This window comes from Saccopteryx leptura, chromosome 3 (genome assembly GCF_036850995.1).
Source record: "Saccopteryx leptura isolate mSacLep1 chromosome 3, mSacLep1_pri_phased_curated, whole genome shotgun sequence".
Classification (NCBI taxonomy): domain Eukaryota; kingdom Metazoa; phylum Chordata; class Mammalia; order Chiroptera; family Emballonuridae; genus Saccopteryx; species Saccopteryx leptura.
Window position 1 is genome coordinate 142,083,532 of NC_089505.1, and position 288,358 is coordinate 142,371,889.

Sequence of the window (288,358 nt, forward strand, 5' to 3'; positions counted from 1 at the left end):
CCCTTGAACCTCCAGAAGAAACACTACTTCTACTAACCCTGATCTTAGCCCTAGACCCATTTAAAACTTCTGACCTCCAGAACTGTAAAACAATAAATTTGTGTTCTTATAGGTTGTTAGGTGTCTGGTAATCTGTTACAACAGCAATAGGAAATTAATACAGTGTCCTATTGCACTTTAACTGTAATCTTTGATAACACTTTTTATTTTGTAGAATATAAATATATGTATATTCCAGCAAAAATGTATTTGTATGTATGTTGATTATATATGTATGTGTATACACACACACACACACACACACATATATACAACCAAAATTTTTACTCTTTTTTTTTAGTCTTCTATACCTACCAAATTTTAACTTTCTTCATTGTCTATGTTATACTAGGCACTTTATAAATAAAGACATTTAATCTTCCTAACAAACGGTGGTAGAGATAGCTAGCTTTCCATAAAAAATGTGTGCTTTCTTTTCATGGTGCAGAGTTGTTTGTAGAAATCGGTTGCTCAACTGGAGACTGCACTTTCTATAAATCTTTGTTGTGTCTAGGTATGGCCCCGGGACCAGTTCCTGTCAAGGAAACCTGAGCAGAGGTGATGTGGTTCGGAAGCATGTATCCCTTTTCCACCCTTCCTTTAGCTTTTTCAGAGAACTGAAAAGCTATGTGTTAATAATGGAGGACTCATAAAGTAGAAGAAGCCTGGGCAGTAGAAACGGAGATTGGAGAGATAAAGCCATGAACCAAGGAATAAAGGCAGGCTCTGGGGCTGGAAAAGTCGAGTACCTGTAATAGATTCTTCCCTTGAACTTCCAGAAGAAACACTTCTACTAACCCTGATCTTAGCCCTAGTCCCATTTAAAACTTCTGACCACCAGAACTGTAAAACAATAAATTTGTGTTCTTGTAGGTTGTTAGGTGTCTTGTAATCTTTAAAGAGCAAGAAATGAACTAAAACTTAGTGATGTATCTGTATATCAGCTAGTGTTACTTAAACCATATGCCAACCCTAAAGTATATATTACTAACCTCATGTTTAATGGTTGTGAAACTAGGGCTCAGAATGATGAAACAACTTGACCAAGGTAATAAATTTGAAAGTGGCAGAGGCAGAATTCTGTCTCCAAAGACCAGTGTATATTTCACAATTGTACATAGTATCTTCTATGAAAGTGTTGGCCAATTGAAGAAATTCTTTTCTTTTTAGATGTCTCTGAATTATAGATTTTAGGCCTAGAAGTCACTATAAGGATCATCTTCCCTTAAGTTTACAGAACTTCAAACATGAGTAAAGGGAGACCTCTCAATGCTAAGTGACTGGTCCACATAATAAGATACAGCTGGGACCAGAATGCAAGCCTTCTTTTCATTACCCAAATGCTCCTGTATGTCAGCTTGTTTTTTTAGTCAAAAATGGTTTTCAAACATTTTTATATAATATCGCCCATTACCACTGAACGTCGAGTCTTCTCTTTAGAATAAAAAAAAAGTGCATTAAAAAGAAACCCTCTGAGGCTATTATAGCCCGTCATGTTATATATACCTTCTTCTATTCTTAGGTTCTTGTCCTATTGAGACTAAATTATCTTCATGCTATAAAAATAAAAGTCGCAGAGCACTGAACAGATGGCAAGTTGAAAGAATGAGCTGAGGACTCCACATCTTGGAAGTCTGCAAATATGTTACTACAGTAAACATATTTTTAGCAAATAAATTATGACGACTCGCATGTTGATCTTGCAGTAGAATTCCCTAGTTTGGTTCATTTGTCCTCTAATGATAGCGGAACTTCTTTGCAATAGACAGTTATTTCTCCCACTTTTCAAGTGTGGGGGTGAATCTGAGAACACCAGAGAGTTCGGTAAAATTGTAAAAATACAATTATGATTTTGTAGCTGGGTAAAATTTTTCTAGTGAGATCAGAACACGGGTATAAGATGAACTATTTTGATTTCTGCTACTGATCTGATTTCATAATTTAACATGTAAATTATAATATGGAATAATTTCTTCAAAAAGCCATAATATCTTTAATAATTACTGCTCTGGGAAATGGTAATCTGAAAATCTAAATATGCAATATGCCATGAGATGATGGCAGAGCCACTGTATTTGCAGTTCTCCATGATATCTTTTTATTTTAACTCAGTATCTTAGCATCAAGGAATCTCAGTGCTGGAATGGAACTTGAGGGCATAGAACAAAGAGTCTCCCCAACCTCTATTACCTGGGAATTACCTTCAAGCTGTATCGGCATAATAAATATGCTCTTCATTTTTTAAAGAATTTTTCTATAAATTAACTTTCAAACTATAAATTAACTTTAAAATTTTATCAGCATTCTTGAGGTGTAACCTGTATAACCTAAAATTCACTCATGTTCATGCAATGATTTTTACTGAATTTACTGGGTTGTGCAACCATAACCTCAATTAAATTTTAGAACATTTCCATCACCCTAAAAGGATCCCTCCTGCCCAGTTTCACTCCTGGCTCTGAATCCTTTGCCCTAAACAAACAATAGTGTACTTTTGTTCTCTCATAGGTTTGCCTTTTCAGAAAATGTGTTATAAATGGAATCCTACCATATGTGGTCTTCTATGTCTGATCTCTTAGGTTTCCTTCAAAGTCAATCAGTCTGTCGGACCAAAGCTGTGTTCACTTCACTCCTGGGACTCCCACGGGAGCCAGTGGAGCAAGCCACAGGTGAGACCTCTACACAGGGTTCTTGATTACGATCAGCTCGCCACACAGCCCCAGATCTTTTTACAAAGCACAAGGAAGAAAACAACTGACCTTGCTCTTTCCCCAGCTTCAGCTACAGAAATCTCGTTATGACTTTAATTTCTTTTACAAAATCAAATTTGACCATCTTCTTAGTGCTCCACCATGGCCATGACCTTTGCAGAGGGGCCTGAGTGTTTCACTTAGCCATACAATTGGTAGGAGTGACTGGTAACACATGAAAAGTGGGGACTTAATTCAAGTTTGTGACCTGTGCTTGTTGGACACCACTCTTTAGGAGGAATAATCGCAGTTCCTGATCAGGAACGGAGTTTGCTGTGTTTCTGTACTTGTAGGCATGCCACCAGCCAGGCAGGGTCTGGGGAAGTCCTGGCTACTAAGGGAATCACAGACTTGTTAATGCTCAGTCCGGCGTGACTGAGCACCACGTGTCCCTCTAAGAAGTTGGAGGATACTGGCTGCTCAGGGTCACATAACCAGTTAGCATGTCAGAATCTCCTCCTTTATAAGAATTAACCAAACGAATTGTTCCACCAATTTAAAATGGCCAGTGAAGAGCTGTCAATCCTATCTATATCTTGGGCTGGGCCAGGATCCCCTGATGAGTCAAATGAAACCACAGGCTCCTCTTCTTCCAGTGATCTCTACTAATTCTAAGCTTTGTAGACATACCGCCCCCAGTACTCAAAGACTTGGGTTTCCTGGAAGCTGCCCTAAGGGTCGTGAGAATTGCACTGTCACGTGCCCTAATCTGTTCTGCTTTTGATTGAGAATACAATGGTCTCTGATTATCTTTAAACCTCTGACTTGCATCCTTGACTTAAAAACAAAAAACAAAATAAAAAACATTATTTTTTTGACAAGTATTTTTCTCTGGTTCTTAGGTCTATACAGGAATTTAATCTCTAGCAGCACAATATGGATATCCATCAGGTATCTCTCAAACCATAGCTTTATTTCGGAAAAACAACAAAACAGAACTGTGGTCCTCTTTCTTTTTGGAGAAACTGGCTGTGGTTTCCAGGGGGCTTGGAATACCTTTCTAAAAAACAAAACAAAACAAAAAAAAAGGTAAACACTTTGGGCTCTCTGGACACTCAGCTAAGCACATCAAGGTGTTCCAAGAAAGGAGGGGCAAGGACAAGCAGCATTATATTTCTGAGGTCCGTCTGTGTTGCAGCATGTACTTAATTCAGTGTAAAGCCAGCAGGCAGGACCGGGGCCACTATCACAGCAGCCCGGCCCATGCAGATTCGTATTGGATTCGGACAGTCGGTAAAGAAACAGCAGAGCCAAAAACTGATGGGCCATAGTCTTTAATTCTAGCTTGCACCCGGCGGGCAAGTAAAAATACACACTGGGCTCCAAAACCCAGTCACATTCAGTGCTCACAAAGCCACTGACTTATCCGAGTTTCCTAGAATCAAAGGTTTCTAGCTCACCAGACTTATTCACCTCTGTTCCCCATCTCCTTCCTTATCCCAGATACAAACTCTACACATACTGGCATCTCACTCAGCACTCCACCATCTTGGCTGCTTCTCCTGACCTCCTCCACATGGCCTCCTCCCGCTGCTGGCTCTACTCTCTCCTCTGCTGAAAATCTCAGGAACCAAGAGCCAAGCTCTCGTTCAGTCCCCATTTTATAGTGTAGAAATCCAAACCCTTAATCCAATATACAAAACAGGGAAGTCTCTAATACAAAGTCACTTCTCTGAGGCATGATTGGATTGTACCGCCCTACATCAAAAAGGGTAGGAAAGGCTTAATCCCAAACCCAAGCCCCAGGTTACAAGGATTCTCAACACACATTAATATCACCTGGGTGACGGCCTCCTTGTGTTATCTTTAACAAAGTGAGCATAATACATTTTATCTGCCCAACAATCCACCCCTATGCTCACTTTACTACCCACAATCTATACCACCGGCATCCCTGTGAAAGGAAATTAGAACATTACACAAATTACAACAGCAAAAATCATACAGTTTCAACAATTACAAAGGTACACTTCACCAGTCTCTGAGCACTTTGCCCAAAGCGCGAAATGTCCTCGGCCTATGGGAAAAGCTTCCCAGGGCAGGGGAGTGCTTCCAGCAAAGCCACCCCCCACCCCCATCAGGGTATTTCACATTGTCCAAAATCCATAATCCGTAAGTCCATCCAACAAAGGAGCCAATGGCCACTCCGGTCGTAGTCCAGGAAATCAGTCCACGAATATGGGGCATCAGCCACCCCCCTCATCCCTGCCGTCCTGGCAGGTCTTACACTGTCCCAAAGAGGGGCACATGGCAATGGCAGTCAGCATTTCCATCTTGGCTCTGGAGAGCATGATAACATTCATCCTATGTCCCCAAGATCGCAGACCTACCAGGGCTGTAGTAGGTGCTCCTTCCAGCTGGGCTCCCATCTTATGGAGACTGCGGATTGCAACTCCAGCTCGATTCTCCTCATCTTCCAAAGAGGAACTGAAAATACCAGCTCGCACTGCCGGGCTCGAGCCTCCGTCCGCTGCTGCCTTTTGCTCCGCAGACCTTGCAGCTCCAGACCCGGCCTCAGCCTCAGCCCCGGCCTCCTGCCGCTGCTGGCTCTCCGCAACATCCAGGGCAAGCTGCAACTCACGAACCTCTGAATCCTCCTCCAGCGTTTGCTCCATTTCCAGGCGAATCTCGAACACCTGGTTGGCCTCCTCCTCCAGCATTTCCTCCAGCTCCAGGGTCAGCATCGGTTTCTCCTGCATTTGCTCCATCTCCTTCCGCTGCTCGGTTTGCAGGTCCCGGGCAGCCTCTTCCACAGAGCTCTCAGTTTCCTTACGCATGGCTGTAAAAGTCAGCCAGCCTACAATCCCCAAGAGGACAGCCATGGGGAACCCTAACACTAGCCAGTCCTCTACTCCACCACTCAAAGGCTCCTTGCTGATCTGTATCGAATCCTGCCGACTACGCCAAATGTAAAGCCAGCAGGCAGGGCCGGGGCCACTATCACAGCAGCCCGGCCCATGCAGATTTGTATTGGATTCGGACAGTCGGTAAAGAAACAGTGGAGCCAAAAACTGATGGGCCATAGTCTTTAATTCTAGCTTGCACCCGGCGGGCAAGTAAAAATACACACTGGGCTCCAAAACCCAGTCACATTCAGTGCTCACAAAGCCACTGACTTATCCGAGTTTCCTAGAATCAAAGGTTTCTAGCTCACCAGACTTATTCACCTCTGTTCCCCATCTCCTTCCTTATCCCAGATACAAACTCTACACAAACTGGCATCTCACTCAGCACTCCACCATCTTGGCTGCTTCTCCTGACCTCCTCCACGTGGCCTCCTCCCGCTGCTGGCTCTACTCTCTCCTCTGCTGAAAATCTCAGGAACCAAGAGCCAAGCTCTCGTTCAGTCCCCATTTTATAGTGTAGAAATCCAAACCCTTAATCCAATATACAAAACAGGGAAGTCTCTAATACAAAGTCACTTCTCTGAGGCATGATTGGATTGTACCGCCCTACATCAAAAAGGGTAAGAAAGGCTTAATCCCAAACCCAAGCCCCAGGTTACAAGGATTCTCAACACACATTAATATCACCTGGGTGACGGCCTCCTTGTGTTATCTTTAACAAAGTGAGCATAATACATTTTATCTGCCCAACATTCAGTTTCATTGCTTAGTAGTGTTCTATCATATGCATGTACTACCATGTGATTATCAATTCTCAAACTGACATCTTTATCTGCTCACCATTAAATGGACATCAAGACTGTTTCTTCATTTTGGCTATGATGAATAAACCAGTGTTGGGCAAATAAATTTGTAAAATCTGTATTTTCTGGTTTTGCTCACTTTTATTGTTAAAAATGCCTGCTGCTCAGGTGAAAGGGCTAATTACTTTCCTATTTGGGAGGGGCCCTTGTTATGCTAATGTTTCCTGGAAGGGAGATTCTGCCCCCACCATTGAGAAGAGCTGGGAGGATTTATTTTTCTCTTCTCCTTGATCTCTTGCCTTCCATGGGAAAAGCAGTTTTTCGACTTTTCCTTTGGCTTTTCTTGTGGCTTGCCTGTCTTGGTGAGACACCAATAAACAGAATGGCCCATCATCCTCCGACTCCGCCATTTCTTTACTGTCTGCCCAAATTTAATGAGAATCTGCATGTGAATGGCCACAATGGCAGCCCCTGCCATACAACCAGCTATGAATATTTTTGTGCAAGTCTTTGTGTGAATATGTTTCCTTCTTTTTGGATTGGAAATATTGGGACATTTGGTAAATTTATGTTCAACTTTTCAAAAAATTTTCAAACTGTTTTTCCAGAGTGGCTGAATGATGTTAAATTCCCACCAGCAATGTATGCCTGTTTCTCCACATTCCCCCCAATATTCGATCTTATCACCTACTTTTTTTTTTTTCAGAGACAGAGAGTCAGAGAGAGGGATAGATAGGAACAGACAGAAACGGAGAGATGAGAAGCATCAATCGTTAGTTTTTTGTTGCGCGTTGCAACACCTTAGTTGTTCATTGATTGCTTTCTCATATGTGCCTTGACCGTGGGCCTTCAGCAGACCGAGTTACTCCTTGCTTGAGCCAGCGACCTTGGGCTCAAGCTGGTGAGCTTTTGCTCAAACCAGATGAGCTTGCGCTCAAGCTGGCGACCTCGGGGTCTTGAACCTGGGTCTTCTGCATCCCAGTCCGACGCTCTATCCACTGCGCCACCACCTGGTCAGGCTCTTATCACCTACTTTTTAAAATCAATTATGATGGTGTATGGCCAGTAGCCATGGCCACCATCACAGCTGCCTGGCCCATGCAAGTTAGCATTTGATTCGGAAAGACGGTAATGAAACAATGGAGCCAAGAACTGGTGGGCCATTAGCTTTAATTCTAGCTCGCACCCGGTGGGCAAGAAATACACACAGTGGGAAAACTCTTCCCTTTCCATTTAGGGCTCCCAAAGCCACTGACTTATCCGAGTTTCCTAGAATCAAAGGTTTGTACTTCACCAGCCTTATTTACCTCTGTTCCCCATCTCCTTCTCTCTGCACAAACTCTGCACAAACTGGCTTCTCCTTTAGCTCTCTGCCATCTTGGCTGCTTCTCCTCTCCTCCATGTGGCCTTTCTCTGCTCTCCTCCAGCATGGGTTCCTCTGCCCAATTTTTTAGTGTAGAAATCAAAACCTTTAATCCAATATACAAACAAGGAAGTCTCTGATACAAAGTCACTTATTTGAGGCATAATGGGATTTCTCATGAGTGCACCACCCCATATCATGCAACAGTCAAGGGTGTGGGGAAAAGCTTAGTGTTGAGAAGATCTTAGTATTAAAAGGGTGGGAAAGGCTTAGTCTTAAAACTAAGCCTTAGGCTATAACGACCCTGCCTGTTTACAGCCTGTCCCCCACACCCAATTCAAACTATAAGCAAGCAAACATATATATCACATTTACAAACTTATTTGACCAACAGATGGCATAGTTTTGTTTTTTTGTTTTTAATTTTTTTATTTTTATTTTATTTATTCATTTTAGAAAGGAGAGAGAGAGGGGGAGAGAGGAGAGAGATAGAAAGAGAAGGAGGGAGGAGCAGGAAGCATCAACTCCCATATTTGCCTTGACCAGGCAAGCCCAGGGTTTCGAACCGGCGACCTCAGCATTTCCAGGTCGACGCTTTATCCACTGCACCACCACAGGTCAGGCCCAGATGGCACAGTTTTAATTTGTATTTCTCCAATGCCTAATGACGTGAACATTTTTAATTTAATTATTTGCCATCTGTATATTTCTTTGTCTCTTTATGTCATTTGCCCATTTTCTAGTAGAATTTTTTAAAAATGTTTAGTTTTGAGAGCTATTTGTATATTCTGGTATTCTGGAAAGAAATGCTTTGTCTGTGTAAAGCCAGTAGCCACAGCCATCATCACAGCTGCCTGGCCCATGCATTAGATTCAGACAGACGGTAATGTAACAATGGAGCCGAGAACTGGTGAGCCATCATCTTTAATCCTAGCTTGCACCCAGTGGGCAAGTAAAAACACACACTGGGCTCCAAAACCCACTCATTCAGTGTTCACAAAGCTACTGATTTATCTGAGTTTCCTGGAGTCAAAGGTTTCTACCTCACCAGCCTTATTCACCTCTGTTCCCCATCTCCTTCTCTCTGCACAAACTCTGCACAAACTGGCTTCTCCTTTTGCATTCCACCATCTTGGCTACTTCTCCTCTCTTCCACGTGGCCTTTCTCTGCTCTCCCCTCTAATGCTAATCTCAGGAATGGAGGGGCGAGCAAGCTCCTGGTCTGCCCCACTTTATAATGTAGAAACCAAAACCTTTAATCCAGTATACAAACAAGGAAGTCTCTGATACAAAGTCACTTATTTGAGGCATAATAGGATTTCTCATGAAAATGCACCACCCCACATCAAGAAAGGAGGGAAAGGCTTAGTCACAAAACCAAGCCCCAGGCTACAAGGATTCTGCCTGCCCACAGCCCGCCCCCAACACACATTAATATAATCATGCCCATCCCAAGCAAGAAGGGCAACGAATACCATCACCTGGACGACGGGCTTTTATGTGGGCAGCACCATCTTTAACAAAGTGAGCATAATATATTTTATCTGCCCAACAGTCTGATAGATGATTTACAAATACAAATATTTTCTTCCAGTCTGTATATTTATTATCATTTTAATACAAATGTTCAGAAAGCAACAATTTTTAGCTTTGATTTTTATATTGATAAAAATGATTTATTGTTCCTTTTATAAAAAGATCATACATTTAGTGTCAAGTCCAAGAATTCCTGACCTAGTCCTAGATTCCAAAGACATTATTCTATCTTTCTTTCTAAAGTTATAGCTTTTCATTTTCCATTCTAGTCTATGATTGAGGTTTGCATTAACTTTTGTACAAGGTATGGGGTTTTCTATTTTGTTGTTTTGCCTTTAGATGTCTTTATTAGTCAGTCCAAAGTGCCATAATAAAACATTATAGACTGGATTTCTTAAACAACAGAAATTCACTTTTTCACAGTTCTAGAGGCAAGAAGTCTGAGATTAGGGTTGGGTTTGTGATGAAATTCCTGTTCCCGGCTGGCAGACAGCCAGCTGCCTTCTCACTATATCTTCACATGGAGGGTATCTCTATCTCTTCCTCTTCTTATAAGGCCACCAATCTTATAGGTTAGGGCCCCACCCTTTTATTCTCATTTAACCTTAACTACCTCCTAAAAGCCCTATTTCCAAATATAGTCACATTAGGGGTAAGAACTTCAACATTTGAATTGGGGAGAAGGGGGCATAACTCAGTCCATAGTATCATCCTATCACTCCCCCACCATTTGTTGAAAAGGCTATCCTTTGTGCATTGAATTGCTTTTGTACCTTTGTCAAAAATCAGTTGGACATAGGTGTGGGGGTCCATTTCTGGGCTCTCTGTTCTGTCCCATTGGTCTGTGTGTCTATCTCTCTGCAAATACCATACTGTCTTGATCATTGCAACTACCTATTAAGCCTTAATAACAAGAGTTATTTATTCATACTTTATTCTCTTAAAAATTATTCTGGCAATTCTAGCATATTCCCTTTTGGTATAAGTATGAGTTCTTATTTCTTTTCAGTGTGGCTCTGAATATGAAACTCTAAACTTTGGGGTAAATCTCCACTACCATTGACCCTAGGTTGCCAAGTTTCATGAAAGTAAATACATAAAGAATGAACTTGGACCCTCTTTATTATTAGCTATGATTTAGACCTAATGCTTCTGTGAGCCATTGGTCCCAATAGGCAGAGCTGGAAAAAATGTTAAGGGCTCTCTTTTTCCCTTTAGCTTTAAGTCTAGACTAGGAAATGCCATGGTAGACAGACAAGATGAAGCCTGAGTCCCTTTATTGGTGACCTAGCAGTGTCTACTTGACTTTCCCAGGGCACTAAGAAAGGGGTATGTATACCCTGGGAAAGTCAAGTACACACTATAAGATCTACTTCCCAAAGCCAAATATAGAAACCAAAAAGGGAAAAGCCAAGAGACACTACGGCATTTGAATTCCAGAGTTGTTGGTTTTATAAAAAAGTCATTTTTCTTATCACATTAGAAACCCAGCCCCAACCCAGTGGCTTCATTTCCCATGGCCTTGATCCAAACCAGTGCTGCAGTGCTCCATAGTGGTGGTGGGCAGCGGACCGCGTCACCTGGGTCTTTCCCTAGAGGCTTCCTTTCCCCAAGCCCTCCGGACTGTGCTACTAAATCTGTTTGCCAGTATTGGTAGAGAAATTGAGTTTCATAAATCATCATGCAGTTCACATGGACGCTAACATCAGATAAACTGCCAGACAGCCTAGCTGTAACAAATCATTGCTTGTTGCTATGCAGCTCCTTCCAGTCCTGAGAAAGATTCCACGGTGCAGTAACAACCAGTTATGTGTCCCAGGGCAGCCAGAGAGCCCAGCTTTCACTTTTTTTCAGAGAGTCCCCTCTATCTGTCACCAACCCCAGCTCGGCCACCTCTGTTAGCCTCCCCCCACCCCCGCCGCTGCCACTGCCGCTCCCTCAGCGCAGGCAGCATGATTCATTCCCCTCTCATTGCCCTAACAGCCCTTTTCTATTATTGTACTTCTAGCATGGTTGATTTTGTTCCTTATTGAACAGTAAACTGTGGAAGTGTTTCTGAACAAGGTAGAAATCCTGATTTGTGTCTGAATCAGAGGGCTGTGGTGGCAATGGAGCATGGAATAATAGGGAGAAAAACCGGAGGCTGAGTCACCTGTGAAGTGTTTCTTACAGTGTGGGGGTTGATGGCGTCAGATCCAGAGTGTGGGGGAAGTCAAAATAGAGAACATTGACTTTGATTCCAATAGATTGGTATTTTTACCTAAAAAAAAAAAAGTGATTTAGATCTGTTAATCAGCAAAATAGAAAAAAGATGATTGTGAATGGGTAAAATGAAGTTGGTGGGGGCAGATGGATGAATGAATTCAGCATCTGTCTGGAAGCCTGGCACTTAGTAGGTGCTCAGTAACTGCTTATTGCCTCCCTTCCTCCCCGGTGCTAACAGCCACAGTCTGGGCTCATTATCCACGGGGAAGGAGAGGGGAGAAGAATGATGTGGAAGCACACCTGGACTCATCAGTTACAGGTGAAAAAGACTGACCCAGTCAGAGGCAGATGGATGAATGGCCTTATCGCTCTTGCAGCCTATGGTATAATACATCTACTCATCTAAGATTTGAATTTTAACATGGACAACAAGAGGCCACGTTTCTACACTAAAGGAGGTTGTTAAAATTTATGAAGCAGAGGAGCTCTTTAAGAGACAAGATTCATGATGGTCTTTTCACAAAGAAATAGAAGATTTATTACAAGCAAAGGTTCTAATGTATATTGTGCCCAAAGCCCTCCCTCCTCAGGATGGGGAGGAGGAGGGATGCCAAGGGCGTGCAGCTGGGTGAGCTCTTTAATCACCACCCTGTTTCCTTCCTTAATGGCTGCTTAGAGCCAGGAAAGGCCAGAACAAAGTCACCCTGACCATCAGCAACTTGTTTATGCTCTCAGAATCTTTGCATTTTAATTTGCACTTTGGAGGTAATCTTACTTTTCTTGTCTACCCCACAGAGATTTTGGTTAAGACTGAGGCAATGAAAAGGGAACTATGACTTGGTGCTATGTATCTATCTTAAAACCACAAATTTGCCTGAGAGGATGTCTTTTTTTTAAAACCCTAACCTAAACCTGTTCCTTAAATCTTAAGATTCTTTCTGCCCAGACTAAATCCACGATCTTTAGCACGACTTTCAGGGCCCGGCATGCTCTGGCTCTACCCACTTGTCAGCTTCTCCTTGTGCCATGCCCTCCTTGCCCTCTGAACTCCAGCTGCATTGCCTTCTTTTTAGTTCACTGGAGATACCATACCTCTTCCCTCCCAGGGCCTTCGAACGTGCTGTTCTGCTGCCTGGAAGACTCTTTCTCCTCATCTTCATTTGGTTCACTTTCATCCTTGATTTAGAGGTCAGCTTAAATTAACTTCAGTCATTCAAATTACAAATATTTATTGTCCCAGCAGAGCCTGAGCTCTACCTTGATTAGGAGTCCAGTTTTGACTTCCCCGCACAGCGGGACACTCCTGCTTAAAGGCAGGGCTGGCAGACTCTTCAGGACTACTCTTGAGGTGGCTATGAGGATTCTACCTATCAGTGCTGAGACTAATTGCCACTGGAGGAAAGACACAACTGACACACAAGTTAGTTGCAAGAATCACACAGGCACTTTGTTACTTACAAATCCTTTTGGTGTGCCTGGATACAGCTTAAGGGAGCCCAGTTGGTGTACTCCTCTCCTCTGCTGTCCTTGGTAAGAGATGCGTGGAGACAGACCACATTCAATGTTGGAGTCTGGGTGACTTTTGCAGCAGGGGGGCCCCTTAGCTTTAGTAACTTTTCTGGCCTACACCTTCTAACAGGTGTCAATCTACAAGATTATCACATCAAATCACCTTTTTGGGAATTCCTAGCAGGGAGCCCTTTTAATGTTAATCTTCCGAAATGTCACATCAAGCCACTTTTAAGGTGTTCCTAGGGAAGCTTCTTGTTTATGTTAACCTACAAAGTTATGACATCAAGCCACTTTTTATCTATATATAACTTCACACACGCACTAACTGGGCCCTGCGTGAAAGGCATAGTCTGCCTATCATGTCTGTACACATTAGATTAATTCCTATCCAGACAGCATAACCTTATTTACTTGCCTTAATAGCTTTTAATATACTATATTATATCCTAATTTATTTCTATATATCTTCCATATTTTTCTATATTTCCATATATTTAATTACTATAACATTATATTACTGTAACATTTTTTGAGTGCCTATTATGTGTCAAGCACTGTTTTAGATGTTGGGGACAGTAGTGAATGGAAGGGCAGAGCCCCTGGTCCCATGATTCTCATACTGTAGCTGTGAGAGACAGAGAGGAAGCAAGCAAGCAATGAATGAACAAGATAATTTCTTATGGTAGTTATTGAGATGGCAAGAAGAGGGTCATGGGATAGGAAACAGCAGGCTGTCTTGGAGGGTGGTGGTGGGTGGGAGAGGGTGGCATGGATTGATTGGATCACATCTTACTTGTCTGAGCTGTGACATAAATGATAAAAGAGATACTCCAGGGAGAAAGGCAGCAACAAGTGCAAAGGTCCTGAGCAGGGATGAGCTTTGTAAAGCCAAAGAAAAAAAAATAAAGCCTGGATTCCTAGCACACAGTGATGGAGATGGGGAGGTATACCATAGGTTAGAGGTGTGTGGGGCAGATTATCAGGACATTATAAGCCATGGGTAAGGGGTTCAGATTTTAAGTATAAGTGGAAGCCACTGGAACATTTTAATTTAAATTTATACTTTAAAAAGATTACCCTGGATACTATGTGCAGACTGGTCAGTAAAGGTGACAGAGAGAATGCATAAAGGGAAGCGAACCTTTGGAGACTCTTACAGGAGGCAAAGTAGAGATGTTGGTTGTTCAGATGAGAGTAATATCAGTGGAATTAAAGAGAACTGGGGTGCATTATAGAATTAGAGTCTGTAGATCTTATTCATACTGGATGGTGTTGGTGAAAAAAAGAGAAGAGGCAATACGAAAAGTAAGGGAGGACTATTCCTGTAGAGAAATTAAGATTTCAGTGTTTGCTATGCTAAATTACTTTCTTATAGAAGACATCCCTGACCCCCAGTCCTGGTCAGAGCTTTATATGGGATGCTCCTAGAGAAACCTGCAATTTTCCTTTGTAGCCCTCCTAACTTTTATTATTTGTCGTTATTTGTTCAAAAATTTTTTCCTACTAGACCTGAGGGGGGCCCCGCCTATCTTGTTTAACACTGTTTCTCTGATGCTTTGCACAGTGATTGATGCCAGACATATAAATGTAGTTTGTAATGTAATGTAATGTAACGTACTGTAATAGAATGGTATTAACAAACTTCAAAAGTATTTTTACTGTGATAGATATTGTTCTGAGTATCCTACATGTGTTTATGTTTTTTATTTTCACAACACCCCCCTGAAATGGATACTAGTATCACAAATGGGATGAGATATGACAAAATCCTGGGATGTTTCTTGGAGAAACACGAGATCTTCTCTATGTTAGAGGTTTTAAAGATTACAAATACCCCAAGCGAGAAAAAGCAGGCATCTGTTCTGATGGAAAGAAAAACCTTGCCAATTATTTCTCAAACAATCTTTCAATTTTCTGTAACTCAGGGGTCAAAGAAAGTAGGAATTATTAGAGTATTAGCTTTCTAATTTTATCCTCCTACCAATCAAATAAAGAAGCCTGGGCAGCTTTGTTCTTTTCCTTTTATTCCTTCTTCCAGTATCTGGTAGAGGTGTTAATGAAAAATAAATTGGTCAAATCCCAACTCATCAGGAGGAGACAGAAGAGAGATAAAAATTCAGAATCATTAGGTCCCAGATAATCAGGATGGCCTATGTTGAAGCTGAGGTGTCTGAAAAGTCAGTCTTGCCATTTCTTAAAAAAAAAGAAAAAGTTCTAGCCTGACCAGGCAGTGGCGCAGTGGATGGAGCTTCGGACTGGGATGCAGAGGACCCAGGTTTGAGACCCCGAGGTCACCAGCTTGAGCGCGGGCTCATCTGGATTGAGCAAAAGCCCACCAGCTTGAACCCAAGGTTGCTGGCTCAAGCAAGGGGTTACTCGGTCTGCTGTGGCCCCAGGGTCAAGGCACATATGAGAAAGTAATCAATGAACAACTAAAGTGTTGCAACGCGCAATGAAAAACTAATGATTGATGCTTCTCATCTCTCCGTTCCTGTCTGTCTGTCCCTATCTATCCCTCTCTCTGACTCACTCTCTGTCTCTGTAAAAAAAAAAGTTCTCCAAGTCACTTTCCTTTCTGTCAGGCAACAGGCTCAATGATGTCAGCCTTTATTTCTGCTTCCACAACAAAAACGATGATTTTTCTAATCTCCGGTCCATGCACAAACCTGGTTTTAAGAAGGAACTGTTCTGACTTGACATTTAATCCAAGTCAAATGACTTAAAATCCAGTTTGAAATGTAGTCTGGAATAACCAACACAATTCAGGACTAGATATTAAAAAGCTGATGCAAAATGTAGAATCCACTGGTGGACATTTTGCCCAGGGTTGGGGGATATGCGAATTGTTGCAATCTTTCCAGAAAGCAATTGGCAAATACAGACCAGGAACCTTAAAAATGTTTATACCCCTCAGCTCAGTCATTTCATTCTTAGGAACAGTATCTGAGGAAATATCCAGAGACAAGAGCTAAGGTTAATGTACAAGGTTGCTCTCTGAACCCTGATTTGCAACTGTGAAAACAAAATGGGAACCAAAGAAAATATCCAACAATAGTAAATTACTTAGATTACATCATATTTCAATCAGCCAAGGATGTGGTTGTTTAAAGAAATGTTTAGTAGCATGGGAAAAATATTCCCAACATAAACATGAAGGCAAAGCGGTGCTGATGGAGACCCAGGAGGCAAAACTACAAACAATACAATTCCAATTTTGTCAATCAGTCCTGTCATCTATCCTTTATCTCTCAGTCTACCTAGAGGATTTATGCCTAGAAAAATAACAGAAAATAAATAGAGTATGATAACAGTGATTACTTTGGAGTATTGGTCTCACGCTGTTTTTCATCTTGGTGCTTTTCTGTATTTACCAAATTTCCTACAGGGAGGATGTGCTACTTAAATGTAAAAGAAGTCATAAAGAATATTCACTGCAGAAACAAGCCAACCCTTATCTTTTCTTTAAAATGCAAAACCCTCTTAACTATAGCGGGTCCCTGCCTTTGTTCTCCTCTCCTCCAGTTCTGCTACCCCTTCTGCCCTATCATTTTTTCCGAACCTTCTTTTTGTAACATAATCCCTTGCTTTGAAAGATTCTCTAGCTCTTTAGTATGTCTCTCTCTCTCTCTCTCTCTCTCTCTCTCTGATAATGATTTAACTCCTTAATTTGGCCTTCTAGGCCTTCAGCAATCTAGTCCACATATTTTTATTAGCAATTCTTCTCCCAAATCTTTATTCCACAGCTTTTTATGAAGCATCAACTCTGTGCCATGTTGGCTTCCTGCTTTTCTCCTTGTCTCCCATTACTCTCCTCTCCACGTGTTGCCTCTGCCACAGACCAGTTTTGTGTGCTCTCCCCCTTCAAGTTTCTGTTCCTTGGCATGGTCTTTCCTGGGCCCACGGAAGACCCAATATACATACAATATCCTCTCAGGGACTTTCATTCATCTCTCCCAACTGGAGTACATGTTCTAGGGATATAGGCAAGTGCCTTAATCCTCGTTGCGTCAGCTTTCTCATTTGTATGATGAGAACTGGAGTGAAAGCAAATGACCTTATACATTTGTTGTGAAGATCAAAAGAGCTAATACATGTAAGAATGCTTAGAACAGCGCCTGGCATAATGTAACATGAGTTCAAGAGCTGTTCTGTGTTCATGTTAGAGACAGTGCATTCCTTAAAGGTAGGACCTTGATCTCATTCTACTTTAAACTCTCATGGGAAATAGCATTTTGCTCTCCCTCCAGGTAGGTACTCAATGAATATTTGAGTAAAGGTATGAATGAATGACAGTTACATGGACCTTTACCCACCGCACCCCTTGCCCTTCTGGGTACCCTGTGATCATAAACTGTACCCACATCATTCATGTGGTCATATCAGTACTAATTACTGCAACCACAGGCACGCCCTCTGCAGCAGCTGTACACCTCAGCACCAGATTTACCTGCGCTCCAGAGCATTGCGGGGTAGATGTTTAATATCCTGCTCACTGGTTTCCACTCTGTTCACATTATTCCATGGCAAGCTACAGAAAGGCAGCCTTATATTTTCCAACCTTACTAATTTTCCTGGCCACAAGCCTGAAGAAAATTGCCACTAGCTGTTTCTGTGAAGCCCACACATGGTATTATTCCGGATGAATGCCACAAACTGAGTCAATTGCAGGGGGGCTGCCTATGTACTTCCTCTTCAAGTTAGAGAAAAATAAACAAACGAAAGCAAAAAAACCCCGCAACAACCCAGTTTATTTGCATGACCATCATGTACCAGGTACTGTAATAACAGTTTTATACATTTATCCTGGTGAAAATGTAAAGACACTTAGAAGCTGTGTGACCATCAAACCAATTTGTCCCTCTACCCTTTGGCCAATTTCCCCAGCCCACACTCTTTTCTACTCAGATGCCTCTCCTATCTCCATTGTCCACTAGGCAACTGTACTTGCATATAGAAAGTGGTGTTATTTCCTACCCCAACCTTGTTCTTCCTGTGTCCCTAATATACACTCAGCTGTCCAAATCAGAAACCTGATATCAATCAATTCTGTCATCTATCTCTTATCTCTCAGTCTACCTAGAGGATTTATGCCTAGAAAAATAACAGGAAATAAGTAGAATATAATAACAGTAATTACTTTGGAGTATTGGTCTCATGCTGTTTTTCATCTTGGCACTTTTCTATGTTTACCAAATTTCCTATAGTGAGGATGTGCTACTTTAAATGTGAAAGAAGTCATAAAAAATATCCAGATAGGCCCCAGATAATCAGGATTGTCTATGTTGAAGCTGAGGTGTCTGAAAAGTTAGTCCTGACATTTCTTTAAAAAATGTTTTTCAAGTCACTTTTCTTCCTGTCAGGCAATGAGCTCAATGATGTCAGCCTTTATTTCGAACCCCACAATAGGAACGATGATTTATCTAATTTCCGGTCCACTGCACAAACCTGGTTTAAGAAGGGACCATCCTGACCTGACCCATAATTCAAGTCAAATAACTTAAAATCCAGCGTACTTTGTTATCTGGTACATAAAGTGAAGTGGCTTATTCAAAGAGCCTCACCAAACCTCTTATGAAAGCGGAATCTTCACCCAGGAGACAGCTTCCGCCTTCCTCTCCCCTCACATATTATTCATCACAAAATCCTTCTAAGTTCCCTTTAACATTTTTCACCAGGATAAATGTAGTACACACTTCAGGGGTAGAATCACATACAATCATGTTTTTTGTCCCATGCTTAGCAAAGCATCTTGGCTATGTTATTTAAAAAGCTCCCATGCCACTCTTGGTTCCTTCATTCTGTGTTATTTTTCTTTATAACACTTATCACTGCCTAAAGTTACACTATATATTATTTATGCATTTGTTCACAGTCTCCTCCCCTTACTCTCCACCTCACTAGAATGAATGTTCCATGAGGACAAGAACCATTTGTTGCATTCATCTTTATATCCTCAGCACTGAAAATAGTCCCAGTACCTAGTAAGCCCTTAGTAAATATGTGACAGATGGGTGAATGGATAGATGGATAGATAAATGGATGGATGGATGGATGGATAAATGAATGGATTAATGGACATGAATAAATAGGGCTGGCTGGCTGGCTGGATATGAATATATAAGGATGAATGGATGGATGGATTAATGGATGGATAAATGCATGGATGAATGGATGGAGGGATGGATGGTTAAATAAATAGATAAATGAAGAGTCCAATATATGTTGGTTATTATTAACTTCACATTTTTTTCAAATACTTCTCTTTGGATTAGGGAGTCCATTAGGTATCTCACTGGTACTCCAAGGTCTAGAATCTGTTTTCTTCTTCCACTCGTAGGACCTCCTATGACCTCTTCAAGCTCATGGTTCATCCTCATGTAACAGTCTCAGTCCTTTTGTGACACCATCGTCCCGCACTGTGTTCTGTGGAGGTTAGAAGGCTACTTGGGAACCTTTCTTCTGATTCTGTTCGGAAATTGCTACTAGGATATGATAGCTCAGGAAGCTTCTCTGCTTCAGACCGATTAAGCCAACTGCAAAGTGACAAGTTTCTCAGCAGCAACCGGGTTATTGCATTTCCAAGAATATATTTAGCTTTTATTTTTGAACTGCAAGAAAAAGTCAATTGATTATTCTGACTGAAGAATAAAATCTTACCTTCAGATTTGTTTGAATTGTGCTCTCCCATGAGAAAGTGAACTGAGAAGTAGGAACATAGGACTATGCTCTTGTTTTGATGATTAGGGTTTTGTTTTTTTAAATTATGTAATTCTAAGCTTGAATCTTGGTTCAGCTTGAATCTTACTAACCCAATGTCTATGGAAGATACTTAAGCTATCTAAACCTCAGTTTCCTATATAAAATGTAACTTCCTTCATTAACGCATATTTATTTAGTGTACCTATTAAATTCCATGTATTGTGCTAGACTTTAGGAATATACCAGTGATCAAAAGCCACACACAACCTTATGTTCATACTTTCAAAATTTATCTGGTAGAAAAACCATAAACACATAATAATGCAAAGAGGAAGGACAGAGTGTGATGAGAACTTACAATGGGGATATAACCCAGTCTGGACAATGAGGGCAGGTTTAACTGAGGCAGTAAGGATGAAACTGAGCTAGGCAAAGAAGAGATATTGGTGAATAGCCTGCAAGGAAAGAGGAAAAAGTTTGGGCCTTTATGGTTTAGGGCTATCGGTGAAGACTCTGCTTTCATAAGAGTTTTGGTGAGACTCTTGAAATAAGCCATGCCACTTTGGATACCAGGTGACAAAGTGCACAGATGTAGAGACAAGGCAATTCCCACTTCTGCATAAAACCCTTATATTCTCTAACATTGGGAACAGCATCACGTGAGTTGGCTTTGGACCTCATTTGGGGGATAGAGCTACTCTAGAAGAACATGGCAGATGCCAAGTGGGACAGTAGTTGGTTGACCAATTTGTGCATAGTTGTAACCCAAGGGGCCCTCAGAAATTCTTGATGAGAGTAGGGGTGGTGAGTTCTGTATTACAAGTGAGGGTGAAATAGGGTCTTTTATATAGAGACAATTAAAGGGGTAATCCATGTCTCTACTACAATCATAAACAGAAGCAAAAAACCTAGCAGTTTAACTGGTACAGTAAATCCTCACTTAATCTTGTCAAAAGGTACTTGGAACTGTGATGAAATGACATATCAAAAAGCCAATTTTACCGTAAGCTAATTGATATAAACAAGAGTCAAGTTCCTATGGCACTTCATCAACATTGTAACAAAATGATGTTGAACTAAACATTATTTGAGAGCCTGTTTTTTGGAAAATAAACTGGCCATCCGGATATGATTATGTTAACACTTCTGTACCATTAAAATAAAAGCCATTTACAAATATTAACTCATGTAGTTTGCATAACAACACTATAAGAGTATATTAGTTTTCTACTGCTGTCTAACAAATGATCACAAACTTAGCAGCTTACAATACACATTTATTTTTTAAAATTTTTTTAAATTAAAAATTTTAATTTATTGTATTAACATAGATTCAAGTGTCCCACTCAATATAACACCCTCCACCCCCAACAACATGTCCCCATTCCCCCCTCATTTCTCCCTCTCCCCATTACCCTTTACCCCTGGGATTTGCTGTCCTATTACACTGGGGAACAAAAGTTTTGTTGCATCCACAAAAACACTTGTTCTTACCTAATTCGAGTGTGCTGATCTCAAATCTGACATTAGTTTTTCTCTGTAAGTGATAGTTTTTTTGCAATTCAAGATTTTAGGTTTTCATCTTATTGTAAAATTTTCAACATTTAGTTTAACATAATAAAGTAGAATGTCTTCTTGGGCATCATCTTTGTGAAAATATAAAAACCAACGCATGCCATTAACTGTAACAAAAAAAAAACCCTAAAATTACATAAAAACTAGAGCATGCACCAAAAAACAGATTTTAGATTTAGAATCAGTGATGCAGAAATATATAGAAACAGTTCTAAAACCTCATGCAACAGAAAATGAAAAAAAATTGTTCCCCAGTGATCTGTATCTATGTGTTATGTATATATAATTTAGCTATTCCCTTCACCTTTTGTGATTCTGTCCTCTTATCTTCTTCCCTCTGACAGTTGTCCCTCTGCTCCCCACCTCTGATCCCACCTCTGCCTCTATTCCATTCCTCAGTTCACAGTGTTCATTAGATTTCACATATAAATGAGATCAAATGATATTTGTCTTTCTCTGCTTCACTTATTGAACTTAGCATAATAATCTCCAGGTCCATCCATGCCGTCACAAAAGGTAAGATTTCCATTTTTCATGGCCGTGTAGTATTCCATTGTCTGTATGTACTATAGCCTTTTTATTCACTAGTCCACTAATAGACACTTGCCCTGTTTCCAGATGTTGGATATTATAAACAATGCTGCAATAAACATGGGGGGGGGTGCATATCTTCTTTTGAATTAGTGCTTTGGGATTCTTAGGATATATTCCTAAAACTGGGATAGCTGGGTTTAAAAGCAGTTTTATTTTTAATTTTTTGAGGAAATGCCATACTGTTTTCCACAGTGGCTGCACAAGTCTGCATTCCCACCAGCAGTGAAGGAGGGTTTTCTTTCTCCACACCGTTGCTCACACTTGTTGTATGTTGATTTGTTAATGAGTGCCATTCTGACAGGTGTGAGGTGCTATCTCATTGTGGTTTTAATCTGCATTCCTCTGATGATTAGTAATGTTGAACATTTTTTTCATATCCCTGTTGGCCATCTGTATGTCCTCTTTGGAGAATTGTCTATTCAGTTTCTTGACCATTTTTTAATTGGATTGTTTATCTTCCTGGTGTTGAGTTTTACAAGTTCTTTATAAATTTTGGTTATTAACCCCTTATCAGACAGACATATCAGCGAATGTGTTTTCCCATTGTGTGGGTTGTCTTTTTATTTTGTTATTGGTGTCTTTTGCTAAAAATGAAAAGCTTTTTAGTTTGATATAGTTTCATTTGTTTACTTTGTCCTTTATTTCACTTGCCTGTGGAGATATATCAGCAAAAATATTGCTATGAGAGATCTTAGAGAGTTTACTGCCTATGCTTTCTTCCAAGATATTTATTGTTTCACAACTTACTTTTTTAGTTTTTTGCATGAACCTGCCCAATTTTTCCAGCACCATTTATTAAAGAGACTGCTTTACTCCACTATATACTCTTGCCTCCTTTGTCAAATAAAAATTGGCCATGAAGGCATGAATTTATTTCTGGGTTCTCTGTTTTGTTCCATTGATCTATATGCCTGTTCTTATGCCAGTACCAAGCTGTTTGATTACAATGGCCTTGTAGTATAACTTGAGATCAGGAAATGTGATACCTCCCACTTTCTTCTTCATTTTCTTTTATTTATTTATCTTGTCTTATTTCTGTGTCTAGAACTTCCAAAACTATGATATGTTGAATAAGAGTGGTGAAAGGGGGCACCCCTGTCTTGTTCCTGATCTTAAGGGGATTGCTTTTAATTTTTGCCCATTGACTATAATGTTGACTGTCAGTTTGTCATATATGGCTTTTAATATGTTGAGGTATGTTCCCTGTATTCCCACTTTGCTCAGGGTTTTGTTCATAAATGGGTGTTAAATTTTATCAAATACTTTTTCTGCCTCTATTGATATAATCATGTGATTTTTATCCTTCCTTTTGTTTATGTGATGAATCCCATTTATTGATTTGCAAATATTGTACCAGAGTTACTGCCCCTAACTAAATCTCACCTGATCATAATGTATGATCTTTTTAATGTATTGCTGAATCGGTTTGCTAATATTTTGTTGAGAATTTTAGCATCTATGTTCATCAGGGATATTGTCCTATAGTTTTCTTTCTTTGTTGTGACTTTACCTGGTTTTAAATGAGGATTATGCTTGCCTCATAAGATGAGTGTGGAAATGTTCTCTTCTCTTGAATTTTTTGAAATAGCTTGAGAAGGATAGGTGTTAATTCTTCTTTGAATGTTTGGTAAAATTTGCCTGTGAAGCCATCTGGTCCAAGACTTGTGTTTGCTGGGAGTTTTTTGATAACTGTTTCAATTTCATTTGTTGTAATCAGTCTGCTTAGGTTTTCTGATTCTTCTAGATTGAGTTTTGGAACATTGTATGTTTCTAGGAATTTGTCCATTTCACCTAGGTTGTCCAACTTTTTGCCATATAGAACTTCATAGTATATTGTTACACTCCTTTGTATTTCTGTGATGTCAGTTGTTATTTCTACATTTTCATTTCTAATTTTATTTATTTAGGTCCTCCTTTTTTTTTCTTGATGTGTCTGGTTAAAGATTCATCAATCTTGTTTATTTTTTCAAAGAACCAGCTCTTGGTTTCGTTGATCTTTCATATATATCCTTTATGTCAGGGGTCTCAAACTCGCGGCCTGCGGGCCACATGCGGCCCACCCACCAATTTTGTGCAGCCCGCAGGCTGGCCCGCAGACTAATCCACGAAGTTTGATTAGTCTGCGGGCCACACAAAATTGGTGGGCGGGCCGCATGCGGCCTGCGGGCCGCGAGTGTGAGACCCCTGCTCTATGGCATTTATTTCCACTCTGATCTTTATAATTTCCTTTCTTCTACCTCTTCTAGGCTTTATTTGTTGTTCTTTTCTTAGTTCTTTTAGGTGCAGTGTTAGGTTGTTTATTTGAGCTTTTTCTTGCTTGAGGTATGCCTATAATGCTATGAACTTCCCTCTCAGGCTGCTTTCATTGTGTCCCATAGATTTTGGATTGTTATATATTTCTTTTCATTTGTTTCAAGGAAATTTTTTATTTCATCCTAAATCTCATTGTTAACCCATCTGTTACATAATAACATGTTATTTAACCTGCAAATGTTTGAGTGTTTTTCAGTTTTTCTATTGTAGTTGATTTCTAGTTTCATGCCATTGTGATCAGAGAAGATGCTCGATATGATTCTAATCTTCTTAAATTTTATTGAGACTTGTTTTATGTCCTAACATGTGGTCTATCCTTGAAAATGTACCATAGGCATTTGAAAAGAATGCATATTCTTCTGCTTTGGGGTGAATGTTCTGAAGATATCTATTAAATCTAGTTGATCTAATGTGTCATTTAAGGCTACTGTTTCCTAACTTAGCAGCTTACAATGACACATTTATAACCTGACAGTTCCTGTGAGTCAGAAGTCTAGGCACAGCCACAGTTGAGTCCTCTTCTCATAGTCTCACAAGCCTGTAATCAAGATGCGAGGTGGCCGCATTTTCATTTGGAGACTCATCTGGGGAACAGTCTGTTTCTGAGGTCATTCACGTTGTTGGCAGAATTTGTTTCCTTTTATCTGTATTACTGTGGGCTTCAGTTTTGCTGGCTGTTGGCTAGAGACCATCTTCCAGTCCTAGAGACCACCCACAGTTCCAAGGCTGCTTCCAGTTCCTTGCCACGTGGGATTCTCCAGCAGAGCTGCTTACTTTATCGAACGCACAAACAGCTCTAGCCCTAGTCTGTGTAGACAGAGTTTATATAGTGTAACATAATTACAAGAGTGAAATTCCATTAACTTTATCATATTGCATTGGTTAGAAACAAGTCCCAGTCCTCTCTCATTGACCCCACTCCAGAGAAGGATATTCTAAAAACCTGTGAACACTAGTAGGTGATAATCACTGGGGGTCACTTTAGGCATATGCACAATAACACCCTGAAGGAGAAACTATTATTATCTCCATTTTGCAAATGAGGAAACAGAAGGAATTGGCCATTTTCAACCTAATGAGCAAGCAGGCGAGCCTGACTTCAAATTCAGGAGGTCTGGCCCCAGAATCAGTGCTCTTGACCACGAGGTTCCATCACCACACTCCATTGAAGCGAGTCTAGTTTGGATTTTTCCTGTCATAAACTTCAGCAATTTCTTTACCCTGAATCATTGTTGTCTTCCATCTTCAAACAATAATCCTGATAATTTCTTATCTGTGTTATATTTGCAGCTTCAAACATATTTCATATAACCCAATGATGTGAGGAGGGAGGTTGTATCACCACTTTCCTGAGAGAGGACTGGGGTTTAGAGAAGATAAACCTCAGTGCAACCACGGAGTAGAAATGGGCTCAATCAAGAGCTTGTAGCCCTACTGTCCACCATGGTGCTCTTATAAACACTATCAGAACACTATGCTTTTTATTCTTCCAGATAATAATGAAGATATCACAGTATCTCTGACTGGTAAGGAATCTCCCATATTCTCCAGTCTGAGGTCTCCAACTGGTGGCTGGTAAGTCTGGCATAGTTAGACCCAAATAAAATTTTTTATAGTTAGTTGCCAATATTTAAAAATTGTTAGATTGCCCCCCATATAAATCAGAAAAAGAATTGTAACACTGGGTGCACATTTTCCAACAGAAGTTAGTAGAGGCAGCTCGCTATATAGATTGTGCATAATCTTCCCATATACCAGTATTTAGACTCACGACTCGCCTGCTGTGGACCTTGAGTTTGAGATCTTCTCATTTTAAACATGAAAAACACTGCACTTCTCAGAAGTTTCCAGAGTTTTCCAGCTAGTTAAGAATGACAGAGCAAATATCAAAGTTAGTACTTTAAAGAGTGCTCCTATCATCAGGATAGGAGGCATTTGCAATCAGGTGCGCATTTTCAAGCAATTCCAAACATGTGACAAACTGCCTTGTTTCTCAAATAGCTGGGCCTCGTAGCACTACTTAATTCACACTTAAATTATACTGGGAACAAATACATTTCACAATGTTCCGCTCCAGGTTGCAGAAAAAAACATACTAATAGAGGACTGCAATTACGAGTAATTTCTCGCTGAATCCTTTTTTTTCCCTCTCCCACTCTAAATTAATGACTACCTTCACAAAGAGGGCACATGAGCTTTTAGAGCAATAGGAGTAAACAGGAGGACATGCATTAACGTGGTAGGCTAGTTAACTCCCACGCCTGAGTTTAGGGCTTTTAGAAATGGAATTTTTAGATGTGCTTCTCCTGCAAATATCAGGGGAACATATAATCTCCCAGAATCCAGAGGCAGTAGGTGTTGGGTGGATTGGCATTTGTATTAGTCTTTGAGTAAATATCCAGGAGAAGTAAAGACAGAAGGAAGCATCAATCTAATTCAACCAAGGGACTGAGGACTGACTACTTGCCAGGCATCGTGAACATTGCTTTTGCAGGTGTTATTTTATTTCATTTGCACAACTCACAAGGTGGTGAGAAGTAAAAAAGCAAAGAAAGAAAGACATAGGACTAAAACCACATTTTTTGACTCTGGGGTTCATCTGGGTGACTAGTGGATGGGGTGCAGAGGGACCCTAATTTCAGTTATCTCAGCATGTGACCTTAAGGTACTGATTTAACCATCCTGAGTTTTATCTCTTCCTTATCTATTAAATGCCATATACTAGATGCACAATACATTTATAGTTCTCATGCAATTCCTCCCTGGGGTTACTTTAATATTGAATAAAATTGAAAAGGTATTGGGGTTGGGGTTAGACAATTTGGATTCTAGTCCCCACTCTGTCCTTTCCTGCTGAGACTCACAGAAATTACCTGGGTTTTTTCCTCAATAATTTGAAAAATAATGTATGTATATAGTAATATAATTCAAACTGTATTACAAGTATAAAATCTGCATAAAATGAAAAGCTGGTCTTCTCTCCCCACTAAACTGCCATTCCCCTCCTCAGAGCCAACAGCTATTAACAATTACTTGACTGTCCTTCTAGAAGTTTTCTATGATTCATATACATACCCTCAAATAGGTGTAAATTTAAAGTAAATCTTGGAGATACTGTGTGTTAATATACATTGGCCCATGTTGATAGTCATTTAAGTAATTTCTAGTCTTTTGTTAATAATAACAATCTCTGATATTTTTGGATTGCTTATCATGTGCCAGGAACTATTTTAAGTACTCCACGTGCATTAACCTTTTTAAATGCAGCCATCCTGGATAGAAGCTATTATTATCATCTCCATTTTACATTTAAGGAAAGCAATGCCCAGAGAACTTCAGTACTGGCCCCACAGACACACAGTAAGTGGCAGAGATGAGATGCACATAGTCTTTGTTCGTGTAGCGGTGCACATTTGTCAGAAATAGCTGACAAATAATGACTCTTAAAACAGCAGTCTAATCAAATTGCACTTTTGAAGAATCAATATGATAGCAGAGTGGAGAATGGGCCCATCTTAGAGCATCTGTCTCACTCTGCTGGGCTTTTTATTTTCTTCCCTGTCTGCCTTATTATATTGGGAGCTTCTTGAAGTACAGGTAGCATGGCACATGGCCAGCATATTGCTGACTCTTAAACACATTAGTGAATAATTACTGAAAAACAGGAAAACTTTCGATGGGGAGATATGTGCTATTTGGGCTGTGTTTTTAAAGAGTGAATAAAATTGTCATAGGCAGAAAGCAGAAGAAAAATTACCTGTATAAGGAAACAGCTAAAGAATAACTACATAGGATGTTTGGGGGAGAAGCAAATTGTCCAGGCTGGTTGGGGAAAGAAATTTGGAGGCAGAATATAGGGAATTCTAATGCTATTCTGAATCTGTGAGATTTCTTCTACACCACGTCTGTTAACCCAGAGGACAAAACAGATGAGCAGCAGTGAACGCACCCCCATATACCCACAGTACTGGAGTCAACTAGTTAAATTTATTCAATTTCATTTTATAAAATTGTATTTCTTTCCACATCAGGTTTTTTTCCTCCAGTTTTTCATTTTTCAGTGACAAACAAAAGGTAGGTTTGTCAGTATCAGTAGCCTGGGAAATCACCATATCAGTGCAGTGGGCATATTCTTAGTTTTCATTTATTTTAATCTTTACCAACTCCCTGAATTCATTGTCTGACATATTTATTTTTCCAAGCTCTGTGCCTGTGGACCCGAGTTTATAGATGTAGCTTATAGAGGCAATATTCAAATTCATTTATATGCAAACATATCTCTCAGTGGATTTTGTTACATTGCTGTTAATCTTGTATTCTGTGAAGTTACTTAGACATCTGACAACACATTATTTTAAATACATGCTGACATTTTTCAATGCTTGACTGTTGATCCTGGATAATATATTTAATCAAATTCAAATTAGAAGTTAGTTCCGACAGTCACTCTTAATATAGATCAACATTGCCTAATAGGAATATAATGTGAGCCACAAATATACTTTAGAATATTTTTGGTAGCCACATTTTAAAAGGTATAAAAAAACACAGATTATTTAATTTTTTTAATTTATATTTTATATAAATACATACAGTGGGTTAAATATATATATATATTTTTTATTCATCATATGATGTAATACATCTCACTTTGGAATAGCTGCATCAGCTCCCTGCCACACTTCTTCTGTCATACCCTGAAAGGGGACTGAGAGCATTAGCTCTCTGCTCAGCCCCACCGGCATCACCCTGCCTGTGGCGGGGGGGGGGGGGGGGGGGGCGGGGGGGATCTGCCACCCCAGGAGATTAGCTCCTGGTTCTGTCCTGTTTGTCCAGCATCAGGAGGGGACATCCAAACACCATCATCAGCTTCCACATGGCAGGGTATAGTGGGGTGGAAGACCAGCTAGCTCTGTGGGAGGAAGACGAGCAGGGGTTTTGCTGTTGGTGTTTGTCTGGAGTAGGGTGTATATCACTGAAAAGGTTTTCTGCTATTAAAGCACCCTTTCCTGGTTATTTAGCTAGGGAAAGGGTGATTTTTGAGCTTTTTTTTTTTTGGTCTGTGCCTGTTGACAGTTCTAATCTGGAGGTTTCTGAAATGCTCTGTCCAGGATGTGTGGGAGATGGTAAGGTAAGTCAGGGACATCATCGTCATGTCATTCCTCACATCTTGAGGTTCCTAGGCACTAGTTTTTTTCATCATTAGGTATTTTCCTTCCTTTATTCATTTGTTGTGTTAGGTACAGGGTTATTTTAGTTATAAGAAGGAATACCTGGGAGGAATGGGGCTACTCTAACTTGGCTGGAACCAGAAATCTAAGTACTAAATCTAAGCAACACTTTCAAATGCTCATCTTTTCTGTTTGTTGAATATTTTTTCTATGATAGCATACATAATTTTTCTTAAAACTCATTTTTCCCTCAGTATTTGTTACTACTCGTTATGAGTTTTTTCCTATCTTTTGATCACTTCTAAATGACCTTCAGAGTTTCCTCTGGATTAGTAGCTTTTTTAGTGCTTGAGCCCCACCCCCCGTGGACTCTGTTGTCTTTTTATCTTGCCTTGTTCTTTTCTCCCTCCCTATATACTGAAAACTCACAAATGTCAGTCTAGTTCCCATTGGAAACGTCCATCTGGCTATCCTGACAACTGGTACCCAAAAATGTAACTTACCATCCTCAAGTGCATTTGCAAATAGATGTTCCCCCAAATTAGCCCTTCTTTCCACCTTACTGGACTTGGTTAATGGCCCCCCTTAACCTACTCAGGAATCCCACTCAGAAAGTTTTCACTTCTGTTAGTTTCTTCCTTTCTGCCAAACTCCAATACACCACCAAGCTCTATCCTTTCTCCTGGCAAAATAGTTCTCAGATCCATTTCTTTGTTTGTTTGCTGTTGTTGTTTTTACAGAGACAGAGAGAGAGTCAGAGAGAGGGATAGATAGGGATAGACAGACAGGAATGGAGAGAGATGAGAAGCATCAATCATCAGTTTTTTGTTGCAACACCTTAGTTGTTCATTGATTGCTTTCTCATATGTGCCTTGACCGTGGGCCTTCAGCAGACCAAGTAACCCCTTGATTGAGCCAGCGACCTTGGGTCCAAGCTGGTGAGCTTTACTCAAACCAGATGAGCCCAGGCTCAAGCTGGTGACCTCAGGGTCTCGAATCTGCGTCCTCCACATCCCAGTCCAATGCTCCATCCACCGTGCCACCAACTGGTCAGGCAGATCCATTCCTTTGTTTCCAGACCTTTTGGCAATGCTAGAGCATTTACTCAAAATTGGTTTCCCTGACTATTCTAATAGTTTTCAATGATCTCTTTTCAATGCAAATATAATCAAATCTGCTTAAATCCTTTAGTAATTCCCCACTACCTCTACATGATAAATTCTTAACTCTAACTTTGCAGGGTCATTTTCCACAGTGTGCTCCATCCATTTTTGGATTCTTGCTGTGATCTCTTAGACTCCACACTTTGTCTAGACCTTTTCTCACACTGCTCTGTTTGCCTACAAATGTCATCCTCTCCTTCCCTCACCCACGCCAACTACAGCTAAACCCACTCCTACTAGGCATAAAAGATTCCAGTCGTGGAATCTTTTGGGGGAAATGTTCTCCAATGCAGTAGGTAAAGTTCTGGTCGTCCCTGTGTCTAAACACCATCTTCCCTAGCCCCACACATGTTGTGATTATTGATTTGCATCACACCAGTATAATATAGAAAACAGAAACACCAACTATTTGTCCTTTGACTTGTCATCTTGGAAAGAAAGTACACCATTGAGGCTGAGAACACAGACTCCGGAGCAGAACACCTGGATTCAAACACTGGCTCTGCCACCTAATGTTTTTGTGACCTTTATCAATGTTTCCATCTGCAAAATGAGCAAAACCGTACCTGCTTCATTGAATTGTGGTGAGGATTCAATATTATAGTGTAGGACATTAGCATGTAGAAAGATTTGATAAATATTTGCTCCAATGTCATATAGAAACACTGGCATGTGGATAGACTATATAAATATTTGATATAACCTTTAAATACTTTTTATTATGTACTACTTGAAACATGAAAAAGATGTCCTCACCTTTCTAAAGGGTAGTATTTGTCACTAGTAATCCCTTGTTCATCTGCAAGAATGAATGCAATACATTTTTCAAGGAGAATTTTCCTGAAAAATAGCCAAGATAGAGTCATTTTCTTGATAGGGTATTTTCTTTTAGAAATGGAATAACTCTACTAGAAACTTTAGCTAAGAACTACTTTTTAAAAATAGTTACAGAAAAAGCAATATGGTAGGACCATTTAGGTATTTTCTAGTGATTGAGAAAAATTGCTTTGAAAGTGAAAAAGGAAAATCTTAAATAATTGACTTTAAAATGAACCACTGGATGGATTTTCTAAGCTTAAAACTTTGTACTATTATAAAATAGATGTTTATGGTTCCTTCTCAACCGTGTATGTATTACCTAAAAATCAAGCTATATAAAACCATTTTTTCAAACAGATAAATTTTTCAATATTTGGGGGGAAAATGAACAAGAAAAATAGAGACAGAGTCATAAATGGACAGCAGGCTGACAGCTATTGGGATGGTGGGGGCTGGGTGAGGGGGTGGAAGAATTGAGCAAAAAAAGAAAAAGAAGAGAAGAAAAAGCTCATGGGATCATGTGGTGACTGCCTGGGGAAGAGGAGGAGGGGCGGTGGGTGAGGGCTAGAGGGGGGTAAAGGGTGATGGATGGAGAGTTCACTTGATTGGGGCGGGGAACACACAATACAGTGTGCAGGTGATGTGTTATAGGGTTGGGCACCTGAAACCTCTATGCTTTTGTTAATCAGTGTCACCCCAATAAACTAAAAAGAAGAATACAAAAAAAAAAAAATCAAGTTAGGAGGCTTCCCCCCCCCAATTGAAAAACCATTATAAAGGAGAATTAAAGATATGTAGTCCTTCACTCAAAAATTATGTTCAAATATAAAATATATTTTTAAAAACTTGCCTTAAGGGAGAGTTTCTCAAATTTCAAATCCCAGCAATTTCTCCCTTTACTTTCCATTCCCCAATATCCAGTTATTCTTGAGAGAAGACTTTTGAGGCATCTAAAGGCTGTGGCTTGCTTTCCACCACTACCTCCCAGACAGCAACAGAGTGATCCCCCTCTTCAAAGACCCCTGGGGCTCTTCTGGATGTCATTTCAGAAAAGATTATGGCTATGAGCCAGTCTGCATTGCAGTGATCCCTTATTACCCCCTCCCCGCATAAGCTAATTTCAAGAGGGCAGGAGCGTCCATGTGTGAAATTCTTTTTTTTTTTTTTCATGTGTGAAATTTTTATTAAAAACTTTTGCCGGATGTGGCTGAAATTTAAATGTCACTTGTAATTTTTTGTTGTTATTCAGTGGAAAAAAAAATGATCACAGCAGATTGCATGCAGAAAAGCTTTATTAAGTCACAGAACTGTTACACTTTTTCTTAAAACGACTACATGGCATATCCAAACCCTTTTAAATGACTCAGGAAACTGGCACATCTTTAGTAAGCAAGTTCCACTTTCACGATGTTCTCTGCCCGCATCCTCAATGTTCAGCTATAGAACATTTATTTACCTTGTTTAGTACATCTGTCTCATAGGCATACAGCAAAGCTTTGTTGCAAAAACACACTTCTTAACAATTAAGTACACAATGAAAAGGTCTGAATGAACAGTTACAGGACTTGAAATGTTTACAAATAATACATGATAACAGGGTTACAAGAAGGTAGCATCTTTCAGTTCATTTTGTTATTCCAGTCTCTTTTTCAAACGTCCATCTCTGAAGTCCATCAAGACTTATCCCCCCCCCCCCTCCAGTCTTTTCCAATACCAATGTTGTATCAATTTGAATTCTCTTGCTTGGGAAAAGAAAAATTATTAACTTACAAGGGACATTTATTGACATCTAGCAGTTACAACCCAAACCACAGCACATACACAAGTGACACATTAGAAGGGCATTGGTCCACGTTCTCTACACACTGCAGGAGAAGAAGGTCGCGCTCTGCGATCCAGGGTTCACATGATGATGACCTTGTTGAGCAGCTTCTCGGCGATCTTGGACATCTGGGATATCTTCTGGACAGGCTGGCGGAAGATGGAGGGCTTCTTCCCGGGGTTCAGCAGCAGGTGAAACAGCTCCTGCACGTTGACATCCGACTTGGCGGAGGTCTCCAGGAAGGCGCAATTCCACTCCATCGCGTAGGCAGCGCCATCCTTCGCGCTCAGCTCCCGGCGGCGGCTGTCATCGCATTTGTTGCCCACCAGCACGATCGGGTACTTGCGCAGGTTTCTACCTTTGATCTCGCGGATCAGCTCATAGAAGGGCTTCAGCTCCTCCAGGGTTTGCTTCTTGGTGACCGAGTAGACCAGGACAAAGGCGTGGCCCCTGGCAATGGCGAGGCGCTGCAAGCCGGGGTAGCGGTGACCGCCCGCGGTGTCGGTGATGTGCACGGTGGCGCCGCCGCGGTTGTTGACCGGCACCTGGTGGTAGGTATCTTCCACAGTCGGCGCATACTTCTCCTGAAAGTTGCCGCGCACAAACCTCTTCACCAGCGCGCTCTTGCCGACGCCGGCGGAGCCCAGTATCACCACGCAGAAATCTTTGTTTTTCTTCTGGGGCACCACGGTGCGGATGATCAGCAGGGTGGGCAGAGGCCGCAGCCGGTGCATCACCTTTTCCTTGACGCCGAAGCAGGAGTTGCCCATCTTCAGGACTCGGCACGAAGACGCGTGCACAACTTATCTGGCACTGAGCCCGCGGCAGGGAAAGGCTGGGGAGGAAGAAAGGGAGAGTGTGAGATGGGACTTGTAACCTGGTGTGTTGTCGCAGTATCTGCCTGGACAGCGTTTCCCTGGGGACGCTGGGGAGGCTCTCTCAGCTGGCTTCCCAGCCCCACGTCCTCTCTGCCTCACTGCCGCCCCAGACACCGACGGAAACCGGCTCGGCTGGGGAGGCTCGCTCGGCACTGCCAGCGAGGGTTCCTGACCAGGTGGCTACACACCCATTATTTTCTTTCACAACACACTACTCCTCTCTAACTGCAGAATGAGACGCTGTAAAAATAGACAGTTTGCCAATCCTTAACACATACAATCAGAACTAACCTTGCCCAACCTTCCCTTCCTGAATAAGACCTTGTTGCGCTCTTTCCTAGGGTATTAAAATTTGCCAAGCGATTCTGACACCTTTTGATCACCGCGGGCAAGGGTTCGCCGCTGCGGATGCCGCGGTCCGGGGTACCGTCACGGGGGCGGTGACTGGTACTCAGGAAACACACAGGAGTCCGGAACCTCTGTGTGTGGTGCCGACAGACACCCACAGCCGCAGCGACTGTCTCCGGGTCGCTACGGGAAGGTACTCGCTCTGCGGCAACGTGCCTGCTGGTTCCCACCCGCAACAACCCAGGCTGGTTCGCCCGCTACTCGTCTCTTGTTTGAGTGACCGCAAAAAGGTAGAAGATAGCTTTTTCCCTCTCTGCGAGGAGAGAACGAGTGTGCGAGCCAGCGAACTCCCTCCTTACCCAGACGGTGTTGGCGGTGTCTGTGCGCGGCTCCAATCTCGTACCTGAAGCGGCAGCCGGAGCGCAGCCAGGTACAGCCGGAACGCTGGGAGGTTCCGAGAAACGCTGCAACTGTTGGACGCAGACCCGGGCATTAAATCTAGGGGCGCAGGCTGGGAGACTCCACTTACACAGTATGCAGAGGGGGGACCGGCTTGGTAGGACTGGCCAAGCGCAGACGCATCCCCACGCGTCCTGCTGCCACCCGCCCGGCGTCCCCCACACCTGAGATGCTGGTACCCACGGCCCGGGGCTAGGTGGAGCGGGGGCGGGCGGAGGGAGATCATGGGTTTACAGACAGACCCCTGCGGATGTGGCCATACTAAGACATCTGTTTTAAGAGACAGCAGAACCTTCTCGCTGGTTGAATTTCCTGTGGTTTCGATAGGTTATATGTAAGAGGGTTGAGGGATACTATCTAAACCCAGCGACATTAAACAACTATCATAATCATCATTATTCTTTGTATCAATACAATGTCTCCTTTGATCATCGCAAAAACCGTTATTTAAAAAAAAAAAAAAAAAAAATCAGTGCATGAATGCACGCAGCCTCTAGGTGGCAAGAGTGGCCCCGGCAGACAGCCAGCAAGAAAATGTAGACCTCACGCCTAAAACTGCTAGCAACTGGATTTTGCCAAAAACCTGAATGAAGTTGAAAATAGATTCTTATTAAGAAAATATGTGTAAGATCACAGACCAGCCAACACCTTGATTTTAACCTCGATTGAGCAGAGAACCCAGTGAACCCATAAACTTCTACAGAACTGTCGGTTCTGTAGTTTGGGTGCTTTGTTTGAAGCCACGAAGTTTATGGTAATTTGTTACACAACAAAATAAAACTAATGCAGCTGGTAAAATTACTTGTTCAGGGTTACTGAGTTCATAAACAATGGACCTAAGCCCAAATCTAGTTCTTCCAATTCCAAATCTTCTCTTTTTTTTTTCTGGTATGTATTATCATTCTGTCATTAAACTGATACTCTATTTCTTACTCATCAGTGAAAATTTTTTCTAGCTTTTTTTTTTTTTCTTATCCAAAGGCACATCCACGTTGGGTCCAGATCAGGGAATGTGCTTTAGGGGGAAAAGAAAAAAGAAAAACTAGATTTAGAATGTTGATGTGTTGTTTCCCTTTTCCTTCTTCTGAATATACTTTAATTTGCTTTTTAGCTGTAGGATCTTGAGAAATTACTTTTTTGTAGAATAAGACACCTATGAGTAAGAATTGTAGGAAGGATTCAAGGATCTATTGCATGAAGCACTATTAGAAGGCATATTTAATGCATTAAGTAGTCCATTAATGACAGTTATCAATGTTCATAAAGTATGCTGAAGTCTGTGTAATAATCCTGTAGTCTTTGAGCATTTTAACAATGGCTTTTTGGAAGTAGCCATGACCAATAGTGGGATTGAGCTGGTTTTGCACTAGTTCAGCAGAACTGATACCTAATTTTTTGTTGAGTTCGGTGAACCGGTTGTTAAAATGGCACTTGTAATGAAGGTTCTCCATGGGCTCCTGAGCAGCTGCCCAAAGTGGAAATCACAAATTTCATTCCTTACTCTTTTTAACATTCATCTGAGCAACAGCGTATTCTAAGCACCGTAGTAATGTTTTTTTCTGTCCATAAGTGAAAAAAATTTGATGGAACTATGCTTATAATATTTATTTATTCATTTCATAAAACTCACTATATCTTTGATGAAATATTACATTTTAATTCCTTTGCATTTGTTACTTCAGTAAACAAACATATACGTAAAGAGAAAAAGTGCCAAACAACCAGGGTGGTGGTGGTGACAACTTGTCTTGTTTTTTGTCAGGTATTATTTAATATTTTTTCATTAATATTTAAAACTCTTTCTAATAGCAGAATTTAGTTTTGTGTACCTCTTTTATTGTTTGTATTTAAGTATTAAATGCTTGAAATAAAAAACAACCCTTTAGTATAGTGGTGGTCAACCTGGTCCCTGCTGCCCACTAGTGGGCATTCCAGCTTTCATGGTGAGCAACTAGAGATTGATTTAACTATAGTAAGTTGTTTTATAAAGACTTATTCTGCCAAACTTAGTGAAAATCTGACATAAAGTACTTGGTAAGTAATTATTATTATATGCTTTAACTTGCTGTAACTCTGCTTTATACATTTTATAAAGTAAAGTTACTTCCCTACTTTATAAATCACCATTACGGTGGAACCGGTGGGCAGTTAGAAAATTTTACTACTAACAGAGATACAAAAGTGGACGGTAGGTATAAAAAGGTTGACTAATCCTGCTTTAGCATATCTTTTTTTATACTTAAAACGGTCATTAGGGCAGAGAACCAGCCACTGAAGAAAAGCTAAGAATTTTTTTTTTAAACAAACCTACCTTAATAAATGGCTAAAGGAGATTTTTCAAACAGAAAGGAAAAGATAATAGAAGACAACTCAGAATTTCAGAAAGGAAAGTAGACTATCAGAACATGTAAACATAGAGGTAAATAAAATAAATTTTCTTTTTGTGAGTTTTTACAATCATATTTGATGACAAAGAAAAATTCATAACAACATCTAATACTCAAGGCAATAATATTAAAAATTGAGGAAGGTGAGAACCCAAAATAGAAGTAAGGTTTTCATACTTCACTCGAAGTGATAAAATGTTAATACTGATAGACTGTGATAATGTAGATATGCATATTGTAATATCCAGAAAAACAACTTTTCATACAAATAGATACATTCCTTTGTTTCCCCTAATTTTTTTTAAGTGAGAAGTGGGGAGGCAGCGAGACAGACTGTCACATATACCCCAACTAAGATCCACCTAGCAAGCCCCCTTTGGGGCAATGCTCTGCCCATTTGGGGTGGTTTCTTCATTGCTCTGCAACTGAACTATTTCAGTGCTTGAGGAGAGGCCATGGAGCCATCCTTAGCACCAGGGACCAACTTGCTCCAACCGAGCCATGGCTGTGGGAGGCAAAGAGAGAGAGACAGAGACACACACACACACACACACACACACACACACACACAGAGAGAGAGAGAGAGAGAGAGAGAGAAGGAGGGGAAGGGTGGAGAAGCAGATAGTCACTTCTCCTATGTGCCCTGACCAAGAATTGAACCTGGGACATCCATACGCTGGGCCAATGCTCTACCACTGAGCAAACCACCAAGGCCAAAGAGATACATTCAAAAACACTAAAACTAAAGTAAAATGGCATCCCCCAAAAATGTTTCACTAACCCACAGAAAGGTGAGAAAAGAGAAACAGAGGAAAACCAGAAAACAAATAATAAAATGACATACTTACCCTCAAATATGTCAAAAATTACTTAAATGCAAATTGTGTAAATAGATCCATTAAAAAGGTAGATTGGCAGAGTGTATAAAGAAAACAAAAGGAAATACAAGCTAACTATATGGTATTTAAAGTGAGAAGAAATTCACATTCAATGGCATAGATAGGTTGAAAGTAAAAGGATATTTTTATATAGTAACAGAATATGTGGAAACCAAAATGAAAAACAAAAAATTATTTACAATCACTCTAAAGAAAATGAAACATTTTATATGCGTTAACAAAACACATCAAGAATCTGAATGCTGAAAATAACAAAATTCAAATACAATAATCAAAGAAGACCTAAATAGATGAAGACATAATATAGTCATAGGTGAGAAAACACAGCTTTAGTAAAGATGTCAATTCTCTCCAAATTGATCTATAAATTTAATATAATTCTTGTTAAAAATCCCAGCAAATTTTTTTGTGAATATAGACAAGCTTATTCTAAAGTGTATATAAAAAGGCATAATATAGTAGGGACCAGCAAAAAAAGGAGAGTTATTTCAGGGACTGCTAAGGCAGAAATCATCTTGAGCATAAGCAAATTTGACTGAGATCACTGGGTTTGTAGTCTTCATACAACAACAGGGTGGTTAACTCTTTCACGAATTGGCAAAAAATTTCTGGCAGATTAGTCCTTGGACCAGTGGTTAAAAAAAACTGGATACATAGAGTAGCTAAAAGACATTTGAAAAAGAAGAATGAAGCGAAAACAATCACTCTACTTGATATTAAGGCTCACAATATAGCTACAGTAATCATAGTGTCATATGGCTGGATGGATAGACATACAGATCAATAGAGCAGAACGGAAAACTCAGGAATAGGCCCACAAAAATATGCCCAACTGATTTTTTACAAAGGCACAAAAATAATTCAATGCAGAAAGAATAATCTTTTCAACAAATGGTGCTAGAGCATCCTGGACAAAAACAAACAAGCAAACAAAAAATCTCAAACTAAACCTCACATCATTAATAAAAATTGATTTATAATGGACAATGTAACATGTAAAATTATAAAGTTTTTAGAAAACAAAAATCAAACAAAATTTTGGGGAGTCAACTCTAGGTGGAGTTCTTAGCCTTGACACCAGTAGCACAATCCACAAAAGGAAAATTTGATAAATTACATCTCATAAAAATTAAAAACTTTTTCTGTGGGAAAGATCCTATAAAGTTCATGGAAAGAAAACATATACACTGAGAGAAAATGTTTGCATCTGGCATAGAACTACTATATAGAATATAGAAAGAAGTCTCAAAACTGAAATAAAGAAGTCCAATTAGAAAATGGGCAAAGACACAAATAGATATTTCACTGAAGAAGATATACAGATAGTAAATATAGTAAATAACCATATAATAATCATATAAAGCTTTTCAGCCTCATTAGCCACTAGAGTAATGCATATTAAAAGCACAATGAGATATTTTTACACACCTTTCAAAATAGCTAAAATAAAAACTAGTGATAACAGTGAAAACTGATGAGGCTACAGAGCATCCCATGCAGGTGGGAGTGTAAAACGGTAGCCACGCAGGAAAACAGTTTGGCAGTTTGTTAGAAAAGTAAACTTGCAACTAAACATACAACCAGCAATTGTACTCTTGGGTATTTATCCCAGAGAAAGGAAAAACTTATGTTCACACAAAATATGCATAAATTGATATTTGAATTTTGTACACGAATATTTACAGCCCCTTAATTCAGCGATTTTCAACTGGTGTGCCACAAGAAACCATGCAATACTTGACTATTAAGTCAAGGTCACTGACTTTTCCCTTCGATTGCCAAATTAAAAAAATGATAACAGCGAACACAGCAAGAGGTGTCTGGTGTGAATGAATCAAAATTATATTTATTTTTTTGTCAGCACCAGGAACCAACTTGCACTGGCTTGAGCCCAAGGTCACTGGCTTGAACAAGGGGTCACTCATTCTGTTGTTGCCCCGTCTTCAAGACACATATGAGAAAGTAACCAATGAACAACTAAGATGCCATAATGAAGAATTGATGCTTCTCATCTCCCATCTTCCTGTCTGTCCCTATCTGTCCCTCTCTCTGTCTCTCTAGTCTCTTGACACACACACACACACACACACACACACACACACACACACACTCACACACACACACACACACACACACACACTAAGAGACAAATCTTTGCCCTTGAAAACCTTTCATTTGATCTGGTTGGAGAAAAAAATAAGATATAAACAAAAAATATATTTTTTGGTGTGCCTCAGAGAATTCTAGTAATTACTTTAATGTGTGCCATGAGATGAAACAGGTTGAAAATAGCTGCCTTGATTCATAGTAGCCAAACATCAAAAACAATCCACCCATCGTGACCCAGGTATTACGCTAATAACTTCACATTTATAATTTACTATGAGTCTATTAAGTGGAGATGATTACTATCTCAATTTTGCAAATAATGAGATTGGGCACAGAGAGCTTAACTAAATGGTAGAAGCTAGGAAGTCCAGCCAGCTCCAGGCCCTGTCCGTTTTACTGCATGCTACCCCTGTCGTAGAGTCCAATGGTGATGTTCAGGGCCCTCACAGTTATCATTTTGGGAGTCTGTTTTCTTTTGGTTTCTTTCTAGGTTTCTCTACTCCCCCCCCCCCCTTTTAAGTACCATGGAAAACTAATGGCAGCTGTGTTCTCCATCCTTCACAAAGAGATAGTATCTTATTTACAATTTTGATTTCCAGGATCAAGGTTACTTCAGAAATCCTTCCCCTTACCTGATGCAAGCAGCTCCTCCCATTCCTACCACTTCTGTTTCCCACTTGACTGCCTTCTCCTAAGCACCCTCTGCTATAAATACCCTCTTGTTCACAAAGATATTTCTTACAGAGAAGGAAGGCCACCAGGTAAAACTCCACCAGCTCCTGGCCCACATATATCCTGCAGCATTTTCTTTTTTCTTCAACCAAGGTTAGTGCGTTCACCTGAGCCCTGCTGTGCTTTTCAACCTGTGGTCCTAAGATCACTTGTATGAGAATCACCTGCAATGCCTGTTAAACATACCCAACACAATTTACACAATGTTACAAGTCAAATTAATTAAATTTAGAAAATACTCAGCCCACATTTACAGGATCCAAATCTATTGGTAAAACCTGAAAGTTTGCATTTTAACAAGTCCCACTCATGTGACTCTGATGCAAAAGAAAGCTTGAAATTACTTTTTGAGAACTTGCTGGATCAATCATTCCAACCCTAACCTATCTCTTTAATTTCTTGCTTTCCATTAGATACTTTCTCTTAGGTTCCAAATGTACTCAAATCTCTTCTTTCCTAATAATAAGAATGATCCAACATTATAGGGTTATGGTGATGAATAATGTACCGTATTTCCCCATGTATAAGATGCATCTTTTCCTGAAAATTTTGGGGTCTAAAAACTGGGTGCATCTTATACAGTGGTTGTAGATTTTTTACTTGCATTTTTCACTTTTCACGCTTGTTTTTGTGCTCAATGTTGAAGACAGTGATTCATCATCAGACACAGATGAGGACAAACTAATGAATGGGAGTTATGAAAAGTGATGAAGAGTTGTATGAATTTTATGATAAATAAAACTTGAATTCAATAATTTTATGTAATACTTTTTTTCAAAATTTGGGCCCCAAAATTAAGGTGCATCTTATACATGGGGAAATATGATAGTCTTGGTTGTACGTTCTTGTTTTGCATCACTTTGAATATTTCTTTCCAATCCTTTCTGGCTTCAAGTGTTTTTGTTGAGAAGTCAGATGTCATACTTATGGGGGCTCTTCTGTAGGTAATTAACTGCTTTTCTCTTGAAGCTTTTAGTATTCTTTCTTTGTCTCTTAACTTAGGAATTTTAACTATGATGTGTCTTGGCATAGGCCTCCTTGGGTTTCTCTTTAATGGGACTCTCTATGCTTCTTGAATTTGTGTGACTTTTTTCTTCATCAATTTAGGAAAATTTTCAGCTATGATTTCTTTAAACATGTTCTCCATCCCTTGTTGGTTCCCTTCTCCTTCAGGAACCTCTATGATACGGATGTTATTTCTCTTCATGTTGTCACAGAGCTCTCTCAGAGTTTCCTCAGTCTTTTGACCCTCTTTTCATTTTGCTGCTCTGCTTCCATGCTTTCATGTATCTTGTCCTATAAATTGCTAATTTGATCTTCTGTTTCATCCTGTCTGCTGTTGATTTCTTCTAGTGCAGTCTTCATTTCTGATATTGTATTTGTCATTTCTGATTGGTTCTTTTTTTATGATTTTGATGTCCTTTTTGATGCTTGCTATCTCTTTGTTTAAGTTCTCATTGTGATCATCCATTGTTGCTCTAAGATCCTTGAGCATCCTAAAAATCATTATTTTAAACTCTGCATCTTGTTGTTTGGTTATTTCCATTTAATTTAGTTCTTTTTCTGGGGATTTCTCTTGTTGACTCATTTGTGTCATATTTTATTGTCTGCCCATTTTGTCTGTGTTTTAGGTAGTGGCTGTCTGACTTTGAAATCTGTTGTGGTGTCTTTGTGAAAAAGATTGGCTCAGTGGTATTGACCTCCAGGATACCTGAGTTCCTTGCTCTAGGAATGGTTCTTGAGCATTGTTGGTCAAATAAGTTTTAAAATATGACATATGTGTTTGCTCACTTTGGGTGTGGGAGACAGGCTATAAGCTGGCAAAGACATTATAACCTAAGGCTTAGTTTTAAAACTAAGCTTTTCCCCACACCCTTGACTGTTGCATGATAGGGCGTAATGCACTCTTATGAGGAATTCCATTTATGCCTCAGATAAGTGACTCTGTATCAGAGACTTTTTATTTGTATATTGGATTAAAGGTTTTGATTGCTACACTTTAGAATGGAGACAGACCGGGGGCTCACTCTCTCAGTTCCTGCTATCACCATTGCAGAAGCCTCCCTGATCCCTTGCCCTCCATGGGAAAACCAGGTTTCCTGCTTTTCCCTTGGCTTCTCTTGTGGCTTGCCTGTCTTGGTGAGACACCAACAAACAGAATGGTCCATCCTCTGACTCCGCCGAATCCAATGGGAACCTGCATGTGAATGGCCATGATGGTGACTCCTGGCCATACAACTGGTGTGGTTTGTGGTAGGATTCGGAGATTGGTATGGGCCCGCCACCCTTGAAGGGTAGGGTAGAAGACTGGTTGCTGTTCTGGCTTCCCATGGCTGTCCTTTTAGGGGCCATAGGCTGCGTGTTTTATACTCAAGAGGAAACCAGGAGTTCTGTGCAAGAAGTTGCCCAGGGTCAAAAGCTTTAGTATGAATTGCAAATTGAATGGCAGAAAAGGCTGGAATTGGAGTGAGCACTGGAAAAGAAATTATGGGTTTGTGAGTTGCAGTTTGCCCTATAAGCTGAATGTTTGCACCAGCAGTTGTTGGAGAAACAACTGCGGATTTAAGAGCTCAAGTCTCAGCTTCTGGCCAAAAGCCAGTAGCCACAGGAGCCTAAATGGTCGCCAAAGGAGCAGCAGCATCTGTGCCGGTGGATTGGCTTTGAGTCAGCGGGAGCAGGCACTTGCAACTCCTCTTTTGAGGATAAGAAGGCTCAGGCTGAAGCTGCCATTTACACACTGAGAGTCCAACCAGTGGTCACCAAGAAAGTAAGAACCCAGCAGCGAAGAGTCCCTCAGGGGCAGCCACAGCCTCCTGCCCAGGTAATGGAACACTCTGGTCCGGCCCTATACCCAGGCAGAGCTGATAGAGTTGGGGGCACAATTTAGGTAGAAACTTACTGAATCCTTGGTAGCCTGGTGTTGGGCAGATAAAATATATTATGCTCACTTTGTTAAAGATGGTGCTGCCCACATGGAAGTGTGTCTCCCAGGTGATGATATTAGTTGCCCTTATGCTTGGAATGGGTGTAATTATATTAATGTGTGTTAAGGGCAGGCTGTGGGCAGGCAGAATCCTTGTAGCCTGGGGCTTGGTTTTGGGACTAAGCCTTTCTCACCCTTTTTGCTGTAGGGTGGTGTACTGTTATGAGGAATCCTATTATGCCTCAGATAAGTGACTTTGTATCAGAGACTTCCTTGTTTGTATATTGGATTAAAGGTTTTGATTTCTATACTATAAAGTGGGGCAGACAGGGAGCTTGCTCTCTCTCAGTTCCTGAGATTAGCATTAGAGAGGAGAGCAGAGAAGGCCATGTGGAGGAGGCCAGGAGAAGCAGCCAAGATGGCAGAGTATTGAAGGAGAAGCCAGTTTGTGCAGTTTGTGCAGAGAGGAGATGAGGAGCAGAGGTGAATGAGACTGGTGAGGTTAGAAAACTTTGATTCTAGGAAACTTGAATAAGTCAGTGGCTTTGTGAGCACTAAATAAGTGGGTTTTGGAGCCTAGTGTGTGTTTTTACTTGCCTGCTGGGTGCAAGCTAGGATTAAAGCTAATGGCCCACCAGTTCTTGGCTCCGTTGTTTCATTACCAACTGTCCGAATCCAATGCTACCTGCATGGACCAGGTGGCTATGATGGTGGCCATAGTTACTGGCTTCACACCTGGTTACTACGATTATGGGACATAGGGGTGGATGGCATCATGCTCTCCAGAACAGAGATGGAGAAATTGGCTGCCATTACCACACACTTCTCCTTGAGGCAGCGTCTTCAGAACTGCCATGGCAACTCAAGAGACCATACCCTATTAGAATGGGTGATGGCCACCATTCATATGGTCTGGCAGAATGCTGGAGACTTGCCAGGGGCAGTGAGTTGGTGGCAATGCTACAGTGAGTTAGTAAAGGTCCTTTGGGAACTAGGTATGAAGAATGCTGTTTTTAACCCTGGGCCAGACGAGGAAATGTTTATGGCAAAAATGAGGGAATTTATCCTTGCTAGCACCCCGTCAGCCCTTTTTGGGTCACTTGGGGCTATCTTGGGCCCCTGTGTGGGACAGCCATCAAGGCAGTTACACAGATGGTAGCAGATTTGGGAGAGCTGGAGGCTGCTTGGGATCAGAAAGCAGTGAGGGCTTTCTGCCTATGTTGTCCCCCCCTCCCCCCAACTAACAAGGATAACGGGCCTATAAAGGTTACCTGAACACAGATGTGGGTAGATTTGATTGCGGCTGGAGCAGATAAGGGGAAATTGGATGGCCAGTCTAATAAAATTCTTTTGGAGCTTTGGCGGCAGCTTAAACCAGAACAGAAGTTCCAGCCATTGAGACGAAAGGCCCCAGCAGCTACCAATAAAACGTTTGGTGTGTGGGCAGCTCCGTTACAAGATTATATGATAGGAATGGCCAAGGGAGAGGAGAACTTCCAAGCCCATTGTACCAGTTTGAATAGGAAAAGGGCCGAGGGACCTGTCTAACGGGGGGTGGGCAGGGACCAGAGGCCACACGTGGAACTGGCTATCCACTGGTCCCCTTCCAACATACAATGGGTGTTGGCCTTGGTGGATACAGGTGCAGAATGTTCCCTCCTCTATGGGAACCCAGAGCAGTTTGCTGGGACCCTAGTGGCCATTGACGGTTATGGGAGCCCAACTATTCAAGTGAAGCCAATAACTATTCCATTGGGGATAGGAAGACTGCCTCCTAAGCCATATAAGGTGCATGTATTTCCTATTCCTGAATATATGTTGGGGGTAGATGTCTTGCAAGGACTGTGGTTGGAAACTACAGCTGGGGAGTTCCGGCTGTGGATCAGGGTTGTGAAGGCAGTGTTGCAGGGACATGCATCACATTCCCCTTTGCAATTACCCATTCCTTGGCGTGTGACTAACACCAAGCAGTACCGCCTGCCAGGTGGTTATGAAGAAGTCACAGGGACAATCCTCGAACTAGAAAAGTTGAGGATCATCCAACCATCACACAGTCCTTACAACTCCCCAGTATGGCCTGTGCGCAAACTAGACAGAACCTGGAGAATGACAGTAGATTACAGAGAACTTAATAAAATTGCTCCTCCTTTGCACGCTGCTGTTCCCTTGATAGCTAACATGATGGATCGGCTAAGCCATGAGTTGGGGACATACCACTTTGTGGCAGACTTGGCCAATGCTTTTTTTCTCTATTGATATAGCTGCAGAGAGTCAAGACCAATTTGCCTTGAGTTGGGAAGGGAGACAATGGACCTTTACAGTGTTACCCCAGGGCTATTTGCATAGCCCCACCTTGTGCCATGGGCTGGTGGCTGCCGACCTGGCTAAATGGAATCAGCCAGAGGCAGTTCACATGTACCATTATATTGATGATATTATGCTAACTAGTGATTCTCTTTCAGAATTGGAGCAAGCAGTCCCTACCCTGCTATTTGAAAGCATGTGGCTGGGCAGTCAACAAGAACAAATTACAAGGACCTGGGTTATTTGTTAAATTCTTGGGAGTTGTCTGGTCGGGTAAGACAAAAGTTATCCCTGACACAGTTATAGATAAGATTCAAGCATACCCCGTGCCCACTACGGTAAAACAGTTACAGGAATTCTTAGGTTTGTTGGGGTATTAGTGAGCATTTATATCCCATTTGGCTCAGTTACTATGCCCCTTGTACAACCTTATTTGGAAGGGGGTTCATTGGGATCAGACTGAGCAGGTGCAAGGTTCATTTGCAGCAGCTAAGAGAGCTGTCAAGATGGCACAGGCCTTGAATGTGTTTGATCCTGCCAGGCCCTGTGAGCTGGATGTTCATGTAACCTTGGAGGGGTTTGGATGGGGCTTGTCGCAGCGGACAGAGCGCTTACAGCAACCTATTGGGTTTTGGTCCCAAATGTGAAAAGGTGCTGAAGTCCATTACTCATTAGTGGAGAAGCAGCTGGCAGCTGTGTATGCTGCCCTCCTGGCAACTGAGAGTATTACAACTACAACACCAGTTACAGTCAAGACAACATACCCTATTGCAGGATGGGTGAGAGATTGGGTGACCAAACCACGTAGTGGTATGGCCCAGATGTCCACCCTGGCCAAGTGGGGTGCCTGCCTGAAACAACGCTGTGCTCTTAGCACCAGCCCGTTGAGGGCAGAACTGTAGGAAGTCTTGGGTCCAGTCACCTATGCGACCTTAGAGTCAGGTGCAACTGGGGCTCAGGAGGCAGAACCTGAGGTCAGTCCCTACCAGGAGGGGCAGGTGCCCATCCCCAAGGATGCCTGGTATACTGATGGTTCCAGCAGGGGCCAACCTGCCAAATGGATGGCTATAGCCTTCCATCCGGCCACTGAGACTATTTGGATGAACACGGGTATAGGCCAAAGCAGCCAATGGGCAGAATTAAGAGCTGCTTGGCTAGTTGCCCATAATGAACCTTCACCTCTGATAATCTGTACTGACAGCTGGGCCGTCTATCATGGACTGACCCTTTGGATTGCTACTTAGCACATTAACCAGTGGATGATAATGAACTGTCCACTATGGAGTCAGGCCATGTGGCAGGACTTACGGGAAATAGGACAGCAGAAGCAGGTGACAGTATATCATATCACGGGCATGCCCCTCTAGCCCATCCTGGGAATGATGAGGCAGATATGTTGGCAAGGGTGCGATGGTTGGAGACTGCCCCTGCAGGTGATGTGGCACAGTGGCTCCACTGGCACCTGCTCCATGCGGGACAGAAAACTATGTGGGCTACAGTTAAGGCTTGGAACTTGCCTGTGTCCTATGCAGAGGTACTTGCAGCCTGTGAGCAATGTGCAGTATGTTCCAAGGAGCACCCTCGGAGACCACTGGTGTCACCTGGACAGATCCAGAGGGGTCATGTTCCACTGACACGATGGCAGATAGACATCACTGGACCCTTACCAAAGTCAGAAAGGTACCAGTATGCAGCCACTTGTGTAGATACTGCCACCAATCTGCTTGCTGCTTACCCCACCCTTAACCCTGACCAGAGGGCAGTCATACAGGCTCTGGACCGCCTGAGTGCTGTATATGGGCAACCACTGGTCCTTAAAAGTGACAACGGTACCCATTTCACTGGTTCAGTGGTGAGGCAATGGGCTCAAGAGCTGGGGGTGGACTGGAAGTACCATGTTCCCTACCACCCCCAGGCTGCTGGTATCATTGAGCGTTATAATGGACTCTTAGAGCAGAGACTGCGACAGGAGAGGGGCACCGGCTCCCTTACTGGATGGACATGCCGCTTATGGACAGTACTCAGATTTTGCATGAGAGACCTCAACGGGGGAGCCCAGCTCCAGTAGAGGCCCTCCTGCATCAGGCAGCTGCCCCCATTCAGTTGCAGATACGCACCAAGGACATTTTACTCAAGCCAGGTTTCGGGCAGCAGGGCAATGTGCTCTTGCCTGACCCAACAGCCCTTCTTAAAGTCCAAAGGCTTCAATGGACTTGGTCCTGTACTGTACAGGCCCCCCATCTGAGATAGGTGGCCTTGTTGGCACCATGGGGAAAGGGGATAAAGGTGGACCTCCAGTTAACTCCTTGGGCAACCAGCACTTGACCGCCTAAGGTAGAAGTGTATTATCCCTTGAGTGCTCAGGGGGACAGCATTCTGAAGGGCACCTTTGTAATTTCTTTATGACCAATAATGAGTTCTCCTATTTTACTACACATAGAACCAGCAGATGCTGGTGTATTGGCCAATAAGGTTTGGTATACCCACTCGGGGCAACCTCTGGTACCAGCTACAGTGCTGTCTTCAGACAAAACTCTGGCCTGTATTCTGCCAGAGGGAAAAGATTTGCCTCTCTTGGTGCTGATGACAGCTTTCTCATTTCGCCCATAGTTTTTGATTTGTTAATCCTATTGCTTTAGTTTGTACTGTTTCTGTTTATGCAATGTACCCCACTCCTTACACAGTGACCATCATGGAAGATACCTGTGGTTTAGATTGTAAAGCGAGCAAAAGGAGTGGAATGTTGGTCAAATAAGTTTTTAAATATGACATATATGTTTGCTCACTTTGAGTGTGGGAGACAGGTTTTAAGCTGGCAAAGTCATTATAGCCTAAGGCTTAGTTTTAAAACTAAACTTTTCCCCGCACCCTTGGTTGTTGCATGATGTGGGGTGGTGCACTCTTATGAGGAATCCCACTTATGCCTCAGATAAGCGACTTTGTATCAGAGACTTCCTTATTTGTATAGTGGATTAAAGGTTTTGATTGCTACACTATAAAATGGGGACAGACCTGGGGCTCGTGCTCACTCAGTTCCTGCTATCACCATTGCAGGGGCCTCCCTAATCCCTTACCCTTCATGGAAAAAGCTGGTTTTCTGCTTTTCCCTTGGCTTCTCTTGTGGCTTGCCTGTCTTGGTGAGACACCAATAAACAGAATGGTCCACCATCCTCTGACTTCACCATTTCTTTACTGTCTGCCCGAATCCAATGGGAACCTACATGTGAAAGACCACGATGGCGTCTCCTGGCCATACAAGCATGGTAGTTACCTTCCTGTTGTATGTGAATATTGAATGCAGTTGGTCATTTTGTGGGTACAGTTATCTCTTCAGGCTGGCTGGCTCTAAGGGTCAACTTTGATTGCGTGTATTAGGCTCTGTGCAGTGTCTGCCCTGTTGGGCATATTTATTCTCTGCCGTGTCTTGTGCCGGCTGGACTTCTTTGGGCATGCTACTTGTATAGCTAGCTGAGTTTAAGGTTTGTGCTGTTTGCCTCCCACTACTGGTTGTGTTGGTTCTGGGTCTTCTTGGGTTGACATCAGCAATTGTTTGTAACCTGCCATTGGCTACCTGTCTGGAGTTACTGTCCTGTTAGTTGTTTGTATCAGCATTTTCTGTGCCTTGGTAGTGTGGCAGGAACCAACCTGTGTATAAAAATCAGCTTCCTCCTGCTTAGAGATGACAGCAGCTCCATAAAATCCCCAAGCTCTGTAAGATTTTCCCCCACTTTTCAGCTGCTCTGCCTCCTCTTGCAGCTGCCTGGTCTTCCCACAGAGTCTCCTGTAGGACTGTGGTGTGGGCTCAGGCTGGCCTCACTCCACCAACTCCTCTACAGGTTGCGAGCTTGGTGGGTCAGGACAGCTGAGGTTGGGAATACAACATTAGTGGGACCCCCTACTTCAGGGGTCTCTTGGTCAGGAGCTCAGTATGGGGAATGTGGCCACTACTCCAGAGCCTAATCCCTCAGCCACTGCTCCAATTCTATTTCTCCCCAGTGAGATGAGCAGCAGGTTCAGGTTGTGTGGGGCTCACAGTTTCCTCTGCAGAAGTTCTTCCAGATGATGAGCCCCTGGTCGCAGGGAGGAAGACTGGGAGAGTTCTCCCCTGGGGCTGACTGTGCCCCCCACCCCCAGAAAGTGGCTAAGCCCCTTGGCCGGACCCAACAATAGGCTTGTGGGGAACCACACTTTAAATGTCCATGCAGCAAGCCTCTCACCCTTTCTCCTGTGGAACCTAGCCCATCAAGGCAGAATATCCAGCACCCAGGCCTGCTGACTGTGAAGCTCCACCCTGTCCAATATGCACAAGCTGCTGTGCTGGTATTGACCACAGAGAGTGGATCTTGTCTCAGCTAGGCCCAGTGTCCAATGAACCCTCCCTTAGGACACACCGCCAGCAAGTATCATTACTCTGGAACCAATGCTCTCTGCACTTGGCCACTGGATGTGCCAGCCCTGGGCCTCCCTGGCAGGAACCCAGTGCAGACTTGTGGAAGACACTGCCTGTGACTGGCCCTCAGCAATCTTCTCAGAGCTACAAGCAATCCAGAGTTTGTGGCTGCCTCTGCTGGGCCCAGGTACTCATGCAAATACCAAGCTGTACTTCTACACTGGCTTTTATCTACACTGGGCCAGGGGGAAGGTCCACAAAAGAACAAGGTTCCCTAAGCCCTGCCTCCTGCAGCCTCTGTCTGCTGACTGCTTTTTGGGCTTGGCCACTGAGAAAACCTCTGGTAGAGTCTAGAGCCTGGGGCAATTCAGGAATTAGAAAGGGTGATGGGTGTGGTTCCCCTCCTACAGCCCTAGATGTCAGTCTGTCCAGACTTTTTTCACAGACCCCAGTAGGGTGTGGCCCCCAGGACTGGTGGGTATGACCTCTGAGACCCAGAGATGTGGTCTGCCCACAGTCTGGACAGTTTCTACTGAGTTTCCCATGAGACAGAAGCACCAGTCATAGTCTCAGAAGAGGGCAGGGGAAAGCTCCGACCTCAATGCCAGAAAACCAAGTCACTGATGGGCCTTCTGTTTCCTGGCTATCTTCTCAGAATAGCCCAGTCTCCATAGGGTGGGGTAGGAGAAACTCCTGAGGGTGGAGTTGTTGCTTTTCTCCAGGCTGATGCCTATCAGAGGGGACTGCTCCACCCAAGAAAGATGGCAACTGCAGTACTTGAGAATGACTTAACACCAGGGTTCTGGTAGCTGTTCCCCATGGTGTCTCTCCCTGGGGCACCAGCTTCACACTCCCCTTATACAACTCTAGTCCTCTCAGCCCTCCCCTGCTGGAGCCCCGGTTAAGTGGCTGTGTATCAAATTTTCTGTGCTGGCTCTTTAAGATTGAGCCTGCACCTCTGAGTGCTCCATCTCTTTCTTGCAGACAGAAACCCAGCTCTTTTCACTGCTAAATGCTGTCTGGATGCCTCTTCTAGGATCTGGGGCTCTAGGCTGGGGCACTGGTCCTGGGGCTGAGGACCCTCCCCTCTCAGGGCAAACCTCCTTGCAGTGAGTTCCTCTGGACCGTCTGTTGCTGCTCACTCCTGGGGGCAGGGCAGTCCCCTCCACCTCTTCACCCTTCCTACCAGTCTCAATGTGGCTTCTTTTGTAATTCTTGGTTATAGACTTCTCTTCATTTAGTCCAGAGTTGCTTTTTCAAGATGATTGTTCTTAAATTAAGTTGTAATCCAATTTGGTCCTGGGAGGTGGCAGATGGAATGTCTGCCTACTCAGTCGCCATCTTGGAATCTTCATAGAAATTTGTATCAATTCTGCCTTACGTGCTTAGAAGAATTTATCAATAAATACATCTGAATCTTGTAATTTTTGGGGGGAAGATAATTAATTGTTGGTTCATTTTTCTTTAAAAGTTATAGTCTTATTCAGATTATCTATTATTCCCTTGTGTTTTTGTACTTTTTGCCTTTCAAGGAATTTATCTTAAACATATCAAATTTGTGGACATAGAATTGTTCATTATATTCCTTTATTAACCTCTCAATGTTTATCGTGTCAGCAGTAATGACCCCTATTTTATTTCTGATATTGGCAATTTGTTTCTTTTCTCTTTCTATATTAGTTAGCCAGGCTAGCAGTTTATTAATTTATTGACCTTTTTTTTTTTTTTGTATTTTTCTGAAGATGGAAACGGGGAGAGACAGTTAGACAGACTCCCGCATGCACCCGACCGGGATCCACCCGGCACGCCCACCAGGGGCGACGCTCTGCCCACCAAGGGGTGATGCTCTGCCCCTCCAGGGCATCGCTCTGCCACCACCAGAGCCACTCTAGCGCCTGGGGCAGAGGCCAACGAGCCATCCCCAGCGCCTGGGCCATCCTTGCTCCAATGGAGCCTTGGCTGTGGGAGAGGAAGAGAGAGACAGAGAGGAAGGAGGGGGTGTGGGGGTGGAGAAGCAAATGGGCGCTTCTCCTATGTGCCCTGGCCAGGAATGGAACCCGGGTCCCCCACACGCCAGGCCGACGCTCTACCGCTGAGCCAACCGGCCAGGGCTATTGACCTTTTTAAAGAACCATTTTTTTTTGTTTTATTGACTTCTCTATGTTTTTTAGTTAAATTCATTGATATCTGCTCTAATTTTTATTATTTCCTTTTTTCTTGCTTTTCTTTATTTGTCTAATTTTCTAAGGCTGTCATGGGAGGAGAGTGTTGGGCGCCACAAAGGGACTGGCAGAGGAAGGTCTTTCTTTCATTCCAGGATGCTCACTTTGGAGTATTATTTAGTAATTATAAGTAAAGGATTATATATTTACATAACAAGAATATGTGTTAAAAACAGTGCTTACAAAAAAAATACTAAGAAAATGGGATGAGATATATGGTACCTCATCATTTACATGAATTTAAAATATGTGATTTTTTGGGATTACACACATATAAGATACATGTTAAACACATTGAAAGAGTTGCCTATTGGAGGCAAGGAAAGACAATGAGATATGCAGGATATATATACACATAATTTATATTTTTATAATTCATATATACATATATGCAATATATTACATTTACATATGATTTCATATTTATTATTATTATACACACATAATTTATATAAGGATATGTATAATCTATACTTATATAAATTGTGTGTGTATGTGTGTTACAACCCTAAACAATGATAAAATGCTTGAGAGTAGCATTTGTAAATGATTCATTTTAAAAGTCCTCACACTTCCTGGTAGTCAAACAATAAATATTTCTGAATGAATGGTTTCATCTTCAACTCACCTGATGTTGTGAACATAATCTGCCAGAAGAGCAAAGACCTTTCCTCCCATTATCTCCCATTCCCCTGCTTCCAGTTCTCTCTTTGCCACTGTGATCTATTAACGTGGCAGGAAATAGCTACTAGAAAGAGAGGAATCTTTTGGATATGAACCCCTTATCAGAGCTGTTGTTTGCAAATATCATCTCCCATTTTATCGCAACATTTTTTGCAGTGGCCAAGACATGGAAACAACCAAAGTGTCCCCTAATAGAGGATCAGATAAAGAAGATGTGGCACATATATACAATAGAATACTACTCAGCCATAAGAAAGGAACATAGTATCATTTAGGACAACATGGATGGACCCTGAAAACATTATACTGAGTGAAATAAGTAAATCAGAAAAAGCTAAGAGCTATATGATTTCACGCATAAGTGGGATATAAAACTGAGACTCATGGACATAGATAAAAGTGAAGTGGTTACCAGGGGGAAGGGGAAGGGGATGAGGGGAAAGGTATAAAAAGGGACAAATATAAGGTGACAGAAAATGATTTGACGTTGGGTGATAGGTATACAACATAATCAACAGTTCAAATACTATAGAAATGTTTACCTGAAACCTATGTACTCTTATTGATCAATGTCACCCTGTTAAAGTTAATTTTATAAATAAAATTTAAAAATTAAAAAAGAATTATTATTTAAAAATGAAGAAAAAATTTCCATTAAAAGTATACTCCACACCCCTTTTCAGTAAGAGTAGTTTTCCAATACCTTCCCTTTTCTTTGTCTCCATGTGCATAGTGTTTTTACTGTGAAATACTCATTGGTGTTTTTCTTTGTACAAGTCAACAAAGAGGAATCAGTTTTTATCTATTGTGTCATTTCAGCAGGACTCTCCGTGCTATTGTGGAATTTCATTGTATATGCTCCTCATTTCACTCTTTTAAAGCAAAATCATGTCTCTGCCAGTAAAATTAAATTCTACAAGTGTGACTTTTTAAACAATTTCTAAATTTCCTAACAGTTTTAGGTTTAGTGTATTATTGCAATAATAGTAAAGGGAATTCCCATATACCTCACAGTCAGTTTTCCCTATTATTAACATCTTATATTAGTATGACATATTTGTCACAATTAATGAACCAATGCTGATACATAATTAGAAACTCAGGTGTATAAGCTCAAGTTCATACTTTGTTCAGATTTCTGCTAAGAGGACCCCAGTCTTTTAAGGCTCTCAGTTGATTGGATAAGGCCCACCCATATTATGGAGGATAATCTGCTTTACTCAAGTCTCCTGGTTTAATGTTAATCACATCTAAAAAATATCTTCATAGATTGTGCTTGACCAAACAACTGGGTACAGTGGCCTAGCCAAGTTGACACATAAAATTAACCAGGATAGTATAGAGACTTCCCACAGATCCACAGCCAGTTTCCTCTATTATCAACATCATACATTAGGCTGCTACATTTGTCACAATGAATGAACAATTATGGATATATGATTATGAACTCAAGTCCATTATTTTTAATTTTTTATTTTATTTTTCAATTATCATTGACATACAATATTGTATTATTTTCAGGTGTACAACATAGTGACTGGAAATTGTATAAAACTTACAAAGTTTTCACTCCATTAAGTGTAGAACCCACCTGACACTATACTATTATCACAATATTAAGGACTGTATTCACTATGCTGTACTTTATATCCCCATGCCAAGTCCATTCTTTTTTCTTTCCTTTTTGTTTGTTTGTTTAGTATTTTCCTGAAGTTAGAAGCAGGGAGGCAGTCAGACTCTTGTATACGCCTGACCGGAATCCACCCAGCATCACCAGGGGGCAATGCTCTGCCCATCTGGGGCATTGCTCCATTGTGGCCAGAGCCATTCTAGCTCCTGAGGTGGAGGCCATGGAGCCGTCCTCAGTGTCAGGGCCAGCTTTGCTCCAATGGAGCCTTGGCTGCAGGAGGGGAAAAGAGAGATAGAGAGAAAGGAGAAGGGGAAGGGTGGAGAAGTAGATGGGTGCTTCTCCTATGAGCCCTGACCTGGAATTGAACCCGAGACTTCCACATGCTGGGCCGACGCTCTACTGCTGAGCCAACCAGCCAGGGACCAAGTCCATTCTTTATTTAAGTTTCCTCATTTTCTTTTCTAATGTCTTCTCTGGCTCTCAAGATCCCATCCTATTTAGTTATCATATTGCCTTAGTTTCCTTCTGATTGCTCTAGCTCCTCAGACTTTCCCTGTTTTTGATAACCTTGACAGTTTTGAGAATTACTGGTCAGATATTTTGTAGAATGTTTCTCAGTTGGGACTTACCTGATGTTTTTCTCATAATTAGCCCGGGGAATTGTTTTGGGAGGAAGACCACAGAAATACAGAATCATTCTCATCACACCATATCACAAGTATATACAATTAGCATGACATTACTATAGATGCTGTCCTTGATCACCTGGTTGAGGTAGTGTATGCCAAATTTCTTCACTGTAAAAGTAATCTTTCTTTTTCTCCCTTTTCATACTATACTCACAAGCCTCCTTTTAAAATTTAAGAATAATTAATACAATTCCAGTGACTGGTGTTAAAAATGGAGGCTTTATAGTAACTAAAGGATTCTTAGACAAGAACAAGAAGACGTTCCTTCCTCTGCACTAACAGTGAGAGAAACATTTTCTTCTGACTTCTGAGGATTGCATAAAGAACCTGATTTGATCAAGTTTTAAACTGACAAGATTTACAAAAATATTAATTTTGTTTTCCTGTACAATATGGAGCCATGTGGATATTTGTAGCTTTCCAAATGGTTCTGCTCTTTGCTGATATACAGTTGTCCTTGCACACAGAATGAGAAAGATGTAATATATCATAGTAATAACATAAGACTCAAATGCAGAGATAAGCAAAGGACTATGAGAATGTTGGAGGATAGAACACTCTCAGTCAGGCAACTTGAGGACAGCTTCAGAGATGGTATGACATATGAGTGTGCTTTTAAGAGGTAGAGGAGGCTAAAGAACAGCACAGGCACTAGCCTGGGGAAGATGAGGTCCTGACACAGCAAACGCAGAGGCCGAATGGGTGAGAGCACAGGTGAGTCAGACACGTGCACCAGGCTAAAGAGTTTGCTGTTTACTCTGTTGGCATAGGTATGGGGGACACTGACATTTTGAGGTGAGGAAAGTAATAAGATCAGATCTGAGTTTTAGAAAAATAACTGGCAAACATCTAAGGAAAATTAGAAGGATAAGAGGTTAGAGAAAAAGTGGAGGTATTATAAGAAATTATGAAAAGATAGAAAATAAAGGAGATGATATTGGAAATAAAGAAGAGTAGAGAATTTTCAGAGATATTATAGAGGCAGAATAGACAGGACTTGAAGCCAGTACAATAGCCAACAGTAGTAGAGACTGGCACAAAGCTCGCTAACCCCATTTCCTCTTTCCTGGCCACACAGCTGAACTACGTTCCCCAGCGTACATTGAATTAGGGGACACCGTGTGACTGAGTTCTGGCCAAACAGACGCTGTGGGTGAAAGCCATGGAAGACCCTTCCAGACCTGTCCTCTAGGCTCTTTTTTCTCTTTCCTTCTCCTCATCACACTGGAATTAAGACCTCCCAGACTACTGTGTGGACCATAGCTTGAAGAGAATAGAACCACAGGTGAGCTCTGTTTCCTGAATCACTGCTTTGGGAAGAATTACCCAATCGGCTAGACTCTGGGACAGGTGAGAAGTGAACTGCTTTCCTGTTGAGCCATTACGTGCTTGGGCCTATGTGCAATCATAGCCTAGCTTAGACTACCCTCAGCAAATTAGAAATTGGTACTTTGAAGTGGGTGCTCTCACAACAGAAAACTAAAACCTTTGACGTCAGCTTCATGAGGAAACAGCTGTTGGAGACTGGAAGACTGAAAAGCCCTGTTCGCTATGGCAAAATAGTTGATAAAACCGTTGCCTGAGTCACTGTGCAATGGGTTGCGGTGTGCATCTACAGGAAGCCTGCATGCCTCGGGGGCTCCAGGATTCCTGATTGAAAGGGGCCGGAGCACAGTTCCTGGGTTGAAGTGAGGCTTGAATTGAGTGTGTACAGTAGTGTACATTAGATGTAGAAATTGCTAATTCAGTTCATCCAAAAATAGAATGGGAAAGGCCAGAGAATTATAAGACCCCAAAGCCTACCTGAAAAAGCACCAATATTGCCACATGCTTGCAAAGGTGGTCTTCTCAGATATTCCCCCCCTTCACAGAGCCCGAGCAAACCTCAGAAATACCTCACTCAGACCTCTACCTTCAAGAGCAACTTGCTCATGAGTAAGGACATGGCAGCTCTGATCTGGGGTAAGGTTTTGGGGACCAAGGAACATTTTTTAGCTTAGAAGTGTGACTCTTTTGTTTGGGATCCTAGAAGAATTAAGCAGGAGGGAGAGGTGAGGACACAAGCCTGGAAACACAGAGTGACCTATTCCAGCTAACATAACTCTTTCTCCGTTTTAAGTGGATTGCCAGCATGATGTAATAAGTTAGAAGTGGAGTCTAATTAACTAGAACTCATGAGATGTAAGAGGAGAGCTGAAAGCAACATTAGTGTCTATACTGCAGACCGCTGATCCAACTCATGTCAGATGGAAATATTAAGGCCCAAATAGACAATTTTCTTTACAAGCAAAATTATTAAACTCTATAGTTCAGTCATAGTGAGAAATATCAGAAAACTTAAAAAAAATGTTATGGCCTTAAAAATTCAATAACTCAATAACTCTATTCTACTCAAACCTGTCAATAGACAGAAATGAAATGTCTCATTGCAGATTGTAATTTTCAAAGGGACTTTGACTTTTGTCAAAGTATATGTGTGTGGGTGGCAGTAAATGCCTCTTTGCAACTTCTGGGAGCTGCAGGCTCTCCGCCCAGGGAGGTGTGAGCGGCCAGATGTCTGTTCTCTGGGAAGCAAGGAAAGGCAAGGAGCATCTACCACGAGCCAGCTGTGTGTCTTGAGTATTTCATTCCACACCTCCCTCCTTATGTCAGGGAACCTTTTGCTCTTCTGCATTCTTGCCATTCAGTTTACAAAACAGAAACATCTGCACTCTTTGAGCAATTAGGAATTTAGCTTGTCCTCTCCTCTCCATCTGCTTCACCACTTCCCACGAGAAAGAAACCCTCTCTTTTCCTGGGGAGGCTAGAGAAGGACCCTGCACTGTGGATTCTCTTTTCCAGGCTGACTGCACGCAGGCTGGAGACATGTGTCATTGCTTCTGCTTTCCCATGGGAAGAATAGTTGGATCCCAGCCCAGGACCATGTCTCTGTTTCTCCAGAATTTAGAGGTTAGAGTAGTCTACCCACCCTCGTGTGTCTGTGCTATATCCACAGTTCTACCCATGTACCAGATCCAGACTAGGTCAGGGTTGTGCTATTTTGAAGATCGTTTTATTGCAGGTCCAGTTTAAGTGCTCCAACATGGCCATCAATAAAGCTACTATTTTCATTTCTGATTGTAAATATGACTATTTTTAAACTGGTTCAGGACCAGAGAAGTCCTACTATCTAAAAGAACTGAAAGAGGCCTTGAAATGGTATAGCTCAAACCCCTTATTGTGCAGGTGGTGCCAGTGGAAATGGGAGCCTTATATGGAGTCACAGAAGAGGAATGTTGCAGGACCCATATTTGGAGATTAGGTTTTGGTAGTAAATTTTATTTGGGGCTAAGATTGAAGGCTTCCCACAGGCTTTTATATCTTATTTCTGTCTCCATACCTCCCAAGGAAAAAGTCTAGTCTTGTCTTCAGTAAGCCCAGTATAAAGACCAAAGTCCAGATATTCTGTTCCATGCTTTGGCCCATATCAAAGCTTAATCCAATCCGAGCAATGCTCAAAGCCTTCATTTGGGACACCACCTGCTGACGGCTGCCAGTCCATGCAACATAGTAGCAAATGGGCAAGTGTGTGTCTCCTAGCAGGAAGGCAGAGAAAACGGCCAATCTCTGTTTGGCTTCTGTTTTTATTTTTGGGCTGGGACACACTAGCTTTCCTTTAAGCCAGCCAATCAGTTTTTTACAAAGTTTATGGACTTGCACTGGTTCCTCCCACTAACACATCAGATCTCCTCCAGGCTAGACTGACAGGCCTTTGTGGTCGCCAATTTGACTTCCACGGCACAGGCCCAGTAGCAGAATTCCTCCCTTGTTCTCTCCCAGTACCGGACTGGTAGTGCCTTGGGGAGACTCCTTCTAACTGGTTCGGGTTTGAAATTGGAGGGCTGAGGGCACAGTGGTCTCCTGGAATGTGTAAGTGAGCCTATAAATGCTATAGCCTCCTAGCAGATTAAGCTAAATGGAATACTGAAGCTTCTTACTGAAGTAGGCTTTCCAAGTTTTAGAAAATATGATCTCCAATTCCCTTTGCTCTCTTTCGCCATCAATATTTAGCTACCTTCACATAGGTACAAAGCAGAGAACTGGATGCCCTCCTGCCATTCCCCTTTTGAGGTGGCCCCCAGGAGCTGGCAGCGTAATGGAAGCAGGTTACCAAGACTGTGCCATCTCCTGGCCTGTCCCTGCTGCTTTAAGCTCTGCCCAAACCCTGCGGAGCTGGAAGACCTGGCTCTGCATCAGATCGCATTTTGTCTTGGTTTTGTCCAAGTAGACCCGTTTCTGAACATTTCTCTGTGCCTATTGTTTTCACTCACTCAGGAGCACCTGAGTCTCCCTCCCCTTGACACAGCTCAGACCCCTTTGTGTTGCAGGGACATGCCCACCGGTATCTTGGGAAATGTCTGTGTCCTGGATCTGACCCCAGTGGACTGAAACCCGCAGCCAGGTCACCTGTCCACCTGCCCAATGCTCTTTCTGCCCACACCAGGGTAGGTACTCACTGTGAATTATATAGTTAGACTTCTCTTAACATCAGACTTTGTTAAATAGAGCAATAGTTTTATCTCATTATGTGACTCAGAGATGGTTGCTAGAGAAACCAAGGAAAATATGTTTAATTTGTAAATCTTGTAATGGCCCTAAATTAGCAGTAATTTATGCTCTTGTTTCAAATGGATTTGGAATGAGCAGACTGGGAAGCAGGTGAGGAGAAAACAATTAGAGGTTGGCTTTCACTGTGATGTGTTCACACTACTCAGAAAGTGTTTTGTCTCCTGCTTTGCCAAAAGGCAAAAGAGGGAATCAGAGGGAACATCATGGTGTTTTTACCAGTGGACCCAGAAAGCTAGAAAGGCAAAGTCATGCCATTCCTCTGCTCTTATGAATTCAGGTGCCCATCACAGAGTGAGTGGAGGCAGCATTAGAAGGGATGGAAATTTAAAAAATTCTACAAAACCTTTTTATTTTTAAATGGATTTAGAATCTTAAAGTTGTCATTCATAGTGGGGTGCAAATCCAAATTAGGAGAATCAAGCTATTTGGGAAATATCATCAGAAAAAACCAGGGTGGTCTAAATGTTGGATCATGGCTCCAGCTTTGGAAGGGGGCCTGACATCATGTCTGCCTAGGCTCTCCTTGGTCTGTATCTGTATTCAGAGGGTCGTGCAGCCTCTGTCCTTGTACATTTCCAATCACAAAGAACTCACTCCTTCCCAGGGCAGCCACTTTTATTTTAAAACAGCCCTACTAGTTAGGAAATATACCTTATATTAAGTAAAAATGGGGTATGAGTGGGTGCTATTAACCCTCCACAATACAGTTGGCTGGCTGAACTCACCAAGACTTGTTTATGAGTCTGAAAGTCACCCTCCATCTGTCATGTGTGCCCATCACTGAGCAAGCCACACTGGCTCTGGGGCACAGGACTATCCAGACAGTCGGGGACTTATACCTTCAGACAAAGGGTAGAAGCAGTAGGACAAAAAAAACAAAAACAGAACACCGTTGCACTTCCTTGATGCACTGTTTGATTAAACATCTGTCTCTCAGGGGCCTGCAATATTTATTTCATTATGATGAAAATCAAACTCAAAGTGCAGACCCTGTTGCCCAAGGTAAATGTCACATGAAACTTTTCTTTATACAATATCAGGCCCAATGGAAGATGACTCAGTGTTCTAAATGTGGCCAGGTGTGCTGAGTTCAGGGGTTCCTTGTGCTCTCTTTTGGAAACACCATTAATTCCAGTAATATGCAGGACATCACTTTCACTTGTGGCAGCTGCATCCCCCTGGTGACTCCTGTGGATTTACACAACCAGTGAAGACCCCTAGGTTCTTTCTCTTTTGCTGGTGCAACGTTGCATGGCCCACCACCTCAGCTGTGCCTGGACTGTGGACGGTCAGGGCCCCTTGCAGTTTCTGGACTGATTTTGCTGTCTAGTTCATGAGTTCACCTTCAGTATTTTAAAATTCAGGATTGCAGAAACTGCAACCTCCTGTCTCTGGTTCTTTGGCCCCTGTCCTGGTCTCTAAGGCTCCAGGAGGTCATTGCCTTATGTGATCTCATTCACCTGGTTCTGTTCTCATCAGCTCTCATTTATCCAGCCAGCATGTTGAATGAAGTTAAATGTCTAATCTGCCCTTTATCAATGTCTGTACTCTTTTCCAATTTCTTGACAGGAAAGTTGGAGGGAAGGCAGAAACTGAGGGGTTTTGTTCTTTCTCTGATCCACTATCAGCTTATCTGATAATATATATATTACCGTCGTAAGAGATAATAATTTAGAATTTTTGGAAAAAAGACTTCCACCCTAAATGTGTATGCTCTGCATAGCCCTTTTACATCTTTAAGAACTCCTTGATTTTATGCTATTTAATTGTTTTTATGAAGAGTTCCAAGGTCTTAAAATAGACATGAAAAAATGGACACATTCATTAAATTCTCATTCAGTTCAGCCACTCTTGTGGAAAGGCTAGTTTTATGGGCCACAAAGCCATAATGAAGGTTTGCCTCCTTGTAGAGAAAGAATCCAGGAAGAAGTAAATGGTTACAGGTGGCAGCTTTGTAAATTCCAAACTGTGACATGATGGTCAAAGTCCCTCTCAAGGGATCCTAGTTTTGTCTCCAAACATGGCTCAAGCTTTGCTAGAAAACCAGCTGCTGTGTAAACCGGAAATACAGAAAGGACATATTTCTTGAAATATGGGGTGCGAGAAACCTCAGCCTTCAAGTGAGGAGTCAGGATATGTCTGACCTAGGAAATAGGGGTGACCTGGGGTGTGAAGCTGCATCTCTGGCAAATAGCAGTGCTCTGCCCCGAAAGTCAGAGGCATGCACAGAAACATGTAGCAGGAAAGAAGAAAAAGGAAGGAATGCCTTTGGCCCTAAATAGGAAGGGGCATGGGTTTGGTGTTGGAGTACTGGAGTAAAAGAAAAAGAGAGACAGAAAGGTGATGGGACTATACTATCCTTTTCCTGCTTTTGTCTTTCAGAATAATGACTTTAAACTTCACCTTGGTCACTGCAGTCAAAGTTTTTCTAGGGCAAACCGAGTCCAGAATCCCAGAATCCCCTGGTGCAGATTTGTGCCTGGGAAAAATCCGAGGTAAAAGCAACTAATAGTCATACCCAAAGCAATACTCTGTGTTTAAAATATAGATGCATCAATAATATATCGACTCTTGAGTGGTTAATGAAAAGGCACTTAGAACCATTCATACAGAGATAATAATAGTGGAAGGCAGCCTCCACTGAGGTCCAGGGGGAGTCGCGAGTGAGTACTCCAGGGGAGATGCTGTGTTTGGGTGGACAGGGTGTCTGCAAGGAGATCCTAATGGAGCCCTGAAACTGGGCCTCAACAAGTGCCCTCAAGATTCCACGGCCTTTGTGAACTCTGCAGCTTGACTGTACCAAAAGGCAGTTTGGAGGGTAAACGCAGTATCTCTGAGAAAAAGGTAAACCCCAGGCCTGCTGTACTCCAGGTCTGGGACCCCAAAGGCAAGAACTGGGAAAGTGTACTGTGATTTGATTTAATTAAAAACTCATCCCTTGGTGAATCTAGGAACCCACTATCAGCTGTTCGACAATGCTGGCTATTCGGGGGCAGAAGGCTTAGTGTTTCTCAGGCATACACAGGGTGCTGCCTACTCTCCCATCCAAGGGGCATGTGGAAGTGTGCAAGACTGGTTTGCTTTGTCACAATGTGTGTATGTGTGTGTGTAGGGGATCCCAACATTTGGTGCCTGTGACCAGAGATGTTCAATGTCCTGCCACTCTGGGTCAGTTTCTTATAACATATTCGAACCCCATTGTCAAACACTATGCTTTGGGCTCAGTTAAAAGGCAAATTTCTTTAAAAGAAATAGGTACCACTTTAAGTCAGTTTTGGTATTTTACAGTTGAAAATGAATTGCATCTCAATCTATTCTGCTTTTACATTTAAAAAATCTCTTTAATTTAGGAAAAACATTTTACCATAAAGAAAATGATAAAAATAGTCCTCCATCCCACTATTTAGATATAACAATTATTAATGTGTTGGTGCCTATCTTTCCATTTATTTATAAAAATAGAACAGAACTAAAATACTGTTTTTAAATCATTTCCTTTTAGTTAATGCATTGTGAATAATCTTCATTTTCTTAAATATATCCTTCTATACATTTTTAGTTGCTGCCTAATATTCCATTTTATGGATATGCATTATTTAGCTAACTGTTGAACAGCTACAATGTTATTTGCTATTAACACAGCGTGGCAATTTATCTTTTCTTCAGAAAAGATCCTTAATTGTCAGAAAGCAAAAGGATGCTTGACATCTGGAAAGGTGAGAGAGTAGAAAGAGTGGGAATAGTCTATCATGAGAAGCCTTAGATTCAAGTCCCACTTCTGTTACTTATTTGCTAATCATGTGGCCTTAAGCCAGCCAGTTCAACCTGTCTGTGCCTCAGTGTCATTTGTCATCTGAGAATAACAAGACTTACCCAACAGGACAGCACAAGGGATTGGCTGTGATAATAATATATACATGAGAGTCCCTTTAACTGTAACTCACTGTAGGAGAGATTTTTAAAAATATTTTATTTAGAAAATTAAATTTAACGGGTGACATTGATCAATAAGAGTGGTAGCTCTATTTTTCCATTGTGTGTTTTTGGCTCCTTTGTCAAAGGTTATTTGTCATATATATGTGGTTTTATTTCTGGGCTTTAGGTTCTGTTTTATTGGTCTCTATGTCTGTTTTTCTGCCAAGATCATGCTGTTTTAATTTTTGTGCCTCTATAGTATAATTTAAAGTCAGGTAGTGTGATACCTTCAGCTCCATTTCTTTTTTCTCAGGGTTGTTTTGCCTATTCAGGCTCTTTTATGGTTTCATATAAATCTGGTGGGTTTTTGTTCTATTACTTTAAAAACTGACATTGAGATTTTTAATGGGAATTGCACTAAATTTGTATATTGCATTTGCCATTTTAACTATGCCATTTTAACTATGTTGATTCTTCCAGTGCAAGAATGTGAAGTATTTTTTAATTTCAGTGTGTCTTTTTTTCAATTTCTTTTAATAATGTTTTGTAGTTTTCAGTATATAGGTCCTCCACATCCTTTGTTAAGTTTATTCCTTGGCATTTAATATTTTGGTAGCAATTTTAAAAAGAATTGTTTTTTTTAATTTATTTTTGCAGGTTCCCTGTTGGTGTATAGCAAAGCAGTAGCTTTTCTATAATTGATATTGTATCCTGCAACTTTACTGTATTGGTTTGTTGTTTCTAATAGTTTTTTGGTGGAGTCTTTGGGGTTTTTTATATCAGGATCATGTCATCTGCAAAAAGTGATACCTTTACTTCTTCTTTTCCGATATGGATGCCTTTTATTTCTTTCTCTTGCCTGATTGCTCCGGCTAAAACTTTCAGAACTATGTTGAATAAGAGTGGAGAAAGTGGGCAGCCTTGTCTTGTTCCTGATTTTAGAAGAAAAGCCTTCATTTATTCCCCATTTAGTATGTTATTAGCTGACGGTTTGTCCTCTATGGCCTTTATTATGTTGAGGTACTATCCTTCTATTCTGATTTTATTGAGTGTTTTTAATATAAATGGATGTTGTATCTTATTGAATGTCTTTTCTGCTTCTATTGATAAGATCATATGATGATTATTTTCTTTGTTTTGTTGCTGTGGTGTATTATGTTGGTTGATTTATGTATGTTGAACTATCCTTGTGCTCTTGGAATAAATCCCACTTGATCATGATGTATTTTTTTTTAATGTGTTATTGTATTCGATTTTCTAGTATTTTGTTTAGGATTTTTACATCTATATTCATTAGATATTGGTTTGTACTTTTTTGTGTGTGTGTGTTGTCTTTGCCAGGTTTTGGTATGAGGGTTATGTTGGCCTCATAAAATGTGCTAGGGAGTATTGCTTCTTCTTTTATTTTTTGGAAGACTTTGAGAAGGATGGATACGAAATCTTCTTTGAATGTTTGGTAGAATTCACTGGTGTAGCCATCTGGTCCTGGCCTTTTATTTTTGTGGAGGTTTTTAATAGTTGTTTCTATTTCCTCCCTGCTTATAGGTCTATTTAGATTTTCCACTTCTTTGTAACTCAGTCTGGAAAGACTGTATAGTTTTAAAAATTTATCCATTTCTTCCAGGTTGTTGGATCTGGTGGCACATAACCTTTTATAGTATTCTATTAATACTATGATTCTTTGTATATCTATGATGTCTGTGGTAATTTCTCCTCTTTCATTTTGGATTTTGTTTATATGTTTCTTTTCTCTTTTTTTCTTAGTGAGTTTATTTAAGAATTTGTCAAATTTATTGATCTTTTCAAAGAACCAGCTCTTTGTTTTATTTTTTTCTATAGGTGTTTTGTTTTATATTTCATTTAGTTCTGCTCTAAGTTTTACTATTTTCTTTATTCTGCTGACTTTGAGCTGCCTTTGTTCTTCTTTTCCTACTTCCTTAAGATGTGATGTTAGGCTGTTTACTTGGGATCTCTCTTGTTTCTTGACATAAGTCTGTAATAATATCAACTTTCCTCTTATTACTGCTTTCACTGCATCCCAGAAATTTTGATGTCATGTTGTCATTTTTGTTTCTTGAATTCAAGGATCTTTCCAAAGGCTTGGGGAATTCTTACCAATTATTTGTTTGAATAGGCTCTCCATTCCCTTCTTCCTCTCTTCTTCTTCTGATATACTCATTATTCTTATATTGCTCTTTCTGATGGAGTCAGACAATTCTTGTAGAGCTCTCTCATTTTTTTAAAGTCATGAGTCTCTCTCCTCTTTTCTCTGTAGTTGCCTGTCTTTGAGGTCACTGATTCTTTTTTCTATATGGATTGTTCTATTAGCTAAACTTGCTACCTCAGTTTTCAATTCATGTATTGAGTTCTTTATCTCTTCTTTTAAAGTTTCAATCTCCTTGGTGAGCTCATTAAATTGCCTACTGGTGTTTTTTTACATCTTGTTGAGTATTTTCACAACTTTGATTTTTGAATTTTTTATCTTTTAACTCCAAGATTTCCATGTGATTGAGATTATTTTCTGAAGATTTTAAATTTTCTTTCTGAACTATCTCTCTGTCTTATGTAGCCAGGGTATTTAATATTTTCTTCCTTGATGGCATTTGAGAGTGGTATTATTAAGAACTCTAACAAAAAAACCCTAAAAGCTAAATTTTTTTTCCAAAGTGAGAAGCAGGGGGTGGCAGACAGACAGACTCCCACATGTACCTGACCAGGATCCACCTGGCATGCCCACCAGGGGGCTATGCCCTGCCCATCTGGGCCATTGCTCTGCTGCAACCAGAGCTATTCCAGTGCCTGAGGCTGAGGCCATAGAACCATCTTCAGTGCCCAGACCATCTTTGCTCCCATGGAGCCTTGGCTGTGGGAGGGGAAGAGAGAGACAGAGAGGAAGGAGAGGGGAAAAGGTGGAGAAGCAGCTGGGCGCTTCTCCTGTGTGCCCTGGTCAGGAATCAAGCCCGGGACTTCCACATGCTGGGTCAATGCTTTACCACTGAGCCAACCAGCCAGGGCTAAAACATAAAAAGTTTTAAAAATACAATAAAAAATATAAAGATTTTAAAAATAATGACAAGAAGTAAAACCACAGAAAACAAAGATCAAAAATTAAAAAACAAACAAAACACGTACAAAAATAAGAATAAAACATAAAAATGAAAGAAAATGAAATTCAAAAGAGAAAAAAGAATAAGAGAAAAAGAAAAAATAAATTTTGGTTTTGAGAGGTTACTGTTTTCTTCCAGTAGGTGTCACTGTATTACAAGTTTTAACTCTGTGCAATTTTGGTGCTATCCTCTGCTGAGATGTTGCTGTTGCAATAATGTAGATGGGGCCACAATCGCATTGGTAGGTGGGGCATGTTGTGAGGCCTTTCTGGCTTCAGCTTTCCAACTTTATGGCTGTAACAATAGTGATTTCTGGCTTTTGGAACCCCTCCCCACATTTCAACAGACAAGGGGACCAGACGTGAAGCACTTCTGTTCTTCAGGGGTGAGGGTGGGTTTTTCTCTGCCACTCTCCATACTCATGAGGTAAGGAAGGCAGGATCTGGGAGGCTAGGGGGCTACACTTTAGTATTCTCTGTCTCTGCTGTAGACAGACTGTGGGAACAATGGCTGTGGGAACTGACCTTGCACTCTGGCTGCTTTGGTTCAGTATCTCTCCCTCTGCCCTTCTATCTCACCACTCCTCCCAGCAGAAGGAGACCCATTCACTCCAAGCTTCCTTCTCTGTACCCCTCAGATAAAACCCAGGTAGCCTGAGCTTCCCTCCTCCTTATAATCTGGTAGAGAGAAAAAAATCCAATCACTCTGGGTTTGTTTCCTCTCCTCTCCAGATCCAACAGCAAATGCATTTTATCTTCTGCCCCCCCCCATTTCAATCGGTCCCACCTTTAGTCCATTTGGTGTGGGGATCTTCCGGGCATGTTTGCCAGCTCAGCTGGGGTTCCTTCTCTGCATTATAGTTGTTTAATTTGTTAAAATTTCAAGGGGAGAGACCAGTAGTATCTCTCATACTGCCATTACTCCGACATCATCCTTGAGAATTTTTATTAAGAATTATCTACCATTTATTGCAAGTCTCTTATATGCCAGGCACTTGTCTATGCTTTACATAATTTATTTAATTTTAATGCTCATAGCAACCCTATAAGGCAGGTGCTATTTTATTAGCCATATTTTACCCAGTTGGAAAGCAAGACAAGTGCACAGTCTACCCTATATTGGGCACAAAGCTGAACAGGAACACAGGTCTGCTTGAATTGTGGCTCAGGCCCTGAGTGAATACCGTGCAGATAAGGGAACAGGCCAGTTTTGCCAAAGACCTGCCCTAGAACCGTTGCTGTCCTCCACACCCCGCTCTCTCAGAGATGAATGAATCATTAGAGGAGACAATCTTGAGGCCAATAGGGTCCCAACAAGTCTCACAGTCTAGGTTCAAAGGGGGATTTTATCATTCTTGAAAATAGGTGTGATAATTTTTATATGTACATAGCACTTGTATATTTCAAAGCTGCTTGCCTAGTTATCTCATTTGGTTCTGATGATATCTCTGTGCTATAGGTCAAGCATGTATCTCACACTATACAGGGTGGGGCAAAAGTAGGTTTACAGTTGTTCATATGAAAAATAATACAGTCATTAATAAATAATATAAGAATAAACTCTGTGTTTCATGTACTCGCAACTATAAATCTACTTTTGCCTCACCCTCTATATTGGGGCAGAAACAACATTGCTTAATCAACTCCATTAATAGCATCACAAGACCCTTATAGAGATAATGAAAGTACCAAATATCTTGAGGGAAGATAATTTTAGCATTATAGCTATAACTGACAAGAAATTAATACCCAGATTATATTTTTAAAACTTTTACAAGTCAAATAGGACAATCCTTTCCCCAAATAGAATAAGATACAAACAGGATATAAAATAGGCATATTACAAATGAGGAGACACAAATGAAAAATATACTTAGAAAAAAATATATATATATTTAAGATTTTTATTTATTAATTTAAAGGAGGAGAGAAAGAGAGAGAGAGAGAGAGAGAGAGAGAGAGAGAGAAAGGGGGAAAAGCAGGAAGCATCAACTCCCATATGTGCCTTGCCCAGGCAAGCCCAGGGTTCCCAACCGGTGACCTCAGTGTTCCAGGTCGACACTTTACCCACTGCGCCACCACAGGTCAGGTGGAAAATATATTTAATCTCAATAGTAATCAAGGAAATAAAAACTAAGATGAATGAGATACTATTTTACACACACTAAACTAGGAAAATAAAGATAATAGCAAGTGTTTATGAAGATGTGGGTTAATAGAAACATTTACATACTGCCAGCAGTTCTAAAATTTGTATAATTACCTCATAAAACAATTTGGTAGTATGTAGTAAAGTTGAATATTTGTCATCTATATCACCTATCAATTCCATCCCTAGAGAAAGTCTTGCACAAGGTACTGTAGATGTGCAAGAATGAAAATGAGGCCCTGGCCAGTTGGCTCAGTGGTACAGCATCGGCCCGGCATGTGGAAGTCCCGGGATCGATTCCTAGTCAGGGCACACAGGAGAAGCACCTATCTGCTTCTCCACCCTTTTCTCTCTCCTTCCTCTCTATCTCTCTCTTCCCTTCTTGCAGTGGAAGGTCCATTGGAGCAAAATTGGCCAGTTTCTGAGGATGGCTCCATGGCCTCCACCTCAGGCACTAAAATGGCTCTGGCTGCAATGGAGCAATGCCCCAGATGGGAAGAGCATCGCCCCCTGGTGGGCATGCTGAGTGGATCCTAGTCGAGCGCATGCGGGAGTCTGTCTGACTGCCTCCCCATTTCTAACTTCAGAAAAATACAAAAAAAAAATACAAAAAATAGAAAAATAAAAATGAATAACACACAGCTAATTGCATCAACTTGAACAAATCTCACAAATATTTTTTTAATTTAGAAAACAATTGCTCACATAGCTTATGCTCTTTTCCTAATGTTCAAAAAAAGCAAGATGAAATAATGTCCATGTTGCTTAAAAATTCATAAGAATGTGCCTGACCAGGTGGTGGCACAGTGGATAGAGCGTAAGACTGGGATGCCAAGGACCTAGGTTTGAGACCCCAAGGTCACCAGCTTGAGCGCGGGCTCATCTGGTTCGAGCAAAAGCTCACCACCTTGGACCCAAGGTCGCTGGCTCAAGCAAGGGGTTACTTGGTCTGCTGAAGGCCCACGGTCAAGGCACATATGAGATAGCAATCAATGAACAACTAAGGTGTCGCAATGCGCAACAAAAAACTAATGACTGATGCTTCTCATCTCTCCGTTCCTGTCTGTCTGCCCCTGTCTATCCCTCTCTCTGACTCTCTCTCTGTCTCTGAAAAAAAAAAAAAAAATCATAAGACTGTGATAAAATATAAAAATAAGGCAGGCAAAGGAAAAGCAAACAACAACATTCAGAAAAGTGAGGACCTGGGATGAGCTTAGAAATAATGTGGTGTAGGGGAGGAGTACACAGGCAGACAAAAAGCTACTGGTAATATTTTAATATATCTGATGAGGAACACTGGCTCTCACAGTCCTTCGAGTATTCTCCATTTCTCTAGCGCGCCTGTGTGTGTGATGCTCCCGCTGTGTGAAGGGAAACTGTGGATGCTTGCTGAAGCATGCAGGTCTCCGCTCAAACCTCTGGGAACACGTGGCTGTTGGTACAACTCTAGGATCTTATAGGGCTGCAGGTGCTCTGTTTTCACTTATTTCCTGCTTGGGAGCTAAGTTGTCCTTGCGGTAAGATTTGGTTGTGGTGAACAATCACAGGCCACTTCCTCACTAGCAGCTCTGTCAGCCAGCAGCAGCAGAAAACTGGCTTGCTCCAGTTCTAACTACATTCTCAGAACAGCTGTGTATTCAGGGCCTTGTTGTCCTGTGCAAAGCTGAGAGTGCCCTCCCTGGGACACACTAGGAATATACACAACTGGCTGCTCTGAGAAAATGCCTAGCCATAAGGACAAAACATCCCAGAACTGTGGCTTGAGCTCATCAGACCACTGCCATCCTATGCAGATGCCTGGATGAACACTGGACGGAGAAGTGCCCTTGGAGAAGACAGCCCATGCCAGGGTGCAAACTTGTTGGGAAGAATGAGAGCTGGGTTTCAATGTTCCCCTGCTCCCCTGGCCGGCTGCCCTTGTGCAGGGCACGAGCTGTACCACGGTACCCAGTGGCCAAAGCCTCTTGCTCCCCATCCATCTGGTGACCCACCTTGGCTTCACTGTCTCTGTGACTGCCTCAGGGCAGCCTGAACTTAAAAGCATGTACATATCAGACTCTAGTTCCAGAGGGATGGGCCCTGGGGTCCAGCCACCCCTGGCCTGACTTCTAAGGCTTTCTGCACTCGCTTCTGCCTTTGCTTTACTACCCACCACTCCCCAGGCTCTCTCCAGGCAGACTCCCTTTGTCAGTGCCTCCCACATACTGCTTGTGAAACCTCATCTCCACACTCTCTCACCCTCTTCCTTTATCCTCCCGTTATCCAACTATTTGAAGACTTGGCTCATTTTCACTTCTCTGAGAAGCCCTCTGGGGTTGCCCCGACTTAAGAGTCATTAAAAAGACCTCCTTGTACCTCCCCCTGGTTGTACAGCTCATGTTTTGGGAGGCTTGCTCCTTAAGATGATAGGTTCCTGGAAGGTAGAAACCTAATTGGAACAGATTTTGGTCCTCAGGTTCCCTTCCTTAAGAATGGCTAAATAGTTACCATGGTAACAAATAGCTTCTCTTTTTGTTCTCTTGGAACAAAACAAATAACAAACAGACAAACAAATTGTCAAAGAGCGTGAAATCTGGCTCCCTGCCTGGATTGGCAATGAGAGTATCAGGACAAGGGTGAGGCCAAATTGGTGATCCTGGCTAAATAAGTTGCCCATGAACTTGGCCTGGGATGCTTTGGCCCCCCCTTAAAGCAACTGCTGCATCCTGTTTGCCTGAGATCCACACCCCTGGCTGCCAGAGCAGGAAGTGTTCCCTCTCCACGATTCACTCGGAGACCTCATGGGCTTAAAGCCCCTATAACTAGGCAAACAGCTATGTCTGCACAGATGGGGCCTTACATATACTTGGGTGAATCTGGTTTATAAGTTTAGGAAGCACTTTGACTGGTTTTCAAGATGTTTGATGAGTTTACAGCAGCAGTCCTAGACCCCTTAAAGACTCACATCTATCACAACTCAGTACAGCAAATGTTTCAGACAATTCTGGGAAAAGGGCATCATTGCTAAATTTCTTTAGTGATGCTATTATTCCACAGATATGTCCTGAGCACCTCTGTGATCCAGGCACAGAAAAACTGCCTGACACCATAAGCTTCCACTCCAGCTCAATGCGACTACTTTTCACACGACCCAAGCCTTTCAGCAGGCATTAGGGCTGTAGCACGGCTGTCCCATAGGTCTTGCTGTAGGGAGTACAGCAGACACACCTTTTAGAAATATCTCCTCAAACGCCACTGTTCAAAGTGTGTTCTGAGGACCACTATCCTCAGCACCGCCTGGGAACACGATGACAGAAATGCAGTTTCAGGATTCTCCCTGGACCTTATGAATTAGAATCTGCTCCTTAGGAGGCCCCCTGGTGGACCACGTGCAAGTGAAGGTTTGAACAGCACTGCTACAAGTCCCACAAGCTGTCCCGTAAACAAGGAGAAGAGAACAGTCTCATGAGTTTGAGAAAGAGCAGTCTGTCTCCCTTGCAGACTCAAAAAGCCGGCACGTGAAGGATGAAGATGTCCTCAGAAAAGAGACTTGCTTAAAATGCCAGTGCTTCTCAGACTTACCAGATAGCCTAACGGCGGCTCAACAATTGCAGACCTCCCACAGAATTAGTGTCCTGTGAAATGCACCTTACAGAAAACCATGTTGGACCACTGGCATTTACAGTTTCAACTTCCTTGGCGTAAATAATTCCTGATGTGAAGAGTCCATAGCATAGCATCGGCAGCTTTGTTAAGGCACAGATTGCCATGATGCCCACTTCCCCGCTTCGGCTCTGAGCAAAGCCCTCGGTTCTGGGGGGCAGGGGAGTGGAGGGGACCAGGGAGCTTTCCTCCAAGTGGCTGGGTTGGTCTCTGCCCATGAATGAATCTGTGTGAGTGCTCACGGGGTAATAAAGACACTGGTTCTCAATGAATATTGGCAACATGAGAGATAAACCTTCATGATGATTTAAGTTGCAGTTTAACTTGTGAGACTACACATAGGAAATACTACGTTCTAGCAGGACGTGTCATTCAGAGAAATGCAGAAGCCACTATAAGCATTTATCATTTAAGGAATTCAAGAGAGTCCTGAGCCATATCTACTCCACAGACAGGTCTCAAGAATTCATGCTAATGATAATGACAGCTAACATTTATTGAGAGTGTCTGATATGCCAAGCACTGTCCTTACTCGTTATTTTCTTACAACGAAACTCTGGGGGTGAAGACTGTAATCATTTTACACAAGGAAACTGAGGCACAATTCAATCCCTTTTATGTTGATTGTGACTTCTGAGATCTAGGTGACAGGTGACTGGTGGAGACCAAACTGGCCAGATGATGGGGTGGTCACTGGGTACCCTGAGCCTCCCAGCAAGCTCCCCATGAGATTAGAGCCTTGACAAGAGCCCATTTGGACAGTGGGCATGACACATCCGTTTCTCAGCAAAACTGCCAGCTCTGGAGCTATCAGCTAATTCCTTCTGGAATAGTGTAAACCAAGACAGCTGGATCCCCTTTGGGAGAATGTCTCTCCTGTCCCCAGTTTGAAGGTTCTACTTCAGGTGTAAGCAGCACTGAGTAGGCAGGTGCAGACTGGAGTGGCCTCAGTGGTGACCCCCGGGCTGAGAGAGGCCACCTGGTTTGGCTGAAAGCCTGCATTCCCATCGTGCTGCCAGGTGCCGCCGCCGCTGCCGCCACTGCCTCCGCCGCCGCTGCTGGGGATGTCCTGATAGGCAGGGAGGGCAGCCGGTGCTGCTAGGCAAAACTAACCTTGCACTTAGAAGGCCTGGACTCTAGTCCCAGCTCTGGCCCCTGGCTGCTGCATAGTCTCTGGCAAGCCCCTCTCCCTGGGCCTTGGTCCCTTCTCTTCCCCAGCCCCGTATAAGACTGCTGAGGGCTCCTTACCTAGTAGTACATGGGACAGTCCTTGGTATCTTATGTTTCAACTCACTGAGGTCTCAAGAGGTCTTTTCCTGGACTCCCTTGGGCTTCTGGCTGCTCAAGGCTGGCAAAGTGGGATCGTGTGAGAGCTGGCCTAACATCCCTCTCTCAGGGACACAGATCTGCTACCTCCATGTTGCATGGACAGAATCCGAGCACTGAGGATAAAGCTCCTGTTGTGTGGTCAGACAAAACCCAGAGATAAACTGTGTCTGCTTCTTGGGATGACACTCAGGGTTCCCTGGGACCTAGAGGTGAGTCACTCAGTTGATGATGCTTCCCTCACATGGGGACGTGGCATAGGTGGTGGTAATGGAGCCATCCCTTCCTAGCCTTGAGTGTTGGCTCCATGTTCCAGGGCAAATGACATAATCTCTCTGAGCTTCAGAATGCTCATCTGGAAGTGGCAGGAATTAAAGCACCTGTGTCCTGGGGCTGCTGAGAGGCATGGGCATGTGGCCAGTGCTTCCTAGAGAGTAGCTATTAGCATTGTTATTTTTGATATTGGTTATAAGAGGAAATTCTGGGGTATACCATCACAAAGTATTTTTTTTTAATTTGTCTTTTAAAAACATCAACAATGTCTACATGGAATTTAAAAATATGTTCTCTCCCTACAAACAATTTTTTGTATGAAGTTGGACACACACATACAAAAAATTAACAAGCAGAAACCAAGGGCTTCTAAAAATCTAAGGACTCCCGTGTCCTACTGCTCTCCTCCTCTCCCTCCTGGCAGCAGCTGATAGCATTTCAGGCAGCCTAGCAGGTCTCCACCTTCCTGGTCAGCAGATGTCAGTTCTCCCCAGAGCTCACCTGAAGCCCTCTTGCTGTATGTTGTCTCTTTGCCCCAAGACCTAGACCAAGCAGGGAAGGACTTTCAGTTGCATCATTTATTTCTAGGTTGCCTCCCACCCTGCTTCTGCACTGGATAAGCAGGACCACAAGGACCTCAAGACAAGGGCCTGGAGTAGTGGGTCAGAGATTCAGCCCCTGTCATGGCTTCCTTGACCCTCCTATCCAGGGCCAGCATGGGGAGGGTGGAGGACTGGGACAATGCTTGGTAGGTCCCTGTGGTGAGCACACCCGTGCTCTGCCTTAATCTCCCCACAGCCCCACGGGCTGAGGGGCTGGCTCACGGCCACACAATGGCTGGGACTCAGGAGTGGCTGAACCAAGCCAGTGGTTGGTGCGTGCCTTTCTATCGAATACCGCCACTATCTGTGCAATGTTTGGGGCAGGAGAAAAAAGGCATCGGCTAAAACATGCCGATAAAGGCAGGGTACGGACGGTGTGGTTGAGGACAGGCTCTGGAACCAGACTGAGTTACACCACGCTAGTAACTTCCCAGCTGTGTGACCTCAGAGAAATTGTTCAACTTCTTTGTGTGTCAGTTTCCTCACCTGGGAAATGGGAAATGATCATACCTCCCTCAGGGGACTGAATTGAGGATTGAAATGAGTTGATACAGAGTAAGCAATTAAAATACTACCAGGTATATATATGTGTGTGTCTGATATTATAATTGCTGTTGTTATTGAATTAAGTACCATGAAGGTAGGAATTTTTGTCTGTTTTGGTTCCTGGTCTGTTTTATAACTATGCATGGTACTTATTAGGCGCTCCATAAATATCTGTTGGGTAAATAAATATAATTATTACAATTAGAGAAAACTCTTTGGTAATGCACACTATTTATCTTGGCCAGAAGAGGGCAGCAAATAGCTGAGACTGACACTAATTCTGGGCGAGGGTGGTTTTCAAATGGAAACTTTGAAAGCTAACAGGGCTGTGGTGAGCCAGTTGATGGGGTGAAAGTTTGCCGTTGCACCTGTGTGTGGCCCCTCCCCCGCCCACCTGCTTTTGTGAGGGTTAGGATGATTGGCAGAAATTCCAATTCCAACATTGGTTCAATATTTTCTCACAGGCCCAGTTTATTTTCAATTTTCCTCCTCTCTTCCCTTCTTTTTCTCCTTCTTCCTCTCTTTCTCTAAGTATCTGTTTCTGGCCCATAGACATAAACTTAGTCCTCTGCATCAAGCTAGTATACTGTACACACTCCCAGATTTTATCTGTACAACTGCAGCTTGTATTCCAAACCATAAAGTGCACTATCCTCACGCAGCATTCTTCCCAGCAAAACGAATGATGCTTAATGTGATATAATAAAAAGAACATCTGATCTGATCAAATTAGATCCAGAGAGGTACTCTAACTTGGCTCAGAACACAGCCGTTAGTTGTATCATCGTTAGAGCACTAGCCAGCCCCTTTGGTTGGTCCACCCCACCATGACGGCCCTCGCTGCCTTTCCCTTTCTCAGCTGTGGACTCTGCCCACAGCTCTCACGTTTCCTCCGTGACCTGGTTCAAGGCCAGAGGGTGCGTTTCATAAACGGGGACAGGGTCCACACCGGCAAAATCAAAGCTGTAGTTTCCGGAAGCCCTCAGGCGGTCCCTGGGTAACCGGGCCAGGAACGCACTACTTCCCTCTGGCAGCTGCGGGCACAGCTGGGCACAGCTGGCGGCTGGAGTGGTCCCACAGCATCTGCTCGGTTCAGGGTGGCCGCTGCCATGGCCTCTTCAGCTGGCTTAAGATCCTGTCTTCCCCAATTATTATCCCAAAAATCATGTTGGGGTTACTCTTTGGGAAGAAAATATTTAATTGCTATTCCTACTGAAAAGCAAACTCCATATGAATTGATGAGTTAAAGAAAACTGACACAGGAAATGTTAAAAACTAGAAAGAACATGAATGACCTAGTCTATTATCTTAGGTTGGGAAGATTTCCTGAAGCAAAGATAGAAATGCAAAAGAAAAAGGTTTACAGATTTGATTACATAAAAACTATTGAATAAAAGGCTGTATGCCCCAGGAAACATCAAAAAAAAAATTAAAAAGTAAGCAAGAAATGGGGAAAATGTTGGTTACACGTATAACAGACAGGATGAATAACCTAAGTCGGAATATCTGAGGAGTGCAAATGAAAATTAACTGAAAATCTAAAAATACAAACTCACAGAAATATGGAGCATGCTTAATCTCACTGGTCATGAAATAAATGCAAAATTCAACTTTTTTTTTTTTTTTTGTCTCTTAAAGTGGCAAATAAAATGCAGTGTAAGGACAGAAATCCACAGCTCGTAATTCTGCTGCTGGTTCACTTCCAGAGGGCGCTTGATGCTTAAGCTGTCTATGGTCAATGCTTCTCCCCCTTAGCTTTTATTGCTACCACTGTATTTATTTATTACCTATTGCCCATCCCCACTTTCTCCTGCCAGATCATTATACACCCCATGACAGGGACATCGCTCACTGATCTGTCCCAGGTGCTTAGAACAGCACCTGGCTCATAATAGGATGCTCAACATACACTTAGTGAGTGATTAATTGAACTTTGGCCCTAGTGACTCTACTCTTAGGAACTGATCCTAAGGCAACAACCAGAGATCTACAAAAAGATTTACATCATCGATGGTTATTTCAGTACGTGTTGTAATGGTCAAACTTTGCAAATTATTTAAGTGTGCAACATAGAGGATTAACGATTGTGATATCGTTATCAGAGACAACAATAGTAAAGTCATTAAAATCATGTTGTAGGTGATATGAAAAGAGCAGGTTACATAATGCTGTTTTTCTAGAGAATTGATCCTAATTTATATATATATATATATACAGTCATCACCATGGAGTAACTACCAATATCCCAAATTCCAAGGGCTGGCTTTTGAGATCTGTTCAGTGATGGCTGCCATTTTCCCTTTGGCCAGAAGAGGGCAGACACTTGCCATTAATGGAGGTGGAGAGCTGGTGGTTTTTTTAAGGCTAGAATAGCATCTCCCAATAAGGTCACCCTCCTCTAAGGAGAATTGGAGCTGAAAACAAAACTCTTCACTTTTCTGCTGCAAATATGCTGCTTAAAAGACAATGAGGTCCGAAGACAGAAGGAAGATCTCTTCTTAGTTCCAACTTTGTCACTTCACCTCCCTGAGCCTCCTTCTTTGTTATGCAAAAAGTAGGATCCCTTTTCTATATAATATTTTTCAAAGTTAACTGAAAAATTTTAAGACAACTTATAAAAACTGGTATAGATGGCAAATAATTTTTTGTCCAGGTTGGTGGTCCGTAATAAAGGCTTTTTCCTCACTTCATGAAGAGTTTCTTCAATTTTCCACTAATTGAAAATGGGTGTGTTCAACCTGTGTTCTTGAAACTGAGAACTTCAGTGAGCTCCAGCCCCCCTCCCCTGTTTGTGGAGAAGACCGAACCTGCAGAGGGGCACGGGGCAACTTCCCTCCTTTTAACCTCAAATTTCTCCTCCGACATCCACCTGTTATTTCTCTTATCTCAGGATGCAAGTGTCCTTTCTCTCTTTCAAAATGAATACATCAACTTGTGTCCTTGACCCCACATCTCTAACCGTCCTTGGGACACCTTCCTTGTGCCTTATGTTATCTCATCATCACTTTGACTTCTCGGCTGGCTCTCATCTCTCAGGTTCACTAACTCAGTCTAGTTTCCTCTCCAAACTGAGAAACACAGTCTCCCCTCTGTTCTGGGTCCTCCTGGAACCACCACCCCACCTCCTTCCTTTCTATACGGACTACCCATTGGCTGTTCCCCCTCTAACTTCTGTCCTCGCACTGAGGCCACGTTGAAACTACCAAATCCAACAGGCCTGTATTCAGTCCTTAAATACTGTTGAATCTCTCAGGATATCTGACATTCTTCCCATGAATCTGGTTCTTTCTTTGGCTTCTTTAACATTTTCTGAGTAATCGAGGTCATTTTCTTCCTCACCTACTGACTGTGGCCGTACCTGGGTCACTGCTCTGCCCAGCCCTACTTCTCATTCTCGGTGACAATGATGCCAGACCACCTGCCCTGAGTGGTCTGCTCAAGCTCTCATTTCTAATTGCCAGCTTGTCAATTCCTCCAGATGACGGCTTTTAAAACCTAGCCCAGGCAAATCGAAATCTATCATCTTCCTCATCTGGTAGGTCTTTTCTGATTGTTTGCCCAAGTCTAAATAGTTACTCTAGTCTTTTGGAAACTCACCCCAATCCACAGGGTAAGCTGCTAAAAGCCACTTGACTTCAGAGAGAGGGATAGATAGGGACAGAGAGACAGGAACGGAGAGAGATGAGAAGCATCAATCATCAATTTTTCGTTGTGGCGCTTTTAGTTGTTCATTGATTGCTTTCTCATATGTGCCTTGATTGGGGGTGCTGCAGCAGAGCAAGTGATCCCTTGCTCAAGCCAGCGACCTTGGGTCCAAGCTGGTGAGCTTTGCTCAAACCAGAAGAGCCCGCGCTCAAGCTGGCGACCTTGGGGTCTCAAACCTGGGTCCTCTGCATCCCAGTCCGAAGCTCTATCCACTGCGCCACCGCCTGGTCAGGTGGCCACTTGACTTCTTGATCACAGTTTATTGGCATAAAGACAGGCACATGCCAGAGGATGAGCCACTCTTGTTGTCTCTCCTGGTCTTGAAGTGGGAGAGATAAAGACTTGGGCTAATTGTAAATGGTGCCATGGAAAGGAAAGGTTCATGAATTCCAGGTGTTGGAGACCCTTAGAACTGTCCCAGTTCTCAATTTTCTGTTCAATTCAGCTGTTCCATGGATTCATAAGATACTCTAGAAAAATTCTAGTAAAGTCCCTCTTTTAGCTAAGCTTGCTTGAGTTGGCTTTTATTACTTATAGACATTTAAGTAACAGAACCACCTACTTTCTCCAGGAAGCTCTAGTTCTGTCAGGGGCCCTGCCATTCCCTTCCCAGCGAGGCAAGGCTTGGAATGTGACCCCACTCTTGCTTTTCTTGAGGCCCGCCTTCAGAATGCCCAGACATTGCCAGTGTCATCTCCAAAAGAGGTCCCCCTCCTCTCCACGTCCTCGACCCTTGCCCTATTTTCAGCCCCTGTGGTCTCTTTGCTCCACATGCTCCAGTGGTAATTCAGATCCTATCACTTCTCTGTCTAAAGCCCTAGGCTGGGTCAGTCTGAGGGCTCTGACCGTTGTATAAAGACCCTTCTCATTCCGATCACAGGTGCACCCTGCTGCGTTCACTCCCCTGTGCCACTCGGGCCTGATGAGCAGATTTATCTAAACATTTTCCATTCTTCACTTCCTCTGTGACTTCAGTACCTCTGTTCCCTTTGCCCTTTGACCCTGGTAAAATCTTATTTCTTTTTAAAGGTCTGTCTCATTCCCCATTTCCTTATAAGAACCTCTCCTTCATGCTCTGGGACAGAAGATCACTCGCCATATTTTAAGTTCATCTTTTCCTTCCAGGCTGTGAGGCATAGGCTACCTCTTGGCACCACAACATCAGATGTTCCTTAGGATAGAAAAAAAGGTGTACGAGAACAGCCAAAGCCAAAGTATTTCCTCCTGCCCTTGCTTACCATGACTTTAGCCATAATCAGGGGAAGAAATGGGTGGTGGGTGAATTAAACAGACTGTCACGCAGACCTCTAGGCATCAGCATTTGAAAAACAAGACACTCATGAAATTGTTTTGATTCCAGGAAGAATACAGTCACATGACTTTAGCATTTAAAATTCACTTCCATATACATTAACTCATCTAATTGGCACTGCAACCCCATGAAGCAGTTAGTTTATGAATGCCAGTTTGCAGGTGAAGGTCAGGTGACTTCAATAAGATCACACTCATAAAGGACAGCCTTTCAACAGAAAACTGCCTTCTAGCCTCAGATTCAGGGTTCTTTCTCTCTGCTCTACCATGTTGCCTCCCCAGCGGCAGAGTTAAAATACGCTGTTCACAAAAATTAGGGGATCAGGGAACGTGCAGATATTCCAGTTCTTTCAGCCTTTTGTACGGTGCATTTTCACCAATGAAATAAAAGTTGGTTTTGCATCTCATTTGCATAATTGAACTTTGACTTGTCATTTGCTTTTCTGATGTTCTTGTTTAATAAAAAAAAAAAATCAAAGCTTCTTTTTTTTAATCGCTTCATATTCATTTTGAAATATCCCCTAATTTTTGTGAGTAGTATATAATCTAAAAGGCTATTATGTGGAAGTGGGAATAAGTGTGGGGGGTAATCTGCTTCTAAACCTTATAACCCCTCCCCCCAGCCTTGTTGCCACACATGATAGCTTAGGGAGGGTAACCACTCAGTATAAAAAGTGTTCACCTGCCCTGGCCAGTTGGCTCAGTGGTAGAGCGTCGGCCTGGCATGCAGAAGTCCCGGGTTCAATTCCCGGCCAGGGCACACAGGAGAAGCGCCCATCTGCTTCTCCACCCCTCCCCCTCTCCTTCTTCTCTGTCTCTCTCTTCCCCTCCCGCAGCGAGGCTCCATTGGAGCAAAGATGGCCCGGGTGCTGGGGATGGCTCCTTGGCCTCTGCCCCAGGTGCTAGAGTGGCTCTGGTAGCGACAGAGTGACGCCCCGGAGGGGCAGAGCATCGCCCCCTGGAGGGCAGAGCGTCGCCCCCTGGTGGGCGTGCCGGGTGGATCCCGGACGGGCGCATGCGGGAGTCTGTCTCTCCCCGTTTCCAGCTTCAGAAAAATACAAAAAAAAAAAAAAAAAAAAAAAGTGTTCACCTATTTCCAGTAATGGATACTGCCCCCAAACACTGTGATTTGATGGGAAAATATTTTAATTTCTCATAAAGTTATTTCCCCCACCTACTCCCTACCCCCATAGACTTGATACAGAAAAGAATCTGCATGCATATGTCCTTGCTGAGCAGAGGATGATGTGTGTGTGTGTATATATGAATATACATCCAGGTTTATTTAAATGATCCGATCTACAGTTTTGGAGGCTGTTTGAAACATCTTATCAAAAGAAAACACATTTTATGCAAGAGGTTAAAAAGGCTTTTCAGACCCAACCCACATCCAACAGATTGGTTAGTACTGGATATACAGATTTGGTTTCAAAGCTGAAATGCCCCTGGCGTGATAGATCGTCTCATGAAATTCAGTTATTTTTATAGTATGCCATAAAAAATAGGAACACGTATCTATTGACAACTTAAATATTAACTCAATAGGCTACTTGGTGATATAAATAGGAAAAAAAGTCATGATCTAGGAGTGAAAAACTATGACAACAGCCTATCACGGACTGCAAAGGATGTTAAAAATCTATCCTAGAATCTAAAATAGGAAAAAGAGTCAAATATTCCACTCCATATAGACCCCATCTGGCCCAAATCACCCCCCAAGGAGTATACCCTTAACACACGAGGTTTACTAACCACCTGCTACAGATGTTACTACGTCACTAATTAACAATGATCACAGATAATGTGTCATACCAGAGGTTTTTGTTATCATACACAACACATTAGTGGCTGCAGGAACCTTCCTCCAAGAGCTATGGTCAAATAGCAAAGTGACAACCTCCATGCCACTGGTCCAAAATCCACAGCTAAGGAACACGAGCATTTGAGCATTTGCACGGTGAGCTCTCTCTGGCACAGTCCCCAGTCCGGTTAGAAGGTCTGGGAAGTGAGGGACAGTCCCAGCCAGGTGCTGCAGCCATTTACTCCTGGGCATCCTTGCGGGTAAGCTTGTAGATCTCGGTGGGTCCATCCACGTGGGTGATTGTGGTGGTAAGCTGGAGTTCTTCTCCACTGTGGACCCTCAGATCACCTGAAACAGGAGTTTTGGTGTTAGATGTATTCAAGGAAGAAGCAGAAGAAACCTGGGATTCACCTCAGTAACCAGTGCCCATTGCTAGCCATCTTTTACAGTCTGAGTAGACAGAGAAAACCTGGGCACAGATACCTGGGGCTCATGCCCAACCTTTCCATTCAGACTTCACAGTAATTTCATCCATTTTTGTCTCCCAGAGAAAAGATATTAATGAGAGATGAGTCAGCTTCCTGCTTATATAATTTGTAGTCATTACTAACACTTAATGAGAGCTTACTTGGTGCCTGACGCTATTCTCAATGCTTTATCCTAGATGGTGTTTATCCTGCCAAGGGCCCTCTAAGTCGATCATGCCAATTTTTACAGATGAGGAAACTGGGATGGAATTAAGGTGACTGCCCCAGGTAATGGGACAGACACACAACAGAGCCAGGAACTAGGCCAAGGAAGGCAGGTATATGCTATGGGCTAAGCCAGCATCACGGGCTTCCCCTGTGATGAGAAAGCAGGCACGTACACACTTGTGAATAACTTACAAAGTGGTTACGCCTTGTGCAGGCAAACAAGACCTACCTAGTACCAACAGACTGGCAGGGTACTACATATAATATATTTAGGAACAATAAAGAGTTTTCTTCTCAAGGGAAAATGACCAGAAATGCACTCTGAATATTCTGCTATCTCCAGGATTCTGTACGAAACACCAGTGTTTTGTTCACCCCACACTGACCCTGCAGGGTGCTTGGTCAAAGCCAGTTCTAAATTTGCATATCTGGGTGAGCCATCAAAAGTTCAAAGCCAGTATCATGATCTGCATGTCTGAGTCATCAACACTTCAAAGAGAGTCCAGACCACCCCAGTAAACCATTAGAATCTCCAACTGTTTACCTAAGGAATCTCTTTCATTGGAGACACCTTAGAAATACATACTAGAATGTAATTTTCTTCAGGTTTTGAAGCAAAGATGTGAATCTTTTTTTTTATTTTTATTTTTATTTATTCATTTTTAGAGAGGAGAGAGAGAGAGAGGAGAGAGAGAGAGAGACAGAGAGAGAGAAGGGGGGAGGAGCTGGAAGCATCAACATCAATATGTGCCTTGACCAGGCAAGCCCAGGGTTTCGAACCGGCAACCTCAGCATTTCCAGGTCGACGTTTTATCCACTGCACCACCACAGGTCAGGCAAAGATGTGAAACTTTTAAGCTTAAAATTTGATTTCAATTAGTAGGCCCCAGAAAATATATCTTATGCTACAGATCATTTGAAGAAACAGCCAACATTACTTCAGTTTCTATATTATAGTATGTGCCTGACACTGTTGTAAACACCTTACAAATATTAATACATTTAGTGTTCGTACCAGACGTTTGACAGAGGTGCTTCTGCCACCATTCCCATTCTGTTGTTGAAGGAACTGAAGCACAGAGAGACTGAGCAACTTGCCCAAGGCCTACGTTGGGAAATAATGATGTGAGAAGCGGGGGAGCGATGTGGCACCAGCAGCCAAGCTCTCAACTTTTAGGTTATGCCAACTCTTTGTAAATATTCAAGTTTCCAACAACCACTGAGATTGTCAGCAAACTACAAATGCGCATGCCTTTTGTATCTGGTGAAAGAGAATTTATAGCACCCAGTATCAGTGTACTAATAGTAAGTAGAGCTGTTTATATGAGTATTTACCATATGTGCTGTTAGAGGCTTAGCATGCCTTGTGTTTCCTTCTGAGATGTGAGGATACCGAGGCTCAGATAGGGGATTAATTTCTCTATGTGATGCAGTTTTCTCCTGGAAGAGCTGAGATGGAGACCTAAATCGATGCAACTCTGGCTAGCCAAATCTATGATTTACGTGTTTTTCTATTGTGCATTGAAGGCCAACTGTTTCACTGCAGGGAATGGGTGTGGAAACATGGCAGTAACATGGCAGGAATGGGGATCTCTTCATTCGTCTCCAAATTCTAATGACCGTCCCCCCACTCTGACCAAGGTCTTGTTCCATCTGCTCTTGGCCCTCTCCTGCCTCCTGCTGCGTGGTACACAAACATGGGCACAGACTCTTCTCATCCAAAACAAAAAAAAAAGAACCCATCCAAAAATGTGAAATATTTCTTACTTAGGGGGAAAAGGAAGAATAAAAGGGAAAATAATAAATTAAGGAAGGAAAAGAATTCTTCAGTTCACAACAAGTCTCTTTCTCTGGTTATAATGTCAATTCATTTCAGCTAATTAACAATAACATAAAGATTTGTTTCTAACCACAGTGAAATGAGACCAATCTCTGGTACGGGATTTAATTTCAAAGGACTATTGATGGGTTCATATTTTTGGTATCATGGCCACAGGTAAGTAGCTGCTGCTTGATTCTAATGGCCTGAAATGCATACTAGGAACCCAGAAACTTGCATAAACTGAACTATAATGACATAATGATAAGCATAGCTTCTAAAGACAGACAGATTTTTAATGACAATTATTTGTTTGTCTGAGAGCATCCAGTGGTCGTCTTCTTCTTTTTTGTTTTTTTAAATTCAGTGAGAGTGGAGGCAGAGACAGACTCCCACTTGTGCCCTGACCAGGTCTACCCAGCAAGCCCACTAGGGGGTGGTGCTCTGCCCATCTGTGGCGTTGCTCCACTGCTCAGCAATCGAACTCTTCTTAGCACCTGAGGCAGAGGCCATGGAACCATCCTCAGCACCTGGGGCCAACTCGCTTTAGTCAAGCTATAGCTACAGGAGCAGAAGGGAGAGATAAAGAGAGACAAGAGAAAGGGGGAATGGTGGAGAAGCAGATGTCACCCCTATCATAGTGGGGTGGCAGTAATTCTAAAAATCAGAAAATATGATTTTAAGTGCCCGGGCAAGGAAAGATCATGTCCCCAGTAGGACAGCAGGTCTGGGAGAGGCAGAAACAGAAATTCCTGGACTACAAATGGCAGAACAAGAGGTATGCGGCTGGCGATGGCCTGGCACCTAGTTCCCACCTCCATTATGAAATGGGAAAAGGCTGTTGAGCCCCATCTCAGAGTCTGAGTCCAGCTCTGGAGGTAGGACCAATCCCATCCCAGATAGCAGAGAAGCCAGGCTGCCCAGGGGTGAGTCATCTAACATGCAACCAGAGGAAAGACCTCAATAAAAGCCAGCTGTTGTGAAAGCCTCATGATTCAAACCAAACGTTTATTGAGGTAACAAAAGCCAAAGCCACCTTTCCTGTGAAACAAGCAGCATGAGACCTTAGAAGCCTCTGGAAGTAAAACTGTCACAGTGAGGTAGCTAGCTACCAAGACACAGGACCCGGAGTCACTGCTGGGGCTTCCAGCAGAATGAGTGTGTCAGACCGAAGACATTTAGTGGAACAGAAATAAGCAGGAACCAGTTGGCAATTTGAGTGTTTCTTGTTCCTTATGTCCCAGTCATCCAGTGAGGAATTCCGTTTCTTGCTTTATTTCCCCCCTGAAATATTCTGACAAGAATTCTCTAGATAAAGGAACACAACAGTGAAAGCTATTATCAAGAATTGTCTGACTTCATAAGCAGTACCAACTTTTTTTTCCCACATAAATTGGTGACAGGGGGGATTGGACAGTCTGTTACGTGTACAGGTATCAATGCTGTACCCTTGGAACACAGTGTCTTCCTTTGGGCTAAGGACTAATATCAGCTGAAATTCATTTCTGCTTGAGAAGACAACCAGAATGATTCTCAAACTGGTATGGAAACAGATAAAAAGAACAACTTCAAAGACAAGGCAGCAAGGGTGGAGCAGAAAATATGAATGGTACTTGCAAGAAAGAGATCTAAAATATCTTTGTTCAAGTAAATAAAAATGATATGCATGTTTGTATATATAAATACACATGTACACATAAAATGATTATGTTAACATTACACACATACACACACACATGTATAGTGATTTTTGTGACTGTGATATCACCGCAGCTATGGTAAGTCAACCAACAAGAGGGAAGCCAGCGCTCCACACCGGGCAGCACTAATCAGCCCCTGAAAACTTGAAACTGGTCTGGCTCGGCTGTTCTGTCGCAGGACGTTTCATCTCCCATCCCAAACTTCCAGCTCCCTGAGAACAAGAACCGAGTTTCTGTCACTCCTTTGGGCTTCACACCACTCTATCTTATCAAACCTAGCACAGTGCTGAGTACTGAGGTGCTCAGTGGTTCATTTCTAAGGGTCACTTTCTGACCCATATAATAAAACACAAGCAAATATATGAGAGAAAATGCTTTTTGGAAACCAAATCCTCTTTTGAATCTGCTGTCTGCTTTCTTTTTCTCTGTCCATTCCTTGAACAGAAGCAAAAAATCTATGCTCTCTGCTCCCACTTTCTTTCTACTCACTTCCTTCCTATCCCCTTCTTTTTTTTTTTCCTGCATTTTTTTGAAGTTGGAAACGGGGAGGCAATCAGACAGACTCCCGCATGCACCCGACCGGGATCCACCTGGCACGCCCACCAGGGGGCAATGCTCTGCCCATCTGGGGTGTTGCTCTGATGCAACCAGAGCCATTCTAGCGCCTGAGGAAGAGGCCATAGAGCCATCCTCAGCGCACAGGCCAACTTTGCTCCAATGGAGCCTTGGCTGCGGGAGGGGAAGAGAGAGAGAGGAAGGAGAGGGGGAGGGGTGGAGAAGCAGATGGGTGCTTCTCCTGTGTGCCTTGGCCAGGAATCGAACCTGGGACTCCTGCACGCCAGGCTGACGCTCTACCACTGAGCCAACCGGCCAGGGCCCCTATCCCCTTCTTGGCATCTTTCTCCACCTCTCAAACAAAACAATACTTCTCAATGGTGGTTTCTTTTCCAGAGGTCTATACAGGATCCATCTCACAAAAGCATGAGCACAACACACCTGTGATTCATCCTCCATAGCAAGAGATCAGAATTTCTGGCTCTGAACCTTAAAAGCAGGGGTACAGGGAGGAGTCCAAGCCCATTTAAAAGTAAAAACTTTCCACAATAAAGGAAAATGGGCGTGAAAAATCTGGGGGTGGGAGGAGAGAAATGCCATCCAGAGAATTCAGAGCTGCAGCATATCCTCCTAAAAGTTCATTTGTTAGGTTTTCATGTAATATTCCAGACCAGCTCTTTCTGAGAAGCTTCAAAATCTTGGCAGATACCCTAATTCCTAGGACACACTGTGGAGTTTGGCGGCAGATGCAGAGATGAGCAGTGAGAGGAGCAGAGAAGAAAAATGATCCGAGAACCCGACATGGAAGAGCCCCTTCCAAACACACAGGACACAGCACCACGAGGGAACAAGGGCACAGCCACCTGCCAGGGGCTCATGAACTGTTCTGAACTCACAGTTGACCATGTCACCATCATAGAACTGCTGAGTCGTGTGACTTGTCTGTTTATGGTCCAAACAGGGTTCTAAAAGAGTCTGCCCACTAAACTGCAGGAAGAATGCTTTTAGAACGCTTTTCAACAGGGGTCCAACTGGCATTAGGGGCAGGAGACTTCTTTGCTGTTTATAAGGGACTGTTTTGTTCAACACAGGACATCTAACATAGCTAGAATCTAGTCACTAAAGGCCAGTGGCATGTCCAAGTCATAGAGACAATCTTAAAACAACCATGATCATTTCCAAACACCACTTTGTAAAAGATTCAGGGGAGGTGACCTCCTATTTATTTATTTATTTATTTATATTCTTCTGAAGCTGGAAACGGGGAGAGACAGTCAGACAGACTCCCGCATGCGCCCGACCGGGATCCACCTGGCACGCCCACCAGGGGCGACGCTCTGCCCACCAGGGGGCGATGCTCTGCCCCTCCGGGGCGTCGCTCTGCCACGACTAGAGCCACTCTAGCGCCTGGGGCAGAGGCCAAGGAGCCATCCCCAGTGCCCGGGCCATCTTTGCTCCAATGGAGCCTTGGCTGCGGGAGGGGAAGAGAGAGAGAGGAAGGAGGGGGTGGAGGTGGAGAAGCAAATGGGCGCTTCTCCTATGTGCCCTGGCCAGGAATCGAACCCGGGTCCCCCGCACGCCAGGCCGACGCTCTACCACTGAGCCAACCAGCCAGGGCGACCTCCTCTTGAGAACTAGCTTTAGAGCCTTCTGGAAAATTGCAGTTCAAGATGTCTTCAACAATAACAAAAGAATTTAATGGAAATAGGTCAAGTGCTAGTCTCAATTGTAAGGCTTCCAGCTTAGGAGGGCAGTGATTGTACACGGAAAGAAGTCCTAATGGGAACTGCCCGGCCATATCACAAGCATCTGGCACAACAGGGTGGCGGGCAGTCATTCTGTCTCTGCAGGGCTGGCTACAGCTCTGGCCTCCCATGTGCCTGAAAGTGCTGGAGCTGGGAAAATTCTTACCACTGTTTGGAAATTCCTTACCAATGCCAGAGTCACTCCCTGGGCTGCTGTTTTATGACAGGAGGCGCTCTTCTGCCCCTTCCTTGCTATCAGGAAGAATGAAAACCATAGAATTTCATGGTTCCATAAGACTCTAGATCACTTACCATTGGGAGAAGTGATGCACAGAGAAGCTAAGCAGTTTGCCAACAGTCAAACAGCAAAAACAACCAGATAGTTCATGTACATGAAGTGCTGTAGTACAGGACCATACTCAATCTGTACTCAATAATCACTGCCCACTACAGTGATCATTGCAACATCCCAGGAAATTAGCAATTGCTTTACGTGATATTTCCATGGAAGGCAGCAGCTCCATCTCTTGGATCCTTGCTTAATACCCTCAAGTCAAGGACAGGTCCATATGGTTTCTGTCAAAGTCCAACAGGATGACCATGAAATGAAATCGAGATTCTTGTTCCCAAGCCTAGAATCCCTTCCTCTGGTGTTATGAAGGCCCATTGTTTAGAGCAGGGGTCCCCAAACTTTTTACACAGGGGGCCAGTTCACTGTCCCTCAGACCGTTGGAGGGCCGGACTATAAAAAAACTATGAACAAATCCCTATGCACACTGCACATATCTTATTTTAAAGTAAAAAAACAAAATGGGAACAAATACAATATTGAAAATAAAGAATAAGTAAATTTAAGTCAACAATCTGACCAGTAGTTCAACGGGAACTATGCTCCTCTCACTGACCACCAATGAAAGAGGTGCCTCTTCTGGAAGTGCTGCGGGGGCCGGATAAATGGCCTCAGGGGGCCTCATGCGGCCCGTGGGCCGTAGTTTGGGGACCCCTGGTTTAGAGGCTCCATGCTGCCATGTCCCAGTAGTAAATCGTGGAGTGCTAGCAGTGGGAAGGTAGCTGCAGAAAGCGGAGGCTGCCTAGCTCACAAGCTTTCTAGAGAGAAAGTCAATCAAACCCAGAGTTGGGCAGGCAAGAAGATAAGTCAAAAGTCTTTATTCTTCTTCTGCTGTGAGGAAACAGGGACACTGGAAGGTAGGCTTCCCCCTCGCTCCTCTAAGGGAGGGTTCAGTCTCTTCCAGCCCTGCTCCAGCCACCTATGACCTAACCTTGCCCAGAAAGCTGGGGTTTGCCACTGAAGGCTGAAGGTGCCCAGGGCCGTTGGCCCCATCTATGACACTGTGGACGAGCCTAGGGTATTTCTTCCAAGAAGCAGGTAAACTGATCTCATTTGCACAAGGGCCACTTAACTATGTTTTGCCTGAATAGTCAGATTTTTTATTCTTCCCTCAAAGATCTCTGTTGTGGGTGTTGATAGTCCTATTTTCTGCTGCTTTGCTTAATATATAGTGTTTCCTTTATCCCTCCTACCTCAACGTCCTACTTATATTTCAGGCTGGGACCTACTCCTAATTTAGAGCTCTCTTTCCCCCTTTTGCCAACTTGTATTATGAATTTACCTTTGCCACCCAGCTTAGTGTATCCCAAGGTTCTCTTTACCATGCCACAGTAGCAGAGCTCCAGGGAAAAGCAACCTGGTCTCATCTCTCCAGGCAGAGGAGAACAGAAGCTCCATATCCACGCATGCTGCAAATGGCTTTTCCAGTCTACCTGAATCATTACCAGCCAGAAGCAGTGGTCATTGGGACTTGGACAAGAGCTGCAAAGTATAGAATGGTGACAACAATTCCAGTGCTATGCGGACTTTTCCTGTGTGGACTTTTCCTGGACTCCTGCTCCCTGTGACAGCTCCTAACAGACTGAACTGTGGTTGGGTTGCATTTTTCAGGGATTTGGCATGGTGATAGGGCCAACTTGGACTTGGTGAACATGTTAAGGACACTACTCTTTTATGGATTCTTGCTGTATTGGCCAAGAGTTTGCTTAAAGGCTTTTAATCACTGTAAAAAAATAGAAGACTGGATAAAGAAGGTGGGGCACATATACACCATTGTATACTATTCAGCTAGAAGAAAACGATGACATCGGATCACTTACAGCGGAATGGTGGAGTATTGATAACATTATGCGGAGTGAAATAAGCAAATCAGAAAAAAACAAGAACTGCAGGAGTCCATACATTGGTGGGACATAGAAGCGAGACTAAGAGACATGGACAAGAGTGTGGTGGTTATGGGGGGTGGGGGGAGGGAAGGGGGAGAGGGGAAAGGGGAGGGGGAGGGGTACAAAGAATACTGGATAGAGGGTGACGGAGGACGATCTCTCTTTGGGTGATGGGTATGCAACAGAACTAAATGACAAGATAACCTGGAAATGTTTTCTTTGAATATATGTACCCTGATTTATTGATGTCACCCCATTAAAATAAAAATTTATTTATATATATATATATAAAAAGTCTTTATTCTTGCCCAGGATCCAGAGCCAAAGGTAAAACCTGATACTGAATAGGACAAGAAGTCAAGGAATAGGAAGAGAGGCCTGATGTCTAGGATCTTCTTGCACACAAGTAGCGGGTGTAATATGGGAGGCAGAATGATGGTTGAGACCATTCCTCTACGCTGATTCTCAGCTAGATGCCTCCTCTCCCCGCTCCACTTCTCATGTCATCTCCTACTGCCCTCACCCCGCTTGCAAAATCACTCATCTGTGAAATACAAAAGCTAACCTAGAACTCTTATTTGTAAAGCATTAATTCACTCCACATTTTCAAAGCACCCTTAAGAACCAGTCCTTGCCCTTAAAGAGTCAGTGTTACAAGGAGGAGAGAGAGAGGACAGGCCAGCTCATCCACATTTACACAGTGAGTGTCATGTGAAAAGTGAAACCTTGTTCCCCCAGGCCTGTTCCTTAGAACACTAGTTCCAAAAGACAAGGTGCCTAGAAAAAGGGTTCCAGGACCAAAGGATTTAATAATTTGGGGTAATGCTGCTACTCCCACTGATTTTAAATGACTTATAGTACATATTGTGTTTTTTGTTTGTTTGTTTGTGACAGAGACAGAAAGAGAGAGAGATAGGAAGGGAGAGAGATGAGATGCATCAGTTCTTTGTTGCGTCATCTTAGTTGGTCATTGATTGCTTTCTCATATGTGCCTTGACTGGGGGGCTACAGCAGAGTGAGTGACCCCTTGCTCAAGCTAGCGACCTCAGAATTTCAAACCTGGGTCCTCTGCATCCCAGTCTGATGCTCTATCCACTGCCCCACTGCCTGGTTAGGCCATATTCTGGTTTTTTTTTTTAAAGATTTCTTTTATTTATTCATTTTGGAAAGGAGAGAGAGACAGATAAGGGGAAGGAGCAGGAAGCATCAACTCCCATATGTGCCTTGACCAGGCAAGCCCAGGGTTTCGAACCAGCGACCTTAGTGTTCCAGGTTGAAACTTTATCCACTGTGCCACCACATATCAGGTATAAATGGCTTACAGTACATATTCATGTGCTAAAGGCATTAAGAAGTCTTTTAGTAAAGCCCCATTGATGCTGATGAGTATCAAACTTATTTGACTATTAAAAGCTATTTATATCCCGTGGTGATAATACTCTATTGAATGTAATTTGCTAAACTCCAACTGGTGTGAGCAGGAAAAAGTTTCAAGAAGGTGGAGGCATTTTGAGTGAGACTAAAAGATGGGTAGGGTTTTATCACACCCAGATGGAGGCAGGATATGAATCTATTAATTCACCATACACTCGCTGAGCACTTCTTATAGCAAGGCCATCCCTTAGTGCCGCGGCGGACAGGCAGACTTGAAGCTCTGGTCTCTGCTCTGGAAAGTGAAGGGCACCAGCTCTCATTTGAAAAAGTGCATCTTATACTTGGGAGCAGCAAGTATGTGGCTAGGGGGTCTGGAAAAGGAGATGACCCTGACATTTCAAAGGTATGTTATCTTAGATGCAAAAAGACAATAGACAGGTTTACATAAGAATATGGTTGACCTTTGTCAAGCAAGCTACCAGCCTAGTATGTGACTATCTGCCAGGAGTTTGTAAGATTCACCACACAGGCCTCCCTTGAGCTTGTTATATTAAGTATGTGGCCCCTTTTTTGTCCACAGAGGGATGGCTTTTATTCCATAAATCAAGTTTATTTTTTACAATTGGTGGCCCAAGTGTATGTGTCCCACTCAGAATGAAGTAAAACTAAAGCTTCTTGCTTCAACGCTGCTGTAGTTGGAATGTTTCTATCTCCATCAAAATTTGTATGTGGAAATCCTAATGCACAATATAATGGTATTAGGAAGTAGACCATTTGGGGTGATTAGGCCATGGGCAAGGGCAAAGCAGGTGTGAAAAAGAGATGAAAGAATAAGGGTAGAGCCTAACAGTAGAGAATCAAATATTTAAAGAAAAAGGAGCTATTAGAACAGATGACCAGGCCACCAGTGATGTTCATTTCTTTCTGCCACAGCTGGTAGAGAAACCCCAGGCAAGCCCTTCCCTTCTCTGGGCCTCTGTTTCATCTCTAAAATGCCCAGACTGGCTAAGTTCTCTCAGGCTCCTTGAAGCATCAATATCTGAGACAGCACCTACCAGCACTTAAGGAGTGAAAGGCTATGCGGACTATAGAATGGCTGCCGGTTTGGACAGACGTCAACAGCCTTGCTGAAAAAATGAGCAGGAAAATGAAGCCAGCTCCATCTTCAACTTTCAGGGCCTACTCACACTCTACCCAATATCTTAGGATCATGCTTCTTAAACTAGGAGAATGGATTTGGTATACTTTTCGACAGTCAATTTTGCCCCCCAAATTGCGGATAGCAAATTTCATTTTTGTACTAAAACTGGGACATGTGTTAAGACTAGATTACAATAGCCTGACCAGGTGGTGGCGCAGTGGATAGAGCGTCGGACTGGGATGCGGAAGGACCCAGGTTTGAGACCCCGAGGTCGCCAGCTTGAGCACGGGCTCATCTGGCTTGAGCAAAGAGCTCACCAGCTTGGACCCAAGGTCGCTGGCTCCAGCAGGGGGTTACTCGGTCTGCTGAAGGCCCGTGGTCAAGGCACATGTGAGAAAGCAATCAATGAACAACTAAGAAGTCGCAACACGCAACGAGAAACTGATGATTGATGCTTCTCATCTCTCTCCATTCCTATCTGTCTGTCCCTATCTATCTCTGCCTCTGTAAAACAAACAAACAAACAAAAAAGATTCTTAAAAAAAAAAAAAAGACTAGATTACAATATCCCTGATGTGCAGTATTTTAAAGATTTCTTTTTTAAATGAGGACTTCATGAAGTATTTGCCTTGTGGCAGCTTTTTTTTTTTTTTTTGTGGTTCAGAATCCTTTGGGGTGCTCATTCACACCCGGAGGGAAAGTTTGACTAGGGAACCCAGAGTGTCTGCTATGTAAGTCTTGTAGAGACAGAAGCCTACTTATCCTAAATAAAGCTATACTAACGAGGCTGGAACTCACCATTAGACTGGTCATCCCCATAGTTCTTATGGGATGGTGCATACAAGAACATCAGAGCAAAGACATACAGGTTCCACATCCCATAGATGCCAGTGAAAAAAGCACTGTTCACCTGGACGGTGACACCGCCCCACTTCCAATGACCTTCAGTCACCTATGGAAAAAAGACAGTGACAACGAATTAAATAGAGCCAAGAAGAAACATAACACCAACCTAGAAACCAAGCAACACACACACAAAATCTCTTCTACATAGGGGCAAAGTGAAGGGCCGTGTAAGACTCCATTTTTTAATCTGAATCACACTAGTAGGAACGAATTAATTAAGGGCTTACTCGATGTGTCAGGCAGAGTCTGCTGCTCATCTTGGCTGCACACCAAGATCACCTGGGGCATGTCTCTTCCTAAACCAGCAGCACATCATTATCCCTAGTTTAAAGAAAGCATGTTTGAGTCTAACACTTCTCCACACGTACGGTTCCTCCTCTATTAACTGTCTTCCCAGCTGGCTGTGAACTCCCTGCAGACGGAGACCAGCTCTGGTTCATTTGCTGCCCCATCTTCAGTGCCTGATGTATCACAGGAGCTCAGTGCAGATGAATGAATCCTTAGAGAGTGGAGTTTTCCTTAGTGGGTGGGGCAGTGTGGGGAAGCAGAAAGACACAGGCCTGAAATCAGAGATCCAGATTCAAATCTAGCCTCCACTGCTTACTCTGCTTATTGTAAGAGAAGTAAAGATGAAGACCCCCCGAAGTTTAGTTTCCTTAAATGCAGAAGAAGAACTTGCAGGGTTACTAAGGAGAATTAAGTAAAAACATTTCTAGAAATTTTATGGCATGCAGTAAACACTCAGTAAACCCTATTTATATCATGTCACTCTATGTAAGTCACTCACAAAAGTAATTATGAGCTTTCCTGGGCTTTACGATCCTGCAAGAATGTTTTGAGGCTGCTTTTGTCTATGGTAATGATTTGGTAATTGTCTTAAGCTCTGTCTGATGTCTGTTAAGAACTGTAAACAGAGCTTTTGAGGTGAATGACTAGTAATTGATGCTAGCTTTGAGATCAATGAAATGATTTTGACCACTTCTGCTTGCCATAGGAAATCTTATATGGGAATAAAAAAAGTATTGTGTCCAAGTATATCTTCCTGTGATGGTGGAATGAGGCGTGGTTATATAAGCCATCCTTAGAAGCCCCTTCATGGCAAACTACAGTGTGACCTTAAAGTCATGGTGCACTTTTGACCAGTCACAGGAAAGCAACAAAAGACGATAGAAATGTGAAATCTGCACCAAATAAAAGGAAAACTCTCCCAGTTTCATACCTATTCAGTGCAGTTTGATGTGGGCTCACGCACAGATTTTTTAGGGCTCCTTAGGTAGCTATCCCGTATAGCCTCTACAGACTCGTCACTGACTGATGGCCTACCAGAATGGGGTTTCTCCACCAAACTGCCGGTTTCCTTCAACTGCTTATCCCACCCAGTAATGTTATTCCTATGTGGTGGCGCTTTGTTATAAACACGCCGACATTCACATTGCACTTTGGTCACGGATTCGAATTTAGCAAGCCACAGAACACACTGAACTTTCCTCTGTACTGTCCACATCTCGACTGGCATGGCCGTGGGCTGCTCTGCTGTATACTCGGTGTTACGTCATCATCTGTGCATGCGCACATGCTGCCACATCATCCTACAGAAACTGGGAGGGTTTTCCTTTTATTTGGTGCAGATTTCACATTTCTATCATTTTTTGTTGCTTTCCTGTGACCGGTCAAAAGTGCACCATGACTTTACAGACACACTGTATATCTAAATATTCATGCTTCACAAACAGGTTGGCTTTATATTCTGTTTCTGAGGCAGTGGGCCTATGTTCATTTGGTCCTCTCTTTATAACCCATAATCTGCTGCAGCCCCAGGCATAGTAAGTATAGGTATTTCTTTCGGAAAGACCCAGAGTGTCAGTTAACCAGATTAAGTGATTCAAGATTCGACCAGTTTTAACTTGATATTGGTGATACCTATTTCTTTTCTTTTTTTTTTCATTTTTGTGATTTATAAACAAACTGTCATCAGGAGCTCTTATTTATTTTAGAAAATAAATCACTTTATATGACATACTCAGGAATGTTTTCTGTGAAGAAGAATTTCATAATTGCTGATTTGAGAGAAATATACCAGCATTCAAGCTATTTAGAACTTAGAATATATCGCTAAATGTCATTCTTCTTACATTCAAGTATAGAATAGAGGTCAATAGGTAATGTGTTATTTCTTTTAAAAATTTCTGTCTATTGTATTCCTTTATTATCAAAAGAAGCTAAGATTCTTTTACAAAAATAACAAAGATAATAATAGTTAACATTTATTCAATGCTAGTGGATTGTCAGCACTACACTGAGAATTTTACATGGAAGGTATTATTTAGTTTCAATAACAAATCTAAGAGGTAGGTAGATAATATTTCCCCTCAACACATGGGTAAACTGTGATACAAAGAGGTACAGTATCTTGCCCGAGACACTCAGCCAGAAGGTAATGGTTCTGACTACAAAAGAAGGTGTACTTAGCCATTATACAACACAGGAGTAGGAATATTATCTTAAACAGCGGTGAGTCTCTTTAGTGAATCATGAGGCAACTATTGTATAAGGTCAAATTTCTTTTGAAAATTCACTTAATTGACCATGATGCATATTATTTATATAGCATACATACATACAGATTTGTTTATTCAACTCTGAATAGTAACATATATGCATTATATATCCTAGCTATAAAGCATGATATATAATGAACTAGATATATATGCAAAATGCAATTTCATAGTAGAACCACTCAAACGAGATGCTCATACTCTGAGGGGCACACAGGAGCCCAGACTGAAGAAATAGAATTTTCACACATACCTCTCATGTTTGCTTTGAGACATGCATGTCGTTTAGATAAAATTGCAGAATTACCCATACAGTACTACTTAATTTGTAGTCTCTAAATGTATTATTTTCTGCTGAGGGCAAAGAGTTGAATTTGCATAAATAAACTGTATACAGGGTATCTCTGCTGTTTGGAGATGTGATTGTATTTCCCCTCTCCTCTCTCAATTATTCATGCCTGAGCCATCCTGAGGTCTGAGCACATTCCCACCAATATGTATCACAATAAGCAGCCTCAACAGAGCAGGCCTTTTAAATCCAAAATCTCAGGAATGCCAAGGCAGAGAGGTGACAGTCACCCGATTTTAATGTTCAGAGAGAAAAACCAGGTAGCCTCAACCAAAATAAAAAGAAAATCATCATCTCCCCTCTGTATATGTCTTATTACTAAAAGTTCTGTTTTTCCTGATTTAACATTTGAACAATTTACTTTTGTGTGAAACCACCCAATTATACCCCTGGAGCCAAGTGAAGGTCAAATCTCTTTACACCCAGTAGTCTTGACAACCAACATTCCATTTAACAACAAGATTTCCAAATCCCGGACACAGGCTTTCTTACTGGAAACATTTCCTCTGTGAGGAACAGAATGAAGTGATCACACACACACACACACACACACCACAGAGCTGGGGAAAGGCTCTCTGGGAATTTGCTGCTCGTGGCTTGACCTGTGTGTCAGGCACCTGGGGGTCCCTTAGTGAAGGTTGGTGACCTTCTCCCCTGCCTTGTACTTCTGTTCCCTACAGCTCATCACCACTAAATGGAATGCCTCTTTCTTTTCCAGAGGGAAGGGGCTAAAATACCAGACTGTGATATGCCATCTCTTGGTTGCTAGGACTGAGCCCATTAAAATGGCAGGCATTAAAAGACTGCACCTCGGTACCCAGCTACAAAGCCCCAAGGTCACTGCATTCCACAGCCTCCGCAGGCCTTTCATGCCTGGCCTCAGAGCTTCAATGTCCTGGAGAGATCTCCTCGCATTGTATTTCACGGGGCTTAAAGGCAAGCTCTCCCAGAGAGCCTGAGAGCATAATGGGAGTTTTAATATATTCCTTTTACCTAAGGCTGGGATCTATTTCAAAAAGTTACCCAATAGGTTTTCTTTCAGGTGAGCTCATTGCCGAGAGACATTCCAAAATGACATTAAAAAATAAATCCTCTGATGACTCTATTAATACAGTACCTGGAACACTGAGAGTTATGCCTGAAAATGTCTTAGATATCTATAAATAAACCTTAAAAAAATAACCCAGCAGGAGGCATGTGAGGAGCTAATGGAATCCAAAAGACCTCATTGGTGTCCCCTTCGAGTTGAAATCCACTCCGGGCCGACAGTCACAGCAGATATAAAAAGCCTGCCACAGGCTCCAGCTATGTTAGAAAATACTGGGGCAATGGAATATTATTCTTCTTAAAAGAAAAGCCACAAATCAGCTCTTTGGAAGACTGGCCCTTTTTGCTTTAAAATGGCACACTGATTTAACATGTGCAGTACAAGGTTAAATTTGGACAACATATCACTGCCTTTAACATCAGCCAAATGTCCTTCTTGACTTCGGGTAGCAGGGACTCTGCAGAGATAAGAGTAAGTGGGACGGGCAGTGGGAGAATGACCTCAGCTTTCCAAAGCAGCAGAAACGCAGGTGAGGACTAAAGTGTCCTTCCCGAGAGTGTATCTCGGTATTGCCTTTGAGTCCTCAGCCCGTCTTGCTGGATCGAGGTTCCGTGTCTCCAAGTGCTGCACCCTGCTTCCCTGGCCTGCAGAGGAGGCTGTGTGAAACACATTACCAAGGGACAGCAGGGCTGCACAGCATTCTGGTCACACAGGAGAATCAGCCAAGGGCCTTCCACACAACTTGTTTGAGCCTCAGCTGGTTGAATAAAAAATTCATTCAGAATTTGAAATATTGTTACAGCATTTGGAGTGGAGAATGAAGTTTCTAAAGTTTTATAAACAAACAGTGTGATACAAGCACAGCACTGTGTAGGTCAAAGCAGATGTGGTGAACAGAGCTTATGAAGATATACATGTGGTGTGTGTGTGTGTGTGTGTGTGTGTGTGTGTGTGTGTGTGTGTGTTCCCCCCACATTTACTTCAGCCTTCAGGAGCAACACTAACACTGGCCAGTGGGGACAGCCAACAGGACTCCAGGGACTCCTAACTTGGCTTAGAGGCACCCTTGGGAATCCTTCATAGAATTCAAGGTAGGGGGTATCTGTGAATTGGAATGAAAAAAAAATTATATCTTTAATTTCACTAGTCTCTAACTGAAAATTACTGTTGCTTTCCATTTTAAATATAGAAAACAAACCCCCATAATATTAGTACTACCTGTAATTTTGTTACTAATAGTAATCATATTTTCATATCAATTACTATTACAGATATGTATAATTATAAATATATATCATCTATCTGTGTGTATCTATCTGATTCCCTTTGAAATCCAAAGCTTTTTTTTTTAACCTTACTCATTTTAAAACATTCAAAGAAGTGGCCCATAGCCTTCACCAGGGTACACAAGGGGTTCATGGCACAAAATCATAGAAGTCCCTGTATTAGAAGGAAACTTGTTAGCAGAATGGGGCAAGTTTTGTGCTAAGGCTCTGTGAGCACTACTAACATTTCCAGTTTTGGTCAAATGCAGGGATGACAGAGCAGTTGGTAAAAAAAAATGCCCAAAGGACTGGGTTTTGGTCCCTAACTCACTCTACGTCCTTTGGCACAACATTCATACTTTTTTGCTATTCGTAAGGGCACATATACTCATGTTCATGTTGAACTTTGCAAGCATTACTTCATGTGATCCTTATAGCCACCTTTTATGGTGGTACTAATATGTATATTATACCTATTTTACAGATAAGAAAATTAAACCTTAAAGCTGTAAAGTAATTTATCCTCCCAACTAGAAAGCAGCATAAATGGGAAGTGTTTCTATGGCCACTAGGTTTTGTATTCTAGCAAACTGGGATAACAATACTACCCATAGTATTTCTGTGAAGCTCAAATGAATATAGTACATTAGATATAAATAGTACTTTCTGAAACAAGTTACCAATATTTTACATTCATTAGCATTATTAAGAATTTCAAGTACAGTGGAACATTGAGTTTTGGAAATAACCAGCAGAAAAATAAGGTTCTATCGGGGAACTTTTGAATTTTATCTCGCGTGTAAGTGGCAATATAATTATTCCAAAGAATGGCTGATAGATTGTAAAAGGATCTATGTTAATGCCAGATAAGGATCAAATCAAATTAATACTTGCTTGTTGGTGTTTTGCTACTGGGCTTGAAAAGTTTATTCTCTATAGTAAATAAAAAATGTGCTCTTAAATATGGCTGCAGGCAGCCCTGGCCAGCTAGCTTAGCAGTAGAGCATCGGCCCTAGAGCAGGGGTCGGGAACCTATGGCTCACGAGCCAGATGTGGCTCTTTTAATGGCTACATCTGGCTCACAGACAAATCTTTAATAAAAAAAATAACATTAAAAATATAAAACATTCTCATGTATTACAATCCATTCATTTCCTACTGCTGTCCTCCGGGACAACACCAAATTTTTACTGGATAATGTGTAACATACACGGGTTGTTGTATGGCTCTCACAGAATTACATTTTAAAATATGTGGCATTCATGGCTCTCTCAGCCAAAAAGGTTTCCGACCCCTGCCCTAGAATGTCGGCCCGGCATGTGGAAGTCCCAGGTTTGATTCCTGTCCAGGGCACACAGGAGGGGCGCTGATTTGCTTCTCCACCCCTCCCCCTCTCCTTCCTCTCTGTCTCTCTCTTCTCCTCCCACAGCCAGGGCTCCATTGGAACAGGGTTGGCCCGGGCGCTGAGGATGGCTCCATGGCCTCTGCCTCAGGTGCTAGAATGGCTCTGGTTGCAATGGAGCAATGCCCCAGATGGGCAGAGCATCGCCCCCTGGTGGGCATGCCAGGTGGATCCCAGTTGGGTGCATGTGGGAGTCTATCTGCCTCCCCACTTCACACTTCAAAAAAATACAAACCCCCCCCTAAATAAATAAATAAATAAATAAATAAATAAATAAATAAATAAATATGGCTGCAGGCTTTACATTTACTTAGCAACTTTTCCTCCCTATGAGGCTGTCCTGAGAGGGAAAATCCAGTCCACCTCTGGCTAGATAATAACAAGACCCAGATTGAAGCCTAAAAAATAGCTTCCCTGCTCCTTTCTCAGTAGTTCTACAGCATGTTCTGTGCAGAGTAGAAGCAACCCTCCAGGGACATGCTCACTCTGACCTCTTCAGAATCCACTTACCTGACTAACAATGAAAAAGATGACAGTCATGGCAGCACAGGCCAAGGTGATAAGCATGAGAAACTTGAACCTGAAAATTAGCCCCTATTAGGAAAGAGAGAAAGAGTAGTTTAACATTCCACCAGATACCATCAATCCTTATCTCAACATATAAATCTATAAAAAGCTAATTTTAAAGAAATCTATAAAACCAAATTACTAAAAGTGATAGTAAAATAATTTCACATAGTAACATTTCTCTAGCAGAGGTGAGTGTGGCTGAAAAACGTATTGGGTGAAATATTTCCTACGTCCTTATCTCTCATGAAACAGTAATACCAGAGTCTGGGAAATTACATGCACGGCACGTCATGAGGCTGCTAATTTCTTTGCTAAGCTGGTTATGCTTCTCTGCAAGGGTTCAAAGTTACCAAATCCAAGTTTTCTGCACTTGTAATAAATTTCTGCTCCAGTGAACAAAAGGAAATGTTCAAATTAATCAACATGAAGTGGATCTGGTTTTTCCATGTGTCACCCCAGCTCAAGCACCCCAGAGACAAGGAAAGCTTTAGAGAGTGCCCAGGGTTTCCGAGAGCAGGACTGAAGGAAAGCTGTGTTTCGGGGAGGGACGCCTCTTACTGCAGATCCACTGCACATTGAAACCCTGTGGTTCTGCTGTTTCTGTTTCTTTTTTGACAGAGGAATTAGGCCCATGTCCCTAAGGAGCCCAAAGGGATCTTTGAGAAATTAAGAATGGGTTGCCTGCATTAGCGATTTGAGGGTCTTGAGTGTTTCTCTTGAATGAGGCACATAATCTATAAACAGAGATTACTGGACTCTATCTGAGCACCTGCTGCGTATTTCAGGGGAAATGTGGCTTCCTGGAGTCTGGAAATCAGATCACCTGGGCTGAACCCCAGTCATAAGGCTGACTTTCAGCAAGGGAACCTGAACTAATTAATGCCTAACCCCAAGCCAAATCCCACTTCTACATACTCAAATCTCTCATCTAGTATGCATCTGCATTCCATCCCAAAGCTGAAGAACCTGCTGGACAAGTTTACTCCTCACTGGACATAGAAAGACATTTGTACCATAAAAAACTCCAAGATTTAAATAGTCCAGCTAGATGCTTCTCAGAGTAGGATTTAGCTGCTTATTTTGCCTAGGGATCCTATATTACACGTAAATCTCTCAATGTGTATGTATAATATATTTGAAATAAAGGCTTCCAATCTCCAGGTATAGGGTAGTGTGTGTGTGTGTGTGTGTGTGTGTGTGTGTGTTTGTGTTTACACACCAAGCAGGAGATATTGAGTACCATTTCCTGAATGAGCCAAGAGATTTGCTTACCTCATAGTGCAGCCGCCGGACTTTGCTCATGGCTGGCAGGCTGGACTGCTTCCCACTGATGTTCCGAAACACCTGAAATACCATGAAGCACAGAAACAGGAAGTAGAGACAGAGACAGATCCCAGCCACAATGATGAAGGCCATCTGACGGTGTCCAGTAAAGGAAATGGCAGGGTGGGCAAGGAGCACTTATCCCCGGCCCTGTTGGCAATACTCTGTCTCCAAACAGCTAGGCAATTTTCAAGGCAATAAAATATTAAAAACCGGTTTTAATGCCAGTGAGAAAGGTCTCCCAACACAAAAGTACCACAGAGAGGTATGTTCCGAATTGTTTTCTAAGCCCAATAAGAGAAATGGAGCGTTGCTTGTTAAAAATGCGGACTCCAGGGCTCTCCCTAGTCCTAGTGAATCAGAATCTGCCTTTTAACAAGGTCCTCAGGAGAGTCATTTGCACAATAAATTTGAAAAGCATTAAGATATTAGATATTGGCTGCAAAATACTGATCAGGTGGACAGCTACATTAAAATCACCAGAGGAGTTAGAATACAGGTGGCCCAGGTCTCTCACTGCAGGTCCACGGAATCAGATTTTCTGAGGTATAGGCACCAAGTATAACCATGTTTGGGAACCACTGGGCTAGTCCCTGGATTTTTAGAAGGAGGCTGGGATACCCTGGCCTCAGGAGGGGATGGAGTGGGGTTGGGTGCAGCAGTTGCTAAGGGAGGTTGGCCATGCTACTGAAAGTCTTGAAGTAAAATCAGGCACGAAGTTCTGTTTGCAATCTTCTGTCCACCACAGAAACAATCCTGTCAGATGCAGAAGGACACACGGCCACGGTGGGAGTTGAGAAAGGTGGCAATACACTTTGAGACCGAACAGGGTGACTCTAAGACCTGTCTTTAAAGTTCGCTCTGAGAACCACCAAGGCTTAGGTAGAGAGAAGCTGGCTTAGAAGACAGGTGACCTGACTCCAATTCCTTTCTGCTACAACTCTATCCCAAGTTGCATATTTTAAAATATTTTAACAACTGTAAACTCAGCATGCATATTTCACTAAATAATATATGTAATTAAAGTTTTCCTTCTTTCCTAAAATCAATAGTGTCCTAGAATGAAGGGTTATTTGCTGCAGGACTTGACATTCTATTTGCCTTCCTGCACCTTCGTTATATCTGTAGAACAGAAGAATTGGAGAAGACTTAACATTATATATATTCCTTGTTTGGAGTAGCTAACATTTTTTGGTGAGGGGATAGAGTGATAGGGAAATGGGGGAGTACAACTCTCTCATCTTTAAGATAATGGGACTACTGATTTAATTTGTCCACAAACTTCTTATAATAATAAGAAGCCAATATAAACATCATGGCCGGACAAAATACATTTACCAGCACGTGACAAGGTACCATCCGTCAGGAAAGATTATAACTTGAGCCTTTCTCCCCTCTCCAGAGAAGAGTCTCTTTTCTCCCAAAGCATTTAACATATTATTCAGGAAGATAAAATATTTAAATTCAGCATCCTAAAAGGGATAAGCTAAGACTGTCACTTCTGCTTCATAAAGATGACTCAGAGTTTATGCCAACCAACCAGAAGCCTCTGCTGCCTCTGGAACTAATCACCTTAGCCTTATCTCCACTTGGTCTTGAAAATGAATAGCAGCCGAGTGGTAAGACTGCACACCAAGGTCACTGTAAGAATCTCACACACGGATGGCTTCAGAAACAGGCTCTCCCACAAGGAGCCCAGAGACAAACCGGCAGGGGCTTGGGGAAAAGCTAGTCATGCTTCAGACTGCAGTAAACAACCGTAGAGTAGATCATTTAGGCAGGGTGCAATAATAAGACCAGCAACTCTGATGCCTCTGCCGTGGGGACACGCTACAATCTCCTTACTTTGCCTGCTTTCACCCAGCTTGAAAGCAAGCATTAATTCCTCTCGTTATTTGCCTTAATTGTGCTGTTATCATTGGTCTAAGAATCAAGGCTCTGGCTAAGCACATATGGAGAACATCATTAGAAAATTATCTTGGGGATCAGGCAACTGTGGGAAGAAAAAAACCCTGAACCCATCCAGGAAGGATACAGCCAGCTCTGTTCCAACATCTGTAGTCCAGATACTGTAGAAGGGATTCGTGAGTTGTACCCCTCTACAAAGAGAAACAAGAGGGAAAGGCAAGACACAATTAATACAGACAGGCAAAGGGGAACTTTCCTTTTAACATATTCGTAGCTTTTCAGCCGGAGGGATGGGGGTAGTATTTAGCTAAGAAAAGCCACAGAGGACTTAAACAGAAAAGGAGTTTGAAGAATAATCAGCCCAAATATTTTGCATCTATTAAAATCTTTGTCGCTGATTTAATCCCAATCCTTATCTGAAGATGTGACCATGACCAACCCTTTTATTCCACAGGCTTCCAGCCACCCTTCTCCCTTTTTCAAATGTTCCTCCGAAAGAGCTGGCAGCGAGCATGGTGATGTGCACTCAGCCCAGAGTCCCACGGGCATCTGCTCACCTCTCACACATGTCAAATATGAAGAGGCAGAAAGAGCCCACAGCAATCGGTCCGACTTGCTTCCAATACCCTGCTATGTGATTCCGCTCGTGCTGATCCTGATGAAAGCCAGGTTGAGAAATGACATAAAGATGAGGAGAGCAAAACAATTCTATAGGTGAGTCAGTTATTCAGACAATCCTCGCTGACAACCTGTTGTGTATCCACATCACGCTAGACCCTAAGACCAAAATCTGCTCCTAAGGACTCTCAGGGTAATAACGACAGGATGCTACAGGAACGCAACGAAGGGCCTTGCAGTTTAACTCTTTCAGAAATAAATTGCTATGTGACTTATCCCCAGAGGACAAAATAAAGACTCTCAGGCATTAAAACATGTCAAGTGTAAGAGGTCTTATGGTTAGGAAAATAATATATTCTCCCTGTCTTTATTAAAAACAAGAATGGTTACTCTTGATATGTATACAGACACTAAAAGACAGAAAATAAAGGAATGTAAGTGAAAAAATAGAGAAAAGCAAAAGGCATATGGTAGTATCCAGGCTGGGACCCAGGTGGGACAGTCCATACCGATTCCCTCTGGGCAGTCCCCCGGGCAGGCTGTCCTGCTGCTCCACCTGAGTCACCTCCACTCCCCGTCCCTGCTGCTGAGGGCTCTCCACCAGTATATCACTGTTGCCAGACCTCATGCTTACCCTGGTAGTGGGCAAAAGCCTTTCTCGCTTCCCCCTGTTCTCCTGGAAGGGCTTCAAGGCTTCAGAAGCAACAATCAAACCATAAAGAAATGTAAAAACAGCCCACTATGAAGCCAATGTGCCTGACACGGGCTCTGAGCTCCAGATGGCATGTCATTTTAACCCCAGCATGACGACAGCACCCTTTTTAGTTTTATCCGTGGTCCCTTCAATCCCTCTTGAAATACAATTTGGTGTCTGTGCCCAGTGACCAGGGAGGTCAGTATTTCCGGGTAATGGGGTTACTAAGCCACCTGAGCAGATTGCTAGCTGGAAAGAACAGGCCCACAGTCTGGTGGTTACGCTGGTCCTGGGGACAAGCAGAGCAGAAGCCAAAGGACAAGAAATAATAATAATTAGAATTTGTGTGTTTACCTCCTGCTAAGTATATTACTCACATTTAAATCTCACAAAAAACCTATACAGAAATCTCATTTTATCGAAGAGGAACTTGACATTTGGAGCTATTAAGTCACTTGCCTAAGGCCACTCAGCTAACAAGTGGTGAAGCAGAAATTTGACCCGAGTGCCTGACTCCAGAGCTCACACCTACAACCACTCATTGATTCTGCCTTGTCCACTGTTCCTTCCCCAGCGCCTCTTACTCGTACCATCATGTGCTCGCCACAGAAGATGATCCAGAAGGAGAGAAGCATTGCATAGAAGATGCCCTGTCGAATATCACCAAACAAAAGCATCCAGGTCCAGTCAAACCCAATGGAAAACCACTCCACTGGGGTATTGATAAAAGTCATGGAAATCCCAAGGGCAAAGATGACCCTGATGGCGAGAAAATATCAGGAAATGACTTTATTCATTTCGGAAGCAGATCTTCAAAAATCAGAAGCCAGTTTTGGGAAATGTGATGTTACTTATTGGGACTGAAGCACACATGATCAGTTTCTTAGCTCTCAAAATGAGTTTCTACTCAGAGATACAAAGTATCTTATTTTGCTGGTACCACTGCAGAATGAAGGGCTGTTATCTTAACCTTTCTCGATAATTGAACCTAAACCTCCTTAATCCTTGGAATTTGAGTTTGGTACCAGCTCCTATGACAGTTTTACCCTCCCTTGCCTTCTTAATCAGACCTCATTGAATAGAATTATCTTCATCATTAAGAACATTCATTATTATTATGCTATCCTCACAACTATGAATTATATAAGCATATTCACTTCAATAATAAATGACTCCAAACAATATGAAACACAAATTCTTTTAGCAGCTTACTTAGTTTCCATTTTGCTTTTCCCCATCACACTATTAATTGACATTCCTCTATCAAAATATCATTCATTTAGTCACTGATTTATTCCTACTTTCCATACCAATGAAACGCATGTTCATTTATTTATTTATTTATTTTGAAAAACAGCATAATACTCCATGTATTTAATGTATAAGTTTGGCAAACAGCACAAAAATCCAGCAACATTTTAATCGTGTAAAAAAAGTGAAATGCTGAACAGTACTGGGGATTTGTTTTTTTACATGATTTCTAATAATGAGCCCATGTAAGATTCTGTAAAGCTAGCAAAATTTGGGTGCTTCCCTTCTGAACATAGACCACAAAAACACACACCAAAAGAAACCCCAATATAATTTATCTTTACAAAACTTACAGCCAAGCAACAGAAAAGAAGGATGTTAATGAAGATACTAACACATACGTTCACGACATAGAGCTTCCACACTGAAATGCCATGTGGAGAGAACCAAGAAGAGTACATTTAGGCTCATCACTGAGGTTAGGAATTATTTGAGAAGAATTGAATGCTTAAATGTAACATACTCAATTCTACATAGCAATTCCTAGATCATAACAATGTACTCCATTATATATTTGAGGAGTTGAGTCTTCTTTATTGGCAGTATAAAATTTCTGACCGGTATCAAAATTCTAGTAAAACACAAATTGGGAGGTATTTTTTAGTGCCCTGGTTGGCAAACTGCAGCTTGCGAGCCACATGCGGTTCTTTGGTCCCTTGAGTGTGGCTCTTCCACAAAACACCACATGCAGGCACTACCTCGATAACAAATGTATCTACCTATATACTTTAAGTTTAAAAAATTTGGCTCTCAAAAGAAATTTCAATTGTTGTATTGTTGATATTTGGCTCTGTTGACTGATTAGTTTGTCGACCACTGTATCTAGTGCAGGGGTCCCCAAACTTTTACACAGGGGGCCAGTTCACTGTCTCTCAGACCGTTGGAGGACCGGACTATAAAAAAAACTATGAACAAATCCCTATGCACACTGCACATACCTTATTTTAAAGTAAAAAAACAAAACGGGAACAAATACAATATTTAAAATGAAGAACAAGTAAATTTAAATCAATAAACTGACCAGTATTTCAATGGGAACTATGCTCCTCTCACTGACCACCAATGAAAGAGGTGCCCCTTCCGGAAGTGCGGCGGGGGCTGGGTAAATGGCCTCAGGGGGCCGCAGGTGGCCCGCGGGCCATAGTTTGGGGACCCCTGATCTAGTGTATGCAGATGTTATAAGGGGGAGTCGGTGAACATGGGAGAAAATCGTAGATTTTACACTGTTTCTGCTGAGCGTTGTCAAACCAAACAACTCAACTATAAGGCATGAAAAAATAGCCCCCTATAACAGATCAGTGGTTCTTACCAAGTGAAGATAGAAATTCAATCTTGGAAAAAATTCTTTACATAAACAGATCTAAAACAGCTGGAATTGAAATGAACAACTAGAAATTACCCAACATCGTCATATTTGGTCATTGGTTCAGCAGCCTGACACTCTACTGGTATGTTTTATCAAATTAATTTTTTGGAATCAGTACCAGTCCCCAAAACCTCAAATTATAATATTTAACCTTCACAAAATACATCCTTTTGTGCTATGTAAATACAACTACAATCAAATTAAAGAAAGCTGAATTTATTCAACTTGTATATTTTTGTATAAACTAGGTCACAACTTAAATTTTTTACTTTACTTGTGTTTCTGTTTTGGGGCACTTTGATTGAAGACACATTCATTTCACAGGATTATATCTTGCTGAAGCATTCCTTAGCACTGGTCCAAACTTGAATTCCCTTTTTGCACATACTGATCTGCATGACTGCATAGCTTATGAGAGCCTCCTTTAAGTCACGGTTCTTTTGCTCTTTGAAGCATTCAATATTGGTCCCAGCATTTTTCACAAATTCTCTGCTTTCCAGATTTTTAGACTTTAGCGGCTGTTCTTCCTCACTTATTTGTTCTTCAAGCACCTTTATTCTGGCTTTTCTTTGCTCTTGACCAAAAAGCTTGGTAGTCATTCCAGTCGAAGAAAATGTTCTCGCACTCCCAGTTGCCAGTTCCTCACATTGCTGCTTCTTGGAAGCTAAGTCTTGAGCAGCCATCTCCAAGTCATACTGCATAAGTTCATGTTTCCAGCACACAGCCCAAAGGGCTTCTGCATAAAAAAGATACTCCTTCAACTGATCTGCGTATGTTCTTCATCTTCCAGAATATCATCAATAGAAGATGAGTACACGTCCATACGATGACCCGCACTCTGCAGTCCATCACCCATCTCTTGTTCTATGGCGCTCCATTCACTGAAAACTCACCCATAATCCCATGTACTTTGTGAACACCACAGAGCTGATCTGCTACTCCAGCTCTGACTCGAAGATGTGAGATCACTGACTGTAGTTCATCACCGTAGTGCTTTAGTTCAGTAAATCTCTTGTCTGGGTTTTTCACTCTGAATGTTGCATTAAGTGCTTTTTACCTGAAGTCTGCCTTCAGCTGAAACCCAGTTTCACTTACAGTCTCCTTCCAGTTACCTTCTTGTGTTAAAAAGAAATAGAAGATTTTGTCTCTACAATGGATGGGGTGTGAAGAAACTCTCAAGAGAAAGTTTTCTGCACCAATTCATCTTTTTTTCACAATATCCAGGTCCATATTGTCAGCAGAGAGTTTATGCCAAGAAAAGAATCTGCTCTTTTTTCTAGTAGAGGTGGCACAACAATATGTGGATAGTAAACTAAAAGGTAGTTTCTCAACAACTCAAATTCACTATACCGCCCACTAGTGAGCCTGCTAGGACACTCGGACCATCACTATGTTCAACTGACCTTGTTTCAATGAGGTAAGCAGTATATGATTTCTTGCATGTTCATGGCATTTCTTCTTGTTCACTTTTCTGCTTCTGAAACACTGATTTCTATCTTCTTCAACCAAAAATTACTTTCTGTCACCGTGCGGACCCTCCTGGTCCTGGCCCCCTCCGCTTTCTCACTGACTGCAGCCTCCAGACCAGTGCCGGGTTGGCCCAGAGGCCCTGGGTCACCGGTTGTAAAGCCTGCTCGACGTCTGGGTGTGCTTGATCCACGGCTACTGCTCCGCACAGCGAATCCAGTGCCAAATACATATGTTTATTAAGCACATATTATGAACCTCACATTTTGTTAGGGCTACAGATACCTAAATAAGTAGGACCAGTTCTTCCCCTCATGAAAATATATTTAGTGCCTCGCCCAGATAAAGAGACAAAGTGTGATAAGTGATATAACAGAAGTATGCATAGGTTGCTACCAGGATGTCTAACTTTGAAAGAGACAAAAATTGAGCTGAGTTGCAGGTCAAGGGTAGGGAGGTGGAAGGGCATTCCTAGCAGAGGGAAATGCCTGAACGGAAGCGCAGAAGTCTGGAACAGCCAGAAGCATAAAAGCAATTGAGGACCTGCACAGAGCACCTGTCAGTCAATGCCAGGCCACACCAGAGAAGTGAAAGGGGCTGAGCTCATAAGGAAACCTTCATATCTCTTTGGAGAATTTGCAATTGATCTCGAAAAAACAGGCTCCAATAAAAAGGTTCAATAAAGGAGTGACATGATTCATTCATTTACTCATTCAAAAAAATTCATATTTATTGAGCTCCTGCTATGTGCCAGTCACTACTCTAGACACCAGGGATTATCATATGAAACAAAATAAATAAAGACCCTCCTCTAGGGAGAAGAGGGTATGAGAGGAAAGATAATAAATAAATAAATAAATAAATAAATAAATAAATAAATAAATAAATAGTATTATAAAGAAAAATAAGCAAGGCAAGAGAAGGGAGAGTGGTGATATTTTATATATGGACAGGGGAAAGCCTCTAAGGTAAGAGACAAAAGAGCAGGACCTGAAGGAAATGTGGACTTGAGCCACAGCTATATCTGGGTAAGAGCATTTCAGATAACGAAAACAGCAATTGCAACGGCCCTGAAGTAACAGCATGCTAGGCATGTTTGAGCATCATCAAGGGGAGGTGCGTGGTGAAAAAGGCTAAGAAATGAAATCAGTAGCAATAGTCTAGAGCATGGAGGGCTTTATAGGCTCAGGCAAAGGAGACACAAAGTCAACAGAGAGCTTTGAGCAGAGGAGTGACATGATCTGATTTACACTTAAAAGAGAATAATCGGACTGCATCATGCATACATTGTAGGAAGAAAAATGGTGGAAGCAAAAAGAGCAGTTGAGAAGCTATTCCCAGTAATACAGGTGAGAAATGATGGTGGGTTAGCTTAGGGAGGTAGCAATAAAAATGATGAGATTTCCTGGTGGGTTGGATGAGGATTGTGAAATAAAACAGAAGTAGTATGACTCCCACATGTCTAGCCCAAGCAAGGGGACAGAACTGAGTAGCCATTTCCTAAGATGGAAACACCTGGGAGAGTGTATCTTTGCACATGATACATTTTTGAGCAAGTGAATAGACAGATGAAATATACGAGGAGAAGGTATACAGACAAGCTCTTTGAGGAATTTTGTTGTAAAAAAAGGGAAAATGCTGTGATGATTTCAGGGGGAAATGGGAAAAAGGAAGAGTTTTAAGAATGGGAGACAGTAGAGAGTATTTGTACATTAATGAAAATAATTCAGCAAAAAAAAAAAGTCATAAAAATGAGAGAGAAAGAAAGAGGATACAGCTACAGTAGCATGTCCTTCTGGGTTGGGCTTAGGAGAAAGGCTGTTCACCCACTGTAATGAAGAGAAGTATCTGATTCAGACCATGGGAATGAGGACAAGGACAGTATAAAAAGACAAAAGAGATATAGTTTATAGGATTTAATAATAATTTGCATGTAAAAGCTGGAGGAGAAAAAGAAATGACTCCTGGTCAAATCACTAGCCCAAGTAATACAATGACCACTTGAACTAGATCCCTCAAAACCAGACAGATCATGCGATGCTGTGTTCCTTACAAGTGCTCCAAAATCAGCTCTTACTTTTCCAGAAGCACTGGAGGTCGGGACAGCATGGTGATCCTCCTCCAATACCACACCATAACGATAAAGATGCTGGGCGTAAGGACGGTCTTCATGGCAAACCACACCTTGGTGAAGCCTCCATTTTGGTGGATTGCCTAGAGAGAGGCCAACATAATTTTGAAGGTGAATGTATCTTCTTAGTGGTATTTTCTACCAGTAAATGCATTTTGGAGAGAGGTGAGGGGAGGCCTTGTCTGTTTAATTGTCAAGATCAAGAGCTTACACATTCATCGCATATACTGTTCCCTCTACTACCCCTAGACCCTTCTCAGGCATTGTAGAAATACAAATCTTAAGGCATAAAAATGGACCCACTCTATATGAAGGGAATGATTAACAATACAAGCAAAGATTTTTCTGTAAGGCCTTCATTGAAAAATTGTAGATATCTTTGATGCCCAAAGTTGTTGTTTTGTTTGTTTATTAGTTTATTCAGTGAGAGGAAAGGAGGCAGAGAGACAGACTCCTGCATGCACCCAGACCAAGATCCACCCTGCTAGCCCACTAGGGGGCAATGCTCTGTCCATCTGGGGTGTTGCTCTGTTGCTGATCAACCCAGATCTCTGCACCTGAGGCAGAGGCCATGGAGTCATCCCCAGCACTTGGGGCCAACTTGCTCCAATCAAGCCATGGCTGCAGGAGAGGAAGAGAAAGAGAGAGAGAGAGAGAGAGAGATGTGAGGAGGGAGGGGTAGAAAAGCAGATGGGTGCTTCTCCTGTGTGCCCGGACCAGGAATTAAACCCAGGATATCCACACACTGGGCTGAATTCAGCTCTATCACTGAGCCAACTGGCCAGGGCCTTAGATGCCCAAATTTGAGATTGGTAGAATGTGTTAAGGTAAATGTACATGGTGGAATAAATGTTCAACAGTATCACAGCATGTGTGTAAATATTCATTCACTCTCTATGTATTATAAAATATTTATAATATACCATTAAAATATTCACAAAATGCCATTAAATTAAAGAAACAGAAGTGTTAATTGAGTATGACCCTAATTTTTGAAAGTGAAGGATTATATATTTATATATGTTTAAAAAAATCTGGAATTAAAACCTCAACAGTGGTTATTTCTAGATAGTAGAACATTACAGGTAATTTTTATATTCTGTGTGTTTACTTGTGTGTTCTAATTTTCTTCAATAAATATGTATTCCTTGCATGATTATTTTTAGATTAAAAATACAATCTCCTTATTCCATGTCCTGATTTTTCCTACTAAACAAAATAAATGGAAAGAACCTAAAACACCATTGGTCTCTTTAATATTTGTGCTGGCAAGTTGAAACATGTAAAACAAAACTGTTTTTATCTTGGTGTGATTCATTATGTAATCATGATCATTATATATCTTAAATGGGCACAATAATTGCATTATTTTCCATTTCTGAAATCTCACGCACAAATTTATGATCTCAGTCATCATGGGTATGTTATTATTTCCATTTCTCATATGAGACAACTGAAGCATAGAGATGCTAAGAGTGAGAGGTGAGTTCCCTTCCAATCCACATACTCAGTAACCAGTGTTACTAGCCAGTGTTCTAGTATCACAGGCCACCTGGGTCAATTACATTTGCTTACCACCAACCGAATATCTTTTATCTCCCCTATCCCAACGTTGATCTTCTTCTTCTCATTCACAGGCAGCCGGATGTTTACAAGGTAGTACTTATGAGCCACCGACCCAATTTCCATGAAAGGAAGGACATCACATTCATAGTAACGGCCCTCATGCTCTGGAGTCTGGAAGAAGAACAGAGGTTTTGAAGCAGGGTCACTATTTCCAGTAGACTGTCTGAACTGTCCTACCTTTGCCTCCTGCCACAAATTCTAATAAGCTAATGCTTAAAGGCATACCTTAGGGGTACAGAGAATAGGGGATGCTGGAGGCATGGTATCCACTGGCTGCCCTGCCCCCCCTTTACAAAGCCACATTTGAGGTAGATCCTAAAATGTTAGATAAAAAGCAGAAATCTCTTCTATCTCTTTATATTTTTCTCAGCATTTTTTATACTTATTTGAGCCTCATATCAAATTAACTTGGTCTACAGGACTGCAGGCTTTTTATTTGCAGCCTATCATTGGAGACCTGTAAGGCCCTATGGATCAATCATCTTCTTAACATGGCTAATTACTTAACATGGTTTTGGCCAGCAGGAGAGGCTGCAAGAAGCTGAAAATATCTACCTTTTATTGATTTGAGAAAAAAATAAGCAACTCTAGCAGCCTTTGGGATTCGGGGAAGACAGAAAGGGATGAAAAGTAATCATGATTAGTTTGTTAGAGACACCCGCTTGGAATTCTCTGTCTCCAAAGCTGCTGCTTCTTCTTTTTTTTTAAAGAGAGTGAGGGAGAGAAAGACAGGAACATTGAGCTGTTCCTATATGTGCCCTGGCTGGGGATCAAACAGGCAACCTCTGCACTATGAGATGATGCTCCACTCAACCGATCTTAAAGAGAGAAAGAGAGGAAAGGGAAAAGAGCAGAGGGGTAAAGGAAGCACTTATTTATTATTCCACTCAGTCATGTACTTATTGGCTGCTTTCCAGTGTGTGCCCTGACTGGGGATGGAACCCACAACCTTCTCATTTTGGGATGACACTATTAACTGACTGAGCTAACTGGCACAAGCCAATCTCCAAAGCTTCTCAACTGCCCGAGAAGCAAGATGGCAGAAGGAGCAGAAATTTTAATTACACAAACAATCCCAGTTTCTAAAAACAACCTGCTGGACTTCCTGCCAGTCAGTTGAAGTGGTACTGCCTAGCATGGCAGGGTTGGAGAGTAGGAGCACAGGTTGTTTTGAAAACTAAATTCTGCTTTCCCTCACCAGGACTCCTGGCTTTGTGTCCCTGTCAAGGGGTAGGGATAGCTTCAGCAGCCAGGGACTTTTCCCAGATAAAAGAGGTGAGTGGCTGCCATCAATGTTGGGTTTATATTCAATATACCAGCTTCAGTGTTTGCTGATCAAGTGACAGGGAAGACCTAATTTGTTGTTTCCAAGCCTAAATTCTCAGACCTCTGTACTTTTCTGTTTATCATCAGAGTGAAATGCCTAGTAGAGAAATCAGAAGGAAGTTACACTGCTCACAAAAATTAGGGGTATTTTGCCTGACCAGGCGGTGGCGCAGTGGCTAGAGCATTGGACTGGGATGCCCAGGACCCAGGTTCGAGACCCCGAGGTTGCCAGCTTGAGTGCGGGCTCATCTGGTTTGAACAAAGCTCACCAGCTTGGACCCAAGGTCGCTGGCTCGAGCAAGGGGTTACTCGGTCTGCTGAAGGCCCGCGGTCAAGGCACATATGAGAAAATAATTAATGAACAACTAAGGTGTCGCAACGCGCAATGAAAAACTAATGATTGATGCTTCTCATCTCTCCGTTCCTGTCTGTCTGTCCCTGTCTATCCCTCTCTCTGACTCTGTCCAAAAAAAAAAAAAAAAATTAGGGGTATTTCAAACTGAATATAAAATGTTGCAATATCCCCTAATTTTTGTGACCAGTATAATAAGGAGTAGATAGTCTAACTAGTATATGAAGAAGAGTCTTCTGCCTCTTCTGTGATCTTGGGGTGTTCTCGTTGTAGAGTCAGAGCTCAGAGTGCAGTAAACAGACTTCTCTATAGAGACGAAAGACGCACATGACACAGTACATGTAGAGCAAGCAAATATCTGGCTTATGCACTTCCACGTTTCCCTTCCTTGCTCACGGCAGACATTGCTAATCATCCTCCAAGGTTTGAGGGGCTTTTAGCAGAGTTACCAGTTCGTTAGACTTGGCTTGTGGGATTTTAAAAATTCTTTTGTAAAAAAAAAAAAAAAAAAAATCTTGTTTCATTCCCAAATTTCACTTGCAGGCTAGATGATTCTTCCTTTATAGGTGGTTTTTCTCTCCCCTCTGCTCCTTTCTCTCTCTTATACTTCCAATCAGGGTGAGTATTAGGCCTCTGTAGGAACAACTGAAAATACACTGTGAGCTCTAATTCAGCCTCAGATTAAACTGCATTGAGGAGACTGATTACCCTCTGTGGAAATAGCATGAGGAGGGTATGCTGATATGTTTCTAGCCAAGGTCCTGTTTTATTTCTAGAAATTGAGAGTTTGAGGGAAAGGGAACAAAATTTTATTTTAATACCACTGACTTGATTATACAATGTGCCCATAGTCTCCAAAGTAATAGCATCTGGTTGAGGGCATGTGTCTTCCAAGTGCAGCACTGGTAGAGGAGAGGTACCTGAGTACAGTAGGAAGAAAGGATTCCACTACCTCAGACATGCCTGAAGGCCATGACCTCAGCCAGGGGACTTAGATTCTAGTTGTGATCTACCTCCTTACCGGATACCTTGTGAAGGTCATCCACTTCATTTGGCCTCGTGTTTCTCACAAGTAAAACAAGAAGGTAAAATAAACTAATGTCCAGGGTTACTTCTAGTTCCCCATCATGAGTCTCTGGGTGTCCTCCACTTTCCCATTCCTACAGAGAGGGTAATGCTACCAACCCACAAAATATATTTATCTAAGTTTAAGAAATTAGACACATTGGATTCTGGAATCCTGGGCTGGCCTACCCGTCTCAAAGATAAATTCACTGCATCCTGTTGAGGACTTTCCTTTACGTGCTGAAGTTCTACTTCTGCTAGTATTTAGGACATTTAGAAAGAAAGACACTCCTCCCCCCTATCTCTTTGCTTTCTCCAGTCTCCCTGAGCCCTCTCCCAACTCCAGTATAAGACTGACTAATTAGGACAAATTACAGCAGGTGGCAACTTGACTTTTATTTTTTTAACTTCACAACCCACCAGGGACTAAAAAGCTTTAAAGCAATTTCTCATTTAATCTTCAGACTCAAGACTAAATTTCACTGCAATCAAAAAGCACAGATTTGATGATTCATTTCCTTCACACTTTTTCAAAGTTTAATATCTTTCTTGAAAGGGATCAACACATCCTAAAGATAATTAAGCAACCAACATTAAGGAGCAATCGTAGGCTTCTCAGTGCCCTCCAAGTGTGAAAGTAAGGTGAGAAATGACGTCTTCCTTTTCTGAGGATGAAATTCCATATCCTAAAGTTTTATATTCTTTAGTTTAGTGATCCAACCAATTTCGCCTCTCAAAAATGCAAACAACTTGCAGCGACAGCTGGGAAAGTTTTAATTCATTATGTCTATTGCACACAAAGATCTGGAAATGTTAGATATCCCTCTTTCCTTCTATCTCCAGTTTCTCTACCATTCATTTTTACTACCAGTTGCGCCCCAAGTGTCTACCTAACCAATTCCACGTGGCTTTTTTTTTGTTGGAGATGGTCTATATTTGGTACTCAGCAAAAAAATATCTAGCCCAGTGGCTCTCAAACTTTATCGAGCTTAAGAGAAAGAATTGGAATCCTGTTAAAACACAGATTCCTTGATCCTACACACTGAGATTTTGATACAGTCAGTTTTGGGTATAACCTGGGAATCTGCATTCCTTAGAAACTATCAGGTAATGCTGAAGCTGTTGGTCTGCAGACCACACTTCCTGTAGCTCTCATCTAGGGAATCTGGGAATAGAGATAAATGCCAGGTGCCCCAACAGGTGCTTATGCCATGAGAATCCTGGTGGCCCATCGGATTAACAACCCCTTTCATTCTCAGACACATCCCAGGTTAGATGTTAAATGATAAGGTCATCCTTTTTACGTTAACTATCTCGTGTAGTCCTTATAAAGTCTCCCTTAGCTGGGATGATCCCATTTTGCAGGAGAGAAACTGAAGCTCAGACAGATTGAGTAAGTTTGCCTAAGGTCATGCAGACAATAAAAGATGCAGCCTGGAAGTGAACTGAAGTATGTTTTGCTCCAAATCCACACTTTTCACTCATGTTAATACTGTGATCCTGCCTGACCTGTGGTGGCGCAGCAGATAAAAGCGTCGACCTGGGCCTGACCAGGTCACCACCTGGTGATGCAGTGGATAGAGCGTCAGACTGGGATGCAGAGGACCCAGGTTCAAGACCCTGAGGTCGCCAGCTTGAGCACGGGCTCATCTGGTTTGAGCAAAGCTCACCAGCTTGGACCCAAGGTTGCTGGCTCAAGCAAGGGGTTACTCGGTCTGCTGAAGGCCCACAGTCAAGGCACATATGAGAAAGCAATCAATGAACAACTAAGGTGTTGCAATGCGCAATGAAAAACTAATGATTGATGCTTCTCATCTCTCTCTGTCCCTGTCTATCCCTCTCTCTGACTCACTCTCTGTCTCTGTAAAAAACAAACAAACAAACAAAAAAAAACTGTGATCCTGTCCTATCTTACTCCTCTCAGGGTAGGATGGGCAGGGCAGGGGGCCTGGTACTCAAGAGACTTCAACCTGTCATTCTCATAATTTATTCCACAGGCAATCCCAACATTTGTTACAAGCAAAAGCAAACTTAGGAAAACACCATGCTAGGAGAAGAGAGGAACTAATTCCAACAATGGAGTAGGTACTGAAAAGCTGTCCAAATCCTTCAGGAAGAACTGATCTGGAGATGTCATGTGACAAATGACGTACTCAAGAATGTGCTCACGTAGAGTTGGGCCTCTCACATGCTTCACACAAAGAAAATGAGACCATTTCTGTATCTGAACGGCCTTCGGAGATCACCCACCATTGACAGTGCACCGTATCAGCACCCTTGAGGAATAGGGGTAACTAAGAGTAACAGTAACTATGGCTCCATTTCACCTTCACAGCTTTTCAAGAGCAGGAAGATAAGTAAGGGTTGAGGGGGGATCAGAATGTCAGGGAGGCATGTATAAAGGCAGCACTTGGCTTTTGTAAAAGGCATCTAGCTAATTCTCATTTGGTCCTTAAACCATCAAATCCCAATATCCTCAGAGGTCACTGAGTCAATCTCTGCATTTTTGTTTATGAGGAATCCAAGGCCTTTGCCCTAAAGACAATGTCTCCCTATTTTCAGTGCAGGATAGTAACCTTCCTCCCATGGGTGGTTACATGAGTCCTCCCGGACTAACAGGAGGAGGGAGAGTCTTAAAGATGGGTTGGAAGACTGAGGCCTCAAACGAAACTAGATTTCCTCTTTAGGTCCTCTTTTTGTCTAAGGTCATTGGGATTTTTTAGTCTTTATTTCTGCACATTAACTTTGGTTGCAAAGAGATGCCTAAGAAACAGGGAAGTAGACACAACATTGATCTAATATAAATAGATTCTTACACCTCAAAATAACTTAGCAATGTTCTTCAGACACGTTCAGCTATTAACCAAAAAACAAAGAATTTATTTTTATGGAAGTATTTTAGAGAAATAGCAAATCGCTTCAGACAGACATTCCTTCTATTCTTTCCTCCTTTTCAGGGACATGAAAGATCTACACAGCTCTTTTCCCAGCTACAACAAAGGGTGATGTGGGTCATGCATGCTAGGAAGTAAGAAACATGTCTGTTACTTGTAAAGCAAATCTTCCTATATACCTGGAAACCAAAGAAAAACCCCATCAACTTAGATATTAAGGAGTCCTACCTTGGGAGATGTGAAGGTACATTTGAGTTTCCGGGGCACTCTCTCATGAGCCATTTCCATCCATTCAGCAAGCGCATCATCACGGTAAGCCAGGGAAACATCCATGGAAACTTCTGCGTTTTCTCCTATAAGAGAAAGAACTCACGATTCAGAAATGGCTTTGGAAACAGTTCCAAAATTCTTTTAGGCTTTGAGGTAGAAACCAACAAGACAAAAGAATTATGTTAGTGCCTATCAAACTCTACATCTGAAGACTTAAAAGTCATAGGATGAATGTCTAGCTGGATGCTGGGTAGCCCCCTATAACCATGGTCATGGAGTCATACAGCTTCTACTTAAACTACTGCAGAGATGGGGCCTCAGTCTCTCTGAGGCAACTCAGATAGTCTTTTTCTGGCTCATTTAGCACTTATAACTTGCTCTACTGCTCCTAAGAGTTAGCAGTGCAAGTTTGTGGGCACTTCTTCCACAAAAGTGCATGAGGTGTTGAAAGCCATATCTCATCTACCTGTGTATTCTCTCCTCTCTGAGAAACATGACCAGATCTCTCAACCCTCCTCAGAGACATGATTAAATACCACTGGTGCTTCCTTCTGGACTTACTCTAGTCTGAAAGCACCCTTAGACAAATTACCCCCAATAAGCTCTCAAATATAAGATCTACTACTTCTCAAGCCTAACCAGGTGGTAGTGCAATGGATAGAGCACTGATTTGGGATGCTGAGGACCCAGGTTCCCAGCCCTGAGGTCACTGGCTTGAGTGCAGGCTCATGTGGCTTGTGCGAGGGCTCACCAGCTTGAGCATGGGGCAATCAGCTTGAGCACGGGATCATAGACATGACGCCATGGTTGCTGGCTTAAAGCCCAAGGTCGCTGGCTCAAGCCCAAGGTTCCTGGCTTGAGCAAGGGGTCACTCGCTCTGCTGGAGCACCCTGGTCAAGGCACATATAAGAAAGCAATCAATAAACAACTAAAGTACCGCAACTATGAGTTGATGCTTCTCATCTTTCTCCCTTCCTGTCTGTCTGTCTCTCTCAATAACAAAACAAACAAACAAACAAACAAAAAAAAGATCTGCTACTTCTCTAACATGTAAAGCCCCTTCTTTATATTATGGACAATGTTAATCTAAAAGATGAAAGTTGTTGTTTTTTTACATTATCCCTACTATCTTTTTTTTAGATTTTTTATTTATTCATTTTGAGAGAGAGAAAGAAGGAGGGGAGGAGCAGGAAGCATCAACTCCCATATGTGCATTGACCAGGCAAGCCCAGGGTTTCGAACCGGTGACCTTCAGCGTTCCAGGTTGATACTTTATCCACTGTGCTACCAAAGGTCTGGGTTAAAGGGTTTTTTTTCTCCAAAATTAATGATTTCTACACAGATAGGAATATATCAATGAGCACATAACTGTACAAATAAATGTTCACACAGTCTTCCATATCAGTAAGGACCATGAATAGGTTTAACTTACTATAGAACTCATTCAGATATTTAGATTAATAAAAATTGCATCTACTAATTTGTCTGTTTCATACTATATTGAGCAAGTTCAAGAACAGAGGAGTTCTAATGGGGAATAAAAAAAGCATAGACTGCATTTCCAAAAATGATTAAAAGAACCAGTTCCCACTGGGGCTATAACTGTGCTCAATTCTAAACTCTAGAACCTGAACACACACAAGTCACAAGGGAAACAGATAAGAATAACTGCTGTCTGGAAAATTAGGGTTTTTCTACCACTGGCCCTGTGTGGCTTAAGATTGATTGATTTGACAGTATTGTAAATCCCCGTTGCTCTGAGGAAATGCAGGAAGAGAAAGAAATGACGTTCAAAAGGGACCTGAGGCCATGCTGATGTAGGTGGAATCCTCTGTGAACACTGGAGTCCGCTATTTTGTTAGTAGTGTTTAAACCTCAGTCAAACATGATGAATTGCTGCTTATGTTTCCTCTTCTTTACTCTAAAATTCTACAAAAGAGAGAGAAAGAGAGAGAGAAAGAGAGAGAGAGGAAGAGAGAGAGAGAGAGAGAGAGAGAGAGAGAGGGAGAGGAGGAAATTAAAGGCTTTTAAATCACAAGAGAAAAAGCAGGCCAGAGATTTCAACAAATTTCTTACAGATGAAAAATAGATGAGCCATAGAGACAGGTACAGACTAAACTCCCACAAAAGGGATATTCTGAGAAAGTGAGCCAATGTGCCCATTGACCACCCCCCACGCCATTCTGAATTTGAAAACATCAGATGTTGCAGAAGACAGAGGTAAGACCTGGTCAACATCAGGGGGACTGGGTTGAAGTCTGCACACAGAGTCATTGGACCTCTAGTTCTCCTACATCTTTCCACTGGACATGAGGACACAAGGCAATGCAGAGGCCCAGGACTGAAAATGGGGAAGAGTCTGTATAAGAAACTGAGCCCTGGTTGGCTCAGCAGTAGCACATCGGCCTGGCGTGTGGAAGTCTTGGGTTTGATTCCTGGCCAGGGCACACAGGAGAAGCGCCCATCTGCTTCTCCACCCCTCCCCCTCTCCTTCTTCTCTGTCTCTCTCTTCCCCTCCCGCAGCCGAGGCTCCACTGGAGCAAAGATGGCCCGGGCACTGGGGATGGCTCCATGGCCTCTGCCTCAGGTGCTAGAATGGCTCTGGCCACAATGGAACAATGCTCCAGATGGGCAAAGCATCGCCCCCTGGTGGGCATGCTGGATGGATCTTGGTTGGTTGCATGTGGGAGTCTGACTGCCTCCCTGCTTCTAAATTCAGAAAAATACAGAAAACAAAAAACAAACAAACAAACAAAAAAAACTGTGAGTTGCCCGGCTGGGCAGAAGCAACACTTAAAGTTTGTTTATCTTCTAGGTTAGGGGCCAGGATGGCTACAACTGCTCCTCGCTGGACAGCTTCAGTGGTCAATAGAAAGAATTGGCCAGAGCTTCAGTACTAGACACCAAGGGATATCTTTTCTATATCTAACACTAGGGCTTTTAATTCTGTTGAAAGGGCACTTCCACAATCATATAGCTCAAGAATACAAATGTGAAAAGCTGTAGAAGAAGTTATCAGTTCATATATTTGGCTCCTTGGAGCACTAGGATTCAGAGCAGCACTGGCTTCAGCACAGGTAGGAGGAGCCCTTAATGTGGGCTTCACACTTTTAATAGGTCCAACTCTGTCTGTTCCAGCTGTTTCCTACCTCACAGTATGAGAAAACCCTAGTAAATGAGATGTGCCTACCCAGAGCCTACACTTCCCCCAACTTCTAGACCATGCTCCAGGAATTTGGGACCCCAGAATATCCTAGCCAGACAATTATGAGCCCACATCTGTGGCCTGGGGGTCCTCTTCCCCAGTTATGGCCTCTCAAGGAAAATCACACAGCACATGTGTACCCTTGGGCTCAGCAGTGGTCAAGGCTGCTGTTTGCAAGAGGCTATAAACAGAGGTCGGGCTTAGAGCTTTGTTTAACTTCTAGGTATCCACACACAAGCCCCTCTCTGCATAGCACAGATTTAGGGGTGGGAAAAAGTGCATTAGGGGCCCACACTTTCTGGTCAGTCACAACCTGGCACAGAATTGCAAGGAGTCCAAGAACCCTAAATTCAAATCTGGCCTTCCAGTCCATTATGAATAGAACTTATTTATCTTAACAATTTGTGGCCTTATTACTTTTAAATATTTAGACATATGGCAGCCATACTTTCACAGGTGCTCTTGCTCTAGGCCCTACAAATGTTAAGGGTGGACCTGGTTCAGAGTGGGGGCCCAGAGAGAAGCAGGACAGGTTTGCCTCTGGGTCTTCTCCCAGCTTTGAGTTATTCCCATCTGTTGGGAATTCCTAGACTGTTTAAAATATGCTGTTCAAAACAAAGAATAATTTAAAACACAGTTTTCATGTACGACTTCTCTGTATGAAACCCCTGTGATGTCTCTGCTTTCGTTTAAATTACCTCATTTAATTTTCCCAACAACTCTATTAAATGGGCATGGATACTTCCTTCTGATTACTTAATAAAGAAAGGTCATTAGATCCTAAGTAACTTAAAGTCGTATTGTTGTTGGTAACATGAGACAGACAACTATTTTGAAATTGTCTTAAAATGTTACCATCCTTTTTATACTGCTTCAAAGAAAACTGGTTAACTTGTGATGTAAGAGCCCCTTAAACTAATCAGAAAATATGAATATGTAAGTCGTTGTGCGTGTGTGTATGTGTGTGTGAGAGACAGACAAGAAGAGAGATATACAGAGAGAGGGACATACAGGGACAAACAGGGAGAGAGATGAGATAAGGTGCATCAATTCTTCATTGCAGCACCTTAGTTGTTCATTGATTGCTTTCTCATATTTGCCTTGACCGGTGGCTACAGCAGACCTAGTGACCCCTTGCTCGAGCCAGAGACCTTGGGCTTCAAGCCAGTGACTTTGGGGCTCAAGCCAGCAATCATGGAGTCATGTCTATGATCCCACATTCAAGCCAGTGACCCCGCGCAAGCTGGTGAGCCTGCGCTCAAGCTGGATTAGCCCTCGCTCAAGCTGGCAACCTCAGGGCCTTGAACCTGGCTCCTTTGCATCCCAGTCTGATGCTCTGCCTGAATATGTAAGTCTTTAATAAAAGCAGTCCTCACACCCATCCTACAAAGAAAAGGTTCTATTAATTGCCCAAGAATACCTAGTAATTACTGCAGTTATAGAAATACAATAGCAGAGGTGGGACTTCAACCTTGGTGTGATTCACCCAGAGCCTCACTACCTTCTACTACCTTTGTTGATAGAAACCAGTAGAATTTAAAAGAAACTTAACAAATGGATCAATCACACTGTGTGCAAGGGGGTCACTCAACTCTGACCAAACATTCTTTGCAGTTTTCTACAGGAGAGAAATATGCAGTGTTCCTGGGAGATTGCAAACTTGGCTTATAATATTATCTGCAATTCCCGAATCTGGGCTTTGACAGGAAGAACCGCTGAAACCTACCCAGCACCATTTCAGAAAACTGACTGGAGAAGCATGATGTGAGGCAAACCCCGTGGAGCTGGAAGGCTGGGGATACCTGGGATCACATCATGGTTCTGCCCCTCACTACATGTGACCAGGGACAGGGTGGGTTTAGACAAAGGAATGAGCCCTGTCTGCTGGTGGCAGATGCTTTCAGCTCGGATCCATAAACATCATGACGCAGTGCAGGTTGTTCTTACCAGACCTGCTTTTTTTCAAGAGAAGCCAGAAATCCAGAGATGATGTTATGAAACATCAATGAGAGATGTTTCATAACATCTCTAATTTATTAAAAACAAAAACTAAACTAAAACAGCCTGACCACGTGGCGGTGCAGTGGATAGAGCGTCGGACTGGGATGCGGAGGACCCAGGTTCGAGACTCTGAGGTCGCCTGCTTGAGTGTGGGCTCATCTGGTTTGAGCAAGGCTCACCAGCTTGGACCCAAGGTTGCTGGCTTGAGCAAGGGGTTACTTGGTCTGCTGAAGCCCCACGGTCAAGGCACATATGAGAAAGCAATCAATGAACAACTAAGGTGTCGCAACAAAAACCCGATGATTGATGCTTCTCATCTCTCTCCATTTTTGTCTGTCAGTCCCTATCTATCCCTCTCTCTTACTCTCTCTCTGTCTCTGAAAAAAAAACAAAAACAACTAAACTAAAACAAAATGAAACACTCTCTGCACAGGTCAGCTAGTAAAACATGAGGTGACCAGAGTCACTCTGTGGAGGGGACATTTCTCACACTGACCCCAAACCACGATTACTTTCTCTCCATTCCATCATCAAGGGAGGCTCTTTCTAAAGCTCTCTGTTATTATTAATGAACTTCATCACATGCCCTGCCTAATCCTCACATATTACCTACTTTCTACGTAGTTTGCAGCAGATGTTATCATTCCTGTTTGTGAGGTAGAGAAAACAAGACTTGCAAGTCACGCCCCTAGAAACACTGGTCTCAAGCATCTAGAGCTCCATGGCCTCCAGCTTAGCCTTTTGCTGTTCATGTTGTGCTTATAACTAGAAACCATAAGGAGAGTAGCCAGCTCAAGTGACCCTTGCACCCTCCTTCACTGGGTGTTGTGATAACACACCGGGACAAATGTTCAGTTCCTAACCTGTTGGCAGTAAGACTTGCCTCTTAGAATTTTGTGATTATTAAATTAGTTACTACATTAAAAAAAAAATGCTTAAAGCAGTGCAGAAAGCATAAAGTGTGATCAATTATTGTTATCATTTATTAGAGAAGTGAAACTCTCATATCTGCCTTTAACTCAAAATAATTACCAGGTTTCTGGAACATGGAAATTTCCACTATGAATCCCTATTCAAACCTGGAACATAAAACTCAGACATAGGAAAGCATTGGGTGAAGGAACCAGCATCATTTTCTCTTCTGCTTCTAATAAACTCGGAAATAAAGTTCTGCTTTAATGACTATGTTGCAGGTAATAAAAGGCCAGTTTCATGACTCCTGGGATACTGCGTGGGCAATACTCACCCCCATTGCCACCCCCCGAGATAATGAAAGTAAAGGATCCAATTTGAACTCCCTGGGAGAATAGCAGGAAGGCCAAGGTTACCTCTGGCACCCGGAGAACCTTCCCTATAAAACAAGGACACTGGTTATACCAGTTCCACGATGTAAAGTCGTAAGGTGTCGGCATAGGGCATTTATAGATGTAAAATGCATGGTTTTCCACAACATACCAGGCAAGCAGCTTTCCTCTACTGTGGGCTGTCTAAGCTTCATTTTTCTCAGATGCTTTCAAAAACGCATTCGGAATCCTGGGAAGAGGCACCGTGGCTCTTTTCACTTACTATTTCCATCCTGTGATGGGGGCAGCGCTCCAACACGAGGAAACCTGCCCTGCAGGGTTCTGCAGAAACAGACCCAGATGGCAGAGTGTCGTTCCAGGTGGCAAGACCTGTGCCTATAATAGGAAGCACCCATCAATCATGTCCCGGGGAAGCATTTCTCTCTGTACTGGTTAAACTGCCCTGCCCTGAAGGAGGAGAGCATTCACCCACCAGTTTTCCAAAGACAAGTAGAAACTCAGAGAGAAGAGCAAGTCCTTCGACTGAACAAAAATGATGGGGAGACAAATAGCTAGGAAAGAGTCTGAGCACCCCCAAGAAGTTAGGGCAGCTGTTAATGTAAGAATAACCTGTGGGGGGGAGAAAGGGGAGAATGAAGTAATGAAAGACGAGGCTTCATTGAGAAAGGCATCCGAATGCTTTTCCTTAACTTAAAAAAATTTTTTTTTCAATTCTAGGTTACATTCAATATCACTTTGTATTAGTTTCAGGTATTCATCATAAAAAAGGAATGATACCTTAACATTTGCAACAGCCTGGGTGGACCTAGAGGGTATTATGCTAAGGGGAATAAGTCAGTCTCACACTTTTTGAAATGGGCATTTGCAAGCTAGGATAGTACAGAGAGTTTGGGGCCAAAGGGATATGCTTTTGAATCCTATCTTTATATCTTTCTAGCTCAGTGACCTTGAATAAGTCTTAGCATCCACCTCTGCAAGACAGAAAGAGTGGGACCTACTTCCCAAGGTGGTTGACAGAACCACCTGGCACACAGGCACTTAAAAAGATTAGTTCCCTTTTCCTCCGGTTCGAGAACAGGTTAGGTTCTACTATTGACCAATTAACTGGAAATAAAGGGGAAGAAGGAGGGAAAGTCACATTAAGGAGAAATAATTATTTTATGGTTGTCAAGGATTCCCTAAGAAACCTTGATTTTTCCTGGGTCCTTGCTCTGGGAAGATAAATTCCAGAAGTTTCAAAATGCTCATATGCATTCCTCCAGTCCATAGGGGACCCTGTCAGTGCCCAGGGTTTGTTTGGGTAACCTCTGAAGGAGGACGCCTGGACCAGCCTCCTCACAGCCTCCAGCAGACATATAATCTGGGGTTATTTATGCAGGCGCTCCTTCCCCAATCAAAAACTCTCTGACCTGGCTTGTATTTTCTTGACGCTTTCAATTAAGGAAATAACAAAACAAACCCTGTCCTATATCCATGGTTAGGTCTGGCAAAAATGGACTCAGCTAATTATAAATTTGGTCCAGGCTGTTTTCTTAAGATGCCCTACAGGCTTGGGTGTGAGCAGTTACGAAAATGAATGAGTACAATGATTTCACAAACCAGCCTAACAGTTAAGTTCACATTACCTCTCATTTGTCCTCATCACATCAAGCACTTGCATTATGGAGGACATTTTCCACATGTAAGAAGACATTTTTCTAAGCATTGTCAAAATGATCCTTTGTGTGTTCTGAAGTAATACCTCCTAGGTAAAGTCAGCTGCATGTGATAAAATACCAATCTATGAAACACGATTGGGATGGGGGGAACATTTCTCACATCAGTCCCTTTGCAAAGTGACATCTTTTGCAAAAGATTATCCTTATTGTACCCTACTGCACTGCTGGCTATTCATTTGGACAAATAGCTGGGACACCAACTGTTTTGTAAACAATTGTATCTAAAGTACCACAGAGTATAGAAAAACTACATTTGTTCGTACTCCCCAGGTTGTAGAGTAGCTCTCTGCCCTTCTAACTCTGCACGCTTGCCATGAGAGTGTATCATCTGCTCCTGGGATGCCAGTCACCTTCTCAAGTTCAAAGTTCTCTCCTGAATTTCAAATCTGCATGCTCATGTCTCTACTGTACTTCCATGGTTTAGGAAGCCAGCCTCCCCCCAAGTTTGGTCAAGTCTCTTCGTTCAGCACATCCTGCAGATTCCTCCCCGCCCCACCCCGCCCCGCTGCCCCTCCCCTTGTTCAGGCCTAGATGACTCAAACCTATGCCCCATTCCTGTCTGTTTTTCACTCTGTAGCCAGAGAGATGATTTCCAAAATACTCTGAATGCCTTTCTAATGTCCTCAGTCTAAGGTTGAAACTCTATCAGTGGCCTAAAAGACTAAGATCCAGCTCCTGGTGCTAACCTGGCTCCCAGGTTCTTATCCCACGAACCCTTCCCTAGTCAGTCCTGCCACCAAGGCTGGTCACCTTGCATGTAATGTACCGCACATCCCCCACTGTGGAAGATGGAGAAGCACTCAGACTCTGAAGAGAGACTGTCTAGGATCGTGGCCCACCTTGGTCACTTGGTGGTTGGGCCACGGTAGTCAAGTCACTGAACTTCCCTACATATGAAATGGAGATAACAGTAATGCCTGTCTCCTATTGTTGTGAGAATGAAATGCAATAACACGTATGAATCACTCAGCACAGCCCTAGCAAACAGTAAGCACTCATTAAGTGCTGACTGCAATTTTTAAGGCTGCTACGCAAAGTTGTATACCCTCGGTGCACTTGGGATCCCTGTTAGCACACCCAGTGTTTAACAGGTGCCTACACTGTGAGGGTGAATTACAAAAGGGCTCATTTTTTCTGGGCTTTGGACAGTACTCTGCAAACAGCACCTGACACCCCCACCTGTGCCACACTAACTCCATCTTCCAGAATTCCACAAATTCACTCCCACCTCCTCTCACTCCCGAAAACTTGATCCTGCTCTTGTTCCCAGAGCAGCCTGTGCATCCAGCACTAATATCTATCCAATTGCAGGGCAACCCGCAACTATTAGCCTGTATCTCTCTCTCTGCCCTCCTCCCCCTGGGAGAGAGAGGTTGCACAAAGCCAGGAACTGCCTCAGTCTTGTTCACAGCTATATCGTCTATGTCTTTATACAATAGTTCTCCATTAAATACTTGCCAAATTAACAAATGTCATACTTCTTTCTCCAAATACTCCTACAACCCCAAATCTCCCCTATCACTTCATCATCTCTATACTACACGTGTGTGGTCTATGGCTCACTCTATTTCAGAGGCATTCACTTTCCCCACTGCCGGCTTCCCTTTCTCTCCCTCACTCCCTCCCCTCCTCCCCCATCTCTCTCTCTCTCTCTCTCTCTCTCTCTCTCTCTCTCACACACACACACACACACACACACACCCCTCACAAAAAAAAGAATGCTTCTTAAATTTGGCCCAATGGTCCCATCAAGAAACAATGTGGGCCCTGGCCGGTTGGCTCAGTGGTAGAGCATCGGCCTGACATGCAAGAGGTCCCAGGTTCGATACCCGGCCAGGGCACACAGGAGAAGCGCCCATCTGCTTCTCCACCCCTCCCCCTCTCCTTCCTCTCTGTCTCTCTCTTCCCCTCCCGCAGCGAGGCTCCATTGGAGCAAAGATGGCCCGGGCGCTGGGGATGGCTCCTTGGCCTCTGCCCCAGGCGCTAGAGTGGCTCTGGTCCCGACAGAGCGACGCCCCGGAGGGGCAGAGCATTGCCCCCTAGTGGGCAGAGCGTCGCCCCCGGTGGGCGTGCCGGGTGGATCCCGGTCGGGCGCATGCGGAAGTCTGTCTGACTGTCTCTCCCCATTTCCAGCTTCGGAAAAATACAAAAAAAAAAAAAAAAAAAGTAAAAGAAAGAAACAATGTGCCTATTTCCCAGAACTGGATAGAAGGGAAGATTTTAAGGGACCCGGCCTGGAGACACTGTCTCCTTTTGCCCTCGCATCAGACTGACAACACAGGGTTGCACTAGTGCTCCGCTTGAGGGGGCTAGTGGGTGCAGAAGAGAGAAACCCGAGTTCCCTGATCTGATCTAGAGCTTGAGAACTAAGTAAAACAACAAAAGGGTGGGCCTTTAAGGTCTGTACCATGCCTAAGTTTATAGGAATAAGAGAATAAATGGAACTCCTAGCAAGAGATTCTAGACAAGAAAAAGTGGGCAGTGCTAATTTGGGTATAACATGTCATGCCGCCGGTAACCTACTCAAGTCTACCAGGATTGGAAAAGCAGCCCATCAGGAACTGAGAAGCCACAATAGCTGGTGGTGCCACCCAGATGGAATCCATAGGCCTCTGAGAACATGAACACTAGATGGACCATCCAATCCAGTTCACTTTTTTTCCTCCACCAAATATTTTTAAGCACCTGCTAGTTTCCATGCATAACAGTGGGGACAAAAAGACATACAAGGCAAAGTCATTACCCTACTTGTTCACAGTAAAGTGGAAAAGGCAGGCATATACACAAATAGGTATAATTCCCTGTGAGTTTTACTACACTAGAAGTACATATAAAGTACACTGTCAGCACAACGATGCCCAGAGCACTAGGTAGGGGGACAGGAACTAGAATACGTGATCTTCTATATCGCCTCATCCAGATGAGATGATGGGCCACTGAATCACAGGATGAGTAAGAGTACACTAGGTAACAAAGTAGGAGAAGGAATTACATGCAGAGGAAGCCACATGCATAAAAAGTCATGGAAGCACACAATAGCATGTCACCAGGGAGAAGGAGTGGAGTGAATAGGCAAAGCTATTGACAATGGGAAGAAGCTTGCTCTGAATGTTGCAGCATTTTATTTAAAAGGATGTTTAAGCAAGGAGATCTGGAAGCTGTGTGAAAGGCGGACTGGGATTTGGGATGGGGTAGAGAGATCCCGACGAAACCAAGCCCACTGCACTTAATACAGTTTTCAGCATGTTTAAGGTTATTCAATCTCATAGAACATATCACCTTATCCGTTTTCCCAGGAATTGGCACTCAACAATTAACCAATCTTTTCCTAACAAAGCTAGAGAAATCAGAACAATCCAAGCTGGCAAGTGTTAAAGCACTGGGAAACAAAAGTTGCAATAGCTCTTTTCTATTTCACCACAATCAACATAAATGTGGAGAGAAAACAATCTCGGCAGCCTAGGGAGGAAGCTACGTGGTGGCTTCTCTGCTTTTCCCCAGGACACTGTCAGTGCACGAGCATATAGAATAGCTGATTTGATGGTTAGGAAAATCTACCTCTCTCGCTATCTGCTATCTCTCCCTCCCGCCTTTCCTCCCTATCACCCCCCCCCCCCCATGCAATTAGAGAAGAGAGCTTCATTCACACTGAATCTAAAAATAGCTGATGGCAGAGTTCACAGACTGACAGCTGCATTCTCATACAGTAACTAGGAAGAGAAAGGGATGGCTAATTTAACTTAACAACTTCCAAAACAAACAGTGCAGAAGAAGTCCAGGGTAAAGAGAAAACACAAAGGTCACTTCTTCAAAGAGCTGAGAGAGGAATGGGGTCACTCTGTGGCAGCTTATTTGTCCTCAAATCCCAATGAAACTGGCTAAGTATTTTGCCCAGATCTGCCCAGAGTCCTCCAGACAAGAGTTTTGGCACAGGAAGCTGCTAAAGGAATCCAAGCAAGGTCAGGCAGAAGGGCCAGGACTTGCCCTTGTAACTCTTTCTTACAATCACCTGGATACCCAGAAGCTATGATTTCTAGAGAAGATAAATGAGCACTACCCCCACCCCCTCACCATATCTAAATTACACTCTGCTTAGCCTGGGGCAGAAAAAAAGTTATTCAGGAAATAAACATGGATCATTAAGGAGGAGAAACCAGGTGTTTAAAAGGGAGTGAACCATTTCTCAGTCTGCCTTCCCTAGGATTATGGTTGGGCTTCAAAAGAACCAAGGGCATGCTTGTGGACAGGAAGCAGGTCCTCTCTGCAGCTCTCCCACAGGTCTGGATAGGCTCTCAGGGCTGTGCCAGTCAGCTAAATGTCAGAGCACGGCCCCCCAGCATTCCCGCGCCACACTACCTCCATTGCCCTGGTGACTAAGCTGTTTCAACAGCTGTGTTATTGCTGGAGTCAGGCCAGTGTTACTCACACAGAGTTATTTGTTTCGTATGGCTTATGGGGTGGGAGTGGGGTTACTGCACTTGGCTTTTGGGGTTCTATTTGCAGACCAGGTCCTCCCCTTGACCCATCAGCCAGAGCATTCCCAGGACCCCAAACTCTGGGTACAAATGGAACAATTTTGGGCTCCCTCCTGGGCTTCCAAAAGATAGATAGATTCATAATACCACAAAAAGGATGCAGAAGGCAGGTGTATCTGAGAGTGAGAAGGAAGCACAATCAAAAACCATGACCCTTGGTGGAGCCCCAAGATACCTCCACTGCCCCTGCCCTCAATAAAAGACAACCACACAACAGGAGTGCTAAGCCCATCGCTTGTCTTCTTTCTCTCCAGACATCTTCAGTCTTTCCCGTGAAATGACTTCCCTTTCCTTAGATAATATTGGCTCCCCTCTGTCTCTGTCGGACTTGCCATGCCTCTCTCTCTACAAACTTGCCCCTGAACGCTAAGTCCAGGCAGCATCGTCCCGGTTGCTCCTCCCTGAGCCAATGGCCTTCTCCTCCATCATCACATCGCTTGAGGTCATTTATGTTCCTATCACTTCTGAAGATGAGCCTGCTGGCTTGTTCTTCTCCACCATTATGCTAGTCCTTCTCAGCATGGTAGACACTCCATTACTAACTGCTGAACTCCTTTACATTGAAGGGTGACGAGAGAAGGAAAAAGGCATTGCACTTTTGTTCCTATCAGTGGGACCAAATTCTCTTTCTAAGTCCGTTATAAGATGCATTCGCCGAAGAGCCCTATTAGCCCGCTTTCCCTCCTAAGTTCTCAGCAAAAGCAATCGGGCTACATTTTCTAATAATGAAGAGATCGTAAAAATGTCAGTTTCTTAAAAAAAGGCTCTTGTATTTTAAAAATAAATAAAACAATTATCCTTAAAACCTCACCTTTTTTGAGTGCCTACTATGTGCAGACATTTTCAGCCACACACTGATGCCAAACAGACAGAAACAATCACCTACAAGCTCAAAAGGAGGAAACAGGCTCACAGTCACACCACTAGTGTGGGAGGGAGGTAAAATATGAACTCGGGTTTGCCTAACTCCGAAGGTCAAGTTCTTTCCCATTATGTCATGAGTTAGGAGACCTGAGCTACTAATTAGCTGAACAGTTTGGGTAAATTGCTTTATATATTGAATTCTTTCTTTAAATACTGAGGTTGAATCATATGATGATTAAAGTCCTTCTAGTTCAGTGGTTGGCAAACCGCGGCTCGCGAGCCACATGCGGCTCTTTGGCCCCTTGAGTGTGGCTCTTCCACAAAATACCACGTGCGGGCACAAAGGCCAGCTTAGGAGTATCCCAATTAAGTTAATAACAATGTACCTACCTATATAGTTTAAGTTTAAAAAAATTTGGCTCTCAAAAGAAATTTCAATCATTGTACTGTTGATATTTGGCTCTGTTGACTAATGAGTTTGCCGACCTCTAGTTCTAACACTCACGTGAAAGTAGAAATCTAAACTGCCACCAGCTATTTAACTGCCTTCTACACTTAAAGCACTGAGGCAAAAACCAAAGAACAGGAAACAATTCCTGCCCTCAGGGCACTTACAGTAATGGAGTGATAAGGGATGAAAACTTGAGTTGGGCTGTAAGAGTTAAACAGTAACAAATACCAGAGTACTCGGCAGTGGGGGAGAAAAAAGTCATAATTATAAAAGGACAACAGTGCATTTCAAGAATGACTTTTCCCCCTCTCCCCCCAATAATATCTCTATGCTACCCGCAGGAGAAGCCAGCTACTGGAAGGGATCACATCTATTTTATGAGCAAGCTTTGTTTCTGACAAGTTTCATAAAGGAAAAGTAGGCTAGAACAAGCTTTTTCTTTCCAACCCCCCCTTTTCTTAGTTCCCATGAATGAGGAGGGGATACAAATGAGAGCAGGCAGCTGGGGAGAAAAATAATATGGCTGGTGGTTCCTGACCTCCTGGATTCCTGCCGTCAGAGAAGCTCCAGAGGCAACATTTAATTGTAGAAAAACCAGCCTTGCTAGCCTCTTATCTTTTTCCTCTGTGACTTAAACCCACAATTACTGGCAACCCCTAAATTCCGAGTCACTCAGCTGGTGGTGGCAGCGATGGCTGTGTCTGTAGCTGAAAAGCAAAAGGGGAGTCAGCTTTCACATGCCTGCGAAGCCAGCCCTGTGCAAACACAGCCCTAGCCCAGCTTTATGACTTCTCCCATTAAAAAGTTCACAGATGCCCTCCTGTCGGGAATACCTCCATGCAAGAAGTCCAGATGGGGAAAAAAAAGAAAAAAAGACGGAAAGAAATGCAATTTCCAGCTGCTGTATAACTCAAAGGACAAGCTATGAGTCTCAGATCCTGAATTCCACATTCCATTTCCACACTAGATAATGTGATTTTCAATTCTTCTCCTGCATCACGCTCCAAATTTCTTTGCCTGGTCAGCAAGGTAACTGACCACACTGACCCCTGTCTTTCAGGAGCTTATTTTTTTCTCTCCAATATAGAATTCTTCTACAGCCTAATAAATGGGCTTACTGTTCTGTGCATATAACATTTTCTTTTCCAGCTTTTTATGGTAGACAAATACAGGTGTTAGTCCTGACTTTCTCACCTGAAAACCAGGTGACCTTAGAGAAGTCACTTAACTTCTGAGGTTGTCTCCCTTATACCTCTGCTCGCATTCTGTATTATTACTCTCTTCCCAAACATTTTAGTTTCTGTTAATAACATCTTCTGTTTTTAAAAGGATATTCTCCACTTTTTTAAAGTGCTGATCAACATGATATTTGGCATTCATTGTATCTACCTACAACATAAAGTTGGAGCTGAGATTCACAAACCTCTGGATTCCGTGGATGATTTTCAGGTGTCAATATTAATATGAATACAATATGTGTGAATGGGGTCTATGCACATTTTTCTCCTGAGGTTTAGACCCTTGATCCAAAGTTAAGAGCCACTGTCCTGAAGTAATAAAAGGCCTGTGGCAGCATCTGCCTGGGTCCTTGTCTTGCACAGAGAGCCCTGCCACCTACCTTTTTGGGCTTCTACATTCTCCCAGAACCCACATTCCTCTTCTCTGCTCAAGTCCAAGAATAATAATAACTTACCTTTGTTGACCATTTATTATGTACCAAGCACTTAGTATATAAAAGCCCCATGACTATTCTTTTAGTTTAATCCTTAAAACAATCCTATAAGAGGGGGGGGGGGGTATTATTATCTCTCTTTTATAGGTGAAGAAAATGAAGTACAAGGAAGTTCCAAAACTTACCAAAGGTCACATAATTTGTAAGTGGCAGGTTGAGGATTCAGCCCAAACACTTTGGCTTGACATACCAAAATGAGGCTCCTTTTGGACTATTTCGTTGCCATCAGATAGTAGATTGTCACAAATTCCACCATCCTCTTTAAGACTCCACCCACAAAAACTCTTTAAAAAGTACCTTCTCAGTGAGTTAATCATTTCCCTTTCTGTGTTCATGAAATACTTTGGGCATTTAGCATTGAACACATTGGTAAAATTTTTTGTTACTTTATCTTTGAACTAGACTGTGAGCTCATAACTAATTATTCTGACTACATCTTCAGTATTTACTGCGTCTGGGGCTGTGCTAAGTACGGAGACACAAAAATGAACAAGATACAGTCCCTGCCCTGAAAATTCAGTCTTGAAGAATAAAGAAAAGTAAACATAGAGGGGCCATGACAGTTTTTGAAATTGTATTATGAAGGAGGACTTATCTATCTATGTATATTAAATCCTAAATTTAAAAAAAAATGTCAGCACATCGTAGAAGCCCCCTATATGACTACTGAATGAATCAAGAAAGTTGGGAAGGATGGTTCAGAAGCTGGACTGTTAAATTAAAAGATCTACCATCCCTTTATAAAAACTCTTTGGTTATTTATACACTGACTCACCTAAAAACTGCTTCCTGTGTTGGTGTCTATGATACATTTTTTAATGTCACACTAAAAATACATTTCCAGTACAGCAGCCCTGTCTGCCTACCTAAGGACTAGAAATGAATACATGGTGACATGTAACAAAATAAAATGCAAGAAAATTCACTCATTTCAACACTAGGCTTACCCTCTAACAAAGGGGCATCCATGCTGACTGAGAGATGTCTTCTAAAATGGTCCACACACTGGAGGGTTCTTTAGGCACTTTTTTCTTTTTTAAGTGAGAGGTAGGAAGGCAGAGAGACAGACATGCGCCCCAACTGGGATCTAACCAGCAAGCCCACTAAGGGGTCAATGCTCTGCCCATTTGGAGCCGCTGCTCTGTTGCTTAGCAACCAAACTATTTTTAGCACCTGAGATGAGGCCATGGAGCCATCCTCAGTGCCCAGGGCCAACTTGCTCGAACCATTTGAGCCATGGCTGTGGAAGGGGTAGAGAGAAAGAGAGAGAAAGAAGGAGGAGGGGAGAAACAGATTGTCGCTTCTCCTGTGTGCCTCGACCAGAAATCAAACCCAGGACTTCCACATGCTGGCTGATGCTCTAGCTCTGAGCTAACCAGCCAGGGCCTTTAGTCACCTATTTACAAAGCTGAAGGGATACTCATGAGATTTTTATAGAGCCAAAGAATCTTGAGTCACACACTCTCTGCAAAAGAGAGTTAGAGTAGCTGGGACTTTGGGGGTCATCTAGTATAATTTCCCAATCAGAATAGGACACAGCACTATTTTTACTTTTTTTTTTTTTTTTTTTGTATTTTTTCTGAAGCTGGAAACGGGGAGAGACAGTCAGACAGACTCCCGCATGCGCCCGACCGGGATCCACCCAGCACGCCCATCAGGGGCAACGCTCTGCCCACCAGGGGGCGATGCTCTGCCCCTCCAGGGCGTCGCTTTGCCGCGTCCAGAGCCACTCTAGCGCCTGGGGCAGAGGCCAAGGAGCCATCCCCAGCACCCAGGCCATCTTTGCTCCAATGGAGCCTTGGCTGCGGGAGGGGAAGAGAGAGACAGAGAGGAAGGAGGGGGAGGGGGTGGAGAAGCAGATGGGCGCTTCTCCTATGTGCCCTGGTCGGGAATCAAACCCGAGTCCCCCGCACACCAGGCCAATGCTCTACCACTGAGCCAACCGGCCAGGGCCTTTTACTATTTTTTTTAAGAGAGACAGAGAGAGAGAGTCAGAGAGAGGGACAGATAGGGACAGATAGACAGGAAGGGAGAGAGATGAGAAGCATCTACTCCTCGTTGCAGCTCCTTAGTTATTCATTGATTGCTTCCTCATATGTGCCTTGACCAGGGGATGACAGCACAGTGAGTGACCCCTTGCTCAACCCAGTGACCTTGGACTCAAGCCAGAGACCTTGGACTCAAGCCAGAGACCTTGGGCTTCTAGCCAGCAACCTTTGGGCTCAAGCAAGAGACCATGGGGTCATGTCTATGATTCCATGCTCAAGCCAGGAACCCTGTGCTCAAGCTGGTGAGCCCATGCTCAAGCCATCAACCTTGGAGTTTCAAACCTGGGTCCTCTGCATTCCAGTCCGACGTTCTATCCACTGCACCACTGCCTGGCCAGGCTAGGACACAGCACTATTGATAGACTCATGGTGGGAGCCAGAAACCGGAGCCACAAGATCACTTTCACTTATAAACGCTCTATTTCCCAGCTGGGAGACTTTGGACAAACCAATTGACCTCTCTCATTCTCAGTTTCCTCATTCTGCCAGGGAGAATTATTGAGATGATCAGATGAAATAAAATTAAAACTGTCCTAATCAGAGATGATTTGGTTGTAAGTAACAGGATTTTGCACATACTAGCTTAAGCAGAAATTAGCTGCAGGATATAAAGATAGCTCAGAAAACTCAGGACATCTCCCCTTTCTCCTTGTATCTGGTTTCAATCAACTTTCTCTGCTTCTCCTTACATCTGGTGAATGATGGCTGCCCAGAGAGTTATCAGGATTTTTCAGTTTAAGTGCTCATGAAGGTAGGTCTAGAAATATTGAACTTCAATTTCAAAAAGAGAGAGAGAATCTGATTATTCCCCCTTGGGTCAAAGGCCCATTCTAATCCAATCATCTGAGGCTAGGGGACTAATCATGTGGCTAGTTGCCCATCCAGTCAACGTGGAAGCCCACTGTGAGAAAGGGGAGATAGGCAAGTTCTGCAAGAAAATGGTATGAGGCCAAAGCAAATGGCTGTCAGTAAAGACCACCACCAGCATCTCTGGTACAAAAAACGCAAGCTGTCACTGTAGTCATCATCATTATGAGCCCCGACACCCCTCACCAAATGGCTTCTGCTATATTATTACCAGTGACGGGTAGCTTACTACTCGAAGATATAGCCTTTTTATTGCTAAACAACTCCAATTATTAGAACTCTGGTATGTGGTAGCAACTTTTATTAAGATACTAAATTTAAATATTTCCAATCTTCCCCCAAACTTTACTTTTAAAGAAGGCATAATTTTGCTTGTTAGGTCAGGCCCGCACTTTCCATAGCGGTCATAATATGAATAACCAGTAAGGCAGGAGAGAGAGATTCACTGGACAATTATTTTAGGAAAAAACCTAGACCAGAAAAATTAAAAAAAACAGAACCTCTTCTTTCTTTAAAAAATTTCTAGGCCCTGGCTAGTTGGCTCAGTGGTAGAGCGTCGGCCCGGCGTGTGGATGTCTCAGATTCAATTCCCGACCAGGGCACACAGGAGAAGCTCCCATCTGCTTCTCCACCCCTCCCCCTCTCCTTCCTCTCTGTCTCTCTCTTCCCCTCCCGCAGCCAAGGCTCCATTGGAGCAAAGTTGGCCCCAGGCGCTGAGGATGGCTCCATGACCTCCACTTCAGGTGATAGAATGGCTCTGGTCGTAATGGAGCAATAGCCCAGATGGGCAGAGCATTGCCCCCTGGTGGGGATGCTGGGTGGATTCAGGTCAGGCACATGCAGGAATCTGTCTGTCTGCCTCCCTGCTTCTCACTTCGGAAAAATACAATAATAATAATAATAATAATAATTTCTACTACCTCTACAATGAACATTAACTTACAAAAGTCAAAGAGTAACTAGAACCACTTCTAGCATCACTGTGAAGACAGTAGATAGATATTGAAAGAAATGTTTTTTTCCAGTGTAGGGTCCCTGGTGCTTTTGAGGGTAGAATTTTGCCTTGTTTAACAAAGGATTTTCCAACTCCCATCTAACTTCCTTTTGTTTGGAAAGCTTAATTCAAAAAATAATTTTATTTTATATTTTCTTAGGTTATCCAGGAATCTGCTGCTGCTGGCTGCTTTGCTATTCATATTTCTCATTGATGTCACCAGGCTTTTATTTTAGTAACCAGAATATACTTATTATGGATGCAGAGAGAATCTCCTCATTTATATTCTAAACTCAGAGCAGGAAATGAGACATGTGGGTGATCTGCAGCTGTGGCACTATAAACAGGACCTGCCTACCTCCTAATCTAGGTTCGAGACTACACTCCACTGCCTGAACTACATACAGATTGTGAGATTTTTTAAAAATAGAAAAATACACCATTTTTAGAAAGACCAGAGCAACTTCTGTCCAAAAATCAGAGGCCACTGTTTGGTAGAAAGCTCACTGACCTGTACAGTATACTGTACTTACTGCTCTGCACCATCTGCCCGCCTCCATGGTTGATACACACCAGGAGATCCTGCTGTCTCCAGCCCACTGCACTCCAGTGGGCAAGTACCATTGGCTATTATAAGGTCTCTTAGTCTGGTAAATTCAAGGACTGGTCTTTAACATTTGAGAGTCACACACCTGTATTTGAAAACCTGACAAAACTCTCAAATTCTCTTACTCCAGAAATTCATGTTAAGTATGTATACTAAAATTTTACATAGCATGTCAGGAGGCTCACTTGGTCCTTGAAATCTACCCAGAGACTCTGGTTGAGAATTATTTAACAACTGGACTCTAACGTTGCTTCCAGTGCTCAAAATTTGCAATTATAAAGCTACTGTTTAGTGACAATGATTGCAAATTATTCAGCACCCTGGATGAGTATTTCTCAAGACTAGAACCAAGCCAATATGATATACTTTCCAAGGTTAAACTGACCAGTAAGCCAATGAACAATTGGAAGGAGGTGACAGAGACTGGATATAGTAAACTCTAAACATTCATAAAAAGAAAAATCTGGAGGAAGATAACCCAGAAAAGGGATTCAGACAGCTTTATATTTAAATCCAAATAGTGGGTTTACCAATCATCACACTGAAATAAAACAGAGCCAAAGTTTCCCATGCTCCTGTCAACATAAACATGTTCGCAATGATTCATTCAAAAGTTGTGCCTGAATATTCCCTTAAAGAAAAAGATAAGTCCACGAATGAGAGTGAACAAACATGATGTCCCTAATCTTCATTATCCTGGGTTAATTGTCAAAGTATAGCCTTCTCCCATTATTTTGGTTTCTTTCTATTCCAAGTCAGTAGGTAAGACTGACTCATACTAGTAAATTCTAGGTCCTAGCCTTTATTTGAAGGGGGGTGCATGACTTCTCAAAAAAAGGGGACTAATCATGTAAACCCACCTTGAATACTGACAACCTCCTTATCTCTTTATCCAACACCAAAAATCCAGTTTCATTCAAGTCTCCTGGATAATTTAAGCATTAGAGCTTATCCTTTTTTTTTAGGGGAAGAAGTGTGAGAGTGGAAAGAAATTTTGAAGTTTTTATTTCTTCTCACATGGACTCTGACTGAAGTAGGTAAAGAAATTCAAAAGGGGTCCTGGCCGGTTGGCTCAGTGGTAGAGCATCAGCCCCGCATGTGGAAGTCCTGGGTTCGATTCCTGGCCAGGGCACACAAGAGAAGTACCCATCTGCTTCTCCACCCTTCCCCCTCTCCTTTCTCTCAATCTCTCTCTTCCCCTCCCACAGCCAAAGCTCCATTGGAGCAAAGTTGACTCGAGTGCTGAGGATGGTGGGTCCATGGCCTTCACCTCAAGCACTAGAATGGCTCTGGTTGCAGTGGAGCAACGCCCCAGAAGGGCTGAGTATCAACCCCTGGTGGGCATGCCGGGTAGATGCCGGGTGGATCCTGGCCGGGTGCATGCGGGAATCTGTCTATCTGCCTCTCCCCACTTCACACTTTGGAAAAATACCCCCCCCAAAAAAAGACATTCAAAAGATAACTTTGAAAATCTTGGTGACTCCAGTATGAAATGAAAAATATTGAATCAGAAATGGTTTTCTTTGCTTCCGCAAGCCCACATCAGAGAAAGTGCCATAGCTGTTCCATGGCTCGATTGAAGCAAGTTAGCCCTGAGCACTGAGGATGACTCTATGGCCTCAGGTGCTAAAAAATGCTCTGGTTGCAATGAAGCAAGGACCCCAGATGGGCAGAGCATCACCCCCTAGTGGGCTTGCAGCATGGATCCCGGTCAGGGCTCATGTGGAATCTGTCTCTGCCTCCCCTCCTCTCACTAAATAAAAATAAATAAATAAATAAATAAATAAATGATTTTCTTATAAACAGAGATTATAACATGGTCATGAATCAAAGAAGGTCTCTGTTTGGGGGGAGTGGACTGGTAGAATTCTTTTTCTCAGTAGTTGCTCCACCATATTTTGTCATAGAGGATTATCTGATTAAGCATGAAATTTCAGTTGTGTGAATACCATATTATGAATGGCAATATGCTATAATGGAATCATCACAGCAGTTGTAGTTTTATGGTGTACATTCAGCTCTCTTTGGGAACCCCTCCCAAGAAACATCTGAAAATGGAATTAAGAACCACGACTCCTGCTGATGGCCAATGATATGACAGAAGAATTACATGACTTTCTCTCTTCTATAAATTCACCCCTGATGATATTGGATAAACTGATGGTTTATTTTTTACTTAACAGATTGTTCCTTTAAGCTAACTGTTTTCATGTAGTGTCTGCTTAATAGGCCATAACAGGTGTACAAAGGAAGAGCACAATCACATCATAAAAAGTTAGGCAATCTTCTCTCAGGACACTCAGCCATCTAACTTGAATATCGTTTAGGTAATAGTATCATTCTGAGTATTTTTTTTTACTAGAAATAAGCTTTACAGAAATGTTTGCAGTTTAAGAAAAAAATCAGTCATCAGTTATAGAAATATGTAATTCCATCATTTTAGGTAGTCATTTGCAATAATAAAACAGGCACATAAAACTTAACATTCAACTGTAGAGTACAGCACAGGGCTGAAGGCAAAACAACAACTTCATTACCTAAGAACAGAATACACACCCTAGCTTTCCCCATCATTTACCATTATTCCTTCAGCCTAAGGGATTTTTAGACCCATGAAAAGTCCTAGATCTACTATTCAACACAGAGCAGTCCATATTGAGCCTTTCTGCCAATGAATCTCAGTGCTTTTATTTCAACAGCCTGTAGATTTAAAAGCTAGGTTAAGACATGTCAGGAAAAAACAAAAACAACAACAAAAAGCTTCCTTCATTGATCTCTGTACCTAAGTTCCTCAAAAAGAGTCCCATGGAGAGTCTGAAGCTATGTTCAGTGTGTGACTTGCAGTTGTAATGAGTAGAGTGACATTCCATTACAAATGGACACCATGTTAGCTGACAAAAACCTATATTTCACAAATAAATACATAAATTTAGTGACTGAATGACAATACACTTTAAGAAGAATGAGATAAACCCACTCTAGAGGATATTTATTTTCAAATACAGAATTTGGTGTTACAGAAAAATCTAAGCCTATCACATAGATAAGCAATCATTTTTCCCAATGATTAACCATACATCTAGACACCAATCTTCAGGTTGACATTTTTCTGACATTTTCAGTCTACCCACTCTCCTTCCATGTCCTAGCTCTTTGGAGTAAAAACTAAAGCCTTATGTCCCTTATGATTCTATAGAAATGCCACATTTGTGCCTTGACAAACAGGTTAATTCCATGATTTTGAAATGTTCAGAAAAACAAGTCATCACTGTCCCAATCATAGATTTCCAGATAGACCTGTTTAGAATTTGTAATCGATAGGCACTGAAATGTCAATTACTCTGGTTTTTAGGTATCTAAGTCTCTGGATTCTCTTCAAGTGGCCTTCCTTCCCCAGATCTTGTAGATTATTATTTTAAAACTGTTACCATTTAAAAGTTGAACTGGTTAATACTTTTTATACTTATCACTAAATAACAATTGTAGGTGTTAAAAATGTTTATGGACCCTGGCCAGTTGGCTCAGCGGTAGAGCGTCCACCCGGTGTGTGGAAGTCCCTGTTCGAATCCTGGCCAGGGCACACAAGAGAGAAGCACGCATTTGCTTCTCTACCCTTCCCCCTCTCCTTCCTCTCTATCTCTCTCTTCCCCTCCTGCAGCCAAGACTCCATTGGAGCTAAGTTGGCCCAGGCACTGAGGATGGCTCCATGGCCTCTGCCTCAGGTGCTAGAATGGCTCTGGTTGCAGCAGAGCGATGGCCCAGATGGGTGTCACATCGCCCCCTGTTGGGAATGCCAAGTGGATCCCCGTGGGGTGCATGCAGAAGTCTGTCCGCTGCCCCTGCTTCTCACTTCAGAAAAAAAAAGTAAGTAAAAAAACACGTTTATGTTTAAACCGTGAAAAGAAGAAATCTGTTTAAAATTACTTTTTAAAATGTGGGTTACTTTTTGGGGTAAATGCATAGAATACCATCTTTCTCAATAATCAAATATAATATACATATTCTTCAACCACTTTTTTTTTTTTTTTTTTACAGAGACAGAGAGAGAGAGTCAGAGAGAGGGATAGGCAGAAAGGAATGAAGAGATGAGAAGCATCAATCATTAGTTTTTTGTTGCGCGTTACAACACCTTACTTGTTCATTGATTGCTTTCTCATATGTGCCCTGACCACGGGCCTTCAGCAGACCGAGTAACCCCTTGCTTGAGCCAGCGACCTTGGGGTCAAGCTGGTGAGCTTTTGCTCAAACCAGATGAGCCCGCACTCAAGCTGGAGAGCTTGGGGTCTCGAACCTGGGTCTTCCACATCCCAGTACAATGCTCTATCCACTGTGCCACCGCCTGGTCAGGCTCTTCAACCACTTTTATTACTATAAATTACCCTTCAGTGTCACCATTTTCCTTCCAAAGGATCAGCCTAAATAAATCTCGGAACTAATGAAACAATGACCAGCTTTTAAATCATAAATCAAGGCTACTCTAGTTTCTAAGGGTTTGTCAGGATCCCAAATCTTAGCTAAAATCTGCATCACCTTAAATTAAAAATCTTAAAAGAAATAAACATTTAACTCAAATAACCAGAGTTCTTATTTTATTTGCTCAAAGACCCTTTAAAGATAGGTGAACACTCTGACCATATGCACATTAGAAATCCCAACTTAAATTTCTTAATCCATATGTGAAATCTCTTCATTATTTGGAAATTCATTGCATAGACTGCCTAGGAAAGCTTAAAGAAAAAATAAGATTGATCCTGCCTTTTCTTTGCATGAGAGGTACAGCTGACACTGATAAATAGAAAGCCATCCATCCACATATAGTAGGATCTTGTTCACCACACTCCCAGTCTCTTTTCTCCTGTCCTACTTATTGTTGTCAGAAAGGCATCCAAACAATAATAAAATTAAAAAGTGAACAAGCAGTCTCATGCATTTCAAATGTGTATAAGGATCAGAGGAAAACCTATCAAGGGTTACAAATACCATTATAATTAAAAAATATATATGTATTTGTCTATAACAACGAACAAAGACATACTATCACTCTTTAATCAATGCCTTCTTCATTGTTCATAAACACAAGGATAAAGAATAAATATAAGAAAATAATAGTCCCACAAACTCAAGAGGTTACCTTCTCATATTTAAAGGCAATAGCCCCTACCCACTGCCCCTGCTCAAATAAGTATTTTTAAATCTGGTTTGCTTGAGGCACTATGATTTCAGCTATTCTATACTTTTACTGAAAGAACTGTTAATTTTTTCTGATAGGATCTTGTAATTTTTTTAGTGTGTCCTTATTAAGTGCAGGACCTCATGTTATAAGAAATTTAAGAATTTTTTAAAGATAAGAATCTTCAGTAAAGTTTTTTTTCTTAGATGAAGATAAAATATATTTTAGTCTGAATACACACTCACACTTCCTTTACATAAAGATATATTTTATCAAATCATCACCAAGGCGGATGAGGGGACGGGATCAGAGAAGGTGAAGGGATTGGTGAAATTATATATACATAACACAGAGATACAGATAACAGGACAGCAAGTCCCAGAGGGAAGGTGAGGATGGAGTTAGAGGGAGGGAGGCAAAGAGGGTACAATGGGAGGCACGTTGTTGGGGGGTGAGGGTGTTTTATTGAGTGGGACACTTGAATCTGTGTTAACACAATACATTTAAAAACTTAATAAAAATATTTTTTTAAAAAGAGCATTGCTAACATAGGCATTTTTTTTTTTTTTTTTTTTTGGTGACAGAGACAGAGAGAGTGACAGAAAGAGGGACAGACATGAAGGGAGAGAGATGAGAAGCATCAATTCTTTGTTGCAGCTTCTTAGTTGTTCATTGATTGCTTTCTCATATGTGCCTTGCAGACTGGGAGGAGGGGGGGCTACAGCAGACCGAGTGACCCCTTGCTTAAGCAAGCCAGCAACCTTGGGCTCAAGCCAGAAACCTATGGGCTCAAGCCAGTGACCATGGGGTCATGTCTATGATCTCACACTCAACCCAGTGACCTCGTGCTCAAGCTGAGTCAGTGGTCAAACTGGATGAGCCTGCGCTCAAGCCTCAGGGTTTCAAACCTGGGTCCTCTGCATCCCAATCCGACTCTCTATCCACTGCGCTACCACCTAGTCAGGCAACATAGGCATTTTTGATGCTTAGGATTAATATTTACTGGGAACAAATTCACCTGTAAAGTTATTTAGGTTTGTAAGTAATAGGTCCTTACTACCAATAGGATGTGTGTGTGGCAGTGGCTGTGGGGGTGTTCACCACACAACCAACAATTCTCAAATACCAGCAAGGTGTCTTACCATGCAACTCATTTCTGACACTACTTGGAGAGAGCATCCGATTCCACAGATTGAGGGCTCAGTCCCACAAGAACTACCCTCCACTTCAGATGCCAATCATAAATTCAGGTTATCACCTATGCTTCTTACCAGCTGACTATAACCCATGAACCCCTTGTTGTGTTCAATTAATTTTCAAGAAGAGCTCACTAGATTACAGATTTATTACAAAAGATAAGAATCACATTAAGAGATACATACAACAAGGTCCCAAACAAAAGAGCTTCTATCCTCATGGAGCTTGGGGCCCTGCCCATGGAAGAGTTCTGGTTCCCCAACTTGGAAGCTCTCTATACTCCCCTCTTCTGGGTTTTGTAGAGGCTCCATCCCCTAGGCATAACTGATTGAATCGCTGGCCTTCGGAGACTGATTTCAACCTCCAGTCCTCTCCTCCCCAGAAATAGCAGAGGGCTGAAAGTTTCACCCCTCTATTTATGGTTGGTTTCCTTGGCAACCTGTCCCTACCTGTAGGTGTTTTCCAAAGGTCATTTCATTAACATAATCTCAGTATCTGTGGAAAGGGGCTTGTTATTCATAACAAGACACATTTCACTTTTATGACTCTGAAATAATTTCAAAATCCAAGAACAAGAGCCCAAATATAACAAAGGGTGTTCCCAATGCTTTTATCATTCAGAAAATTCCAAGGGTTGCAGGAACTGTGAACAAAGACCAAATATATATGAGAAATATATTTTGGTCATCTGAATGATCAAATATCTATTTCTTATAAATCACAGTATCACAACATTGGATATTCCTCTCATTATAGCATGTATATTTCACTTTGGTAGGTTTAAGTGTCCGTTTCTCAACCACCATCTTCCCTAATCCCTTACAAGAACATTTTTTGTTCAGTCTTGTATCCTCAATACCTATTGCTTAACACAGGGTTGGGACTGTGTCACAAAACCAATGAATAAGTCAACTGCAAGAGAATGAGACAAGGAAAATATCACTTGAATGCTTTGGGCTGTTGTACAAATCAGGACCTTCCTATCAGCTGTTTCTTCTTCTATCTGGAAGGCTCTTCTATTTGTCCCCTTTCTCACCCTCCAACTCCTTTTCAGGGTTTTTACTGTTTAACACTGCTCATCTGTACACACACACACACACACACACACACACACACACACACACACACACACAGACATGCACACATGCACACAGACATGCCAAGGCAGCCTTCTTCCCTTTCCTGGTTCTGAAGGCTTTTCGTTATGCTCCTTAGCCTCCTGGGTATACCTTAGTCAGCACCTAGCACACCCTACTGTGATGATTGGTTATTTCCTAGTCATTTCCCCTTGAAGGACAGCATCTTCATTTGTACTGCATGTGCAGCCATCAATCAGTACACTGCCTGGCGGTAGTGGGCACTCAAAAGTATTTTGAGCCCTGACCAGATAGCTCAGTTGGGTAGAGCATCATGCTGAAGCACAGACGTTGTTGATTTGATCCCTGGTCAGGGCACATGCAGGAGCAGATCAGTGTTCCTGTCATCTCTGTCTGTCTCTCTCCTTTCCTCCCTCTTGAAAATCAATAAAATAAACATTAAAAAAATTTTTTTTTAATATTTTGAAGTAATAGGTAAAAGATTAAATGAATGGGGAGGGGAAAGTCTGCAATATGGAAAATTATCTCAGCATTATCTGTTTGATAAGATGTCAATCAGGTACATATACTGTTTAAACTTCTAAACAGAGTAAATTAATATGATTGTATAGCAAGATTATTGCAGGTAGAGGAAAATTACAATTAGAAAAAGTGCTTTAATCCATGGACAAATCCCAGGTAGAAATGTCTTCAAAACACTTTTTTGCTCTAACCCCTGAACCTGCCTCAGTAAAAATTGCTTTCTTCCTTCTCATCCTACTATTTCATCCCCTACGAGCCCCATGTGCCACTAGTGGATCTCGCTCCCGGAATCACCCAGTGACCTCCTCACATAATGTGTATATGCCCATGCCTCCAGAGTCTTGAACCACAATGGGTAAGCTGCAAAAAAAACAACAAAACAACACACACTCTGGTTTTGTTTGACAATGAGTATTCCCATTTTGACAGAGATCTTTCTCTTAGGCAAATGGCTTTACTCAAAGCTCAGTAAAATGACAGTTGAAACATGGGACCTTTCAGAAATCTTCAAATCACTCCACTGGGATGAACTCCCTCCTGGCACTAGAGAGTTGAAGGGGTGAACATGCCACTCTGTCATGTGACTTCTTTTTAGCTGAAGGCCATCAAAATCTAGCAAACTCAAAAAAAATTTTTTTACTACTCCCATAACTACCTAAAAGAATTTAGATAGTGGGTCTGGCACAGAAAGAGAGCTTTACCAGAGATAAATTTTATCAAAAAGGCTTAACTGCATGGAAGGGGAAACTTCTAATTACCAAACATCTGTTTTCCTATCATCCTGCGAATTACCCTCCTCCCCTTCAGAGCTCTGGGTCTCTGTCCCATTTCTTAGTTCAGGATGGCATATTAAGCTTCAATTATCCAACTTGCTCTTGAGTCTCATATATTTGGGGCTCGAGTACATGACACTAATTTTTTTCTCTTGTTAATATTTATCATATCAATTTAATGATTAGACCAGCCACAGGAATACTTTTTATCTCCACCCCCACAGAAGGTAGTGAAGCGTGGTGGTTTGGTCGGGGCTCTGAAGGCAGGCTGCCTGGGGCTGAATCCACTCTCAGCCTCTGCACTTAGGTAACCTCATGGGTGCTCAAGTTTTCTAATTGTAAAATGAAATAAAAGACCTACCTCTAGAAACTGGTGGGAAGGTGCAACGGGTTAAAACAAGTAGAGAAAAGTACCTAATAAGTAGTAAGCCATCAATAATTGCCAGCTACTATCATTTCATTTTAGTGTTATTAGAACCGGTTCCGAAAGAACCTGAAGAGAGAAAAGCCCCCAGGTAGGAGAGGAGAGAGAGGAGAGGGCACTTACTGATCTGGTTGTTCAGCTTGAATGCAATGTCCAGCTGCAGGATCAACAGCATGAACTGGAACCAAGGACTCATCTCCATGGAGGGAAGGGGAATGTGAACAGAAAACACAATGTCGTTGGCTTCTATTTCCCTTGGAATTGCTTCCTCGATGTCTCGGATTTTGTCACAGTGGTTGAGTCCCCAAGGCACAAACCATTTTGTCTTGTGATGGTTTTTACGAACATCCACGCATTTCACTGACATGTAGGACACTGCTGTTGTGGGCCCTGGAGCTGCAAAGAAAATGTTTTACTGTTTTAGAAAAATCATCCACTGAAGTACTCTCTTCTGGCTAACATTCTTTCCACTACTGTCATCTCCATTTTTTGGTACTGCCTTCTATAACTTAGAATCAGTCATACCTAGGGACCTCCCAAATCTGGGTAAGGATCTTTCAATGACCAACGTAGGTGTCATAAAGTATCCCCCAAAAGCCTTCTCATTGTGTTTTCAATCGCTGATATCTATTGAAAGAATATATTTGTAACCTGATCAGTTTAGTTACTTCCTCACTCCAAAACGAATGTCACAAAAATCCCTGATGCTTCAGTGACCACCTGCTTGTGAACTTGGGAGGGCTCTGGTGCTTCAAAGACCACGATGTCAAGGTCAGAAGACCTGGGTCTGAAGACCGTTTGAACAACTTACTCTCAGTTCATCTTAGGTAAGTAAGTTAAATCAATAGCAGCTTCAAGGCCCTCATCTGAGAAACAAGATAGCTGGTTTCTGAGATTCTTAACTCTAAAATTTTACAGTACTGTACTGCTTTTGATTGAGAGAAAGAACTGTGTTAACTCAGGTCATTACTTAGGTACCTATCACAGGGTGGGAACTCAAACACTGACAGATACTTCAAAGTTATAATAAAATATAATCCATGCATTTCAAGAGAGAAAGAGAGAACATCACATTTGAACTATATGACATTAAAAACACTATTTTGTGATTATAAAATAATCATATGATAATAGAAAATCTGAAAAATACAGAAATTTTAAAGTTTGAAACAAAATTTACCCAAAATCTCACTAGAAGTAAATAACCACCACTGGAAAAATATCAAAATACTATTTGTCTCTTCTATGAGCGCATAATTAGACAAAAATTTATACATGAATTAAATTGTATGACCTTAAAAATACATACCAGCATTAACACACATTTTTACAAAAAAGAATCATATCAACATAGTTGTATAGCTTTTCCTTTTTATTCACTCAGAGAAACAGAGTAGCACAGTAATAAATAACACCAGCTCTGGAGCCAACTCGCCTGATGTCAAATCCTGGCTCTCTCATTTCTAGTTGTGTCACCACTAATCCACACTTTGGGAACATTTTGGGTGAGTTACTAAACCCATCTCTGTATTAATAGTTTTATCATCTCTTAAATGGCAATAATAACAGTACCTGCCTTTTTGAGTCATTGTGTACATTAAACAAGTTAACATGAAAAGTACTCAGAATAGTACTTGAGCACATAAAAGGAATAAAATTAATATTAGCTATTACATTATAAATATTTTCTATATAATTAAAGTTTTTCAACTAGCAGTCACAAAATAATTATATGATATACCAAATTTAATTTACCTACACACCCCTTAGTTTGTAAAGGTTGTCTGTAAATAAGAATAATTTTTTGCTTAATATTTTTTGTTGTAATTTATCTTAACTTTTCCCTCTGCTGTCTAAATTTGTTTATGGCCTATTTTAATATAGAGAAGATACAAATTTTATATAGAATCTCTCTTTTCATTTATGCTTTTTCCATGCTTTTGTCCTTAGAGGGAACTAATCTCCAAATTCAATAAATAGGCAACTTTATTATCTTCTAGTTATTTTTTAGCAATTTCATTTTAAAAATTCCTAAATAGTTGATCCTTCTGGAATTTGTTTTGATATAAGAAATGAGGTAAGTTTCTAGTTATTTTTATTTTTTTAATATTTAAATTATTTTTCACTGACTTGACTCTATTATTGATTTATGTTATCATTTTTATCATACGTGTAACAACAGATGTTTCTGGACAGTCTTCTCTATTTCATCTATTGAACTGTCAATTCACGGCCCAACACAACATTGTTTTGAATTCTATATGTTGATGGTGTGTATCAATATCTGATGGAGTAAATCCTCCCCCTCAATCCATTTCAAACTTATATTCTATTGCTGGAATTTTCATTGAAATTACATTAAATCTTTTTTTCACATTGATATAATTGGGGTGACACTGGTTAACGTGATTATATAGCTTTCAGGTACCCAATCTGTGTTGTGTGTATGCCCCTTCAAGTCAGGTCCTCATCCACCATCATTTATTCCCCTTTATCCTCCTCCCTCTCCCCCCTCCCCAGCAATCACCATACTGTTGTCCGTGTCCATGAGTTGTTTCTATCTTTTTTTTTTTTTTTGGTCCTTTCCTACTCAGTCTTTTTACCTCACCTCCCCACTGACAATGTCAATCACCGTGGACAGAATCAGCATCCTTTCTCAGCGTTTAGTTTCTCCATGCAAGAACAGCGATTGCTTCTCTATTAACTAGAGTTCATTTTTATCTCTTCAAAAATTTTCATAGTTTTCTTCATGTGGGTTCTGCCAGTATAAAATATATTTTAAATCAATTTATAAAGAAACCTTTCTCGCCTGGCCTGTGGTGGTGCAGTGGATAGAGCGTCGACCTGCTGTGCTGAGGTTGCCGGTTCGAAACCCTGAGCTTGCCTGGTCAGGGCACATATGACAAGCAATCGATGAACAACTAAAGTGAAGCAATTGAGTTGATACTTCTCGTTCCCATCCCCCTCTATCTCTCCTCTCTCTGTAAAAAAATATTTATTTATTTATTTTATTTATTTATTTTACAGAGAGAGGGCTAGACAGGGACAGACAGACAGGAATGGAGAGATGAGAACATCAATCATTAGTTTTTCGTTGCGCATTGCAACACCTTAGTTGTTCATTGATTGCTTTCTCATATGTGCCTTGACTGTGAGCCTTCAGCAGACCGAGTGACCCCTTGCTCGAGCCAGCGAGCTTGGGCTCAAGCTGGTTAGCTTTTTGCTGGAACCAGATGAGCCCTCGCTCAAACTGGCGACCTCGGGGTCTTGAACCTGGGTTTTCCGCATTCCAGTCTGATGCTCTATCCACTGCGCCACTGCCCAGTCAGGCTCTCTGTAAAATTAATAAAGAAAATCCTTTAAAAAAACAACAACACCTTTCTCTAAAAGTCAGTAATGAAAGAAAAATGTTATAAATTATGTTTTATGTGCATGGTTTGGATACATTTAATTCTGGGAGTATATTTGGCATACTGTGCGTTCAGACCTTTTATGAGCAGAAATCATCTCTTATTTAATAGAGACCAGATAGCAACTAGAGAAATCTGTAAAGCAAGAGGAAAGTCATATAGGAGGTGAAACTGTAGTATTAATATTTTTCTCTATTTCTAATGCTCAGATACATAGTTTTCCTATCCCTAAATATTTATCCTAATTTTGCATAGTAAAATGTTATGTTTGCAGAAAGTCGTGACAATGCCTAATAAAGTGTCCCGAAAATGTAGCACTACTAAACTCTAGCTGGAAGCCCTTAATGTAGTACCCTAAACAGTGGGACATGGAGTCTTCCTAATCCATGTCAGGGAAGTTTTTATTCAAAACTCAAAACTTATATCACAAAGACAGTTTACACCTAACTCATCTAAAATCAGACATCTGGCTTATTATTAGAAAAATGAAAATCAAACTTGGGTTATCCTGACTCAGCTCAATAGCCCACTGACATTAAAAAGACCAAATGGCATATTTAACCGAATCCTTTTTAATGTGGTTGGAGAAATAAACAGGGAGACAAAAGTCATGAATTCTATTTTTGACTAACATGCTCAAACTGACTATTTGCGGCAAAAAATAGTGACTGCATTTTAACTTCTATTCTTCCAAAATGAACCTAACCTTTTTTCATTTTTTTTTTTTTTCATTTTGAAAAACAAGTCCCTCCCTCCCTAGGCCAAAGTGAAAAATAACTAGCTGAGCTCCTCAGCTAAGCTCCAAAACCACATTCCAAACTTAATAACAGAGAGGCTGAACACTTTACGGACACAAAGGCTGCATTTTTAATGGACACAGTGAACGCCTGCCTCTGCAGCGGCCTGATCACTTTCATTCTTTCATTAGCCTAGTGTTTTCCTGCATCAAGAAAAAACTCCCAGGAATACTAATATTTTCATAAAGATCTGGGCAATGAACTTGGAGTAGTAACCTCAAATGAATCTTAAGTTACACTAAGAGAATCACAAATATATTCTTTCACAAGAATAAATTAATCCTCTAGACTCAAAAAACTTTGCATAACTTAGGAACTTGAAGACAATTCAGTATCTTCATTTTTTCCAGGAGTGCTCAAAGGCAAAATGGTTATATTGTTGGAGAAAGTAAACATAAATTCTAATATTCAAACAGAAATTTTGATATCCAAACATGGACAGTGAATGTTTCCCTAGTAATGTATTTATAGCTCAAGACAACTTCCTACTCCAGTTAAAAGTGAAATACCAGGTGTTCCTTTATGTAGAAAGCCATCAAAGTCAACTAAAAAATAAAGCTTATAGTTAATAGTTGGTGGCCTAAGTTGTAACCAAAATTGTGACTAAATGTATCAGAAAACAGGATCTAAAATCAAAAGGAGTTTTACTTCTGGCCTAAATTTTCTAAAAGGTGTGAGGGATATTATTGTAAGAGAACAGGGTGAAATGGAAGAAGCTGAAATTTTCTGCAACCTCTGAAGACACGACAGTCAACTAACAGGTATATGAAAAGGATGCCTTACCTAGAATTACCTAGAAACCACTGTGGTTCTAGGGATTCATAGACTTTGTGTATTTAAGAAGGGGCTGGATGGATTGAGGTCAACAAACTGAGTCATGTTTGCTCAGGTGAAAGCTAAAAATAACTACTCCTCAGTATTCCTGGGATAGTAATGCAATATCACCCAGCTGCCTCGGCATACTTTATAAATGTCCCCTTTATGTATCTGTAGCATTTAGTTGGGGGGAAAAAAAAGTAGGTCAAACGCTATAATATAACCATATCAGTACAATTTAGTTGAGCAATCTGAGCAAAATGAATATGCTCAGGTACTGTGGATGGGTTACATTCTGGTAAGGTTAAGACGGCATTTAGAGTATGCCCATAAGTCATAAAACCACAAGCTGCTTCATTGAAAACTCTGGCCCATTTTAAGTTCAGTTCTCTTTACTATGTCAAATATAGACCTTTTATCTCCCCTTTTCTCATCTACATTTGCACACATGACTTTTGTCCTCCAACTCTTTATTATAGTATGAGAATTCTGAAAAGTGATATTACACAACATTTAATTTTAAAATAATATGATATCAATAAGACTTCTAATGCAAGGGTACAAAACACTGCACCAACATAACTTGAAGCCTCTTTGAAAATTTAGTGGCCCTTCAATTAAGTACATTACTAAGGTTTATATTCCATCCACCAAATAGTTCTTTTTTAAAATTTATTGATTTTAGAGAGAGGGAGAAAGAAAAACATCGATTGGTTGTTCCATTTATTTATGCATTACTTGATTGATTCTTGCATGTGCCCTGACTGGGGATTGAACTCACAACCTTGGTGTCGTGGGACAACGATCCATCACCAAATATGTCGTTAGTACCTACCATGTGTTAATAAGCACTGTTAGGAACTGAAGTGAACCCAATAGACACCAATCATGTCAAATTTACAAATAATGGGAAAAACAGGCAAAAACCAAATAATTACAGGAAAGAGTAAGTATAATTGTGACAAATGCTAAATTTATCCTGCCATTACCTGAGAAAGGGCAACAGTCAGTATTTGAAAGGTAGGGAAAATGAATTCTCTAGAAATGAGGAAGAAATTCCATGCATCATTACAATATAACCTTGAAAAAACTGCCAGTGAACAATGACTAAGCCTGTACTTCTTTTGGAGAAATATTCATTGACTCCAGTTGACTTCCTGTTATGGTATCTCAAATAGCTGTCCAGTTTACAAATTACTATCTGGCCAACTACTACCGCTATCATGCTCAAAGTTGAGTCAACATCAAATCATTAGCCCCTACTCCCTCCAGAACCTGTAATTAGAGTTGGACAGAGATGCAAGGACTTGGTTGCCTCCTTGAAAAGTTAAAATTAAAACAACATGTTGACATGACACATGGTCTCCATTTAGGTCAACACAGACTATTTATTTCTTTGCTTTATTCAATTGAGAAAGATTCTTTTAGCAATTATCTAGGAGTATTATTATTATGTGAGCAATATGCTAACTAAAGATAGAGACAATGACAGTCCTAGGCTCTGAGTTGCTCAGTCTAATGTGGGAAGCTGAGAAGTTGGCAGAGAAGTACATCCTGACTTAAACTGGCTCTGACAGAGGTTTCTACAGGATGCATCAGTTGGAAAGAGGGCAAGAAGTGGGGGGATGCTGCTTGCAGAAGGCTTGGATTTAACCTTGAAAGAGAGCAGGTGTTTGTTAGCCAGAGGGAAAAGGGTGATAGCCAAGTAGGGAAGCTTCTGAGGAAGACCATGTGCTGGGTCACAGGACACCTAGAAAATCATAGTACATCCTGCAGATGTCTGTGTTTATTAAAAATTTGAAAAAGATCACTTAACAGGTGGAAATGCAGCACCACCTCTAACTTGGTTTCAGCTCTTTGCTTTCTCTAACCAGTGGTACAGTCCTATCAGGGCACCTTGGCTTCTCACAGTCATCTCTGCTCCAGGCCATAGAGAAACATGAAAAAGAAATAATAAACTGACCTGCCAATAACAAAGAATTTTTATTTGAGGAAGTCTTTTCTTTTGAGACAACTATTTTTGTCATGCAGGTTTCCACAAGGCTAGACATGAGCTCTGCTGGAAGATGGGAGAAGCAAGAGAGTGTGGTGGGGAGGGAATAGAGAAGCCCCACCTCTTATTCTGGCAACCTGGCCTCCAGACGGCCTTTGAAGTCCAGATCTGCAGATAATAGCCTTCACCTAAATAATAGGAAGAATGTCTGGCTTGCAACAAAAATGATATTTAAAGATTAATCTGCTTTGGCTGCAAGGGGAAGGAGTGTGGAGAACAGACCAGCAAAAGGGTAATGCGTGTTTATAAGCATTAGTAATCATTCTTTTTGTTTTGTTTTGTTTTTTGTATTTTTCTGAAGCTGGAAACAGGGAGGCAGTCAGACAGACTCCCGCATGCGCCTGACTGGGATCCACCCGGCATGCCCACCGGGGGGCGATGCTCTGTCCATCTGGGGCGTTGCTCTGTTGCATCCAGAGCCATTCTAGCACCTGAGGCAGAGGCCATGGAGCCATCCTCAGCGCCCAGGCCAACTTTGCTCCAATGGAGCCTTGGCTGTGGGAGGGGAAGAGAGAGACAGACAGGAAGGATAAGGGGAGGGGTGGAGAAGCAGATGGGCGCCTCTCCTGTGTGCCCTGGCCAGGAATCGAACCTGGGACTCCTGCACGCCAGGCCGACGCTCTACCACTGAGCCAATCAGCCAGGGCCAGCATTAGTAATCATTCTGACCATTGCTGGCAGATATTTTCTTTTATTAACTCAAGAGGGAGGTAGATTTAATTCATAAACCCTAGTCTCAGCTTAAGGACTGCCTTCATGATCTCTCGACCTGTAAAAAACACAAATGCTTAATTTATTAGTCTATTTTTAAAATAATTTCATTGATTTTATTCTCTACTTTGTTCCCTAAAAGATTGTGGGTTCCTAAAAAGTGAATATCAGACTTCATTTTTTTTTAAATGAGGCTGATTTTAAAAGATAGAATTATTGTTTGGGGGGCTAAGAATTACCTAACTAATGTGTATATCTACAAAAGTAGAGAACAAAAGCAGTAGTTGGGCAATGTAAGCCCCCACAACTTTCACCTGAATTAGGTGACTCGATATTTTTTTCACTTTGTAATGTAGAAGAAGCTTCTACTACTTGGCCATGGATGGTATTTATATTATATAGAGCATTTCTCTCCTATCCACAGAGGATACGATACAGTGCAAGACCGCCAGTGGATGCTGACACCATGGATAGTATAGAACCCTATAATACCATGTTTTTTCCTGTATGCACATACCTTTTCACTGACAGCACTTTACAGCTTCCCTTTGGCATACCTAAACTGCCAGCATCGCTGCTTTTATGCTTTGAGGCCGTTATGAAGTAAAATAAGGGTTACTGAACACAAACACTGTGACAGTCCATTTGAACACTGAGATTGGCTATTAAATGATTATTAAGCAGGTAGCATGTACCTGCGGATATGCTCGATAAAGTATGATTCATATCCCGGGCAGGATGAAGCAGGATCATGCAAGATTTCATCACGGTCCTCAAGACAGCAGACAGTTTAAAACTTATGACTTGTAAATTTATTTGTGGAATTTTCCATGTAGTATTTTCAGACCATGGTAGGTAATCAAAACCATGGATTAGGGGTGACTACTGTACTCAACATGGTTCTAAACTTTGCCTATCTGAATATCTATGCTTGCCTCAATGAGAATTTATATAAAATGTATTGGGCATTTAGACCCTTGGATACTTCCAGGATTTGCTTAGAATTTTTTTATGGGCCTCAAGGAGAGGAAAGAGGAAAAGAAGGAAAGAGGAACACAGGTAGGTGGCAGAAACCAAGGAGACCAGATGAATTCCTGTTATTTATACAACTGCAGTTTTTATTTGAAGCCTCCCCTCAGATACTCATTTAACATAGAAAGATCTTCAGCTAAATTAAAAATTAATTTTTAAATGTATTAAATTGAGTTCCCTCGCAGATTCTGCTGGTCTTAAGTTCAAACACCTCCTACTTTAATTCTAGTTAAATGGACCATGTGGGATACACTATACAACTGATGAAGCCAGATCATATTATCTGGTTGAATTGTGAGGTTTTACAAAACCAGCAGCTCCGTTAGCCCATTAATTCCCTCCAGGTCAGTTCCTGAAATGATTTCTTGGTATTTATCACAGCATATGTCTAAATTTTAGCATGTTTCATTATAATGACTGTTTCAAAAATTTCAGCTAAAGAAAATGTAAATACTTATGTAAAACTGACTTATTACTTTGGGAATAACTACCTCAGTCTGTGAATTTCTTTACTGAAATGGCCCTGAAGTTATAATGATCAAGACATTCATGACTTTGAAGAAACATTTTCCTATATTTCAACCATACCAATTAAATCTTACTAGATTACTAAGTGAAATATTATTTCACAATTCAATCTCAATTACTGGAGAACTGGAAGTGAGTCTACAGGGCCAGGATCTAAAGAAGTGGGTTTCAGAATTATCCCAGCTCTGCCCTAGCGTGTGTAATGGCGTGCACTAAGTAAAATGTAATTCATTCTAGCCAGCAATTTTCAGTAAGTAGTTAATTATGCTAACATCTGTTCTAGGAAAGCTAAATTTTTAAACACAGCAGAACACTCCTCTACTCTAAACTACTACCACTAAAACACACAAACACACCAAATAGCAGAGTTGAATGCAAAATAATTTGTACCATATGCACGAAAGTCAGGCACTTATTTAAAAATCGTTCCCCACAACATAAACTTATGAAAAAAATGACATTGACATTTGGACAGCAGTTTTAGAAATAGTAGCAAACACTTGTATAATTCACCCTGACTTTAAAAATATTGAAAAATGTTATATATTTATATCTAAGGCTGATGAGGATTTTAAATGCTTGGCCTGCAACCTCAATTGTTTTGAAGCCAAAGATGTAACAACTTTGAAGAAAAGAAGAATTACTCTATATTTGTCAGAATCTACCCAGCAAACAAGCAGCACCACTTGGCTTCCATTACATGCCTGGCTTGGATCCCATAGAATTGAGGAGTGTTGGAACCAAGAGGGGAAAAAAATTAGAGTACTTAGGGACGCTGAGCCAAACTCTTACATAGTATTTGAAATGCTGTGGTAAACACGAAATTACTTTCGGCTCAAAAGATTGGTGCCAGTTTTTTTCCTCTTTTTGAAAAAATAATAAAATACACATAAAGGGACTTAGCCAGAGACTTAGCATGCAAAATCTGCCAACTATTAGATATGCTCATTGGGGGAGCAATACTAAATTCTTAATTCAAATGAAAAAAAAAAAAAAAGGACCCTCACCTTTGGTATGCAGAAGCAAAGAGAGACTAAATTAAGAAGTTTGACACAAGGACATCAAATCGCTAATTCTAGCCTCTCTCCCTGAAAAATACCCGCAAGTTACTGTTTCTCCATGACTCCAGAAATAATCAAAACAGTAAAAATTAAACGCACAGGAAGTGAACACAAAAGAGCTCCACAGAAAACCAAATGGCTCATCTGTTGATACTATTGCTCATTGCTCGGCCAACCAGTCGTCTGGGGCTGAATTTTTGACTTTCTGCCAGGGCTTTAAAATCAGCCACCTTCCAGCCAAAAGGCTGTGGAATGCAGCCAGGACCACCTATGGAAAGTGAATTACAGCACCTTATAATTTACTACCTTGGCTGTGATCTTTCATAAAGCCAGCATGGAGGGCGAAGCAGCTCTGTGTGGGAAATCTCAGCCCTCGTGGAGGCCCCGAAGGCTGCCCTGGAAGAGCTGCGGGGGTAGGCTGACAGAAAGGTGGACAACTGGCTCCATTTTATGAGCAAGCTTGGAACACACTTGCATTAAAATTTTAGAGTTAAGAATACCCCAAACATTTTCTAGAAGAAACAGTCAGAGGCTTTGTTTTAAAGTACTTATTCCACTCTATAAATTTCACACATTTGTTATTTATAATTTATTATCAGACATTTATTATTTATGAATTACAGACATCTACTTTTATCAATATTGTCAATAATAATAATAAACACAAATACTATATTGATTGCATATACAGTTTACAAAGTAGTTTCACCCACTTGCCTCATCTAATCCAAATAATAAACAGGGATAGTCATTATAATGACTCTCTATGGCAGATACAAAAGATGGGTGGTCACTTGACCTGTGGTGGCATAGTGCATAAAGTGTCGACCTGGAATGTTGAGGACACTGGTTCAAAACCCTGTGCTTGCCCGGGGAAGGCACATATGAGAAACTTCCCACTTCCAGCCCCCTCTCCCTCTTTCTCTTTTTCCTCTCTCTAACATCAATAAATAAAATCTTTAAAAAATATATATGGGTTTTTTTGTCCCACCAGTAAGCAGCAGAGCAAAGACTTAAACCCCTGACTTGATATCCAGTACCCCTTCCAATATACCGCAATGCCTCTCACTTGCACTCGCCCATTTCTTTATTCACTCTCTCCAGTCACCTGAGAGATAGTGAATGGAGCAGAAGGAAGAATGAGGAAGACTGAAGGTTGCCAGGAGAAACCTGCTGAAGCTCCATGGACAAGGCCCTACCTAGTACTGGGCTGGGCTCCACACATAGGGCACCAGCAGGATAGCTTCTCTGCAAGGCACTGCCGCAGAGTGCCAGAAAGACATGGTGAAAGAACAGGCTCCTGAAAATGCACTGACTCACTTGCAACTAATGGCTACTCTCTGATAATTACTGGGGTTCGGGATATAACTTCCAATCCCGGCAGGCCATCTGGGATCTTAACCTAGATGTAAAGCCAGTAGCCGTGGCCACCATCACAGCTGCCTGGCCCATGCAGGTTCGCATTGGATTCGGACAGACGGTAATGAAACAATGGAGCCAAAAACTGTGGGCCATCATCTTTAATCCTAGTTTGCACCCGGCCGGCAAGTAAAAACACACACTGGGCTCCAAAACCCACTCATTCAGTGCTCACAAAGCTACTGACTTATCCGAGTTTCCTAGAATCAAAGGTTTCTAGCTCATCAGCCTTATTCACCTCTGTTCCCATCTCCTCCTCTCTGCACAAACTCTGTACTAACTGGCTTCTCCTTCTGCACTTTGCCATCTTGGCTGCTTCTCTCCTCTCCTCCACATGGCCTTTCTCTGCCCTCTTCTCCAGTATGGGCTCCTCCTAGAACATATTCACTCTTTTTCCGGAACAACATGATCTCTCTTCCTTTTAAAAACTTTTGGCGTGAAAGCCCTTCCCCTCACATATTAACATAATCACCCATCCCAAGCAATCACCTGGGCGACTGGCTTCCAGGTGGGCAGCGCCATCTTTAACAAAGTTATCATAATATATTTTATCTGCCCAACACTAGAAAACATCTGTCTCAGGAACATCTGATAGAAATGCCATGGAAGAATCTATGCCAGATCCTGCAGGAAGAGTAAAGGCCAAATTCACAAGGTAGAGGTAGGTTAAGGGCCCAGTAACATAAGGGAAAGATTCACTCACAAATCAGACAGGCAAACAATGGTACAATCTGACTCAGGAAAAGGAGAGGTCTCCATTTATGGAAACATTCAGGAAGCAACCAGATAGATAAGAGCCTGAACTAAGTAAGTTTTTCTCAGGGATACCAAAATGATAAAGTCTCCTATCATTTTGGGATACTAGGGAATGGAGACCTTATGGTGGCCCAATAAAGAGTTCGTGCAGTTTATTAATTTTTCATACTTTTCATACTCTGGCCCATTTCAGAAAAACAATAAAAATGATAAAAGGAACAAAAATACAGTCCATTCTAAAGGGTCACAAATATTAGTGTTGGACAGTTCAAGCTGAGGCTAAAGTCAAGCAAGGTCCATTAACAACTACATATCTGGAATTTCACAAATGCCAGGGTTAATCCCGTCCCCTTTCTTGCTTTTTCAAAGAAAAGGTAAGGCCTTATCATTTTAAATTCTCTAGAACTGGAGGTAAAGGTCATTTGGAGGTTGAGGGTAAACTAGAGTTTCAACGGTCACATTCTTAGAAATTATTGGGTTTTTAAAAAACACTGAAATAAAATTAAGATCATTATGCAATTGTTAAATATTTTAATCAGCTCTGGGTTCTAGCTTAAGTGCTACTTCCTTCATTTAATTTGTTAAATGCAGATAATGTACCGGTGTCTCTGGTTTTTGCCAGTTTCCCTTAAGTAACAAATTATCCTCACTTCCCCTAATGCCAATATCACCTAGTCTGTCCTTTCATTATAGCATTCCACTTTATTTACAAACAAGACTAGAAAATTATAAGCTCCTGAGAGGAAGAGACCATGTCTTATTCCTTCTTACATCACCAAAGATAAAGATTTGAACATGCAGATCCCTCAAACCTGAGCTGAACTATATACATTAGAGGTTCTTAATATCATAATAAACACAGTAAGTTATGATTGATTTACTTGTTAGGAAATTAACTTATATCAAACACTTATTTACTTAAGAGACACCTATTTACTTTTATCAAACATGTAGTAATCACCACAAAGAAATGCCACAGTGAATTTGACCCATGGCCTGCCCACATCAAAGTACAACTAAGACTGGCATTCAGAAAGTCTGGGAGAAAGCCATGGCCCCCCTTCCTTGATCCCAACCTCCCAATGTTACACATGTGCCCCATTGAGGCTCATTTCCAATTATGATGGTTCTTGCAGATCTGTGTAAACCTATACATAAAATGAATACTAGATTTTGAGGCTCCAAATAACTTCTCCTAAACTGGAACACTACCATACCAATCCACAGGGGGGAAAAATAATAAATTTACACATCAAAAGAATGTGTATGAGACAGACAACAGGCAAGCAAAAACATGGCAATTTTTGAAAATTTTCTCCCCAAGGGTTTATAGTTAATGTAAAAATATGGAAGCATGTTTAGATAACTACTCTTTAGCCTATTTCCTGAAGGTTGAGGTTCTCAAAGATAGGATTTGACAATTATTTATCCTATTTCAGCAGGGCCCTGAAGGGATCAAGGCCTGCATGAGAGAAATAAAAGAAGAGATGAAATGTGCATCTCTTAGCCTTAAATGTATATAATCAGTGGCTGCATATTTGAAAACTTTATGACAAAATCCATATTCTTCAGAACACTCAGAGGAAAAAAAGTGACCATCGCATTAATATCTTAAAACAAGTCCTACAAGGGAGAAAAGCAAGCACCGCCTTCTAAAGGCATCAAATCCTACTTTTAAGATCAAATCTACAAAACAGGCTCACCTAGAAACCTGGGCAAAGGGACCTTCTGCTGCATGTATGTTCTATTTACCCAGCAGTTCTAAATGAGTTTTTCTTTCTGGTTCAGTGAGTTACATAGGAAGGTTCTGGAAGAACTAGCAGAGAAAAGCAGTGGAAGACATCTGGTGTTACAGGCACTGTGGAATATAGCAGGAGCATCAGAAGTCTTGAGATGGAGCTGCTCTGCCTATGGAGTAGCCCACTGCCTCATTACTTCAGGAATAAACTCACTTGCACTTTAAACTCTTAAAAAAATACGTCTTGAGATGACACATGGCCCTGGCCGGTTGGCTCAGCGGTAGAACGTCGGCCTGGCGTGCGGGGGACCCGGGTTCGATTCCCGGCCAGGGCACACAGGAGAAGCGCCCATTTGCTTCTCCACCCCAACCCGTCCTTCCTCTCTGTCTCTCTCTTCCCCTCCCGCAGCCAAGGCTCCATTGGAGCAAAGATGGCCCGGGCGCTGGGGATGGCTCCTTGGCCTCTGCTCCAGGCGCTAGAGTGGCTCTGGTCGCAACATGGCGATGCCCAGGATGGGCAGAGCATCGCCCCCTGGTGGGCAGAACGTTGCCCCTGGTGGGCGTGCCGGGTGGATCCCGGTCGGGCGCATGCGGGAGTCTGACTGTCTCTCCCCGTTTTCAGCTTCAGAAAAAAAAAAAAAAGAGAGATGACACACGGAGCTTCTGAAAGATGACAAGTAGATGCAGTTGTGACTGAAGAGAAATGTTATTTAAGAAGAAGAATTTGGAAGCCCTACGATTTATGTGGGATGTAAGTGAGAAAGAGAAATCAAAAATATATCACCAAGTTCCTTGCACCAGCAGCAGATGGATAATAATGTTATTTTGCTAGGAGAGGAATCAAAGGAAAATGAGCGATAAAACATATTCCAGGTAGAATATGTACAAACTGGAGGCATACAGCTTGTTACAGAGCTCAGTTTGCATTGAGGGGAGCAGGTTACAGATAAAAGCTCAAATATGTGAATATTTAGGATTTGGAAGAGGAATTTAATTTATTCTAGGTAGTTCCATTGTTGCAAGTTCTAAGGAAGGAACAGCGATATCAGTCAAGTCTGATGGTCCAGTTAACCTGGCCGGTTGAAAATAATGAGCTGCCCACACCTGTGTGAATTAAGGTGCTCCCGTTGGTAACACCTGGTGAGTGCAAACAGTGCAGCGGACACCCGAGCACTGATGCAGATGGAGCTACTGGACAGCGTGTAGGCAGGGCCTTATTCATCATTAACTTTCTACGAGCACTCTTCAGACATTTGGAGCTTCAATTCTGGTCCACAAATCAGACTGCAAATTGGGAGGCGAAGAATCCTTGTGGAATGAATTATCCCAGGGATCAGGCGTGCCGAGTTCTAATACTGGGCATGCCACCAACCAGGCAAATGATTCCACCAATCTTGGGCCCCAGTTCTGTCAACCGTAAAGGCAATATTTTAACTGTCAGACATTTCTAACTTAGAAATTTTATGACTCTAAAGAGAAGTTATATACTCTAGTTATGGTTAAAATCATTCTTTTAAGACTAAAAATATCTCTTTAAATTAGGGTCAATTTCTATGCCAAGAATAGAGGCTGCCAAGCCTTGTTCATGTAAGTTCCTTCTCCCCCTCATTTTTTTTTTTTTTTTGTATTTTCGCATCTATTAGAGGAAAAGACCTTAATAATCCTATTCTTATGTTGCCATTAGGGGTCAGAATGGGCTCTGGAGTGTTTTCTATCTACCAACTGGTGAAACCAATGAATTGTTCCAAAAAGTAAAGGCTAAACAGCCAACTGTAAAACTTCCTACTGATGCATTCAGCATGATGAAGTATTCTTCCACAATATGCACTATAGGAAAGTGAATCTAATCCAATCACAAAGAAAATGTTTAGGGATGAAAAAAACTCCCCCAAAACCATTTCCATTCTAGCCTCCAGCCAATGGCCCATGCACTCACAGTACAATACAACACAGACATTCCAATATAATGAAATAATGTGGAGCATGTCCAACCTCTATTTTTCAGGATGACAGAAATAAGCTCAACAGAGCTGTCTACTATGATTCAGAAGAAATGGAAGTCGTGGCACACACTGCCCTAAAAGATCATTGACAAAATTTGCTAATCAATTCATAACCTGCATCAATTCATTGTATTCATTCAGATTTTTGTTTAAACCACTGGGTTCAAAATATATTTCAAATTTTACCTCGACTACCCTCTACAAAAAGAAAAATAGTCCATAAGGGAAAGCAACTATTAGAATGAAGCTTTCATAAGAAGGGTTCTTTATGTGGCTCTGGACATTTACAAGAACAGAATACAAAACATTAAAAGTGAGGGCTCTAGACTCAGTAATACTTGGGTTCAAGTCCCAGCTCTGTCACTTACTAGCAGGTTAGTTGGGCAATTTAAATAGCCTCACAAAATACCAGTTTTTTCTTTGAAAAATTTTACTAAGGGTACCAATTGCACAGGTTGGTTATAAAGATAAAATAATAGAAAGAGCCTACTACATCTCCTTGCACACAGTGAGGCCTTCATCAATGTTAAATTTTTTATTTTATTTATTTATTTTTGGTGACAGAGACAGAGAGAGGGACAGATAGGGACAGACAGACAGGAAGGAGAGAGATGAGAAGCATCAATTCTCCGTTGCGGCACCTTAGTTGTTCATTGATTGCTTTCTCATATGTGCCTTGACCGGGGGGCTACAACAGACTGAATGACCCCTTGCTCAAGCCAGTGACTTTGGGCTCAAGCTGATGAGCCTTGCTCAAACCAGATAAACCCGCACTCAAGCTGGCGACCTCAGGGTTTCGAACCTGGGTCCTCCACATCCCAATTTGATGCTCTATCCACTGCGCCACTGCCTGGTCAGATCAATGTTAAATATTGGTAACCACAAGACTGCAAGTAAATGCAGACAGATAATCTGGTGGGAGTTGGTGACATCATCTCTGCTCTCTGTCTCATCTTCTTCCCCCTAGGGTGTGTTAATCCCAAGGTCCTAGAAGGACTGAATTTTTGGACAAGGGTTTTCCTTGTCTTTCAGTGAATAGATCCTATAAGAAGAAATGATTCTATAAAAATTTTAACTTGAACATCTAAGATGTCTTTTTCTGAGAAATAGCCCAGGGATTCCCTGATCAGACTGTTGCTTGAGGGAACAAAGAATTAGCCCTTGTTTTATCCTTAGTGAAATAGGATAATAGTTTTTCACAATTATGCTTATAAATTATTATAAAATAATTACATGAGTCTTCCTTAGTCTTCCCCCTCCCCCTCCCTAGAGATAAAGAGAATGCTGGTTGTACTTGTTTTGTTGCATGCCCACACTTGCCTCCCAGTGAGGGTTCAACTATTGCTGGATGGATTCTTTGGGTTTTCATAATACATAATCAAGAGAAAGGGAATAGCTAGGAGAATGGACTTGGCTGGAAGAGGTCAACATGTTTTTAATAAGGCCAATATACGAAAATAAGATAACAGGTGTAAAAACTTCATACAAACTTTTGGCAGGATTTATTTCATTAGCAGGTGACACTGAGACATTAGAAAGAATTGACAAAGGCACATGAGGATTATGGGGCTAGGCTAGACTGTATAAAGTTAGAGCAACAGCCACATTAGATCATCATCTTATTTCAGTATTTTATTCAAAGCCTGGGCTCCTCACACTCAGAGAGCTACACTTGCCAACTCCATTTTAGAACTCCTAGCTGCCTTGCCACCATCCATCTATTGCAGGGTTTCTCAACCTGGGTACTGCTGACACTTTGGGCAGGATAGCTGCCGTGGGGGCTGCCTAGTGCATTATAGGATGTTTAGCAGCAGCTCTTGGCTTCTACCCACTAGTTGCTGCTGCATCTTCCCTCTTCCTCTAGCAAGAAATGAAAATCGCAAATGTTTCCAGACATTTCCAACTATCTCCTGGAGGGTAAAACTGTTCCTAGTTGAGAACCCCTACTTTTTCCTAACAACCCAGCCTTAGGAAAAAAAAATCATACCCCATTAAGCCATTATATGACACTTTTTTTTCAGAGTTTGCAACTACAAGGATTCCAAGTTCTCAATAATCCATAACCATTAAACGTTATCTACATATTGGACTGGCTTTATCATACTGTCATCTACAAATTATAAATGATTATAACAGGCACCATTTGCTGGATATTTGTTATGTGCCAGGGATTAGGTTAAGGGATTTAACTGCATTGATATCCATTCTTACACAACAGAGAGTGGTAGATAATATCTACACTTATTGAGATGGGTGAGTAAAATGAGGCTCTGAGAATGTAAATAACTCATCCAAGGTCAACAAGTAGTTGAACTGGGGTTTGAACTTACATCTATCTGAGCTCAGAATTTCTCTTTCCCTTAGACCACACTAGTTCTCCTACTGAGAAAAATCAATGCAGAAATATACAGAAAATGCATTTGCCATAAATTATATGAATTAAAATGGTGAGACACTGTATAGACTGTTCTAGAACTCACTGTTCTCTGAATAACCTGACCATCAGCAACATGGATGCTTTTGCTCTAACGACACTCACTAATAAGCTGATTTTTGAATTATGGACATTCTACTAAAAACAGGAAAATGGTGGCTTCCTCTCTGTAGAAACAACAAGCTGTAGCTAGTTGCCATGGTAGCAGAAGTAAACTTAATCCTGACTGGAAATACAGTCACCAGATAGGAACAGCAAGTATGGTAAGGAGTCTAAACTAGATAAGGGGTACTTTTCAACTGGAAAAGAGAAAGTCAAAAGAGAGATACAATAGTCATCTTCAATTATTTGAAAGGTCAACATCTAACCGAATGAGGAAGAGCACAAACTAGATTATTCTAAAAGAAAAATTCCGGATTCATAAGTGGAAACTACAGTGTGGTAATAGAGCCAGTTTTCCACTGGATGATAAGAAAGAACATTTAAATCATCATAGTGTTTCAACTGAACTGGATTGAAAAATTAAACAAGCTGTCTAGACAGCAACTCACTACTAGGATAAAAAGGTGATGGCTAAAGAATCGTCTCCGTTGGGAGACCCCAGTGTGGGTGAGGTTGGACCAGACAAATTTATAGACCCCTTATAAAACAATTTTTCTAAACAATTGAAAAACTTTAAATTCCTATTGAAAACAGACAAATGGATGATGGGGGACATCGGGGTATGCACTGGGCAGAGAGGGACTACCGATAGTAGCTCATCAACATAATAGGAGTGGTATACTCCAATCTTGCCTGGGTAGAAAATATCATTTAGGTGAGACAGACATAAGAGAGAAGGACCTTATGGGGATTTATTCCCTTGTGTTCTGAACAGATGACCAAGGGATAGGGCAACAGAGGTAAAAAAGAAAAAAAAATTAAGAATCAAGGAGCTCTGCCATGGCCAGGTGGGTCAGTTGTTTGGAGCACCATCCTGGTATGCTAAGGTTGTGGGTTCGATCCCCAGTCAGGGACAAAGAAACCCTGAGACATTATAACACCTCTTTCTTGGGCTTTACAGCCACTTATCATTAGTTTGACTTCAAAACTCCATGTAATTCTTTTTTTTTTTTTTTTTTTTGTATTTTTCCGAAGCTGGAAACGGGGAGGCAGTCAGACAGACTCCCGCATGCGCCCCACTGGGATCCACCTGGCACGCCCACCAGGGGGCATCGCTCTGTCTCGACCAGAGCCACTCTAGCGCCTGGGGCAGAGGCCACGGAGCCATCCCCAGCACCTGAGCCATCCCCAGCGCCCAGACCATCTTTTGCTCCAAAGGAGCCTTGGCTGCAGGAGGGGAAGAGAGAGACAGAGAGGAAGGAGAGGGGGAGGGGTGGAGAAGCAGATGGGCGCTTCTCCTGTGTGCCCTGGCCGGGAATCGAACCCGGGACTTCCGCCTGCCAGGCCGACACTCTACCACTGAGCCAACCGGCCAGGGCTAAAATTCCATGTAATTCTTAGAAGAAAATAGACAAGCATGCAGCTAGGGAATACCTAGAGTAATAGTTGACTAGCCCTCTCCTAAATACTGGCATTGCCTTTAATTTCACTACCTTTGATTTACTGTCAACCAACAATTCATTATAAAGCATCTCACCACTAGATTCATGAAACGGAGAGAGGAAGGCTATCCTGGAACTTTCCTCTTAGAAAACCAAACACATTGTAAACTTGCAGGACCTGTCTTGGAAAACAAAATTATTACAGAGTCAACCTCTGCTAAAGCACACAATGTCCCCTGTAAAAAGGAGGTGCTAAAAGCGTAATGAGTTCAAAAAAAAAGTTACACTGATTCATCTTTCCACATTAAATATGAATAATACTTAAGAGAAATTTCCCTATCTCTTCATCTCTGGGGCACTCAAAACATTAACAGTCTCATTATTTTACACAACACCCATTAAGTGGATACCAAAGATTATTATCCTCCTTTGATTTCTAAGAAGGCAACTATAGAAAGATTAAATAATAAGTTGTCCCAGGTTGTTCAGTGGTTTGGGATGCTTGAAGTTTTCCATTCACTGCTTATTTTTGGGACTTGGAACTAAAAAGTGATTGAATCTTGTAAACACCTAAGCCTTTTTTTTTTTAAATCTCGTCTCCATTTCTCACATATGCATTAAACTTTCATCATCTAAGCACAAATCCACCATGCACATCCTGGACAAGGATTTCTTACAAGACTAGCACCATGTCTACAGGAAGCCTGGTACCTCACCAAATTTGGTTTTCCATCAGAATTGACCTACTCCTTTATCAAGTGAAGTGAGTTGATTCTCCCTGGCTGTGTCTGGAAAATTTTTAACCCCTTGATTAGTCATTAACAATTGGTTTAACTCAGAAGAGACAGAGGACAAAATAATGGTAGTTGAAAAAAATGCCTCCATCATTCTGATTACAAAAGGAGGCATGATTAACGAAGTTCCCTTTGTGTCCAAGCTCCATTCTGAAAGCCAAAGAAAGAGCTCTCCACCCCCCTTTTTTGATAGCTGAGTCTTTTCCTACTTGTCTCATCACCCACACAATCTGTTCATGGCCCAAAGAGACAATCCAGCCAGTCTGTGGAGAGTTCCTAAAACATTTATGTCATGAAAGCAGAGAGGATGATCAGGACCTCGTCTTGACAAAGGATGATGGGACATTCAGCAAAAGGGTTCACAAGGAAAATACAGACAGAGGCCCTAGGCTGAATGAAGGTTGCCCACAATGTCTAACACAGTGCTCATCCTTACGGGTATTTATGAACCTTCTGGTCAATGTACTGACACCTTCAGGTTTTGTCCCCAAAACTCCACAGCTTTTAGAACAGAGGGTTTGTTTTTTGTTGTTGTTTTTTTTTTAAGTGAACAAGTTAAGGAAGTCCAAATCACTGGTTTAAGGAAACTTCAGTTTCTCAAGATCTTTAAATATGAAAACAAGTGAGACAAAGATTCTAGCTCTAACTCAACCACCATATGGGTTGTGTTAAGGCATATAAAAATACATTAAATTCTCAATTAATATTACCTAATATTTTATCATATGATGCTCTGTTTTATTAAAGATAGTATTATATATACCCTGCCTATCTACTCAGTTAAAACAGTGCCACCTTACTTGTCTTTGATGCATTACAAAAGGTAAGAGCCCTCATACGCAACATCTTATTTAAGCCTACAGATCTATGGTAGCTTATTGAAGAGATACTAAAAGCAAACCAGGGCTCATAACTGGCATGTAATAGATGCCCTGAGATCTCAATTCATTAATTTCAGATCCGATGCCTTCCTTCCATAACACCACAGCTGGGCAGATTATCATGTCTGTGCCTCTTTATCTTCCTCAGAATTTAGCAAAGTCTAAACCATACCTTAATCACCATATAAACAAATTTCTAAGCTATAGGTAACCTAAAGACTCAGGATTTACTTTAACACCTTTACAAAAAAAAAAAAAAAAAAAGAAAGAAATTGGTGGAAAATGCCTACATATTTGGCCTTGAGAAAGACACACTCTTTTGTTTTTATTTGCCAAGGGAAAGCATGACCATCTCCACTTAGCAAATAATAAAGGTAAGAAGAGGCAAGAGAGATTGAATGATATGTCTAAGGAGATTAAAGAGGCTAGAGCCAGATCTCCAGATACTCCACTAATGGCTTTTTCTATTAAGCTCATTTTTAATTCAATGTTTTGAATAAGGTGAATCTTCTCTTGGATCATGCACGTTAAATTGTGTTTCAAATGACCACCCAAAACTTCAAAGGCCCAAGCCAAACTCGCTAATTCTTCAAAAAAGAAATCTTCTTATCTGATCTAAAAGCTGCTTAGAACATTTAGACTATTTCACCCAACTTTGACCTTAACAACAAACTGTTTTATTTTTTTTACCTTATCTCGCCAGTCAAATATAAGTTGCGCAAAGGCGAGATCCATGTGTGCACTCCTTGTGTAGCCCATGACTAACCTAGTTCAGGAATGGTAGTAATGTGGACTGGCTCATTTTTCATTCTGCCTCACAGACTCCTGGATGTCCCAAAGAAATCTCAAGCCATCGCAACATCTACTAAGTTTTCCAACCATCCTCAGAAATACTGCTCTGCTTAGGTAGTCATTAAAGCTTCTTTTGTGCCTTCAAGAATTTCATTTTAGATGCTGGATATCCTGTTGCCATCTATTTCACATAGAGATCCAGCTCAGCAGGAGTACATGTCTGAGTAAGCTTTGTTTCAAAGCCAGCAGCCTGGACTAGTTCCAGGAATTGTCACTAATGAATTTCACCAGCCACTAGGTGCTCCAACAGTGGTACAATAAACACACACTCCATCTCAACCACTGCTCCAGTTGGAAGAACTGTGCCTAACTGAGGTCAGCCTCCATAGCTGATTTTATATTTTAATTGTTACAGAAGACCTATTCTGTCAAACAAAAGCAAATTCTCCAAATACACCTTCCACAATATACTAGTAGTCTCTATCAACCTATCTTTAATCCAAAAACATAGTGGCAAGTATATAAGTCAGGGGATATCCTGATTGGATATATCTTTGGGTTGCAACAGAATGAAAACCATGCTCAAAATTGCTTGAACCAAAATTAATGCATCATTTAGTAAGGAGAAGCAGAAAACTGTTCAGAGTCAGTGCAATATTTAGATAGAGGTTATTTTGAGAAATCAAGTTTTGTCAATAGATCTTACTAAAATAGAAGGAAGAATTCTCCCTTCTATTTTATTAGTTTCATTTTAAAGTTTCATCGGAAAGCTTCCAGCAGTTCCAGACTCATATTATCACGGTTCAAGTTCAGTAAGGAGGAGAGGACACCTCTTCCTGGTAGCCTCCACCCAAGCCTCGGAATGTATGCTGATTAGACTAACTGAAGCCACATGTCCACTGTGGTGTGGTCACATGCCTATCACTGAAGTCAGAGGTGAGGATGCTCCTGAATTACACAGACTGAGAGTGGGGAAGGGTCCTTCTACCAACAGACTTTGGCTGTATCATCCTCCCCAGTAATGCCTCTTACCTGATCTCTAAGAAGTGTATTACAGTGATGATCAAATTTGAAAATAGTATATGAAAGGAAGGAAACAACCAGGAAAGTCACAAAAAAATATAAATCACCAGTAATCATATGAAAAACAGGTTTGCCCTCACCAGTAAAGAAATGAAAATTAAAACAAAAGGATGCCTGACCAGGTGGTGGTGTCATAGATAGAACATCAGACAGGAACGTAGAGGACCCGGGTTTGAAACACCAAGGTCGTTGGCTTGAGCACAAGTTCATCTGGCTTGAGTGTGGGTTCACCAGCTTGAGTGCGGGCTCACCAGCTTGAGCATGGGGTTGCTGGCTTGAGCCCAGAGGTCGCTGGCTTGAGCCCAAAGGTCGCTGGCTTGAGCCCAAAGGTCCTTGGCTTGAACCCAAGGTTGCTGGCTTGGGCAATGGGTCACTCACTCTGCTGTAGCCCCCTGGTCAAGGCACATATGAGAAAGCAATTAATGAACAACTAAGGAGCTGCAATGAAGAATTGATGCTTCTCATCTCCCTTCCTATCTGTCTACCCCTATCTGTCCCTCTCTCTCTGAATCTTTATCTCTGTCTAAAAAAAAAAGAAAGGAAGGAAGGAAGAAAGAAAGAAAGAAAGAAAGAAAGAAAGAAAGAAAGAAAGAAAGAAAGAAAGAAAAGGATATTCTTGGTACATTGGAAAAAATTATAAAAGTAATGCTTGTCCTGATCAAGGAGAGGGTTGTCCTGAAACAACAAGGTTGTGGGTTCAATCCCTGATTAGGGCATATATAAGAATTAACCAATAAATGTATAAATAACTGGAACAACAAATCGATGTGTTGTTTTTTTTTTTAAAGTAATGCTTGGAACTAGTTAAGATGCAGTGAGATCTGAATACTTCAAGACTTGACTAATAGGGTATATGGTGGTTATCACTGACCTGAAAGGAAAGTTGGCAATTATTATCAAAGTCTTAAAAAATAGGCATGTCTTTTGACCTATGATAAATTCACAGAAGTGAAATTGCCAAAAAAATAATTAAGGGTATGAAAAGATTTTACTATAAAGAAGTTCCCAGAATGATTATCATATAGCTTCCAAACTAGAAGTATAATCAAGAGTTTAGGTAGTAATTTAATTATGGTACATCCATTCCAAGTGTTATTATACAGACACCAAGAATGACCTTTTGATGCATATTTATTGACATGACTTAGATAAAGGAGAGAGCACACCACAGAAGAATTGATATTGGGAGGTATCATAACAGCATCATTCACTAGCTGACACTGGTAAATTAGTTTCACTCTCATCTTCTAGACACTCACTGGCTCCTTCTTTCAGATTTATCATGTGTTCTAAAGACTCAGATTATGCCCAGGATATGATCAAAACATCTAGCCAATCTCAGCAGGCTAAAACTTGTTCCTTCTAAGAGATATTCTTTACATATTTAGCAACTATTTACGGGAGTAACTGAGTGCTACATGGGGAAGGTAAAGAAAATGGACCACAGATGGCATTTCTTTGCCTTAGAAAATAGCTCAAAAAATAATGGATGGTTAACATACAGTGACTTCTATAGCAAATAATTATATATATTTTTAAAAACTAGGCTTTTTTTCCTGTTCCTTATTCTGTCATGGAGCAATTGATCTCCAAATCTTCAGAATAATTCTCACCTCAAATGAATCAATTACCTTCTCAAACAAAACTAACCACAAACACAGCCATTCTCTATTTCAGTTTCCATAACTTTAAAATGTGAATATCCCCAGTGAATTGGCTTCTCTTAGAGTGTTGTTGGTATCATAATATCGAATGAAGTGATTTCCATGAAAGTGCTTTGGAGAAGGGTAAAAAAGCACTATCCAAGAGTGAGGAATCAAAATATGACTTCATTACCTAGATGTAACAGATACTTAACAAAGCATTTGAAAGTTCATGTCAAGCCTTTGGCTCCACCATAACCTTCACGTTCTTTTCCTATAGACATTCTGAAAACCAGATGTTGGTCTGTCAAGTTTCCCTGCAACAAAAGGACAGGCCCGCTCTACTTTCAAATTGGTCAAACCCCTGGCCAGGAAGCTCAGTTAGGTTGAGCATCATCCCAATACACCAAAATTGTAGGTTCGATCCTCGGTCAGGGTACTTACAAGAATCAATTAATGAATGCATAAATAAGTAGAACAAAAATTTGACGTTTCTCTTTCTCTCCTTTTCTCTCCCTAAAATCAGTCAATAGAAAAACAAAACACCTTTTTTTTTTTTTTTAATTGGCCAAATACTGGTTACGGTGTTTCCAGCTATTGAAACATAGGTAATTAAATAATAAAGGTAGGGGGAGCCAAAAATATTCCTAAGAATAGACAGACTGGGGCCTGAAAAGGGCAGTGGCATGAAGAAGTAGAGGAATTAATGGTTTTTATATTATCTCATTCAAGCCACAACAGTTAAAATGTCTAGATGTAAACTTCAGAGAGTGAAAATTCTTTTAGAATTAGCAAACTGTACTACTATTAGCAATAGTTTCTAGCCCCTCAATTATCTTTTGAAAGGAAATCAATGCTCTAAAAAACAGAAAAAGGCTGTTTCTTGGTAGGGTTGTGCTTCTCTGAACTTATGTTGGTTTCATGTACTTTCATTGTGTTTCTTCTACAATCTTTCATTTTGAAGAATGGTCAAGTTAAAATACAACATAGATGGGTCAATAATAAGTACATTTAAGTTCTTAAATGCCCTTCTTTTTAAACCCCCACCCAAATTACATCCTTCCTTTGAGGATATTTACAATCCTCCATGACACATGCTCTATACCTTCTTGGTTCAAGGAAAACACACCTACAGCATTTCAAATTAACTACTGACCCTTATTTTCACACTATAAACAAACCCTTTTCAAAATCTCAATTGCATTGTGTCCACATTGATTAAAGCTTGAAGCCTGGTGACCTCATGTGGTGTTAACTTCTCCCATGCACCAACAGCATTCTGCCTTTCTACTCAATTACCCCCTTTGGTGCCAGAGGATCGCTACCCAATGAACATACACAATAGATTTCTGCTTCATTACACTAACCAACAGCAGGATAGAAATAAGCAGAAGAGGAATAAACAAGCTAATTTATCATGAGGACAGAGCAAGCTTTCACCGGTCTCACCACGGAAAACTTCAGTGGTTAACAGGAATATCAATATTCTGGGGGTAATGTTTATGATTTTATAGATTATGGACAGAGCTGCAATAGAACCTCAGTAATTAAAGAATTCTGCAGATTATCAGGTGTGAACAATGTGTATACAAAATCCATGCCTTAAAAAATTCTTACACAAAAGCCACTGCATAATTATTTTGGGAAGCACAACCCAGAGCTTCGGCTAATATGGCCTGACACCCTAGTAATTTTCCCCAAGTGTTAGCCCTAACTGTGGGGCCCCTCTTATTCATCTGTGACAAGATGTTCAGGAGAGCCCCAGCCTCTTTGTGAGAAGGATCGGGATGCTCCCCTTCATTGGCATGGCAAGGGCACAGCGGCTGATTGAATTAACAACTTTGGAGGGCTTCAGTCCCGGTTCCCAGACATTAGCACCATCATCCAGAACAAATTAAAAGTCTCACAGCAATTAAGCAGATTTTGAAAATGAATTTCCCATGGTTCAGTGGTTCAACAAGCAATCGTGATTAAAGTATAGAGAAGAGTTTGGAAGGAGGAGAGGAGGAACTGACTGTTGAATTTCTAAAATAGATACACAATGGTAGAGGCATAAACAATAAACTTCCAAGCTCTGCTAACTAGGCTGTTACGGTTCTTTCATATAAAGTCACAACTATGCAGTCACAGAAAATGAAAGACTAAAAAACTATGGACTTGTTGTATTAAAAAGATAAATTTCAGGAGGACTATTTTCTTTGGTTTTAATTCCTTTAACATTATTTTATTCTTTTTCAAAAACATAAATAAAACTTGGGAAGGGATGAAAATGCATGTCACTAGTTACCAGATTTTAAATTTACACAAGCAATCTGTGCCCTGGCTCAGTTGGTTTAGAGCACTGTCCCAAAGCACAGAGGTTATGGTTTGATCCTTGATCAGGGCACATATAAGAACAGATCGATATTTCTCTCTCTCTATCTTTCTCTGTCTCTCCTCTTCCCCCTCTCTCTAAAATTAATGAATAAAAATTTTAAAAAAATTAACATAAGCAATCTAAACCTGACTCTAGATCCATCTGCATCTCTGAACCAGTATAGCCAGATTGAGAGCAGCCACAGAACCTGACAGGCCAGCCTCCTAAAGGACTCCAGGCGATTTAACTTCAGAAACTCATTTCTGTGTTAAAAGAATAAGACTAATAATAAAAAAGTAACTAGGCTATTCGAAGTGTTTACTTTTTGCCGGGCACTGTGCACTTAATATCTCAATTCATCTTTTCACATACTATAACATACTTACTCTTCATGGCAATGTCATGAACATTGCTACTACCATGTTACCCACTTGAGAGTGGAGGAAACTCAGGCTCCGAGATTAATTTGTTAAAGGCCACATTGCCAGCAAGTGGTAGTGCCAAGATTTGTATCCAGTCGTTCTGACCCCAAAGCTCTTGCTTACATTTAGAATAGCAAACTCCCATTTCCAGTGGGTTTTTACCTAGGCTTTAGTGCAGTGGATGAGACCATATAAAAAAATAATCATTATTTTAGAGGGAGGGTGTATGATGACATGTTGATGCTGCTGAGGAAGAAATCCTGTCACCTTTCTTTCAAGCCCCTATTTTCTCTTCAATACCACTGTTTCCCCCTCCCCTTACACTGTGCCAGCTCTGTGTCCCCTTTCCCCCCAACAATCCCACCTCTAGCTGGAAGGTCTGGCTAAGAGAAGTCTCTGTCCAGATTATGTGTTACTGTCCCTTTAGCTTTTGCTTCTTGCCCTTTCAGCTTACATCTGCTTAGATTTCTGTCCTGAATCTCTGCTGGGCTCCACTAGAAAGTCACCAGACCCAGGTTCCTCTTTACCTGGGGGTACACAGGCCACGTGGTATGTTTCAGTGCTGCTTAGGGACCCAGAGGAATGTGTGGATGGATTCATCCTCACCCACCAGATACACAAGCTGAACGCAATGAAATGCAGAAGTGGGTGGGGATTTATGCTTTCTTGTCAAGGGCAGTTATAAAAGCTGGCATCATAAACACATTATTGATCTCTATGAAGAACTATAAATACATCTACAAAATTTTTAGAGGGAACATATTGAAAGACGAGTTGTCCATCTTCAAAAATTTAGAGAAAATTAAACAAACAATACGGTCTTTAAAAAGCACCTAAAACATAGCTCACATGGAGGGCTTTTTTTTTCGTAAACAAACTTTTAAAAATTTTTCCATTGATTTGAGAGCAAGAGAGAAAGGGGAAGGGAGAGAGAGAAAGAGTCAGAGATAGAGAGAGACAGAGAGAAGTATCAACTCGCCATTCCACTTAGTTGTTCCACTTAGTTGTGCTCTCAGTGATTGCTTCTCTTATGTGCCCTGACCAGGAATAGAACCCATGACCCCTGCATGCCAGGACAATGCTTTATGCATGAAGCCACCCACCAGGGTAAGAAAACACATTTACTTCTTAAAGACAATAAATCACAAAGTTTCCAACATCAGTCAACATTCTCATTTGAATATCCAAATCTGCAAACACATATACTAGCCTATGATCCCTTCCTCCCAGCTAGTATGGACAACCAGTCACAGTCAGTTCTCTGCCTTTATGGCTAACTAAAGACCAAATATGTAGATCAGACACAATAGTAATCAGTATAACAGTAGGCATAGGTAATGAAAGACTCCATTAGTTGTCAGGAAACTTCTTGATTCTAATCTTATCCTCTCCCCATGATTTCTTTGGGTCTTCTTTTCCACAATATAATGGGAAAGTCCCTTTAGAAAGTTCTCTTTCTAAAACTCTAAAAATTATATTTTTTTATAAATCTAAGTTGCAAACCATGAAGGTGACACAATCTTTTAAGTTCAAATGAACAATAAGAACCCTCCCCTCATTCAAGTTAGAAAAGAATAGCCAGAATACAATATTATGTATTTCTAGGGCAGATCATTTCAGCTACCTCTGCAATAGGTCCAAAGTGCAAAGCATTTATCTATTTCTTCAACAAATTTTACTAGGCACCTATGCTGCACTACCCTATGGAACCACTGGAAATAAAGGTGAGCAAATCAGACCATCCTTGCTCTCATGTAGCTTACAGTTTTATGAGGGTTATGTTTTCATCTTTATTTTTTGTTTATAACTTCTTACATTAGAACACTATAACTTTAGCTAATATTTCAGAAATAGTTAACTCTTTATAAGAAAAGAAGTCATTTATTTTTTCCCTTTGAATCTTGACTTTCAAAGGTCTTTGTCAATTACACCATTATCTAGAAACAAAGAAATTTCCCCATGGATGATGACTTCAATTTCATGATATAAAAAAGAAAAACAACTGGGATTTACTGTGCAGCGTGGGTGATGGACTAGACCTCTCCCACAAACTGAGTAATATCCATTTAAAAGTTTTGCTAACTGGGCTTACTTATGCTATAAAGAGCCACAGATACTGGCCCAGCAATTTAAGAGGTGAAATTTAAGATTCAAATTAAATCTTGGTGAAAACTATCACTAAACTGGATCAAAAAGTAAGTTAATCAGTCTACTTCACCAAATGTACAAATGACAGCTTCTTGAACTGCTGGCTGGCATGGATGATGCCTGATAGAAGGATATCAAGCAGGGTTGCTAGCTTTCTAATGTAATGCAATCCACTTCAGAGGCAGAAGCAAGCTGACATGGGCCTAGCCAGATATAGGGTAGCAAAAGAAATTTTTTTTAAACCCCAAACTTAAAAAAATTAATTAGTGACTACTTCTAATTCAGGGAAATGGCTAATATATATTGACTGATCTGACACATAGGCTCGGTGACTTCACCTTCTTTCATCTAAACCCTTCATTTAAACAACTTTCCTGTGAAGAAGAAATTGTTAGACTAGGAAACTGAAGTTCAGAGTATGTAAGTGGTAATCCAGGTTATAAAGCAAGTTTAAAAACAAACCAGATCGTGCCTGTCAATCACCATAAAATTAAATGTTAGAAAATGATTGGTTAGAAAGCTGATTGCTGCCTGACCTGTGGTGACGCAGTAGATAACGCGTCCACCTGGAATGCTGAGGTCACTGGTGCGAAACCCCAGGCTGGCCGGGTCAAGGCACATACCAGAGGCAGCTATGATGAGTTGATGCTTCCTGCTCCTCACCCTCTTCTCCTCTCTCTCTCTCCTCTCTCTAAAATCAATAAATAAAATCTTTAAGGAGGCCTGACCCATGGTGGTGCAGTGGATAAAGCGTCGACCTGGAAATGCTGAGGTCGCCGGTTCGAAACCCTGGGCTTGCCTGGTCAAGGCACATATGGGAGTTGATGCTTCCAGCTCCTCCCCCCTTCTCTCTCTCTCTCTCTCTGTCTCTCCCTCTCCTCTCTAAAATGAATAAATTAAAAAAAATAATAAAATAAAATCTTTAAGGAAAAAAAACTTTTTTTAAAAGAAATCTGATTGCTTTGGATGAAAGGATCAGTAAGTTTATCATTGAACAGAAACAATAATGGAAAACCTCAGCCAGCACTATGTTGCTTTATAGAATGGCTATTTCCTCGGAATCCTATGAGAAGCCCAAGTCCTCAAAGGTAACTCTCAAAATTACCATAGCAGTTCTGCTTAGCCAGTAGAATTATTCTAAAGTAAGACGCCCAGAGAGTTAATGGACAGAGCTGGTATCAGTATCTAACCCAAGTCCTAACCTAGAAATATTTATTATGGCCTCAACTTTCTTCCAAAGGGTATTTTTTTTTCTTTTTTCTTTTTCTTCTTCTTTTTTAAAATTTTTTTTCTGAAGTGAGAAGCAGGGAGGCAGAGAGATAGACTTTTGCATGCGTCCAACCAGAATCCAACTGGCATGCCCACCAGGGGGCGATGCTCTGCCCATTTGGGCCATTGCTCCATTGTACCCAGAGCCATTCTAGCACCTGAGGCAGAAGCCATAGAGCCATCATACTCCAACTTTGCTCCAATGGAGCTTTGGCTACCACAGGGGAAGAAAGAGATAGAAAGGGGAAGAGGAAGGGTGGAGAAGCAGATGGGCGTTTCTCCTGTGTGCCTTGGCCGAAAATCAAACCTAGGACTTCCATGCCGGCCCGATGCTCTACCACTGAGCCAACCACTAGGGCTTTATACTTTCTTTTTTAATGTTTATTTTATTGATTTGAAAGACAGATAGAGAGAGATAGAGAGAGATAGAGAAAGAAAGAGAAGCAGCAATCTGCTCCTGTGTGTGCCCTGATCAGGGATCGAACTAGCAACCTCTGCACGTCAGGATGATGCTGTAACCAATTAAGCTATCTGGCCAGCGCTTTCTTTCCTTTCTTCTTTCCTTCTTTCCTTCTTTCCTTCCTTCCCTTCCTACTTTCCCTCCCTCCCTTCCTTCCTCCTTCTCTTCCCTTTTCTTTTTCCTTTCTTCCTTCCCTCCTTCCCTCCTTCCTCCCTCCCTCCCTTCCTCCTTCTCTTCCCTTTTCTTTTTCCTTCCTTCCCCCTTCCCTCCCTCCTTCCTTCCTTCCTTCCTTCCTTCCTTCCTTCCTTCCTTCCTTCCTTCCTTCTTCCTTCCCTCACTCCCTCCCTTCCTTCCTCCTTCTCTTCCCTTTTCTTTTTCCTTCCTTCCCCCCTTCCTTCCTTCCTTCCTTCCTTCCTTCCTTCCTTCCTTCCTTCCTTCCTTCCTTCCTTCCTTCTTCCCTCCCTCCCTCACTCCCTCCCTTCCTTCCTCCTTCTCTTCCCTTTTCTTTTTCCTTCCTTCCTCCCTCCCCCTTCCCTTCCTCCCTCCCTCCCTCCCCCTCTCCCTCCCTTCCTTCCTTCCTTCCTTCCTTCCTTCCTTCCTTCCTTCCTTCCTTCCTTCCTTCCTTCCTTCCTTCCAATAGGTGAGTGCAATAGAGGAGGAAGGGAATTGGGGAATTCTGCTGATATTTATAAAAAAAGGATACAAATACTAATTGAAAGGTAACCTTAGTATCCTTCTGCTTTAGGTCTTGGGCAAATTACCCTGTTTCTTTCTCTTTCATCAACTATTATCCATAAATACCATGTTCACATAAAAGCAAAACTCTGTTCTGTTTAGGCATGTTCAAAAAATGAGACTGGGGACTTTACACTGGCTCACTCATGGAACTGCAAATTCTGTAAAATTAGAAGAAAAGATGACTAAAAGGATACATAAGGTCCAGAGTTGACTGTCACAGCTAAGCCCCTCACAATTCTGAAAAAGCTGATAATTTCTAAGTAGAGGTGAGTTCCAAAACTGATAGCAAGCTGGGGCTGAAGTTGGAACCTATTTCACACAAGCCAGAACTGGCTCAACATAACAGAGAGGAAAGGAATGTGGGGACATGCTTTTTCTACATTTGAGGCATTCTGTTCTCGGGCAAGTTAAAACCCAGCCAATGAGCAGACAAGACATATAGGAACCCAGAGTACAAGGAAGAGAGCCTCCAAAAGTCTTTCCTTGCCTTGAGAGAGGGCTCAACTTAAGTACAGAACCCAGCGTTTAGATTGTGGTAATCTGAAGGCAAGTTATATTAACCAGAAACCTAAAAGTCTAAATATATTAGGGCTAAATCAGAGGATGCTGAAAAGCATAGTGCTTTGTGACTCTGCTTAATTTCAACAAAAAGAAAGGTAGAGGAGGAAGAATTTACAGTATGATACGTGCACCTCTGCAATCACAAAATTATGCTTGTCAGTCATAGTGGCATGCAGCCCTCAACATTTTAAGTCCTATTTTGGTCATTTGAATTTTCTGTTTGCAATTATCTTCAGAGTGAAGAAATGGAAGAAAGAAAAGATAAGCAATTTTGTTGTTGGTGTTGGTTTTTTCGTGTGTGTTTTTGTATGTAAATCAGACCAAAAAATACAGGGCATGCCACTTCCCCTAGACTCCGAATTCCCCTAAGCAACTTCAGAATTATGCTTGCTATAAACATCCCCTGAATGCACACAAGTTAGTCACAGAATTTTGGTCCAAGAAGCTTCAAATGAATCAAGTCTTAAAACTAAACAAGAAGGCGGGTTTTTGGTTGAATTAGTAAGGATCATAGTCATGAGGTGTTTTTTTTTTTTTCAAGTTTTAAATTGACAACATTTTCTCAAGCAAGAGGAAGGGAATGTACCACGCCCTTAACAAGCAAGGAAGGAATTTAGTTTTGTGTTTTAATTCTGTAGTATCCTTGAAAATCCACATAGAACAGCTTAACACTGTGTATCATTATATTGCTCTAAGAATATTAAGTAGGCAAGAAGAATATTAAAAGGCAAGAAGAAGAAGGCAATCAAGTTATTACTATTTCATTTTCAAGTGACAGAAAAGTTAATAGAGCTGCAAGAACTACAAGTGGGTAATTTTCTTGAGTTCGGACAGAAATCAAATCATTTCCATGCTGAAGGAGATACACATTTAGAGTGCTGAGTCTAAGCCAGGGGTCCCCAAACTACGGCCCCGCGGGCTGCATGCGGCCCCCTGAGGCCATTTATCCGGCCCGCCGCACTTCTGGAAGGGGCACCTCTTTCATTTGTGGTCAGTGAAAGGAGCATAGTTCCCATTGAAATACTGGTCAGTTTGTTGATTTAAATTTACTTGTTCTTTATTTTAAATATTGTATTTGTTCCCGTTTTATTTTTTTACTTTAAAATAAGAGATGTGCAGTGTGCATAGGGATTTGTTCATAGTTTTTTTTTTATAGTCCGGCCCTCCAACGGTCTGAGGGACAGTGAACTGGCCCCCTATGTAAAAAGTTTGGGGACCCCTGGTCTAAGCCATAGCTCTGCCTCCAATTCTGTAAACGGAGCCCTTTCTCTTTCCTGGGACTCTGATTCCTCCTTAAAGAGCGTAGGACAAGATGGTCTCCAAAGATTTTTCATTTTTTTTCCTCATTTTTTTAAATGTGTACTCATTTTTAAAGATTGATTGATTTTAGAGCGACGAAGGGAGAGAGAGAAAAACATTCATTTGTTGTTCTACTTTGTTGTGCACTCATTGGTTGCTTCCCATGTGTGCCTTGACTGGGGATCAAACCCTCAACCTTGTGGTTTTGGACAACACTCTAACAGGCTGAGCCTCCCGCCAGGACCCCAAAGCTCTTTCATCTTTACACTTTAATAGTGACAAGCTCCACGTTTGTCATTCAGGCCAAACAACACCAAAGTGTGTGAATACAGTCGCCCAAAAAGTTACATTCACAGCAAATAATAAAACCACTTTAGAGTAGAATCAATTATCATCTCAGTTTATAATGTAACAATGCTGCCAATGGGGTTCCTGGGGTGTGAAATGACCTGCCCATATCACAGAGAACCCAGACTCCTGGGCATCCTTCCCTTTCTCTTTGTCTTCATAATACTTACCACACACTCCTACATTCCTATGGTAAATTGTTCCAACTATTGTAAACTTAGAAATCATGTAACCGGCCCTGGATGGTTGCTCAGTGGGTAGAGCATCGGCCCAGTGTGCGGACATCCAGGGTTTGATCCCCAGTCAGTGCACACAGGAGAAGTGAACATCTGCTTCACATCCCTTCCCTCTCCCCATTCTCTCTCCATTCCCCTCTCTCAGCCAGTGACTAGGTTGGTCCGAGTGTCGGCCTCAGGAGCTGAGGATAGCTCCGTTGATTCAAACATTGGCCTGGTTGGGGTGCATGTGGGAATTTGTCTCACTGTTTTTCCTCCTCACTTAAAAAAAAGGAAGAAGAAAAAAGAGAGAGAAAGAAATGGCATAACTAAGCTCTATCAAAATTATGTGAAAAGCATTTAACAGATAGACTGAGAATAAAAACATGAGGGATTCTCTTAGGTACAAGATGTGTATCCTTTAGGAGAATGGTTTAGACTTGTGTTTTTATTTACTAGTTTTTTGCAATAGTATCTACTATTTGGGAAAAGCTTATTATGAAACCTTCACTTACACCAAGTGAATTAATGTTAGAAAGCAGGATGGAATGACCTGTTTTGTCCTTTGAAACCCAAACTGAGTAATGCTTTAGGTCATTTTCATTCCTTCACTCTCAATAGATTCATGTGTTTGACAAAGTGGTAGTAACTCAAGGAAGAAAAAGAATGGAAAATAAAAAGGGTCATGATTAAGTTTCCTCCATATCTAAGAACAGAGCGGAATTGGATAGTTTCAGAGACTAATCCTCTGAGAATCACATCTCTGGTGGGCCTGGTCCAATGAGACACTCCAACGGCTGTCATGTCCTCAAGATCCTCAAAATAATCATCAAGGACTTAGGAAGAATCTGTCCACATCAGGCTGAGGGTGGGAGCCAAGTAGCTTTTGTGACTTAACTGCTTAACTGAGATCACTGAGACAAGTCATCTGCAGAGTTCGAGCCAAGTGTCTGCCCATGACATGATGTTGCCTTGATATCAGGGGCTCTCACTTTGGGATGGGCTCACCCAGGACTAAACTGGCCCCCAACCAGCTCCCATGAGATAAGACTTATTCATCTGAAGCTTGGGGGAAAAAAATGAGCCAATCACTTACAGACCTGTTTCTTTCTAAAGAAAAATCGTAATGCCTTGCCAAAACAAATGTAATAATTTGGCCTCTTCTTTCAGTTACCTCTGCTTTCTTGGAAATGTGTTTTGTAGATAAACCCTTTGCATTAGTCCAGGGAGTTAACCAGAAGTTTAAGAAGGCCAGCTAAGAAAGAACACACCTTTACTAAGGAATATTAAAAGAATGGTGTAGGAAAGACAAAGAGAAAGAAGAATATTGTACTTGAAGGCCCAGGATTTAAACAGGCATAGCAGACCGACTTCAGTTTGGGGGATAAACGGTGGGTGACATTGGAAGCAGGTTTTGGATATAAAGGTACAAGCTGTGTCCCGGAGATATGGTCCTGTATGTTTACAGAGGCCTAGTTTTTCTTTCCTAATTCCATATCCTACTCCTGTCTCCCTTTTCCATGCCCATATCCCCCTCTTGTATTCAACAGTTATCTTCAGGAACTATTGCCAACTCCAGGCAGCAATGAGGAGGTGAGTAATGTTGACATGTTTTCAAGTGCAGCTGTCAGTCACTCTTTCTTTTTAGGGGTATCCTGGGGTACAGTTTTCTACGGTGCAGCTCCCCACCCCCAGTATGGCCTGCAAGCACTGGTCAACATTTACAGTGGCTAGTATAAGAGGTTAATATATATTTGAAATTGAGATTATATGTTTAGGAACGAACTCGATCTATGATTAGTACCAGTGCAATGATGGAAGCATGTGGTCTGGGAAAAGGATGGAAGCAGAAAAAGGGGAGAGCGTCTTCATCTTCCATCGAGTCTGTGTAGTCCGTTTCATCCTACTCCACCCTCATTTCCCATGGAAATTCAATGGACAATGGGAGGAGAGTGCCATTACACTCAAGACCATGGCTTAGGATTCAGTCAAGGAACAAGAGCTTGAGCACCAGCCCTCTTATTTACTATCCCTGTAACCTCTGAAAAGTTCCTTAAATGTGCCTCAGGTTCATTTGAAAACTGGAGAAAGTATCCATTTCTCTAGGTTGTTAAGATCATTAAATAAACCAATATGCATAAATGCTTTCCATAGTCAATCAGTAAATCCTCAAACAGCAACAAATCATAATAAGCCAAATCTTTCGCTGCTGGTTGGATGACAATCTGATTATTGCTTTTGCTGCTCTACAATATTGAATTAGAGGAATGCGGGGTGGGAGAGAGAGTAGTAAAAGGCTATAAAACCTTAGTATTTTTGTACTCTAGAACAAATGAGTTTCTCTTGTCTGTTTTTTTAGCAATCTTTTAAGATTAGCCCTATTATGAAAAGGGAAATTGCAAAACATTTCATCAAATTTGAGAACGTGAATGCTTCAAGCTACTCTTCTCCACTCTCATCTCCATCCTCAGCCAGGCACTTTCCCTGGGAACTGTCCATATCTGACTCTCTTGTCTGTTAGATCACCATAAGAACAGCTCAGAGAAGACATAGACCTAAATGGAATAGATATGAGCATTTCATGTCTTGAGTCTCCCCATCTGCCACCATCTCTCAGGAGTCTCTGTCAAAACTGAGGACAACAAATCTTTCAATAGAGAAAGTGCATCAGCATTTTTTCCGAAGAACAAAATGTACCTCTTCCTGGTGTTAGCACAGAAGCCTCTAGTTTGAAATGCCCTCATTATTATGCATGGGTGTGAATATAAGCACAAATTATCCTTTGGGGAACAGAATTTTCAGGTTTCAGTGAGAGGCTCTTCCTTCAATTGTTCTACTATCCCTGCCAATTCACACCCTCTAAAACCCTCTCCAACCTCAGTTGACTCCTTCTCTCCTCTTCCTTTGAAGTCCAGACTTACATAACTATATAAATGTTAAAACCACTAACTAGAGAAAACAAAATCAAGTAATCTTCCTTAAAGTACAACACAAACACATTAAGGTTAATGAACAGGCAGTGGATGAGTCATGCAATTATGGAGACTGGTTAGAACTTGTAAGAAATTGGTTGGACTGGTATATGCAGACATATTAAAAGGTGTCCTCCCTTAGCCTTGGCAAGGGCTCTGTTTTGCGATGTTTAGTTGGACTCCATTTCCTTTATTATAATACTTGATATCTTTTCCTTTTTATATGTTGTTACCCAATGATTAAAATCAGAGATTAGCTGTTTTTCTATTGTTACTCATCAAATCTTTCTATATTCAAACCAGTTGTAGTCTGTCCTTGAAGTCAAGACTTTGGGAAGTAGAGGCAGAATCATCTAATAGTTGAGAATTCTGACAATCTCAGCTTTGACCCTAACTAGCTAAGTAATCTTGCGTGCTTTTACTAGGACTTTCTGCATGTCAGTTTACTTATGTGCAAACTGGATAAAACAGTTGGCAAGTCTTTGTGTACATTATATATATAAGATAATGTCTGATACACAGTGCACATTTAACACACGTTAAATATTATTTATATTATTTTATTAAATCATTTATTTTAAGATGAAATATTAATATAATTATTTGATGGTATAATTAATAGGGCTTCTCATTTCATATGTTCTCAAAGTCCCAGTAAATGAGTAACAGTTACCTTAATGCTAAAACCTTATCATAGAAAATCTTCTGCTGGTGAACTTGTATTTAGAAGGGTTTTTCTCTACCTCTGGCTTCTCTAGATCACCCAGGTTTCAAGTCCTCTCTGTCCTAACCCCCAGTCAGCACTGCAGCCCTAACCATTATTTTGGGAACACAGTAGGCTCTAAACATTACTTTGCAAGTTAGGCAAGTGACACACATGAGCTCTAAGCTAAGGACCTTCATATATTCTCACTCTAAATCTCCATAGAAACACCTTTATGAGGAAGATAAGGTAAGAATCTTTCTTTAGTCTACACGGTTTGTTTTTTTTTTTTTAAATAAAGGCCAAGTTATTGCAAAATGTCAGCTAGGTAGGTAGGAAAAGCTTTGAATCTAGATATGGGTTCCAGGCAGGGGACCTGAAAACCTTACAAAGCCTTATATCGCACTATTAGCTCAGGGAAATATTTCTCACCTTTAACAGGGAAAAGGAAAAATTACAACAGAAAGATAGTCTGGCTGTACTGAACAATTAGATGAAAGCATGACTTGAGATTGTTAGCATAAGCATGATTCTATTACAATAACCGAGTAGATAGTTTAGTGGGGGTTTTTTTAGTCAAATAATGTAATTTTAATTATAAAATTTTTTTTTGAAGTTACATAGTATTCCTACAAACCATTTAGATACTCTAGTAGTTAATAAAGAGGAAAAAGGGAAATAGTTTAGTCAGATTTAAAATTTTACAAAATAAAAAGGAGAATCAAATACAGAAAATGTGAACTAACATTTACGAAAGACCAATTAATTAATGCTCTTCAAGATTCTCACTAGATACTGAAACACTGAAGGATCAAAAGTATTTCATTGTTAACATATGCTAAAATGTAATAAATACCACACCAACCTTAAAGCCCAATGTATCAGGGAGCAAACTCTTATATACTCTGCATAACTATAATTGTATTTAATTTTTTAAATCCTGCAACTTCTGCTCTGGCCGATTGGTTCTGTGGTAGAGCATCAGCCCGGCATGTGAAAGTCTCAGGTTCAATTCCCGGTCAGGGCACACAGAAGAAGGGATCACTTCCTTCTCTCCCTCTCTCTCTCCTTGTATCCTGCAGCCATGGATCAAATGGTAGCAAGTTGGCCCCAGGAACTGAGGATGGTTCCATGGCCTTGCCTCAGGTGTTAAAAATAGCTCAGCTGACAAAACAACATCCTGTATGGGCAGAGCATCCCCCAGTAGGGGGCTTGCTGCGTGGATCCCAGTTGGGGTGATTGTGGGAGTCTTTTTCTTCTGCATCCCTGCTTCTCACTTAATAAAATAAATAAAAAATAAAATCCTGCAACTTCTAAATAAATGACAATCACAGAAATAAAACTCACATGAATAAACTATAATTAAAACCACCAATACTTCCCATTTAAACAGCTATAGCCACAATAGTATAGGTCAGGGGTCCCCAAACTACGGCCCGCGGGCCACATGCGGCCCCCTGAGACCATTTATCTGGCCCGCCACACTTCCGGAAGGGGCACCTCTTTCATTGGTGGTCAGTGAGAGGAGTAAAGTACGGTGTCGCTCACATACAGTACTACTTCCGGTGACGTGGGACGGATGCGTCACGGCTCTGGAAGCGCGTCCTATCACTTGTTAGGGCTAACAGTGACAAATATGGATCTGGACATTGACCATCTCATTAGCCAAAAGCAGGACCATAGTTCCCATTGAAATACTGGTCAGTTTGTTGATTTAAATTTACTTGTTCTTTATTTTAAATATTGTATTTGTTCCCGTTTTGTTTTTTTACTTTAAAATAAGATATGTGCAGTGTGCATGGGGATTTGTTCATAGTTTTTTTTTATAGTCCAGCCCTCCAACGGTCTGAGGGACAGTAAACTGGCCCCCTGTGTAAAAAGTTTGGGGACCCCTGGTATAGGTTATACCATTGAAAGGCAGTAGATAAGTCCATATAAAAATTGAGAAAACTCATTATGTATGTGTATGTCTCTCTCTCACACACATACATACATACACATAACAGTCTCAGCATTAATATGTTTACATAGTGAGCTTCTGAAAGAAGAGCACGCCTTCCTAAAGAAACAACTATTGATAATTTGTTAATACTTATTTGTAATTTAAGTTCGAAATATTCTCATTTATGTGTATGTTTAAAACAATGCAATAGTTTTCTATTTATTCAGTCCTTATATTCAGAATCTTAACAGTTTTAGAACAGAGGTGGGAACAGTGACCTGCTTTTTCAAACATTATATCCCCCAGACATGACTAATTTGAAGCTGAGCAAATTGCACATAATGGGCCAGGGATTAGGGTTCAGGATTTTAGTTGCTGCACTCTCCTTTCAGGGCACATGCCCCCCACCCCCCCATCACCCTGCAGCTTCCTCTCCAGGAGCAGCATTCACCAAACATGAAATCAAAGGAAATTTATTTTTTTAATTTTTCTGCAGGCTGATTTTTAAGAAGGATAAAGAAGATTAAGCTATTTTTAAAAAAAAAAATTTCCTGAGCCTGACCTGTGGTGGCGCAGTGGATAAAGCGTCGACCTGGAAATGCTGAGGTCGCCGGTTCGAAACCCTGGGCTTGCCTGGTCAAGGCACATATGGGAGTTGATGCTTCCAGCTCCTCCCTCCCTTCTCTCTCTCTGTCTCTCCTCTCTCTGTCTCTCCCTCTCCTCTCTAAAAAAATGAATAAATACATAAATAAATAAGTTTAAAAAAAGAAAAAAATTTTTTTTTTCCTTTCGGGGGGGGTTCTTTAGATTTTTAAAATGAGTTTTAAATACTGAAGAAACTAGCCACTTAAACCTGACCCGGTGGTGGCGCAGTGGATAGAGTGTCGGACTGGGATGCGGAGGACCCAGGTTCAAGACCTTGAGGTCGCCAGCTTGAGCGCAGGCTCATCTGATTTGAGCAAAGCTCACCAGCTTGGACCCAGGGTCGCTGGCTCAAGCAAGGGGTCACTTGGTCTGCTGAAGGCCCACGGTCAAGGTACATATGAGAAAGCAATCAATGAACAACTAAGGTGTCGCAACGAAAAACTGATGATTGATGCTTCTCATCTCTCTTCGTTCCTGTCTGTCTGTCCCTATCTGACTCCCTCTCTGTCTCTGTAAAAAAATAAAAGAAAAAGAAACTAGCCTCTTAAGAAACCTTTCCAATACATAAGAAAAAAATCAGATGCAAGATTTTATAATGGCTCAGTTTTTACAAAAGCATAGCATAATTCAGAGAATTTCTTTATTTAGAAATTAAATTTAATGGGGTGACACTGATCAATAAAAGTACATAGGTTTTGCCTGACCAAGCGGTGGCGCAGTGGATAGAGTGTCGGACTGGGATGCAAAGGACCCAGGTTCAAGACCCCAAGGTCGCCAGCTTGAGCATGGGCTCATCTGGCTTGAGCAAAAGCTCACCAGCTTGGACCCAAGGTCACTGGCTAGAGCAAGGGGTTACTCGGCCTGCTGAAGGCCCGCGGTCAAGGCACATATGAGAAAGCAATCAATGAACAACTAAGGTGTCGCAACGAAAAACTGATGATTGACGCTTCTCATCTCTCTCCGTTCCTGTCTGTCCCTATCTATCCCTCCCTCTCTCTGACTCTCTCTCTGTCTCTGTTAAAAAAAATAAAAAAAGACTGCCTGACCTGTGGTGGTGCTGTGAATAAAGCATAGACCTGGAATGCTGAGGATCCTGGTTTAAAAAAAAAAAAAAGTACATAGGTTTCAGGTGAACATCTCTATAGCTCAGGGAATTTTCAAATATGTCAAATTAAGATACTGCTTTCCAGAGCCTTTTTGTAAAATCTCATTAAATATCTACCAGTATACAGACACTGGCACAAGAAAAACAAATAACACACACACACACACACACACACACACACACACACACACACACACACACACGAGCTTGGTTCCAAGAAGGCAACTGAAGCAGGGGAGTGTTTAAGCTGGCAAACCAAACCTCAATCCCTATTTGCTTTTTTATCTAATGCTTAAAATTTCCCCATCAATTCTAGAAGGTGGCAACCAAGCACCAGTCTATCACGTAAAATTCTCTTAAGTACTGAAAAATTCATACATTTTATAACTGAAAGAAACCTTAAACTCATTAACCTACCAACAAAGAGAGTGAAGCCTGTTGGTTAACTGATTTGCCTGGTCACTTTGGGGTGCATGGTTTGTCATTGCTGTCTGGGGTGTCTGTTTTCTTTATCTGTGTCTGCCGCACTTTTGCCCTTGTAATCAGGAGCTCTGCCATCTAATCAGGAGGATCTGAATAGATCCTCCCCTTCCTTGGTTGCCACAGGACATTTCATCTGGGACAACAGTGATCAAAAAGGAACATACATTATGGCCAATTCAATGCTAAAATTTCACTTTCTCCCTTGGCCTCTGCAAATGTATTAGAAAGACTTCAATATCTGAGAGGGGAAGGAGTTAGTTCTCTTCTCACTGGGGAGAGTGGAAGAGGAAGTTTCTGAGCTTTATTTCAACTTTCCAGCCTCCAAACTGTTCCTTCATCTACTGACTCTACTCTTCCACTTCATTCAAGGTATATTCTTTGCTTAGTTCCATTTGCTTTCCAATTTAGGGCAGTTTGGTGGAAAAACATGTCACTTAGCTTTTGTTGATATGTATGTTCTCATGTTTGGGTCTTGTAGAATACCCAAGCTCCTAGGTTTCTTTAACAGGAAAAAAATAAAAGAAAATTTCTCTAAATCAGGTCTTTTCAACCTTTTCCAACTCTTGGCACACAGAAACTACTGAAATTCTGTGGCACACCAAAAAATATAATTTTTGCTGATCTGATTAAAAAAATAGGTATAATTTTGAGTCACACTGGTCAGCTATTGTTTTGTTGGTTCTCATTTTTCCATTTGACAACCAAAGGTAATAAGAGGTCAGTGCCCCTGATTAAATAGTCAGGCATTGCCTGTTTTTAATTTTTTTTTTGCACCACACCAGTTGAAAATCTAAATGGATGAGATACAGGCTAAGTCACTGTTCAAAGTGTTTAACATGGACTGAACTCGTTCTTTTCAGTCTTCCAGCCAGAACTGGGGACGCAGCAGTGACAGCTGAGGAAGAAGTAATTTTACACAACAGTTTCCCCCAAGAAGTATTATACATAGATCTTTCCTTTTTTTAGAAAAGTTGAACTTGTGGCAGAAGCCGTCAGGTCCAGACAGGTGGGATGGCAGGCTCTGCTTAGTGTAGTAGGGCCCTGACCCCTTAATCCAGACATACCTGATGGAAACTGACTTTTCATATCTTTCTTCTGAAATGAATTGTTTTAAACTGAAATAAAACTCGTCATTCCCCCCCCCCCAAGTTAGAAATAAAGCATTTTACTTATTGAAGAGAATCTAATTACAGTTAGAATCTATCACTAACTTTTTGAGACCATTACTAAGTTCTCTGGGAAAAACAACCTCTGGCACCACTGACTCCAGACAAACCCCTTTTGAATGAACAACTGTTCCAATCTTACTGCAACTTTAATGTCCACCAGCCACTTCCCAGTGTCCTTGAACCATCTCCTCAGTACTAAGATTCCAGAAATTATACCAATTCCAGAAGTGACCTAAGAAACAGAGAGCAGTGGATGATGGGCTCTTGAAGGCTAGGAGATCAGCTTTAGAAAAAGAAACATACACCAACAAACACCAGGGAACTATGTGTAATGGTTCACTGCCTGCACAAAAACCTCAAAGAGGATGAAGGTCAGACAGGGATAATAGGCCAATTTAATTCTGAAAGCACAAGGTGCAAGAAATTTTAATTATGGTCTGCCTCTGAAATCACACAAGATCCAATGGCATCTAACTGCAACTGCTCATCAAGGGGGACAAGAGGTGTAATTGTAACCGCGGCATAATCACTGTGAGGGCACAGGGAAGGCTGCCTTCAGCTCCCAGCAGAGAATGTATTAAGAGCCTAGAAAAATCCAATACAAGGAAACATGGAGATTGCACGTAGCTAAACAGGAGCTCATAACAGAAAGCCCAAGTGGAGTGAGTGTGTGAGTGTGTGCGCGCGCGCCGCGTGTGTGTGTGTGTGTGTGTGTGTGTGTGTGTGTGTGTGTGTGTGTGTGTGTTTGGGGGAGGGGAGGAAGGGTTCTAGGAAAAAAGATTAAGCTGTTTGGCCCATATTGAAAATATGAGCTTGGAAAACTCTGGCCCCCTTTCTGCTTTGTGTATACCTACAGTGAGAAAGGCACGATCTGCAGAAATTTCTCTCCTCGGTGAAGCTTCACCCATTCTCCTTTGTTTAAACAATTAGCTTGAATGTTACAGTGATTTACAGAACCAGACTCCCTTTAATTTGTTCCCAACAAACCCAAGTCTGGAGACATAATCGCCACGCACACGTCTCGAGGTGCCCAAGCTCCTCATTCCTAGGAAGACTGCGACGTCTGTGCCGCGCCGACTCTTGCAAAGGGAAAGCCCCTCCATGGACTTTCCACTCCGCAAAGTTTTACAAATCCGCGAAGTATGGAAGCAAAACCACCCATCCGCGCTGCAAAGTTGGCGGTCAAGTTTGTGGCGGATGTCCTAAATCTCGAGGGCGAAGGGGACGTAGGTGTTTGGAGAGGCGGGAGAATGGATGAAGTTGGAGAGACAGAGAAAATAAAAGGGAATTTTCCGAGTGGAAGGTCCACGAGACCATCTTCTTTATCCGGAAGCCTCTTAGACTCTGAGAGGTCCGGGCAGTGTGCGCCAGGAGAGGTCTCCTTAGGGCCGGCACAGTGTCCGGGGGCCCGGGGAGCTGTCACTTGCGCGGGGCTGCAGCGGGGGCGGGGGAGCTTTCCAAGACACCAACGGAGGACCAGGGACTCCAGACTCACCAGCTTTCGGGGCTCTGAGAAGTATGGGAGGGCAGATTCGAAAGAGCAGGCCAAAAGCAACACCTTTCGGATACGCTGTTCCCCTCCGACCTCTCCAACTTCCCGCAGCGCCAGCCAAAGACTTTCTTCTACCGCACCCCTCCCCATCCCGCCTCCCTGCACTCCGCACAGACCTTTTGACTACCACGGAGGGGGGAGGGGGGTGGCGGTGGTGGGTGGGAGAGGGTGCAGCGAGGAAGCGGAGGGCGCGAAGGTCGGGACCCAAAATACAAACTCTCAGCTCCTGGCCAAGACGACCAAATGCTTATACACATGCCAGGAGTACAACCCTGTAACAAGGCTCCGGGTTTGCGCCGGGCGCAGTTCCCCGACTCTACTGTTATTCCTAATAAAGTCGGTAACGTTGCCCTCTGGAGCTGAATGGGAGGAAACTCAGAGGAAAAAGGGGAACGCGGGAAAAAGCGGGGGTTGGGGGGAAGCAGCAACCAACTTTGTAACCCAGCGCTTCCTCGCGCGATCCGTCGCCATGCTTAAGATTCCCACCCCCGCCACCCCCCTCCTTCCTTTCAAGTGGATACTGAAACTAGGCCAAAACTTTTTCCCCTCCTTTTCTCTTAGCCACTAGACTGGATTGTGCCCCACGGAGCCCCATGGAGCTCTGCTTTCTTAAGCACAATAGCTGGACTAATTAGATCATAGAAGCAAGACAGTGATACTGTAACAAGTAGCCGGAGAGGCAAAGAGGGAAGGGGCCCAAAAAGAGAGAAAGGGGGAAAAGTTTGGAGCTCTTGCACTTACCAATCAAGCCTCCCACCAGAAAGGCGATGATTTGAAACACAAGCAGAATCCCACCAACAATGCATAGCTTCTTGGTGCTCATGTTTTCTATAATTGCCCCAGCCATTTTTGCGCCCCCCTTTTTCTTTTCTTTTGGAAATAAATGTTTTAGGGTGTGCTTTTTGCTCGCTCTCCTCTCACGATCCCTATTCCCTCGCCTCCTTTTGGGCGCTGCAAAACTTCAGGGGTGCAGGAGCGCGGCGAAGATGGGACCGAGACGGTAGGCGCCCTCACGGATTTCCCCGGCGCAGCCGGCTCGGGTTCCCCCAATGCCCGGAGCTGTGATTGTGGCCGCTCCGCCGCCTGTGGACGCTTAAAGGAGCAGGGAAGCGGATCACATGACGCCGCCTCCCTCCCTTTCTTCCTCCCTCCCTCTCGCGCTTCCTCCCTCCCTGCCTCCCTCCCTCCCTCTCTTCCTCACCCCCTTGCCCGCTAGTGCGGGGCACCGAGCTCTGGCGGGGGTTGGCGTCCCGCTCCCAAATCTGGCAGGCAGCTCGTCCCGCTAGAGGCTGCTGTCGTTTTGGGGTAGAGGATGTTGTTAAGTGGGTTTCCCCTACTCCGCCTTTACATGTTTCGTTCTCTGGTGCGAGGTTTAAATCACCCGTGGATAGCTTCACAGACCTTTAACTTAGGCATTGACTTTAGGAAATGGTCCCCATCCCCCAACTGCTAGCACTCTTTTAGGAAAGAGAAGAATTTTTTAAAGGGACCCAAAGATGCTTAAATCAAAGAATAGTGATGCGGGATAAAGTCTCAGCTCAGCTTCCTTCTACCTGATCCTAGCCTCGGTCATTGGGCATAGACTCAGCTAAATGTCCCCATGGCATCCCCTGAGGGACCCTGCGCTCCAGCCAAATCAGACTACTGCTCCTTACCACAGTATACCCCACTCCGTGTGTTTCTAGGGTCTTGACCTTGGCTCTTGCTAGGGGAGGGGGGAGGGTTAATTCCATCAGAGTTTTAAACATTTGAAAACCAACTCGTCTGAAAAATCTTGCTATTTTTCCAAACCACCTTCACTTAATATCTCCGGGAACTAAGCCCCTATAGTTCCTGTTTACATTCTTAGCTTCTATTGTAAGGACTTGTGAGGACGTTTGTCTCCAGCACAGAGCCTAAACTCCTAGATACAGACCAAGTTTTATTCATCTTTGTACCACCCACCATGATGCCTAACAAAATTCTAGCTCTAGTAGGTCCTCCATAAACTTTTGTTGACTGAATAAATAAGTGAATGTGAAAGCAAGCCCACCGTTTGCATTTCAAAAACCTAAAAGAGACCTTTGATTTAGATCGTATACATATTAAGTTGCAATGTTTGTTCTCTCTTAGTGAGGATATATTTATATTTATACTTAACTTCCAGGGGGAAAGGGGGGGAGGGGACTCAAGAGATTTCCTACTCTATCAAAACTAAATTCCCGGACCTCGTTTTTTTCTGTGTTTCAGGCTAGCACAACACACAATGCCCAACAGACCCTGGTCTGGGAACCTCCGTTCTCCATTCCCACGCATGCTGGGCTGCGCCACCCACCACTCCTCACATACCTGGTTTCATGCCCCTCCTCTCCATCTGAACCCTCCTCATTGCCTAGGCAATATCCCAAGTTCTGTCTCCTCCTGTACTCTGTTTCTGAACTTTCATTGTCCTCACAGAAGATGCCATGTGGGTTACACATCATAGAGGTGCTCGTTTCCAGAGTTCAACTAGATACTTCATAGGGACTAGTACCAAACTTGATGCATATAAAACTCCATTTCCTTAGAATTTAACAGTTCTTAATAGTTCTGGATATATTTTGCTCTTTATTCATTCTTTCCAGTAGTCACTTATTAAGCACATATTCCTTTCCAGGCTTGCTTTTCTAAGCCCTGGGGATGCCAAGATGTGAAAGCACTTGCCCTTGTCTTGGGGTCTAAGCTTCCAAACTAACTGTTATTCACTGAGTAGTGATTAACAACCTTTACTCTGGAGTAGTCGGGAAGAAGAGAAAGAATTCTTGTCAACAGTAGTGGTCAGAAGTGCTTGACTGGTACCCAAACATACATAGACCAGTGGGAGTTATTTGCTTTCCTTTCTTACCTTTTCAGAAGATTATGTAATTTTTTTTTTTTTTCTGACAGGAGGAGGTTTCAGGGCATCATAAATAGAAATAGTGTCCTTCTCATCTCTGTTGAACTCTAGTTAATTCTGCATTCTGTGTTCCCATCTCAGCCAGCTACTAACTTCCACATATTTAAATAATAATGATGCCTTAGGATTAGAATTTTTTTTAATACCAGGGGATTGTTTGTTTGTTTGTTCATTTTATTTTTAAAACTAAAGTTAATAGGATTCATCAAGATTTACTCTTCATTGATACTACTTTTCACTATTTAGGAAGAAAGAAATGATGTTCTGTGTGCTTCAAATATGAATTGGATCTATAAGTGATTCCTGGCTAGTTGAATAGGCTTATTTATTTAAGGTTAGTGAGCTCCTCAACTCCCTTTTCTGTCAACTGTCACAACACACTCCATCCCCTTGGCTCCCAAATGTGTCCTCGGAGTAACTGACCTAACTCTTTAAGGTCTAGAAATGAGAGACTTGGAATAAAATACTAGTTCCTTACCAAGGTGATTATCTATTTTGAAAGGGCATTTATTATTTAACATTTTAATTAAAAGGAAATATTTCTGCCCTGGCCGGTTGGCTCAGTGGTAGAGTGTCGGCCTGGCTTGTAGAGGTCCCGGGTTTGATTCCGGCCAGGGCACACAGGAGAAGCGCCCATCTGCTTCTCCACCCCTCCCCCTCTCTTTCCTCTCTGTCTCTCTCTTCCCCTCCCACAGCCGAGGCTCCATTGGAGCAAAAGATGGCCCGGGCGCTGGGGATGGCTCCTTGGCCTCTGCCCCAGGAGCTAGAGTGGCTCTGGTCGCAACAGAGCGACGCCCCCGGAGGGGCAGAGCATCGCCCCCTGGTGGGCAGAGCGTCGCCCCCTGGTGGGCGTGCCGGGTGGATCCCGGTCCGGCGCATGCGGGTGTCTGTCTGACTGTCTCTCCCTGTTTCCAGCTTCAGAAAAATACAAAAAAAAAAAAAAAAAAGGAAATATTTCTAATTGCTAACCAGTGCTTCTAACTTGTGTGAGATTACCAATATTGCCAAACTGAGGGAGGGTCAGACATATGCAACATCAATCATGAGGAACTGCTTTTTTTTTAAATTACAGTTTCTAGTATGTATTTTTTTAAAGTAACTGTTGGATTCTCATCTTCCAAAGGAGTAACACAGTCCAGTAGAAAAGAGCACGAGTGTTTGAGTGGTCTGGATCTGAGAGAGCCGAGCTCCCAGCTCTGCCCTTTGCTATGTGTGACCATGGGCCATTACAGTCACTTACCCACTCCAACGTTAAGTTCTCTCATCTGTAAAATGGAGATAACAATAGTACCTAGCTATGGTGTTCTTATAAGATATTAATATTATGATTAAGAACCCTTAAGGAAGATCAATAAACATGTAAAAAAAAACTAATAAAATTGCTCATCCATTGGTTCTTTCTCAGCTCTAAAATTTTATCACGCTATAATTATTTTTTGAAACATACTCTAACTTATAAGGGGGCTAATAAGGCCAAAATCTAGTATTGAGTTATGAATAGCATTCAGTGAACATTAAATATAGAAACATTTCTAAAAACTTCTCCCAATCGCTAATAAAACATGTGTTTTGGGTTACCAGGTAGATTGTCCCAGAGAATAAGATAATCCAAGGATGCTCTCCAACTTTGCAAACAGAAATTAATCATTTCAACTCCATTTCACTTGACTTAAGTTGGACATCCTGATTTACCCATTGTTTATTTGAAGATTTTGACATATGGAAATCATAATGATGTACAGTGTGTATTTATTGAATGCATGAATGAATAAATGTATAATAAGTAAGTAACTAACTGAAGGTGGATTAACTGTAACTCCTCTCCCCCTGACCCTCATGCCCCATTCCTTACAGCATTTACTGACTAAATGCCTATCTGGCACATATATCTTGGGTCTTAGTTTGCATCTACATCTATATATGTAACATGTCACCCACCCTTGGCTTTCAAGCTCCTTAAAACTAAGAAGAATATGACCTAAGCCTTTGTCTCTTACAGTCCTAGTATATACAGCACCTTGCACAGAGGAGGGCTCATTTCCTGAAGCTGAGAAAGCCCCCTTTGGAAGCCAAAGGCAGCATATCATTATCATCATTGCAATAAATGTAATGTAGAGATCTGAAAGAATTGCATATACCTCTTCAAACACATAATTTGCTTCCCAGAGGGACCTAACAAGAGTAATAATCTCACTCTGAGGCCTCTTGTTCTTATAAATAGCTTTTATCCATAAATGGCATCTCTGTCATTGGTATTTTCTCGAAGTTAATGCCTGTGAATGTGAGAAGATGCTTTGGGTTCACACTCTATTATTCAGTGTCACTTTTCTTTCTCTGTTTTTCTCAATAGATAGTTAGGTAGGTAGATAGATAGAAAGAGAGGTAGAGAGAGAGATAATAGGTAAATAGATAAAAGAATACGTATACAGTCAAAACTTCTTTTAAAATGCTATTCTTTTTTTTTCAAAAGGAGCCACCCATCACCTTTCTCTCTATGAGCTCCTTTGTCTTGTTTTGTATGTAAATGCAAGACCTTTTCTAGCACCTTCTTTTGCACACTAACTTGGTTCAGATCTATTCAGAACCCAGGGCTGGGGAAACTGGCTCTTACCACCTGATATTTAAATATGATTGTTTCATAAATATCCCACACCCTCTCCTATTTTACACATCAGCACTCACCCTGAATAAACTCTGTTTCACCTTTTCTTTAACATCACATATATTTCACACATTAGGCTTATTCAGTCACAGCTTTAAGTCTTTCTAGTTGTGTATATAAATCTGAGAATATTACTTAGCTTTTTTAGAGTTACTTTTCTCATTTTTTTTAAAAAAGATGCTAATACCAACCTCTTACATTGTGGTGAGCATTTTAAAAATGTTTTAAAGTTCCTCGACATGTAAAGCCTGATACAAAGTTGGCACTCAACACGTTTTGCTTGTCCTAAGAGGGAGGTTTCTGTTCCCAAATAGCAAAACAAACCAAAGAACTCTAAATTTCCTAATAATTGTTTCTTATGAAACTGCCTCTTTGAACCCAGACAGCTTGAAATAGGCAGGTAAAAAACACTTTATAGGTTTCCAGAAGCCAGTTGTGGGAGGCAGCTGACATCTTAAAACAGCTAGCCAGCCTCCTGTTGTTTCCCAGGCTTGAGAGAGGCTGCAGCCGAGAGCTGGGATGCCTCCAGATGCACACCTCTAAGATGGCATGTGCTGTTTCTGGAGCAGAGGTAAGAAAATGGGTCCTTTCCCTCTGCCAGTTTCCTTGGCATAAGCCTAATGGGGTCTGAGCTGACTGATCCACTACCACCACCCCCCTGCCATACCCTCATAACTACTTTCCCTCCCTATCTCACCTTGTACTTTGTCACACTCATAAGCTTCTCTCCATCTGCTCCTGCCCATGGAGAATAGCAGTGGAAGGAAAGCCTGAACAGGCCAAGATACACCTGCTCTGTAGAGCAATTCTGTGATATGCAGACGATAACCAACACCAAGGCACAGTCAGCAGAGAAGTTTTGTTGAATGAATGAATAAATGATAAATGAATACATTCCAGTCCCTGGCTATCCAGGGAATCAGGAAGCCCTCACCTCAAGATGGCCAGTAAAAATATAAGGGGCTCAGATTTTTTTTTTTTTTTTGTATTTTTCTGAAGCTGGAAACGGGGAGAGACAGTCAGACAGACTCCCGCATGCGCCCAACCGGGATCCACCCGGCACGCCCACCAGGGGGCGACGCTCTGCCCCTCTGGGGTGTCGCTCTGTTGCAACCAGAGCCACTCCAGCGCCTGGGGCATAGGCCAAGGAGCCATCCCCAGCGCCCGGGCCATCTTTGCTCCAATGGAGCCTCAGCTGAGGGAGGGGAAGAGAGAGACAGAGAGGAAGGAGAGGGGGAGGGGTGGAGAAACAGATGGGAGCTTCTCCTGTGTGCCCTGGCCAGGAATCGAACCCAGGACCCCTGCATGCCAGGCCGATGCTCTACCACTGAGCCAGCCAGCCAGGGCCTAAGGGGCTCAGATTTAACCTCAGCCCTAAACCACCTGGGGTGAGAATAGACCCTGAAGTGGGCCAATTCGTACCCCATGCTAATTGTGAATTAGCTCAGACTTATCACTAAGTAGCTCAGCATGAAAGATAATTTCTAATAAAAAACAGCTTCAGGCGTCTATATGTAATGTAAGAAAGTAAAGGTTGTGTGGGGATAAAATACATGAAAGTCAAGGACCTTTCATATTTCCACTTTGCATTAGATAAAGGAAACTGGGGTGGCAGGAAGTGAAGACGGAAGTAGTTCCCCAAAAATATCAGATTTAACGGCAGCTAATAGGCCTTAATAATAATGTCAATAATTATAAGAAGAAGAAGAACTTACACTGATTGCTTCCTAGGTACCAAGCACTAGATTAAATTAAACACTTTACATATATTATCATCATTAATACATACAACAGTTCTATGGAGTAGGTAGTCATTTTATTATTAAAAAAGGAAAGCTAATTCAGAAAAATGAAGGAACATTCCTTTTATCACACTGCTAGCAAACGAGGGAGTTCAGATTCTGAGATAGATACAATACACCATTCACTCAATCACCAAATGTTGATTGACTGCTTATGAATGCCAGGAATTGATGATCATGCTGGGGAAGAGTAGTTGGCCCAACAAAGGCCTTGCCCTCATACAGCCTGCATTTAGAGGGCCTACTGACCTGGCAGTGTGGCTCAGCTGCTTAGAGCATTTTCCAGATCAACAGAGGTTGCTAATTTGACTCCTGGTCAGGGCACACACAGAAACAGATTGATATATCTGTCTGTTTGTATGTCTCTCTCTCTCCCATCTTCTCTTTAAAATCAATAATTTTTTAACAAATTTAAAAAAAAAGAGTTTGTCTATGTGGCGGTGCAGTGGATAAAGCGTTGGCTTGGGATGCAGAGGACCAAGGTTTGAAACCCCAAGGTCTCTGGCTTGAGCGTGGGCTCACCCAGTTTGAGTCTGGGATTGCTGGATTGAGCATGGGATCATAGACATGACCCCATGGCCCCTGGCTTGAGCCCAAAGTTCACTGGCTTGAAGCCCAAGGTTGCTGGCTTGAGCCTAACCTCACTGGTTTGGCTGGAGCCCCCACCCCCCATCAAGGCACATATGAGAAAGGAATCAATGAACAACTAAGGTGCAGTAACTACTATGAGTTGATGCTTCTCATCTCTCTCTCCTTCTGTCTGTCCCTCTCTCTCTCTCTCTTTTGCAAAAAACAAACAAAAAAACAAAAAACAAAAAATGAATTAAGAAAAAGAAAGCTTACTATAGAGCCTTACTTTTTATCTCCTTTATGCCAGTTGTGCCCTTTGAACTGAACAAAGAAAGAAACCTGCAGGGCTGTGGAAATGAGTGAAAATCACCTCCTTGCTCTGCCCCATGAGCTCTCAGGAGCCATTCATTCAGAAACTCCTTTCCTGCCAATTCTGAGACAGGCACTGTTTTAGTGTTTTTTGGCTGCTCCTTTGTTCATGCATTCAATTCTGTTTCCTTCCTCAGCACCTTTCTCCCACTCAGATCAAACTCCCTCCAATTAAACCTTAAATCTTTGCAAGTCTTTCTGTGCAGGTTTTTTGTCATTAAGGCTTTTCCAAGTTGAAGATCAATTTTCAAGACAAATGACTCATGCAAGTAATTGTTAAGCACAATTTCAGAACGTTTTAAGGACATCCTTGAAGAATACATGTTAGCAAAAGACATTCAGGACACAAAATTAATTTTGGTTTAGCTAAGCTAGAAAATGATTTCTAAAATATTTTTGTTTATTTTTTTGTCATGGATGAATTCCTAATAAAGACCTTCTTTAACAAAGATTTCAAGTTGCTTTATCAACATTATTCAACTTAATATAATAATTTATTTTTTAAGATTTTATTTATTCATTTTGAAGAGGGGGGGGGAGAAGAACAGGAAGCATCAACTCCCCTATGTATCTTGACTGGTGAGCCCGGGGTTTTGAACCGGCAACCTCAGTGTTCCAGGTCAATGCTTTATCCACTGCGCCACCACAGGTAGGCTAATATAATTTATAAGGGTAAACTTTCTCAATTATTTTTTTATTTTTTAAATTTAAAAATTTGATAATTTAAAAAAAATTAAATTTAACATCTCCCCGGGGGAGGGGGGGATGCATTCAGGGTGACACTAGAATCTATGTACATGCAATAAATTAAAATCAATTAAAAAAAATCCGCTTTGAAAAGAAAAAATAAAAAAGAATCCCCAGTCCTTACAGCTTTCTGAAAAAAAAATTTTTTTATTGGGAGTGACATTGTTTAATAAGATGATATAGGTTTCAAGTGTACATTTCCATGATACATAGTCTGTATATTGTGTTGTGTACCCACTAGTCAAACCAAATCATTTTCTGTCATCATATATTTGGCTCTTTTTACCCTTTACTATCCCCTAACCCCCTTCCCTCTGGTAACCACCATACTGTTGCCTGTGCCTATGAGTTTCAGCTTTATATCCCACATATGAGTAAAATCATATGCTTCTCAGCTTTTTCTGACTAACTTATTTATTTATTTATTATTTTTTGTATTTTTCTGAAGCTGGAAACGGGGAGAGACAATCAGACAGACTCCTGCATGTGCCTGACCGGGATCCACCCAGCACGCCCACCAGGGGCGACGCTCTGCTCACCAGGGGGCGATGCTCTGCCCCTCCAGGGCGTCGCTCTGCCGCGACCAGAGCCACTCTAGCGCCTGAGGCAGAGGCCAAGGAGCCATCCCCAGCGCCCGGGCCATCTTTGCTCCAATGGAGCCTTGGCTGTGGGAGGGGAAGAGAGAGACAGAGAGGAAGGAGGGGGGGGGGTGGAGAAGCAGATGGGCGCTTCTCCTGTGTGCCCCGGCCGGGAATCAAACCTGGGTCCCCCGCACGCCAGGCCTACGCTCTACTGCTGAGCCAACCAGCCAAGGCCTTCTGACTAACTTATTTTACTTCCCATGACATCCTCAAGATCCATCCATGTTGTTACAAGCAGCAGTATTTCATTATTTCTTACTGCTGAGTAGTATTTCATAGTATATATGTACCACATCTTCTTTATCCAATCACTTATCAAAGGACAGTCTACTTGTTTCTATGCCTTGGCCACTGTGAATAATGCTGCAATAAACAGGGGTGCATATATCTTTGCAAATAAATGTTTTAAAATTTTAGGCATCTACCCAACTTCTGATACATATCTTACCTTTTTAAGAAATCTCATACAAGAAGCCTGAATGATTTGACTGTACTTTCCTTCATTTATTTCATAAATATATTTTTTATGTGTTTACTATATGCCAGGTATCTGGCAATTACTGGGCTACACATACAAAAGGAGCAAGCTTATCATTTCAGATATGTAAAAAGACTCTGTTACCCAACATGGTAAGTCTTGAAGAATCACTGGTGTAAGAGGCATGAAGGAGAACTCAGATCTAAGAAAAAGACAGAACAAGGTGTTCTCCTTGGGTGGGTACACAGGGTCTTCACACTCTGGTTCCATTGGCTCTCTGCAGGGTCGGCATTGTGTAGTGGTGACGAGTGTGGTCCTGGAGACGGACTACCTGGGGGCTGAATCTGGCTTTACTACTTACTTGTTGTGTGCCTGGACTAGTTAGGGTAATCACTCTGTCACTCAGTGCCCTCATCTATACAATGGGAATAATACTCTCCCCAAATATGACTGTCATGCAGATTAGATGGGATAATTTGTGTTAAGTATTTACAATAGTTGCTGAAACTTAGTACATTTAATGTGTTTGTTCAAAACAAACAAACAAAAAATTTTTTCTCTTCTGCCACTGCCACAAAAATGCCTTGGGTTCTGTTCACTTTCAACATCTTGCTAAATCCCCAAGCATCACATGTGGTTGAGCATATATTCATTAGTAATTAATGTTAGTATCCATTATTAATTTATTAGGCATCTCCTATATGCCAAGTACTGTTGCATAATTATGGGAGGCAGTATGATAAGCAAGGATTTAGCATTAAACAGATCTGGGTGAAATTCTAGGACCTTGGACAAGTAACTTGAGCTCTCAGAGCTTTAGCTAAGTCACCTGTAAAATGGAAATAATGGTATATTCACAAAAGCTGTGGGGAGGATTGAATATATTTGGTGTATAAAGAGCTTAGCAAGGTGCCAAGTATTTTATAATACTAAATAATAAGAAGGAACTAGAGGAGGGGTAGGATTATTGTAAAGGCAATACCCATTATTTAGTTAGAAAACTGAGGTTCAACTGTTGCCTTCCCATTCTGCACTGTTCAGGGACACTTTTTCCCGTGTTCCAGGTTACCCTCAACTCCAGTTTCCTGAAATCCTTGTTGACAACTCTTTCATTGAACAACCCACTCCTAGCAAGCAATCCAGCTATGGTTTGGAAAGAATGGGATACTAAGCCTCCAGGACTGCTTGTTGAAACTATCTTTCAGGTATCACACATACTTTAAAATACTTTTTGATCCTCTTCCCTCCTAAGCAGATGTACTCTCTCACTTGGGATACTCATAAAGCCGTATTTATTATGGCCCTTCACACATGCTACCTGATATTGCAGTTATCTGGGCACTTGTCATGTCTACCCCACTAGATCACAGTTGTGTTTTCTTTCATTTCTTTTTAAGATAATAGGGCTGTGTTTTGCTTGAAAGTCTTTTTATTTAATTCCAGTAGATCCCACCCAGGCTCTGTAGTGATACTTTCAGATCTTTGCCTCTTTATCTCCTCTCAAAACAGATGTTCTATTTCACAGGGGAAGTCGAGGGAACAAGCCATCAGGTCATCTTCCAGACTAGTTGTTTTTCTATTTCAAGGAAGTAATGACCCACCTTTATACCTTTATTATGCTCTTAGACCTATTTTAGAGAGTTGGCCAGCATAGCCTCAGGTTAATGGTATGTGCTCTGTTGAATCCTTGACTTTAGGGTGAGAGTAAGGATTAAATGAGTCATGTACAAGGTACTTACTAGATAGGGTACTTAGCACATGATATCAACTCAGTAAATGTTAACTACTCTTAATTACCTTCTATGACTTGTTTCTTTGATGATGATCTTTCATACCTTTTTGCAATATTACTCTCAAGTCTTCCTCAAATAAAATATATCCTTCTCAACCCTGCATTCTACATAATTCATCACTCACTGGATTTTTGCCTTTGATTGTAAATCAAACTTCTGAAACAAACTGCACATTTGCTAGTTTTATAACCTCTTTTTCCATTCCCAGCCTGACCCTCTACAGGCAATTTCTATTTCAGACTTTACATTCCACTGACTCTGCTCTGCCAAAGCTCACCAGCAACCTCTTTGGTGAGCATTCTACTTGATGTCTCTAAAATTTAACACATCTCATTTGGGAAAAATCTCTCCCTACTTTATTCTCAGTCTTCTTCCTATTTCTCTAACATTCCTTTCTCTCTCTTTCACTGGCTTCATTTCCTCTGACCATTCCCTGAATGTTAGTATCACTTTATTTATCTCATCTCTTCTCATAGGGTGGGTGGGAAAGTCTATATCTTCAGTCTATATCTTCAGACCTGATTTCTTGACTGAACATTAGACTTATAGAACCAAGGGTTTCCTAGTCATCTCTGCTTTTAAAAAAGCATGCATTTCCAAATCAACCAGATGTCTTCCTATCCCATTTAGTGACTTAATATTCCAACGATTTGCCCAAGTTACATATTTCAAAGCCATCCTTGATTCATTACCCGTACATCAATCAGTTATCAAGATCAGATTCTATTGCCCTTATTCATAATGGTTGGCCTCTCTTCTCCATCCTCCCAACCTCTCTGCAAGTCCAGACCCTCATCATCTCTTCAACTTAGACTATTGAAGACCTTTTGACCTTCTGTATCAGGTCTCCACTCTCTGGTTTTTAACTATAGATAATTCAGTCTGTACACAGTTTTAAAAGTGTAATCATTATAAAACACAGATCTGTCTTCACTTTCTGTGTGTAACTGCAACATCTTCCCACTGCCTACAAATGAAGCCTACCTTTTAAAGCCCATATATAGCAAAAGCTCACTGAGTTCTCCAAGATTTAGATGCTTGGGACTACCTTTTGTTCCCAGACTCACCAAGGCACTTCTCTGTACCTAATTGTATATAATTCTCAGTCTAGCTCATGTCTTTCTCCTTATAACTTAATCATTGGGATAGACAAGTTAACCCCTAAAATAGTGCCAGTGAGCTGTAAATCCACAGTATTCCTCTTCTATATTATCTATTTTAAAGTGATAATTATCCAGAGACTCAAATAGAGACCTAGAAATCATCCTAGATGTCTCCTTTATAAATGTAGTCAACAGATACTGAGAATACAGTGTGTCCGTAAAGTCATGGTGCACTTTTGACCGGTCACAGGAAAGCAACAAAAGACGATAGAAATGTGAAATCTGCACCAAATAAAAGGAAAACCCTCCCAGTTTCTGTAGGATGATGTGGCAGCATGTGCGCAGGCGCAGATGATCATGTAACACCGTGTATACAGCGGAGCAGCCCACGGCCATGCCAATCGAGGTGTGGACGGTACAGAGGAAAGTTCAGTGTGTTCTGTGGCTCACTAAATTCGAATCCATGACCAAAGTGCAACGTGTATATCAGCATGTTTATAATGAAGCACCACCACATAGGAATAACATTACTCGGTGGGATAAGCAGTTGAAGGAAACCAGCAGTTTGGTGGAGAAATCCCGTTCTGGTAGGCCATCAGTCAGTGACGAGTCTGTAGAGGCTATACGGGATAGCTACCTAAGGAGCCCTAAAAAATCTGTGTGTGAGCCCACATCAAACTGCACTGAATAGGTATGAAACTGGGAGAGTTTTCCTTTTATTTGGTGCAGATTTCACATTTCTATCGTCTTTTGTTGCTTTCCTGTGATGGGTCAAAAGTGCACCATGACTTTACGGACACATTGTATTATCTGTCAGGCATCTTAAATAACATATTATAATAACACCTAACACTTATATCATACTTATTGTGTGAAAGGCACTGTTTGAAGTGAGATAGAGGATAGATAATATAAAAATATAACACAGAATTAAAATAGTATAATAAAAATATATATGTTTTCTCAAATGGTTGTGGTGTGGATTAAATGTTCTAAGTGCACTCTTGTTCATGTGACAGAGAACATTTAATCCTCACCACTACCATTTGAAATGCATACTGTTATTCTATTTTAGTAATTTACCCAAGATCACACAGCTAATAAACACTGGAGCTTTACTTTGGACCCAATCACGGTAGTACCAAATTCTATAAACTTCAGTTACTCTCTTCTGAATCTTCTTTGATTCAAATAACCATAATAGTAACATCCTTTAAGGTTCTCTATGTGTCAGGCACTGCTCTGTATATATTAAATGTATTATTTCATTCAAATCCCACAACACCTTTTATGTAAATGACTTTGCTTAAAGAAAGCCAAATAAATATTCAAACTGAAAACATAGAAAAATCTGGAAGTGAAAGCCAAATAAAAATTCAAACTGAAAACATGGAAAAATCTGGAAGTGAATATTCACTTCAAAAGGGTATGCATTGCCTGACCTGTGGAGGGGCAGTGGATAAAGTGTTGACCTGGAACGCTGAGGTTGCTAGTTCAAAAACCCGGGTTTGCCTGGTCAAGGCACATATGAGAAGCAACAAGCAATCAATGAACAACTAAAGTGTAGCAACTATGAGATATATCTCGCTTCCCTACCCCTCTCCTCTCTCTGTAAAATTAATAAATAAAAATATTTTTATAAAAAAAGGGTATGCATTTACTCTTCTAAAAGTCTTGTTTCATAATTCTTTGGAATTTTAGATTTCTTGTATTATTTATCCCAAATTTTCAAGTACTCTTTAGATTTATTTATTTATTTATTCATTTTAGAGACAGAGAGAGAGAGAGACAGAGAGAGAAGGGAGGGAGGAGCAGAAAGCATCAACTCCCATATGTGCCTTGACCAGGGAAGCCCGGGGTTTTGAACCGGCAACTTCAGTGTTCCAGGTTGATGCTTTTACCCACTGTGCCACCACAGGTCAGGCTCAAATACCTTTTTTTTTTTTTTAAGTTTTTTTTTTTAATTTATTCATTATAGAGAGGGGGGAGAGAGAGAGAGAGAAAGAGAGAGAAGGGGGGAGGAGCAGAAAGCATCAACTCCCATATGTGCCTTGACCAGGCAAGCCCAGGGTTTTGAACCGGCAACTTCAGTGTTCCAGGTCGATGCTTTTACCCACTGCGCCACCACAGGTCAGGCTCAAGTACTCTTTTAGTATGAGAATAAGAGTCTCTTTATTCATTTAACAATCCATTCATTCAGCAAACATTTATTGAGCCCTTACTATACACAAGACACTAAATACTTCAATACTTCAGAGAATGTTTCTTCCCTCAGAAAAATAAATATCTGGTGGGGAGATGAAGGAGGGTATCGGGGGGATAAATAGTAATGGACTAAGACTTGACTTGGGGGGTGTGAACACACAATCCCGGTGTACAGAGATGTGTTATAGTGTTGGGTGGCTGAGACCTGTATAATTTTGTTAACCAAGAAATTTACCTCAATACATTCAATATTTTAGAATAAAAAAAAGAAATATCTAGAAACTGAAGACATTAAAAACACCTAGTACAATGAAGTATGACATGTAGAATTACAGAGAGGTTAAGAGGACAGACCTTAGAGCCAGATAGACTGTTCAAAGCCTGACTTTGCCACTTACTTCCTGTGTGACTTTAAAAAATTTATTTAAACTATGCCTCATTTTCCTTTTTAAAAACCTACTTCATATGATTTCTGTCAAGATTTTAAGTATATATATATGTTTATATATGTATATGTTACATGTATATATATGTATGTTACATATATATATACACACATGTGTGTGTGTATATATATGACTTTGATCAGTGCTTGGAACATGGTAACACTAAGTAAAGGGCAGTTAGAGTTAGTAGTAGCCATGGTGTTACCATGTAAGGGTACACTGGCATTAGAAAACAGGAATGAAGGGAGTACGTATCAGAGAAAGGAAAGGAGCTTAGATGAGTCTCTAGAACAAAAGATAACTCTAGATGAGTGTTGAAAGATGAGTAGGTGTTCTCCTGCAGAATATATATATGGGCAAGGTTAAAGTCAGGGAACAGTAGCTCCTAAAGCTCATATATATCTGGCTGAAAAGTGGGTTTAATATGTCTTTGTCTCCAGCATATTGCATTAGAAAGCTATAGCCATGGGAGATAGGAACATAACAAGGGTGGAGAAATGATGTTCTCATTATGGTCATAGATTTTTGAAAGCTATTATTTGAAAGCATGTTTATTACTGGACTTGGAATAATAACACCTCCTCCTATGTTTGGAAAGCAGCAATTCTGTACAATTTTAAGATACTATCTCAGTAATCTTCACAACATTAGAGGTTTGGCCAATTATAATTACCATCAAATGGGAAAGGGGGGAAAGGCAGAAATCCAGGATTGCTCGAAATGTTATAGATGGATCTAGAAATGGGTCTCTAATTAGCCATTCATGAAAGTGTCCAAAATAACAAGATCATACTAATTCCACACATGAACCCCCTTTCTCTCCTTGTCTTGGAAAAATAGATAAACATGTTGTACCTGAAAAGGGCAGAGTTAAAAGACAATCAGAAACAGTAATGATGGCCCACGCAGAAAACGTATGAAGCAAGTTTGTGATGAGGTGTAGAATAGACATGCTGGGGGAAAGTTGAACTGTTTCTCAAAAGGAAACTTTATTTACTTACTTGCTTAGTTGTTTCTTTATTTAGATATATAGCTTACACACAGTAAACTGCATAAATCATAGGTGTACTCGCTGACAAAATTCCCACAGATAAATACTATATCTGTTTGCTAGAGATGCCATAACAAAATGCTACAGACTGGGTAGTTTAGGCAACAGAAATGTATTTGCTCTCAGTTCTGGTGGCTGTAAGGACAACTTAAAGGTGTTTGAAGGGCCTGACCTGTGGTAGCACAGTGGATAAAGCACTGACCTGGAATGCTGAGGTTGCTGGTTTGAAACCCCAGGCTTGCCCGGTCAAGGCACATATGAGAAGCAGTCAATGAACAACTACATCTAGCTCTCTCTTTCTTTCTCTAAAATAAACAAATAAAATCTTTTTTTTTTTTAAATATAAAATTTTACTTTTCTGAAGCTGGAAACGGGGAGAGACAGTCAGACAGACTCCCGCATGCGCCAGACCAGGATCCACCCGGCCCGCCCACCAGGGGCCACGCTCTGCCCACCAGGGGGCGATGCTCTGCCCCGCCGGGGCATCGCTCTGTCGCGACCAGAGCCACTCTAGCGCCTGAGGCGAGGCCAAGGAGCCATCCCCAGCGCCCAGGCCATCCTTTCCCCTGCGGGAGGGGAAGAGAGAGACAGAGAGGAAGGGGGGAGGGTGGAGAAGCAGATGGGCGCCTCTCCTATGTGCCCCGGTTGGGAATCGAACCCGGGTCCCCCGCACGCCAGGCCGACGCTCCACCGCTGAGCCAACCAGCCAGGGCAACAAATAAAATCTTAAAAAAAAAAAAAAAAGGTGTTGGAAGGGTTGGATTCCTCAAGGCCTACCTCATGGCTGCAGATGGCCACTCTCTTACTTGATCTTCGCTGCGTGTGTTTGTACCACTGGTGCCTCTCTCCTCCTCTTCTTATAAGGACAGCCATATTGGACTAAGGCCTCTCACTAATTGCCTGCTTTAATTTAATCATCTCTTTAAAGACCTTATTTTCAAATACAGTTACATTCTGAGGTACTGGGGGTTGAGACTTCAACATATGAATTTGGAGGGGGGATCACAACAGCCATAACAAGTGTATATATAAGATGTAGAACCACCCAGATCAAGATATAGAATATTTCCATCATCTCAAAAGGCTCCTCCGTTCTCTTGTCTAGTCAACTAATCCTCCAGTGATAATCCTGTTTCACCTTTATCACCATTGACATGTTTTTTTCCTGTTTTTGAACTTCATATATTTTGGATTGATGTTCTCCTCCCCACCCCCAACATAATGTCTGCATGTTATTTAATGTAGTCATATTTTTAAATTTTATTTCATTGTGTAAATATACTTCATATGACATTTGAGTTGCTTCCAGGTTTTGGCTATTATGAATAAATCTGCAGTAAACATTCTTATATATGTCTTCTGGTGGACATAATCATTCCTTTTTGTTAGGTATATATTCCAAAGTGGAATTGCTGGGTTATAGATATATGGATATATTTAATGTAATAGATATTTTAGAACAATTTTCCAAAGTAGATATGACAACATACACTCATACTTTCAGTTGTTCCACATCTTCAGCAATACTTAGCATTATCATTCTTTTTAATTTTAGCCAATCTAGTGGGGATGTATAAGTGTATCATTGGAGGCTTAATTTGTATCTCCCTGCTAACTAATGCTATTGACATGTGGCTATCTGATATGTTCTTTTTGTGAAATATCTGTTTAACCCTTCCATTTTAAAATTGGTTGACTTTTTAAACATTTATTTGCAGAAGTTCTTTATATATTCTGGATACAGACCATTTTTAGGGATTTGTATTGCAAATACTATTTCTTGGTCTGTGGTTTGTCTTTCTCTCTCTTTTTTAATCATGTCTTTTCATGAACAGACATCCTTAATATTAATTAAGTCCAGTGCATCAATCTTTCCTTTTATGGTTTGTGTTGATGTTCCATTTAGGAAATCTTTTCTTAACCAAGGTGATGAAGATATTTTTCTGTTTTCAACTTGTAGCGTGATTGTTTTACTTTTACATGTCGCGGTCCAGCAACGACGAGTCTATTATGGGGTGTTCAAACGGGAAAAGGTATGGAATTGAAATAAATGATAGGGACTTAAAGATATATATATATATATATATATATATATATATATATATATATATACACACACACACACACACACACACACACACACACACACATACACACACACACACACATACACACACACACACATACACAGATGGGTTCAGGAGGACGCCACGGCAAACAGTCTCTACTGTTCCATAGCCATAAGGTCCCTGCTCCCAGAAACACATCCACTTTTATTCATAGAAAAAATGTGGTCTATCAGCAATTCAATTAAGTTTCCAAGGCAACTCAAAGACAACCCCCAACATACCATCCAAATCTACTTTACACTAATAAGAAAGTAGTTTCCAGCCTCCTCCAGAGAACATGGTTGAGACAAATGAGAATCAGGTGTAGCTCTTTGTTAACTAGGCTAATGAGGTGGGGTTTGGGCCTAACACCTCTGTCCAGATTGAAAAATAACCTGTTTATGTATTCGGTCCCCAACATTTACATAATAGATTATGATTCATTCAAATTAATTTTTCAATGTTTATCGCCAATTGACCCAACCTCATATCTTCCTCATTGAATTGCTATGTAGTGGCTATGTAGGAGACTATATTTGTGCAGGTCTTCTTCTGAGTTTCCATCTGTCTATTTATCTCAACTTGTGGTAACACCAGACTGTTCTAATTAGTGAAGCTTTATACTAATCCTGATATACAGTATGTCTAACAGATTTGTTCCTCAAAATTGCTTTGACTCTTCTAGATTCTTTGAATTTCAAATCAATTTAGAATCACCCTGTAAATTTTTATTTAAAAAATGTGCTGTATCTTGACTAGAATTGCATTTAATCAATTTGTCAAAAACTGAAATCTTAATATCGTATATATTGAGATTTCCATTCAATAAACATAGGATTTATTTTATTGATATTGGTATTCTTTAGTTTCTCTCAGCTGTATTTTATAGTTTTTAGGGAGGGAAGAGGTCTTAAATTTCTTTTGTTGGCTTGATTCCTAAATATTTGGATTTCTGGTGTTATTATGATATAAATGGTAATTTAAACATTTTTATTTTCTAGTTTGGTACTGATTTATGTAAACACAATTAATTGGCTATATTAACTTTTATATCTGGTAACCTTGTAAAATTAATTGAATATAATTTATTTATAGATTCTTTTGATATTTTACATGTACAATCATGTCATAGGTAAATAATAATAACTTTACTTTTTCCTTTCCAAACTTTGTAGCTTCTATTTCTTCTCTTGTTTTACTGTAATGGCTAATTCCTCCAGTACAATGTAGAATTAAAAAGTTACCACTATGGCCTTGGCTGGATAGCTCAGATGGTTACAGCGTCACCCTGATATACAAAGGTATGGGCTTGATCTCCAGTCAGAGCACATAGCGGAATAGATCAATGTTTCTGTCTGTCTCTTTTGCTTCCTCTCTTTCTGAAATCAATCAATAAATTTTTTAAAAAGTTACCACTTTATTTAATGTTTGTTTTAAAAATGCTAACCAGTGCAATTGGACAAGAGAATAAAAAGAGAAGCAGTGAGGAAATAAACATAATTATTTATACTAGATGTAATTAAAACACTTAAAATGACAAAACATTTTAATAAAATTTATTTCAATTAATAAAATGATTTATTAATATGGATAACAAATTTAATATAGAAGTTAATTACTTTACTTTAAAATAATGATTGTCAGAGAGTAGAATGGAAAGAAATATCTCATTCAAATTACTATAAAAAGTTGAAATTCTAAGAATAAATGTAACAAGAAAGCACAGAAATTTAAAATTACTCTGAGGTATATAACAGAAGAACTATATAAATTAAAAAAACAATTAATTTGGATATGAGTCAATATTTTAAAAATATAGAGATGACCTCCATCTTGAAATTTATCCTACTCATATACCTGCAAAGATGTTTGAAGATATTTCGATAGGAGTTCCATAGTTTCGTTGTAGCATTGCTTTTAATAGTGGTAGGGGCTAAATTGTGTCTCCCCAAAATTCCAATGTTGAAGCCTTAATCCCTAGTAATCCAGAATGTGATTACATTTGTAGAGAGGGCTTTTAAAGAAGTGACTAAATTAAGATGAGGATCTTGGTTTGAAAGCTAATCCAATTTGCCTGGTGTCCCAATAAGAAAAGATTAGAACACAAAGAGACACATTGAGGAAGACCGTGTGAAGACAGGGAGGATATGGCCATTAAAAATACAGGGAGAGCCTGACCTGTGGTGGCGCAGTGGATAAAGCCTCAACCTGGAGATGCTGAGGTCGCCGGTTTGAAACCCTGGGCTTGCCTGGTCAAGGCACATACGGGAGATGATGCTTCCAGCTCCTCCCCCTTTCTCTCTCTCTGTCTGTCCTCTCTCTCTCTCTCTCTGTCTCTCCCTCTCCTCTCTAAAATGAATAAATGAAAAAAATTTTAAAAAAATACAAGGAGAGAAGCTTCAAAAGAAATCAACTCTGCTCATACCTTGATCTCACAGCACCCAGGACTTTTTGAAAATAAATTTTGACCCTGTTTGGTTGGCTCAGTGGATAAAATATTGGTCAGGTGTCCAGTCAATCCCAGGTTTGATTCCTGGTCAGGGCACACATGAGAAGTGACCATCTGCTTCTCTTCCCTTTTCTCTCCCCCTTATCTCCCTCTTCTCATCCCATAGTGGCTCAGTTGGTTCAAGCATCAACTTCAGATGCTGAGGATGGCTCACTTGGTCAGGTACTAAAAATAGTTCAGTTGATTTAAGCATCGGCCCCAGACTGGGTTGCCAGGGTAGATCCCAGCCAGCACACATGCAGGAATCTGTCTCACTATCTCTGCTCCTCTCACTTAAAAAATAAAATAAAATTTAATTTAATTTAAAAAAAAAAGGAAAATGAATTTCTGTTGTTTAAGCCACCCAGTATCTGCTATTTTGTTATGGCAACACTAGCAATATAAATAGTAAAAGTAAAATCTTTCCAATGGTTTAAAAGAAAGAGAATGTTACCAGCGGTTACCACCAGAAAGTAGAATTATAGAATAGAGAGAAAGAAGAAGAAAATTTTATGTTTTGCCTTATACTTTTCTATTGTTTATTTATAAATATTGAACCTATATTACCACTACAATAAAATAAGCTAGTTAATTTTTTTAAGTGATGAAAATTTTGTATTAATTTTGTGTGTGTGTTTGTGTCAATTTTCAAGTCCCAGAAAATATCCAGAAATCTTCTTTGGGATCATAAAATTTTTTTTATTTATCTTTTTTATTTTTAACTGCAATTTCTTTTGTTTGTTTGTTTGTTTATTTATTTATTTATTTTGAGAGAGAAAGAGGAGAGAGCGAATGAGAGAGAGAGAGAGAGAAGTGGAGGAGGAGCAGGAAGCATCAACTCCCATATGTGCCTTGACCAGGCAAGCCCAGGGCTTTGAACCAGCAAGCTCAGCATTCCAGGTCAACGCATAATCCACTGCGCTACCACAGGTCAAGACTATTTATCTTTGATTTGCTATTTCTTTATGATCTAGCTTCAAAAATAAATGCAATTTATTTTTATGCCTTTGTTTGGTTCAATCGTTAGTATTTCAGTTGTATTGTTTTTCTTTCATAAATATTTGAATTCATTTAATTGGCTTGCAAAACTTAAGATATCATAACTTTGCATATTCAAGTACTACACTGGAATATTTAGAAAAATACCTCAAATTAAAGTTGAATTTTTTCTTTTTTTTTCATTTTTAAATATTCTATTTATTGATTTTAGAGAGAGAAGAAAGAGAGAGAAAGGCAGTGGGGAGAAACAGGAAGCATCAACTTGCTTCTTGTATGTGCCTTGACCCCGGCAAGGGCTTTGAACCAGTAACCTCAGCATTCCAGGCTGATGCTTTATCTACTTTATCTACTTTATCTGCTTTATCACCACCACAGGTCAGGTGAGTTCTTTATTTTCAAGAAGGTATCAACTTCTTGTAACATGAATTAAGTAATAATCATGCAGTTCTAGTAACTCTTTTAATTATAATCTAGGCTAGAAGGGCTAGCAATAAATATATTGTAGATAGCACTGCTATTGGGCAATATTCCACTTTAATCACAAATTAACAGCATACCTTCAAATTTCCTTAGATACATGATTCTTGGATAATGAAGGGACTTGGAAAAATGATATAATCACTAATTATTAGTCGGCCTTACATGTTACTAGTATAACTCTAATGTCAACACTTTTTCCCCCCTTTAAGTTTAAGTAACTATCTCACTCTGGTTAAATACATGTTGGTATGAAATAGTTAATAAATAGAGAATGCAAAGTTTAATTAACACCTGCAAATTGCTCAGATGTTCTTTAAGCAGAGATTACAGAGTAGGAGTGGATGAGATGCACTCAGTGAATGACTGGAATGTCCCTGGGGGTTTAACTCCTTGAGCCTTCTCACAATTGGCTTGCATGGGGTCTACACTTTCCTGACATTATAATCCAATTGAATAAGCATTTTTCTTCTGGGCCTCTTATGAGGCTGAAGCTTCTGTTAAGGTCTTGTGAGGGCAACAAAAGAAGTAGGTGAAATTTGAAACAGCCAAGGCAACGTGGAGAGTAGCAGCATGTGCCAGCCTTGAGCTGAGGGGAGACCATCCTCATGGCAGCACTTAGACATGGGAATCACAATTGCAAAGTAAAAGAACAGGGGAGGAAATACCACATGATTTGATGGAGATTTTACAAAAAGTAAACTAAGGACTAGGTTTTCCAAATCTCAAAGGTAGCTGGAGAAATCCTATTCATGCACAATGACTGTTCTTCCACAGTGGATTCCTGGTTCAATGTTGAGGAGCTGTGAGCTTTTTTGGTGTTTATAAAAGTGTTTAGCCCAAAGTTAAGAGAAAGGAAAAGAGAATGGGAGTGGTTCCTGGATTTGAATCCCAATTCTTCAACTTTCTAGGTATGTGAAGTTGATAAAAATTTTTGAATGTCTTTGATCCAAGTTTATCAGAGGATATCAACTGAGAATAACACCAGTGCCTAACTCACAGAGTGGTTATGAAGATTAGATTATGGTAGTTATCCATGTGAAGTTTAATAGTGTCTGACTCATAATAAGTACTGTGTTATATTTACATATATGTATTTCAGATCCAAACATTCCATTTTTAAGCATAACCGTTTGAATGGTTTCAACATTCAAAAAGAAAACTTAAAATAAATAAATTAAAATAATAAATGTTTAGACATCATTACAATCTGTAATTATATCATCTAATTAATTGTAATTTTATTTTATTTATATACTCAAGTAAGGATAGAGATGCATTTTAATATGCTTGCCATAACATGGGAAAAAGCTTTTAATAGTTAAGACATTCTAGGTAACCTAAAGATTATAAAACATTCCTGAGCACAGAGGAAAAAGCTATTCTTGCCTGACCTGTGGTGGTGCAGTGGATAGAGTGTTGATCTGGAATGCTGAGGTCACTGGTTCAAAAACCTGGGCTTACCTGGTCAAGGCACATATACGAAGCAACTACTATGCGTTGATGCTTCCCACTCCTCCCCCGCCTTTCTCTCTCTTTCAAAAAAATTAATAATAAATAAAATACTATAAAAAAAAGAAAGAAAGGAAAAAAAGAAAAAGAAAGAAAGAAAGGAAGAAAAAAAGGAAAAGGCTATTATCAGGCACTGTGCTAAGTGCTTTGCCTACATTACTGATCCACATTGTCTTATCTATAAATGTGAAATCCAAAATGTGAAAACCAAACTATCATGAAGTTATTTATAATTTATATTTATTCCACTTAATATGAATATTTTTATATATTTTAATAAAAAATTGTTTATTTGTATAATAGATTTGAATGTGTTACAGAAATAATTCACTTACTTTCTTCTGAAATATATTTCCTTAACTTTGGACTTAGAAGCCTTGTTTTGGCTGATGGAGTAAGAGTGGAGGTGATAAGAGTAGTGGCTTTAAATGTACTTGTGGGGTTTGGGTTGTACTTGTGCCCGGCCTTCCCATAATTCATCACCAGACAATTTGCTCCGTGGATCCTAAAAGAACGAGAATTGCAGATTAGCCTTCCCAAAATACAGTCTGGAGCAAACCCAGTCAATCCTAGCTGAGCCCTAGATGATCTAAAGCCTGAAGCAGACCCACAGACCTATACATAAAAAAAAAAAAAAGATTGCTTTTGTTAACCATTGAGTTTTGGAGTATTTTACTATGAGGAATAATAGAAGCAATAGATGAGTAATACAATGTAATTGATTTTGGAGTACTGCTCCAGACTCTGTTGGAAGAGTTGTATAATATACAATATATATACCATATTTCTTTCATAAACATGCTCTCTAAATTTTAAAATACATTTAGCCTTAGGGTTTTGGATAAGAAACTGCAGTTTTGTATTTTATATAATGATTAAAACATTCCAATAGGATATTCCCATTTTTATGGATAAGAAACTGAATTTCCAGTGGGTTATATAACATGTCCAAGGCTTCACCACTAGTAATGGTAGAGCCAAGATTTGATTACAAGATTCTGGCTCTTAAACATTGGGTTATTCTGCTTTTTCATGGATGGTATTAATGGCCCAGAGAATCTTCATTGAAATTCAGAACTAAATTCAGTAAAAATAGGCAATGCACACAAAAAGCATGATTTTATTGCAGTCATGTCTATTATTTTAACTTGAAAATATTTCTAGCCCTGGCTGGGTAACTCAATTGATCAGAATGTTGTCCCAATATACCAGGGTTGTGGGTTTGATGCCTGTCAGGACACATACAAGAATCAACCAATGAATGCATAAATGGGTGGAACAACAAATTGATGTCTTTCTCTCTCTTTCCCCCTTTCTCTCTCTTCTAAAATTAATAAATAAAAAATTTTTAAATTCCTAATAATCTCTATCCTCAATTCTTGGTAAAAAAATTATAAACATTTTGCTTTTGCTTAGTCAATAGAGGCTCTTCTTCTAAGTTATTGAAACATTAGGAGAAATGTTTGTTTGAAATAATAATTATAAATGGTGGAAATAAAGTTAAATTCCTAATGTGTGGGGTTTTTTTAAATTAATTTTACTAGGGTGACATCAATAAATCAGGGTACATATGTTCAAAGAAAACATGTCCAGGTTATCTTGTCAATCAATTATGTTGCATAACCATCACCTAAAGTCAGATTGTCCTCCGTCACCCTCTATCTACTTTTCTTTGTGCCCCCTCCCTCTCCCCCACCCCCTGTAACCACCACACTCTTATCAATGTCTCTTAGTCTCACTTTTATATCCCACCTATGTATGGAATAATGCAGTTCTTGGTTTTTTCTGATTTGCTTATTTCACTTCGTATAATGTTATCAAGATCCCACCATTTTGTTGTAAATGATCCGATGTCGTCGTTTCTTATGGCTGAGTAGTATTCCATAGTGTATATGTGCCACATCTTCTTTATCCAGTCATCTATTGAAGGGCTTTTTGGTTGTTTCCATGTCCTGGCCACTGTGAACAATGCTGCAATGAACATGGGGCTGCATGTGTCTTTTTTTTTAATAAATAAATTTTTATTAATTTTAATAAGGTGACACCAATAAATCAGGGTACATATATTCAAAGAAAACATGTCCAGGTTATCTTGTCATTCAGTTCTGTTGCATAACCATCACCCAAAGTCAGATTGTCCTCCGTCACCTTCTATCTAGTTTTCTTTGTGCCCCTCTCCTTCCCCTTCCCCCTCTGCCTCCTTCCCTCCCCCCGCCCCCATAACCAACACTCTCTTGTCCATGAATCTTAGTCTTGTTTTTATGTCCCACCAATGTATGGAATCCTGCAGTTCTTGTTTTTTTCTGGTTTATTTATTTCATTCCGTATAATGTTATCAAGATCCCACCATTTTGTTGTAAGTGATCCGATGTCATCATTTCTTATGGCTGAGTAGTATTCCATAGTGTATATGTGCCACATCTTCTTTATCCAGTCTTCTGTTGAAGGGCTTTTTGGTTGTTTCCATGTTCTGGCCACTGTGAACAATGCTGCAAAGAACATGAGGCTTCATGTGTCTTTACGTATCAATGTTTCTGAGTTTTGGGGGTATATACCCAGTAGAGGGATTGCTGGGTCATAAGGTAGTTCTATTTTCAGTTTTTTGAGGAACTACCATACTTTTTTCCATAATGGTTATACTACTTTACATTACCGCCAACAGTGTATGAGGGTTCCTTTTTCTCCACAGCCTCTCCAGCATTTGCTATTACCTGTCTTGTTAATAATAGCTAATCTAACAGGTGTGAGGTGGTATCTCATTGCAGTTTTGATTTGCATTTCTCTAATAACTAATGAAGATGAGCATCTTTTCATATATCTGTTGGCCATTTGTATTTCTTCCTGGGAGAAGTGTCTGTTCATGTCCTCTTCCTATTTTTTTATTGGATTGAGTTTGTTTGTTGTTGAGTTTTATGAGTTCTTTGTATATTTTGGATAGTAGGCCCTTATCTGAGCTGTTGTTTGAAAATATCATTTCCCATTTAGTTAGCTGTTTGTTTATTTTGTTCGCAGTTTCTCTTGCTGAGCAGAAACTTCTTAGTCTGATGTAGTCCCATTCATTTATATTTGCCTTCACTTCCCTTGCCTTTGGAGTCAAATTCATAAAATGCTCTTTAAAACCAAGGTGCATGAGTTTAGAACCTATGTCTTCATCTATGTGCTTTATTTTTTCAGGTCTTATATTTAGATCTTTGATCCATTATGAATTAATTTTAGTACAAGGGGACAAACTATAGTCCAGTTTCATTCTTTTGCATGTGGCTTTCCAGTTTTCCCAGCACCATTTGTTGAAGAGGCTTTCTTTTCTCCATTGTGTGTTGTTGGTCCCTTTATCAAAAATTATTTGACTATATATATGTGGTTTTATTTCTGGACTTTCTATTCTGTTACATTGGTCTGAGTGTCTATTTTTCTGCCAATACCATGCTGTTTTGATTGTCGTGGCCCTATAATATAGTTTGAAGTCAGGTATTGTAATGCCCCAGCTTCATTCTTTTTTTTAGGATTGTTTTGGCTATTCGGGGTTTTATATAGTTTCATATAAATCTGATAATTTTTTGTTCCATTTCTTTAAAAAATGTCATTGGAATTTTTATGGGAATTGCATTAAATTTGTATATTGCTTTGGGTAATATGGCCATCTTGATTATATTTATTCTTCCTATCCAAGAACAAGGAATATTCTTCCATCTCATTGTATCTTTTTCAATTTCCCTTAACAATGGTTAGTAGTTTTCATTATATAAGTCCTTTACATTCTTTGTTATGTTTATTCCTAGGTATTTTATTTTCTTTGTTGCAATCTTGAAGGGGATTATTTTTTTGAGTTCATTCTCAAATGTTTCATTGTTGGCATATAGAAAGGCTATGGACTTTTGTATGTTAATTTTGTATCCTGCGACCTTACTGTATTGGCTTATTTTTTTTTAATTAATTAATTTACTTTGTACACAGACAGAGCGTGAGTCAGAGAGAGGGATAGACGAGGACAGAGAGACAGGAACGGAGAGAGATGAGAAGCATCAATCATTAGTTTTTCATTGCGCGTTGCAACACCTTAGTCGTTCATTGATTGCTTTCTCATATGTGCCTTGACCGCGGGCCTTCAGCAGACCGAGTAACCCCTTGCTGGAGCCAGCGACCTTGGGTTCAAGCTGGTGGGCTTTTCCTCAAACCAGATGAGCCCGCATTCAAGCTGGCGACCTCGGGGTCTTGAACCTGGGTCCTCTGCATCCCGTTCGACGCTCTATCCACTGCATCACCGCCTGGTCAGGCTGTATTGGCTTATTGTTTCTAGTAGTCTTTTTGTAGATTCTTTGGGGTTTTTGATGTATAGGATCATATCATCTGCAAAAAGTGATACCTTTACTTCTTCTTTTCCGATATGGATGCCTTTTATTTCTTTGTCTTGCCTGATTGTTCTGGCTAGAATGTCTAGTACCACATTAAATAAGAGTGGAGAGAGTGGACAACCCTGTCTTGTTCCTGATTTAAGGGGGAAAGCCTTCAGTTTTGTGCCATTTAATATGATGTTAGCTGATGGTTTATCATATATGGCCTTTATCATGTTGAGATATTTTCCTTCTATGCCCATTTTGTTGAGAGTCTTAAACATAAAATTCTGTTGTATTTTATCGAATGCCTTTTCTGCATCTGTTGAGAAGATCATGTGGTTTTTGTTCTTTGTTCTGTTGATATGGTGTATTACGTTAACCGTTTTTACGTATGTCGAACTATCCTTGAGATTCTGGGATGAATCCCACTTGATCATGATGTATTATTTTTTTAATATGTTGTTGTATTCAATTTTCTAGTATTTTGTTTAGTATTTTAGCATCTGTATTCATTAGAGATATTGGTCTGTAGTTTTCTTTTTTTGTGCCATCCTTGCCTGGTTTTGGTATGAGGGCTATGTTGGCCTCATAAAATGTGTTTGGAAGTATTGCTTCTTCTTCAATTTTTTGGAAAACTTTCAGTAGAATAGGAACCAATTCTTCTTTGAATGTTTGACAAAATTTGCTGGTATAGCCGTCTGGGCCTGGACTTTTATTTTTGGGGAGGTTTTTAATGGTTTTTTCTATTTCTTCTCTACTAATAGGTCTGTTTAGGCTTTCTGCTTCTTCTTGACTCAGTCTAGGAAGGTTGTATTGTTCTAGGAATTTATCCATTTCTTCTAGGTTGTTGAATTTAGTGGCATAAAGTTTTTCATAGTATTCTACAATAATTCTTTGTATATCTACGGTGTCCGTGGTGGTTTCTCCTCTTTCATTTTGGATTTTGTTTATATGAGTTCTTTCTCTTTTTTCCTTCGTAAGTTTTGTCAATTTTATTGATCTTTTCAAAGAACCAGCTCCTTAAAAAAAAAAAAAAACCCAGCTCCTTGTTCTAAATATTAATTTTTTCTATAGTTTTTCTGTTCTCTATTTCATTTATTTCTGCTCTGATTTTTATTATCTCCTTTCTTTGGCTGTTTTTGGGTTGTCTTTGTTCTTCTTTTTCCAGTTCCTTAAGGTGTGAAGGTAAGTGGTTCACTTGGGCTCTCTCTTGTTTGTTCATATAGGCCTGAAGTGATATGAACTTCCCTCTTATCACTGCTTTTGCTGCATCCCATAAATTCTGATATGTCGTATTGTCATTTTCATTTGTCTGTATATATCTTTTGATCTCTGTGCTTATTTCTTCTTTGACCCATTCATTTTTTAAAAGTATGTTGTTTAGTTTCCACATTTTTGTGGGTTTTTTTCCCTCTTTTGTGCAGTTGAATTCTAGTTTCAAGGCTTTATGATCAGAAAATATGCTAGGTACAACTTCGATTTTTCTGAATTTGCTGATGTTGTTTTTGTTGCCCAACATATGGTCAGTTCTCGAGAATGATCCATGTACACTGGAGAAAAATGTATACTCTGTCACTTTGGGATGAAATGTCCTGTAGATGTCTATCATATCCAGGTGCTCTAGTGTTTTGTTTAAGGCCAGTGTATCTTTGTTGATTCTCTGTTTGGATGACCGATCTAGAGCCGTCAGCTGTGTATTGAGGTCTCCAAGTATGATTGCATTTTTGTTTTAAGGTCAATAAGTAGCTGTTTTATATATTTTGGTACTCCTTGGTTTGGTGCATATATATTAAGAATTGTTATGTCTTCTTGATTCAGTGTCCCCTTAATCATTATGAAATGACCATTTTTGTCTCTGAGTACTTTTGCTGCCTTGTAGTCAGCATTATCAGATATGAGTATTGCTATAACTGCTTTTTTTTGGATGTTATTTGCTTGGAGTATTGTTTTCCAGCTTTTCACTTTGAATTTGTTTTTATCCTTATTGCTTAGATGAGTTTCTTGTAGGCAGCATATAGTTGGATTTTCTTGTTAATCCATTCTGCTACTCTGTGCCTTTTTAATTGGTGAGTTTAATCCATTTACATTTAGTGAAATTATTGACACTTGTGAGTTCCCTATTGCCATTTTATATCTTGCTTTCTGTTAGTTTTGTGTCTTGTTTGATTCTTCTCTTTCATTTTTCTATCTTTTGTTTTTATTTGGTTGTATTCCATACATCTTTCCTCTGTTGCTATCTTTTTTAAATCATGTGCTTGTGTGGTGGTTTTTCAATGGTGGTTACCATTAAGTAATGAAAAGGGTTCCTACCCTGTTTATTACAGTGCACTACTTTGTGAGTACTTTTGCACTCCATCGTTCTTTGCTACTGTTAATCTCCATCCTCTCCCCACCCCCTTTTTTGTTGTTGTTCTCACACTTTAAATTTGGTTTTATTGTGTTCTTGGTGGTGCTTTTACTTGTGGTTTTGTTTTGTTTTGTTCTTTGTATCTGGTTGGAGAACCCCCTTTAGTAATTCCTGGAGTGGGGGTTTTCTGATGATAAATTCCCTCATCTTTTCTGTATCTGTGAATGTTTTTATTTCTCCTTCATATTTGAAGGATAGCTTTGATGGGCATAGTATTCGTGGCTGAAAGTTCCTCTCTTTCAGGACTTTAAATATTGGGGTCCACTCTCTTCTAGCTTATAGAGTTTCTGTTGAGAAATCTGATGATAATCTAATAGGCCTTCCTTTATATGTTGTATTCTTCTTTTCCCTGGCTGCCTTGAGAATTTTTTCTTTGTTGTTGGTTTGTGTCTATTTCATTATGATGTGCCTTGGAATAGGTTTGTTGGGGTTAAGAAAACTTGGAGTTCTGTTTGCTTCTTGAATTTGAGGCTTTAGTTCTTTCCACAGGCTTGGGAAGTTCTCATCATTATTTGTTTGAATATGTTCTCCATTCCATTTTCTCTCTCTTCTCCCTCTGATATACCTATTATTCTTATGTTATTCTTTTTGATGGAGTCAGACAATTCCTGTAGGGCTTCCTCATTTTTAAAATTTTTTGAGTCTTTTTCTTCTTCTCTCTGTTGTGCCTCAAGTTACTTGTGTTCTATTTCACTAATCCTGCCTTCTATCTGGCCTGTTCTATTAGCTAAACTTGTTACCTTGTTTTTCAGCTCGTGGATTAAGTTTTTCATCTCTGTTTGATTTGTTTTTTTATAGTTTCAATTTCCTTCGTAATATATTCTTTGTGTTCATTGAGTTGTTTTCTGAGCTCCCTAAATTGCCTTTCTGTGTTTTCTTGTATATCTCTGAGTTTTTTTAGAATTTCTATTTTAAATTCTCTGTCATTTAGCTTCAAGGTTTCCAATATATTAAATTTTTTCTCCATAGATTTTTTCTCATCTATATGTGTTATCTCTCTTTCTTTTGTATCCATGATATTCAATTTCCTTTTCCTTAATGGCATCTGAGGTTGGTTTTGTTGATAGTATTAATGAGAATTAATAAAAGACAAAAGGTTAAAAAAATTAAAATAAAAAATAAAAGAATTTAAAAAAAATTAAAAGAAAAAAAATTATTTCCCCCCCCTTTTTTCCTCTCCTTTCCCCTCCTTCTTGAGAAAATCTTGTGTTGAACTGTGAATTATATTGCACTAAATAGAACAAACAATACCTATAATGGAGGGCCTGAGTTGGGGAGAAGTAATAAAGATGCAAAAAAAGGGGGTATGGACCCACAAAATGCAAATAAGGAAAAAATTTGGGTCAAGAATAAAATGATTTGCTTTTAGGTATTGGTTGACTAAAAGATATAATGAGAGGAATAAGATGGAAACAGGGAAAAGGGGGAAAAATTACTATTATATTTAGTGGAGTAAGAACTAGATAAAATGGATAGCCAGGGTTGGGAGCACTGCTAGTGAGTTTAAAAAGCGAAGTAAAATACCCCCAAAGTGCCAGAAAAATGAATTTGAGTCCCAGATAAAATAATTTGTTCATTATTGAGGATTGAATGAGAGGAGACGTAAAGGAGAAAGGAAGAAACTAATATAAAGGGAGAAAAGAAAGAAAAAAGAAAAAAAAAGAGGAAACTACAAAAAGAAGAAAAAAGAATAAAAGGAGAGATAGTTAAGGGTTTTGGAGTGCAACCCTCATAGAGAGAAAGGAAGAAGAAAGAAAAGATAATGGGAGATGTAACACTTATAGGTAGTGTAGTTCAAGGAGAGGAGAGAGTAAGACTGGCAGAGAATTAAAAACCAAGTTGGAAGAGGAAGAAAATAATCAAGAAAAGAAGAGAAACAAACAAACAAATATAATAAAATGGGATAGGTTATAAAGTCTGTGGATTATTCTTGATTTTGAGAGGTTATCTTCTTGCTTTTTCTTTTCTCTCCCTCTTTCTGGTTGGTGACTCTGTACCCCGAGTTCTGCCCCTGTGGCATGCTTAGGTAGAGGTTTGCAGTTGATAAGTCTCTATGGCGATGTCATATATTGGGCTTTAGTCCTGTTGGCAGTCGAGGCTCATTAGCATTTGTAGGCTCCCACAGTGAGAGAGTCCGTGTTCCTGGAGCCTCTCTCCTAGTCTTTCCTTCCTGAATTAGTAGCCTGATGATCCAGCTATGGGGTTGCTGCTGCCTCTGCCTAGAGAGCAAGAGGCTTAAAGAGCTGGCAAATCCCCACTCTATTCCCACTCTGCGCAGGGCTCTTGGTAAGGCTCAATCAGTCAGGGCTGCTAGCATAATCAGGTGGGGCTTCCGCCCACACAAAGACCTCTGACTCTGCCCCTTTGTCTGGGAACATGGGTGCCCACTCCTGGGGCGCTTGGAGGAATCTCTCGCTCACAATCTGCACGTGCCAACCAGCATATGAAGCAGGCTGCCTCTCACTCCAAATGAGACCCCCGCCCACACGGAAAAGTTCCAGCATAGTGATTTTTGCTCCCGTTACCTCTCTGTGCACTGCTTTTTCAGGGCGCAGGGATGACCCCGAGATTCCACTTTCAGCCCACACAAAGGCCTCTGACTCTGCCCCTCTGTCTGGTAACACGGGCGCCCACTCCCAGGGACTCAGAGGAATCTCTCGCCCACTCTCTGTGCGTGCCAACCTGGATGTGAAGCAGGTCGGCCGCCTCTCTCTCCGAGTGAGACCCTCGCCTGCACGGAAAAGTTCCAGCATAGGAATTAGCTCTTGCTCCCTCCCCGTGCGCGGCTTTTTCAGGGCACAGGGACAACCCCAAGATTCCGCTTTCGGCCCACACTAAGGCCTCTAACTCTGACCCTCTGTCCGGTAACACGGGCGCCCACTCCCAGGGCTCTAGGAAGAATCTCTCGCCCACTATCTGCACATGCTGACCAGGAGATCGGGGCGGATGGCTGTCCCAAGTGTCCTTCTTTGTCTGGGTTTGGCGCGAGTGTTAGCTTGTGTTGACTGGGTTGCCACAAGCACAGTTTTTCCTCGGCTTGGATGTCCGTGCCACAGCCTGGTTCAGCTGTTTGTGCTATGGCCTGGATCTATTCACCCCCTTTGCCTGCGTTAGTTCCTATACTCTCAGCTCCCAGTGAAAGCAGCCCTTATTTAGCTTAGTGAGGAAGGCGGAGTGTTTCTTCCTCCTTATTTCCTTCAGGGTTGATTATATATTTAGCTGATTTTTCGCTCGATCATACCTTCGCATGTAGTGTGGAACGTCTGGAGGCTCCAAGGATAGATTTTTCTGTTTCTGGTTGAAGATCTTGTTGAATTTTTGGGGAGATTTATCGGTATCGCTCCTTACGGTGCCATTACTCTGACCTGTCCTAATGTGTTTTAACTAACATGTTTCTTGCCTAATGTTGATGTGAATTGACTGCTAATATTCAGAGTTTACAATAAACCACTCATCTTTGCTATGGAGGCAAATTTTGCTTTTACTCTCATTGACTGATTTCATAAATTAAACTGAGAAAAATTGTTATATTTCCTTTATGGGATTTTCATTGATTATTAGTGTTGGTTGATATTTTAAAAAAATTGTATGTTTAAAATGAGGTAAGAAACCTCCCTTTTCACTAAGAGGCTTCAAAGGCATTTTGTGATTTAGGCCAAGTGTTCAGAGAGATTTTGTAAATATGATTCTTATACTTATGTGTGATTTACACCAGCTCAAGATGGCCAATCGCATTTCTGCTTAGGAAGGGCTATTATATTGTCAATGGAGAGGTTTTAGAACTGTACTAGGTTTTAGGAGGAAGGAGACTCAGACTCCCTCACTTCCCCACACCTATAAGGAAGAAGGTAAACAGCCAGGAATGTGGGAGGGGAAGGGAGATTTTAGTAGCCCTTTCCTCTCCCCCTTTTTTTTATCCTTAATGGGCAATTTACAAACACTTATCTTCTGACATCATATAAGCCTCCTCCCATCCTGAAATCATATGATTGACGTATGTACCTCTAGATAAAGGAATCATGAGATCCATGTATATGAACTTGTGTTCTGTAAAAGGTACATAAGATGTAAGAAATCTAATTTTGGGGAGCATGTGTATTTGGAGCCGCATGCTCCGCCAGCTTTAATAAACTCTCTTTTCCTCTTATAGTTATCTGAGTGTCAATCCTCCAGTGGGTTTCTTTTCTGCAACAAAAAGTCAAAAGTAACAAATTGGTTATACAGGGTAGGGAAAAAGCAGGTTTACAGTTGTTCGTATGGAAAATAATACAATAATTATTAAGTAGCCTGACCTGTGGTAATGCAGTGTATAGAGCATTGACCCAGAATGCTGACATTGTTGTAAAGTACCGTTTCGCTGGGTTTATGTAGAGACACCAAGTCCAAATGAATTTTTAAGGAGTTTTAATAAAAGGAGGAAATTTAATATGCGGCCACATATGGCTAACACAGGGTATAGCTGATCCAAATCATGTGTGCTTCTCACAGCCCTGAGGCAGGTTATATACCTTTGATCACACACAGGTTGGTGGGAAAAGGGGGAGGGGGAATGATGACACAATTCATTAGCAAGTTTATAAAAAATCATTTCTACATATTAAAATTTATAAGGTAACACCATAGCGAAAAATGTTGTTCTACATATTAGAAGATATTCCCAAATTTTTTAGTGTTCATTTACCATTCCTTTGTTTAGAGGAATATACATCAATCACATGTTTTCAGAAGGGAAGGGGGAATTTACATGGTGCCAGGGGATTAAGCCCTAGGAATGACCCATTAAAGAAGAAAGAAAGAGAAAGGAAAGGCTTCCCTTATCTCTACCTAGCCTCCCCATACCAGGCTAGGTGTTTACCCTGTTTCTCACAGGGGTGGGGAGAGGGGGGATCTTAAGTCTCCCTAGCACAAAATCTCTTTACAATACAATATTGTTGTTTATCCTGAGTTCGTGCAAATCACACACAAGTATAAAAATCATATTACAAAATCTTTCTGTATGCCTAACCTAAATTATAAAATGCCCTTTAAGCCTGACCAGGCGGTGGCACAGTGGATAGAGCATCGGACTGGGATGCGGAGGACCCAGGTTCGAGACCCCGAGGTTGCCAGCTTGGGCGCGGGCTCATCTGGTTTGAGCAAAGCTCACCAGCTTGGACCCAAGGTTGCTGGCTCAAGCAAGGAGTTACTTGGTCTGCTGAAGGCCCGCAGTCAAAGCACATATGAGAAAGCAATCGATGAACAACTAAGGTGCCACAACGAAAAACTGATGATTGATGCTTCTCATCTCTCTTCATTCCTCTCTGTCTGTCCCATCTATCCCTCTCTCTGACTCTCTCACTGTCCCTGTAAAATAAATAAATAAATAAATAAATAAATAAATAAATAAATAAATAAAATGCCCTTTAAGCTTCCTGGTAAAAAGGGTTTCCTACACAGTATGTCTCTGCAAGCTAGGAAACTCCCACATCCCTTTACTTTCACTCCCTACAGAAAGGAGAGGACAAGAAACCTGGCTTTAAAACATCAATATTAAGTTTTTAATTCTTTGGTACCTTACCACAAGATCACCAGTTTGAAACCCTGAGGTCGACGGCTTGAGTGCAGGGTCACAGGCTTGAGCTCAAAAGTTGCCAGCAGGAACCTAAGGTCTCCGTCTTGAGCAAGGGGTCGTTGGCTTGACTTGGGCTCAAGTTCCTGGTCAGATCCCTGGTCCAGGCATATAGGAGGTGCAACCAATGCACAACTAAAATTGAAGCAACTATCAGTTGATGCTTCTCACTCTCTCCTTCCCTCTCTCTCTCCCTCCTGTTTCTCCCTCTCTGTTTCTCTCGCTCTCAAAAACATTAATAAAAATAAATAAATAATACAAGAAAAAATTCTGTATTTCATGTATTCATGACTGTAAACCTACTTTGCCCCACTTTGATTAGTGTATATATTAATGGTTATATTAATGTTAAAAGTTTAAAACTTTACTTGTTCAAACAAATATGCTTAAGTCTTTGTTTCATTTCTTGGTTAAAATCTGGTACCCCACTCTTCTTAAGTGGAATTAAAGTTCATAAAATGGATATAAGACAAAATTTAAAAAAAATTATGACTTTTAGCTTCCACCAGAGGTGATTAAGGCTCTTTCTAGATTGGATAATTTGGCTCTTGTCACCTCCCTGAGACTTAGTACATATGAGAAAGATTGAATTTTATGAAAGTATGCTGAATTTAGAATTATGGTATCTTGTCAACAAAGATAGATTCTGTCAAAAAGTTGTAAGATTAATTATATTGAATAGTAGAGGACAACAGCAAAGTAAACCATTCATTACTACATTTCATATTTCTTTGAAACTTAGCAAAGCAGTAGAATCAACATTTTAGAATTCTAATAATAAAAATTATTTTATATTTTATTCATTTTTTTCTAATTAAGAAACTAATACCCCCTGGCCAGTTGGCTCAGTGGTAGAGCGTCGGCCTGGCGTGCAGGAGTCCCAGGTTCGGTTCCCGCCAGGGCACACAGGAGAAGCGCCCATTTGCTTTTCCACCCCTCCCCCTCTCCTTCCTCTCTGTCTCTCTCTTCCCCTCCCGCAGCCAGGGCTCCACTGGAGCAAAGTTTGCCTGGGCGCTGAGGATGGCTCTGGGCCTCTGCCTCAGGCGCTAGAATGGCTCTGATTGTGGCAGAGTGATGCCCCAAGATGGGCAGAGCATCACCCCCTGGTGGGCATGCCGGGTGGATCCCAGTAAGGCTCATGCGGGAGTCTGTCTGACTGTCTCCCTGTTTCCAGCTTCAGAAGAAACTAATACCAATTTTAGAAATATACGTAAATCAAAACCTTTGAAGTAAAAGGATAGCAATTGATCACCCACAATCTAAAATATAAAAAGCAAATTTTTAAGTGTACTGTAGAAAAGTATCAGTAGAGAAATAATTTGATAGTTGGGAGTAATCAAACTTAATTCCTCATTTACTTATGTTATGTGTAGCCTGGAAAGATGTAGTAGCTAAATAATTTATTGTTTTGATTTGGTCATGTTAGAAAATAATGAGTTCTTTTCATTTATTATCTTCCTCATAATTTGATTTTCATTTATTTTATTTATTTATTTTTGTATTTTTCTGAAGTTGGAAATGGGGAGGCAGTCAGATGGACTCCTGCATGCGCCCGACCAAGATCCACCCGGCATGCCCACCAGGAGGCGATGCTCTGCCCATCTGTTCTGTTGCAACCAGGGCCATTCTAGCGCCTGAGGCAGAGGCCATGGAGCCATCCTCAGCACCCGGGTCAACTTTGCTCCAATGGAGCCTTGGCTGTGGGAGGAGAAGAGAGAGACAGAGAGGAAGGAGAAGGGGAGGGGTGGAGAAGCAGATGGGCGCTTCTCCTGTGTGCCCTGGCCAGGAATCGAACCTGGGACTCCTGCATGCCAGGCCAATGCTCTACCACTGAGCCAACTGGCCAGGGCTTATAATTTGATTTTTATATCTGTGTATCTGATTTCTATATGTACAAATGACAGAGAATTAATTTATGAACTAATTGATTTCCTCATGCTGTCTTTTGTTTGTGTCCTATGAATAGAAGGAAAATTATGAGAGTCCAGAATTGGGCAGGGTTTCTAATGTTTAGTTGAAAAAGCTGAAAAATCATAGTCTTATTAGTCACTAGCTTTAAATGTTTCAAAAAAACAAACAAACTAATACATCACTTCACAAATTACCTTTTTCAGAGAGCCAATAAATATAATATTGTCTCTGTTTAAAGCTTTTCAAATCTAAACAGAAAATGTAGGTTCAGAGTGTCATTAGGGGATTGGGAAGGATTAGTTGTAAACACCTGTTTGTACTATTGGTTGAAAATAAATCTTGGGAAGAAAGACACCCAGGCTGCCTGTGTCTGTGAGTATCAAGGACTAGTGCATTAACGACGCCCACTGATTTTGTGTGTTGGGTTTATTTGCAGTGAAGAAAGCAGTGGAGGAGGTTGGCTTTTATTTGTTGTTGTTTTCTAATAAGCAACCCCAAACTATGCTTAAAACAGTACCAAAACTCAAGGACAAGTCTATGCAATTTAGTCAACTTGTGAATGACATTTGTTAAGGAAATTAAAAAACAATACCTGCATTTGATTAAAAACTCTCTATCAAAATAAAATAAAGGTGTTTTAAACTTACCCTACCCTCCTCAAGAATGAGTTGGTTTTGAAACTGACATTTGCTTTTTTAAGCAAAGGTCTGTGTTAGCACTGGTATAGGTATTCCTCAGAAGAGAGGCCAGCTTTACACCACTACTTTTAGTCTAAATTAATGGTATTTACCTATTATGCTCCCTCAATCCATTTCTCTTTTTGTCAACATAGTAATGGCCTAGAGAACCTTCATATGAAATTCAGAACTAAAAATAGAAATAATAACACCTTCCCAAAAGGATCAGCTCCTCTGAACTGCATCTGAGATCAAGTATAATTTTATAAATAAAATTATTGCCTATTCATTCAGAAGATTGCTTTTATTATTAATGTTAAAAATGTCCAGGGCACTTTAAGTCTATTACCTGGGGCTTGCTAAGTCCTTGAAGAATTAGAAATATTAGGTTTTATTTAATATTTTTTGTTGTTATGTCCTCATTTCTCAAAACCTTTAAAATTTTTTTATTGATTTATTTTAGAGAGAAATGAAAAGAGACATCAATTTATTGTTCCATTTATTATGTGTTCATTGGTTGTTTCTTTTAGTGCCCTGACTGGGAATTGAACTACTAAACTTTATGTATTAGGTCAATTCTTTAACCAAGTGAGCTACTCGGCCAGGGCTTAAAACCTTTTCATAAATCAAAATTTAAAGATTTTGTCAATGTTAATGTCAATGGTGCTTGAGTTTTTTTACTCTTGTGATACTAAGAATTACTTTAATCAAGAAAAAAAGGTAGTCTGGCCTATTGATAAGAGAATCTTAAACCATCTCTTCCACAAAGACTTAGAGTTACAATAGTGTTCATGTATGGCATCTCACTAATTTTCTAAACCTATGAGATTAATTGTCCCCAGTCACCATGAAAAAATTAAGGCTCAGAGAGTTGACCTGTTACCAGGCATATGTATAGTAAATGGTGGCAGAAGGCCTTGAACCCAGCTCTTAGGCCATTCAGCACCTACTCTCTCATGGAAAGATGGGGTGAACTGGCAATACAGAGAAACTTCTGGAGCGGTCAGCTATGATGGCTAAGAAATCACACAGAAAACTCATACTCCTTCTCTTCCCATTTTCCCACCTTTAATATTTTCTACCTAGTGAACTTGACTATGGATGCCAGTCTTTAGGGAGGAAATATGGTGGTGTCCTTAGGGATAATGCCAAACTGGGTGGGGGATTTGGCCTGTAGAGGTGGAAGAAGAAATTGGTGCCAAGTGTTGGCAAGATGACAAGTACAGGGTACCCCACCCCTTCAATGCAGCTCTTCGTCTCTTTGCTGCCTGGTCTCAGGTGCCTCCAGAGTTTCCTAACCAAAGAATCATCCCCATTTGCAATGACTAGTTCTGCTGATTTACTTGCCTTTCCTTGTCCCTTGGTTCTACTGAAAATATATTGCTGGTAACACCATCACTTTGGTAATAGATAAAGGAATCTTTAAAAATCTACACAAGATGTGCATAAATTGTTACCAGTGGTTACCCTTGGGAAGAAGATTTTTATTTTTATTTTTTTTAGAGAGGCAGGGAGAGAGAGAGACAGAGAGACAGGAATATCAAGCTGTTCTTGCAAGTGCCCTGACTGAGATCGAACTGGCCACCTCTGTGCTTCTGGACGATGCTCCAATCAAACAAGCTATCCAGCCAGGGCTTAAAATTTTAACTTATTGATTGATTTTATAGATAAAGAGAAAGAAAGAGGGGGGGGGGATAGGGGAAGGAAGCATTTATCTGTTGTTTCACTCAGTTGTGCATTCATTGGTTGCTTCCTGTGTGTGCCCTGACCAAGTATCAAACCACAACCTTGTCATTTTGGGACAACACTCTAACTTGTTGAGCTAACTGGACAGAGTGATTTTTACTATTAAACACTTCTGTAGTATTTGAATTTTTATGATTGCATATTAGTTTGAAATAAATAGCACAATTAATTCATTTTAAATTTATGTAGGCTCTATCAACTATGCAATGAAAAAAAATCAGTATTTCTGCCTTTTGACATTTCTTATAAAAACTCCAATTGACATATTGTTCTATTACTTTCCTTTTTCCCCACTTTATGTGAAAAAGCACTTTGAAAGACAGCATAGGCCCAGGGGTCCCCAAACTACAGCCCACGGGCCACATGTGGCCCCCTGAGGCCATTTATCCGGCCCCGCCGTACTTCCAGAAGGGGCATCTCTTTCATTGGTGTTCAGTGAGAGGAGTACAGGATGCATCTGCATCCTGTGCTTTTAGTTTTTTTTTTATAGTCCGGCCCTCCAATGGTCTGAGGGACAGTGAACTGGCCCCCTGTGTAAAAAGTTTGGGGACCCCTGGAGGGTAATAGTAACAGTCTACGATCTGAAGTTGACTGACACCAATTTGTGTCCTGGATCTCTTAATAATTTGCTATGTAACCTTAGGTAAATCACTCAAGCTCTTTGAACCTTGGTTTCCTGTAATACAAGTTGACTAAATAGTGCCTATTGGTTCTCCCTAGACATTGATAGATTAAATCCTTATTTCTATGGCATGAATGCTAGTAGTTTACTGGTGTCCACCCTCTTTGCCTTTTACCAGAACTCTTAGCTACATAAGATATTTCCCAGCCTCCCTTATATATATAGTCAATGAGATTTGAGCAAAAATGACATTTGCTACTTCTAGATTGCAGTTTTAGAAGCAAAAAGCATGGCTTTCTCTTGAATCTTTCCCCACTTTCTACTTGTTGAAATGCTGACCAAGGAGAGGTATTGGCAATCCACCTTCAACTATGAGGAGAAGGTAACATCTTCGGAACAGCAGTAGAAGGAACTTGGGCCTTTAACACTGGAAAGCTGCCTTACATCTTATCCTTAATCGTTAAGATGCCCTAAGAGAGAGAAATACACTTTTTTCTTGTTTAAGCCACTTTTGATAAGTTGGGCTTTTGATTTTTTAGCAAAATTGAAATTTGAAATTGCAAGACAAAATCAAGTTTATTTTACTTTCACCAACTATGCTTCAGTTGGCCATTCTTCAATTTCTTAGTTTAACTGTGTCTGCTCTTGGCATTAACTCTCTGTGGATTTAAACAAACATGTGGTCTCATAGGAAATCACAATCATAAACTCTGAGCACATACTAGTTATGACTGATAGTTAGCTTGCTCCTTTGGTTGGTTGGTGCTCAGGTATTAATTTGTGCATGCTTTAATAAAGTTCTTTGAGTGAAGGAACTGTGTCCTGTTTATTTTTATTTATTTATTTATTTATTTATTATTTATTTATTTATTTATTTATTTTTTGTATTTTTCTGAAGCTGGAAATGGGGAGAGACAGTCAGACAGACTCCCGCATGCGCCCGACCGGGATCCACCCGGCACGCCCACCAGGGGCGACGCTCTGCCCACCAGGGGGCGATGCTCTGCCCCTCCGGGGGGGGGGGGGGTCGCTCTGCCGCGACCAGAGCCACTCTAGCACCTGGGGCAGAGGGCAAGGAGCCATCCCCAGCACCCGGGCCATCTTTGCTCCAATGGAGCCTTGGCTGCGGGAGGGGAAAAGAGAGACAGAGAGGAAGGAGGGGGGTGGGGGTGGAGAAGCAAATGGGTGCTTCTCCTTATGTGCCCTGGCCGGGAATCGAACCCGGGTCCCCCGCACACCAGGCCGACGCTCTACCGCTGAGCCTACCAGCCAGGGCCTGTCTTGTTTATTTTTAAATCCACTATAGTATCCTTCATAGAGTTTGTCATACTGAAAATGTACAATAAATAAATGCATGGCTTAAAAAATATTTTTAATTGATTTTTTTTAGAGAGAGAAAAATATTGATTTGTTGTTCAATTAATTTATGCATTTATTGGTTGATTTTTCTAATGTGCCCTGACCAGGAATCGAACCCACAACCTTGGCTTATTGGGATGACACTTTAACCAGCTGAGCTACCTGTCCAGGGCTGATGCATGATCTTGATGTTAGGGAGGCCAAGTGCTTTAAGAGAACATGGCAATATCTTTGAACAACAAAGGCACACAAAGAGGGAGGCAGTGGAACCCAGAATGATGTTGTACTCTCACCTGTTACACATTACACTCTTGAAAATACAGGATTAGAGTCGACAGTGATGGACTGCACAGTTCTCCAGCCACACCACCATGTTATTTTTATAAACTAAAATACTTGAAGCAAACTCTCAGGACCAAAGGTAATCTGCAACTGACTATCCAGTGCAAAATTAAAGAGCCTTAGTAACACAGTTAATATTCCTTCCTTCTACCTAAGAAATAATATGTATCAAATATGTAATATTAAGTAATTATAAATGTTATCTTATATTTAAATATATACATATATGTATGTGTGTGTAAAGAAAGAACATATGATAGTTATTACCTAGACTTAGTTATATATCCTTTTAAGTTACCCAGGCAGTCCTGGTTTACACCTGTTGTCCTGGCATAATTAACAATGCCCCCTTCAATATAGCAGTGTTCCAATGTGGTCACTCTAACTAGATTAGATGAGGAAAGGATCTTATGTGAGATACAGGATAATTAAGTGTTAAAATGAAGTAGGGATACCAGAAAAGGCTATGTTATTTTTTTTTACTGGAAGCTTCTAAAATTTATTACTTAACTGAGTGTTCTAAGAAAATGTGTCATATCCAAGGGACTGGACAATGAATTTTGTTTCTGATGCTGTCAGAAACACAGAAATTTCAAAGTATGTCCTGGATAAACTGATGGTCCTAGGGATAAAATTCATGTTAAATATGTCTAGAAATTTCTAATTTATGCTTAATATTTGGCCTAATGTCTTTAATAAAATCTAAGCTATATTGTTGATTCTTGTTTACATTTATTTTTTTAAACCATAGGCAGAACTCAGAGTCTACTCAGTGTCTCTAAAATAGTGTGAGTCATTCCCAGTTATCTGTCATTTTGTCAGCAACACCCTGCCTCAGGAGCAAGTCACAGAGGACATGTGAACAAAGCATGCCAAGGGTTGAAAACTGAAAATGAAATGCTACCAATGCCCCTTGACTTTTTATCCAATAGTTTTTAGCTAAAACCCTTTTCATAGGTTTCAGAGTAATATCTCATACATCCTACTTTATCATATTTCATTTCATCTCTTTAGCTTAATTATAAGCTCCTTCTTCCTTTGTTTCTTTTTTTTATATATTTTATTTATTGATTTTTAGAGAGAGAGGAGTGAGAGAGAGAGAGACAGAGAAGGGGGAGGAGCAGGATCAACTCCCATATGTGCCTTGACCATGCAAGCCCAAGGTTTTGAACCAGCAAACTCAGTGTTCCAGGTCGATGCTTTATCCCACTGCGCCACCACAGGTCAGGCCCTCCTTTGTTTTTGTGGTGCAGAGTGCTAACTGTTCCTCAATATCCATTCTCTCTGTTCCTATGGTAATAGTGCTTTCCCCTTTATGCCACATTTTTGCTGGTAACGTGCTGTCAACTAGAGATTAAGCACATATGACAGCCCCTGGAAAGTCAGGCATGACTTCTTTTTCTTCTTCTTCTTCTTCTCCTTCTTCTTCTTTTTTCTCCTTCTCCTTTTCCTATTCTTCCTGCTCTTCTTCTCCTTCTCCTTTTTCTTCCTCCTCCTGCTTCTCCTCCTCCTCCTCCTTTTCTTCTTCTTCTTCCTCCTCCTCTTCCCTCTTCTTCCTCTTCCTCTTCCTTCTTCTTCTTAACTGGTTTTGAGAAAGAGAGAGAGAAAGGAGAGTGAGAAGCATCAATTTATTATTGCTTCACTTTAGTTATTCATTGATTGCTTCTTGTATGTATCTTGACTGACGGGCTCAAAATGAGCCAATGACTCCTTGCTCAAGCCAGTTACATTTGGGCTCAAGCAGTGACCTTGGGATCATGTTAATGATCCTGCACTCAAGCCAGCAACCCCGTACTCAAGCTGGAGAGCCTGCACTAAAGCACATGAGCCTGTGCTCAAGACACAAATCTCAGGGTTTTGAACCTAGGACTCAGCATTCCAGGTTAGTGCTCTATCCATTGTGCTGCCACTGGTCAGGTACAAAGTCTTTGACTTCTGAATGTAAGCAGAAGGTGTGTTTTCATTTCTACATTGTTTGCTTAAAAGAAACTTCCTGCTCTTTTTTTAAATTTTATGATTTTAATTTGTATTTACATAGATTCAAGTGTCCCACCGAATATATCTCCCCCCACCCCCTTATTTCCCTTTGGCTCCCCCATGCCACCTCCCCCAAATGCCTTCCCCCCTTCCCTCCAGGATTTGCTGTCCTGTTCTCTATAATGCTGTTATGTATATATACTTTCATTAATCTCTTTCCCTTCTCTGATCCCATCTTCTCTTCTACTTTCCCTCTGACTGCTTTCCCTCTGGTCCCTTTGATCCCGCCTCTGCCTCTGTTCCATTGCTCAGTTCACATTGTTCATTGGATTCCTCAAATGAATGAGGTCATATGATATTTTTCTTTCTCTGGCTGGCTTCTTTCACTTAGCATAATAGTTTCCAGGTCCATGTGACAACATGCACATTGTCACAAAAGGTAAGATTTCCTTCTTCCTCAAGGCCTCATAATATTCCATTGTTTATATGTATCACAGCTTTTTGTTGTTGTTGTTCTTTTCTTTGTATGTTTTTTTTTTTTACAGAGACAGAGAGTGAGTCAGAGAGAGGGATAGACAGGGACAGACAGACAGAAACAGAGAGAGATGAGAAGCATCAATCATTAGTTTTTCATTGTGCGTTGTGACACCTTAGTCATTCATTAATTGCTTTCTCATATGTGCCTTGACTGTGGGCCTTCAGCAGACCGAGTAACCCCTTGCTGGAGCCAGCGACCTTGGGTTCAAGCCGGTGGGATTTTGCTCAAACCAGATGAGCTCGCGCTCAAGCTGGCGGCCTCGGGGTCTCGAACCCAGGTCCTCTGCATCCCAGTCTGATGCTCTATCCACTGCGCCACCGCCTGGTCAGGCATGTATCACAGCTTTTTAATACACTTGTCCACTGATGAACACTTGGACTGTTTCCAGTTCTTGGCTATTGTAAACAATGCTGCCATAAACATGGGGGTGCATTTCTTCTTTTGAATCAGTGATTTGGTGTTCATAGGTTATATTCCTAAAAGTGGGATAGCTGGGTCAAAGGGCAGTTTGATTTTTAAGTTTTTGAGGAATCTCCATACTGTTTTCCACAGTGGCTGCACCAGTCTGCATTCCCACCAGCAGTGCAGGAGGGTTCCCTTTTCTTCACATCCTCTCCAGCACTTATTATGTGTTGTTTTGTTAATGAGTGCCATTCTGACAGATGTGAGGTGGTATCTCATTGTGGTTTTAATTTGCATTTCTCTAATGATTAGTGATGTTGAACATTTTTTTTTTTTTGTATTTTTCTGAAGCTGGAAACGGGGAGAGACAGTCAGACAGACTCCCACATGCGCCCGACTGGGATCCACCCAGCACGCCCACCAGGGGGCGATGCTCTGCCCCTCCGGGGCGTCGCTCTGTTGTGACCAGAGCCACTCTAGCGCCTGGGGCAGAGGCCAAGGAGCCATCCCCAGTGCCCGGGCCATCTTTGCTCCAATGGAGCCTCGCTGCAGGAGGGGAAGAGAGAGACAGAGAGGAAGGAGAGGGGGAGGGGTGGAGAAGCAGATGGGCGCTTCCCCTGTGTGCCCTGGCCGGGAATCAAACCCAGGACTCCTGCATGCCAGGCCGACACTCTACCACTGAGCCAACCGGCCAGGGCTGAACATTTTTTTATATGCCTATTGACCATGTGTATATCCTCTTTGTAGAAGCGTCTATTCATTTCTTTTGCCCATTCTTTTTTTTTTTTTTTTTTTTTTTTTTTGTATTTTTCTGAAGTTGGAAACAGGGAGGCAGTCAGACAGACTCCTGCATGCACCCGACCGGGATCCACCCGGCATGCCCACCAGGGGGCGATGCTCTGCCCATCTGGGGCATTGCTCTGTTGCAACCAGAGCCATTCTAGCACCTGAGGCAGAGGCCATAGAGCCATCCTCAGCACCCGGGCCAACTTTGCTCCAATGGAGCCTTGGCTGTGGGAGGAGAAGAGAGAGACAGAGAGGAAGGAGAAGGGGAGGGGTGGAGAAGCAGATGGGCACTTCTCCTGTGTGCCCTGGCCGGGAATCAAACCCGGGACTCCTGCATGCCAGGCTGATGCTCTACCACTGAGCCAACTGGCCAACGCCCGTCTTTTGTCCATTCTTTGATTGGATTGTTTATCTTCCTGGTGTTGAGTTTTACACATTCTTTATAAATTTTTGTTATTAACCCCTTATCAGATGTATTGGCGAATATATTCTCTCATTGTGTGGGATGTCTTTTTATTTTGTTAATGGTGTCTTTTGCTGTGCAAAAGCTTTTTAGTTTCATATAATCCCATTTGTTTATCCTGTCCTCTATTTCACTTGTCCGTGGAGCTAAATCAGCAAAAATATTGCTGCAAGAGATATCGGAGAGCTTGCTGCCTATGTTTTCTTCCAAAACAAAACTTCCTGCTCTTGACTGTTGTCTTTCCCCTTTCTGGGAATTACACTCCAGATGTGTCAGCCACCTAACATTGGCCATGACAGTACTCTAACACCTTGTTAACTAAAGTATGGTCCTTGAACTAGCAGCATAATTATCACCGGGATGCTTCTTAGAAATACAGAATCTTGGGTCCCCTTCCAGGCTCACTGAACCTGAATCTCCATTTTAGCAAAATCCGCAGGTGATTTGAATGCACATTAACATTTGGGAAATAATACCTTGGTAGAGGATGATGGATCAACAGGATGGAAAGAATCTAGGTCTCTATTCTTTTGTTGAGCAGAGCCATCTGCCAGCCTGTTCTGCCCACTGTAAACTGTTATGAGAGAGCACAATAAAATGTTTATCTTATTTAAATAAGATAACTGGGGTCTCTTTTTTACTTCTATCCTAACTTACTTGATTTTTAGTCTTTTTAATAGCAAACCCATTTCTTAAATCTCTGCCAGAGTCTCATGGGGAAAGAAATGAGAAAGGATTATTTCATTTCCAAATATTCTAGAGTTCTCCCTTTACCCTTTAGGAGAGAACCCAAATTTCACTCAGTCTATGTTGATTTATCTTGGACTGGGAGAGTGAAGAGTGCTCTTACCTCAGCCTCCTGGGTATCACTCTGTACGTTCCAATGATCATTTTTGGTCTCCTTGAGGATGCTGAGTTAGAAAGCTCGATATAAATATTTTATAAAGTGAATACACAATGTCTCCAGAGATTTTTTATCATTATTTTTTCCAGAAAACCCAAATTTTAACTATGAGCATTGATCAAGTAGACTGCATTTATTTTAAAGTACATTAGGGCAATCATGCCATCCTTTTAATATATAGACTCACCATTGTTTAATTTAACAACAACAATATCTCTTTAAACGTGTTCTCTAGACTTGCAATTCCCCCACTTTAATCCGACATATATTTAGTTAATGCTTTCAGAGAACTGGGGATTACATTATATGCTGGAAAAATAATAGTGAATAAGATAAAACAGACCTGATCATCTATTGCTTACAGTCGAATTAGAGAGAAGATAAATAAGTAATCACAAAGCTGCAGAATGTTAAGAAAAGGAAAGAACATACAATATTTTCAGTAATGTTCATTACCTGAATAAATGAAGAAATAAATTAACCATTTTCATCTTCTCTCCAAGCCTCCAGGGAGATAAGAAACACAATTGTCTTATTTTCCCTTTCCTGCCTTCCTTATTGTTTTGTTTTCATATGTTTCCATGCAAGAGAAGTTGGATAATTATCCAGCAAAGAATAAGTGTTTACAGTTAATACACATGGAAAATGACTGGAAAGGAACTCAGCACAATGAAAATGGTTGCATTTGGTGGTAAGATTGTGGCTTAGTTTATTCTTTTCCTTGTCAATAAAATATTGATTGTACAATACATTAAAATTGGGCATAAAAAGGGGCATGTTTGTGTATTAATCTTCTTTATCACCTTATAAGGGAAGTGGGGTTGCATTTCCTGCACAATACCAATATCTCTTTGGGCTCCACTAGCACTGACTAATGCCATTTTCTTTCCTTCTTGTCTAATGCAAATAAGCTATTGCAACATCTGATTTCTGGTATTTGTTCTATAGAGGGCCCAGATTTCATTTCTGTGTTACCAAACAACTCTGAGTTTTAAATATTATTGTCCCCTAGTGCTCACATCTGGTAGTCTTCTCTGAGACATCAACCAAAAGTCAAGGCTTTTCCCACAACATCAGTGAACTTACCTAAAAATCTGTGGGTAATGAATGAATAGGTCAGACAATGGAGCCATAATTAATAAAATAAAGGGAAGTTGCTCAGGACAGGAGATAAAAGGTGAGACAGGGCACATCTGAAACTGGAGTTCTGCCCAGAGAAAACCACACCGTTGATCTGCTGCTGCCTGAAGAAACGTCCCCAAATTAGTAGCTTAAAATAACAACAGCCATGTTTTTCCCATGATTCTCCAATTGAGGCAGGACTTGGTGGGGGCAGCTCTTCTCTTCTCCAGATGGTATTGGCTGGGGTGACTCACCTGGGCTTCAGTCATATGTCTGGAGCTCCAACTGGGGTGGCTGAAATGGCTAGGCCTGTTTCTCTCCATATGACCTCTTCATCCAATGGTGTAGACGGACTACTTTTCATGATGTCTCAAGGCTCCCAAAAGAGTAAAAATACAAGTTTCAGAGCTTTTCAAAGCTTGATGCAGTGTTACTTCTGTTCCATTCTCTTGGTCAAAGCAACTCACAAGGCCATCCCAGATTTAAAGGAAAAGAAAATAGACTCCACTTCTAGATGAAAGGTCCAGAAGGCATGTAGAAATGAGAGGGTTCATTGGTGGCATCTTTGCATATAACCTACCACACACTGCCACTTTCAGTAACATCCTCTAAAAACCCACTGAGCACCATCCACAACCATCATGAAGCTCACAAGAGGGGAGAGTCATGCCACAAATGCTATGCAGTTAGAAAACACTAAATTACCCTACTCGTCTTTAAGATAAAATTACAACAACTGCTTCAACTAAGAGGTCTAAAATGTGCTAACTTTAACAAATTAGTATCACATTAAATTATTTGATACTCACATTGACTTGTGAGGGTAGTGCCATTTCTCAACTTGTTTGATGTATCAAACAATTATTTGAGACTCACATTGACCTGTGAAGTTAGTGCCATTTCTCAACTTACAGCTGAAAAAAATGGAGGCTTTTTTCATTGTCATATCCTCTCATTTAACCTATTTTTTCTTTGAAACTTACATGTGTATATATATATATTTTTAATTCAACGTATTTCTCTTGGTTTATTGTATGATAGTCTTATAAGCTTTCTTAATGCTGCGAGGTGGGTATATCTCATTTATCTCAAATCAGGTTCAGGGGTGTTTAGTAACTTGATCAATATTACATGCTTAATGTAGGACAGAATCTGGTACTTAATTTTTCTGGACCTGAGAGAACTAAAATAATAAAATCCTAATTCTATTTTTCATGTTTGGTTTAAACTTCTAAGTTATACCAGTCTTACATGATTTTTAAGCACAGAGAAAATTAAATAGAGCAAATAATTTTATAAAGTAATATTATATTTCAACTAGTTTACTTGAATTAAATTTAGTAAGTATTTACTAAGTGATCACTCTGCACCAGGTACTTTGTGTGCTTGGAGCACATAACTGAATATAATAGGTATGATTACCCATGAGGAACTTAACTTTCTAAAAATGACACCTTGTACACAGAAATAACAAATCATTTCATTGTGGGGAATAAGGATTTGCAAGTACAATTGTGCAGGAGATTGAGCAGGAGTTTATAATGATAATTTTTATAGAATCATAATTTTTATGTGAAATTTTTGTCAGAGGATGTTGAATGATGGCATTCTCTCCTTGAGTGAGGAATCTGAGTTTACACCTGGCAGTATCTCTCTCAGCCTTGAATTCCTCTGGGTATTTGAAACCTAGTAATGATTTTCCTAGAGATTCACAATTCACAATCTAAAGATGTCTTCATGTCTCCTACTACTGCTCCTCTCCTTCGAGGCAGTCAGAAAAGAGACTCGCAGTGTTTCATGGATGACCTTTCACTTAATTCTTACTCTTCAAAGTTGAATATGGATACAGACTAAAGTCCAATAAACGTCCATTTGAGGCTATTGATAAGCCATTTAAGGGATATCTTCTATCATGGCAAAATTTTCCACTTTCTTATTACTATTTTTCACTCATTATAAAATTAGAAGGGCAAATGTAATAAACTATTTACATAACAGAACAAAAATTGTTGCCATCCTGACAAGAGGCTCCACCATTTGAGAGTTCTAATTCTTGCTCACTGGTGATATGTAGAAGTCTAAAATTAGCTTGAACTGTCTTATTAGGAGTGCCAATGTGCAACATACACATTTTCATGCCTTGAAAAGATACAAATATGAAAATTTAAAGACCACCTTTATAAGAACAGTTTATAATCCCGAAGTTCTTATAGTTGAGTTAATAAGCCAGAAGATATTATAAAATGACAGGTAACACTGCCTGGCACTGTCAGACAAGAGACAAATAAATGATTTGAGAACTAAATTGATGGATGAGAAAGGAAACAGGATGTTTTGATGTAGATGCTCTACCAGGCAGTTGGAAACATTGTCTTATTTAATTCAACTTATTAAACAGTTTTACTAATTGGCATGAATATGAATGAAACACAGGAACTGTTAAGATACTTGATTATGGACATATGACTGGAGAGAAATAAATGCAGTTTGTCTAACTTTAAAATCCAAATAATTAACATTTGAATTGTTTAACAATTCAAAATACACTCAATTCAAGGCTTTGAAGATACCACAAAGGAACAATTCAATGCTTGAATTGGAAATACCTGAGTGAAACCTGACTCTACCATTTCCTATGGGCAGCATGTGGAGCAAGTCATTTGTCCCATCTTTAAAATATAAAAGATGACACCTACCGCATATGGAGCCTTGGGTTTAAACTTAGACACCTCAGTGAACCGGACTCACAAAGCACCTAGTGGGGAGAAGGCCTGGAGTAAATGAATACAAGTTGAACATGGCATGATTGTTACTCCCACTCCATCTGAGGCTGGAAACAATAGAAGAAAATGAACAGTTATCCCAGTCTGGTTCATACATGTTCACAGGCTCACAGATGAGCTAGAAATAGTTTTCTAAATGAGGTTTGGGAATTCTTTGTGGATTTCAATTACACATCCTGTTGCTGGACCTCATTAGCACGCGTAATTGAAAACCAACTCTGTATAATAAGGAAGACTGGAATCTCCAGCTGGGAGGCAGTTACTTTGGTGTTACTCATTCCCCATTCTCTCAAAACCCACCAGCACTCTCAAGCACACACTCTCGGAAGCTGGGGAGAAAGAACTGAAATTCTTCCATGAGTGTATTTCCTGTAACCTCAGGTGACAAGGGAGCTTTTGTTTCATGCCATATGTAGTTTTTATAACATGGGGATAAACCGTGACAATATAAAAGGTCTTACAGTAATCCTTGAAATTGGCTTCTTTAGAACACGCATTCTTAGGCCCTGGCTGGTTGGCTCAGCAGTAGAGCATTGGCTCGGCTTATGGAAGTCCAGGGTTCGGTTCCCAGTCAGGGAACACAGGAGAAATGACCACCTGCTTCTCCACCTCTCCCCCTTTTCTCTCTCTCTCTTACCTTCTTGCAGCCATGGCTAAAATGGTTTGAGCAAGCTGGCCCCGGGTGCTGAGGGTGGCTCCATGGCCTCGCCTCAGGAGCTAAAATAGCTTGGTTGCTGAGCAGAAGAGCAACGCCCTAGGTGGGCAGAGCATCCCTCCATAGGAGGCTTTCCAGGTGGATCCTGGTCGGGGCCCATGCGGGAGTCTGTCAGTCTGCCTCCCTGCCTCTCAATTAGTAATAAAAAATTATGAAAATATAAAACAAATAAACAAGAAGAACATGCATTCTTTTTTTGAGAGAGAGAGGAAGAAAGAAATAAAGGGAGTAGAACATGCATTTTTTTTGTGTGTGTGACAGAAACAGAGAGACAGAGAGAGGGACAGATAGGGACAGACAGACAGGAAGGGAGAAAGATGAGAAGTATCAATTCTTCATTGCAGCTCCTTAGTCTCCTTAGTTGTTCATTGACTGTTTTCTCATATGTGCCTTGACTGAGAGGCTACAGCAGAGCTAGTAACACCTTGCTCAAGCCAGCGACCATGGGGTCATGTCTTGATCCCATGCTTAAGCTGGTGAGCCTGTGCTCAAGCTGGATGAGACCGTACTCAAGCCAGCAACCTCAGGGTTTCGAACCTGGGACCTCTGCATCCCAATTTGATACTCTATCCACTATGCCACTGCCTGGTTAGGCTAGAAGATATATTCTTAATGGAGGACAATATTTCCAAGGAGGTGAAAATTGGTTCCTTGAGGAAAACCAGATACTATGGTGGTTTATGACCATTCATATTGCATAACTAGAGATACAGTATACCTGTAGTATTCAAAGTTCATGAAGAGGGGGCAATTAAGAAAAAAATGAGCCTGACCAGGCAGTGGTGCAGTGGATAGAGCGTCAGACTGGGATGCTAAGAACCCAGGTTCAAGACCCCGAGGTTGCCAGCTTGAGCGTGGGCTCATCTGGTTTGAGCAAAAGCTCACCAGCTTGGACCCAAGGTTGCTGGCTCAAGCAAGGGGTTACTCAGTCTGCTGAAGACCCGTGGTCAAGGCACATATGAGATAGCAATCAATGAACAACTAACGTGTTGCAATGTGCAACGAAAAACTAACGATTGATGTTTCTCATCTCTCCGTTCCTGTCTGTCCCTGTCTATCCCTCTTTCTGACTCTCTCTGTCTCTGTAAAAAAAAAAGAAAAGAAGAAAAAAAAGAGTTGAGAAACACTGCCTTTGAGAAAACAAGTTCTCAGCTCAGTTTTTGACTTCAGGAAGATGACAGATGACAGGAGATAGGACTATTCTTGGTGCTCCATTCTATAATAGAAATTTTGGTGTCCCAATTCATCATAATAGTGGTTAAAGAGAAGGGCTTCAATGATAGGTTGCTTGGTTGGAAGCCAAGTTCAACTGTGTGATCTGAGTTAGTTAACCTCTTCGTGTCTCTCTTTTTTTGTTCCTGTAAAATGAAAATTGTAATACCTGACACTTAAGGCTGTTGTGAAGGATGTAGAACCTTGACTACATTTTAAAAAAGAGCACTGGGCGAGTATCTCAGTGGGTTAGAGCAGTGGTCAGCAAACTCATTAGTCAACAGAGCCAAATATCAACAGTACAACAATTGAAATTTCTTTTGAGAGCCATATTTTTAAAACTTAAGCTATATAGGTAGGTACATTCCTTATTGAGGTTATTTCTATAGCACCCGCATGTGGTATTTTGTGGAAGAGCCACACTCAAGGGGCCAGAGAGCTGCATGTGACTCACGAGCCATAGTTTGCCGACCAGGGAGTTAGAGCATTATCCCAATAGCCAAGGTTGCAGGTTTGATCGTGAATCAGGGCACATACAAGAATCAACCAATGAGTGCATAGATAAGTAGAACAACAAATTGATGTTTCTCTCCCCCTTTCTCTCTCTCTAAAATCAATCAATCAATCATTTTTTTTAAAAAAAGGGTCAGCAGAAGCATCTCATACCTTGTGAAAGAGTTCTAGTACCTTTTAATCCACATCCTCTAGTTATCTACATCTAGGTAAACATACTTTTTTCTTTTTAACATTCAAAACTTTGAAAAATACAGATTATATAAAAGTAGAATAGAGAAAAGGGCATAGATAACATATATTCCCATAACAGAAATACTAATTTATGTTAGTATTTTGTCATATTTGCTTTAATCATTTTTGTATAAAATTTTTCAATTACACAGTAATTTATATGCACGCGTGCGCACATGCACACACACACTCCCTTTTGCCTTCTCTTTACCTCCAGCCCTACCATTGTGAAGCAAACTTTTTAAAATTGCCTAATGCTTGCCCTAGCCAGATAGCTGGGTTGGTTAGAGCATTGTCCCAATGTGCAGAGGTTGCTGGTTGTTGGCCAGACAAGTTTGTAAATAATGATATATATGTTTGCTTGCTTATAGTTTGCATTGAATGTGGGGGGACAGGCTGTAAGCAGGCAGGGTCGTTATAGCCTAAGGCGTAGTTTTAAGACTAAGCCTTTTCCACCCTTTTTGATGTAGGGTGGTGCAGTCTCATGAGGAATCCCATTATGCCTCAGATATGTGACTTTGTATCAGAGACTTCCTTGTTTGTATATTGGATTAAAGGTTTTGATTTCTATACTATAAAGTGGGGGCAGACCGGGAGCTTGCTCTCTCTTGGTTCCTGAGATTAGCATTGGAGGAGAGAGCAGAAAAAGGAGAGCAAATAAAGGCCACGTGGAGGAGAGGAGAAGCAGCCAAGATGGCAGAATGCTAAAGGAGAAGCCAGTTTGTGCAGAGTTTGGGCAGAGAGAAGGATATGGGGAACAGAGGTGAATAAGGCTGGTAAGCTAGAAACCTTTGATTCTAGGAAACTTGGATAAGTCAGTAGCTTTGGGATCCCTGAATGGAAAGGGAAGTATTTTCCCACTGTGTGTTTTTACTTGCCTGCCGGATGCAAGCTAGGATTAAAGGTAATGTAATGGCCCACTCCAGGTCAGTGCCATCCAATGGAACTTCTTTAGCTGCACTGTCCATTATGGTGGGCATGTGGCTATGAAGGGCTTGAAATGTGACTACAGTGATGAGAAACTGAATTTTTTTTATTTTAATGAACGGAAATGTAAAGTTGCATGTGACTGGTGGCTACCACATTGGATAGCACAGCACAGCTGTGGAAAGAAGAACATAAAATGACTGGTGATGAGCAAAAAAAAAAAAGGTAATGGCCCACCAGTTCTGGGCTCCATTGTTTCATTACTGTCTGTCTGAAGCTAATGTGAACCTGCATGGGCCAGGCGGCTGTGATGGTGTCCATGGCTACTGGCTTTACACTGGTTCAATCCTCAGTCAGGGCACATACAGGAACAGACTGATGTTTCTGTCTCTCTCTCTCTCTCTCTCTCTCTCTCTCTCTCTCTCTTCCTCTTTCTCTAAAATCAATTCATAAATTAAAAATAAATAAATAAAATAAAAGTGTCTAATGCTTGCTGGGTGTAATCTCTTTAGAGGTATTCTTTCTGAAAGGAACATGAGAGATTAACCATCTTACAAAGCAAAATTTTCTACCCAGACAAGGTTAATGTCATCATTCAGGTTAAGAGACAAATGACATTTTCTTCAATAATTGAAACAATATTTTTTACGCACTTAATGTTTTTGTACTGAGGGCAGAACTGTGGCACCAGGAGCAGAAGTCAGCTCTTCACAGTGAAAACCCAGGTCGCTGGAGTAAGTTATATGTGGCCATGCTTGAGGTGGCATTCCAGACACTTCCCACAAGTGCTAATGAATAACTCCCTTCCCTTATCAATAACAAATACAATGGTGGCATTTGTAGAAGACACAGTCCTTTTGTGTTTCAAGTATAGATCCCAGCAGAGAAGTTGTGATCAGACCTGGGAACCACACTGGTTTGCATGTGGCCAGGCACCTTTGCAGGGCAGAATTCTGTGGTTGACAAATGTCTAGTTAAAGTCTGGAGTGTAAGGCAGCCCGTGGGTTCCTCAGGCACTCTGCTGTGACCCCAGGGACTGGAATCTTTTGTGGATGGCAGACTGTCCTCAGGTGTGGTTATTACTCACCCAATGGAGCCAAGGAGACAGTTTGTTTAGATAACAGGAGTTGCAAGATAATGGCTGCAGCCTTAATGGCCGCAGCCAGGGAATGGCATGTTCTCTCCTGAGGGTAGCTCTTAGATCTTGGAATGTGGCTGAGAGGAGGAAACAATAAGCGCTGCTCTTGGAGAACACAGCTGGGGAGTGCCCCACACGGTTTTAATTATGACTGGAACATTTTTTCTTCCTCTCTCTTTATTTTAAAAGAAGAAAAAGTAATTAAATTTTTTGGTATAATCTACTAAATGGTAATTATTGATACTACTAATAACAATAATACCTACCATGTATTAATTGACTCTCCAGGGCCCGGCACTCTCAGAACAGAACTGAGAATCAGGAGGCAAAATCCTCATTTTACAAATGAGACCTAGTTTTCTTTGTTCATTCACTCGCTCACCATTCAGAGAACATTTACTGAGCCTTTTCTCTGTGTGAGACCTTACGCTGGTGCCTCAAAGAGTTTACCATCTACCACAACTAACAAGGAGAAACGCTATAACTAAATGCTATGTTTTTAATTTGCTCACTTGAAACTGATGGAGGAAAAGGGTGACCCCTACACCAGAGAAGAAATGCTGCATAGTACTGGCTTTTAGGCTCAGGCCAAAAAAAAAAAAAAGTCTCATTAAATTTGTTTTTATTTTCAAACAAACTCCTAGGTTAAGAGGAAACAGGATTTAAAATAATGAAGCTAAATGTATTTGTAGAACCTGCAGAGGAGGAAAAATTCCCGCTTAGTTCTTCTTTCCCTTTTTCCAGCACTCTTTCCTCTGTCTGTTTCCCAGTGCTTCCTGCTAGCGTGTCATAGAACAGCACTTGTGAAGCACGTACTTGTCTGTCTCCAACAGACTGTAAACAAACTCAGACTCCTTATAGGCAGAGGAGTCCTTTTCTTAAATTCTTTTTCTTTCGGTACCTGGAGCATTTTAAAAGGCTTACCTAATTTGATTAAAATAAACAGAAGAATGAATGAATGGGTGCACGGATCTCTTCGGCAATTCATAAGCATGGACACACAGATTCACATAGAAGACCAAGTCACACAAATTCAATAATATTGTAATAAGTATGGAGGTGCCAGTTGTGTACTGGAAATATCAGGGGGAATATTTTGTAAAGTACATGACTGTTTAACCACCTGAAACTAATACAAAATAATATTGAATGTAAACTTGTTGGTCAAATAAGTTTGTAAATATGATATATAGGTTTGCTCAATTATAGTTTGCATTGGGTGTGAGGGACAGGCTGTAAGCAGGCAGGGTTGTTATACCCTAAGGCTTAGTTTTAAGACTAAGCCTTTCCCACCCTAAGTGACTTTGTATCAGAAACTTCCTTGTTTGTATTTTGGATTAAAGGTTTTGATTTCTATACTATAAAGTGGGAGCAGACCAGGAGCTTGCTCTCTCTAGGTTCCTGAGATTAGCATTAGAAAGGAGAGTAGAGAAAGGCTACGTAGAAGAGAGGAGAAGCAGCCAAGATGGCAGAATGCAGAAGGAGAAACCAGTTTGTGCAGAGTTTGTGCAGAGAGAAGGAGATGGGGAACAGAGATGAATAAGGCTGGTGAGGTAGAAACCCTTGATTCTAGGAAACTCAGATAAATCAGTGGCTTTGGGAGCCCTAAATGGAAAGGGAAGTGTTTTCCCACTGTGTGTATTTCTTGCCTGCTGGGTGCAAGCTAATGGCCCACCAGTTCTTGGCTCTGTTGTTTCATTACCGTCTGTCTGAATCAAATGCGAACTTGCATAGGCCAGGCGGCTGTGATGGTGGCCATGGCTACTGGCTTTACAAAACTGAATTTGAAAAATATTTTTAAGAAGGAAAAAAATATAAAAAGAACTATACAAATTTATATATCTTACCAGAGAGAGGAGGATACTGCTCTCATTACTGAAGTCTTCCCTTTGTTGGTCTAGCCATCTTGTGTGGCCACCTCTTCCATCCCCACCCCTCTCCCAAGCCCAATTCTACCCATTCAATCCCACCCTACCCCCATTCAAACCTCTCTCAGCTGACACAGGAGATACTAAGCTAATCAAACTGTATACCTAGAACAAAACCATTTCAGCTTTCAGAAGTCCTGGCATTTTTGGCTCTATATGGTCCTGGAAGAAATTTTTCCCAGCATTTGTTTTCTATTATGAGAAACTCTTGTTTGGGAGAATATTCACCTGGACAGGAGTGAGAATAGCAGGATCCTGAAGGAGCAACTCAAGAAGGATCAGCTACGAAGACCTCTGAGCTTCCTCAGTGTCTGGGTGTGCGTTCAGGTAGGTGTGAGGTAGCAGAGGGACTCACTTTACAGTGCATATTTGATGTCCTAGACATTCTGCTAGATGTATAAATGATATAGATAATCTAATCACTATGAACGTGAAAGTTTCCACATAAATTCTATGATTCTCATGTCACAAACGAGGAAGTTAAGCTTGAAAATGGAAAGGGACTTCCCCAAGGCTAACAGTTAAGAACTGACCACCTTCAGAACTACTTGAATTCATAATGCTGTCCTCCTTAGTTGTTTTCATTCCTCCTATCATAAAATACTGTCCTTAGTATTACTTGAAATTCAAAGATAGGGTAAATAACATGTTTTGTTTTTAAAACACATATATTAGAATATAAGGAAGTAATACAAGTGCATACATCGTTATGATATCTGTGGAATGCTTTAAAAGAAATACAGCTGACCTTTAAAAAACATGAAGGTTAGGGGCACTGACAAATCTACAAATATATATATTATTATATATATAATATTTTATATATATATATATATATATATTTTAGACAGAGAAAGAGAGAGAGATAGGAAGAGAGAGGGAAGCATCAACTCATTGCTTTCTCTTTAGTGGTGCATTGATTGCTTCTCATCTGTACCTTGACCTGGGATCAGACTGGTGACCTCAGGCTCAAGTTGAGCCAGTGACCTCTTGCTCAAGCCAGCAACCTTGGGTTTATGTCCATGGTCCCATGCTCAAGCCAGCAACCTCAGGTTTTGAACCTGTGACCTCAGCATTCTGGGTTGAGTGGACACTATTCACTGCACCACTATCATGCAGGCTCCACAGATAGTTTTTGACTTTGCAATGGGCCTTCTGCATTAGCAGATTCAACCAACCACAGATATTTTCAATCTGTGGTTGGGAATCTGAGGCTGGGATGTGAAAATACTATTTTTAATCAGCAAGTGCTTGAACCTATGGCTACAAAAACCAGAATAGAAGGGTTGACGGAATTTGAGAAAAGAACTGAGTATGTGGACTTGCACAGTTCAAACCCACACTGTTCAAGGATCATATGTATAAACAAATTTCTCAGAAAGTCGGAAGGAGAGAATTTTGTCCTAATGAAGGAAGAATGAAGCATTTGAGCTGGGTCTTAAAGAGTGAGATTTATATCTCCAGGTGGCAATAGTACTGTCAGAGAGGAAACACTTTTCCTCCCCTCCAAGGATCAGTCACCGGAAGACTTTGAATTAAACTGAAAACAGTCAGCTTAGCAAGGAAAAAGATAAAACTCTGTTCACATATGTATGATGTACTCATAGGAATTCATTAGAAAAATATGACCCAAGAAGGTAGTTAGAATTTGGGGCTTGTATATTATATTAATAGAGGCAGAGGAGGGGAGAAGTGCACTTACTGGAAAACATGACTTTTAGGAAAGTCAGATGGGTCCTTAGGAGAATGGATAGGAAATATAATAATTTTGTGGTGATGTCTATTTAGATGTTATGCTGATTTCTATTTGCCAGGGATAAGAGTCAAGCTTTCCTGGTTGTTTCTGGGGAGGGGATCTATGACAAGTGAGTTCTCTTGAGTTCTTTTGGAGGCTCTGCTTTTAGGCAGATAAGGGAGTTATGAAAAAAAGCCTTCTCAAATGCCTTTAGCTCAACATAAATTTTGTACCACAGTGGAGTACCGGGGTGGGGGGAGGGGCTACAATGCAGAAAAAGGTGATAATGTCTTAATAGTTATTGCTGCTTTGTGAAAAATAAGCCAGGAATACATCTGACTTTAAATGAAGCAGGGTGTTTTGACAGGGTACTTTTGACTCCTTGCCATTTGGAGACCTGAAAAAGCCAACCATTAAATTTATAGCCACTGTTTCTGTTCATCAGCTTCATCATCTCATTGATTACGCTTTCCTGAGCCTGAGGCCAGAGATGAACTGAGTGTGAGAAGTATGCATAAAGGTTAGCGTTGGGTTTGCAATTATCGTATTTTTCTCTCCATAAGACTCACTCTTTTCCCCCCAAAAGTGGAGGGGAAAATGCCCATGTGTCTTATGGAGCAAATGTTCATTTTTTTTAGCTGCTGTGGGTGCTGAGCTAGTAAACATGTAGAATGAGTGCCATCAGGAGCGTAATCATACCTGCTATGGCAGCTTGTGGAACCCCAGCATCTGCTGAGTGATCTCCTGGTTCCAGTTTCCACAGTTGTACACAGCACAGGAGGGAAGGCGAGTGATGGTGTGTGGGCGCATTCATTGGGCATCATCGAGGGCAGACGTGAGAGGTGCGCTGCAGCTGCTGGAGCTCTGTATGAAGTGCTGACGTCACTTGCTGCCCTATTAGAGCTTGACCAGTTTAGAGCACATATTAGGTGAAACCACAAAAAAAACCCTTAAAGAAGTGAAGACTCATCTTGCTGTAATTCCTGGAGGTCTTACCAGCCAGTTGCAACCTCTTGACGTTTCCATCAATAAACGTTTAAAGTCTTTATGTGAGAAGAGTGGAACAAATGGATGGCTGCTGGTAATCATGATCTGACACCAACTGGATGAAGGAAGAGACCCACTATCACTCAGGTTTGTGAATGGGTGAAAACGTCATGGCAGTCAGTGGAGAATGAAACCATGGTACAGTAATTCAAAAAATGTGGTATTAGCAATGCCTCAGATGGCACTGAAGATGGTATCATATGTGAAAATAGTGAAGAAAGTGATACCAGTGATTGTGAGCAACTGAGGTTCTTAAATTCTGACACTAGCGATGATGAGTTCCTGGGGTTCCCGGACAACTAGAAGAGTATTTGAACATTAAAGTCTCTTCTCATTTGTTAATAACAGTGCTAATGGTTGTTAATACTGCTGTTGAGTTTACATTGTTGAAATATTATTGTGATATATTTTACTAAATATTTTTTTATTCACTTTAGAGAGGAGAGGGAGAGACAGAGAGAGAGAGAAGGGAGGGAGGAGCTGGAAGCATCAACTCCCATATGTGCCTTGACCAGGCAAGCCCAGGGTTTCGAACCGGCGACCTCAGCATTTCCAGGTCGACGTTTTATCCACTGTGCCACCATAGGTCAGGCCAGTTTTATTAAATATTTTAACACACCATTTGGTTCAGAATATTTTTTTTCTTATTTTCCTTTTTAAAACCCTAGGTCTTAATGTCACCCCATTAAAATTAATAATAAAGGGGGAAAAACCCTAGGTGCGTCTTATGGTCAGGTGCACCTTATAGAGCAAAAAATATGGTACTTAAAGTTTATATTAAAAATCTATAAGCTTGCCTGACTAGGCAGTGGCACAGTAGATAGAGCTTCAAAATGGGATGTGGAGGACCCAGGTTCAAAACCCTGAGATTGCCAGCTGGAGCGCAGGCTCACCTGCTTGAGTGCAAGGTTGCTGGCTTGAGCATGGGGTCATAGACATGATCCCATGGTCGCTGGCTTGAGCCCAAAGGTCGCTGGCTTGAGCAAAGGGTCACCCATTCTGCTGTAGCCCCCCCTGGTCGAGGCACATATGAGAAAGCAATCAATGAACAACTAAGGAGTTGCAAAGAAGAATTGATGCGTCTCATCTCTCTCCCTTCCTATGTGTCTGTCCCTATCTGTTTCTCTATCTTTCTCTCTGTCTCTGTCACACAAAAAAAACCTATCAGCTTAATTTTTTTAAAAGTCAAAAAAGGTAGTATGTGCCTGACCAGGCGATGGCACAGTGGATAGAGCATCGGACTGGGATGCTGAGGACCCAGGTTTGAGACCCTGAGGTTGCCAGCTTGAGTGCGGGCTTATCTGGTTTGAGCAAAAAGCTCACCTTGGGCCCAAGGTCGCTGGCTCGAGAAAGGGGTTACTCGGTCTGCTGAAGGCCTGCAGTCAAGGCACATATGAGAAAGCAATCAATGAACAACTAAGGTGTTGCAATGTGCAACAAAAAACTAATGATTGATGCTTCTCATTTCTTTGTTCCTGTCTGTCTGTCCCTGTCTATTCCTCTCTCTGACTCTGTAAAAAAAAAAAAAAAAAAAAAAAAAAAAAGGTAGTATGTTCTTAATGTCTCTGGCATTAAAAATATTTATATGCTCACCTGATAGACTAGGGGGAAATGTCTCTTTTGTGTCCACAGATTCTGATCTAAATGTAATATGCCAAAGCAGGGTGCCTGGGCCATTTAAAATAAAATTTTTGTAAGGATGAATCTAAGGCTTATAAATCTAGACTAGCGATTTTCAGCTGTATGCCACAAGAATTTTTAAAACATTCAATACTTGCCTGACCTGTGGTGGCGCAGTGGATAAAGCGCTGACCTGGAAATGCTGAGGTCACTGGTTCGAAACCCTGGGCTTGCCTGGTCAAGGCACATATGGGAGTTGATGCTTCCAGCTCCTCCCCCCTTCTCTCTCACTCACTCTCTCTCTCTCTCTCTCTCTCTCCCTCTCCTCTCTCAAATGAATAAATTAAAACATTCAATACTTGACTATTTAGTCAGGGACACTGACCTCTTTCCCCTTAGATTGTCAAAAAAAGAAAAGAAAACAGCCAACACAATAGGTGTCTGGTATGAATACCCTATCTGAACCATAAATATATAGGACATATAATAGAGTTGCATTTTATTGGACATGTGATATAATAAGGTTGAGTCTGATTGGTTAACTCTTGGTACCAGAAATCCTTATATATAAATATAGGCAACTGATTTTTAAAAAGTCACTTTGGAGCAAAAAGGGTAGGTAATTCCTATTATTATTTTTGGAATCTAAAATTATACCTATTTTTTTTTGTCAGACCAGCAAAAAACATATTTTTTGGTGTGCCGCAGAATTTTAGTAATTAGTTTATATGTGCCATGAGATGAAAAAGGTTGAAAATTGCTGATCTACTAGATAGATTTATAAAATAGAATTAAGTGATTGTAAGAATGAATCTCTGGGTTCTCATATCCAGGAGCTATGGTCTTGGCTTGTAAATCTTAGGTTCCAGAATGAAATGATAAATTTTCTATGAAGAAACACAGTTTAGATTTAATTATTGAAAAATGAGGGCAGAAAGACATCAAAAGGAGACCCCCTGGCATGAGAAGCATTAAAGATAAATTTTTTCTGGAACTCTAACAGTCTTGGATTTTGACATGTTCTGTAGCTGACACCAATGAACCCTCAAGGTATGGAAACAGTACTTTCAAATCAGTCAATAAATTTCTAAGAAATATTTTTTAAAAAGCAACTTAGAGTAACTTGGGGAAAGTAAAAGTGTATAATTATTATATTAAACATATTTTAGATTTAATAAACTCCAAATAATCTAGCCTGGTAAACATTCTTTAAACTCTTCTTCAAAAAAGAATAATAACCATTGGAAGTATAATTACTAATATTTTCATGACTTCTAAGAAATCTTTTTGTGAATATTTCATTTGAAAACAATAATAACTTTTATATCAACTGATGACTTAAAAAATAGCAAATGTAAGGAAATCTACCAGTGCTTGAAAACAAGTTTTGCAAATTAAACTCCACCTTCATGACTGTACATGAATTTGTTACACAAACCCTTTCTTGTAATAGTGCAAAGTGAAGAAAACCACACAGATATTGTACAATAAGGTGAAAATTAAAAATAAAATAAAAATACACAGCAGGACAACTGCAAGCCTCTAGGGAGTATTTCTGCACATTTGAAGAAGCCCTTTTCCTATAGGATGCACATCGCAAGGCCACAGAGCACATGGCTCCTCAAGAGAAGCACGGGCTGGGTGTCAGCCCCCATGTCCTTTCCACTGGGCACCATTGTATATGGCAGGGGTCCCCAAACTACGGCCCGCGGGCCGCATGCGGCCCCCTGAGGCCATTTATCCGGCCCCCGACACACTTCCAAAGGGGCATCTCTTTCATTGGTGGTCAGTGAGAGTACTGTATGTGGCGGTCTTCAAAGCACGGTGTCGCTCATGTACAGTGATGTGGGACGCACACGTCACAGCTCCTGAAGTGCACCATATCACTTGTTAGGGCTAGCAGTGACAAATATGGAACCGGATAGTGACCATCTCATTAGCCAAAAACAGGCCCATAGTTCCCATTGAAATACTGGTCAGTTTGTTGATTTAAATTTACTTGTTCTTTATTTTAAATATTGTATTTGTTCCTGTTTTGTTTTTTTACTTTAAAATAAGATATGTGCAGTGTGCATAGGGATTTGTTCAGGGTTTTTTTATAGAACGGCCCTCCAACGGTCTGAGGGACAGTGAACTGGCCCCCTGTGTAAAAAGTTTGGGGACCCCTGGTATATGGCATAGCCTCCCCAATGTTACATGTTCGCTATGCAGAATGACACAAAAATCTGCTGCCATTTGTACACACACACATAGACACACAAATATACATAGACTATCTAAAAAGATATACAAGGAATTGGTAGCATTGGGTACTTCTAGGGAGAACTGGATGAGAATAGTCAGAAGCAGACATGTTTTCTTGACTATTTTTCTGGTGCTTTCTGAAATTGTATAATTATGTTTTGTATGCATTACTTTCTAAAAATAAAATTTTAAAGGAGTTTTCATTTTGAAATAGAGGATACAGCAAATACACAGATGAATCTTTTTTTTTTTTTTTTCAGAGACAGAGAGAGAATCAGAGAGAGAGATAGACAGACAGGAATGGAGAGATGAGAAGCATCAATCATTAGTTTTTTGTTGCAACACCTTAGTTGTTCATTGATTGCCCTCGACCGTGGGCCTTCAGCAGATCGAGTAACCCCTTGCTTGAGCCAGCGACCTTGGGTCCAAGCCGGTGAGCTTTTTGCTCAAACCAGAGCCCGCGTTCAAGCTGGGGACCTTGAGGTCTTGAACCTGGGTTCCCAGCATCCCAGTCCGACGCTCTATTCACTGCGCCACCGCCTGGTCAGGCCACAGATGAATCTTAAAAAAAAAACCCCACAGTGTACCATAGAATATAGAGAAGGGTGGCCCGACCTGTTCGGGAGGATCAGAAGTTTTCTAAGGAAAGGGATACTGGTCACCTTTGGGAGAGGAGCTGGATAGGATTTCAGTTAACAGACAGTGGGGGGCCTGAAGAGGCTTTTTAAGGGGAAAGAGAAGAGTGAGACCAAAGGCCAGAGGTTAGCAAGGGGGCTGACCCCCTGGAGAACTCCGTAGGCCTGTTTGTGGTGTAAGGGATCTCTGCAGGAAAGGGTGGTGGACGAAGCTGGAAATTGGGAGTCATAAAATAGAAAACCTTGTTTCTAGGCTGAGACATATAAAGTTTTCATAGTAGATTAAAAAATAAAAGATGTAGCTAGAGATGCCTGATCTCTAACAAGTTTATATACTACTGTTTTTGTTGGAAATAGGAAATTTAAAAACAAGTCCTTATTAGATTAACAAATGCTGGCAATATTAAATCAGTTTTTAAAGTTGTATTCTTTTAAAAAACACCTTTTGAAAAACTTTTTTGTACTCAGTAGTTACTTAAGAGTTATTAATTAAATAATTATTGAATTTTAACTACACTAGAACCTAACAAGCTTTAATCCCAACCCTGCTCAGTAAGAGAACTGCAATACAGCAATAAATAAGTCCAGGAAAGGGGGAAGAACTGTAATAATTAAAATTAAAATCAGAAAACATGATTCTTTAGCTTACAGTCAGGTTTTCTATAGTATAAGGCAAAGAAAATAGACTTTCAACTCCAGTTATGCATTTCTGTATTGTAGAAGTTTTTCTTTTCAAACTTTTAAACATATTAACTTAAAATTTTGTGTGCATAAATGCTTTTCATGAATTATTTTCAGAAAATGAACTGTGGGTATCATATACAGATTCTGGAAGAATAAAAAATGTATTTAAGTTAAAATGAGCTTAAATTGGATAGATGTGAATGAAATGCTTCATAGAAGGTATCCATAGAAACCACTTAAAATAAAGAGAAATGTTAACTCTCTTTGTAAATTGAGCTCCCAGAATCAAAATGAGAGTGAGACTTTTAGTGTAAGTATGAATAGACTCTGGCCTTATCTACATAGAACACACTAATTGACAATTATATTTTTTTGGCCCTGGTCTCAGCTGATAGTCACAATCAATTTATGGCTATATAGTTGATGGAATTCAGCTAGTAAAAGAGGTACAAAATAGTGGCCCAACTTATTGATTTAATCAAGTGTGTGACCGAAGAACTAAGGCTGTAGTGTCCCTAACTTGCAGTAATTTCTTCACCATACAAGAAATTAAACTTTATCATCACCAATTTATAGAGACTATGTAAGCAGTTTGGGAATTTTCGTATGTGAACTTCTAAAGAAAAGTTTCCATTTTCCACGTTCAATTCTAGGCCTATGCATAAACAGGCACAATGTTTGGAATTAAATGTTTGGTTCTGTTTTCTTTAATACATTTGTGTAAAGATTTTCTGGTTACTACATTTTTTTCTTAATGTTAGCTTCGCCAAGAGGAATCCCATGAAGCCAAGGGAAGTAAAACAATGGACCTTATTAGCGCGGCTGGATACAGATAGGCTGAGGCCGAAAGAGGCGTCGGCCCTGATAAGAGGGTGTTGGGGCCTTTATAAGGCTTGAAAGTTCTTGCTGATGACATGTTGCTAGGGTCCTGGTAAAACTTTGTTCCTTGGAATTCAGGTGGGTCAGCCTGTGGTTAGTCGGTTCTAGGAACACCAGAAAGGTGTTACAGCCTTTAGGTCCTCAACCATGTCCGTTCCTCTTGGGTTAGACTGTGGTTGTTGTAATATCCAAAGTCCTAATGAAAATGAGAATTAAGAGGGGTGCAATGGAGCTGCTTTCCTTCTACCTACCACTTAATTTCTTAATTTTCATTTGTCACAATTTCAAATGATGTCACTGAGTTGATCGTTTCAGAAATGCTGTTTATGGCCCTGGCCGGTTGGCTCAGCGGTAGAGCATCGGCCTGGCGTGCAGGAGTCCCGGGTTCGATTCTGGCCAGGGCACACAGGAGAGGCGCCCATTTGCTTCTCCACCCCTCCCCCTCTCCTTCCTCTCTGTCTCTCTCTTCCCCTCCCGCAGCCAAGGCTCCATTGGAGCAAAGATGGCCCGGGCGCTGGGGATGGCTCTGTGGCCTCTGCCTCAGGTGCTAGAATGGCTCTGGATGCAACAGAGCGATGCCCCAGAGGGGCAAAGCATCACCCCCTGGTGGGCATGCCGGGTGGATCCCGGTTGGGTGCATGCGGGAGTCTGTCTGACTGCTTCCCTGTTTCCAGCTTCGGAAAAATGAAGAAAGAAAGAAAAAAAAAAGAAATGCTGTTTATTATTGCTAACTGTAATAATTAATTATTGCTAACAGCGTAACTTCTCCCCTCGTCCTCTCCATTGTAGATAGTTCTATAATAAACTACTTTTTTTTTTAAGATTTTGTTTATTGATTTTAGGGACAGGACAGCGGGAAGCATCAACTTGTAGTTGCTTCTCACATGTGCCTTGACTGGGCAAGCCTGGGGTTTTGAACTGGAGACCTCAGCATTTCAGTGCAATGATTTATCCACTGCACCACCATAGGTCAGGCTATAATAAACTACTTTTGACTTTACTTCATATTCCAATTGATACACTTTAGACCTGCTCTGGGTAAGGACCTCAGACATTCTCAAACATTTTGGCAACGGGACATCCTTATACTAAAGAATTATTGAGGATCCAAAGAGCTTTCACTATGTGAATTATAGCTCAAAATATTTATATTAGAAGTTAAATTGAGACATTTAAAAATACATTTTTAAAACAACATATTCATTATATGTTAATATGAATTACTTAATTTTAATAAAAAATAACTATGTTTTCCCAAATTAAAAAAAATTAATGGAAAGAGTGGCATTGTTTAACATTTTGCAAATCTCTTTAGTGTTTTTGTCAGTGGAAACAGCTGATTCTCATATATACTTCTGTATTTTATATGTTGCAATATCTCATTTCATGTGGCCTCTGGAAACTGAGTAAAAAAGGCATGAACATCTTAGAATTATGCTGAAAGCAGTTTTGACCTGAAAGGGTATTAGGTACTCCCGGGCCTTCAACCACACGTTGAGAACGCACTGGTGCACACCATGGCAAGTATGCACAATTATTACATTCCTATAGGGCAACGTGGTTGCAGTCCTCAAAGACATTCCCCAGAGAAGAGTCTTGATTTGTTTTACTGTTCAAAGAAATTGATAACAGTGATTGTTTGGTGTCAAGGTCTCTTCCTATTTTACTTTCTCTGCAGGTCAGGAAAGACTTCATGGATGCTAGTGAATTAAGTTTTAAATTTAATAGGAAAATCATGGCATAGAGAAAATTGACCTGCTTGAGGTGGCCACAGTCGGAGATATCAACTCTGGCCTCCTTACTCTTAAACAAGAGCTCTTTCTACTACACCCTGATAAGGGCCAATGTCGAACGTTTAACATTTCAGCCCTGGGGCCTGCCCCTGAAACCAGACAAATTCGGGTAAAACTCCTGGGCCATTTGAGGCCAGCTGTGTAATCTTAGGCAGACTGCTTTGCTTCTGTCTCCTCTGTTTCTTCACTTCTGAAGTAGACACACTCCCTGTTTGATCTTAATATTTTGCCACTATTAAATGAGATAACATTTTAAATGGTTTAAAATGGCTCTTGACACTCGATAGAGCTATTTTTATTAGCTGAAGTTACTCTTAGTGAACTGCAGAGCATTTGGAGGAAAAAAAAATCTTAGCCAGGGCTTGGCTCCAGTGTGTGAACTGCATCTGTCACTTGGATTCTGACTTAATTAAAGGCTGGAAATCATTGCATGTCTCCAGAGGAGCTTAACATGCCTATGGTTGCAGGGAACGAAAGTAGAAGGTGTTAACTGGGCAACTTATGCAACCAAGGGTTAAAATAGCTTTGAAGCAAAAGCTAAACAATTCTTGTCTCTGGCCTGCGATGCAAAGCCAACTGTGTTTGCCTTTGTTAGCCCAGGAATGCTTCTGGTGAGCCTTGTTTGTTGTGGAAACTGACATGATCAAAGTGAGGAGAATTAAAATGATCCATCAGAATAATAGTCAAGGCTGTGGATGAACTCCCCAGACAGAGTCTTGAACCTGAAGGCTCCCACTGAGGGCAGACAAGCCAGCTGACAGCAGCCAGGAAGAAAAGAAAAGCATCTCTCTGGGCAGACATGTGCCGCTGGGAGATAGAGACGCTGAATGGGAAACTCTAGATGAGTGTTCAGATACAGCAAGATGCAAAGGTGAAATGCAATGCTGACCTTGTGTATGTTAGGATTCTTGCAACACCAAGGTTGTGGTTTTCAGGTGTCAGTTTTTAGAGTGGAGTTACTAAGTGAATGAAGCTGGCACTTACAGCATTAAAGGATTTGGGGGTGGGGAAACTATGCTAATTGCAATGGAGATACTGTGCCAATGGCACTGGTGTGTCCCAAGGCATATCATGCTTCTTTCCATATTAATTTCCAAATGTGAAAAAAATTCTCATTATTAAATGGAATTATGGGTCCCTAAGTAGCTGGCATGATTTTGGATTGTTTGTTCGCTTAGTCCTTTATCCCGGGATGAGGATTAGTAGAATTCTTTGATATTCTACCAAATATAAAGTGACTGGACCTCAAACTGTTGCTAAGAGCCCTGAACAGGACATCCAAGGAATTGTAAAACAAAAGGGTTGGGTAAAATTTTGAAGAAGTCCGGGCTTACTCACATATTTTATAAATGAGGGAACTGAAGCCAGGAGAGAGAAAACGACTTGCTCAGTATCAAACAGAAGTCTGCTTTCCAGGTCAATGCATGCTTGTTCTCATGCCAAAGGACCCCCAGAAAAGAGACAGTTTTTCTAGAATAATGCCACCCTAGGTAGTGTCACCTTCTGGACATCTGTAATTTGAAATACTGCAGGGATATTACTGTTTGTATTTTTTTTAAAATATTAATAGTTCTGCTTTATGTTTGATTCTGTATGTGTGTGTATCTTGGCTTATCTTTTTATCTCTGTTCTTCCCAGGGCACAGCTCACCAGTACTCTTTTAGAGAGCAGGAGATAAATACAGAATTAAGTTTTTATGAAGACTGCTAACATATCCAATACTATGCCCAATAAGAGAATTTAATAATCATAATACTTTATGTTGAGTGCTTTACAAATCACAAGGTGCTGTCAACAAGAGGACACTACTACCAATCTAGTGCCAACAGGAGTCTCCAATTAGGTATGCAGTAAAAAGTCTTTCTTTAGGTGAATTTTGCATACTAAGAAAAGAGAATCTCTGAAGGAAACTGAAAGTGACATCTGTAAGGTCAGTGGATAATGGGGGATGGTCATGTGGGGAACTCAGACCCGGAACTTTGGCTAGGACCGCCCACAACCAAGCGCGCCAAAAGAAACTTTGCAGGAACCCTTGGGAAAAAAAAGCAACCGTCTACCAGCCAGTGGGATTTCACCACGTCATGTTAGCTCCACTTCCCTAAAAGGACCCCTTTAAATATCTCCCACGCAGTTTAATCCGTGCAACTTCCCTGGCCTCCATCTTACCTCCGCACCAGGGAACCTTGCCGGGCGGGATGCGTGCTCTGTACTGAATAAAGCCTTTTTGCTATTCCACACTTGGTGGCTCTGAGACCTGTTCCTTCCTTCTCAGTGGGGAAAAATACCTTACAACATCCCCTAAGAAAAATGAGACGCTGCTTATACAGAGAAAGTGACAATGCTGGTTCCTGATTGGCCCATTTTATGCAAATGAGGAATCCAAATTTACTCAGTTTGATTGGTCCACATAGCACTGTCCTGATTGGTCAAGATTATATATCCTGATTGCTTGTTATGGAGTAGTTCTGATATGTTGGCAAAGATGAAAATTAGGATATAGCTGCTCTGCTCCAATTAGATGGGGCAGGTTTCAGCCTATTGGTTCAAATATGATTCCAAGAAATCCTTTATAAGGATTAGCTTAGCCAGTAGGAACATAATATAGGAGGCTTGGGAGCCCAGTTTATAGTTTTCACCTGAAATGCATGAGAGGCTCTTGTAAATACCTGCTAGACTGATTATAAATTTGGGTTCATTTAACTACCAGGAGTCCTTTTTGACAAGTGTACTTTTTCTTGGAGTCAACAGCACTTTTTAAATCTCTTCTTTCATTATTCTGTACACAGTCCAATGAGGGAAGCAGGGCAGTTATTCTCACCACTCATGTTATGGAAGCACAAAGTGAGACAGAGAGCCAAGCTGCTTGCCTCAGGTCACAGGCCTCAGAGCCACAGAGCAGGGTCCAGTGGGGCTTCGGTCCCTCAGGACTATCAGGTCCGGCACTCAATTATCACTGTGAGCAAAGGCCTGGACCCCTGGGTTCCCAGGGTGCTTCTCTGAGCTCTAGACTTGGTGGGAGTTTCAGGAAATCCTGCAAGAAAGCAGAGGGATGGAATAAAGGACAATCAGAGAGAAACGCTCAGGCCAGGGGGAGAGAAAGGCAGTCTGGAAGCTTTGCATTTAAAAAGGTAAGAATTAGTGAAAAGTTTGAGTCTACAGACTTCAAAGATAAAATCCCAGAAGAGGCTCATTCTTGTCCTTTTTTCAGGGTTTCTAAAACTGTTTCCTTGGGGAAATTTTTGATGTTTGTATTTTTCTTTATCTGCCTTGCTGAAGCACCCCTGCCCTGAACCATAAGGGGTTTGGTCTCAATTCGCTTCCAGCCCTGGGCCCCATTCAGCACCGAGGTTGGGGGAGAGCTTGCAAGGCCCCTGCCCAGAGGTCTGGAGACAGGAAGTGGAAAGTCGTTCAGGCATCAGAGTGTTAAGCAAAGCCCTGGGGGCTATTGGGCTGCTTCTCTCTCCTCTGCCAAGGCCTTGCCCTAAGGAATTTGCTCCCCAGGCCCTAACCCAACTCCCAGCTCTTTTCCACCCTTCTTCCAGATTTTCTCTGGTCCCAAAAAGTCACTAAAGTTGGGAACCCACAAAAGAAAGCTGGGCTCCCTGAGTTTGTGTTTATCTTTGGAAACCACTTAGGAAACAAGAAATGGGGCCCACAGATACGGACCCTTCAAGAATGACACCCGCTTCTACACCCTGACTCCAGTAGAGTTACCAAATGAGGCCAATTCATTCTCTGGAATGTAGCAGCCTGGGCAATGATGATTGATACTGACAGGGAAGCTTTCATGTAGCAATATCCCGGCCACCGACTGTGAGGCAAAGAGAAAGAACTCTCTGGAATTCACAACATTCCCCCTCCAATTAATCCCCAGCCACCCCGCTGTGTGTGAATGGGTTGTGCTGGGGATTCATAGCTTGATGTGGGGGATTTGCTGATTCCTTTGAGCCCCCTGAGGAGAGGTGATATGGAGAGCAAATAATCAGCATGCAGCGCTGAGGCGAGGTAATGAATTGGCTCAGCTGGGCCTGGCTTCACTATTTGTACACTTTTAGGCACCTCGGAAACTGGGTTTGCAGACAAGAACCTGGGCTGAGGGGCCCTCAACCCCCCACCTTTTGTGGGCCTGGATGGCTGCTGCCTCTCCCACTAGTTTAAGATCCGAGCCTCATCTCAGAAAGGAGGCAGAGGCCACTGTTAAAGGGCGAGGGTGATTAGATTCCTGATTCTAAGCCCATTTCTTGCCCATCACCTTTCCCCAAGCCTCAGTCACGTGCTCACCCCAATCAAGACTAGGGTTTTACTTGGTCTTTTCATTTGACTGAATTGCAGTTTTCAAGCTGAATTCACTGTTGTTCAGAATGCTATTTATCTTTCATTCCTAGCTCCGGGTTCACCTCTAGGAGGCCTTTCCCACTTTCCCACTGGCAAGAATACACCGCGGCTTCTCCGTCTTGTCAAAGCACTTGTGACTGTCCAACATGTGTTTTGTTTCTCTGGATGTGGGTATATCTCTGTCCACTTCAGTGCCTTCTATACAAATAATGACTAACATTTATTGAGCACTTTCCATGTGCTAAGCGCTAAGAGTTTACATGCATTATCACATTGAAGCCTCAACAGTGATCTCTGAAGTCATGCCATTATTTTACAGAGAGGACAAAGAGGCCTAGGAGTCCCTAACAGGTGTGAGGTCACAAACTGGAAGTGTTAACTAGTAAGTAGGTGGTGTTTGTTTCCAACCAGAGTCTGTGTCTCACACTCTTTGGTTCCCACACTCTTTGCCTTTGTTTAGACTCTCTTTGATTCTCCCCAGGAGTGTCTGCCCCAGAGCTTCCCGCTTTCAAACAGGCAGACCCTCAGCCTCCCTTCAACTGCAGCCAAGAGGATCTCCAAGAGACACCCAACCCTGCCAGCCCTCCCCCAATTAAACTCTTCCAAGTTGCCCCAGCCCTTAGAAGGAAGTTCAAATTCCTCAGCTTGGCACAGAAGCCTCTTTATAATCAAGCACCTGGAAAGAATTAACTAAAGATGGAGATGATAATCCTAATAACCTCTTGGAGAAGTGTGCTGGATGGGGCTGTGAAGGGAAGAGCCCCTCTTTCAGGCTCGGGAGTCTACCTGTGGGTCTGGCTCCCCGAGGGCAGTTTCCACTCCGACCTTGCCCCAGCATTCGCTGTCATAACTTACCTGCCTTCCTGAGTCTCTCTCTCTCCGCCTGGTTGGTGTCTGATGCAGATTTTACTTCGGGTTCCAATATATCGGAAGGGAATTTAGGATGAATACTTTTGGTTTTAAAGAGTTTTGTTGGCAGGAACTAAACAGAAAACCATGACAACAGCCCTAACAGTTTAATGCTCGATCTCAGCCAACAGTCATTTTCATAACTTGCACTTTGTGTGCACTGAATTCGGGTGTTCCTCAGTCAGCTGACAGGGGGCCATTCAGGCTCTGCCGCGGGCCTGCCAGCCACCTTTCAGTTTTAGCAGTAGCGTCTTTGCTTTCATGGCAGCATTCTACAGTTATTTAAGGATTTTATTATAAGGTGTTCCTAATTTATAAAAACACTTATAAAACTGAAATAGTCAACATTTCGTCAACTAGTATTTAGTGAGGTGCCGTTCTGTGGGGAGAACTGTGGTGAACACAGTAGTCAAGTTCCCTGAATTATGTGGCTTATGTCAGAAGGATTGAGAGAGATAATATACAAAGAATTATACAAGATGATGGTTAGCAGCATAAGGAAGTAAGGCAGGGTGATGTGACAGAGAAGTGGTTGTGATGGTTTTAGATTTGTTAGAGGAAGAGCTTTCTGTGATGCCGGTGGCGGAGGCCAGGCAGTCCACCCTGGATTCAGGCAGGCTGGAGAGAAACCGCGGAGCTGGAAAGCGGCGGACCATTCCTGTTTATTAGAATCTCACAACGGTGGCTGAGCAGACAGGCAGGGGAAAACCACTTCTCATGGCAGCAGGCAAATGAACAGCATAAACGGCCCCTCGCAATGGCAGGCAAGCAATCCACAATCCGCCGTTTGTGCTGAATCAAACCACTCGTAGCCTTACATAAGCTATGCACACGTGGCTCTGCCATGTGCTCGTGCACTACTCATGCGAAGTGTAAGCGAGCAAGCCTAACACAGCTGTTTTCCCAACACTTTCACAGATGGCATCTGAGCTGAGACCTCAATGAAAAGAAGGATCCATCCATGCACATAACTGAAAGTGAGTATTCCAAGGAAGTGCCAAAACCAGAAGTGAGAAGAAGCTTACTTTCTTTGAAGACAGAATAAGGAGGTTTAGAAGGGCTGAGGTATTTTGAGTGAACAAGGTAGGAGATTAGGGAGGAGATGGGAGTGAACAAATCTTTAAGGTTTGCAAACTCTTTTAATGTGACTCTGAACAAGAAATACATTTTACATTGCAGTCTGCTGCACACATACACATCTAAAAGAGATCATGAAATAATCTTTATCTTTACCAACCAAATACAATAAACTCTGATATTTTCTATTTTAGTTTATTTTAAATGTTGATCCTTATTCAGTACATTGGTTTTGTAACCTAGTAAAGGGCTTGGTTTGGAAAGTTATGTCCTAGACTGTAATAAAGGGTTTGGATTTTATTTTTAGTATAATTGGAAAGCTCTAGAAAGTTGTAAGCAGAAGGTAAGATGATATGATCTATATTTTTAAAAACTCACTTTGATGGCTGTCCGGAGAACAAATTGTATGCAGGAGGGTGAGGAGAGCAGCAGGAAGACCCATTAGTGAGCTGGTGCTCTTCATCCAGTTGAGCAATGGCGATGTCTGAGACTAAGGTGGTAGCAGGGGAGATTGAAAAAAGCGGAGGAGTAGTATAAATTTTGGAGGTGAAGACAACCTTGGGTATGAAGTGTGAAAAAGAGAGAGAAGGCAAGGATGACTTCAGTCGTTGATTGTTTTTAGAAAAGAATGATGTTGTCATTTGCTGAAATGGAAAACTGGAGGATGATCAAGTTTGTGGGAATGGGACCATTGTTTTGGATATTTCAAGTCTAGGATATCTGTACTTACTACACATCTTACTGAAAATGTTAGGTAAGGAGTTAGACATATCAGTAAGGAAGTTTTGGCAAAAGCTCAAGGTTGGTGATGAAGTTATGTGAGGCAGTGGCACATGGCTATTATTTAAATCCATATGCCTACAGGTATTTACCTAGAGAGAATGAGTGTATGTCTGAAGAAGAGCTGTAGGCTTTGGATCACATTGTGAACCAATAACATTACTAGAGTTAGCACAGAGGGAGTGTGTCCTTTTTAAAAATGATGCTTCCTCTAACAAAATGGACTATGAAAACTTATTAGAAACCCTAGCTGGTGGCTCAGTGCATTGAACATTGGCCCGGTGTATGGATGTCCTGGGTTCGATTTCTGTTCAGGGTACACACGAGAAGTGACCATCTGCTTCTCTGCCTTCAGTGGTGGGATTCAGCCAGTTAGCACCAGATTGACAGAACTGATACCTAATTTTTTGTTGAGTTTGGTGAATTGGTTATTAAAGTGGCACTTGTAATCAGGGTTCTCTCTAAGGTGGGCGCCTGGGCAGCCGCCCAAGGTGGAAATCACAAATTTACATCCCTTACTCTTTTTTTAAAAAAAATCAGCAGATTTTTAAAAATTATTTTTATTTATTTGTTCATTTTAGAGAAGAGAGACAGAGAAAGAAGTGGGGGAGGAGCAGGAATCATCAACTCGCATATGTGCCTTGACTGGGCGAGCCCAGGGTTTTGAACTGGTGACCTCAGCATTCCAGGTCAACTCTTGATCCACTGTGCCACCATAGGTCAGGCTCCCTTACTCTTTCTTAACGTTCATCTGTGTAACAGTGTATTCTGAGTGCCAGTAGTAATGTTCATTCCATCCATAGGTGAAAAAATTTGACGGAACTATGCTTGCAATATTTATTTATTTATTTCATAAAACTTATTATACCTTTGATGAAATACTACATTTTAATTCCCCTGCATTTGTTACTTCAGTAAACAAACATATAACATAAACAGGAAAAGTGCCAAATGGGGTGACAACTTGTATTGCTTTTTGTCATGTCTTTTTAAATATTTTTTCATTAATTTTTAAAAACTTTTTCTAATAGCAGAATTTAGTTTTGTGTACCTATTTTATTGTTCTTATCTAAGTATTAAATGCATGAGATATAAAACTACCTTTTGGTATATCTTTTTTAATACTTAAAATGGTCATTAGGGTAGAGAACTGGTTGTTAAATGATTTGAATCTCACCGCTGGGGAAACAGTGAATCCCAGTGACTTGCAGCCAGTGACTTGATTGGTTTGAACTTAGCCCCAGCACTCAGGATAGCTCAGTTGGTTCTAGTGTATCAGCTTCAGGTGCTAAAAATAGCTCGGTATTAGAGCATTGGTCCCAGATGGGGTTGCCAGGTAGATTCTGGTTAGGGTGCATATGGGAGTCTTCCTCACTATCTCCCCCCTTTCACCAAGAAAAAAAAACCTCATTAGATATACTAAAAGTCTCAGGAGGTCATCCACGGGACGTAAGGTGGACAATTATGTGTTAAATTACAGAAGAAGAACTATTATCTAAGAATTTATGTGAAATGCTGGTGGTACATCATCTAAAGTATAATTAGTAATTTTATAATACACACAACTTTCTGGGTATAAAACACCTCTCAATTTTTTTGCATGACCTCCTGTTGTAGTTTTACTCATACTAATTTGGTGCCAGTTTTTAGTAATTTTTATAAAAATGGGGTACTGTCTGTGTAGTATAACTATTTTCTGATCCTATTTAAAGCACTGTTCTTACTATAAATATTTCACATTTATGTTAGATATTTTAGCTCAAGGAGTTTATTCTATACTCTCTTTCAATTTAACATCCATTTTCAACTTTCTTGGTAAGGAGATTCTACCATTGGTCTCCCATCTCTCCCTCTTCCAGTCAAACAGGAGGTCAGGATGACTTAATCGTTTAAGCCATTCTAAGAAACAGATTCTTCACTCATCCTTTTCTTTCTTTCTCTCTTTCTTTATCTCTTTATCCTTTCCTTCCTTTCTTTGTTCTTTTTTTTCTGTTTTTCTTTCTCTCTTTCTCACTTTCTCAAGGGCAGTGGCTTTCAAATTTGGAATGAAATCTTAATTTAAAATTCCAATGGAAAATAATGGGCCAATAATACCTGTCCCCCCCCTTTATAGGGTCCCCAGCAGCAACTTCATGAAATCCTAGGGCTCCACAAATTATTTCTGAAGTAGGGTTCATTTCCTCTTTAAGGAGACTTCAGGTAAGATAAATCTCTAGTGTCAATGAGACAGTTATTTACTCAGAGAAAGCAAATTAGCATTATTTTCTGTGACAGAATCACTGACAGGATTTTACCCTAGAGGACCCGTTGAAGCCAGAGAGCTCACACAGATTGCCTCTTTATTTTTATTATTATTTTTTTATTCAGTGAGAGGAGGGGAAACAGAGACAGACTGCCACATGTGCCTCAACCAGAATCCACCCAGCAAGCCCTCTAGGGCATGATGCTCTACCCATCTGGGATGTTGCTCCATTGCTCAGCAACCAAGTTCTTCTTAGCACCTGAGGCAGAGGCCATGGAGCCATCCTTAGTGCTCAGGGCCAACTCACTCCGATCGAGCTGTAGCAGCAGCAGGGGAAGAGAGAGAGAAGCGAGAGGGGAAGGGGTGGAGAAGCAGATGGGTGCTTCTTTTGTGTGCCCTGACCAGAAATCAAATTTGGGATATTCAACACACCAGGCCAACGCTCTACTGCTGAGCCAACCAGCCAGGGCCACCTCAGGGGTTTTGAACCTGGGTCCTCTGTGTCCCAGTCTGATGCTGTATCCACTACGCCACTGCCTGGTCAGGCCTCAGAGGTTTGTTTTGAATTAACATGCAGAACACCTAGTACCTGGCAGTGCTTGTAATATAGTAGGCTCTTTATAAGAAAAATAGTTATGATTATACATTTGCCTACTTGTGGTGACAAAAATGAAAGGTAGGTCAGATATGGCTTCTAACCCTTTAAATGCTGATGAAAGGCCTGTCTGCTATTGAAATGGAGCATGGCATGTGTTTAAAGGCTAAATAAAATGAGTTTTATAATACATAGTTGTACTTTGCATGGCTTCTCAGAGATTCACGTCTGTTATGCACGTAAGGAAATGAAAAAACCAAAACTGTCTGGCACCTGGCCTAATAGCCTAGATTCTTTGGGGTCAATACAGTTTGTCCTCTTTGTTCTTATTTAATAGAAGTTAGGTGATCACAGCTCATTTCTATATTACCTCATCACAGGATGGCTCCCTGAGCTTGCACAGAAGATAAACATAAGTGAAACATCATATTTATGGAAATAGGAGTTTGCATAATTGACATTGAAAGTCACTCATTCATTCTTTCATTTGCTCAGTAAATATTTACTGAGCTCTGTGTACTGAGAACACACATGTACAGATACTGTATCATGACAGTGATAAGACAAACAGAACTATGATCTCTTGAGGGATCAAACAATAAATAATTAAGAAAATTACAGGTTGTGATGCTGTGATGCAGAAAGTAAGCACAGTGCTGTGATGGAGATTAACAGTATTAGTTAGAGAAGGCTTCTTGTAGGAGATGATGTTCGAGATGAGATAAAAAGCCAACCAAGTAAAGAGTCAAGAGAGAAGCTTTCCAGACAGCAAGGCTGCTGAGGTAGGAAAGAGCTGGGAAAGTTCTAAGAACTTCTAGAAAGCCAGCATGACTGGAGTATAATAAAGGAGAAAAGGGGAAAGGAAGGCAGGAACCGTATCACACAAGTCTTTGTTATCGTGATAAGGTATTTAAAGATTTTTCTAAGTGTATGGGAAGCCATCGAGGGCTTTGAAGTAGGTAAGTGACACAAACTGGTTTACATTAAAAGAATATATATTATAGAGAAGACCGATGGGAAAGGGGCTAGTGTGGGTGTAGTAGGTCAACTATGAGGTGGCATAGACGAAAACAGATAGCGGCTTATAGCAGAGAGGACTAGAGAATTTCAGGAGAGGTTTTGGAGCTGAGCCAGTAGGATTGCTGACAGGTTGTGAGTAGTAAGAGAAAGGAAAGAATCATAGTTTCTGGGTTTAGCAACTGTTCTCATTTTCAGAGAGAGAGAGAGAGAGAAGACTATGATATGATCAGTTAAAGAGCAGGTGATGAAGGAATCAAGTGTTCCTTCTTTGGAAATATTATTAAGTTTGAGATGTCAGTGGGACAGATAATTAGATACGTCAAAAATTCAGTTGGTTATAGAAGAAAGTCTAGAGCTGAGAGGAGTTTGCTAAGCTGGAGATAGAAGTTTGAGTACCCATAAAAAAAACCCCACACATGCTTGGGGAGGACATGTAAACATAGACAGTGGCCTCATTCAAGTTGGAAAAGAAGAAGAAAAGCTATCATTATTTGCAGATGATATAATATTGTATATAGAAAATCCTAAAGTCTCTGTCAAGAAACTACTGGACCTGATAAATGAATTCAGCAAGGTGGCAGGATATAAAATTAATACTCAGAAATCAGAGGCATTTTTATACACCAACAATGAACAATCAGAAAGAGAAATTAAGGAAACAATCCCCTTCACTATTACAACCAAAAAAATAAAGTACCTAGGAGTACATTTAACCAAGGAGACTAAAGACTTGTACTCGGAAAATTATAAAACATTGATAAAAGAAATCAAGGAAGATACAAACAAGTGGAAGCATATGCCATGCTCATGGTTAGGAAGAATAAACATCATTAAAATGTCTATATTACCCAAAGTAATTTATAAATTCAATGCAATACCAATTAAAATACCAGTGACATACTTTAAAGATATAGAACACATATTCCAAAAATTTATATGGAACCAAAAGAGAACACGAATAGCCTCAGCAATCTTAAAAAAGAAGAATAAAAGGGGAGGTATCACACTTCCTGATATCAAGCTATACTATAAGGCCATTGTACTCAAAACAGCCTGGTACTGGCATAAGAACAGGCATATAGATCAATGGAACAAGTACAGAGAACCCAGAAATAAACCCACAGCTCTATGGACAACTGATATTTGACAAAGGAAGTAAGGAAATACAATGGAGTAAAGACAGCCTCTTCAATAAATGGTGTTGGGAAAATTGGACAGCAACCTGCAAAAAAATGAAACTAGACCACCAACTTACACCATTCACAAAAATAAACTCAAAATGGATAAAAGACTTAAATGTAAGGCGTGAAACCATAAGCATCTTAGAAGAAAACATAGGCAGTAATCTCTCCGACATCTCTCACAGTGATATATTTGCTGATTTATCTCCACAGGCAAGGGAAATAAAAGACAGGATAAACAAATGGGACTATATCAAACTAAAAAGCTATTGCATGGCCAAAGACAATAAGAACAGAATAAAAAGACAAACTACACAATGGGAGAACATATTTGACAGTATGTTTGATAAGGGGTTAATAACCAAAATTTATAAAGAACTTGTAAATCTCAACACCAGAAAGACAAACAATCCAATCAAAAATGGGCAAAAGAAATGAATAGACACTTCTCCAAAGAGGATATACAGATGGCCAATAGGCATATGAAAAAATGCTCAACATCATTAATCATTAGAAAAATGCAAATTAAAACCACAATGAGATATTACCTCACACCAGCCAGAATGGCACTCATCAACAAAACAACACAGAATAAGTGCTGGTGAGGATGTGGAGAAAAGGGAACCCTCCTGCATTGCTGGTGGGAATGCAGACTGGTGCAGCCTCTGTGGAAAACAATATGGAGATTCCTCAAAAAATTGAAAATTGAACTGCCTTTTGACCCAGCCATCCCACTTGTAGGAATATACCCCAAGGACATCATAGAACGGTTCCAGAAAGAGAAATGCACCTCCATGTTTATGGCAGCATTGTTCACAATAGCGAAGATCTGGAAACAGCCCAAGTGTCCGTCAGAGGACGAGTGGATTAAAAAGCTTTGGTACAAATATACTATAGAATACTACTCAGCCATAAGAAATGATGACATCGGATCATTTACAATAACATGGATGGACCTTGATAACATTATACGGAGTGAAATAAGTAAATCAGAAAAAAACTAAGAACTATATGAACCAATGCATAGATGGGACATAAAAATGAGACTCAGAGACATGGACAAGAATGTGATGGTAACAGGGAGTGGGGTGGAGGGGTGGGGAAGAGGCGAGGAAGGAGAGGGAGGGAGTGGGGGGAGGGTAGGGGCACAAAGAAAATCAGATAGAAGGTGATAGAGGACGATCTGACTTTGAGTAAGGGGTATGCAGCATAATCAAAGGTCAAAATAATCTGGAGATGTTTTCTCGGAACATATGTACCCTGATTTCTCAATGTCACTGCATTAAAATTAATAAAAATAAGATTAAAAAAAAAACATAGACAGTGGCCTCAGTCCCTCAGTCAGGAATAGATATATTTTCCTCATCAATGTTATAATGGAACAATGCTGAATGATATGATGCTTCCCAAGGAAGTGCTGTATTTGAAGGCTAAGTTTATATAGGGACAGAAAGAAGAAAAAAGAGTTCAGGATCTGTCTTTGGGGACTCCAAAATTAAGGTGATCTTAGAGGAAAAGGAATTAGCATAGGAAACCAGAAAGCCATGTCCTTGAAGAAACTTTTTTATTTTATTTTATTTATTCATTTTTAGAGAAGAGAGAGAAAGGGAGAGAGAGAGACAGAGAGAGAGAAGGGGGGAGGAGCTGGGAGCATCAACTCCCATATGTGCCTTGACCAGGCAAGCCCAGGGTTTCAAACCAGCGACCTCAGCATTTCCAGGTCGATGCTTTATCCACTGCGCCACCACAGGTCAGGCAGAAAGCCATGTCCTTGAGATAGGTGAATGATGACTATAGGAAAAAAAATACGTATAAGAGAAAAGTGTTATAAGAATGAAGGAGTAGTCAATTGTGTCATAATTCATTTGTAATCCCAAACTTCTTTACATGATAGTCAACGACACCCATTGGAGCAAGGCTGATCTTGGCTAAAACTTTTATGAGGGCCAGATGGATAATTTATTTAACCTTTTTCTTAAGTCAAAATAGGAACTGTATTATTTTTTAAAAATTCAGCTTTATTGAGATATAATTAATTTTTTTAACCTCGTTGAGTGTTAGTTTCCTTGAAAATAGGGGCAACATATAGTTCATAGGCATTTGTAAATATTAAATGAGATAATTTACATAAACTAGTCACACAATTCTAGGTATATTGTGCTCTTGATAACTGGCAGCTATATTATGAAATAACATTATGTTTAGAAACCAAAGCACCTATATTTTAGTGTAGATCTTTAATAGTTATTTCCTTGGGAAAATAATAAAATAATAATTATTTGAATTTCAATTTCTTCACCAGAAAAATGGGGAAAAAATATTCCTGTCCTGCCTTCCTTCCTCTTCGGGCTGTCCAGAAGGATCGAATGGTGTAGTGACTATGAGAGGGCTCCATAAGCCATCCAGTGTTAAGGAGATACGAGAAGTTTTTATTTGTGCAGTAGAATTTCCACTTTTCTGACTTTTAAATCAGCTGAATGTCTATACTTTAGGAGTGCTCAGAATAGGCTTGATGAGGCCATTGGCAAAATGTTAAAAAATGAAGCTTTGCAGCTAGACTCAAGCTTACAGATTTAAGGGTCAGCATTCTGTTCCATTTACTTTCTTTTGGAGGAATCCACAAGAATTATGATATCAATGCAAGGAGAAGCATTTGGTATCTGAAAACAGGGGTGAACTTCCCAGGATAGCTAATTCAATATAGATGTTCAAGAGTTAGCTTCTGATGCCTTGAGAATGCCCAGCAAACACAATCCACAGGAAGAGAGATGCTTCTCTTTAAAGTTGTGACTGTGTCTCCTTGGCTCTCCTTGACTTGGGAAGAAGCAGGTAGAATGGGAAATGGGAAGCGAGAAAGAAGAACACAGGAGGGAAATAGAATAATGCATGGAGAGCAAGAAAAAATAGAAAGAACTCTTGGAATTGGGAAGAGGAAACATGATCCTCAAATTAAATGTACTGACAGGAAGGGATATTGGATTAAAGGGGATGTTGAAGGGAAGGGATGTTGAAGGGAAGGGATGCTGGACTAAAGGGATGTTGAAGGGATGGGATGCTGGAGTGCTTCTGGATCAACCACAAAATGTTTTCCCATGAAAGAACTCAAGTTAGAGAGGTAAAATGACTAAATCAGTGTTACTTATGAAGACTGATGTTTTAGCAACCACTGGTGATTTTTTATGGTGTTTACAAAATAACAGAACTTAAAATGGTGATAGATGCTGACGACTTGGGGAAGAGTGGTGACCACACAATATGGTGTACAGAGAGGTGTTGTAGAATTGTGCACCTGAGAACTGTATAATTATGTTAACCAGTGTCACTCAATAAATTCAATTTAAAAGCTTTGATATTATCTTGGCATCTCTCCCTCTGTCTGTTACATTCAAATTTATCCATAATTTCCTTTTGAACCTATTTAAAAATATATCCAGAACCTGACTACTCCTCACACCCTGCACCACTACAGTCCTAGACAAGCCGCCCTCATCTCTCCCCTGAGTTAGTAAATGGTCTCGTGTTTACCCCCTTCCTCTCTGTCAATCTCTTCACACAGCAGTTGGAATTATCTTTGCGAAAATTTAAGATGGTGTTACCTCTCTGCTCAATACATCCATTGGCTTCCCGTCTTACAGAAAAATTCAGAGTTAACTATCACCTCTGAAGCCCTGAATAAACCTGTCTCCCTTTAGCTTCCTTCATTTCACACCCTACCACTCCCATCCCTTATCCCCTCACTCCATTCCAGTCACACTACCTCTGATTATTCATTTAGTTATTTGTTTGTTTGTTCTTGACAAAAGCAGCATGTTTGTACCTCAGGGCCTTTGTACTTGGTGGTTCCCTCTGTTTGAAACATTCTTCCTTCAGATAGCCACATAGCTCCCTCCTCACTTCTTCAAGCCTACTCAGGGGTGTGCTTATCAGACCCCTTTCCCCACCAGCTTCTTAAAATTAGCACACACTTACCCAGCATCCGATTCTCTCTGTCACTTCAGTTTCCTTCTAGCATTGGCCCCATTGCACGTGCTTCCTGTTTGGTTATTTTCTGTCTCCACTATAAGCAAAGAGATTTGGCTATTTTTTTTTTTACTCTTTTATTTATACTAATTAGCATATTTTGGTCACTGAATAAATGTTTGTTGAATGAATGAATACGTGCATCAAACTTGATGCCTCAGAGCAAAGGAGCAAAGACATTAGGAAGTTCAAAAAGATGTGGGATCACTTTTAATTCTGTCATTTACTGACTGTTAGCCTTTAGGTCTATTATCAGTCTCAGTTTCTCCAGTCTATTGCATGGGGCTAATACCAGACTACATTTCTAGAAAAGTTGTGAGCATTAAAGGAGACGCTGGATTTAACTGCAACTGGGAAAGATAATTGACATTTAATGAGTACTCTTTTTTTTTAATTTTATTTATTAATTTTTAGAGAGGAGAGAGAGAGGGAGAGAGAGAAAGGGGGAGGAGCTGGAAGCATCAACTCCCATATGTGCCTTGACCAGGCAAGCCCGGGGTTTCGAACCGGTGACCTCAGCATTTCCAGGTCGATGCTTTATCCACTGCGCCACCACAGGTCAGGCTTAATGAGTACTCTTGATGAGATGGACCCTTTACATAATATTCACATACCAGTCTTGTAAGGCAAGTATCATTCTCCCCATTTAACTGGGTTCAACCTGAAGCTCAGTGAGCTGTTCCCCAAAGAATCAGTAGTCGAGTTAAGATTTTCGTTCAATGTCCTGTGGCCCTTAAATTCATGTCCTTTTCAGTATGGGCTGCCTTCAGGTATCAGTGGTTATTTCTGCAACAGCATCAGGAGTCAAATATGGATTCCAGTTTTGCATATTGAGTTGATGACATCAAACCTTGATAAAGGGACAACAATGTGAAAGAAGGAATGATAGCAGGTGAAACTTATCCTTGTGGTAAAATCTTCTAAAGGAAATTGCAGTTGACACCCTTGAAAGAGCTGTAGCCACCTTGTCAGTTCAGTTACAGCTTTCTGTCTCTGCCTGACCAGCGCTCATGACTTGTTTCAAAGGCACTCTGGAATATTGGCTGGTGACTTTTATCTCCACTCTTCACCAGATGTGAGATCTGCCATTTCCAGAGGAAATGCTCTCCACTTTATAAGCTTCCTTCATGTTCAGTAAAATGGAGGAAGGGCCAGGTTAAAGCCAAATCCTGGCTTTCTTCTTTCTTTACCCTTTCTAGCCTTTTCTAATAGATGCTGTGATCACTGCCCAAGGCTCAGTGAATTTAATTTTTAGCTGTTCTGTGTTCCAGATACATTCTCGGTGAATAATGCCTTCTCCCCTTCAGGGTTTCTGGGTCAGATGGGTTCAGGTGAGTCCATACTTGTCTCAAAGGAAAGCTGCCAATTCCAACAGAAAGCTCCATGAATGTAGCTCTCTATCTTGCTAGTCTGTTCATTTTGGTTGTACTGGTGGAGGAAAGTGCTTTTTTTTTTTTTTTTTATGTTTAAAAAGTAGTTTAAGATTTTTATTTGACCATTTGTTCAGAAGTTCTTGCCGGTATACATTTCTGGAAACATCGAAGTAAGTGATAAGAAGGTTGAAGGAAATTCTAGACATAATAAACTATAACAATTGTTAATGCTCATTGTCCAACCACAGAACAGTGTAATGATTACAAAGCACACCAAAAACCATAATACCCTCAGCAACTAAAAATCAGATTTTTTTTTTAACTTTTTTCAGAATTGTATACAAAACAATACGGAATGCTAGAGGCCTCTTGAAAAGTACTTTCTTAACACAATAACTTGCTTTAATAAGCAGGGTTCCATTTGTTTCTCAGCTTAGGTGGGAATGGCAAGTCTGATCAAGTAGACAGATTTCTTAGATCAGTTCTCACGCTTTTCATGTCCATGGTATTTTTAGTGGCACGACTTGAATAGTTGAAAAGACTCATTTTACAACAGAAACCAAGTCAGCAGTCATTACTGATCAGTCTGACCTACAAAGAAAGACTCACATTTAAATTTTTTTCAGTATTCCCTTGATCTCCAAGCAACACTGTTGCTGTTTGATAGCAATATTGACTCTCCTAACTACCCTTTCTTATATACACAGGAAACAATGTTCTCAAATGTTCCAGTAATACTTGTTTCTTTGGCACTTGCTTGATCTGTAATACAGTTTTTTCCTGGTTCACAGCAAGTTTTGCTCTGCCTCAAATATAACCCACTAAATGCAATGCTTGATAACCAAAATGTATTGGGTATATTGATAAAAAATTAGTAACATACCCACATTTGGGCAGGAATACATATGTATTCTGTGTTACACGATTTGTAAGTCATTGGTCTGAACAAATGCAGTTTAAGATTCTGACTTTCCTGTTCTCTATTATTTCTCTCTCTCTTTCTCTCTTTTTTTTTTTTTTTTTTTTTTTTTAGAGGGAGAGGGGTGGAGGATAGACAGGGACAGACAGGAAGGGAGAGAGATAAGAAGCATTAACTGTCAGTGGTAGCACCTTAGTTGTTCATTGATTGCTTTCTCATATGTGCCTTGACTGGGGGACTCCATCCGAGCCAGTGACCCCTTGCTCAAGGCAGAGCCTTGGGCTTCAAGACAGCCATTTTTTGGCTCAAGTTAGCAATCATGGGTTCATGTCTATGATCCCACGCTAAAGCCAGAAACCCTCTGCTCAAGTTAGTGAGCCTGCGCTCAAGCTGAGTAAGCCCCTGCTCAAGCCGGTGACTTTGGGGTTTCAAACCTGGGTCCTCAGCATTCCAAGTCAATGTACCACTTACTGAGCCACTGCCTGGTTAAGCTATTATTTTCCTCTTTAGATATGACTGTATTTAACTTCTGCTATTGCCAAGATAGTTTGTGCAGTTTTTATTACTCCCAAAATACCACCTTTCATTTTCTCTGAGTTAAATGAGTTCATAAAACAATAATATCAAAACGTAACTCTGGTTCTCAATAAAAAGTTCAGTTTGGAGAAATTGCACTAGTGAAAACAATATTTGATTCCCCAGACACTTTGTAATTAGGTGGTGTTGGTCTGAACTCTCATTCTTTCTCCTGCAAAACAGAGATAGTAATGCTACCTGTCTATGGTGATTAGATGAGATAAAGTCTGGAATATATATGCACAGAGCATAATGCTTAGTCAGTATCAATTTCCTCTTCTTTACAGTCTTATTTTCTTCTAGGTACCTCTATGTGTCTGCTGCCATCACTGTCTGAGGACTTGGGTCATGTCTAAAGGATGGATGAGTTAGAATTGACAGCCAACCAACAAACAATAGTTAGAGACTGACTTTCTGAAGTTATGAAAAGATGCATATTAACTCTATTCTTCATAAGAAATTTAAACATAAATATTCATAATTTATATCTCATTGGTTAAATGTTTGCTTCTTAGGACATTACTTCTTTTATACTTTTGGGTTGTGGTACCCATCAGGTCCCATGTCATCTCATCCCACAGCATCAATCAAGCAGGAGGCATGTATAAAATGCTGTTAGGCTGTACCCCATGAAATTAACCAGAATGCAACCAGACTTTGTTAATACAGTGACGGTGCTAAAACAAATGTGGCAATGACAGAAACAGGTGAAGTCAAGATAACCTGAAGTGGTCATAACATAAGTGGTATATGATACAGTCCAACCATTGCACTACTCAAGTCAACTCATGTGCTACCATACTACCATGAGAGACTGTCCTCTTTGAGTGCAGCAGGCTGTCAGCTCCAACTGAACTCAAGGCTATCATAGATATCTATTATCCCCCTTCTTCACCATCTATTCTGAGATCCCCTCACCTTCAGTTTCTGGCCTGCTGGAGTGAAATGGATCTTCATCTCTGAGGGTCAGACCCAGACTTTTCTTGTCCTTGTAAGGCTGTGATCATTTGCCAGTTCATCATTTGCTGGGCATAAAACCACCTAATAGTGAATTCCTGGATTTCTGAAACATCACTTTTTATCCCCTTTGTATCTAGCAATTCTGGTTCTTTCTCATGATAATTAGGTTCATGCCTAACAAGGCATGAACACCTTTGCCTGTTGGTTCCTGGGATAAGAAACTAAAGTGAACAGATAAGTCATTGATTGCTTCAAGTTTTGTAGGGACTTTTCAGTGTCATTGTAGAAACACTCTTACATTCTACTCTACCCATATGATCCCCAGAAACCACAATCTCTAACCTTATAAATAAAAACTAAGATTGGTAGCTACAAATTCTGTGAGTTTTAAAAATTATGGTAGAAGAGTGCAGTCTATTTTTATCCTTTGTTCTCCAGACCATGTATTCTTGCTATTTAGGACAAAGCATCCTGGTATACCTACCATTTATCAACACATACTTTTCATCTTAGAAGATAGCAACTAACCCTGAGCTGGTGCTTTCGCTGAACCTTTAACAGAACTTTCCAGTGTTCTATCAGACAGCGTCTCTTGGTGAGGGTGTACATAGGAGGAGCACTAGCTCCTGTAGTTGTACATTCATTGTAGCCCTTTGGCATAAATAGGGAACTTGCTCCATGGAAATTTTGCACGGAAGATAGATAGATAGATAGATAGATAGATGTAACATGTAACTGAATTCTTGCTACACTTGAGGTTGCCTCAAGGGTTGTAGTCATACTGATGGCTCAGATTTGGCCTCTTCTCCTGGGACACCAGCTATATGACTATAGCAGAAATTACTTAAGTTCTTTTTATTATTTTTAATTTTTATTAATTTTAATTTATTGTGTTAACATAGATTCAATAAAACTCCTGCACCCCATTACCCCCCATTACACCCCCTTTGTAACCCTCCCCCTAACTCTCTCCCTCCTTCCCTCTGGAATTTGCTGTCCTCTTTTCTGTATCTATATGTTATATATATATAATTTCACTAATCCCAGAAGTTAGTTAAGTTTTGATGAGAGGAAGTCCATTCTGTTAGACCCATCCAGTGTCTATATTCCTATCATGTGGCCATTCTGCTGATTAGCCCATTTCATCACCTTTTGGGTTGCTAGGAAAGGTACAGGCCAACATCCATAGAAAATGTCATTTTGTCTCCTTAATTGTTAACAGCCTCCTCCTCTGTGAGACACAAAGTTCTGTACACTTTGCGCTCATTCCTATAGATTTGTTTACATACTTTTTCCCCAGAACTACTTGTCCTAAATCTTCCAGCGTTATTCCTTCAGGCCCCTCATCAATTAGCCAAGTCATGCATCACTTACCAGGAGTCTGAGTACCTCAAGCTTGTCTCCCTCCATTTGAATTGGATGGCCACATGTAATAACAACTCTGCTCACTAGGAGTGTCTCCTGTCACCATTGTCCTTTAGAAATATTCTTGAGTGGAATTATAATGCCAGCTGTCCATATTCAGTCAATATCAACATATTATGCCAACCCGTCTATGAACTAAGCCCAGCAATTGGTTGTAGGGACCCCTTCTATGAGCTATCGTTTGATTTAGGAGAGGCATTGATGCAATAGTGATAGGTGACTTGGGAGTCTGAGCTACCTGTTTATGCAATTTACCTGTGCCTTCTTGAATTACTTGGACCCAATGTCCACTGTACCATTTCCATAGAATTATGGATTGTGTTGCACCTGCTTGAATTTATAACACACTGAATCAAACAATATCCAGCATATGATAGACAGCTGTGCTCACATAGTCCTTGGTGTCACGACCCTGTCCTTTTAGGGGTCTGTAGAATGCCAGATGTTGATTTTAAACAGAAAGTTGGTCTTTGCTGCAAAAGGCATGGCCTTACTCAAACTCTAGGAGACTGTGTAGCAGTTCTCCTATTGGGGTGTGCCTTGCCCTCCATCTAGCATTCTCATCTGCCACTGTTACCTTTCATTTATAGCCTGAGTGGGAGGGCAGGTAGGTCCATAGCCTCAACTTGCTGCAAATCCCTCCGTTGCTCTGGATCCCATGTGACACTGGCAGGTTCACCTGATAGGTGGGTTGGAGCAGTGTTCTTAAGTGCAGTGTGAATACTAAAGACATTTGCTTCAGAATTGCTGTCCTGGAGGAGATTTAAAAAATATGACAGGTCCAATTCTCACCTGAAGTAAGTGTTGTTAAGTTTTATTCTTTGTCCATTCCATTGGCTATAATACTTCATAATATAACATGGCAAGTTAAGGTTTGAACTGAGGTCTGTCTGATGCTAAACCCCATGCCTTTTCTACTTCTTTAAGTTGCAGAGGGTCTGGATCAAGGCAGATGCTTTCCTGTATTGTGTCCACGGGAAACATGAGCTCTCCAATCAGATTTTTGTGAAACTAAATTTTGGTTCATGCACTTTGGCTATAAATTCTCTTTGCATTTCAACCAATGAAAAAGGCATTTTATCTAAAGGCCAAGTTTGCCGTTACAACTCCCCATGTGTGACCTCTCTTTCTGGGCTACAGTGGACTCAGACAGCAGTTTTCTTTTTAAAGAAAGTTTTCATACAGCTCAGAAATATTATGCATTTCCAAAAAAAAATAGGGCTGCTAGAATTCTGTGGCTGTGGCTGACAGCACAATCCTTCTGAAGCTGCAGTTTTGCATTTCCATCTGCACTCGATGAAAGGCGAGGATCATTGTCCCCACAGAATACAGTTAAGTGGCAGCTGG

The 288,358-nt window shown here is 41.1% G+C and overlaps 2 protein-coding genes and 1 pseudogene across 2 annotated transcripts; all 3 read right to left on the bottom strand.

The window, feature by feature from the left end:
• Positions 1-32,674: 32,674 nt before the first annotated feature.
• Positions 32,675-34,934, bottom strand: DIRAS3 (DIRAS family GTPase 3). Its single transcript, XM_066372195.1, has 2 exons — positions 34,796-34,934; positions 32,675-34,045 (listed from the first exon to the last, which is right to left on the bottom strand). Exon 2 carries the CDS (start codon positions 33,978-33,980, stop codon positions 33,291-33,293), a length of 690 nt encoding a protein of 229 aa, XP_066228292.1. The 5' UTR covers positions 33,981-34,045; positions 34,796-34,934; the 3' UTR covers positions 32,675-33,290.
• A 47,373-nt stretch (positions 34,935-82,307) lies between these two features.
• WLS (Wnt ligand secretion mediator) lies at positions 82,308-197,042 on the bottom strand. Its single transcript, XM_066376547.1, has 12 exons — positions 196,691-197,042; positions 150,191-150,463; positions 120,517-120,641; positions 114,601-114,762; positions 112,972-113,108; positions 107,341-107,509; positions 105,996-106,093; positions 105,566-105,629; positions 103,480-103,623; positions 102,148-102,231; positions 94,911-95,064; positions 82,308-83,196 (listed from the first exon to the last, which is right to left on the bottom strand). Exons 1-12 carry the CDS (start codon positions 196,794-196,796, stop codon positions 83,087-83,089), a joined length of 1,626 nt encoding a protein of 541 aa, XP_066232644.1. The 5' UTR covers positions 196,797-197,042; the 3' UTR covers positions 82,308-83,086.
• Positions 109,706-111,126, bottom strand: LOC136397287 (sorting nexin-4 pseudogene; annotated as a pseudogene).
• Positions 197,043-288,358: the final 91,316 nt, after the last annotated feature.

Coding starts and splice junctions, on each gene's coding strand:
- WLS (XM_066376547.1), bottom strand. CDS start 196,796: ATGGCTGGGGCAATTATAGAAAACATGAGCACCAAGAAGCTATGCATT. Junction 102,232..103,479: donor TCCGGCGGCTGCACTATGAG/GTAAGCAAATCT, acceptor CTTTCCTAATAG/GGGCTAATTTTCAGGTTCAA. Junction 95,065..102,147: donor TCTTTTTCATTGTTAGTCAG/GTAAGTGGATTC, acceptor TTTTTTCCATAG/GTGACTGAAGGTCATTGGAA.
- DIRAS3 (XM_066372195.1), bottom strand. CDS start 33,980: ATGGGCAACTCCTGCTTCGGCGTCAAGGAAAAGGTGATGCACCGGCTG.